At 38.9% G+C, this 268,716-nt stretch overlaps 21 protein-coding genes and 1 non-coding gene across 26 annotated transcripts; 11 read left to right on the top strand and 11 right to left on the bottom strand.

Annotated features, from left to right (window-relative positions):
• Window positions 1-11,702: 11,702 nt before the first annotated feature.
• drd3 (dopamine receptor D3) lies at window positions 11,703-46,154 on the bottom strand. The gene is made up of 8 exons (XM_033985823.2): window positions 45,815-46,154; window positions 43,797-44,129; window positions 36,755-36,867; window positions 31,312-31,448; window positions 28,019-28,212; window positions 22,326-22,391; window positions 18,779-19,148; window positions 11,703-12,450 (listed from the first exon to the last, which is right to left on the bottom strand). Exons 2-8 carry the CDS (start codon window positions 44,085-44,087, stop codon window positions 12,254-12,256), a joined length of 1,368 nt encoding a protein of 455 aa, XP_033841714.1. The 5' UTR covers window positions 44,088-44,129; window positions 45,815-46,154; the 3' UTR covers window positions 11,703-12,253.
• Window positions 46,155-47,243: 1,089 nt separating this feature from the next.
• Window positions 47,244-53,878, bottom strand: si:ch211-161h7.8 (thiosulfate:glutathione sulfurtransferase). 3 transcript variants are annotated; one of them, XM_033985459.2, is made up of 5 exons: window positions 53,667-53,878; window positions 48,937-49,053; window positions 48,276-48,438; window positions 48,099-48,165; window positions 47,244-47,543 (listed from the first exon to the last, which is right to left on the bottom strand). In XM_033985459.2, the coding sequence occupies exons 1-4, from the start codon at window positions 53,854-53,856 to the stop codon at window positions 48,099-48,101; spliced, it is 537 nt and encodes a 178-aa protein (XP_033841350.1). In that variant the 5' UTR covers window positions 53,857-53,878; the 3' UTR covers window positions 47,244-47,543. The 3 variants fall into 3 exon arrangements, with proteins under 3 accessions (XP_033841350.1, XP_033841349.1, XP_033841351.1); XM_033985458.2 differs by lacking the exon at window positions 47,244-47,543 and having other exon boundaries at window positions 47,929-48,165; XM_033985460.2 differs by lacking the exons at window positions 47,244-47,543; window positions 53,667-53,878 and adding an exon at window positions 49,124-49,329 and having other exon boundaries at window positions 47,931-48,165.
• Window positions 53,879-58,500: 4,622 nt separating this feature from the next.
• cst14a.2 (cystatin 14a, tandem duplicate 2) lies at window positions 58,501-59,262 on the top strand. The gene is made up of 3 exons (XM_033985466.2): window positions 58,501-58,660; window positions 58,778-58,879; window positions 58,956-59,262. The coding sequence occupies exons 1-3, from the start codon at window positions 58,592-58,594 to the stop codon at window positions 59,082-59,084; spliced, it is 300 nt and encodes a 99-aa protein (XP_033841357.1). The 5' UTR covers window positions 58,501-58,591; the 3' UTR covers window positions 59,085-59,262.
• Window positions 59,263-63,795: 4,533 nt separating this feature from the next.
• On the bottom strand, window positions 63,796-65,569 carry mix23 (mitochondrial matrix import factor 23). Its single transcript, XM_033985465.2, has 5 exons — window positions 65,453-65,569; window positions 64,448-64,573; window positions 64,233-64,379; window positions 64,095-64,154; window positions 63,796-64,027 (listed from the first exon to the last, which is right to left on the bottom strand). Exons 1-5 carry the CDS (start codon window positions 65,501-65,503, stop codon window positions 63,977-63,979), a joined length of 435 nt encoding a protein of 144 aa, XP_033841356.1. The 5' UTR covers window positions 65,504-65,569; the 3' UTR covers window positions 63,796-63,976.
• A 151-nt stretch (window positions 65,570-65,720) lies between these two features.
• fam162a (family with sequence similarity 162 member A) lies at window positions 65,721-68,642 on the top strand. Its single transcript, XM_055229897.1, has 5 exons — window positions 65,721-65,881; window positions 66,437-66,550; window positions 66,653-66,758; window positions 67,251-67,359; window positions 67,457-68,642. Exons 1-5 carry the CDS (start codon window positions 65,848-65,850, stop codon window positions 67,562-67,564), a joined length of 471 nt encoding a protein of 156 aa, XP_055085872.1. The 5' UTR covers window positions 65,721-65,847; the 3' UTR covers window positions 67,565-68,642.
• kpna1 (karyopherin alpha 1 (importin alpha 5)) lies at window positions 68,399-74,226 on the bottom strand. Its single transcript, XM_033985456.2, has 14 exons — window positions 74,130-74,226; window positions 73,432-73,565; window positions 73,216-73,329; window positions 73,038-73,137; window positions 72,548-72,642; window positions 72,340-72,471; window positions 72,159-72,247; window positions 71,829-71,928; window positions 71,383-71,546; window positions 71,212-71,290; window positions 71,010-71,135; window positions 70,637-70,764; window positions 70,307-70,482; window positions 68,399-70,079 (listed from the first exon to the last, which is right to left on the bottom strand). The coding sequence occupies exons 1-14, from the start codon at window positions 74,203-74,205 to the stop codon at window positions 69,892-69,894; spliced, it is 1,701 nt and encodes a 566-aa protein (XP_033841347.1). The 5' UTR covers window positions 74,206-74,226; the 3' UTR covers window positions 68,399-69,891.
• Window positions 74,227-77,421: 3,195 nt separating this feature from the next.
• nanos2 (nanos homolog 2) lies at window positions 77,422-77,811 on the top strand. Its single transcript, XM_033986304.1, has one exon. It carries the CDS (start codon window positions 77,422-77,424, stop codon window positions 77,809-77,811), a length of 390 nt encoding a protein of 129 aa, XP_033842195.1.
• A 561-nt stretch (window positions 77,812-78,372) lies between these two features.
• Window positions 78,373-79,896, top strand: LOC117388718 (uncharacterized). Its single transcript, XM_033986303.2, has 7 exons — window positions 78,373-78,509; window positions 78,578-78,722; window positions 78,800-78,913; window positions 78,989-79,133; window positions 79,201-79,349; window positions 79,443-79,582; window positions 79,651-79,896. Exons 1-7 carry the CDS (start codon window positions 78,410-78,412, stop codon window positions 79,800-79,802), a joined length of 945 nt encoding a protein of 314 aa, XP_033842194.1. The 5' UTR covers window positions 78,373-78,409; the 3' UTR covers window positions 79,803-79,896.
• A 1,136-nt stretch (window positions 79,897-81,032) lies between these two features.
• Window positions 81,033-82,795, top strand: LOC117388717 (uncharacterized). The gene is made up of 8 exons (XM_033986302.2): window positions 81,033-81,104; window positions 81,304-81,412; window positions 81,508-81,652; window positions 81,730-81,843; window positions 81,911-82,055; window positions 82,118-82,266; window positions 82,340-82,479; window positions 82,551-82,795. The coding sequence occupies exons 2-8, from the start codon at window positions 81,313-81,315 to the stop codon at window positions 82,700-82,702; spliced, it is 945 nt and encodes a 314-aa protein (XP_033842193.1). The 5' UTR covers window positions 81,033-81,104; window positions 81,304-81,312; the 3' UTR covers window positions 82,703-82,795.
• Window positions 82,796-83,304: 509 nt separating this feature from the next.
• Window positions 83,305-88,459, top strand: si:ch211-161h7.4 (ankyrin repeat domain-containing protein 36A). The gene is made up of 16 exons (XM_033986301.2): window positions 83,305-83,603; window positions 83,751-83,794; window positions 83,920-83,987; window positions 84,066-84,172; window positions 84,247-84,301; window positions 84,414-84,615; window positions 84,716-84,802; window positions 84,918-85,079; window positions 85,170-85,855; window positions 85,939-86,439; window positions 86,595-87,102; window positions 87,216-87,289; window positions 87,515-87,661; window positions 87,747-87,907; window positions 87,988-88,078; window positions 88,148-88,459. Exons 1-16 carry the CDS (start codon window positions 83,580-83,582, stop codon window positions 88,231-88,233), a joined length of 3,003 nt encoding a protein of 1,000 aa, XP_033842192.1. The 5' UTR covers window positions 83,305-83,579; the 3' UTR covers window positions 88,234-88,459.
• Window positions 88,460-112,675: 24,216 nt separating this feature from the next.
• On the top strand, window positions 112,676-153,668 carry vipr1b (vasoactive intestinal peptide receptor 1b). Its single transcript, XM_033986100.2, has 14 exons — window positions 112,676-112,753; window positions 119,642-119,732; window positions 122,838-122,948; window positions 127,649-127,749; window positions 130,989-131,086; window positions 132,899-133,031; window positions 144,405-144,558; window positions 144,701-144,761; window positions 144,838-144,910; window positions 147,594-147,685; window positions 148,072-148,201; window positions 148,984-149,025; window positions 151,253-151,496; window positions 152,896-153,668. Exons 1-13 carry the CDS (start codon window positions 112,700-112,702, stop codon window positions 151,442-151,444), a joined length of 1,332 nt encoding a protein of 443 aa, XP_033841991.1. The 5' UTR covers window positions 112,676-112,699; the 3' UTR covers window positions 151,445-151,496; window positions 152,896-153,668.
• A 6,439-nt stretch (window positions 153,669-160,107) lies between these two features.
• sec22c (SEC22 homolog C, vesicle trafficking protein) lies at window positions 160,108-163,722 on the bottom strand. The gene is made up of 7 exons (XM_033986140.2): window positions 163,458-163,722; window positions 162,952-163,163; window positions 162,247-162,410; window positions 161,980-162,159; window positions 161,775-161,893; window positions 161,639-161,704; window positions 160,108-161,559 (listed from the first exon to the last, which is right to left on the bottom strand). Exons 2-7 carry the CDS (start codon window positions 163,131-163,133, stop codon window positions 161,359-161,361), a joined length of 912 nt encoding a protein of 303 aa, XP_033842031.1. The 5' UTR covers window positions 163,134-163,163; window positions 163,458-163,722; the 3' UTR covers window positions 160,108-161,358.
• A 52-nt stretch (window positions 163,723-163,774) lies between these two features.
• Window positions 163,775-172,084, top strand: nktr (natural killer cell triggering receptor). Of its 2 annotated transcripts, XM_033986133.2 has the most exons (17): window positions 163,775-163,854; window positions 164,428-164,501; window positions 164,746-164,820; window positions 165,448-165,555; window positions 165,626-165,670; window positions 166,397-166,484; window positions 167,048-167,077; window positions 167,152-167,297; window positions 167,396-167,603; window positions 167,687-167,836; window positions 167,922-168,009; window positions 168,119-168,267; window positions 168,334-170,808; window positions 170,892-170,963; window positions 171,121-171,180; window positions 171,264-171,362; window positions 171,573-172,084. In XM_033986133.2, exons 2-17 carry the CDS (start codon window positions 164,444-164,446, stop codon window positions 171,640-171,642), a joined length of 3,921 nt encoding a protein of 1,306 aa, XP_033842024.1. In that variant the 5' UTR covers window positions 163,775-163,854; window positions 164,428-164,443; the 3' UTR covers window positions 171,643-172,084. The 2 variants fall into 2 exon arrangements, with proteins under 2 accessions (XP_033842024.1, XP_033842027.1); XM_033986136.2 differs by lacking the exons at window positions 163,775-163,854; window positions 164,428-164,501; window positions 164,746-164,820; window positions 165,448-165,555 and adding an exon at window positions 165,905-165,928 and having other exon boundaries at window positions 165,653-165,670.
• A 634-nt stretch (window positions 172,085-172,718) lies between these two features.
• zbtb47b (zinc finger and BTB domain containing 47b) lies at window positions 172,719-188,767 on the top strand. Its single transcript, XM_033986138.2, has 6 exons — window positions 172,719-172,910; window positions 182,523-183,828; window positions 184,307-184,454; window positions 184,779-184,894; window positions 184,997-185,141; window positions 185,366-188,767. The coding sequence occupies exons 2-6, from the start codon at window positions 182,605-182,607 to the stop codon at window positions 185,785-185,787; spliced, it is 2,055 nt and encodes a 684-aa protein (XP_033842029.1). The 5' UTR covers window positions 172,719-172,910; window positions 182,523-182,604; the 3' UTR covers window positions 185,788-188,767.
• Window positions 188,768-188,894: 127 nt separating this feature from the next.
• Window positions 188,895-192,270, bottom strand: klhl40b (kelch-like family member 40b). Its single transcript, XM_033985836.2, has 6 exons — window positions 191,017-192,270; window positions 190,391-190,551; window positions 190,089-190,196; window positions 189,648-189,833; window positions 189,414-189,563; window positions 188,895-189,246 (listed from the first exon to the last, which is right to left on the bottom strand). The coding sequence occupies exons 1-6, from the start codon at window positions 192,124-192,126 to the stop codon at window positions 189,135-189,137; spliced, it is 1,827 nt and encodes a 608-aa protein (XP_033841727.1). The 5' UTR covers window positions 192,127-192,270; the 3' UTR covers window positions 188,895-189,134.
• Window positions 192,271-193,306: 1,036 nt separating this feature from the next.
• Window positions 193,307-200,585, bottom strand: hhatlb (hedgehog acyltransferase like, b). Of its 2 annotated transcripts, none has more exons than XM_055230151.1 (12): window positions 200,390-200,585; window positions 199,557-199,708; window positions 198,689-198,756; window positions 198,489-198,602; window positions 197,499-197,693; window positions 195,514-195,723; window positions 194,546-194,717; window positions 194,330-194,474; window positions 194,218-194,253; window positions 193,952-194,153; window positions 193,740-193,881; window positions 193,307-193,672 (listed from the first exon to the last, which is right to left on the bottom strand). In XM_055230151.1, the coding sequence occupies exons 2-12, from the start codon at window positions 199,660-199,662 to the stop codon at window positions 193,482-193,484; spliced, it is 1,581 nt and encodes a 526-aa protein (XP_055086126.1). In that variant the 5' UTR covers window positions 199,663-199,708; window positions 200,390-200,585; the 3' UTR covers window positions 193,307-193,481. The 2 variants fall into 2 exon arrangements, with proteins under 2 accessions (XP_055086126.1, XP_055086127.1); XM_055230152.1 differs by having other exon boundaries at window positions 199,557-199,686; window positions 200,390-200,535.
• A 590-nt stretch (window positions 200,586-201,175) lies between these two features.
• On the bottom strand, window positions 201,176-206,450 carry LOC117388059 (glycine--tRNA ligase-like). Its single transcript, XM_055229942.1, has 17 exons — window positions 206,354-206,450; window positions 205,265-205,360; window positions 205,097-205,199; window positions 204,875-205,016; window positions 204,710-204,798; window positions 204,309-204,385; window positions 203,717-203,862; window positions 203,489-203,638; window positions 203,249-203,411; window positions 203,011-203,175; window positions 202,803-202,929; window positions 202,287-202,428; window positions 202,117-202,202; window positions 201,931-202,040; window positions 201,697-201,790; window positions 201,422-201,612; window positions 201,176-201,350 (listed from the first exon to the last, which is right to left on the bottom strand). The coding sequence occupies exons 1-17, from the start codon at window positions 206,396-206,398 to the stop codon at window positions 201,234-201,236; spliced, it is 2,043 nt and encodes a 680-aa protein (XP_055085917.1). The 5' UTR covers window positions 206,399-206,450; the 3' UTR covers window positions 201,176-201,233.
• Window positions 206,451-207,101: 651 nt separating this feature from the next.
• LOC117388058 (glycine--tRNA ligase-like) lies at window positions 207,102-211,723 on the bottom strand. Its single transcript, XM_055229941.1, has 17 exons — window positions 211,440-211,723; window positions 210,987-211,088; window positions 210,774-210,876; window positions 210,541-210,682; window positions 210,209-210,297; window positions 209,949-210,025; window positions 209,726-209,871; window positions 209,499-209,648; window positions 209,266-209,428; window positions 208,971-209,135; window positions 208,782-208,894; window positions 208,548-208,688; window positions 208,383-208,468; window positions 208,185-208,294; window positions 208,015-208,108; window positions 207,746-207,936; window positions 207,102-207,577 (listed from the first exon to the last, which is right to left on the bottom strand). The coding sequence occupies exons 1-17, from the start codon at window positions 211,689-211,691 to the stop codon at window positions 207,455-207,457; spliced, it is 2,247 nt and encodes a 748-aa protein (XP_055085916.1). The 5' UTR covers window positions 211,692-211,723; the 3' UTR covers window positions 207,102-207,454.
• LOC117388747 (small nucleolar RNA SNORA84) lies at window positions 210,374-210,507 on the bottom strand. Its single transcript, XR_004542849.1, has one exon. It is a non-coding gene; the product is annotated as a small nucleolar RNA SNORA84 (small nucleolar RNA).
• Window positions 211,724-213,829: 2,106 nt separating the features above from the next.
• Window positions 213,830-245,406, top strand: ctdspla (CTD (carboxy-terminal domain, RNA polymerase II, polypeptide A) small phosphatase-like a). The gene is made up of 7 exons (XM_033985524.2): window positions 213,830-214,297; window positions 232,617-232,783; window positions 237,406-237,507; window positions 242,338-242,394; window positions 242,892-242,984; window positions 243,060-243,245; window positions 244,599-245,406. The coding sequence occupies exons 1-7, from the start codon at window positions 214,222-214,224 to the stop codon at window positions 244,722-244,724; spliced, it is 807 nt and encodes a 268-aa protein (XP_033841415.1). The 5' UTR covers window positions 213,830-214,221; the 3' UTR covers window positions 244,725-245,406.
• Window positions 245,407-247,559: 2,153 nt separating this feature from the next.
• On the top strand, window positions 247,560-257,686 carry vill (villin-like). The gene is made up of 21 exons (XM_033985522.2): window positions 247,560-247,724; window positions 249,144-249,182; window positions 251,080-251,160; window positions 251,243-251,317; window positions 251,419-251,612; window positions 252,407-252,515; window positions 252,770-252,880; window positions 253,455-253,660; window positions 253,744-253,822; window positions 253,913-254,011; window positions 254,501-254,654; window positions 254,735-254,835; window positions 254,909-255,046; window positions 255,110-255,268; window positions 255,347-255,526; window positions 255,660-255,805; window positions 256,183-256,327; window positions 256,399-256,587; window positions 256,720-256,788; window positions 256,945-257,208; window positions 257,275-257,686. Exons 1-21 carry the CDS (start codon window positions 247,686-247,688, stop codon window positions 257,386-257,388), a joined length of 2,691 nt encoding a protein of 896 aa, XP_033841413.1. The 5' UTR covers window positions 247,560-247,685; the 3' UTR covers window positions 257,389-257,686.
• A 9-nt stretch (window positions 257,687-257,695) lies between these two features.
• On the bottom strand, window positions 257,696-267,270 carry plcd1a (phospholipase C, delta 1a). Its single transcript, XM_033985523.2, has 15 exons — window positions 267,074-267,270; window positions 266,064-266,222; window positions 261,891-262,119; window positions 261,637-261,766; window positions 261,053-261,281; window positions 260,772-260,973; window positions 260,467-260,611; window positions 260,240-260,392; window positions 259,483-259,632; window positions 259,242-259,398; window positions 259,056-259,172; window positions 258,789-258,967; window positions 258,589-258,724; window positions 258,369-258,518; window positions 257,696-258,292 (listed from the first exon to the last, which is right to left on the bottom strand). Exons 1-15 carry the CDS (start codon window positions 267,171-267,173, stop codon window positions 258,195-258,197), a joined length of 2,334 nt encoding a protein of 777 aa, XP_033841414.1. The 5' UTR covers window positions 267,174-267,270; the 3' UTR covers window positions 257,696-258,194.
• Window positions 267,271-268,716: the final 1,446 nt, after the last annotated feature.

Here is a 268,716-nt window from a genome sequence, read left to right as displayed (position 1 = left end):
CTAAAAACTGTCTGCACTAGAACTGAAATGGGAAAAAAAGCTTCTTTTTTTTTTTGCTTCCCAAAAATGGAATAGATTTCAAGGACATGCAAAACTGGTGCCACTAATGCACTTTAAGATATATTCTGTATTTTAACAGGGAGCTGAAGAAATAGAGTCTGGTACTTTCATCGGGCTCTCCCTGTATAAATAAAGATAAATGAAAAATACTTGTAACAATTTGATTGTTTTGTATAAGAAACTGGTCCATTGTAGTGACACTTTGCAAACCATTCTTTTCTGTGTAGACTCTGCACACCTGACTGGGAAACTTGGCAGAAAGGTTTTAAGAAGACCAACATTTTGGTTCCACTTTGCAAACCATGCATCAGTGCAAATAAGCATGATTGTCCTGCCCTTTTGGTCCCGACAGAAGTAGCAGGGCGAGGGAGGTGCACCTGATGACCACATCTGTGAATACTGCTGATAAACAAAGTTGATTTAATCACAATTGTAATACAGATTCATCAGGTTCATTTTTAAATATTTTGGTATTAATCTAAAACAACTACATCGACTACATGTCAAATACTTTCTGTGTTTGTGTTTTGAGTATTGTAGCTACAAAAAACTTTATACATAAAACTTGTTCAAGGCCCTCTTTAATTACTTTGTCACAAGGGAAAGTGATTCACTACATTTGTTTGAAGTGGGATTATAGTAACACATAGTTATTTGGACTATTTTTCACCTTCTGTATAACAGCTGAGCCAAAAACTGTCATTTTAAATTAACTACAAAAGGCTGTTCAAGTGAGTTCTAATCTCTGCCAGGACGTATTTCTTTATAAAGACGTCTTCAAAGGGAATCCAAACGGACCCGTGGATTTAGCACGTGTGTTGAACTGTCTGTCCCGAGTGTCTCCTGCTGCTGGGATCGCTCTGCAGGTTTTCACATATAGATTAATGGGAGATGGGTGAAATACAGCGCTTTGGGTAGTAGTTAAAATAAAGTGAGATATATATATATATATATATATTTTTTTTTTTCTCCAGTCACCCTTACATTGGTAATGGTGAAAAAAAGGAGATGCTGAGTCCGGAAGCTTGATCCTGCTGCTGTGGTAGCAGCATGTATCTGAAATAGTGAGGAAAAGGAGGAGAGAAAGTCTATTTATGTATTTGAATGGCCTGAGCACTTGGCAGCAAAAAATGAGATTTAAGCAAGGTAATTCCAAGTGAAGTCACTCAATAATTGAAACCCGTAACCCGTTTTGAGACATATACAGTTAGGTATTGGGTCCACAAACACGCCATAGAATTCTCACCAACTCTACAGCTCAGAATGTGACGTCACAACTTATTGACTGACTGATCCTTCTATACCACATCCTAAATCCTCACATGTTGAGCTGCGGCCTCATGTGAAGTGATGTTGTCTCTATATGGTCCACATAATAACATGCTGAGAGGGACAGCTCAGTTTGTTTTAGGAAAGAGGACATAGAGAAATAGAGAGGAGTGAACTTGATGATGCTCCAGTTGTGATCTTCTTCAAACACTTTTTGACATTTCTGGTGTATTTTCCTCTGTGGTGTCTTCTTGTTTTGTTGTACAGTGGTATATTGTGTTTGGTGTTATTTGGTGACACACTTACTCATTTGCATTTGTTTACATTGCATTTGCACAGCCTCGGTCATTGTATGTTTATGGTAAACTCTCCTCGATGAACATGAACATTTCACTTTGGCCTTCATCTCTTACCCACCCTGCTAATGTCATTCACACATGAATAAATATGATCATGTTTATTTTCAGTCCTTGTCCTTTATCATTGTAATTTTCCACTTGTCATACATAACACACATTCGTGGCCTTCTGACATTAATCAAGGAATATATATACCCTGCTTCTTACATATAACATTCAAAAGAAAAGTAAACTGAGTCCAAACCTTAAAGAAGACCTGTAGTGCTTGTGTCTGCCATATAGTTATAATCTATGATAACCGTGGATCATCATCTTATAATTTGGACATTTTAAGTCACTGACTTTCATGTTAGAAAACTGCGAAAACTTCATTTGAACCAAGATGACTACATGACACTGCCATATTCTATGTGTATCTCTAATTAAGAAAATAAGATTTACGAAAAAAGTAAGTACAGAGCAGTGAAAATGGAGGCTGACTGGCAAAATGGTGTCTTGAAAATAAGCAATTAAAAATTGTTCAAACATGCACAAATCACTCCAAATACAACTTCAGGTGAGTAAATGGTGAGAGGAAATAACTATAACATGGTTTAAAGATCTAAAAAGTCTATTTTAATAGGTTTGTGTAACCACTATAGAATATTTAGTTGGTTGGGCTATTGTTTATGGCAATTAACGCATTAAGACGACAGAAGAACAGGCTGCTCAGGGAGCTTGTGCATGAATGACACACACAGAACAGATTGGAATAAAGTAAAATATATTTGGTGAAAGTCAAAACAAAGTGGCATACCATTTAATCAAATTACAATGAACAAAATTAACGTTTTTAAACAACAACAAAAAAAGAAGGCAGTTCTTTGTCAAAGATTTTGACTTTGTGTGAGAGTTCAGTTCAGTTTTTTTTAAAGTTGTGTGACTTTGTGTAAGAGTTCAGTTTATTCCTTTTTTTTTAGGATTCAGTTCAGGTTCAGTTTGTAATCACGCAAATCCGTAATCCACAGTTCGCGGAGCAAAACAAAATATATTAGTCCTACCAGCTCGCCATCAGTAGAGAATCTGTTTGGTCCCATGAAAAAAACCTGACCTAAAAACAAGGTCAAAACAGGATCTCAATTCAGTTACCGTAACATTTCAACATTCATAATAAAACAGTTGCGCAAAAAATCAAGACTACACATTACACCGACAATACCGCCAGCAGTGAGCAATTAAACAATATATATCAATTACATTAACAGAATGTATCAAAAGAGCATAGCAGTGCTGCCGAATTAAAGTTAACACATCAAAGTTAATTAGAACATGATGTTTCATTCATAAATTTTAGTTAATGATTGCCGTAATTCAAAACAAACACAAAAATACTCGCATTCTTAGCGGGATTCAACACGCGGATATGCGGAAACAAACCGCGACTTAATTTACGCCAAACTCGGCACTGGCTTTGAATTTGGGGGATTTCAATGATTATTTAAGATCGAAAACGTTTTGGCAAAACTCACCATTGAGTCGTGTGTGAGAAGAATGTGGAAAGTAATGTTTAAAGCCGAGTAGTTGTCATCCAGTCCAAACGCCAGTTGCACAGACACAGTGAGAGCGGAGTGGGAGGGGCGGAGGAGCAGACAGGTACAGAGCTGCTCCAGTCATTTATTCACCAACCAATTGGGAGTGAGCCAATCAGGGTCAAACACTGACTAGGTAAGGGTAACCCTAGATGGAAGGGGTTACATTTGCTTTAACGGTGACAGAATTTATAATCAGCCTGTTTGCAACATTTTCTATAATTTACTTTAACTTTGCAATAATATCATGGTATTTTGTTCTTAACAATTTTCTAAAGTTCAAAAACCCACACAGCATTTGAACGACTCTAGAAACACACTTCTGTTTTAATGTAGTCCTGTCCAAAAAGAATATGGCCTTCTGTGTCCTTCATCCACAGCAGGCTTAGAACAAAAAGGGGGAGGAAAAGGACACAGCCTGCACAGCCTAAAGTAAGTGTGCGGGATCACACAGAGCAGCACAGAACACATTTGTTGAACAAGATGTTTGACTGTCAGTGGTGGAATGTACTGAAGTACAAGTAATAAAGTACTGTACTTAGGTAGAATTTTTAGGTATCTGTACTTTACTTAACTACATTTTGCAGTGGGTACTTTTTCCTTTTACTTCATTACATTTGAGAGCAGGTATCTGTACTTTCTACTCCACTACATTTTTTTTTTGTGAAAAGTAAAAGTAATTTTCACATGGTTTGAGGGGTTATTTTTACCATGTCCATGATGACATCCTGACTAAAGTTTCCAAGTTCAAGCTTTGGCTTTGAGCAAACAAAAATAAGTACAAAATTCATAAGAAAAATTAAGACTGATTTGTATTGTTACTGTTGAACAAAATATGTATAATTTTAATCTACTACATTTAACACTTCAACAAATTAACAACACTTAAGTGAAATACTTTTACTCTTCACTTCATGTGATACTTTAACTTGAGAAAGTTTTTACCTCTGTATCTGTACTTTTACTTAAGTAACAAAATTGAGAACTTCATCCACCATGGTTGATTGTATGGTCATGTGACAGTGCACATTATAATAGTAGTAACAAAACATGAATTTATCCATAATATCTCAATTTTGCGCAAAGTTTACACTAAATACGACTACACTTAATGTGGTGCTCAATAAACCTGTAAGCCTGTGCTACTGTGTTACTTTTAAATACTTTTAAATGTATTACTTATTCCTTGTTTTATCCAGTACTGGAATAATTATTGTGTTGATGAGTCAACGAAACGTGCAGAGATGCTGAGAGAGCAGAGAAGTTTAAAGAGTGGGACAAAGACTGTCATATTTTATTACATAAAAACTTGCTGATGGTCATAAGGTGACCATCAGCAAAAAGAAGAACATCTTTGGGGAAGAACATCTTTGGGGATTTTGCATTTGGCGTACGTTTGATTGGCTGGTGAACATGTATTAACACGTATATTTTTTTATAAATATGAAACATTTTCCAAATTGTTTTATAATGTTTGCCAGTTACAGAAGCTTCCCCTGTGGGTCATTTAAAACCCATTTCAGAGTCAAACGCTCTGAGCAACAATCACCATCACCTTTATTATAATCAATAGCAATCACATATCATATAACTCTGCATAGATTTATTGACCAAACTATGAATATGAATGGCATTATTGATTAAACAAACGCTAACGCTTTATAAAATTATATATAACAAATATGAACAAAGACTTCATTCAAAATGAAATAGATTAGTTAGTTGGACTTAATTTACAACAACAACAAATAACTTATCAAGAATGATTCTGGTTTAGTTACTACTTCATTAATACCCTAACTCCCTTAACCCTTGAATTTATACCCTCACTCTACCTAACGCCTGAAAAATACATTAACTCCCCCTAACCCCGAATCAATACCTTAACTCCGCCTAACGCCAGAATTTATACCCTCTCTCCCCCTATCCCCTGAATCAATACCTTAACTCCCCCTAACCCCTTAATTAATACCCTAACCCTCCCTAACCCTTTAATCAATACCCTATACCCCCCAAACCCTTTATTAATACCCTAATTCCTCCTAATCACTTAATTAATACCCTAATCCCCGCTAACCCCTTAATTAATACCCAACTTCCCTTAACTCCTTTATTAATTCTCAAACTCCCCTAACTTCTTAATTAAAACCCTAACTCCTCCTAATCACTTAATTAATACCCTAACTCTCCCTAATCTCTTAATTAAAACCCTAACTCCCCCTAATCACTTAATTAATACCCTAATCCCCCCTAATCCCTTAACTAATACCCCAATGAGCTAAATAAATAAACAGTAATACAATAGGCTAATAGCTGTGTAAGTCCTTTGTAAATTTGCTTTCCAAAGCTGAGAAAACCCAGCCTTTTGCTCTCACATTTGTCACCTCTTTAAGTGTGAGCCTTTCTGATCCAGTTTCCTCAAACCACTAATCTGCTATAATTGGTTGACATATTTAAAGGGCTTGAACTCCTCTCTTTGTCACTATATTAGCATTATCATCACCTACGTGTACTAATCTGCTGTAACCACGGAAACGTTTATATATCTTTTGTTGCTGTTTCTGTGGGAAGTGGTGGGCAGTGAGTGTTTGATAGTGGGTGTAGATATAACCAGGATGAGATTGTTGTAGCTCCTCTAGAGTTTTACTTCAGCGATTATGGGCTGTCTCTGTACATGTGACCTGTTAACCTCAGATCTATGCCAATCAAACTCAAAGAAACTCGAAGAGAAAGGTTATGGGTGAACATAAATAACGATGGCATATGCTGCATAATGTAAAACTTAGTAGCATGAATACATCGATATTTATGCAGGGGAATGTGGGTTAAGCTCTGAAGAAACATTCATGATTTAAACTTTTTCAGAAGCCTTCACAGCTCTGTAAAAGTCTATCACATTTCCAAGGAGAGAAATTCAGTGCAGTGTTACAGGGATGCTATTAACACCAGCTAAATCTGGCAAACAGTGATAATCCATGCTGGCTAATTTGAATTCAGATGATTTAAAACATAAAACATTGAAATTAAATACTGATCTATAAAGCGTGCTCCAATTTACAGACATAGACGTAAACATATAACCCAGATTCTTTATTTTTGGAGATGTTTTCATATTTTTTGTATTTTTTTGTAATTTTAATGCAGAAATTCAACTCCAGCTTAGTTTCCATAGGGTTTAATGTCAGATTAAGTAGGCTCAAACACAAAATACATGATGTAAATTATGCAAAGTCATCAAAGCACATCTTCAAACAAGAAATTAAGAAGATTTTAATGTTAAATGTAAGTAGCATTTTATTTATTTATTTTACATACATATTACATATTGTGTTCTAATGATTACGCAATATCAAAATCCCGCAACAGATTGGCTGGTGCTAAATGCTCCAGAGAGATCTGATTGGCCATTTAAAGGTGAGTAAGGTTAGGTTAGTTGGGAAAATAGTGAGCTTTGGGTTTAATGTCACTCACTCCCTGCTTTTATGTTATATTCTATATTTTGTTTTGGTTAAATTTAAGAACAGGGTTATGTTGAGGTGAGGGTTAAGAAAATGGCTGGTGGTAAAAAAAAATAGAGGCAAAAGAAAAGTTCAATTCTGTCAACTGGACAAAAGTTGAGTGAAGATATTTTGCCGTTCATCCACACAGCTGCTTCAGTTCTGGTAATTCTGGCCCAATCACTGGTGGACTTCCTTATATCTATTTGAAGGGAGGAGCTAACTACACTGAAACTAACACACCTGGTTGTTTCTGTTTGTTGTCTATTGAGTACACTAAGTGTGAACTGTGCCTGAGTCATATTTAGCATAATTGTTCAGGCTCTTAATGTGTGCTCTCACACCTCTTGGCATACTGGCTAGCACTATTGTTTTCATTGTTTTGATTTAGGTCTGAGGTTGGAGTTATAAATAGGAGATAAATTATGTCTAAGCCCCCCGTTCCTCTTCAAAGATAAATAGTTTTTCCCAACTTCCCTCTTTAAATCCAACCCAAACCATTTCTTTTCTTTGGCTATCTCACTATCTTCCAAGGAGTGGTTAGTGGTTTTGAGATAGAGATGTACGGCAAAACTAAAACTTTTGTCCAGTTGACTTTCACTATGGATCATACCTGAACGACTGAGAGATTACACCTAACAAATGAAATTTACACATTAACATACCATGGCAAACTGAGCTATAGAACCATTGGACTTCACGCCATGTGCTGGTGCTGTCATCCCTCTGGTCTTACAACTATTGATTGGATTTTGTTGATCTGTCTTTGGGGTACTTTTGGCTCAATCAAGTCTAAATCCAGTTAACCATGTGTCACCTCTTTCTGTCAGCAGGCTGTAAAATGCACTATATATATCTGGATCTGCTCCATCTTCCCACTCTCTTTCTCCCCTTCACTGCAGACACATTCCATTAAACATAGTATCTCGTGTGTGACAGAATGAAAGCAAATACCTGTTTTGTCCTGCATACATCATGGCATCGCTGGTTTATGTCATGCATCACATACTATAATCCCCAAAGCGCATTTTACATTTCAATTTGTGTCAGGCCGAGCATATCGCAAAGTACAGTTTGTGCATGCTTACATGCAGCATAAAGTCACATGTTTATTCAGACAGATGGTAAACGTGTGGGTCCAGCAGAGAGGGTCAAGAAGATGGGGCAAGTTTGTTTGTCACCCCGTTTTCTGTTTACCCATCACCCGCCTCACTGCACATCGCTGTGTTTCATCACAAAAAGGGTCCTCTCTGTTTTGGTTTGTTTCAAAGGAAACATCTGCACTGGGTTAATAATTATGTTTTTCTGTCAAGAGGTTAAGTTTGTTTATTTGTTCGTTTGCTAGAACTCAAAAGTAATGGTTTGACATTCGTAACATTTTGTAAACAGGTTGCTAAAGGCGCTGAAGTATAAATCAGAGGAAAAACAGTTTTGGTGAGGGTCTGAAATCTTTGAGTGCATTACGCAATCTGAGACATTGTCACTTTTCACATTTCTATATAACCACCATAATAAATAGGATTATGTTCTGACATTTTCCACAAAAGTGCACTTGTTTTTGATGTTTTGTTTTTCCTAAAACAGGCCTCACTAATGGTTCTGTAGAGCTGAAAGGATTATGTTATGTATTCTGTGTAAATTCATTGTGATTACTTATGGTCTATTCATTTAATATTTTTTATCCTACAATTATTGTATTTTAATTTCAAATGAACTTTTAATGCTCTCTTCTTTTTCTGTAAACTGCTTTGTTACTTCGTGTGCTCTACAAATTGCATTATCATGCCTTTTTTCAACATTTTATAAAATGCCTCCTTGTGGTAATTTATATTTTAATAAAAACACATGCAGCTCGTGGCTCAGAACACTTCAATACAAACACAGTGAAAGTTTTTCATTAATTATACAGTAGAAACAGTCCAATTACAAACAAAACAGGCAAAGCACGCTGTGTGTGCTGTTAATTAGCACAACTGTGGCATTGTGGCATAATCCAATCTGCTCCCTGTGGTCTCAAAATGAATTGAAGCCCTGATAAATCAGGCTCTTTTACACACTTTTCTCTATTAATCCCAACACTCCAAAGATTTTAAATCAGTTACACATGCGGGAGGATGACCACAGCATCCAATCATTAATTTATCTTCAAGAAACAGTAGTACAACAATAATTAAACGTGTCCAGATAAACAATAAAGACAGAGTGGTTAACATATTTCTCCAAGTTCTGGGGTTTGTTTCTTAGGAAACCATCTGTGCTTTTGAGAAGTGGCAGACACATTGGGAAACTGATCAAATGCAGAGGAAATGTTCAATAATTCCCTAATAAAACTTTAGTCCTACCATTGGTAAAGTGTTCAGCTGACGCTTGTGGCCAAAGAACATAAAATAAAATATGAAGTGTGTTTTCAGATGCTTCATTTACTATATTGATCCCTTATATATTTTAGAAAGATGAGAGTTATTTTATTTGTCCCACAATGGGGCAAATTCTCCAGCTTTTCTTTGAGACCCTGGTATTTTTCTCATCTTCCTTTTTCCTGATGTTCCCATCACTTGGTACTGCAATGTCCACCACAACAGCTTTGTTTATCCACCACCACAATGTTCAGTTGTTCACCAATGGTTGCCATCACCATTCTGTCAGTCTGTATCTGGAAGTCCCACAGGATCTAGGCTTGACCATTCTCCACTACCTTTGGAGGTGTTTCCCACCTTGACCTTGGGGTCTTCAGTCCATACTCTGCACAGATGTTTGTGTTCAGTTATGTTCCGGTGGTACATCCTATGCAGGGGCTTGTCCTCCTATGATGGTTGCTCCAGCACCTATTCCTCTGCACTGCACTGTCTGAGGTATTCCCTGAGCATGTCATCTGTTGGGACCTTGTCCTTGATGTGCTTATGGATCTTGGATGTTTCATCCTGGACTGCGGCGCTCACAGTGCCACGTACAGTCTCAGGGGTGCTGGATATCTATCTATCTATCTATCTATCTATCTATCTATCTATCTATCTATCTATCTATCTATCTATCTATCTATCTATCTATCTATCTATCTATCTATCTATCTATCTATCTATCTATCTATCTATCTATCTATCTATCTATCTATCTATCTATCTATCTATCTATCTATCTATCTATCTATCTATCTATCTATCTATCTATCTATCTATCTATCTATCTATCCATCTATTTCTCTATCTCTGTCTATCACTGTCTATCTATCTATCTATCTATCTATCTATCTATCTATCTATCTATCTATCTATCTATCTCTCTCTCTCTCTCTCTCTCTCTCTCTCTCTCTCTCTCTCTCTCTCTCTCTCTCTCTCTCTCTCTCTCTCTCTCTCTCTCTCTCTCTCTCTCTCTCTCTCTCTCTCTCTCTCTATATATATATATATATATATATATATCTATATATATCTATATATATATATATATATATATATATATATATATATATATATATATATATATATATATATATATATATATATCTCGAAGATTATATATATCTTCGGTACACCACCTCAAGCCACCAACCAAATCATTTTCATTCAAATTTAATTAAAGTAGGAAATCACAGCTCAAATGATGTAAGTGGGATGACTGATTCATAAATATATGCATGCCCTACCACTGACCTCTTACACTGAAGAGGGCCATTGAACAGGACGGTGATGATAAATAGACTCATTCACATGTAGACTGTTTGCGTCACAGTCAAACCAGTCCCAGTGGAAACAGGCAAGTGTCATGGGGCCAGGTGTGAGCTCTCCCTTCCTCTAAAAAGGCCATTCATTATCAGTCTACAGCTCTTTCAGTGCACTTTATATTGTGCAGTGTGCAGTAACTCACAAAGTAATTGTCAGATTTAGATGAAAATGAAAATTGTGTCTTTTGGGTCTTTTTTTGTGAAATACGGGAGTGAAAGATTGGTTGTCAAAATCTACTGGATACTCATTTGAACAAGTGTCACCACGGAAATAAAATAGGACAAAATTTGACCTTTTCTGAATAGTTTAGAGTGGTCTTGCTCTTTACCAGAACTAGACCTCATGGTAATGAAGAAACATGAAGAAACCAGTTTCTGTGTTGAAATGTCTACTATTTTGTAAAAAGAAATATAGAAAATATATTTTATCATCATGATGTCTAAATCAGTATCAAGCCTTTTTCTTTGTTTGAATCTTTATTATTGTGACAACCCTAACTCCCATAGTGGCATAGTGTTTTGGCCTGGGGTTTTCAAAAAGTCTACAAAGAAAGAAAGAGATGTTCATTGTGTACATACATATACAAACTAACAACAGAAATAATTAAACTAATGCAAAAATCAGAACATGACTGCTCCAATCTTGCAATGGTAAATTGGAAACTATTGGAAACTAAAATAGTGTGCAAATAGAACACACATGCTTCACTTCTTTATCAGTTTCATAATTATAATATAATTATAGATACATAGATAGATAGACAGATAGATAGAGAGATAGATAGAGAGAGAGACAGAGAGAGACAGAGAGAGAGAGAGAGAGAGAGAGAGAGAGAGAGAGAGAGATTTGAATGCATAAAGCAGCATCAAGGTCAGTACTAAAGATTGCTTTGTTGAATGGCTGAAAACACCTCTTCTCTTTTGAAATCATCTGGAGTTCTTTCACACTTGAATCCATATTATTGACTTCATTTTTTCAAAATTTTGCTTTGGCCTCATACAACTCTACCACCCTCTCTTATCGTCTTTGTTCATAACACATCTGTCTCCTGCTCTGACACTTGCTTTTGATTGCTTCCCGTACACTTTCATTACATACAGTCAGGCATTTGTGGACCTGTGTAAAACTGTGTGCAAAAGTGTAGATAAAGCAAAGCAGGAAGGCGTTTAATCTCTTCTTTATTTACAACACACTGCAGCAATGTTCTGCCCATGACAGACCATCCCACTGCTCACTTCACAATCGTCTTTATTTAAGATCACAGCGCCAACAACCAGGCTCTAAATCACATTTAGCTTTGCCAATAAACTGCCAGTCTGTTTGAAAAATACAGACAAGTTTTCCACTCAACATCAAAATGTTTTAATTCTAATGACCGCACGATGAGTACAAATGTCTCCACATCAACACATTATGACAATCTCTGAAATAGTCCAAATGACAGGGACCAATACCATCCTTTCCCAGTGATTTGTGCATGCACCAGTGCAGCATGACAATGATGAAGACTTCTGTCTGATGAAGGGGGTCCCACTCTGGGATCAATCCATCTGACTTAAAGGCCAATTTCGAGGGCTGAGAGCTTCCCAGGCATCGATCAGAAAATCGCCCTGAATGTTTGCCAATGAGCATATTGTACACAACACATCCATGAGTCCTTGCTTTGTGCTGTAAGACCATGTAAGGAATAATACTGTCCGTAGAGAAGCCCTGTTTGATGTATTTTATTGCACACTTGGTCAGTTTTTGTCCAGCGATCAATAATCCCACAAGTGTCTCTCTCAGCAGCTCAGAATCTTGATAAAGGCCCGCCTGAACTCAATGTTGAAGGTGGTGTAGATGACTGGGTTGAGGGCACTGTTGACGTAGCCCAGCCAGGTGAAGGCGCTGTAGAGCGGGGCCGGGACCCAGCAAGTCCGGCAATGAGTGTTCAAGATGTGAGTCACAAAGAAGGGCAGCCAGCAGATGAGAAACACTCCTGGAGACACAGAGAGGGGCAGAAAACAAGAATAAAGCTAATATACTGTAATATATATATACCGGTAAGTACTTTTGCACTTTCATTTACCAGGTCTCTAATAAATGTTTGAGTCCCAGAAGTAGTGGTGAGTGATGAAGTACTCAATTTTTGCGTAAGTAAAAGTTCAGAGACCAGAGCAAAAAAAAAAAAAATCTACAAAAGTAAAAATATCTCATGAAAAAAATCTACTTAAGTAAATGTATTAAAGTACCTGTTTTAAAATGTATTTAAAGAGTAAAAAATAAAAGTATTGACTGATTTTGATAAAGATTTGTGCTGAATTTTGATCAACAGAAACCAATGAATTAATATTTTTTCCTAGTTTTTATTTGCATATTTTTATTTGCTTAATAACCATGTGTTATTTATTAATGTGTTAAAAATAAACCCCTCAGGCTTTTCAGCAGGTCTCAAACAATAATAAAAAATACTTGTTCTGTTCAAAAGTGGAATAGAAAGTACAGGCAACTGCTCTCAAATGTAGTAAAGTAAAAGTATCCCCTTTAAAATCTACTTACGTAAAGTACAGATACCTAAAAATTATACTTATGTATAGTACTTTACTACTTTTACTTTGCTACATTCTACCACTGCCTGGACATCACACTCAAGTACTCAGACAAGCCCTGTGTTCATTTACAATAGTTGAGGAGAATGATTCTTTTTTATGACAATTTCTATAAGATAATAAAATAAATTTAACTACTTTGTTAAAATAGTACACATTAGAATTTCCTTGAGAATAAATCACATAGCTGATTTAAGGGCACAGATGGAACTAAATACTTTACAATAGAAAAAATGATATATTATGGAAATGAAACAAAGACTGGGGTTGATGATTTAAGAGTGATGGTGCTTGACTGATGAGTGGTAATGTGACTCATTTTCACATTATGGAAAAAAACAACAACACTGAAATAGTAGAAGGAGAGGAGGACAGAAAGTCCCTCATGTGAGAACATGGGAGGGTACAGTGCAGTCTACAACTCTAAATCTCTAAATGTTTCTCCTCACTGCTTGCTATTTTGTAATATTTTTGATTGTTTTATGTGAAAACTTAAATATTTGAATTAAAAAATGCTATGCTAATGCACTATTACTAGCACTGTTAAATTGTTAAAACACATATACATATGAATAGAGCCATCACATGTGCAACCCCCAATAGGAATCAAAAGGACATTTAAACAAAAATGATGATGATGATGATGATGATGATGATGATGATGATGATGATGATGATGATGGCATGTGAAAACTGTCCCTTTGCTATGATACATGAAATATGCATATTATGAAGAAAACCAGTAATGTGCCATAGAGCTCATACGGGCATCCATGACACCTGCTCAGACTGCCATTTAAATCCAGTTTTGTCACACATATGGGGGACAGTGCAGTCAGTGGGCTTGTGTGCGCTCACATATGGAAGCTGATCACACAGGAGGGACTGAATCTAATAGAATCTTTGACCTCGGTGTGACCTCAAGTTCACCCAGAGGCCTCTGAAACCACTTACTAAGATCTCGTGACATGTGCATCTGAGTTTTGCAGGAAAAGCACCACACTTATTCAATTATCCTCAAATTAACGTTGTGTAATGGTAAAATGCACATTTATTTACCAATCATTTTGTATGCATTTTAGTCCCATCACTAACTGTTAATAAGAATCAGGTGAAACGAACTGCCCGACACTGTTTCAGACACTTGAATGTCCGTCATGATGCATTTTCAATAGCAACAAAAAACAAATAGGCAAGTTTTAAACAGGCAATTTAAAAGGAAAAAGTAGGATATTCACAATTTTGTTACCCTTCACAAAACATCCCAATAAATATCGTACTGTTAGATACATATCGTGAAAATACTGTACCAAGAGATTTGGATATCATTATATCTCTACATTTTACTTAAACAACTTATTTGGTTTGGTTGTAAATGTGGAAACTTAAATGGATTTATTTGTCCAGATATATTCTTGTCCAGATAAATGCTCGTTACATCATGAATTAGATGGTAAAAACAGCAAAAAATAAGAGATTGTAAAATATTTTGTCATATTTATTCATTTTAACACAGCATTTTCTCAGGTACATTGTTTCTAGTGATGTAACATTCGTGAGCGAGTCGGCTCTTTTGAAGGGTTGGATCTGGATCTCATTTTGAAAACAATCAAATCTTTTTATTTCTAATTATATGCATTTTTACAGATTAATGCTGAACCAACACAAGAATCATCACAGAAGCAGAGCAGGAGAGATTTGTGCACAAAAAACATATTTGACATCGTAATAACAGTTTTTAGAATTATTATTAGGCTATTGTAGTGCACTGTTTTAGTTAGATAGTTTTCATAATTTCAAAGTGTAAACACACTCCCACTCTCAGACAGATTTTTTTCATTTCTTTTACTCCCACTCTTAGTTTGAACCAATTTAAACATATCTGAGCCTTTGCCATTTCTCTGTGATTAGTTAGTAGATAAAATGAGTTCTCACATTGGCATCTGTCATATTAATAAAAAGAGACAGTCTTTTGAACAGCTCTTTGGAATAAACAGAGCCAAAACATTTGGATCCCATAAAAGAGCCAAAAGTCCCATCACTGATTGTTAGTAAGAATCATGGTAAGCCAGTTGCCCGACACTATCTCAGACTCTCGATTCTCTGTCATAGTGGATGTTCAAGAGTAACAAAAAAACAAATAATAAGCAAATATTGGAGACCTATAAGGAAACAATTGCATGACACTATCCCGCATACATGTTTATGATCTTGCATATTATCTTGCATATTGTTTTACATAGTTTGCACATCACAGGAGATGATACCCACTGTAATTTCAGGTCATATGATTTTTGTACATTTATTTGGCCTACAGTGTGATGTGTTTGTTTATGTGATTGTGTCTGAACAATGCCAGGAAAACGCTGAGGTAAAGAGCTCTTACATACTCCTTAACCTGAACATTTCACCACAACAGCTATTGAATAAGACCAATTAAGTGTTTATAGCGTTTATAGCATGTTGAACAATAGGTGGCCGGAGCTTATTCACAAAGAGGCCAAGTACTGTACGAGTGTACTTCTATGACAAGTCAAGTGTTTGTGTTAATGTTGAAGCTTGTTTTGGTCAAACCACTGCATGTAATAACTCCACCAGGATTACTGTAAGGATGTACATCTGTTAAACTGCACATGACAGTTATGTTTTGGAAATTATTACTTTGTTTTTTATCAGTTAGATTGTGAAAAGTTGAACAGACTTGAAAATTACTGGAGTTTTTAAAATGAATGCCTATCAATGTCATCAAGCTCAAGGAACATACTTGTCAACAGTTTCAACATTAAGTAGAAAGAAAATAAAACTGTTGTCACATATTTTGCCAGATAACCTTTATGCAAATTAGACAACCTTGTTCATAGTATTTGGTTGCTAGAAATTTCCTCTACCTGTCTAATGCCCGTGCCTAACAAAGAAGTGAAATTAATGGTGCACTGTGTAACTTTACTGTCGGGTGTCCGCTTGCCTTCATGGAAATTGATTTGCCTGTTATATTCCATAGTATGGTATTTAACTTATCAACTGTTAAATGGTCACATTTTTATACAGTGCCTTCAGGGCATCAAAGCACCTGACATCACACACATCAGTGTATGCAGACTCTGGAGGCAAAGTGTCTTGCCTAAGGACACAATGACAGTAGTCATCTGTGATGATATACTAAACAATACATTGGAAAACAATACATTCCTGCTGTCAGAGGGGTGTCTATCACTACAGATTTGACCTCTGATTTGGCCTGGCGGCATCACCTACTTGTCTCCATGAAGATCAATACGTTTAATGCCATACTGTGGAACACTTCAGGCATTGCAATAACATCTCCATGGAGACAAGCAGTTGCACCGGCAGCCAAAGTTAAATAGTGTATCTTTAAATATCATTGTATTAGCTATGTTTTAGTGAAACTTGTGGTCTGACCTGTCGTATGCACTTACTCTCTAACACACAGTAAAACTAAGCCCCTCACAGATGACAACATGTGACATCGATGGTGAAAAGCAGGTGAGAAGCCCATTTGTGGCGAAGCAGTATGTTCCCTGACATTGTAATGCGATCAGACACCTTTGATGAGGCTTTGGAGAGGCAGATGTGAGCAGGGCCACAGCTAACTGGACCTGGCTCGCCGTGGACCAAGTGCTAATTGGAGCGTGTGGAAGCCGTGTCAAAAAACTCCCAAGCAACCTGCAGCGAGCGAGACACTGGTGACATTTCTGCACGATTTACTCTGGCTTTGTCAAATAAGCCCCAAATGCACAAATGGACTGTGTTATGAAGTCTGGGGTAGAGCGTACTAGGTGAATGTATTCAGACAGCAAAGGCTAGCCAAGTTATTACACCTGTATTGGATTTTAATAAAATTCCTGCAGCATCTGACAATGAGTTAGATGAGGTTCCAGGTCAATAGATGCCGCCATTCTATCACTAAAGATAACTCAGCTGTCATTCTTTTCTCATATTAATATGCCTTTTATTCATAGGTTACAGACCAGTGTAGCGGCGTTGACAGAGCACAGGCTGCAAAATATGGCATAAAAAAATTGTAAATGGTAAGATTTTTTTATAGCGCTTTTCCACCGTCCACCTCCACTCAAAGCACTTTACATTAAGGAACCACTCACCCATTCACACACACACATTCACACACACACCAGTGCACACAGACACTGGAGGAAAGGTGGGTTAATTGTTTTGCTCAAGGACACAACAACAATATTTGTTTGTGGGAGCTAGAGTCACACAGCCATCCTGTTTGTCAATAGATCTTGTCCACTCTACCAATGTTATGTCGAGAGCAAGATTTGAACTGCCAACCTTTGGATCACTACCAACTGAGCTACTGTTTCTAAATCACAAGTTGCTGAATCACAAGTTTTTCCCTTATATTGATCAATTTTTTATTTTAATAAAATGTTATTATATTATTATATTTAGAAAAACAAAATACAATTCTTCCTGTATTTATTTCATGAACATAAATATGACACTTTTAGCCATTTATTTATTTCAGAACTCAAATTCTTTCCAAACCATACGGTTTTACTGACAGAGGATTGGCTGTGGATCTCCCCATGTAAAAAAAAATAAAAATCTAACCATATCACTGACAATTAAACATGGCTGAATTTTGATCTTGATTAAAATTCAATCAATTGCCCAGTCCTAGTAGGGCATCCACAGTTCATACAGGAGGTACAGGTTCAATTTTCTGCTGGCAGAAATCCTACATTATCCTCCCATAGGAAGCCAGCATACTTGTTTATATTCCAAGTGGGGAAGATGGACGGAGACAGGAGAGATGATCTGTTATTACTGAATACTTTTTGCAGGTTGAAATCCTCTTTTATTATTTATTATTTAAAAGGAACAAAGCGCCGGGTTTACTGTCACTTTTCTTCAGCTCTGCAATTACACTGACAATAGACTTGAGAATTTTTCTATACTTCTGAATTTGACCTAATTTTATTGGAAGTAGGAGTTCAAGTATTATAAATGTATGAAAAGGCTTATCACTTTACTATGACAACATACTATGTGCAGTATAGGTTTCTCTCTAAATTCTCTAAATGTTGGAACCAACAAAAAATAAGATAAGATTAGAGTAACTTGATTTGTCCTACAATGATGCGATTCTAGTGTTGCACTGCAAATTTCAAGAACAGCAGGAAAAAATTGCAATAAAAAATAAATAGAAAATGCTACTAAAAAATGCTAGACTTAGATCTAACCATTTAACTAGAAACTTAGTGAAAAGATGACAGTAGCTAAGTTGGTAGCGTGTTTGTCCACTAATCCCAAAGCTGAAGGTTCAAATCCTGCTCTCAACATAAAAAGATCATTGGTTGAGCTACAGGTTGGCGGTGCAGTTCCAGATCCCAACTTTTCACACACTGGTGTGCCTAGAGGTTGGAAAAGTGATATATCAGAATCTGACCATTTACCATTTAAAGCTACCAGTGCTCTCTGGTCTTCTTCTATCAGACCAGAGCTGGCACACTATCAGACTGCAGTAAAGCAGATAGCATCTATTGGTGACACGTGAGAATACAACAAGAGCGAGTGGGCCAATCTAATTACAGATAGTGACTTTAAGATACAAAAAGATAATAAAACACAAGACTGTGGAGGTACAGTAAAAATATAAGATTATAAAACGAGTATGTAGAGATTTTTACTTTACTCCATGTTTATATGGTATATATGGTGTATGGCACTCACCTAGTACTATAGCCAGCATCTGTGTGGCCTTCTTCTCCCGGGCGTGCATACTCCGGAAGCGGGGGTTGTTGAGGTGGGACGTGGGTCTGAGGGCTGTGTGTGTGCGGCCATTGGACAGGTCTTTTACCTCACAGCTCATGCGGATCTGAGGCCTGTCGTTGGGGGTGCTGTCGTCCACCTCTGCCTCTATATCCTCACGCTCCTGCTCAAGGTCCATCTCAGTCCGACCACATGAAGCGTGACTGATGCTGCAGTAGTTCTGAGTGTCCACTGGGGGCAGCATGGAGTTCTCCACAGGCCCGGTTTTGGGACGTTTGCGCCACATACATCCTGACAGCAGACTGGGTTTAGGTGGAGGTTCTACACTTTCCTGTTAACACAAACCACACACTTAAATGACTATTGTTCTCACAGGGGTGCTGCTGTACTTTATGTAAGAGCTCAATATAAAAATGTTTGGCAGGCCAATGTCAATTTCACCTGTGGAATTGCACTATTGTCACTGTCTATGTTGACAATACTGCTGTTAGTTGGTTGGACCATTACACTCCATTCACTCCACTTCAGCTATTCTGTATCTATAATTGCATGGTTCCACTTCATTTTATAGTGCATCCTTCTCGGCAAACAAGCACATCAAAAGAAGAAACCATAAACATCAAAAAGTCACAAATTACAACTGACTTGGAATAATCTGTGTGTGTAATCTCCATAGGCTTTATATATAAATGGACATAGTTAACCTGCTAGCTGCCGCATTCCAAATCGAAAGTGATTACGGGTGAACTTCCAGCTCCATCGACAGTTTCAATTCACTTTACATTAGGAAACTGTCTCTGTAACTCCTGGAATGAGCCTCATCATTTTGGTCTTAAAATATCACATTAACCTGCTCTACATGATCCTGGTATTTTTTATTTTTATTTTGCTGTTGTGTCTGTAACTCAAAATATGAACATTAAGAACAGACAAAGCAACCGCCTTCTTTCCTCAACGTTGGTCCTGCTACTGTTAGCAACAGGTTTGATTGACAGCGTTGCTAAGTGCCCGTACTGCTAGTTCAGCAGAGAGCGAGTGTTTAGCAATGGCGTCAAGGGGCGTTACCTTCAACACCTTCGCTCCAGATTGGCTCTTTCGTTGCTTTGATACTCGCAGTTGGAATTTCAAATATGGAACTTGGCTCCAAATTTGCCCCTATAACTTCTAGTCTCGATGATTTGACTGGAGCAGAACGCTATGGGTGACGTCACACTCCCTTAGTCCACTTCTTTATACAGTCTATGGTAATCCCTCAGCCACCAAGGTATGATCCATAATTGTCTAGTTGACAGATTTTTATTTTTTTTCAAGTTTACAATAACCTATTTTTACATTCTTGCAAACTGCAAATAGAGAGAGCACCACCTGGAGGACGTTGGAAACTACAATTTTATGACAAGAATATGGGGGCGCATTGAGACAAGTGTCAAAAAAACAAATGGATAAATCAGGAGCGTTAAATGATGCACTAAAGCTGCTAAACTGCTCGTTAAAATCATGACGGGCTGAGATACACATCACTAAAGAGCTCATCAGATCGGCTCATTCATTTTGTACAGCTGTAATCGTGTAGCAGGAAATCTAGTAGCATTATTATTAAAGACCCGCGCTTAAACTTTATTACCCCTTTTATCTCTATTTCCCTTTATGAGATCAAAACTGTGACACTAAAACAGACACAATAGACATATTTTGGTGGTTTCTCTTTGCAGTTGTTTTGAGTCATTCTGAGCCACATTATGTTGTAGTTTATTCCACCGAATGCACTTGGCAAAAGCATCAAAGCTTCTATGTTTGGGTACCAGTGATTGCTCAATTTCATTTCTCTTCTGTAAATATTTCTTGTGTCTGTGTGGGGAAGAGTTAGAGTGTTTGTTGAACAAAAGTCAGAAAGTTTAAATGGCTCATTTTATGCTGTTTTCTGATCTCTGTTGTCTAATGTTTCCTCATCACAAACACACCTGGAGTTGTGTTTTGTTTCATTCACACATGTTTAACACGCAAACCCAGCATATTTAGGCTGAGTTCTTTCCTCAAACAGAAAACACTGTTCCACCTTTTGTCGTCATATCTTAATAGAGGATGTGCTCCACTGTGTTTTTAACCTCCATACACATTCACTAGAATTTTGGATGATTTCAGCCCTGCAATAGCCAATTTTTACTGAATTAAAGGTAAACAGTAGCTGTTGACTTCACTTCATGACATCACAAGGTTGAACAGAGCATTTTCAGCTTTGGAGATGTAGACAGACTAAAAATGAAGCGCTACTCAAACATTTAACATTCATCCATTTTGTGTCATATAGGTCCTTTAAGACATTTTCATTACATCTGATAAGTGCAGTGTGGAAAGTCAATGTAAAGAAACAGGACCCCACAGTGTGATTATTATTCTGAACAGAGGAGACAGACAGCGAGACGCATATAGACTCAAAGTGCAATATGTCACCTTTATGGCTTATTCATTGATCTTTTTAACTATTACAACCAATACATTATAATTTACAGCTGTGATCATACCAAGCTGCTCTCCAACTTTTAATTACTTTTTCCTGTGAACTAATTACTGGCTCCACGGTTCTACATATTTCACTATGTTTAATTGTTTTGTCGCAATATTATCTGCAATCACTCATGCCCACGCATACATTTTTATAATTCCCCCCTGCACTCATATATTCCATGTTGTATTTTATGGAAATTTACTGTAATGCATATGAAGGAGGATATTATAAGTAGGCATGTCACAATAACTAATTTTGAAGTGCGACGTAACCCATTTTGAAATGGTAATAATGAAACTAAACCATTAATTATCCCCAAAACCCTATTCTCAATGGGTAAAAGCCAAAGTTAAATCTGTCAACTGGACAAAAAGTTGTAGGAGTGAAAACGTTTCGCTGCTCATCCAAGCTGCTTCTTCAGTTCTGAATCTAATATTCAGTTTAGAATCTTCTATTCTAAATGGGCAATATTGTTAAAAAACATGAGCTGGCATAAATAAATAACACTTAAGTAGTTAGTTTGTATCCATAATGAGCAATAGAAGTTCATAATTCAGCCTTCTATGGCTCAAATCCCATTATAGTACAGAAAAATAACCAAGAATTTCCCAGTAGTACAAAGAAAAATACTGACCTCCAAAAATGATTACCCCATCTATCATATATTGAACATTAAGTCGATATGGTATTTATCGTGACAGGGCTAATTGTAAGTAGTGAATTCATTGCATCACTTATAGATCAAGGTGACACAAGGCTAGCCAGGTGTCACAATCTCCACTTTTCTCGAACCCTTGAGCCGAGACCACCCATCAGGAACACAAACCACAGGTGAATAAAACTACACACGAATAGCTACAAACAGTAGAGCCTGGCCTGCAGTCGATGCAAGGGTTAGTCAAGCATTAGAGCACTATTCAGCAAAACTAGAGCAGAGAGAAAGTGAAGACCCAGGAGTGTTACCGTGATGTGGGATGGAGCAGATGAATATATAGCACGTACCACTTTAATCCTGATAGGTGACAGGTCTTGCTTGGCCTTGGGAGTCTCTTCCTGTAGACAGGTCTCCTAAGGGACAGCACACAGGTTCAACATAGAAATGGTTTTCACAGAAGAATGAACAGCCCTGCCAGAGTCTCGTCTGTTTACAGGTATGTGGAGCTATATTTGTCTCTGTGTATTTTAAGGAGACACATAAATATATGTACCAAACTGACACATGTGGAACAGATCACAGTAAAAACCTGTAATAAAATCAAGGTCTACAGTAAATGGGGGAGGTGGGTTTTTATTGTTGTGAGACGGATTGGGCAGAGTGGAACCCACGCAATAAATTTCAAGTGGTAAAAATACAAGTGTGCAAAAGACAAATGGGTTATAAAACGGAAAATTATTGTCACATTATACGATCATGGTCAGACCTTCTTTTCCTCATAAATTTCTTGGTGGTCAAATACACTTGGAACACACTTTTATTGGTATGAATGTACAGTGTGGGCAAAACAATATGATTCATGCTACTACACAGTGTTGTCATGATAATTTGAGACTCAATGTTGACACAAAGAAACAGGCTTTTCTCTTATATAGAGAGAGAGGTACACATACATACATACATATATACCACTGCTGAAATCTTCTCTACACTGAACCACTCCTGAATGAGGGATTACACCTTCTCATACATTATGGTACTTTTATACAACAATGCAATGTAATTTTCAATCCAATATAATCGACATTTAAATCTAATTTAGGTGATTTTGCCACTATCAATACCTGTTTTCATAAAGTATCTAGGTTTTAGTATCTCGAAATAGATTTTTGGCTGTTTGTTTTGATCATACATCTCTTCTTTTATTGATAAAGTTAATACTGGGAGAGCCGTTATTTTTATGTGTAATATTAAATAAACCATAAACCAAAATGTGATGTTTAGTCAAATCAAGACTATGTTTTAACTGCATTTGAGATGAGTACTAAACATAGTAATGAAGCCAGTGCTCTCTCTTTGCTCTCAGAGGGTTTGTATTCCCCGAGGAGGAAGTCAGAGTAGAGGTAGACATAAATATTCAGAGCAAAATATGAACCCTGTCTTTTTTTAGATAAAATAATACAGTTAGTAATGCTTGTGTGTTTTTGTATGCATGTCTATGGGCTGTTACCAAGATTAAAAGCACTGACTGATGGGAGTACATTTAAAATTGGCAGCACTTTCACCAGTTTTAGTATTTTCATTTAAAACACAAATTAGCAGTAATGACTCAATAGCTTGCAAATGTTGAACATTCCCCTTTGCTGACATTTTGAGGAAGTGTGTGCTGTTCAGTATCATTTAATTAAACTGTCTGTGCATCACTGAAAGTAAAAAGCTGAGTGCCTTGTCTGCAAAAAGACAAAATTATAAATGAGTAATCGCACCACTTCAGCTTAGCGCTTTTAATAAAACCTACATTCAAAGCATACCAAGCACAGCAAAGGCTTCATTCAATTATAGAAGAAAAACAAATTGATTAAATTCTTGTGTCTCATACCAGGAATAAACTACAGTGTCTTGCCCAAGGACACATCAGCTGACTAAAGTAGAAGGCCATTATCAACCTCTTTTATAATCTCAAGTGATCAATGAAGGGCTAGCTTTTGGAGAAATATTTCAGAACACTGTTTTTAGAGATTGAAAGGAATACACGGTATGGAAACATAACTCACATTTCTATGTATCAGTTTCAGCTAATGATCCTCTATCTTTCTCTATGGACTGATTTTTATTGAATATTTCTGTGTGCCTATGGGATAGTAATGCATCTGTTTTGCTGGTGCAATGACACAAGACACTGTAAGATATTCCTTCTGTAAAATGATTAATAATAAAATCAGGGCAGTGACATTACAACTGCTGACTCCCTTCTCGCCTTAAATAAGTCATTTTTCTTTGTGCATACGATTCTTTGGTTGATTTACATTATAACACGATTTGAACTCCTTCAGGGCTTGGGTCCCTCCTGATGTGTGTCTCTTCTACTCACGGCTGCCTCCTCAAACTGGCTCAACGAAAGCCAATTATCTGTAACCTACTGCTAAAATCTAGGCCTTCGACTGTGAATTTGTGTGCAACCAAGTGTATAACAAAAATAACACAGAGGGAGACAAATCTGAGGTCCATTATGGGAAAAGCTCAAAGGGAAGCTGGTGTTGTTGCTCTTCGGGAAAGGCTGATATAGTGCTATTTTAAAATAGGAGGATGATACTGATATTGACCTAACTCTCCTTGCCTCAGGATAAAGACGTTCATTTGTGTGATAGATGGATCTGGGGCGAGTGTTAGATTGACACATGTAGATCAAAGAAGTTTTGAGAATAAGAACTGCATCGCAATGAGTTAGCTTGCGTTGAGAATAAACACTGTCACCCTTTTAAGGACTAAATATAATGCTTCTATTGCAGTTTTGGAGTTTGTGGGATCAAATAAGACATCAGCGTTTAGTGTCTACAGACCCCAACTCTGACCTATTTGTTTGATATGTATTTACCATACAGGTGCATTCAAAATCACAGCTGCTACCGCTTTTTGGCATTCTCAATTCTCTGGAGATTTCTGCCCCAGGCACCTTTTTAACTTAGCGTTGAGACACTTACAAACTGCCTACACTCTACCACCATTTGATCTTTGCTTTATTACTATGATTACACGCACATTTTATACCCAGGTGGATAACGATGCTTGAGAAAATCTACAAAAAACACATTTAGCAGTTTATGTTCAAAAGGATCAGAAAAGGAGAACACTAACATGTGCAGGTGAGTGTCAATTTTAACTTTACGCATAATATATATGAGATAACATGAAAAAGTTATTCAAGGTCGGCTGTCATGAATTTTTTACTGCTCTATTATATTTATTAGTGGATTATATGAGGACCATAAATCACATAGTTCTTAATGATGTACTTACTTGTATGGTTCAATTAACTTAAAGAACGACAATTTGTCATTTGCGTGTTTATTTGACAGTGTGACACAAATAACATGTGCAAGGTTATTATGGAAGAGGCCAGATGTGGTGTTCAGCTGTGGGAATCGTGTATGAACTTAATGTAGCTAGACAAAAACTAACACTGAATAAACAGCTGCTGCCTGAAAAACAGTATTACAGTATTATTGTCACAACAGCCCCATTCATACAAATTTTGAATATGGATGACTTAATAAAAATATAACTGATATGGATGCAGTTTTCAACACAGTGAATAAATAACAACCCAACATATGCAAAAGCAATTTATTTGGGCCCTTTACCATGTCCTCCTCTGACCAAATTTGACCTGCAAAATTACTAAATATTTAAATTATAATCAATATCCAAAATGGCTGAAAATTACTCTGGTGCCAAATTTCAACTGGCTCCTTCAACGGGTCATTATTATTCTATCTGCAAAGTTATTCTTTCTATAAACCATCAGATTTGACAAGTACAATGGTCATGTTTTTTTATAGCGCTTTTCCACCTTCAAGGCTCAAAGCGCTTTACATCAAGGAACCACTCACCCATTCACACGCACACTCATACACTAGTCTACGCAGACACTGGGGGCGGCGTGGGTTAAGTGCCTTGCCCAAGGACACAGTGACAGCATTTATCTGCGAGGGCTGAAATCGCAACACCATCCTGTGAGTCAGTGGATCTGATCTCGAGGAGTGGGATTCAAACCGCCAACCTTCGGATCAGTGGAGAAACACTCTACCAGCTGAGCAACTGTCGCCCCCACAATGTGTCTGAGCAAGGTCTAGTATAAAATACACGCACTACCCTTTGTGTAATACTGTTTTCTGATAAAAATTATGTTTCATTGTTTTTATTCGTTTTGAGAGAAAGTCCTTACATGGTCCATCTGCCTCAATCATGTACAGTATTAACCCAGACCAAGTGTCCTTCGACTCTTTCTTTTAAATCCAATCCACTTTATTTATATAGCACATTTCATAAACAAATTGTTTCCAAAGTGCTGCACAGAGACAAAGTGACATAAAAAAAATAAAATCAATAAAATCAATAAAACACATAAAAATAAATAAAATAAAAGAAAAACACAGAGGACCACACAACTCACGCGGTGTTAAAAGCCAGAGAATAAAAGTGGGTCTTAAGACGAGACTTAAAACACTCTACAGTGGGAGCTGTTTGAACGTGGGGGGGCAGGGCGTTCCACAGTTTAGGTCCAACCACAGAAAAGGCCCTGTCCCCTCTGGTTTTAAGTCTGGTCTTAGGAACCACGAGCTGGAGCTGGCCCTCAGACCTCAGAGCGCGCACCTTTCTTTTAAAGGGGTATAAAGTCATGCGATGGTTCAGAGCTGCAGGTCCACTAGACAGAACATATCACTAAGCTCCAGTAGTGAAATGTAACAAAGTACAAGTAGTAAAGTACTGTACTTAGGTACATTTTTTTTAGGTATCTCTACTTTATTTAAGTACATTTACAGTGGATACTTTTTACTTTTACTTCACTACATTTGAGAGCAGATATCTATACATTCTACTTCATTACATTTTTTAACTGGACTGAAAAATAAAAAGTACTTTTCATGATTTGAGGGGTTATTTTACCAGGTTCATGGTAACATTGCCAAATAGTTTTGAGTTCAAGCTTTGGCTTTGAGCAAAGACAAATAAATACACAAAATTCATAAGGCAAATTAAGAATTGATTCATATTGCTACTGTTGCTACTTTTTAAATCAGTATCACTAACAAATTAATGACACTTTCTTTTTACTCATAATGTACATTTTTTAAACAGGTACTTAAATACTTTTACTTAAGTAATGTGATACTTTTTACTTGAGTAACCTTTTGCCTCTGTATCTTTACCTCGGTATCTGAACTTTTACTTACTAACAAAATTGAGTCCTTCATCCACCACTGTTAAGCACTGCTCTTGTCATAGTAACCATCACATGGCATATGCCAGCTGATATATCAATAGAATCATCATCTCACTCAATAATATAGTCTCCTGAGCTCTTCACTATCACAGCTACGAGTATACAAAAGCCTCTGAAGCCTTTTGTCAGCCCCAAGCCACAATAGCACGGCAGTTTGCCCAATTTCCCATTACTTTATCCCATAGATACGGAGTTTGTTCCAAAAACATTTAAAATATACAATATGTCTTTCAGACTTTGTGTCATTAAATAAAATCTTTTCTTCAAGGTTCAATAGTTCAAGGTTACTTATTTGGACTGATGGGTAAATTTAGTTTAGCGGTGAGTTAGCTCAATCATTCACATGTATACATATCTGCATCTGGAAAAGTGACAGTGCATAGTGCAGGAAGAACTAAAACCCCATTAAATACAATACATTAAAACAAGAATAAAAATATGGCATATGAATAAATGGGGGATATGACAAAGATAAATATAATAACATCACTTGTTCAGGGCACTTCAAAGGTCTATGGGAAAAAATGAAACAGAATTTAACTTGCAGAATATAGGCAATCAGCAGGACTGTTGCACTTCATAAATGACAGAGCCATAATGCTGAATTAATTGAAAATCACTGGGCAGAAATCAATTTCTGTTGCACTATTGCACTATACTGGGAGCTAAACATATGTTATTTTAATGGAGATATTTATGTTTGTTATCCTTCACACCCACATGCTGGCCAAACACCCTATAAATAGTTTTCCTTACCACAGATGGTGGGACAGTGCCAGGCTGGACCTTCCCGCTGACCTGGCCAAAGGCAATCCTCTTCCGGCGCATCCTGAGGAACACGTAGATACGGATGTAGACCAGCAGGGTGACAATAAACGGCAGATAAAAGGACACCACAGACGAGTAGATGACAAAGTCCGGGTTGGAGATAGAGCACACCATCGGGTCATCTGAAACACATGCAAAACAGCAGCCATGACGATGTCCAAGGGTGTAATTAATGTAAAGAAAAGATGACCTACGACCTTTGAATATGCCCTTGCAATCACCTTTCCTGGCCTAAAGCGCACGTCATGGAACAGATGGAGCCATGATTGATTTTATAATAAGCATACTGTAAATTTGAGATAAGCGCTCTTTGACTTTATAATAACAATGTATGAACCAATTTCACGATTCGCACAAGTTAAATGGCTGTCAGCTCTGGACTAATCATATTGTAAATTGAAATGTTAAAATAAGATGACATTGCTGTGGTGAGTTGTATGCTCATGAACAAGTGAATTGCTACTCCCTGGATGTTGGTCTGGATCAATATCACATACCCCACTACACACAACGATAGAAATGAGGAAAGACAGACACCAAGCTATTTCTGGCATCAACCTTCTACCAATAAACAGTGTTGCTTTGTGTATCTTTTCCATGTCAAATGACCATGTTTTACAAAACCACTGCTCTAAAATACAGAGGATGTTGGACTTCAGAGGATTGTGCCCCCTCCCTCGCTGTGACATATAAAGGCTGAGCAAATGGTGAAATTTGCAATCAAGTTCCTTTGTCTTGCATTGATTGTAGAGGAGTAGACTAAACGACGAACAGCATTTACATTGGCTCTGCTCTGAATCTGGAAGTGCAGTCATTTGAAACAGGAAATAGCCACTGGCCATGTCTATAAGAAGTCTCAATGTGTTTATTCTTGTTACAGTTATTATAATATCCTTGCATCACTCTAAACAAAAGTAGGGGGAGTGATTTTGTCATGCTCAGCTATTTTTCACCACTCAAGGCTATAAATAATTCAGCTCATTATAGGAAATGATACCCGCCACCCGCAGTCACCTAATTTAGCAACAACACAATAGTTTGCAAAGAAAAACAGAACAGACTCTTACACACAGTAGTAACCTAGAATTAACAAAATAACACACTTTTTTTTTTTTTAGAATGGCAGGAGCAGTCTCTGAATTATGAAAAATAACTTCAAGTGAATGATATGTTTTATTTATACAGTAGTGTACTCTGTTTTTGACCAGTTAACATAATACCTTACTTTGTCACAGAATATAATTTAACTTCTAACTTTTCTACACATAAGATTTCAATGAACTAATCATTTTGTTAATATTACGTACGTTGCATATCTACCCATTGCTATGCACCACATTTGTTTGCTAAACATAAGCAAATACTAAAGCTGGTGGGCTTCTAACTACTCAGCAGAAGCACAGATTTCTAATAAAGCCTTTCAAGGCAATTTCCAGAAAGCACTAGACCATAAGAGCTCACCTCAGCCTTAATGCAGACTGCAGCTGATTTAAAGTAGTCCATGGGATCAGAGACACTCATTCTCTTTTAATGAGAAGTTCAAATGGCAGCTGTCTCCCTCACTCTCTTAAACATGTGTTTAGTTCGGACTCTGGGACTCTATTTGAACATCTAAACACCGTGCACTGGACCTCACAAATTACATGTATCAAGATCCAAAAGCATCTGTGGATCTGACCATCTCTGTCACTGACTAATGACAGCACCATGTTTCCTCAAGACCAGAAGACACATTTAATACATTTAAATACAATGTTACTCTCAAGTTTTTCATTCAATACAAATGACTGTGTTGACTGTAGCACAAAGAAACAAAAGGCAAACCAATTTCAGTTCAGGCATATTGGAACACTGTCAGAAAATATGTGCGGCTTTCACAAAACTGCCTTGGGGTTAATACAATTTGATGCATACAAATACCCCACCCCACTCCTCATTGTGCTATGTATTATAGGAGAGACTTCTTCCTATGCATCAAACAGCTTTGAGGCTTTGACTATTTAACATTGAAACAGGCACTGTCTCATCTATTTTACTAACTTTAATGTGTTAGCAGATTTGTACTACTCTGTTGTTTGCTTGTTTTATGAGGTTGGTGTTTCTTTTTTTTTTTTTAAATCTTTGATCTGTATGAAAGCTGCTGGACACATTTTAATACTGCAATTGGCCAGTTAACTGAACTGGTCTGGAGTATGTGTTTGGAAGAAGTTTACATCATGCTTACTTGTTGGGATTATTTAGGCTACACTGTAAACTTTATAAATTGTTATGATTACAAAGCTAATAGCAATCAACTTTAGCTGTGTATCCATCCATCCATTTTCTTCCATTTATCCGGGGCCGGGTCGCGGGGGCAGCAGTCTAAGCAGGGACACCCAGACTTCCCTCACCCCGGACACGTCCTCCAGCTCCTCCGGTGGGACCCCAAGGCGTTCCCAGGCCAGCCCAGAGACATAGTCCCTCCAGCGTGTCCTGGGTCTTCCCCAGGGCCTCCTCCCGGTGGGACATGCCCAGAACACCTCCCTAGGGAGGCGTCCAGGAGGCATCCTGAGCAGATGCCCGAGCCACCTCAGCTGGCTCCTCTCAACGTGTAGGAGCAGCGGCTCTACTCCGAGCTCCTCCCGTGTGACCGAGCTCCTCACCCTATCCCTAAGGGTGCGCCCGGCCACCCTGCGGAGGAAACCCATTTCAGCCGCTTGTATCCGCGACCTTGTCCTTTCGGTCATTACCCAGAGCTCATGACCATAGGTGAGGGTAGGAACGTAGATTGACCGGTAAATTGAGAGCTTTGCCTTTGGGCTCAGCTCCTTCTTTACCACAACGAACCGATACAGCGACCGCATCACTGCAGACGCTGCACCGATCCGCCTGTCAATCTCACGCTCCATCCTTCCCTCACTCGTGAACAAGACAAGTATCTTAGCTGTGTATACTTTGTTTATTCCCTTAGCATATTTGCCTGAGTAATTTTTCAAGATTTTCAGGAAAATAGAAAACGAAACAGCCTAATACAAGAAGATGACTTTGGTGGTTTGAGTTTTTTTGGCTGTAAAAACCTTTCTGATTGGCCAAGGATGGAGCCAATGATAGATGCAGCAGAGTCTGGAGATGGAGTGGTTTGAGACAGAAAACTCTTTGGCCCAAAAATGACTAAGGCAGTTATGCAATGAGGCTGGCGGTTCACATATTACACAATTGTTTTATCACCTGACGGCTCTAACCTGTGGTGTTGAAGCCAAACAAGAGAGGACAGGACACCGCAAAGGCCAGGACCCAGACTGTGGCGATCATGGCAAACACTCTCTTCCTGGAGCGATGTGTTGTGTTGTACAGTACAGGCATGACCACTGCTGTATACCTGTGACAAAACATACACAATAAATTAGCTTTCACATGCGAATTTAGAAAGGTAGTGTGGTGGGCGATATTGACAAAAATGAATCACCGACTGTGGTTGCAAGTTCATCAAAATCTTACTAAAATCTGATCTAAACCTTTAAAATGACTTGAAGGACATGCAAACTGCACAATCTGAAGTAAGAATAATTTTGATGATTTTGCTAATTACATTTCATTTGAATAATCTTTCAGCTCTAAGCTTTAAATGTGCATGTAAGAGCAGCCACTGTTTTAATGTAATTCTCCCGAAAGCGATAATCAGATAATATTTTTGCAATCCATCAGAAATGTGATAAAATGTGTCTTGGTTCAGAGATTCAGATGAATAAAATTAAACACAGACAGAATATATCTGGTAACATTTAATATAGCCTTAATAAAGCATAAAGAAAGACTTAATTCATACATAACAAATTATGAAATTATGATTATGAATGATTCAGTTCAGTTCAATCTGATTTATATTAACCTTATTCCGAAAGTTGCCGTGTGCGCCACCATCGTCTTTGGGATTGTATTATTTGGTATGAGGCTGCAGATCTCGACAGCAAATAAGTTTTATGTGAACTTCAAAGCCATTTTAAAGCCTCCCAGAGAATTGGTGGAGTGTTGACTTGTTGGTCACATAAACATTTTGCACAAATAAACCTACTTTATATCATATTTTAGCTGCAAAACTCTTCCCAAATTCTCCAATGAAATGATTCCCACTTAACCAGAAGTGCCACCGCAAAGAAAGTGCGGTTTAGGAGCATTTATGACAAAAGCGGACGAGGCGGAAAAGCATATTTAAAAACCAAAGTGACCAGTGCTTCACATAAAAGTCAACAAAAAACAAATACAAAGTTAAGGCTTAGTAACCAGTTAATTAAGGGGTTAGGAGGTTAGGGTATTAATTATGTAGTTAAGTTGGATCCATCATTAATAAACAATCTGGCTAATTAAGGTGTTACCATATACCCTTGTTCGGAAGAATACACAGCTGTTTCTTTGTAAAAATAAAATGTTTTTTTTTTATGTTTTTCTCAATTAGACACAACCTACTACCATTATATAGTACTGAAAATAGCCCAAATAATTAAAAGCATGAAAAAAGAGAGTTGTGAACCAAAGCGAACTGCTCAGAGAAGATAAGTATAATGGAGCTTACAATGGAGCAGCATACCAAGCATTTCTGTGTTGAGACAATCTGGGTATTCAGCACAAAACCTGGCTTTGATTTAAGAGTTCATCCGGTACACTATATGCCAACTGTGTATAATGAGCCTGCAGAGAACCAGGTTTAACTGCGGACACTGGTCTGGGCTGCAATTACGCAGGACCCCGACCTAAAATGGATGTGATGTTAAGTCGCCAGTGCCAGAAAAATGCCACAACTGTTTATCCTCATCAGACTAATTACTCTGGGCTGGTACTGGGCAAATACAGGGTGGACCAAGGGCCAAATGTACAAATAACATTTCCCAAATTGTTGTTTCATTACGTTTACTTTATCTTTACCCCTTGCCAAGAAGGTAACTGCTTGAATAAATCATGTGAAAGAAATATTCACATTGATCCAAATTTAAACTATTTATACCCAACAAAGACACCTCAACTTGTAAGTTGTAAGTATTGAATCTGCAGTTCTTTTCTGTTCTATCCTGCAGCATCCTGACTGATTGTTTCAACAAGCCATTAATCATGGCTCCTATGACAAGAACCCCAGCTTGGAGCTAAATAAACAATAAACTCTTAAAGTTAATCAGACAGTAATGCCCTCAGTGCCCCTTCCTTAATTTAGCCTCTCCGAAAGCATGTGATGGCAGCATTGTCAGCTCATCTGGTAATCAATCACCACCAAGCACTAGCAGCAAGGAAGGAGCCCATCCCCAGAAGAACATTTTTTATTATAGAGGCCCTTCAGGACTAACATATATCCAGTCAGAGTAGATAACTCAGATAAGGGGCCAGACACTAATTTAACATTTTATCCCTTTCGTTAATAGGTTTCAATACAGATTGATATCAAATTCAAATCCATACATATGTTGCTACTGCAGCGTTCACAAGGTCTTCAGAAACTCAGTAATGCCTGTGATGGGAAAACATTTTCACTATTGGACTTGATCAACAAATGCCCTAAAGAGACAGAATATAAAACATATGACTGCACTTTGAATTACTTTGTGCACGAATTGTGCTATACAAATAAACTTGCCTTGCCTACACATGTTTTTATTTGTGCTTTGAAAAACAGTGTACACTTTTGTCATTAAGATTAACTCAGATAATAGTAATTGAAATACTTTGTGCTAATACTGATAAAGGCAATCACCAGGAAATCACATGACAGTCATAGGGCAACAGTGGCACAGTGGTCTGTTCATTCCACCAACGAGAGGGTAACTAGTTCAAACCTGGGTCACATACCATTGTTGCTTACCTGAGCAAGACACTTAAGACTTGTAAAGACCCAAGCTTTTGTTGTAAGCCTAATATTGATTCTCCAGTACTCAGATAGCAATTCAATATTTATAAAAATCACTTATTATTCTCAAATATAGTTATATAGTTAATTAGCAGTTATCCAATAACTCCAATTAAACAAGTTTAGTTTAGTTTTTAAAAACCTATAATTACAAAATAGAACAGATGATTAAAACTCCCTTTCTCTTTCATCGGGTTAGTTTCTGCCAACAGAATCTGTTTGGTGTGTCATACACAGCAGCCGCTCTGCAGGGGGAAAGCACAAAGAAAACTATTGTTCAACTTTTCATTTTATTGATTTGTTTTGGCAGTGTTTAAAAGAGCCTGGTCGAGATGGAGTTTGTTATACTGTCTTGTGAAGTACAAAGCTCAAAATCAATCTATGTATGTTTCATTCTTAGAAATAGGGGTAGGCGATACCGGCAAAAAGGAATACTTGATACATTTATATTTAAATATTTATATTTACCAATAGTATCTCAGTAATCATATTATGTCAATCCAACAGAAATGTGCTCAAACATGTCTTTAAATGTGTTGTTTGAGGTTGAAGTATATGATTGTAATATCAATTTATATCCTTATTTGGAAGTTTAGAGATGAGGTTTAATCCCTCATTCGCCCAATAGTGATGCAAGGTAGAAAAGGCCATCTGTCATCTGGACATTTTTTTGAAATCAAGATGGTGCAACTCCCATCCAGAAGTCAATTTCAAGTTTTTTCCATTTTAATTTCTAATAAATATCAGCACTTTTACAGCAGTTTTTGTATTATAAACAATATACTCAGTGTTGCATATCATCAAAACAACATTCACAATGTTACCAATATTTAAAGAATCTGTCTATTTACAAATCAACTCCTAAAAAGCCTTCCTGAAACTGTATGTCGTTGTGCTATACATCCTACAGCACAGCTTCATTTATTCTTCATACGTGCACCTCGTGGAGCCTGGGGTCAAGAGTTCAAATCCCAGGAGTTTTGAATATTAATGCAAACTCTAAAAATATGTAAATAAATAATGTACATCCTATACGTGCCAACAGTAAATGTCAAGTGCATGCTACAGTGTGTACATGACACAGTGAATACTGATCAATAACGCTCTTCTCATGTCATTTACACCTCACAGGTGTGACTCACAGGTGCATTACAGCAGTGTAATATGTCTGCCATGAGGTTCAAGATGTCTGCCAAAAGTCACTGGAAGTTAGACAATATTTGTGAAATGACATATTCTGTTCTAGCTTGATCACAATGGGTCTTATTCTTGAAAGTTCCTAGTGGAAAGGTTTCTCTCTAAGAAATGGCATTCTTTGGTGTTCTCAAGCAAACAGTTCTCATCAGGTAGAGAAGCACCTAGTTACAATGTACAACAAACAGGGCTTGTTCATCAAGTCCAGGAAATTGACATTGAACTGACCACTGGTATTCACATGGTCAATTTAATGTAAAGATAAATTCTCTTTTCTATCACTGGCAAATGCTGTTATATCAAATAGAAATCATATTAATTTGATTATTTGATTATTTTAATTTCCTAGCTCTTACATTCAGGCCATAGAGTAAACTGATGATTTACTGCAATCAGAAAAAAAAATCTCACTTGTGTTGCCTACTCTGCTTCTGTGCTGATTTTAGTGGTTCAACGAGTGTAAAAATGCTTATAATGATGATAATTGAACCATTCACGTGAAGGAACCATTTAAAAGAGCCAACTCAGTCTGAAAAATAGAAAAGCGCTATATAAAAGTGCCCATTTGACCATTTATAAAACTGCAGACATTTTGTGCATAAGTGTCCACTGTCTCTATTCCAGGGTCTTTGTGTACAACAACAACAACACCTTGACCACCTAATACTATGAGTACAATTAGTTAATAGTGTTATTACTTATAAGATTTAGTAATAAAAGACCACTTTGTGTTTGAACAGAAAAATTGAATGATACGTATATGATCTGCATGTGATGAAGCCAACAAATATCTTCATCCAATACTTTCTACTTTTTTGACTAATCAATTTTTTTTTTCCTTTTCGCATTGCAGCATGGTTTGGCAAATGTTCTTGGTTTATGACCTTTTTGGCTCATACTAAAAATAAAATACATTGTAATGAGGGATATTATTAGTTTCCTTGGCAATAAGTGGTCCCAACTTGTATCCTTGTGACATAAGACCCGTTTGTTAACCAGAGGAGTTAGTGAACACAAGAGCTAGGCTGAATCCCACCCTCTCACAAGCTTCTACTTGTTCTAGGGCTGGATAATATGGTGACAAAAACTGAATTGTGATCCGATCCCTGTGACGATACGTTATTTTGGTCATATCATCATATCAGGATTCACTTTTTCTCTGTTTATTGAAGCTCTATGCTCAAACAGACTCTTTTCCCAACCCACTCCTCCTATTGGCCAGCTTCTGTCATGCTTTCAGAGACAGGTGTATTTAACCAGTCACAGTGATGCATGAACTAGAAGAAGCAGATAGACTCACCTCTTAAAGACAGTGTGCAGCTACTTTGTGTTTATGAAGCGTGATAAAATTGAAACTGTGATGTGAAATGCATTGGAAAATCACCTTACTATTTCTTGGCATATCGCCCACCCTACTTCTACAACAAGAATGAACACCAATTTGATTTGATGTCGTTTGTATTTATTTATAGGATCAGGACTGTATATTGTAAGCCACTTCCATTTACATTGCAAACACTCCTGCTCCTCGTCTTGTAAGCTGTGTATTGTGTTTGTAGCGATGATGGTGGCGCCACAGTGGGGTCACGGGCTCTACTCACCTGTCTATGCTGATAGCACACAGGTTGAGGATGCTAGCAGTGCACATCATCACATCCAGCGTGACGAAAATATTACAGTAGAGTCTACTGAAGAGCCAGGCACCCCCAACCACCTACAAAGGGACAGACACATGGGGATATGAGGAACACACACGCCTATGCAATTTCACAGCAAAGTGTAAAACAGCTATATCAGAGTGTATACGTACCCACTATACAACTACCCACGCTTTACATGTGACATACAGACAAAGAACATGCAAATTAACAATAATAGCGAGGTAGTGAGAGCTTTAAAGGGCAACATAAAGGCAACATTTAAACTGCTTAATATTCTTTTCACTGTTTTAATGTATGCATGTTAGTAACCTTATTAATTAGGTGGATTTTAGCTTAAATTAGCATGAAAATGAGCTAAGATTGAGTGTTCTGTCCCTTGCATCTAAAGGTGCTATAAATGATGTGACAGAAGAGGTATTGTAAAAAAATATTACAATGACAAATAGCGAAAAGGAGTGTCACATACAGTGCCTAATTATTGTCAAGGTTGTCTCCATGTCTCAAAGAGAACATTAACCCCCAAGCAACAAACAGCCTCCCGCCAACTGGGGCACCCACTCAGTCCGACAGCCTTTCACTTAGGTCCATAATGCCTGGTAATAACAATCTGACAGAGATGAATGGGAACCAAGCTACTGAATCCTTTACCTGTAGATTGGGAATATACGACATGTCTACCAATGTGCATAGGGACTGGGAATATGGGAGAAGTGAAATAATGGCTCCTCATGGATTAAAGATGGCAGTTATAAAGACATGCAAATGAATTTATATACATATACATTGGTTATTAATATGGTTGAGGTTGGATGTGAAATTGACCACATTTGCACAAAGGTATTTGCTTCAACTAAAAGAATCAGTTTGAGTTATTGTGGCATTATTTTCCATGGCAGAAATAGGAACAGTAGTTAAACTCCTAGTATGTAATATATTCTAATAGGCTAAATGTACAGAATTAGCTCACAAACATGTGTGCATATAAAATACAATACGTGTTACAGTAAGTCTAATAATCCTCTAGCAGATTAGCATAATGACAAAGCAGTACTAAAGCATAACCAGCTCAAATTAATTAACTAACCATTGTACCCACTTTTACAGTTTTTATTATTTTTAAAATGTATTTTGCCAACACTATCAACACTCTTAATATCAAGTCCTTGAACATAAATAATACAAAAATTTAATTAATGCCATCTGAGAAAAGTCTAAATGCTGCTCTAACTGACAGAGCTTTGGACCTCTCCTTTAAAATGGCCCAAGAATATAATTCACAATTAGATATGACTTGGTCTTGATTAAAATTTGATTAATTGCACAGCCCAAAGTTAACTGCAATTAAAAATAAATCAATGTATCTGTTAATAATATGGAGAAAAGGCTGTATATTTCTTTAAGGGCCAACTTTCACTCAGCAGTGCACATCAAATCAAAAGTTACTGAAGAAGAACATATCGATCAGGGGTTGTCAAAATACAACAGCTGTATCAAAGAGAAGTAAGATCCCTGGCCAGGTGCACAGAGATCCAGGTCTCTCTGAGGAGGTGACACGTTTTTAATTATTGGTAGTTACCATCACTGATTACTTACAGTCTGTGTGTATTTTCATTAGGACCAATAATAGAAGACAAATCACTGCCTGGGAAAAGCAACAGCTTCTTTGTGACAAAGTGAGAGTGTTCTCCAGGCAGCTTCAGGCAGAGTTATTTTAGTACCAAAGATTACACTGAGAAAACTGAAAAGTTTGCCTTTGCACAAATATTGTAAATATTGCTCTAACTAGGCTCTACATGACAGTGTAACTAACTACACTTGGTGATTACATGTTCTGCCATTGATTTGGTCAACAGTGAAAGCCTGGTTCTTGATTGTCACAGTATCCAATTAAAACTATTTTAAGATGCACAGTGTGTATTGAAATAGCAGAGCTCCACATACACAGGCTGGACGTGCTCAGAGTGAAAATTCAATTGTGACTCAGTGGGCAGCTCTACAGATCCATACAGCACGAAATGTACCAGCAAAGGAGAGATGCCACAGGACATTCACACAAGACTAAAGAACGGAGAATACCATCATTGATCTCCAGCTCCACTTGTCCAGTACAATATTTGCAATGCTTTTATACAAATCAATAAATTGGCTTCTTTTTAATGTTGGATCTGCCTATTAGTTTCAGTCGTGAAGCATCAAAATCTTGAAGCATCAAAATCACACACTGACAAAATAATTTTTACTTCACAAACAGAAAAAAATCCTCACTTGTGCGTTTGCTGTTGCTGTGCACAGCAAGATACATTCATGCAATATTTGTGAGTGAGTCGGAGCAATTGGACCAAGTCAGACAAAGCAAACAAACATAGTGCCCAGCAGCACGTCCAGAATAGACTGACTAAGGCTGTATCCAAGTTACAAAGCGGTGCAAAGAGAATATTCTTCCTATAAATGTCATTATTTATCATGCCTCACATGAGGGGCAATAGTTTTAAGTGAGCCGGAAGGTGACACCAGCAGCTGTGTGAAGGCTGAAGCAAGAGCAATTTAAGATTGATAATGTGTATAACTCACTCACAATGATCTCTTATCAAAAGTATTGATACCCAGATACTAGCCTACACTGAAATTAGTACCAAAACTAAATATTCATTTGATAGTATCAATATTATTGTTTAACTTTTACTTTTAGAATGTTTATTTACAGTATAGAGTATATATATATATATATATATATATATATATATATATATATATATATATAGAGAGAGAGAGAGAGAGAGAGAGAGAGAGAGAGAGAGAGAGGGAGAGAGAGAGAGAGAGAGAGATAGATAGTATATAGTATAAATTCCTTTACATGGTATTGTTTAGTAGTTTAAATTATATTATCATGATAACACTACCCTCTTGTGATGGAAGTCAGTCATTTTATGCAGAATGGGTAAAGAAATTTACAAAAAGCAATAATTTATGCTTGCAGCAATAACACAAGTACATTAGAGGAAATTCAAACTAAGTCCATCTCCTAAAAATCAAGCATAATTTTTTTTGAAAGGACATATTTTCTTCATTAAATCTTTTCTCCCTGAAGAATGTCTTTCTTTGAGTGAAAGTCCCAGATCAATTGCCCATTGTGGGATAAAGCAGCTTGCTCAAGGGCACATGATTAGTACCTGCTGCGTGTGAGAGAGAGACATCCTCAATCTGCTACTTCCTGCTAAGACAAGTATGAAAGCTCGCAGCAGAAAGCACCCTGTCACTCACAGATAATCCTCTGTCCTCTCGATCGCACTATGTGTGATGACAGGACTCTCACTTATGGTCCATGTGGTACAAATTAAAAAATCTCTTAATTTTTTTTTCATTAGATGCTGACACAACTGACCTTTCCTTTTCTGACAAATAATGAACACTGCACTTTAAAGCCATGGAGCAATTTTTCCTGACCTATTCCTTAAGGGCAGAGAAGTTTTAAATGTTGAATGAATGGTAGCTCTTGAATGAAATGTGTAGCACCAGTGAGGAGCTGGGTCCACTAATAGCTGCTTTAAGCAATATGATCATCTTTGATTTGTGTGACATTTCAGGCATGGCTTAACATTAAAGGTGAACTACCGTTTACCATTTAACTAACATGATGCTGTGATTACAATGAAATCCAAAGGCACTGACTGAAAGGAGTGGAATCTAGTACTTATGTTAACAAACAGCTCTCTGCCTTGTTAAACATCCTCTTTCATCATCTAGTTCTCTTTTGTTTGCCACATTTTACAACATTTTCTTAAGCACCTCAATTTTTCAGAGTAATAAATCATGCCTAAAATTATACAAGCTATTTCCTCTAACGTCAGCCATTATTCAACACCAACTCAAAGCATTATAGTAACTAACTAATATCAGCTTGTCAAACCTGATCTTGTCAGATCTCAGAAGCTAAGCAAGGCCTGGTTAGTATGTGAATGGGAGACTGCTGGGAATACCAGGCGCCACAGTGGGGTGCCAGAGGCAAAAAAAATGGCATTATGTCCTTAGGCAAGACATTTCATCTACATTGACCAGTATGAAAGTGGTGAGAGGGGACGATGGTGCAGATTGGCTGCCTCGCTTCCATCAGTCTGTCCCTGGGCAGCTGTGGCTACAATAGTAGCTTACTTCAACCGAGTGTGGAGTGAATGAATTATGGACTGTAAAGTGCTTTGGGTGTCATGAAAGGTTCTATGATTAATTCATTAAATTAATTAATAATAAGGTAAGGAATTAATAAAGCCGCAGCCTTTATCACAATTTTAAACAAATTAATAATACACAAAACACAGATATGTTCTTGCTGGTCATGTAGTGGTTTACAGGGTTGCACATATGTCATTGCTACTATCTTGGCATTGTGGGTTTGCTTCACGGCCATGACCATATGCCGAATGTCTCTACCCTCTCTCTCCCTATTTCACACTAAAGCTGTTCTGTCCAATAAAGCCTTAGGGCCAAAAAAAACCCCACAAAAACAAAGCCATAATCAACCAAAATATTGATTCTAACCAATAACATCTGTCTGTGACAAAGATGTATGCATTCAAACATATTGGTGAGCAGAGTGGAGAGTGGATTGCTTGTTACACATGGCTTGACTCAAACCACATGTAGCCAATCAGTTGCCCTTGAGTTGCTCTTTCACTCCTAAAACCCTTTAAGGATTCAGCATCAGTCTGAAAGCTTATATAAATACCTCTGCTATGTATTCTCAGTCTGTATACTGTTACTTCGTTTCAGTGTTGATACCTGGGGAGCTCTCTTCACCTATCGCAGTAATATAGATTGCAATGTAAGTGTCACGACAGACTGCAACAATACAACAAATACACATACAGTAGATTACACTGCATGTCATTTAGAGTAATGATTATGAATGGATTTGAGAGAAGGGAATGCAGTTGCTTGCCTACTATACATCTCCCAATTATCCATGCAAACAAGTCCCCAATATATTAACATTCAATACGTCTGTGAGCAATTACGTATAATTTGCTGAAAACCACATATTTAGACAGGCTTTTATCATCATTATGGCTGACACTACACTACATAAAAAGCGGCAAATGACTCTCATCCTTTTCCCAGAGACTGTTGCCCCATTAGGAAGAGACTGTTGTCCACTTTGTCTGATACATTATGCCCTCTTTTATCTCTTTAGTGCCTTGTTCAAACATGCATCCATTATGTCAAAACGCGTGGCTCATGGGCCAGACAAGATCATTAATTATAATTGATGGCACCCAAAACTTATTACAAAACGTATTCTAAGTGAGTATGCATCTGATTGTGTGTTTAGCCCACACAGGACACATGCATCCAAAATTTTGCACGTGTCCCCTCTGTCCTCATTATAAACGTGGATTAAATAATATAATATACACTTAAATGGTTGTTTAAATTGACAAAAAAAACAAAACATTAATTCTCTCACTCTGCATTCACCTCTGCACAGACCGCTAACCACTAAAGCCAGTTCAAGCGGCTGAGGTTAAAGCACTCAGGTCGCGCTGTCTGGTGCACAGACACTGTATTTACCTTTAAAGTGAAGCATCAAACCTGCAGATCCTCCACACTGTGTTCAGTTACTTAGATGAGGCTGCTGATGCGCAAGATGAAAATAGAAAATAAAACTAGATGGCAAAAGATCAACTATTGAAATTGAGAGGTCTAAGAGACTACTATGCTTATATTATTATACTATAGTTAACTGTAAAGATCCTTAACATCACAGACTTCTCATTCTGACAGGTTTTTGAATCCAGTATTTATTAAACTGCTTTTTTACTAGCATAACTGAATGTAATACAATAATACAATATAATACCATTTAGTTATGTTTTCTTTAATAAGTGTGTAGTATAGAGTATGAATTGTATTTTCAAGTAAAAGTAATTAACCAATTACTTATTTAGCCCTTATTTTTTAAGCCATTCTAATAAAAGTCCTTAAATTGCTTCAGTAAGTGGTGGCTTTTGGTGCATCCAAATCATGTTCTGGTGCACCCAAATGGAAATTTTAGGTGCACCAGTGCACCTTAAATCGTTAGTCTGGTGCAATGACCCCACAGCTTCCTCCACTCTCTCATATAGCACAACATCAAATTTGTCACCGCAAAAAAAACGTTTTAAAACACTAATTGTCCAAGGACTATTTCAGCAGTCACTTCATTATGATGTGAAAAGGAAAGCAAATTTCATAAGGTTTGGAGCCAATGGGACTGCTCATAATCCTGTTGGGGCTGGATTTAGGCCTAATGCACAGTAACATTTTCTTTTCTCCCTTTTAGTGTGTAGCTTTTGGCATTTGGTTTTACACTGACACATTTGTGTTATCCAAGACTTACCAAAACAATATTTATTCTTAAACCTAAAAGGCACTGTAGTATGTGTGGCCCTATACAAGATATTCTTTAACATATTTTGTAATCCAGGGCAGTACAACCCCCTTATGACATCATTATCTGTGTCTGGTTTTCTGCTGGAACAATTTTGGAACGACACTTTAACAATATTGAGAAATCTGATATACCCATGCTGTAGCCATCCATCATCCTGAGCTCAATTTCATTACTATATATTGGTTGGTTTTAATGTCTGACTTTCAGATGGGGGCAAGAGCCAGCAGATTATATCAACATCAAAGTATTGTTGAACTTTAGCATTGTATTTATTAACAAGGTTCAAGCGTCTCAATAGGCTGTCTTTGTGTGAGTCTAAATATTCCATGGTTTAAAATGAAGATACAGGGCCGCAAATAATTCCATAGTAGAGTATCAGAAGTTTTGTAGATTATTTGACAAAAAAAATGAAATATAATGTATTTCCTGTCATCACAAAATAACTTGCCAGCTCAAAAAGTGGTGACACTCTTCACATAGCCCTAAAATGTATATGTATAAAATGCATTTAGGCTCAACACATACAGAACATGATTAAGTGCATTCAATGATTCTCACCTCGAGGTACACAGCCCAGGGCATGACCAATGAGGCCACCAGCAGATCGGCCACAGCCAGACTGACCACCAAGTAGTTTGTGGTGGTCTGTAGCGATCTCTCCCTCAGCACAGCCAGGCACACCAACACATTTCCAAACACAATGGCCAGGATGAGTAGCGAATAGAGCATGGCGTAGTAGTTTCTCTGGTTGTCCTCCTGTCCCGCTGTGGCCACGCTCTCATTACCCCCGTCCCATCCCAGGTGCTCTGAGTCGTTCCAAATCCGCTCTGCGCTGCTAAACATCGCCATGGAGACGTCCCGGTGACATGGGAGGTGAAATGCTTGGCAGACCTATCAAAGGAGGAAAAGTGAAAGAATAAATGCAATGTGTTCCCATTAATCACTCTGTAGTAAGATTAAAGTGAGGCATGTTAGCCACTAAAGAAAGCATGGCAAGCTGTTATATTTCAGGCAACAAATCTGCTGGGATGAGCTCCTAGCAACAGTAGCCACATGAACCATACCTACACTGCATCCTTGTGTAGTTTCCAGTGTCTTGCTATAGGATCTAGAATAAAAGAAAAATGCCCCCATATGTTTTTAAATTAGATGCCCCCAAGAGCAATAATGTGAATGTGTATAAAGCTGCATAAGCAACCCCTTAAGTGCACCACTATTGTGAGTGTTCCTGGAAGACCTTTAACTTTGTATATCTGCTTCTGGTAAATACCTTTTAGACCATCTCAAGATAGACTGAAACAGAGGTAAGATAAGTTTAAAAGGGACTTGTGGTGTGACGTTCCAGGGTTAGCTCACTGGGGAGGGGTAATAAGTCCATGCTGCCATACTGAGAGGTGTGATTGGCTGCGGTCCCAGGCTCTGCTTCTTGCTCTTCATCCTTCCTCTCATTAATTCCCAAACCACCCAATCTGGCCTACATCCAAATAGTGATGCTGTTGTTCCCACCTGTGTCTCTAGATGGTAAACAAACTGATCCATCATTGCCTTAACCCATGTCCCCCTCATTCATGGTTATATGGGACAGAAATAGGGACACACAATGAAACTCAGATCATTTTTAGATCTTGCACTACCCTGGGAGCCTTTTTAAAGATTTCTGAGTGTATAGTTCCACGTGGTTCCTCAATGGCTGCAGTATCAAATGATAGCCTGGTAAGAAAAATGTGGGGAAGTAAAAGAAAGCAGGCCACCGATACCAACCACCTTGAAATCTCCTAATGGGGTAGCGCCAGCAGTTTATTACATGATCACGAGTGACAGTTAGGGTGAATGAAATGCAAATCATTACTCAGTGGAGGTGTGGGCATTGGAAAGCCCATCTCTTCACTGATGAGCTGCCTTCACACATGACTCCTGCTCTGGGCTGACTGGAAATTCTCGGTTAGTCCTGGTCTAATTGAAGGTGATTTGCGTCTTCCCATGTTTTTCCTCACCAATGCTGCTGCTCATATGAAAGCACCACCTGATCCTGCCTCCTCAATGTCAATGTACATCAGTTCTCCATTCTGTGGCAAGCCATTATGCGCACGTTTAGTACACGCACGCGCAGCTTAGGGTATAGTTTCAGGATTCCTCTGAACTGCTTTAGAGTGCAGTCTGAAACATAGGCTAATTTACATATTAAACTATTTACCTAATTAAAACAATTAGCTGGTTATTACGCCGCAATGAATACACATTAACTGGCTGCAGGCTAATTGATTGACTTTTCACTTTAATTCGTTATCTCCAATTGCATCAGTGCGACACCCAATTTAGATACCCAATCGTAATTACAAAATTAATTTAAAACAGGCGACAGGAGTGAGTCATTATCACGTCAAAATCACGTTTCAAAATTTAACGAGGCCATAGATGTGTCAAGAAAGGCTTAATTAGTTCCATATCCTATTTTATTCTTATAGGAAACAGAGCGCAGGGGCATGAAGGAACACATGAGTTTGGCGGAAATGGGAAATAAGAAAACGTGGGTTTGGTGTGGGTTTAGAAAAATGAAAGTAAACTTATCCTCTTACCTGTTACTGTAATGTTGAGGAGAATTCATTAGAAGCCATTGAGAAAAAACAACATCCGCAGAATGAAAAAAGTTGCCCGGTCTCGTAGTCCGGTAAAGAGCTCTTGGAGAGCGCGAGGAGCAGCATTTTCAGGCAGAGCGCACGGTGCCATTGCGCGCAGACTGGAGTGAATGTGGGATGCTCACTGCTCCATCAGAGATCGACCCGCGCCTTCTCACTTTCTCATTGTGCCTCACGGGAAACGCACGCGTACTGGGAGTGCGTCATGTGTCTCCCTTCAGATACGCGCCTTAGGAAACAATATGTATTTTATAATTAACTACATGCTAATTTGTACCATATTGCCAGAACTGGGTTGAATTTGCCCCAAGAGCTTTGTTTCTTGTTGTGACCCTGAACCAGTCTGGGTCATGTTTTCCTGGCAGTGACATAAGCATATAAATAGCTAGTGCTGGCCTTTAAAGCAGTCTCATGGGATAAACCTGTAAAATTAGGTCAGTTTAGGCATAGGTGGACACTTTATTGTAAAGTGCCACACCATTGTCTTTTATCATTTCCAGTTTTCAGTAACATAACATTTTACAGATTCATGTATTAACAAACCCTGGGGCAGAATCTGTGTGTGAGCCAAACAAATATAATCTGGTCCAGACAAGAAAAAATGAAGACAATATTTTGTTTTCCATTGTCCTCTTGAAAACAATTTGAAGGTGCTGACATTCAGTTTTGTTAAGAATGCAATATACATGCCATAATTCAAGAAGTTCCATTGCAATATTTTATGAAGAAAATGCAGAGCAGTGATATGGGCTTTTATACTTGCATGTCTTAATATATTTGCATTTTCTCAGACATTAGACAGCAGGAGGATATAGGAGTCCATGTGTCCTTGGAGCTCATTGGAAGTTTTGACCAATCCTTCTCTATACCTGCATGGGATACATATCTGTATGAATCCATAAATTCATAGCTTCTCTTTACTACACAATGGTGGTGTGACATCCATACTGGATTTCCTATCATATCTTGAGCCATTCAGACCACGTCTGAAAATTTCCCTCTCCACTTTTCTCATTTCTGTTCACTGTGCAATGTTCAGGACATCAATCTTAACGCCCCATGCCATGTGAATGGCAGCTCCTGCAAGTGTAATATTTTCTGGAGAAGCCTAGCCTGGCTGAGTTGCTGATTTATGGTGCTTGGTTGACATATGGGTCCACACACTAAGTTTTTGAGATAGTGCGGCTGGCCAAGTCCTCTTTCATGGTCAATGAGAAGGATCATATGAGATGCCATACGTCATAGATGAGCTTATGTTGAAAATGCGCCCCACTTTTCAGTCCAATGACAGCAGGCAGGTCACATGCACACGTTGTTCTGGCTATGGATTAGTGAGACAAATTGATGAGAAGGTGAAGAGTTAGGAGTTAGCGTTTTATTGAAAAGGATGGTTGTGTAAATTGCACCTTGACAGATACTCTGAGGTGCTATAGCCGTCTAGACTAACTGAAGGTCTCAGCTCAAAGGGCACCACAGCAATCACAGAGAACAGGGGAAGGAAAACAAGAACTGTTGAAACTTGCTGCCATCTATTGGGCAAAACAGTGAAGATATTGCAAAAGAGTGACTGGAGATAAGTTAATAAAACGTTTATTAAACATTAAATATTAAAAGTATTTTATGGAATCTGTAATTGGGTACTTTTGGGGTTGTACGGCCTTTTTCTGTCCTGTGAATATAAGAATATAATTTGAACAATTAGAACGGAATTTTTCTCAGGAAATACAGCTGTCACACCACAGGACATCAAACAGGTGCATGTTCAATTTTTTCAGAAAAGTTTGATGTTACAAAAATAATTAATTAATGTAATTATTCATTTTGATCTGTAGCTTAAAACCTTAACACAAGAGCCCTTCCTGGTGCACACATGTCAGATTTTTCATATGACACCACAGGATGACCTTTGGATTACAGCATTAAACTGCTCATATCTTTTTAGATTTAAAGTAGTGATAAAGGTGTATTTGTAATAAATAATGCATGTCCCCTTTATTAACTATCTGTCAGGAGAAACTCATTCGAGAATCTTTTGAAGAAAAGTGTTACTATCACAGAGCAGGATATTTTTTGTTAAAATCACGTGTTTTTATTCAAAAAGAGTGTAATTTATAGAATACATCTTTGTGCACCGTAGAGTTTAATTTTCAAGGAAGACAAACATGATATAAAGTATATAAAATGGTATTCTTACAACTGGACACAGATTTAATTGTTTCATCACCTAGCTGGATTTTCCCTTTGCTTCTTCCGCTTCCCACTCATTGAAGCCACCCTGAAGATGCCTTGCCCTAAAAGCAAAATAAATGCCATTGAACAGTGTAACAGAAGATATTTTCCATTAAAGTAACTAGGTTGTTTTTTTTTTAAAGAGTTTTGTCATGTAGTGAAAAATAATTACTTGGAGAATCCTAGCCGACGGGCAATGTCCAGGGCCTGGCCACTCCTAACTCCACTTCTGCAGTTAAACACAATGTTGTCATCTGTTTTAGCAGGAGCCTTCACTTGAAATTTCTGCTCAAACGTTTCGGAGGGCAGCTTCAGTGATACCTCCAGATCATCCACTGAAAACATACAGATCGTCTTGTCAGAAATAACATGGTCACCCAGAATATATCTTAACTATAGATGTGCAAATGTTGTATTGAAGTTTAGCAAAATTAGAATATTGATTACATCATCTGAAAAAAGCTAAACAATTCATTCATTTTATGCAAGACTTGAACCTCAACCCCAACTTATCACATTTTTGCAAGGAAAATACTGAATGATATTTTGCCATTGTCATTTCACCCACACGCAATAAATTGTATGTCTTAGATATTCAAACACCTTTATGAAAGCAAGCATATATATTTGTCAGACAAGGTACAATTACATAGAAGGAATGGTTAGTCCCAGTAATACGCAAACACATAGTAACCAGACAAATTAAACCTGGACTGAAACTGCTCGTACAGTATGGGAATGAAAATTGTGACCGGCACCACCACTGCATTATATTGGAATGCCTATTGTTTTTGTATATTAATAGCAATTCATTGTCCTATAGTAAAACTTACATAGTATGTTCACAGCACTTGGGATGTGTCCAGCTTGGAACTCATCAGGCCTTCTCACATCAAACAGCTGGGCGTTCTTGCTGTCCAACATGGCCTTGAGCTGAGAAACAGTAACCACTGAAAAGAAATCAAAATATTACACAACAATTTAACTGGTGCCTCAACACCCATATTCCTTCAAACTCACCATCCATTGTTATCGTGACTATTGTCCCTAAAGAGGCTGCTGCTTAGATAAGCCTACAACTGGATTTACTCTGGCACTGTAGTAAGAGTATGTTATGTCCAAATCAAAAATGTCACACTCATCTAAAACTGGACAAAGGAGAAAGGCAGCATGCAAGACATTCATTCAGGCCCACACGAACAAACAAGCTAGGTAAGGAACACTAAGGAAGTAGACCAATGATGCAATTAAACTATATTTGGGGAGTGGCGATTATCACTCATCTAACTTGGACATTGAACATTGCCCCACTGGCTCTGGGCAGTTATCAAACACAGTTATGAAACACTTAAAAATATTAAATGTATTGTGCACATATATTTTATAAAATGGTTCGTTAAGCCTAATTAATGCATTAATGCAATTAATGCAGCTTACAGGTTATTGGGGCACATGCCCCAGTATAAATGAGCTGTGCCCTTGTATGGAAGAAAAGCACATAATGACATGAGGAGTGCCCTGCCTGTGTGCAGATCAGAGTATAAGCTATACTATACATAGGTACTGTCGTAATGACTGGTGAATCAAAAGAGGCAGACACAGGATTCAAAAAATGAACAGGATTTATTACAAAGAAAATGCAAAGGCTGGGTGTTACGAGCTGGATTGGAGGCTGAGGTGATCAGTGGGTCAAAAAAAACGAGGTCTGAATAAGACAAGAAAAAACTAAGTACTCCGAAAAACACAATGAAGCAAACTAGGCCAAGCAACTGCAATACCACGGGAGGATAAATTGCGTGTGGAGAAATGAGCATAGTTTTTGTAATCCAGAGGTTGTAGCTTGATTGGTTATGGGCTGCAGGTGAGTACTCAAGTGGGAACCCAAGTACGTTCTACAGTAACCTGGTGGACCCCTCCCAGTCCACCAGGTTACTGTAACCCTCTACCCCGCCGGCAAACATCAATGAGCCGCCGAACCGTCAAAGCCGGGTGACCATTCACAACCTGGATGGGAGGAGGGGGACTGGCTGGAGGGCTAGGATCACTGAAAAAAATGGTTTTAGCTGGGGAAAGGGAAGACGGCCATTAGAGGTGAACAGCAGAAGGATTTATGACCTTGGTGATCTTCAACAACAACAACTGAGTATGACTGTATTACCTTGGGATGGAGGGAGGTTAAAAAGTCCACCAAAATGTGTGACCAGGTGCGTTTGGGAACAGGCGGAGGTTGGAGCAGACCAGAGGGCAATGAGTGGGAGGCTTTGCCCCTAGCACAACAGGGCAGGCCAAAACATAGGCTTTAGTGTCCTTGTCAACTGTTGTCCACCAGAAGTAGCATTCCAGCAGAGTGTTCAGTTGACCCCAGGATGGCAGGAGAATAATGAACAGTGAACCCATTCCAGTACTTTAGAGCAGACAGCATCTGGAACAAAAAGAGCCAGGGGGGCCAACTTATGGCAGTGATCACACAATCAGGAATAATGATGGGTTCAGGAGAGGGAGTGTCTTCTGGGGAGAACTGGCATGAGAGCGCATCTGGCTTACATCGCATGAACCTGGACGATAAGTGAGAATGAAATTACTGCTGAAGAAAAGAGACCAGCTGGCTTGCAGTGAGTTCAGACATTTTGTGGACTGTATGCAAGCAAAGTGTTTAATGGTGCATCCAAACCAAAAATGGGTGCACTTCTTCCAGAGCAAGTTTTCACAGCTAACTTTCACGCTACTCTGGAGGAGTTAAACCCTTTGAGAGGGTACTGCCCAACTCCCGTGTGAGGGATCGGGCTGATGCAGGACTGGAGCAGACGTAAGCAGGTCTCTGAGCTTGGTGAAAACGGACTGAGCTTCAGGGTCCAACAAAACTGCTTGGAAAGGAGAGGTAAGTTAAGACAGGGGTGCCACAACATGACTAATAAAATCGCAGATAAAAGTTTGGAAAAAAAACAATAAATCTCTGTAACTGCTTTCTGCTGTTTGCCATTGGCCCATCTGTCATGGCTCTCACCTTCTCTTGGTCAGCCTTCACCTGTCCACTTTCAACAACAAAACCCAGAAAACTTACCTTATTAGAGTGAAAGTCACATTTTTCAGCTTTCACGTAAAGATTGTTATCAAGGAGTCTTTAAAGGACCTGCTCGACCACATGCTGCACCAGATTTTTGTGTAGTTTTGGAAAAAATAAGAATGTCATCCAAAGACAAAACGATTCAGAAAATCACACAGCACATCATTGATGAACTTGAAAGACAGCCAGGGCATTGGTTAAGCCAAAAATGACTAAATACTCAGTCCCAGTGGCATAAAAAAATTTAAAATCTTCCACTCTTCTCCTTCTCTTATATATACACCAAGTCGTAGGCATTTCTAAGGTCCAATTTTGTAAAAACTGTCTCCGTGGAGCAGTGTGAAAGCCGAATAAATGAGTGGTAATGGGTAATTGTTTTTGACAGTTATATTGTTGAGGCTCCTGTGATCAATACATGGTCTTAATGTTTTGTCCGTATTGGGTACAAAAAATAACCCAGCACCCACAGGTGAAGAGGATGGTCGGATAATATCAGCAGCAACAAAGTCTTGGATATAGTCTTTCATGGCTTCCTGTTCAGAGAGATTGTAGAGACGGCTGGAAGGCAGAGGTGCACCAGGTAGGAGATCAACTGCACAATCATAAGTCCTGTGAGGAGGGAGAGACAGTGCCTGACTTTTACTAAAAACATCCCCCCCACACTAGGCACAGAGGAGAGGTCAGGCTTGTCCTGGAGAGGTTTATCATTAGAGTTGGCTTCCCCTGCTGGTGACAGAGCAGATTGCAGACAATTGTCATGACAAAAAGGACTTCATTCAGAAACCTTTCCACTGGCCCAGTCGATGATGGGATTGTAATTTTACTAGCCAGGGATGGCCCAGAATAAGTCAAATTGTGGGGGCAGAAATGACAAAAAAAATTTCATGATTGCCAGACAAAACTATGGAAACTGGTTCAGGAACACGTGTTACCTTGCGAGTGGTCTCCCATTCAGAGCTAGGGCTGTCAGTGGCCTTTCTCATGGTTCCAAACTTAACCCAGACTGCCCAGCCACCTGCTGGTCTAAAAGTCTTCCTCAGCACCTGAGTCAATAAGAGCTCACTGTTTTATAGCAGAGTGGAATCTATCTGAAGTCTACGGTTCTTTTTGTCTGGGAGAGTTTTGACCCATCAGTACTGGACAGGTAGCTAGAAAGTGACATTTCTTCCCAGGGTACCGGCACACATCCACCTAGCAGCGTTGATGACACTGTAGGGGGTGGAATAGAAGGCAGCAGAAAGGGACTGGGCGGCGTACAGCATCGGAGGAAAAAAGGCGTTTCTCTCTTTGACGATTTTGCAGATGGTTGTCAAATACGAATAGCTGGAAAAATCAGATTTAAGGTCAGCAGGGTCATCACAAGAAATTAGTTCATCTTTTACCTCATCACTTTAACAAAAACAGTTTCCAAAATTCAATGGTATAGTCTGAAATAGATCTTGCACCTTGAGAGAGACTAAACAGGCGGAGGGAGGCATCAGCTTGATAGTCTGGATGGTCACATTCAAGTTCCCTCACAAACTCATCATAAGCCACTTGGTCAGTAGAAAAGTTAGAAAATTTTGCCTCAGCCCACTGAAGTGCTCTCCCTCTCAATAATCCACACATGTAACAGATCTGAAGATGCTGAAAGTTGGTGGAACATGGAGGAACATTGAAAAAGAAAACCAGGGTAGTGGCTTGGCTGACCTGAGTATGGATGAGGGTCCATGCATCTAGACTCCAGGAGCGAGCAGGAGAGGTTGATCCAGGAGCAAAGGCTGTTGCAGCAGAGGCCAGAGACTGGAGATTGAGCAAGGCAGAAAACTGAGTGACTTGTTTGGTCACGGCTTGGTTGCTTCCAAACAAGGCCCGAATACTTTGTTCATTTTGACCGACCATGTTTTCTTGAAGCGAAAATGCTTGCCGTAATGTCTGGTCAGTTTCCGAGTCTGTGGGATTTTAGTAATTTTTTATTTTTATTTTTTCAATAGCTTCCCAGTCAAAGGGTTAATTCTGAAAACCAAAACGTGTGCATGATACCTGGAGACTAGGACTACTATAACAATTTGATTTGGAGTTTTTAAGTCACCTGATCTGAAAGATATTGAAAAAAATGCATTAATTAGGCTAAATTAATCATAATACAATTTAAAAAAAACGATTTTTATTAAGATATATGGGCATAATACATTACATATATTTTTGTTAGTGAAGTTTTGTTGTTTTTTTTTATTAAACGCCATTCACTCCAACAGTAATTTATTGACGGTCCCTAACCAGAGTATGTAGTGGCTTTTCAGAATATGACTCTTGGCACGTGCTGGCGCGCGCGGGGCACGGCTCATGACCAACGTCTAACGTGAAACCAACTTCCCCGCGGTACTCAAGAGACACTTGCGTGTGTACAATGTTGTATTTTGCATGTAATTTTCTCTTTGGTTGAAAGGCACGTTGCACTTCCTGTTTACACTGGCCTAACAACTTCAGATCATTAAGGCAGTTTAAGGAAACGTTTACCACTGTCATTCGTGTCTCCACATCTTGTAGGAGGAGTCGTCCCAAAAGTCCGGAAAAAATGACTCAATGTCGGGTATGATCTGCGGTTGCCCTCGGTCAAAGCCTGGCAGAAAGCTCGTGATAAAGCGGATGTTAGCATTATGAGACCAACAATATTCACAGAGCGGCTGAGAGGAGTGCGCAGAGTCATCAGACAAAGGTTATTCTGGGTTTATTTATACAGGCTACAGGGCCAATGCCAGGTCTTCCTCTGCATCTATTCAAATTTGACTTCATTTCAAAACTGCAATGCTGCCATCCTCAGGTTGTTTACACAACAGCCACAGCTCAATACAAGATATCACTTTGAGAAAAACGTTAAATTAGTCAACTGAAGCTGGATCTATCGTTACACTAATTTTGTAAAACTGTTGTGTGTTAAATTAAGTAACTCTAACTTAGAAGAAATGCAGGTTTAAGATGAAACAGTTATAGGAGTAAGCGGGCCCATATGGCTACAGAAAATTAATTTTGCTGTTGATTTTGTTGAAGTGATCCTATTTTGTTTTGGATTCAAATGTTTGACCGAAAGTGTTCTACAGAATAAGAAATACATTAAAATCACAATACAACAAATAAAAACATAACTAATCACAAATAATCATACAAGTAACATTAAAAGAGTTGTTTTTTTTCATATTAGTAATATTTGTCACTGAACATGCAGCTTTCAGCTGAACGGTTGGATCCGAATCTTTTTTTTTTTTTTTTATTTGTATGGGTTTTTATACTTAACACTGAACCGACAAGAATCAGCACAGAAACAGAGCAAGCAACACGAGTGAGAGCTTTGTGCACAAAAAAAACAAGATAAGACATGCCTTTATTAGTCCCACAGTGGGGAAATTCCAGTATTGCACCACACAGTTAAACAGAAGGAAAATGGTACATGCAATAAAACAGATAATAGTTTTAAATAATTTTAAAAATATACTTAAAAATAAACTAAAAATAGACTCTAATATAACATTTTCATAAAGTGACTTAAGTATTGCACATAGGTGTGGATGAATGACATGTTCAGTGTTAACAGTGTTCATTGTAGAGTCTGACAGCAGCAGGAAGGAAAGACCTGTGAAACCTCTCATTCACACGAGGGTGAATCAGTCTGTCACTAAAGCTGCTCTCCAGGGCAGACAGAGCATCCTGCAGGGGGTGAGACTCATGGCCCAGCATAGAAATGACCTTAGCCAGGACCCTCCTGTCCCCCACCTCCTGCACTGAGTCCAGAGGACAGCCCAGGACGGAGCTGGACTTCTTGATGACCTTGTCCAGCTTCTTCCTTTCCCTCTCTGTGATGCTGCTGCTCCAGCAGACCACATCGTACAGGATGGCTGATGCCACCACAGAGTCATAGAAGGTCTTCAGGAGTGGCCCTCTCACTCCCAAAGACCTGAGTCTCCTCAGATAGAGCCTGCTCTGGCCCTTCCTGTACAGTGCATCTGTGTTGTGAGTCCAGACCAGTTTGTTGTTCAGATGAACACCCAGGTACTTGTATGAGTCCACTCTCTCAATGTCCCTCCCCTGAATGTTCACTGAGGGGGCAGTAGAGTGGCGTCTGCAGAAGTCCACCACCATCTCCTTGGTCTTCTCTGCATTGATGAGGTGGTTCTGCTGACACCAGTTTTTTGCTGGTAAATGGCGCCTCTCAGTGGTGGTTGAAGTTTTAGTAATAGTGAGTCTAGGTCCACGTGGGGATGACTGTCCACCTGCATATTATCTAGAGGGCTGTAGTTACTTGGATCATTTCCAGGATAGAACTACAGTGGAAAAATTATGTAGTCGACTTTTTGACCTGGTTTATTTTTGCTACTTATTTTGGAATTGGATTTGTATTACATCTTTTGCTCTTTGTTATTATATTTTAAGCAAATATGTGAGCTACTGTATCTAAGTACTAATTTTCCTTTGTGGATCAGTAACGTTTGTCTTATTCTAACGTCGCTTTCCAGTGCGCACTAGATTTAGTTCCGTTTACTTTTCTTTTGGGTGCATCACTCACCTCAAACACCGCACCATGAGTCACATGAGAGTTCATCAGCTGATCGCCGAACTTTATTCTACCACAACGAGCCTCAACCGAGCAGAGCCCCGTGGACACGCGCGCACGCGCTCGCTTCCGTGGACAGAATTGGTGGTACCCTTCGGTTAATGAAAGAAAAACTCACAATGGTCACAGAAATAACTTAAATCTGACAAAAGTAATAACAATTAAAAATTCTATGAAATTTAACCAATGAAAGTTAACCACTGCTTTTCAACCAGGCTTCAACAGAATTATTTAAAAAAATAAACTCATGAAACAGGCCTGGAAAAAATCATGGTACCCCTAGAAAAGACTGAAAATAATGAGACCAAAGGGACATGTTAATCCAAGGTGTGTCCACTAATTAGCATCACAGGTGTCTACAATCTTGTAATCAGTCAGTGGCCTATGTACAGGGCTACAGGTCGGCACTGTACTGTTTGGGGGACATGGTGTGTACCACACTCAACATGGACCAGAGGAAGCAAAGGAAACAGTTATCTCAGGAGATTAGAAAGAAAATTATAGACAAGAATGTTATGTTATGTTATGTTATGTTGAAGGCTATAAGACCATCTCTAAGCAGCTTGATGTTCCTGTGACTATATTTGTACATATTATTCAGAAATTTAAGATCCATGGGACTGTAGCCAACCTCCCTGGACGTGGCCATAGGAGGAAAATTGATGACAAATCAAAGAGACAGATAATATGAATGGTAACAAAAGAGCCCAGAAAAAACTTCTAAAGAGATTAAAGGTGAACTTCAAGCTCAAGGAACATCAGTGTCGGATCACACCATCCTCCATTGTTGAAAACAAATCATAAAAAAGCCAGATTGGAATTTGCTAAACTACAAGTTGACAAGCCACAAAGCTTCTAAGAGAATGTCCTATGGACAGATGAGACAAAAATGGAACTTTTTGCCAAGGCACATCAGCTCTATGTTCACAGATGGAAAAATGAAGTGTATCAAGAAAAGAACACTGTCTCTAAACATGGAGGAGGCTCTGTTATGTTCTGGGGCTGCTTTGCTGCTTCTGGCACAGGGTGCCTTGAATCTATGCAGGTTAAAATGAAATCTCAAGACTATCAAGGGATTCTAGAGAGAAATGTGCTGGACAGTGTCGGAAAGCTTGGTCTCAGTTACAGGTCATGGGTCTTGCAACAGGACCATGACCCAAAACACACAGCTAAAAACACTGAAGAATGGCTAAGGGGAAAACACTGGACTATTCTAAAGTGGCCTTCTATGAGCCCTGATCTGAATCCTATTGAGCATCGTTGGAAGGAGCTGAAACATGCCGTCTTGAAAAGGCAGCCTTCAAACCTGAGATATCTGGAGCAGTTTGCTCATGAGGAGTGGACCAAGATATCTGTTGACTCAACAGTGTTGAGAGGTGCAGAAGTCTCACTGACATTTACAGGAATGGTTTGATTGCAGTGATTGCATCAAAAGGTTGTGCAACAAAATATTAAGTTAAGGGTACCATCATTTTTGTCCAGGCCTGTTTCATGAGTTTATTTATTTTTTATAATTCTGTTGAAGCATGGCTGAAAAGCAATGTCGGACTTTCAATGGTTAAATTTCATAGAATATTTATTTATTATTCAAGTTATAAGTAATTAAATTAAGTAATTCAAGTTATTTCTGTGACCATTGTGAGTTTTTCTTTCATTAACCTAAGGGTATCAACAATTTTGTCCACATGTGTATGTTGAGGTCTTTTCTTTTACCTGTGGCTAAATACACTGAGGACTGTACGCACTAGTGGAAGAGGAGAAAACACATAGACAAAACCGGGCTCACCTGAGCAGACACTGATATTAAGTTGATCCAAGTGGCCTCGTTCGACAAGTGTCAAACAGCAGTTTTGCAGAGCCCGTTCATACAAATATACGTGATCCGGGCGCTATTGGCCCAGTTCTAAACCCTCTTACTGTCACGGCGGACTGCTTAAATCGGCATGAGTTAAAACAGCTCCAGTGTTTTCTAGGGTGACCGGACCTATCTATTTGCTCGGGACAGTCACTGTCCTGAGCCTTGTGTTCCCTGTCCCAGCAGATTTACCTCAAACCAGTGATTTGTCCCAGTTTTACACAAAAAATGTCCCAGCTGTCCCTATTTTTGACCAATTTGATCCTCGCAAACAATAAAGAAAAATAAAATACAGAAAAAACTGCTTGGAAATTAATAAGTCAGAAGATCAAGTCATAAATGGGCCCAGTGCATAACAGATTTAATTATTCACTCTTTTCTATTGTTAATTACCAAACACCCCAAACCGAGGGTGTCCCAGCTTTTGATTAAAAAACAAAACAAAAAACTGGTCACTTTACTCTTTTGTAAATTTGACAGACTTGGGGACTATAAGATAAAACAACTCTGCTATTATTCATCTGTACATTCATGCCTAATCAAACTCATCGATGCGCAATATGAAGAAAGTAGCTGATAAAGTAGCTGATTAAGCAAATACCACAGAAAAAGTCAAACAGATAAAATAAATGATTTGATTTCATTGACATATGACAATACCCAAACCACGCCCCAGACGAACTCACTTCACCAAACTAGAGGGGTCGGAAAGGTGCAATTACAAATTATTTTCCAACAATACCGCATTTACTAGTAGTGATATATATCTTGATTTTAGTGTGTGCCAAGTGTATCTGGATCATTGTTGGCATTACTAGAGTCTAATAAAACATTATTGCAAAAGTGCCCCCTACAATAATGGTACGTCCCACAAAACACGGTCACATGATTCACAGGCTCAAAAGTCCTGCTCGCGGCACAGAAGCGCACTTTCTACAGAGATTTCTCTATAGACAGTATCCCACAACTAAATCTGACAAGATGATGAAGTGCGGCGGTACATCCGAGGTGAAACCGGCGGACCAAAAGATTCAAGACATTGCCGATTCTGTAAGTAGCTGAACTGTGTCGCTTGTTTTAGTGCGTGTAGTCTACTGTGTACTTGAGGAAAGTCTTAACGCTTTTGGTTCTGACGTTTTATTTAAACTATTATTCATTATTTCTCAGGTAAAGAGTCAGGTGGAAGAGAAAGCGGGGAAGAAATATTGTAAATTCCTGGTCAAATCTTACAAATCCCAGGTGGTTGCTGGAACCAACTTCTTCATGAAGGTAAGTGTTTCATTAAGCAATTTCTGGACACCCAGCTGTTCTTACTCGTTTAATCTTACTACATCTTTCTTTATAGATTCAAGTGGCAGAGGAAGACCACATCCATGTCCGTGTCTTCCAGGGGCTCCCTCACACTGGAGGTGCACTGGAGGTCCATGGTCTTCAGGAGTCCAAGAGTCACCATGATCCCATTGAGTATTTCTAAAAGATTCAGCACTACGAATATCACTACGAATATTCCATCTGTGCCTGTAGGCTGCCGCAAAACACCAAAAACAATGTCATCCAGTTTTATTGTGTGGTAAAGATGTAGTGTGTAGTTAAATGGTTACAAAATGATCATGTCTTTTGCACAAGCAACATTAAAAGACCTGTTGTTTTACAAATCTCTTGTGATTGTATCTGACTTTGTACTTAGTAATTATAATAATTCAATAGCAACCTATTTACATAGTACTTTGATCTTAAAGGTTAACAATACTAGCCTTAAAAAATCCATATTGATTGACTAGACGATGCTTCCTCAACATGGCAGATCTTGTCTGTCCAGTGGTCTGAAACCAATTCTAATAATTCAAAATGGAATTTTATTGAAAATATTTTGCTTACAAAGTATGCCTTATTAAGTCACACTGTATTAAGACACCGTATTATTCAGCCTGTGTATGAGAGCTCTTGCTATCTCAGGTATATAAATGAGCTAAGGCCTTGTGGAAGGTCTAATTATGCAGATATATGGAACTGGGAATAAGAGGAATCACAACTTTCTCAATAACCTGACAAAATATATATGAACATACTAGAAAATTACCTCCTAATCCTTTTGAAGAAACCCAGAATAGTATAAACGACAGCTGATGGTCAGATGTGCAGATCATTTTGCAGAAATAAGAACATGGGTCCTTATAATGGAGATATTAGCAAATAAAAGTCCATATTTGCCATTTGTTAAAAGTTAATTTTGATTTTCTGAAATTGGTTTGGTTGTATTCTTCCTGTGAGAGCCTGCTGGACAGAAATAGATGAAGCAATAATGTGAGAGCTACTCTGCAGTGCATTCCTACATTAGTCTTATACAGTTTGTTTGAACAGTATACAATTACAGACATGTCTAAGAGAAAGCAGGGGTGTGGGGCTGTGGCTCTGGCTTTGGTACACACATCACTAAAGGTGGTGACATCTATTCTGCCGGGGCAGGTAACTTGTGTAACAGAGTGTAACAGATGACCTGACAGATGGACCAGACAATGGTTCTGTCATCACACAACAGGATTTAACTACACAGTTCCCCTTTTGTTTAAAAAAATAAATAAATAAATCATGCTTCAATCATATGAGCATTTGGTTACTAAAACAAAAAATGTTCAGTAGCATTGAACACTTTTTTATATCCTCTAAGAAAGTCTGTATTTCTCACAGTTTCTAATACATAACAAAATTAATGTCACATTATCATCATTTACAAACAGAATAAAGCTTTCCAGATATACTTGGGCATATAGTGTGCAAGTATACTGAATTGTGAGCATGGAGTCAAAAGAAAAACATTTCCAAGTTTCTATGCGTTGATGGTTGCTACACAATGACCAGTTCACTTAATGTTAAAATGTTAAAATTAAATGACTCCAGGACTACACAAGTGTCACGTCTGTAGTAGCAGTATATAAATTATGACTTAGTTTGCTGTATAGTAGTATAGTAGTACCTGTGGTGAACATTCATCATAGTTTTGCATCAGTTAAGTGGCAGTTGGTGAAGAAAAGTAGAAAACAAAAAGAAAAAGTTGGAAATAGCTGTAAGTTCTAAAACAGAATCCTACCATCCAAAATGCAGGGAGAACTTATGCACAAGGAAGGCATTTTTACATTTAGATATGGCAACTGACAAAATGCATAAGCGCAAATCTAGCCATTGACACAAGTTTTGACATATCTATATTCCACATACGAAAAGATGTGCAGATAGGAGGTCACCACATCTACGACCCCAATGACTACGGTATATATGTTAACACTATTTCTATGTCACAATTATACAAACCCAAAGCCAGACACAGGGACACGCAATCTGTTACTCCTACTTTAACTGGAATTTCCAGATAATTTATCATTATCAGTAGTGAGAGTCAGGAAAGACTCCCATTGTTGATGACTAACTCACTTTGGTTCTTTTTCTTTTCTGTTGTATAAGCGGTTTAATAGACACAATCCATCATGTTTAGGGCAATGACAATGCAGGGGAATAATAAATAATGCATAAGGGTGAAGATATGAAACTTTTTGTAAATTACTGGCATATTAAAATTCTCATATATGGTGCATTTTATCATTACAATAATATATTTGCGAATTCGAATATATTTTGCTGGGGTAAAAACCTGAATGGAAAGTTTTATGCTTATAAGATGCATATATATGCCATTTTATTTAGAACATAGTATATTATGAGATTGTAAGAATAATTTGCAACTGCACTTTAATTACTGAAAATATGCTTCCTGGGACGAACCCCACAAACTGCATGTGACGGTGACTCACGCCTGTGGGAGGAACGCTCCATACACAGGCAGTACCCTCTAGTGTTTGATAAACGCATTACATATAGTATAGTATATAGTGAAAATAGCAAAAGGCGAAGTTAAAATCTGTCAACTGGACAAATCGTTGTAAGAGTGAAGACGTTTCGCTGCTCATCCAAGACGCTTCTTCAGTTCTGGTCAGAATGCTGGTGGCCACTGCCTTATATCTATCTGAAGGGACGGGCTAACTACACTGAAACTGTAAACATCTACTGTCTCCAGTTTCAGCTGGAACTACCCTATTCAGCCCTTAATGACCCTGCTATTGTTCTTGTTGTTCTGGGTCTGAGGATGGTGTTATAGATGGGGGAGAGATTATGTCTCAGCCCCCCATTCCTGTTTAAGGAAGGATTCTCTTCCCTAACAAAATAGCTTCTTTAACTCCTCTCTCAAACCATTTCTTTTCTCTGGCTAAGATCTGAAATTCACTGTCTTCAAAGGAGTGATTAGTGTCTTTGAGATGGAGATGTATTACGGACTGGGGTCCAGAGGAGCTCTCACGTTGGTACATCCTCTTATGGAGTAGCTGTTTAGTTTGTCTAATGTAACACTCACTGCACCCTTCACTACACTGAATGGAGTACACCACATTACTTTGTGGCTCGGAGTTTTGTCCTTTGGGTGAACCAGTTTTTCTCTTAAACTGTTTGTAGGCTTGAAAAAGACAGGAATCTCATACTGTCTGAAAATTCTCTGAAGTTTTTCAGGCAACCCGCAGTGTAAGGAATGGTAATACCTTTCCTTCTGGGTTCAGATTCCCTGTTGTCCTGTTTTTTAGCTCTCTTAGATCTATTGAAGGCCCACTTTGGATATCCACAAGCAGAGAGGGCTTTCTCCATGTGTTGCTCCTCCTTCACTTTTCCCTCTGTGTTTGTGGGCACCACTTAAGCTCTTTGTTGTAGTGTACAGATAACTCCAAGTCTACTCCATTCAGTGTAGTGAAGGGTGCAGTTAGTGAGAAACTAAACAGCTACTCTATAAGAGGATGTACCAACACCAGTGTGAGAGCTCCTCTGGACCCCAGTCCGCCGTGCATCTCCATCTCAAAGCCATTAACCACTCCTTTGAAGACAGTGAAGTTCAGATCTTAGCTAGAGAAAAGAAATGGTTTGAGAGGGGAATTAAAGAAGCTATTTTTCCTTCCTTAAACGGGAATGGGGGCCTGAGACATAATCTCTCCCCCATCTATAAAACACCATCCTCAGAGCCAGAACAACGAGAACAATAGCAGGGTTGTTAAGGGCTGAATAGGGTAGTTCCATCTGAAACTAGAGACAATAGATGTTTATAGTTTCAGAAACGATTTGTCCAGTTGACAGATTTTAACTTCACCTTTTGCTATGGATCAAACCTGGGCGACTGAGGGTTTAAACAGATATGTAGTGAAAATGTTTTATAATTCACTAATATTTATCATTGTCTGTTAGAGATCCAAGGCCCACACAACATATTGAACTTTAGTATCACTCTGGACCCACCTCTTCTCCCTGGCATTTGGTTCTAGGTAGGCAGGATATTTTGGTGTTGCATTGTTCTTTGCCTATGTGTTGTATTTTATGTATATCTGTTTTTGTGAAGCACTTAAGTTGTATTAAGTTTAAGTTGTTTTAAATGTGCTATATAAATAAAATGTAATTTAATTGGATGTCAAAACTGAATCAGAGGTTCCTGCTGCCCAAGGATTGAATAAGTCAACGTCATGCTCAGTAAAAGGGATTACTGTGCCTTGTGTATTAGTAAACATTTTAGAAAATCTCTTCTCTGCATTTGACCACTGACTTCAACAGAGCATTCTCACAGAGGCAGGTGCAGTGCCTGAGTACCATCTCCAGCTGCAGGATTATGTTCTTCAGATTGATGCTGAGGTCAACCCACCTAATATTGCCATATCATATCGTATGATATGAGGAAAAACATGTGATATCTAATATGTTAAGTATCCTGATAAGAAAGGTAATTGTGATATTGTAATATACTTTCATACTAAACTCAATTAAATATAAAATACAGAAATAAAAGACAATCTTTGGAAAATAAAACTAAGACCAAAACAAGGATATATTTGGACTTCTAAAATAAATATTAAATATGACTTTAACATTTTAATAATAAAAAAAACAATGATTGCAATATAGACAGCCCTATGACCATGTATTTGCAAACTCCAGTTCACATAACGGTCTGACAGACCCTGCTCAGTTCAGGAATCAAACCTTCGTGCTCTGAGACGAGAGCGCCCTCATGCTGCATAAATTCATATTTGACCTTGAATTACAAACAAAGCCCAAAGACGTTTTTTTCTGATAGAAATGTTTCATCATCATTAAAAAAAAGCTATGCATTTATACAATGTCTCTCCATAAATGAGCATACAGAAGACTGTTTTAACAGCAATGTAAATGCATGACAAAATAACAGTGGAATATTAGCTGTCAGAGGTCAGACTGTCCTGGATGTGAATGGCCTGTGTCAAGACTCCAGTCATGATTCAGATCTCAGCTCAGGCTCCGGTCACTGGCTCATACAACCTTTGGAGGTGTGTAATGGATTCTGCACCTTTCAGTAAAGATCTAAGTACAGATACACCAAACATTAACAAATTGACTGAAAAAGAACAAATGTCAACAGCTGTCACACCTTCAGACTTCTGTCGTTAATAACTTCTTCAACATTAAGTTCAGATTGCATCAGCTTTAACTGTAGAGCAAAAACGTTATTAGGCCTTGATAAATAGTGCACATTTTTAAATAATAATAATAAGAGAGACAGGATTACCTTGGTCTGTTCCTTTCTAAGTTGTTTTAAAAGGGCCATGTTGTCCCCGTCTTTTGCTCGCGCCTCCCGCAGCTGCCCCACAACTTCAGACGTTTGGGCTATACAGGTTTTAATGGTTTGGTCTCGACTCAAATGGGCCTCCATCATCTGCACAAAACATTTGTCAATATATCGATTGTGGGGGATCCAAGCTGCTCTACAACACACACACTTACTGATTCATAGAGCTGTTTACATGTTTGTGTGGCATCAACTTTCCCAGAGAAGGACACAGTGGGCACAGTGGTGTTCAGGGCATGGACAATGCGGTCATCTATGGTGCGCATCACCTTCAGCGCTTCCTACGTCACACAGGAAAGACAGTATTAGGTGTAATTATATATTTTTTTTAAGATATTCATTTCTGGTGTAAACGTCAAAGGATCATGAATCTGAAACGTAAAGTCAAAGGTAGAGCCCTGAGCAGTGTGTGTCTACAGCTTTTGTAGTGTGTCAGTGCATGTGGGTGAAGGATAATCTTCTGGTTTGGGAACTCTCATGCAAGGGTCACAGGAACTCAAAGTTCTGTCCTTGGGTCAGAGCAACAATGTATTCTATTGTATTCGATGTGTGTGCAACTTACTGGTATTCACCATTATTAACTTTAGCATCAGTACAGCAAGATTAAAGTGTTATACTAAATGTGGATACTTTATAATTTATTTAAAAATGTCTTAATGGAAAAGAGAGGGCAGATGTGTAGAGTGAGTGAGTGAGTGAGAGAGTGAGTGAGAGAGTGAGTGAGAGTGTGTGTGTGTGTGTGTGTGTGTGTGTGTGCGTGCGTGCGTGCGTGCGTGCGTGCGTGGGGGTGGGTGTGCGTGTGTGTGTGTGTGTGTGTGTGTGTGGCGGGGGGGGGTTAACAATTGCCCAATTAATTTGATACCAGTGTTACATCCTAAAACTTTTATATACTATTGAAAAGTTGTAAAGTTTAGACTATGACTTCCTGGAGAACCACAGCTTAACTGGGAGAGGAGCATCTTATGTAACATATACAGCTGTGATTATCCCATTGAACCTTGTGTGAGCAAACAGGGTTACCATTACCAGCCATGGACAAGTACAACAGGAGACACGTGCAGTGCAGAGAAATAAACTAATAAAGCTATTGACCTCTCCAGGAGCACGAATAAAAGTGCTTGAAGTTGCACTGCATATGCGTTGTATAAGTTATAATTTACCTGAAACATTGAAAAGTCCTCACAGTTTAAGGCTGCATCGGGCGCTGCCATAATGGACTATGGGGTCCTCCGGAGAGACAGCGCGTGAGGACTGCTTAAACGATGCCGGATTAAAACACACCGGGACAAATAAATTGTGTAAAAACGTTGGTGCCTTTCAAATTTAAATATGATATAATGCATGTTAGTTTTATTACAATATTCATAATGCAGATAATCCAGTAAAGACGGTATTTAATGTAATTTTAATCAGGCAAATCGTCGGGCCGCTATGAAAATGAAAGCCTAATCAGAGGACAAGATCTGCGAGGACGGAGCGGACTTTGTCAACACTGAAACTGCCAAATTTGAACAAACTTGCGTCGTGTTGTAGTTTTGCTTGAATTTGCTGGGCTATGAGTTTCATAGTCGGAATCGGAAAATGGCTGGGTTAGTATCCTGAACAGTTACGGATTTTGTCAATTGTGCTTGGTGTTTTTCCACTTTTCCAGATGTCTGTATTTCCTGTCACGCAGTTTCTTATTTTGAGCTAGGCTAATCGTATCATTTAATTATGCCGCTGTCAAATGAATTGTAGAATTGTAATAAAGAGGTGGAATTATTTTGGTATTAAAATGCTAATCTGATTTCTTGTTTACATAGGTGCAACTGCATAACTTAGTGCTAAAATGTTATTATAACTAATGAAGAAATTCTTGGTCGAGTAAAGATTTGTCCTGTGCATCGATTAATCAAAAAGGGGCGTGGCACTTAGGGTGTCGCGCAAATAAAACTAATATGTATATAGAGAAGTACTCTTAAACAGCATATTCGTAAGTGAAAAGGCAGACTAAACTGTCCAGTAACTCCCAAAACTCCAACTACCTCACTCCACACCCATAATTTTATTCATATAATAGTCAAAATAAAACAGTAATATTAATAAATGACTAATAAAAATCAAGCTAATGCTCATAAATAACTAAACTTTCCTTATGTGTTTAGGTCCAAGATCAAGATTATTAACCCAAATACGCAGCAGAAACATGTGTAACAAACCCCAAGAGGTAAAGGCTGAATCTGCCCCTGCCCCTGCCCCTGCCCCCTCTGCAGCAGAAGGTACATAAACATGTTATCTTCTTGGACTAATGGATACACCTAATCCTACTGTTCATTTGTTTATTACACTCACAAGTGTTAGTGTCTTTGCTCTATTAACAGCTCATGCCTTCAGAATCCCTGGTCACAGACCCACTGAATGGGACAAGAAGATTTTGCTTTGGGCAGGACGGTTTAAATCTCCTGAGCAGATCCCAGAGACAATAAGGTGAGATCTATTTTCTTGTTTACACCAGACCTGTTTTATCGTAGTGTCATACAGGCAGAGGCAACTGTGTGTCTCTGCAGTTAGGACCAATAACAGTTCAAAGGGGGGTAATGTTGTAGTTGAAGGTGATTACAGCAGTGCCTGGACAACATCAAGATGTGGCTGTCCCATTATTGTATCCCTTGATAATATAATGAATTAAATTGTCATACTACATACTACAGATCTCTGTTACCAGGATGAATGAAATTATGATTGATTGTATGGTTATCTTACTGCACAGTCAATCAATACACTATTGGTACAACCATTGCTTTTGTGAAAATAATTCATACATTATTTATATATTAATGAAAAATAAAAAAGGGAACACCAATATTTATCAATACAATAATTATGCATTTTACCAAAGTTCTGTCTTGTCTCAAATATGCTCTTATGTATTTTGTGTCCTGTCCCACCCCTACTGTCCATTTATTGTCTCTGTTACAGTTTTGAGATGCTTGATGCAGCAAGAAATAAAATGCGAGTCAAGGCCTGCTATGCGATGATAGCCCTCACATTAGGGGCTTGTGTTGTGATGGTTGTGATGGGCAAACAGGTGGGTCACAAAAACAGTTGCACAGATTTGTGTATTTGTTGCATTTAAATAATTGTTTTTTATTATATAATAAATATGACATTGCTCTGTTATGCAGGCTGCTGGAAGACACGAGTCTTTGACAAGTATGAATTTGGAGAAAAAGGCCAAATGGAGAGAAGAAGCACAAAGAGAAAGGGAGGCATTAGTTGAGAAAACCCAGTGACTGTAATGTATACACACCCTTTAGTCTACGTTTCTGCACCGCAAGCACTTAGATTTTCAACTAAACGACAGTAATGAGTTATTAAAATTATTTAATCAAACTGTTCAGTGAGTGAACTTAGGAAAACTGATTTTATGTTGTTTTTATGTTATTTTATGTGTGACAACTTCAGTGTGTAATTTAAAATGTGGGGCCGATGTTTAGTTTGAGATTAAAATAGCAAACCTCTACCAAACAATTGCCCAAAATGTGTTTAAATTTAGTGTTCAGGCTACTATCAAATCATTTACCGGTTATTTTATTAGAGAGCATGAATAAAAGTGCTTGGAGCTATATTGCACATGCATTGTATAAGTTATAATTTACCTGAAACATTTAAGAGTCCTCACAGTTTAAGACTATGGGGTTCTCCCGAGAAACAGCACGTGAGGTCTGCTTAAACGAAGCCGGATTAAAACACACTAGTAGAAATCGAGTGTAAAGTTGCCTTTTAAAATCTTTGTGGTAAAATCAGTCATTTGATCAGTCTGATGATATGATAATAAAAATGTATTTAAGTTTAGTGTTTAGGCTGTTATAAAACCATCTCCTTAAAAGTAAATAGTGCCTGGTTAGTTTGTGGCTATGTACTAGTATTCCCCTCACTCTTGTGTTTTCCTTGAGATCCTTTGTCCTTCACATTATCCTTTCTATCAAGGATGCTCATGTGAGGATTTTGGAAGGCAAATAGCACAAAACTAAATTTACTATATAAAATCCAGTAGTGAGCGATTTTCAACTATACCAGACCCATGCAAAAAAAAAAATATATTGTTCATACAAAACACACGTAGATTGTTGATGAAACAGCTTTTATGCAAATGACATAACAGTTGCACAAACTTAATACAATTAACAGTAATGAACATGAAGAGTAGGTAATCTCTAAGAGATTTAGACAAAAGAAATATGAGCATAGTGGGTGTTGTAAATAAACATTTATGTTTACCACAGTTATTTCCTTTGTAATATGGCACAATCAGCAACATGGCTGATGTTAACCCCAATTTCATAAAACTAAATATACACACTCTGGAAATGGCTGTAATCATTTGGCATAAACAAAAAATACCGGAATGCTATCGTGTTTTATCAGGAATAGCCAATTTTCTAATGACAATTGATCTCACGTTCTAGCATTGCAGAGGCAACCTGATGATTGTTAAGTAGTGTGCCAAATTTTACTTCACAAAGTGATGCCCCTCTTGCAAGAACAATAAACTGTAAATAAAATATACTGTAATCCCTTTCATACTAGAGGGCACTAAGAACATAAGCTGCACCTCTCTAAACCTGAGAAGAGAGAGCCTATATAATCCACCAATTAAATAGTAAAAAAGGTAAATTCTCAAAGCAAACACACTCTCAACTAAAGTGCAGAAAATGAAATAATGGTACAATGATTAAAAAAGGATGATCCACTGCTTGACAGATGTCAGGGTTTAAGTCTCTTCTGTCCAAGTATGTCCAAATTGTCTCAGTGCAAGGGAAGACTCAAATTCCCATTCTATGGGTTTTTTCACAAATGAGTGACAGGAAGCAGTCAACTCTTTGAATGGACCACAGCAGCTGAAAAGTTACTACTTATAAAGGAATGCATGATATGAGCTCCATGAGAGGCAGCAAAGAGCCATTTGCCCCTCAATGGCACAAATTCTTAATTTGTCTAAAAGTTTGTCCCATGGCTGAAAAAGATGAAGCTGTTAAGTGCCTTTTATAAAGTCCTTTGAGAAGGTGGGTTGGGACTGGTCATATTTCAGTCAAATGACCACAGTCAAACTTGTTCAGTGTCTCAGTGTCAGTCCAGTATTTAGCATGAGATCACACTGCAAAGAGGGAGATTAAAATGAGTCGTTAATGCTTCAAACAGACAAGCAGTTAAGTCCAAGTGACTCCCACAATCAAACTAAAGTTTAACAGAAACGATTCCTTAAGAACCAAAGGTGTTTTTTCAGATGAGCTGAGGATCCAAGAAGCACACATCTGCTTAGGGGAAGGCCCAGGTGTCACAGTCACTACGGGGCTATGGTAGACTCTACGACTTAAACGATGCTTCCAAAGTTCAGACAGGACGTCTCCACACATGAATGATGAATGAACCTGCATACACTGGTTACAAGACTGCAGAACAGGACCCACTGGGACACTCCATTATTTCCATGATCTTGAGTTGTGTGATGCATCTCTGAAGGAGGTTGAATTTTTGAGTGCCCTGGAACATGGCAGGGGGCTCAGAGACAAATTAGCAGAAAGGATGAAGGTGGAGCACTTAAGAGGAGGATTTAGCATTATAGCTGAAAGCCTTCCATGGGTGCTTCACACTGCTGAAAGAGAAACTGCTGCTGCTGCAGGTCCACAGCTGGAGCCAGCGACGGGTCCTCATCGTCAGTGTTGAAATAGCGCTCGATCAGGTCAAAGGCTTTCTGATAGATCTCTTGGTTCTCATGGCCCTGAAGAAACTCCAGTTTGTCCAAACCTAAAATGACAAAGCAGTGTATTCAATTTTCAGAAAACTTGCAGAAATATTTAAGAATCTCACTGCTTTATATTGATTAAAAAATGTCACATAAGTTAATATTTTGTGTTGTCAAAAATACAATACCATTAACTGAATACAATTTTGCATGATTACTGAACTAGGCATGCCCATATTTCAAAGTGTACCACTATACTTTAAATACATATAAAATATAATCTTATTACCATAAGACTTTTCAACAAGTTCACAGTAAGGGTTGATGCCTCCTCCCCTCTTCGCCTCCAGTTCTCCCAGACGCAGGATGTTTTCCAAGCCATTAAGAGCTACTTGAACAATTTTCGAGTCCATTAGTGTGAGCAGATCACACAGTGGTTTAATGCAGCCAAGATCCACTAAATGTCTACAAAAATAAACATATGCGGGTTAAAAAAAATACTACCATCTAAATGAGCATCTTTATAGAAAAAAGAGACTTAAAACTTGTAACATGCGGGACACCAAAAAAATCCAATCAAAACTACCATAGAAGAGAACATGTATCAGGGGGATGTTACCTTATCTGGTCAGCAGAGCCTCCAGAAGTGGCATTAGTGATGGCCCAGGCAGCCTCCTTTCGAGTGCGAAACTCTGCAACTTGCAGAATAGTGATAAGAGGAGATAGTAGCCCTGCATCTATAACCATCTGGTGAAAAATATCACATATTAGTGAAACATAATATAAAACCCACACTATTTTAAATACATACACACATATATATATATATATATATATATATATATACATACATACACATATATATATATAGTCAGTAATGTCTGTGTAATCCCTGTGTAATCAGTCAGTAATGTCTGTGTAATCAGTCATCCAGGTATAATCTTAGATGCAACTATCAAAAGAAAGCCAAGTGAAACATTAATTGAACCAACCTGTATTTGAGCTCGGTTTCCTGCTGTAATATTGGAGATTGTCCAACAAGCCTCCTTTTTGATGGACTCCTTTGGACTGTTCAGGAGGTGAAGAAGAGCCTTCAATGCTGAACAATTCAGTATAACCTGTGAAAAGTTTTTTAAAAATTGTTAAAGTCTTGAAAATATAAAATTATATATTAAATATAACACTGACTGTTACCTGTGTCTGCAAGTCATCTCCGGTTACTATGTTTCCAACTGCTCGTAGCGCTGGAGATACTACTTTGTAGTCCGAGTGCCTATAACCGATAAATACATGGAATGTAATACATGTAACAAATATGATGGTTATTACGACACTGACAAAGCATGCATTTTGTAGAAGACTTACATGAGTAACTCCACCAGCCTGCAACAGACTCCTGAGTCAATAACAGCTTGAATTTTGTCATTGGGACCATCAGAAAGATAGGAGAGAGCCCAGCAGGCATCAGCCAGGATGTCAGTGTCATTGACAAACAACAACCAAGAAAGTACACTGAGGCAAGGAGAGACCTGAAACATCGAAGAGAAGCATAATTTCTACATGGAAAAAATTACCTCGGAATAACAGTGGCTATGTTTACTTGTACACCAAAATCTGATTATCATCAGATTTCAGGACCTTTAAGAATACATGAATGACATGCAAACTGCTAAATCTTGTGTAGGTAATGAGAGGGATCAGAGATTTTGTTGTTTACATTTCTAATTTTCAAATCTTATAACTCAAAAAATCTGATAATCAGATTTTGAATGTGCATCTAACCACAACCGGTGTTAATATTGACCAGATACCTTGAAAAAATCTGGAGGTGGATTCTTCCCCCGGCAGAGGTTTGAGAGCGCCCACACAGCGTTTCTCATCATTGTTAGACGATTCTGTTTGGCCAATAATCTGCAAAGATTCATTTGTGTTAGATCTGAAAACTGTAAAGTTATGAGTAGCTGTATCAAGGGAACAACAGTTGTGTTACAACTTTTATGAGAAGTGTACTAATTACTAATTAATTGTACTAATAATTAAATGTACTAATTACTTTTTACTCCCATTGACACCTTCAAAAAAAATATGTGGGGAGAATCAAACTTGAAAGTAAATGTATTATAACGGCTGTTTCTACTTACTGCCCCAGGGAAGGTAGGATGTTGCAGTCTATGACAAAGTCTCTGCATTCTGTACTGTCACCTGCAATGTTTCCTAATGCCCACACAGCCTAAGGAGAAGATTTTAAAAAAAAAAAATTTATTTAATGCTTAATTGTTACAATCACTGTTATTTGGTGCTATGGCACGAAAGCTCCCCTACCTGCTCCTGTACATCTTCAAAGTCCGAGCTGAGCATCTCTATAAAAATGGGCACAGCTCCAGCCTGAATAACCACACGTGTTTGGTGGGATGTGCCAGATGCAATGTTAGTCAAAACCCATGCTGCCTCAAACTTAAAAAAAACAAAAACATATTTTTAATAACTTGCATTCTCTTCAAAAATGGGACCAAATATACATGTTTGTTACCTGCAATGTACAGTTTTCTTTTCTTTTTAAGAACTCCACAAATTGCTCCACCACACCTGGAGTTGCAATTACTTCATCAATAGGTGGGTTTGGTTCTGTTGCAAAACAAATAAACAAATAAAAAAAAGGTTATGTATATTAAGTACATAACTTAATATGTATTTAATACATAATATGTATTAAATATTAAGCATGCAGCATGTGTGGGGGACATGAAACAACTGAATGCAATATTTTGATGAATTTCAAGACTCAGCTTTTTTGAACTTGAGTAAAGTTCCAAAAACTGAAACTGAAAACTGAAAGCCATTGACAGGACTATGAGATCAAAATTTCTGGACTATAATAAACTGCAGTGTGAATATGTTACAAATGGTGTTGGATAAACTGAATAATATAAAAATGTGTAGTCAAGTACACACCTCCATGAGAACTATTTTTTAAATGAATAATATGTTAAAAACTTTATTTCAGTTAAATAAGTAATTACCTTTAGATAAGAGTTTCCGAAATCGCTGGGTACCTATTAGTTGCTGCTCAGGGGAAGTGGAGAAGATCATTTGAATCATATCCTCAGAAATCACCCCACCCTGTTCAAACAGACAACATACATGGATTTGGTGAGTAAGGAGCCTTTTTTAAATTTCACTCAATATTTTAGTTCTAACCGAAAGTGGGTCCATGTTGTTAGCCTGGGACTCCAGATAACCACTGTCAGCCATGCCATCATCCTCAAAGATTCCATCATCCTCCACTGTGGCAACATTTCTTCTCTTAAAAAGCTGAAATAGAATAATAACCTGACTTAGTTACTGTGTGTAATAGAGAAGTCCTACTACGCAAATGTCTTTATTTTAGAACATTCTAGTCTTCTCTTTACTGACCTGTTCATCCTTTTTCTGCTTACGAAGCTGTAAGCCTTCCTCTTCCCTCCTCCTCCTCATTTCATCTGTGTTGAGGGACTTGTTCTTGTAGCTCTTGAGTCGTGCATTGTCTTTACCCTGGCTCATGATGTATTCTAAAGAACACACATGAACACCTTTAGGGTAACAATAATGACCTTACTCCATCATATCATATTGTAGAGAGATGCCAGGGACAAATGGAATAAAAGTCATCTTAACCAAAACACCCCCACCTGCAGCATCACTATACAGTTTGCTATCGGTGTGTTAATGACCGACAACGCAAAAAGGGAATCAGTACAGATATCTTCAGCTTGCCATTTGCTTTGGGTGCTAAATCAGCTCACTGCAGCTCCAGTTCTTGCTGGCGTGTCAGTGGTAAACAAATATGCTGTGTTATACAGGAGATTTGTTTACACTTGAGCATCATAGAACATTATGTGGAGGAGAAGGTATCAGCAGTTTAGCTCAGGCCCCACATACAGTTAATGCCAAAGCTAATACGTAGTAGCTAGCTAGCTAGTGAATCTAGCTTCATTTGCTGCGTAAAGATTAGCTAGAACGACAAACACAAACCTACCCAAAATGTCAAATTTCAGACCTAATATGTATTTGAATTGTATTTAAAGAAGCGACTCGTGATATACTGATGATAAAACATGTATTTCTTATCTAACCTGTCAGATTGGGCTCCTTAATCCCCTTCTGTGCTAGGCCACCGTTTACAGCCGTCGCCGGTAATGCTTTGCGCATGCGCACACACAATTACGCACCACTGGCGCACAACACATCAGTGCGCACAATCCCACACCACCCCCGCATTTTCTACTTTTCCACTTTACACTGTAGACTAACGGGAAATGTCTATTAGTTTATGAATATAACCACGTCCACATGGCCAAACGCATACTCTGTTGGGCGTATTCTTCATGTTAAGTCTTTTCCTTGTTGTCTAAATGAGATAAACTTGATAAATGATTTTAAACAGACGATTAAGAAAGCTAGTGACGGTATTCCATCAAAGTCGCTTAACAAGTCTCGGCTTATCCTGAAATCCTGGGTTGAAACTAGCTCCATCTCCAGTTTAAACCTCAAGCCATTCCATGAAAGAAATAAACCTGGGTCTAACCCAGTGGTTCTTAACCTGGGTTCAATCGAACCCTCGGGGTTCGGTGAGTCAGTCTAGGGGTTCGGTGGAGGTCAAGACACGCACCCAACTCATATGATTTGCAGACTGCGAATGTCTCCAGAAGCCGGCCGTGTCCCAATTTGATAAATGCACCCTTCGATGTGTCTATCGAAGTACCCACCCGACTTAAATGCGTCGTTCGAACGGCGCATTTAAGGGCACTTAGGTGAATTGAGCATGAGACACGGCCAGAGTGATGCCCCAGCATTGACTGGGAGGATCCCTGCGACAACTGTGCTCTGATTGGTCATCTTCGTGGGACCGCGAAAGCACATTGCCGTAATGACCGTAACATATTTAAAGAGCCCCACGCCTCTGCTTTGACATGCCGTTTGAATTTACATGAGAGCACAATTGTGTGTGTGTTAAAATGTTAAAAATAATGAATAACATAAAAAATAAGTACATTATTGGAATACATCAGTTTAAAAATGTAAATAATTTCAGTGTGGCAGTATTAAAAAAAGGTCATGTCTTTGTGAAAAGGTATGTATGTAATTTGTTGTGAGTTCATGCATTGTATTGGTTTTATTCTTTGAACACAGTGATGTTAATTGCACCGTTCATTTTGTGCACCAGTAAAACATACATATGTCTTGAATTTGAAAAAAAATCGTGTTTTATTTTTCAATAAAGAAGGGTTCGGTGAATGTGCATATGAAACTGGTGAGGTTCAGTACCTCCAACAAGGTTAAGAACCACTGGTCTAACCAAAGCTAATTCAGTTTAAGATGCGCTTTGTGCGCACTCCCTGAGACTCTGAGAAGGCCACATCAATGGAGCAACAACATCACTGAAAATGGGCTTTAAGTGTGATGTTTTTTTATGATCCGACTAAACAAGAGCTGAGCCACAGCGCGCACGGACAATTTTTTGATCTGAGACACTGAATTTTGCATTCAGAGAAGCGAGAAGAAAGACGCGACACTCCTCTCCCGTTCGCTCCCCGTCCTCTCCCGGTCGCGCAGCGGGCAGAGAGGAGGCTGGATGCATGGTGCGTAGCCTAGTTAATGGCGTTTAGTGGAGCTTGTTCCACTGTAACGGAACTATTTGCATGTAACGAAAATTAGCCAATCAAATCAGTTTGGGTTTGACAGAGAGCGAGAGAACGGGGGAAGAGGAAGGAGAAACGGACGTAATGAAGGAGCGCAGCCGGACCCCACTGAAAACCAGCTCATCCTCAGGGTCCAAACTGTGCCCACACACGTGTGTCCAGTGCATAGGAGTGTAACCCTTAAATATAGGTCTCTCCAGTCTCCTGAGGCTGTGAGAACGGCGGGTTACAGTTAGATTTGATCTATTGACTTTCTTGCTGTTTTCCTAGCTAAAATCACCAAAATAACATACATCAAATAAATCAAAGGTTACAGGAGCATGCGGCTGGTGGTCATGTAAATTCTCAAGCAACATGCGACTCAAAAGCTATTTTAAAAATGTAAAAAAGTGGATTAAACACAGATAGGCGAATGCACGTGCTAAAACTTTTAATTAAAGTGCTGTTTTTTTGACATTCTTGGAAACAGAGCTAAACTAATCAGTTTGGTCCCGACCAGGTTTGTACGCGGGTGCTTGTTAGTAAAGCACCTCGGAGCCAACCCTGGTTAGACATTTTGGTAAAACGGAACAGGGGATTTGACAAGCCTGGATTTCCCAAATAAACCAGGCTGTCGCTTTAGCTCGCTTCATGGAATACCCCCAGTACCACTTACACTGGTCATTGCAACACATTTGTTTGTATGTAAACATCAACATTATGAAGTCCTGCTGCGTCGGCGCCAGTTTTTTTCTTCAGAGAGCGCCTTGCGCGCGTAATAGCGCCGCGGCACCTGCTCTCTAGGCGAAGGCACACATTTTGCGTCAGCTACGTGAAGTAAAACGAAACAGTGGATTACTTATCTTTAGACTACAAAAAGCTGAAAGTTAAAAAAAAAAACAGTTAACAGCTACTTTTTACTTTTAGTTCAGTACAGACTAGCAATTCCAGGGCTGAAATTATCTAAATGATTCTAGTGAATTTGTATAGAGTTTAAAAACACAGTGGAGCACTTCCTGTATTACCACATAACATCACAAGGTGGAACAGAGTGTTTTCTGTTTAACACAAGAGCTCAGCCTAAATACGTAAAATTTGTGTGTTAAACATGTGTGAGTGAAACAAAACACAACACAACTATAGCGTAATATAAGATGTAAACTTGTCCATTTTCTGGTCTAAGCGTCAAAGAGGACCAAGAGTCTGAAAGATAAAGTCAGAAGGGTTTTAATGAGTTTCACACAGGTAAAGTGAACAATGAAGCAACAGACTCTACGGAAAGGATATAATGAAAGTCCTGAGATGTGCATGTTGACAGTCTGACTTTAGCATTAGTAAATCAAGATACCAGTTTGATGTGGTGGCGTTGTTAACTGTAGATACATTACAAAGTCTAATACAATAGTATTACAGCAACAACTTGTTATGTGTCCGCGCAGCCAGTCAAATAACCTGTGGCATTGTTACATATTCTAAGGCTGATGATGGGCCACCTGCACCTGTCACCCAGGGGTTACCGACTTTGTCTGATGTCCTGGCGCCAGCACCCGACGCAGCAATGAAAACACCTGGGTGACCCCTGTGCGACCTGTGAAGAATGATCAACTTTGATACATTTGGGCCACTAATCCTAGGTATAAAAGAGCCTCAACTTGAGACAAGCAGAACATTTTGGGATCCAAAAATGGCATCAACGCAGAGAAGCGTCCTTTCTGACCAACGGCGCCCCGAAGCAAATTATTTCGACATGTGGCACGACTACATGAACCTGGGCAAACTGTTGCTGAGATCACAGAACGGGCCTGAGGTGGAGGGGTGGGAGACCCAAAAGACCCGGGCTCAAGCAGGCCCCTCACGCGCGCAAGGTGACAGTACCGGCTCCCTCAGCTGCCTGTCGGACAACAGCCTGAACGGGAGTCCTTCTGACTTCTGCAGCTTCTGTAAACAAAACGGGGAGACTGCCAGGGTGTATCGCTCGCACAAGCTCAAAGCAGGTGACGGCAGAGTGGTGTGTCCCATCTTGTGGAGCTACACTTGTCCAATCTGCGAGGCCACCGGAGACAAGGCGCACACACGCAAGTACTGCCCGCTGCTCAACGGGCATTCAAGATTAAACATAACACACAAAGGAGTGTAACTAACTGAGTGGCAATGTTTTTAAGTGTCTCCAGTAAGGCCTGACGCACTGTTTCTGTTCATAACGTTGAATATGTGCGTATTGGTGCACACATTGTTGTAAAATGTTGGCTAAATATTGACCTCACGTTTGTTTCATGTTTGTGCTTTTAGTAAATAAATCTGATTTTTAAAGTATTTTCTTTCCGTTTTTATTTTCTCATACATCAAATAAATATAGCCTAAGCATCTACCAAAAGTGTGTATAGGATCCACACACATAAGGTCATGTGAGGTTTCCAAGTCCAACCAAAAACTATCCCGAATGGACTGTTTGGTAATGCTATGTGTTATCAAATCAGTTATCCGGGGTAAAGTCTACAATATTTTATGAAACGTGCGCATTAGATTCCCATAGGTGCTCATTGTCTTCAATTCAACACCTGGAATAATGTCACATGGTATGGGTTTTGTAAGGATAAGAGATACACGTGCTGGAGTCATAAAAAACCTTACACAACCGAGTCTTTTTAACCAACTGTTAAGCCCCTCCTGCAAATCAGATTCCACTTTGTCACTTATGGTATACTATCTTTAAAGCGCCTTAATACATTTATACAATGGCAAAGCATAATGTAAGTCTCTTGATAACAATTTTGTTATCACTGATTGTCTTCATCATTACTATGGTTTTGACTGCTCTGGCATCCACAGGGGCATGTAAGTAGTTTCAAAATGTGTAACTTTTCCCATGATGTTATAGTCTGACCATTGAGTTCTCTCTTCAGCTCCTTTTTTACATCCGACTAGTAATGTTTCCAACGAGTTCACAACACAAGTCACACCTAGTGGCTGGACTTTTGCTATCTGGGGGATTATTTACGCGTTTATGGCTTCAGTTTTAGTCTATGTCCTCTCTGGGGTGTTTAGAAAGTAAGTTTGCGTTTTAATCTGTTCAAATGCATGGTGTATGTGAAAGGCATTTCTATTAACATTCAACTCATTTTCAGGAATGCCTATGGTTATGTGTACTGCAGTCCACCGGTTCTACCACGTGGATTCTTTGTGATGTTGAGTTTAAACCTGAGCTTAAATGTGGCATGGCTCTTTTTGTGGGACAGGAGGTAAAACTATGCATTTAATATTGAGTTGCATAATCACCTATCTAAAATTACCTAACTGATCTGGTCTTTTTGCAGTTTGATGATTCCTGCAGTGATTTTTCTCATCTTCATTGCCTTAACCAATTACGCAGTCATAGCCTTTTCCTGTCTTGGTCTAAATGCTTATGGAGCTTGGCTATACAAGAACCACAAAGTTGATCTGTATCTCATCCGTGTGTTGGTTAGTTTTGTGCCAAATATTTTCTATAATTTGTCATACAGGCTTTTATCATTGTGTTTTATAATAGGTTCAGAATGGGATTGCCATATATGCAACATGGACAACTATTGCATCTCTAGTCAACTTGAATATTGTACTGACCACTGAGGCAAATATGTCCCAAACTGATGCTTCAACTACAGTTCTATCTCTTCTGGTAGTGGTAATAGCTACATGGTGCCTATAAATGCTTTTTTAAATAACTCAAAATCAAGGTCTAGTTACTTGAGGAGGTTAAAAATGATGAATGAACGTGAATATGTGTTGCAGGTTTGTCCTTGAAAACTGGTTATTGGAGAAGCATGTCCGTTACATCCTGTCCATTTACCCAGCTGTGATCTGGGCACTGACTGGGGTTTTCACTAACAACTATGATGCCTCTGCTCCATCTCGGAATAACATATTTATTGGTAAGAAGACGAAGTTAAGCTTAATATCTTACATGATCTTGATGAAGACTAATGTTTTTCCCCCTCAGCTGCTCTTCTCGGTGTGGGCTGCTGTCTGTGTGTAACTCGGGTAGGCCTGGTTGTCTGGAGACACCTCAAGCATCCCCTTTACAAAAATGCAGATGAAGAAGACATGTCCCCCATGGAGATCGCAAAGAAGCAGAAAAGGATATTTAAGTGAAAATATTCATTATAGTGTTATTGTTTTTGTAAAGTGCTTTTTAGATTTGTGGCTTCACCTGCTTCTTAAACATGGCAGTGATTTGCATAGTGATTCAGCAGGTGTAATCTATTTCTTTTACTGCAAACTGATATTGCATTTTTTTTTTTTTTATGTATGTATTTTAACTCTACATATTGCATATCATAATGTTATAAATAAAGTTTTATCTTACAATACATGTGTCTAAGTGTAAAATGTGAATAATGAATTGTCAACTATTTAATAACTTTACAATTAATATGATGTTTTGTTGCCGTTTTACTAACAATAGTAAAATATATTTTATATACACAACACCCAGACTTACACCTCCTTGACCTCCTAAGTGTTGCTATAGAAATAAGCCCTCCAGGATGTTATTATTGGAGATTATTGGTTTGACCTGGTTTACTGACTGAGCCTAATATTACATAACAATATCAATAGCCTAATATATTTATCAGATGTGTAACGTAGTCTGGCCTTTAACGGTAGGATGTGAAACAGAAAACATCAGCACGGGCATGGTCCATCATTTTTATTTATTTTTCTTTTTTTTAATCATTTACCAAAGTGCATTGTGTAATGGAAGTTTGAGGAGGAGTGCATTGTGTATTATCCCACTAACTGGATAAATTAAAATTATTTAAAAGGGGATGTTTAAAAATAATGTATATCTATATCTATATCTATATCTATATCTATCTATCTATCTATCTATCTATCTATATATATATATATATATATATATATATATATATATATATATATATATATATCTATATATATATCTATATATCTATATCTATATATCTATATATATATATATCTATCTATCTATCTATCTATCTATCTATATATATATATATATATATATATATATATATATATATATATATATATATATATATATATATAAATAAAATTAGATTATTGTAAACAGAAGACTGAAAAATGAGTTTGTGTAAACAATGTCCAACAAAAAAGCAACATCTGTGCCACATCTTTATGTTTTCTTGGACCTGCTTTCTCTTACATATTTTTTCATTATTAAACTTAATTGTTATCATGTCTTATAGAACCAAACAGCTGCATTTTATGATCTAGTGTACTGTGGTAGTATATGTTTAAGATAAAAGGTTCACGTGAGGCTTTCAAGGACCATAAATCTTTCTGTTGCACAACTAGCATTTCTATAAAACTGTCCTGCTCCAATCTTCTCTACACTAGTCCCTGAACATCCACAGAAGAGCTGACTCGTGCAAGGAGGGGCATAGTACGGTATGTTTCTTTTATGTTATCAATCTTTTATCTAGCAACAATGAAAATTATTATCAAACTTTTATTATTGTCATGTAATGTGTGAGCTATATACAAAATGAATCAACATCCAGTCCTCAGATCTGAGAAGAGAATGCAAAAGCCTGAAATATTTCTGTGAATTTACAAACAATTTATTTATTTCTATTTATTGATATAGCCAGACACAATGGGAGAGCATAATGGTGGACGTCTTGCTGCCATATTGGTGTCAGTTGCTGGATATTTAGTCAGTTTAGTGTTCAATGGACTGTCTGTGGTGGGAGTTGGTAAGTTCACGTGTAATATATATATTTTTACAGTATATTATTATATGTGTATTATATTACCTCATGATATTTATTGGTTCTGCACTTAAATGTAGGTCCTTATACAACGACCACAGCCAATGTCTCAGCAGTGTTTGATACCCAGATTACACCCTCCGGATGGACCTTTAACATATGGAGCCTCATCTATGTTTGGCTTACTGCACTTGTTATCTACATTGTCACTGGACTCTGCAGAAAGTGAGGCGTAATGGGTCACCTATTGCAAACACACCACACAAAATAACACATTTTTGTTTTTTTGGTGTTTTTTTTAGAAATGGTTATGGCTACGTCTACTGCAGCCCCTCTGTACTGCCTTACGGTTTCTTTGTTAGTTGGTGCCTCAATCTGGGTTTCAACATTGGATGGTTGATAGTTTGGGACCAAGGGTGAGGCAATATAAAATCTCCAAACAGTAGCACAGTATAATAAAGTGATATTTTATGATTCTTTTAGAAATATGATTGTTGCATTGGTGTTCCTTGTCCTGGTCATATGCACAAACTATTCAATGATATTTTTCATTTGCCATGGCCTTCACGTCTATGGACCCTGGCTGAAAAAACACCACAAGGCAGATTTGTGGTGTTACAGAATAATAGTAAGTATGTACAATATAAGCAGAACTTTTTTACTTAAAGACAAATGTATGGACATTTTCAGGTTCAAAATGGTGTCATGATTTACACAACGTGGACAACAATTGCAACTCTCATCAACCTGGCTATTGTTCTGACATATGAAGCTAATATGAATCAAACAGATGCTGGAACAATATCTTACTCAATTCTCTGTGTGGTTCTGCTTTCATGGTAAGGTTTATTATTATGTACAATCATTATGTATATTTGTTGTACCCAATACATATAATAACCCTTTTTTAAGGTTTGTTCTAGAGAATACTGTCCTTGACAAACACGTACGGTACATCCTCATTGTGTACCCAGTAGTCATTTGGGCACTGTCTGGAAATCTAGACAAAAACTATATCCCAGAGTCACCAAACCGCAATGGAATTTTTATTGGTAATATGCATTTGCTTTTCTAATCAAAATGTAGTTTGCATTGTAATTTAAACAAAACCATTTCCCCCCAGTGGTTCTGCTGGCCCTAGCCTGCGTGATCTTTGTCACACGTATTGGTTTGGTGATTTGGAGGCACAAAAAGCAGCCCCTCTACAGAGATGTCAATCTAGAAGCAATGGAACCAATGGACATAGCTCAGAAGACAAAGAAGTTATTTCTTTAAATACCTCATTCAATAACACACAGTTTGATCACCCTGGAGATGTTACCTAATGATGTTATTGCTTGTAGAACAGATGTAGGCCTACGGTTTTGTGAAAGCTTTGAATTAATGAAATAATTGTACGTTATCTATAGTAAAAGCCAAACTTAAATCTTGGCTTTTACGAAGGATCAGACCTGGATGACTGAAGGTTTACACATACGTTGGTTATCTATCTTCGTCCCTGTATTTTCTATTTATTACATTCACTTCCCATTAAAATGTAGTCTATCATTGCGTTTGTATAGCTCTGTAACAGAAAATGCAACTGCATTGGAAACATTTTACCTGTAGAGGTCAGTATTGAAAAACAAGAAAAAAAAACAGAAAAGGGGCAAGCGAATCTAATCGTACATTTTAACCCGTTGTTTAGACTGCCAGGCTCAAATAAGAATAAATTTAGACAAGAAACGTGACTAGAAACGTGACAAATGTAAAATTACTCACAATTAAGATACATAAATAAAATGACTTCTTGTGTTTGCATTGTGTAGTCATTTCATTATTTTAGGCAAATATATGCAGGCTAAACTGAGGGTTTAGCATTTTAACTCCCGACTACCGGCGCGCGGGTTATTTGCAATTTGTCAACAACGCTATTGTTGCAAATGCTAAACTACGCTAACCCAAACATCACTTTGGACGTAAATGCTTTTAGTATATCCGTTCTGTGCTAACCAAAACTAAGCGTATCAAATGCCGCACACAGAGGGCTCATCCATTATTTGGTATTACTGAAAATCCAAAAAGAAAAGACGCTAGCAAGTTTGGTTAGCGTTAGCGGTTAGCCTGGGTTCGACCCTAAGTTACCAAAATACTACAAGAAAAGCAGCCTTAAATGGATGGGAACTACCCGGCCCTGGTAAGTCACAACACTCGCTTTAAGTTTTTATTAAATCAACGAGCTAAGTTGCAAAACGTTTATAAAACACGCAGTGTTTACTGTTGACAAAGGTGTCACAGCGCAGCATCCACTGTTTACATTATTTGTATTGATTTTGCGTCACAGAAAAGGCCCAAAAAGAAGCTCATCTACCCTACAACAAAAACGTGGTATGTTCCCACTTCGCTTTTTTGTCAAGCAGATCAAATCTTATGCATTGTAACCGTAACCTACTAAGTATACCTTAGTATACTACTATACTAAGAGTTAACTAATTTCTAACGTTGTTATTTAGTCTCCCTAACCAATGGACACAAGATATAGTTTCTTTGGAAGACGTTGATAAGATGTTTGATGGCTTGGGTGAGTTCCTTTATGCTCTGTTGCACTAGATTTGTGGTTGCATGGTTGCATACTTACTAAGAAGCTGTTTTATTCTAGATTCCAATGGGGGGGACTTCCCTTCGCCATCTCTGGAAATTCACATTCCCAAACACATAGATATAACTGTGACACCTCTCCCCGAAGAGCTGTTTGAATGTCCAATAGTAAGTAATGACTATCATTAATGGCTACAAGTTCCCTGTCTAGCTCTTGCACTACTGATTGTTTGTAATTTTAGGTTGCTAATGGAGAGAATAAAAGCCTCACTCCAGTCAGCCCTGAACTTGACATTGGTAAATATACTGTGCATATTTGTTGTTCAGAATAATAAATGCATGATTGTGCATGTGTTTGTTATTCTAAACATATTCTTATTCATTTGATTGTTTTTATTGATGTTTTTAGATTCAGAGACTCCATTTAAAGCCCATGGGCCAGTGAAGACATCCAGTCCAATAGAAGGAAATGCAATACAGCATAAAAACAAGCAACAAAGGAAAGTGGACAACTCCGCTTCACCAATTCTCTTTGACTGTGCAGAAGAAAATCAGGAGACTGTTGAAAAGCTCTCTGAGAAACCACAGCACTGTAACCGCAGGAAAAATGAGTAAGACCTCAAGCAAATAATGTTGTATCTAAATGATAATATTGCAAATAATCTAGTAGAGGAATAATACGTTAAAAACATGCACTCCGTTTTCTCCCAGAAGTGATGATTCTATTTTTGAAACCCTTCCAAAAAAATCTGCCTTTGATGATATGTCAGCACAGAAAACCAAAACGGCCCCAGTGAGGTAACTCATTTTCCTCATTACTTGTAATTTCATTCTAATGAGTATTACTGTGCATACATTTTCACCTTGATTGTACCAGTTGGTTATTTTTTCCCCCTTGGTTTTAATAATGCAGGCTGACACCTTCAAGTCCCCTTGTATCTCCAGTGGGACTCGAGGCTACACCAGCATCCCCAGAAAAACAAACTGAACATGTACAGGTGCACACCAGGGTCAAACATGACATGACCTCTTTTCTCCAGAAGCTCAGAGATGCTGGGCAACCCAAACCTGCACGGTGAGGCTACATGAACAAATGTATAAATTTGATTCATTCATTTATCATATTCAAAAAGTACAATAAAAAGAATGTTCTTTCTCTTTTAAGTGCTGGTTTGTTACAAGCCAAAGTCATGCCTCCAGTACCAGAGCCAGAACCTGAAGATGACTTTCTTATTTTAGAGGATGATGCTCCTTTGTATGTTTCCATCCCAAGTAAATCCGCCAAAAGCTTGAAAGAAAAACACATTAAAACATCGAGTTCTGACAAAGAAACTAAGGACACTGTAGGAGAAGAACATACAACAGGTAAACTGCAGGGCGTTGAACAGGATCAGAATAAACAGGGAAGTCAGGCTTTGACTAAAAAAACTAAGAAAAAAACAAAAGGCAATGTCTCTGAATCTACTTTGGCTGCTTTTGATAAAGATTCAAATGTACCAGCCATTGTCGAGTCCAGTGATGCAGAGAATCTTTTAGATTGTGGCAAAACAAAGAAAAAAAAGATACAAAAAATAAAAGGCCCATCTAAAAATGACAACAACCCAGAGTGTGTAGGCAAAGGCACAGACACAGATGATGGAAAGCCTTTGAAGAAAAATAAGAGTAAAGGAGAAAAGACTGTAGAAAAGAAAGGATCAAAACCTGCAAATAATAATGGGAACTCTCAAAGGAAGAGGACTCCTGCAAATGAGAGCAGAAAAAGAGCAAACAAAGCCAGATCTGATGGATGGGAGAAGCAAAGTCAGGGGCTCAATTGTGACAGTCAGCCCAGTGATGAATTTCCTGTTTCAGGTAAAGGGCCTGCCTGCAGTCCTGCACTATTGAATCTTCAAATGTGTTTGTCTGTAATATTTATTTACATTTTTTTAATCCAGAGGTCAACAATTTGGAAGTTAAGTCAACTGGGGACCTGGAGGATGTTAATTTACATCCACACATACTGTGTAGTTCAATGGAAGGGACTTCAGATGAAGGCGACAGAGTGTTGGTGAAACGGAAAAGGAAACAGACTGGACAATGGTGGATGAGCTGCCCTCAGAACCCACAGCAACAACCCACAGACAAACAACCAACGGTGAAGAAGACTAAACGTGTTAACAAGGACTCAAGTGCTCGTTGTGTGCCACCTGGAAAAGCAGCTACAGATACAAGAAAGAAAAATATGAAAGCATCTTCATCTTCATCCAGTGACGGTCAACGACAAAAAGCTGAAAAGAAAGAGTTTAAGAAGGGAACTCTGAAAAGAGCGAGGCCAGTCAAGAGGACGTCTGAAGATTCAGATGAGGGTTTTCAGAAGCTAAGTCAGGATAGAGCTCTAGACCAAGATTCTGAATCCAGCCCATTGTTTTTTCCACACAAAGAACGCATGTCCTCAGGTAGTGTATTAAAAATATTATATCGCCTATAATTAAACCTAAAATATAAAATTGTGTAATTTGCAGTAGTTGCAAGGGCATACTTATTTTGACTAGTTCCATTATCATAATGTTTGCAGTATCAATTGATTTTTTTCTTGATTTCTTTTCAACAGGGGAACAGGTGTTTCCTAAAGTGTACCAAAACGGTGCAAGTGAAAAACAGTCCTCTATACCTGAAGGACTGCTGAAGCCACAAAGCGAAGAAGCCACAAAGCGAAGAAGGAAATCCCCTGGAAACTGGTGGCAGGTCAGCCCCACAGCAGAGGACCAAGAGATGCCCCCCTCACAGCCTCAGCAGCAGAAACCCAGGAAACGCAAAGCTGCTGGGGAAAAGAGAAAATTGACAAAAAACCCTTCTGCGCTTTCTCCTTCAAACCCACTAGAGGGAGCTACTAAACAGAAAAAACGGTATTTGGCCACATATACTGACCTTTGCAGCACAGTCAATGTGAGCACATCTATAAACAGAAAAACTGAGTCCAAATTAAAGGAGCACAACAATGTAAAGTCACCTTCAGCTGAAGATTTAGAGGTTGCACATAATGTTGTCACTATGGAGACCAATGACTCTCAAAGGGCGCAGGACCAGTCTTCTAGTCAGAGCATGATACAGGAGAGCACGTAAGTACTTTCTTCAAATAATATTGTTTTGAATATTATATCTTTATGAGTTAAAATTGACATGTTTCTTATCATTTCCATTGCAATATATTTAGTTTGTTTCTATCTTGTAGGTCAAAAGTCATCAGAAGTGGCCCATCCTCTATGATTGGACTTGAAAACTTTGAGGAAGATGATGAAGATATTGGTATGTTTGACTTGTTTTTATTTTACTGGTGCTTTTTTTTTTAGTTCTCATTTAAATTCAGTTACATGTACATTTTGCATACATAATATCATCAGTTAATGTTTCTTTTACTCGATATTGTGTCCCCTACGTTCCCATAAGTTATTATGCTATTTTTACTCAGTGGGGAATCATAGTAGTGAAACGGTGAAAAAGACATCTATTGGTCATTCTCCTGTTTTTCAGTGTTGCCATCATCCACAGTTCAGCCTGCTCTGTGTGCCTCTGATCTGTGCTCCCCTCCTCTCAGACCACTTTCCCTACAGTCCAAAGATAAGGTCAATCTCCAGGACTGGCTCAAGTCTCTTTGGCCTATAACAGACCTTAAGCAAAGTAACATCATCTAATATAGCCATAAAATACATCTATGCTCAGTTATAGAATTGCAATGTCTAATTCTTGTTTTAATTATCCCCAGGAGGCCCTGAAATCACACCTGATGATTTTGAGTGGTATTGTTACCAAGGCAGAGCTTTAGGCATCATGGTGGACTTGCAGTCGGGGTCCCTCTGCAGTGGTAAGATGCTGCTGGGCTCCTTCATGAAGAAGCCTCTGTGGGTGGACCATATTGCCACAACAGTAAGTATAGCGAATGCTAAAGGCTGCATTCTTGTCCCTCACAGGTTACTCATATTTCTGTCCTCTTTGTCCTTTCAAAGGTTTTCAATTTATTAACAAGCTCTGTAAGTTTAATAGTGGATTGCAATAAATCATACTACAGTGCAGGCCAGTCCTTTATGGTGCCATCTGGTAAGACTCGAGTGAGAAAACACTGTATAAAAGGTGACTCAGAGCTCACTCCTCATCTTTGTGTCACAGGTCACGCCTACAGCATCCACAACCTGACCACCCAGCCTGCCGTCTTTTACTTCACCAGGCTTTATGCTGAAGAGTCAGACCAATAGGGGCTGGACAATCAGCTGTCTCAGCTGTGTAAAATGTATATTATTTTGGGTTCTTAAGAAGTGCTTCTTTTAAATTTGTTGTATTCCTTTAAAAATGCATATTGTAAGCTATGAGATTGAATACTGTTAAAATGTATTTTAAAATGTAGGTCTGTAAGTATTTCAGTATTTGTCTTTTATGAATTTCAGAATGGCCTCAGCTTCTTTTAAAACTGTTCTTTCAGTCACAATGAATCTAGATGGCTTGTAAATAATTTCCGCTTTCCATTTGTAAAAATGAATGAATTCTTTGTTTATACTTTTTACATATGCTGTCCATTAGCTCATGTCATAAGTAAATTAAATGAGTGTGCAAAACGTGACAGGTTCAAGTCATTGTCCTTCACAGTGTTGCCAAATCTTAGTGTTGACTCCTGCCATTTAGTCATAATACATTTACTGACTAAATTAATGCATTCTGTTTGTGAAGAAATATTATAAAGACCTACCACTCAAGTACATATATACCAAATGGTAAAGCTTGTCTGTATAAGATAGATGGGCAATTAAATGTTTTAAATGGGTGTTTGGGGAGGCATCAGCAGCAGTTTGACTTGCCTCAGGGAGGGGGGCAGATCTCTGGCCAAATGGAGGGATGCTCAGACCACCAAAGTTTAGACCAGAACTTTCTCAGAAATCTTTAATAATGAACCATGACTATGTCCAAATATGCAACATCTGCTTATTCACGCATGCAGCCAGACATTCCTCATACATTTCCTGTGTTTTATTGAAGAAACGTCTAACAAATTTACAAGAAGTCGATTGTGGTGGTGGGATCCATGCTCAGAATATAGTTTGGGTGATTGAATTCGATGGTAGCTTTCTGATATCTGGAAGGGATTCTGCATGGAGATGATAGAACGAGGCACTTTCTATGAGTGTGACTTTGGTGGCATGTAGCTTGCAAATGCCATTATAACATTTTGCCTTTATGCAGGCTGTAGTGCAGAACTGAGGGTTGAATCGCCATGTGTGTCTTTGGGCAAAGAGCTAGCATCTAATGGGGGACTGTATATTTATTGAATAGCACTGTAGTGAGAAAATTTAAGTTATGCTTGCATTAGTAGTATGAGAGACATCTGAACAATTGTACCACCATCCATTATACACACACCACATTCATACAAGGTAATGTGGGTTAAGTGTCTTGCGGACACGACAATAGAATTTGGTCTGTGCGGGAATTGATCCTCCTTCCTTCATGCTCTAACAACTGAGCCACTGTCACCCCAGCCACTATTGACCTGTAATAATAATTATCCAGTTGTCTTATATAAACTAGGACTTTTCCAGATGCTTAAAGCCACTTTACAATTTTGTGCATTCATCTTTCCGTATTTGGTGGTAAACTACTATAGTAGCCACAGCTGCCCAAGGGCAGACTGTGGGAAGCGTGGCTGCCAATCTGCACCATCAGCTACTCCAAAGCACACATCACTTTCAGCTTCTGAGTTCTGACAAGATCAGGCTTTGGCAAGGAGGTTTGGTCACAGTATCTGAATAAATGTAAGATAGATCAATCTAATGCCTTATATCTAATACAGTGGAATACTGCAGGCAAATCTATATCCATTGAGACAAGCAGGCGGTGGACCCTCCACCAGAAAAGTTACTTAGTGCACCTTTAATTTTACATATCACCAGTATCTAGTACCAGGTTAGTAAAACTGTAATAGGCTACAATCATTTATAGCTTCAGTGTTCAATGTAATCTGTGAATAAAATGTGATTCCACACAGAGATTGAATGTCCTCAGTGCACACAGTTCTCCTGACCTTACAAAAACATTTGAGCTTCCTCTGCATCCCGGCTCAGACTTCAAGCATTGACTATGACTTCCTTCCTTCCTTTCTTTCCTTCCTTTGTTGGCAAAATTATAATTTTCATTTACACTTTCAAACAATGGCATAATAGAAAAAGTCAAGAAAGTCACTTGGTTTTCCAATAGTCCCATACGCCATAATTACACAACTTAAGGTTTTTGGTCTGCTTCTTATATACAAGAATAAAGATGCTGGTAGTTCTTGAAGTGTAGCAGTATTAATAATAGGCTGCATATTCACATTCTAGAGAATATGATTAACTCAAAATATTAGGTGGGAGGAAAGAAAAGGAAAAATACAAACAAACATAATGAATATCACTGTTTTGGTTATTTGACTGGGTTACAGTGCTGTCATCTGTGAATAGTCACATCCGTATGATTAAATATTTAATCAAGTGGAAAAAAAAATCATCTTGTGCTGCCAAAGGTAACATATTATTTTGTGCCCGTTTGGTTTCAGGTGAACAGGCCCATTATATTAACCATAAACCAGATTAAAATATATGCATTTTGAAAGTTTAAGAAAAAAATTAGAAACTGTCTTCTAAATCAGTTTTAGACTAAGAGTTAATTCACACATTACACAAATGCAACCTGTAAGACTATAAAATAACTTAATTATAATAATGGTTTAGCCTTATGTGCCCTGAGTAGACTGATACAAGGCATTCTGTGCCATCAGACGCTGCAACCACCACCAATCACACACCTAAGGACACAGTATCCACTAGATTAGAGCTTCTGCTGTCCCCTTAGGGTACTTGGTGTTCCCAACAGTCTCCCATCCCAGTACTAAGCAGGTTGAATCCAGCTTAGCTTCCGAGCTCAGATTAGTTCGGACTTCTCTAGGTGAGATTGGCCACAAATAACTTCTAAAAGTTTAACCATGATTATTTGAGTCAGCCTATCAACTGGCTTTAGAAAGAACACTAAAATGTGTGCTTTATGCTAACATAACGTGCACCTTCTAACTTGTCATATTGTTAGCTATTGTCAAGCTGTTTTTCCCTTGTGATAAACAAACACATACTTTTCTCCATCTGCAAGGACTGTTAGCTTAGTGTCCATGGGAATAACAACTAAATATTGACAATACACAGCCATTTTACAGATTTAAGGTGAAAAAAATGACAGTTCAAGGCAGTGCAACACAGAACTGCTATTGATGTCAGCAGCCTGGAAGCCATAATGGACGAGCCAGTATGAAGATGAGAGATAACCTAGAAGCCCATAGGAATCCATTGAAGTGATGATTGAAAGTGTTAGTCGCACTTATTTGTTGAAAGAGTTTGCATTTCAAAGACTGTGAATGTTGTGGAAAGTTCATGTGATTGAACTAATACATTTTTGTAAAAGAGAGAAGCCAGAATACAGAAATAGAGGAAATTGTGGTTGTAGTTTGTTCAGTAAGTAGCAGGATGTAGTTGCTTTGAGCCAGATGCTTTTAAGATGTTTCTCAAAGCAAATGCCAACACATGTAAAATCTCTGGCAAGGCATCCAAATTAAAATATTTCCAAAAGTCCAGATTTTGATATAAATAGGTATTATTGAAGCATAATTTTCTGTCAGTAACAACACTGTCCCAGTTTGGGTTATTCAAAAAGGCCAAAATATAAAATGTGTATAAATATATGTGGTTTTAAAAAGATGCTGACAGTAGTTAAGCTTTTTTCCATTTTAGTCTGAGCTGCGGCTTAGTTTTACAGTGGAGCAGTGTTTCTTTGATGGTATGATTCATCGGTGATTATTTAATTATGACCCACTTTTATCAGAACTTACAAATTGAAAAGTAGAAGCGAGGAGCCACTATGTTGAACTCCTAAGACATCACAGACAGCATAGGACTGACTACAGATGAAAAAAGAAGAAAAACTATTTAGTCTTCATTAAATAAGAACACAGCAATTTCACCAAACCATCAAAACAGGATCATTTCTTTCTTTCTATAAGACCCCAAAGGAATTATAAGCAACACATGCCATATATATCTGGCACTGGTTTATGTTATCCTTTCAATGCATTCACTCTGTGTTGCAGTAAACACGTTTGAGTATTTGAATGGTATTTTTGAACAAGAACATTTTGTTTACAGTTCCCCACAGTGGACAGTTAAACTCTGGTCCAAAAATGCAAGAAAAACAATGAGAAAGACAACCATGAGAAGTAAGTGTGAAGCAATGACACATTTTAAACATCCTCTCTCAAAAGCAGCTCTACACTGTTACCCACAAAACCCAGTGAAAATGCACAAAGAGAGGTTCAGAGACTGAACAAAGATCTCTGTCATCTTTCTGTTTGTCAAATGCTGAATATTATAGGTGATATGCCTTTATGTAGGCCATTTTACATTAGCCAGGTCAATCTTAAATTTTGCCCTTTTGGTCCATAGTTAGTGCAGCTCCTCAACAACAGAAACATGATGAGAACTATAAGAAACGATGACTGCAGTTACTTTGCTTCTCAAAACAAGGCTGACGGCTGACAGCACCAAGATCAACAAAAACACTCTGCCACTATAGGGCTGTGTCTTTAGAAAAAGTGACTAGGAATATATGTTTTTAGGTATTAGACAAACATAATTATGGCAAGATGTATAAGAAGATGTCCAATCATCACTAAGTGATAGTTTGAGACCTACTGAAAAGGCTGAGGGCTTTATTTATTTTTTAATACATTTGCAGTTTAGAGAGATAGAAAAAAATAAAATTATTATTGATTCAATTGTTTCTGTTCAAAATTCAGATCAAATCTGTGGCAAAATCACTACATTTGAACCTCAAAATCTACACAAAATACTTTTACTTTTTACTCTTTAAGTACATTTTTAAATGGGTACTTTTAATACTTTAATAGTGGGTACTTTTTTTTTTTTTTTTTTTTGCTCTCTTAAGGGCAGGTATGTGTGTTTTCTGACCAGAGGCTGATTTGCTGAATCATTGGTCACTATTGATTTGCTTCCAAAAGTAATACTTGGTTAAATGCACAGCTTACTCTTTTAAATTGGTAACATTATTTTCTTATTTTGTCTTATTTTTTTGCAAACATAAAATAAGATACCCAACTGTCTATGTACAATGTGCATTAATTGGTTTGTTCTGTTGAACCAAGATGTCATAATCAAAATGTCATTTCACAGCAGTTGTCACTTTCACCTGCAGATTTCAAGCTGCACCCGATGTACATGTAAAAGGGGAACTGAACTTTGCGATAAAAGAAAAATGGTTAATGATTTCTTACAGCTCTGCATGCACTGTTTACATGTTCCCCCAGTGACCCAGCACCCTCCAACAGATATCAGAGAACCTGCAGAAAGGGAAACAGGAAAATAACTTGTAGCCGACAGTGTGAAGTGTATAATTGGATTTCTTTGCTACATCACGTTAGGAGGGTTTTACTTTCGGTTCAGCCAATTAAATGGGTTTTCTGGGTACTTGTATCATGCTATCCTAATTTTAGCTTTTCAGTAGATCCCAAACCACTTTCACAACAGAGTGGAGAGGATTTAGTCAGCAGAAGTTTCCCATTGCATTTTAATTGACAGGGAAGTTCTGCTAAAAGGAACGTGTGAAGAAAATGGAAGCTGACAAGTGCAGTGAACATATCAAAGCCATTGCATCTCCAGGAAAGGTACTGGGTAATCCATTGTACATAAGTCCCAGCATAATCTTATCTGACATAATCACAAGAGATATACACATTATGAAAATGTCAGCTTTTGTTAGGAAATTCTGTTTGGTGAAACAAGGTTTTATTAGAGGTAAAATGCTGTAAACGAGTAAAGTAAGGTATAATGTAAGTCAAATTCTCCCTGGAAACAAGTGGACCCTCCCCCAGAAAAGTTAGTTACATAGTCCAACTTTAACAACATGAAGGTTAACTGAAAAAAGAAATATCATCAGCAATACCCTAGTAGTGGATTGATTTTCACATAGTCATTCCCAAGTGCATTTTCCATGAATCAAATCCTGTCAGAATGTGTGCCAGCTCCCATGGCCATCACTGAGAGAACAGTGACCAGGCATCTATTTGTTAAAGGGAACATGTTTTCTGATCTATGTTATAATGTGATTTCATCGTCACAAACATACCCGGAGATGTGTTGTGTTTAATTCACACATGTATCACAGAAATCCTGCATATTTAGGCCGAGTTCTTCTCTCAAACAGAAAACCCTCTATTCCACCTTATAATGTCATTTGACAATACATGAAGTTCTCCGCTGTGTTTTTAAACTCCACACTCCTTCACAAAAAAAATCTCGATGATTTCAGCTCCAGAATTGCCAGCCTCTACTGAACAAAATGTAAAAGGAGCTACTAACTTGAAAACTACAGCTTCATGATGTCACAAGGTGGAACAGAACATTTTGAACTTTGGAGATGTAGACAGACTAATAATAAAGTGTTACTCAACCATGTGTGAAAGAAATAAAACACAGTTCCAGGTATGTTTTTGAGGAGGTAACATCATTATAACATGACTTATAGCTCAGAGAGTCAGTTTTGTGTAATATAGGACTTTTAAGTAATAGCCCCCGCCATTAACCGCTCGTTTGAGTTGGATAAAAGGATGTTTCGCCGCAGGAAGCTCTGGATGGTCTAAGTCAGAGCCCACGACTTATTTCTGTCCACAATCAAAGGTGGACAGCTGGCACCCCACAGAAGGATGCTGTGTCATCCTCAACCAGCTTCCAATTAGTGTAAAAGCTGGGAGCACGGGCCCCTTTCACCTTGCAGTCTGTGACTTCAGAAGATACGATGTGAAACACTGCCAAAGAAGAACATGCAGATAGTGAGTCAGCTCTTGGTAGCCTTTGTGCATACTGATGTAAAGACTTCAAGATTTAAAGAAAAAAACATATGATGGAGTAGGAGACTGTGCCATTAAAAGCAATCCTTTTAGAGACATTGGAAATGGACTGTCTCTTACAATATACAGTCTTATTCAAAGGCTTATTCAATTCAAATTTTTTCTGTAAAAAATTAAAGCTTTTATATAATTTAAAATAACAACATCCGGATCAGACAAGGCGCCAGATTGTGTTCATTAATCTGCTCGAAATAAATAAAATGAATGAATGATAATAGACCAGTGTGTGCATTTGCTAATGTTTTAAAGTAGGACTGATAATCACAGGGTGCCTTACGATTCGATACACAATAAATGCAGGAGAGTCGACAGGGGCAGACAAAGGGGTCAGTTGTTCCGGGTCCTAGGATACAAGGGGCCCAGAAGTGGACTCTCTTTCTATTAATTTATATTAGACAGGGGCCCGTGTGAGGCTTCTTGTCCCGGGCCCCCAAATGTCTGTTGAATACATGGCTTTCAATATGATACTATCACAAAAAGGCAATTCCTGTAATAATCAATTTATTGCACATGTTTTTTTTGTGTTTTTTTGGTGGAAACACATTTTTACAGCCGTATTATGAAAAAATAACAAAAAAATAAACAACAGTAAATAGGCCGACTACATTACATAAATAGACATACTTCTCTCAATTAGTGTTGACACAATATAGTTTTGTGACAACTACACACTGACATTTACAGGATTTTACTGCATGCCCTATAGCAGACAGACCAACTTGTTATAAATGTGTTGTTGGTAAAGTGATGGACAACTTGAAAACAACACTAGTCTAACATTAATGAAAATATATCTGTATTGTTTTGAATTGTTATAAGCGTTCAATTTGGCCACATACTGCAATTCAGTCTATCTTCTACTGGCACAAATAAAATGGATGTCAATAAATAAGTGAAGCCTTATGCCTCCACATGCTCTAATACAGATTATGTAGTTAAAAGTAGCTTATTTGTCTCTAAATATGTTGATTATAAGCAGTTTACACACAATTGTAGTTCATTCTTAGAGCTTAGAGAAATGCTTGGCAACTCCTAATCCTCTGCTTGTACTGTGGCTCTGTAAAGTCTTGTTCCCTCTACTACGCTCAGTGTTTCCAGTTGAGCTTTTCCCTCCACACAGTTCCGTTCCACATAATTAGCCCAGAAATTGTATTGTTGCAGTGACATGCCCAAAAGGAGACTCAACACATTTTAACACATCTGCAGCAGCTGGAGTTTCTACTTTCTGTTGGTGGGAGAGCATTGGTGTTATAGAGTTATGCCTCAAAAGCCTCTTTCCCCCATCGGCTGTAAATGACTGGAGCTTATAATGCGGTGGTCTTTAGCTAGCCACGTGTGCGGTGTGTGGCAGCCGAATGGCACTCTCAGCTGTAATTGTGTGTCATGTTTCCCTGCAGCCTTCTCTAAACTGGGGTAATGCGCCGCTAGGAAAGGGCTGGTGTCAACACAAATGTACAAAGCAGTCAAAAATAGATAGCAGATTTGTGTCTATGAGAGTAGAGACAAATATGCTCTGGTGCCACCTCAACAGAGTCTTTTCATTGTGGAGGAGCAGCTGTTCTACTCCGAGCTCTTCCTTTTCTAAGAGGCCGAGTAGAGGAAACTCAATTGGCTGTGACTCATTCACTAAAAACTGCAAAGGGATCAATTAGAGTGAAACTGCTTTGTAAGAAAAACAGTACATTTGGCTCAAGCTTCCTTATCTTCAACAAACAATCATGATTCTGAGAGCTACATAAATTAACATAAACTGAATCGAAAAATCAAACTTTCATTGTGACACAGTCACAGCAGAGGAGACTGTCAACAATTTCAGTCTCTCCAAAGGATTCACTCTTGCTTGGATTTTAACAAGCAATGGCATTGATTGGCTTCAAATTGTGCAGAAAAGTCTGCTGTGCATCAGCAGCAATCTGGTATTAAACATGGGGACTAACAACAATGCAGCTTTCAGGAACAAAACACAAATAATGAAGACTTGTGTTCATCTGTTTTGATTAATCAAATACAAGAGTTTGATTTTAATTAATTGGTACTAGAAAAGAATCAGATTCATTAACAAGTTTGGGCTAAAAAAAAAAGAAAAAAGAAAAAAAAAGTTCAGTTTCAAGCTGACTTTGATTGCTACATCTTTCAAACTTATTTCAAAATTTATTCATGAAGCGCTTTTCATGCAAAACTGTAACAGAAAGTACTTTACAGTCATTAAAAAACATAAATATAAAGCCACATATCATCTGCATAACTGTGGCAGTTAATGCTATGCCTCCTGATAACCATCAAGTTGTCGTGATCCCGGTTTGCTGTCCTCCCGTGCTGTGTCCCCCCCTTCCTCACCTGCCTGTCTCCGGAGCTGGGCGGAGTCCTGCTCCTCCTGCGCGCACCTGCAGCCCATCTACGCAAACAACACCACCTGCTGTGGATAAGAGGAGCGAGGACCAAACACTCGGCGCCGGAACGTCCGCGTGTCACACGTGAATATTTCTGCTCGACTCTGTCCCTTAGTACTTTTTTGTGAACCCATGTCTGATTGGAATTTTGGCTTTTCTACAGACCTCCGCCCGAGGCCCAGCTCCGGACCTCCCTGCACCTGCACTTCTACCTCGGTATGGTCTCACGTAACCCACGCCTTGCACGTATGTCTTCTCCTGCTCACGGATCTGCACCCACGCTCCCCAGCTACTCTGCATCTAAGAACTGAATCTGTCCATGAACTGCGCTGTGAAGCAACCTCGTTCCCCGGTCTTGTGGATTATTGAACTGTGATTATTGTGTACCCACGTTTTTGTGAATAAAGACATTGTTTAACCCTTCGAGAGTCGCGCACTTTTGGTCCTTCCGTCTTGCTGGTTACGACACAAGTGTTTGAAACCTAAAATGAAACCCTGAGGGACACCATGTGATTTTATGTGTCTACACTCGCCATCATCACCAAATATTTGACAAGGCAGATTGAAACCAAATTGAACTTTTTCAAAAATGTTGTGATCCTCAAAAAATTAAGTTGAATAAAAACAAGACTTTTTTTTTTAAATGGTTAGACACAAGTCTGTAGGTGTCAAAATCTAAATTGCTCTTCTTCAGCAGGGACCGCTCAACTGTCACGCAGCAGGAAAGACCCTGTCTGAAGAGAGCTATTCATCATGTTTAAAAGCTCGTCCCTAAACGATCCATAAAATGACTTGGAAAAATGGGGTTGGAATTGGATCTAAAAGAAGTGTGGTGGGCCTCATCAAGGAGAAAACTCAAGAGTCTCAATATTAAGCAGGATAAAACTGTCCAGTGTTTCCCCTGGTACAAACACTCGTGTTTAAAAAAAAAAGTGCTTTGACAAGGTAAAAGATCACATCTGATTGTTTGGAAAGATGGTCAACTGTAGAAAAAATGATTTGTCTGTGATAGCTTTAAAAAAGTATGGATTTCTTGTATTTTGCACTGGTTTGTTATAATCTTTTGTTGTTCTATGTGTACATTTCTGTGTTGTAATTTTTATTTTTCCTCTATTTTCATTTTGCTGCAGAAACTGCACCACTGCAAAACACTTTAATTTTAGATCTGTAGACAATTTCGCTCTTTGATACTTGGAAGTCAATTCAATATAAATGGGCCCCAATTTCCTGCCAATAAAAGTTCATCTGTTTTAATCTGGCTACATCAACAGCCTTTCCCGAATCACTCCTCCCTGAGCTCCTGACATTCGATTTATTTCACTTTCTCTGCAGCAGAATAAAGGTGAGTTTTTTTGTGTAATGTTCACATGCTGCAGTTCTGATAACATCAACATCTGGCCTGGGGCTGTGTGGTTATTATAGTCCTGGTCCAGCCCTCAACACACTCCGCAATGACAGTTGACTACGGAATGAGATGGAAAGAAAATTGTTTATGTGCACAACACCTTTCTCCTAAGCTCTGTGACAAGCAGTCATAAATTAACATTGACTCTGGGTCTCTCACCTCCACTGTGGGGGAGTTGGGCTATGATGTTTGCTGCAAAGAGTCACTTGCTCACACACACAACTTTGAATTTCAATAAAGCTCACTATGTTTGGGTTTGGCACAGCTGGTCCCTGAGTAATTGTTTGGCTTTACAACTATAGTTTAATTTCCCAATAAAAATTCTCTTGATGTATTTTCTGGTGAGGGTCTGCCACCTGCCTATCTCCACAGAGATGTTTTTGCTTTGTCTGGAACAGTTCCACAATAGGACATTGTGGTGGTGGATAAACAACAGCAAAGCCATTGTGGTGGACATTGCAGTACCAAGTGATGGGAACATCAGGAAAAAGGAACATGAGAAACTGGGATCACCTCTTCACATTTCTGACCTGTGACTTGGCCAGGGAGGTGTTGCATGTTTGTCTCTATGGACATGTTCATGTCTCCATAGTAACACACAAAAAAATATTGGCAAAGCATGACCCCATAGCTCAAAATAAAACTTTGGCAAAGTTTTGTCCTATTAGTTCAGTTTCATGTTACTTTGTTTCAACCCCTTGCTCAACTGTTTGTCACACACTTAAATGTTACAGCCCCTGCTGCGTGCCCTAATCACAAAATGGATTTCTTCTGAAAAATCAATTTTCTCACCAGAAGACAAGGGGGAGGTGAGACAAAAATCTTTTCACTGTCCTGGAGGGGTGAATTTATTTAACGCATCAGTTTAATTAAGGACCAACCTGTCAATCACAGTACATAAACATTAATCAAAATGCATGTTTTATATATTTAATAAACATACTTGAGTTCACACCAACTTAATTTTTTTCAACTATAAGTCATAGTTAGATAACTACAACTACTATTCTTCAAACCAGCTGTTGTGAAACATGAACTCATGATACAAGACATACTGTAATAGCAAATGCTATGTCTCTTGACAACAACTCTGTCTCAGGACTTTTGCTTTGATAACTTGAGAGTTTGTTAGATGTAGTGGTGAAGAAAGTAGAGTTTTCTGGAGATGTGACTTTTTCCCAGATTTTGGACGTGAGCGACCTGAGTCCTCAGCTGTGTCCCTCCCTGTAGCTGTGGTTGGTGGTGTATGGTTTGGCCCTTCAGACTGTCCATTGAAGACTCAGTGATAGATATGTGTTTTTTGATCTCTGAAGCATCATGCTGCTCCTTCATCGAACTATAATGATCCTCCAAGAGATGTTCTTTCTGTTGCGTTTTCTGCTTTTCTGTGATATCTAGACAAAAGTAAGAAGGACATTCTAATTAGCAAGAAACAAGAGGAGGAACATTTGAGGTTGAGAATTAAACCCAGGAGCATTTTGAAAATGTGCTAGATGTTTTGACGTGGTTTGGACATGTACAGAAGAGGTATAATACATGTGAATGAAATGCTGAGGCTGGAGTTGTCTAGCAGGGAGGAGGAGGGGATTTATGTTTGTATTGAAAGAAAACCACCAATGGTTGGAGTAAGAGAAGAGGTAAGAGCAGGGATTAATGAAATCAAATGATTTGTTGTAGTGAGGCATGTAGGGAACTCTCAAAGGAGCGTGATGGTTCTGAAGCAATACCACAATTTTCCACCAGTTGGATTTGAAGAGCTTTGGAGAATTTCAATCTCCTTTTTCAAATAAATAACTTTTAGCTAATGAAATCTTTGTAAAATTAGTTAAAATCGATATAATTGATATAAAAATAAGAGAACAGGTATTTCAAGATTTGATTGTCAGTTAATTGATAGTCACGATTATGCAGGTCACAATCTGAGAAGGTGAAAACAAACATTGAGCACTTGAATGTAGGACAACACAGGATTACTCAAACATACATGAATCAATCAAAAATACAACTCAAGGTAAACTGATGGAACACTGCAATAACATGGTTAAAATAAAAATAAAAAACAAGTATATTTTACATAACATGTCCCCTTTAAAGAATAGGCCATTACTGCTGTTTGGTCATGGGGTCAATTGTGAATATTTGTGAATACTTGTTAAATTCTGGTGTTAATTCTCAGAGTATTCATAACACTAAAATGTGATGATGTGACATTCATAGAAGAGAAATACCAGTGGACAATACTCTACCTTTGAGGACTGGCTGAGATGGTTTCAAGCCTTGCGTATTGGGAATTGATTCCACAGTGGTGTTTTGCAGTTGCTCAATGATCCCAAAGAGCTCCTCTGCGATCTCAATGGCTTCCTGTTTGTCAGCTTCAGCCTGGCTCCTCAGAGATCTTTCTCTGTGGATTGTTCTGTGTATGTTTTCAAGTTTGTATTTGGAAAGTTCTTGGCAAATTGTCTCTTTTTCATAAATGTGTTTCTTCACTATGTCCAGGCCTTTCCACAGTGCTTTCACAGAGCAGAGGGCCGTGCTGCTGCCATTGTTCTCACGGATCTTCTTCAGCTTTTTAAATTCATCCTGTAGCGCTTGTCTCTGCTTGTTTTCAGTTCTTAACTGAAGTTTTAGGGATTCGTTCTGGACCCGGAGGACTTCATTTTCTTGAACCAAGTTGTGTAGCTCAGCTTCATAGATTTTGTTCAGGTCAATACTCAACATGTTGCTCTTGGTGTAATCCATTGAGCTGCTATTCAAATTTATATAAAAGTGGAATTCTTGTTCTGCCGTCCAACTTGATGGTGACGATTTCTAATGTGAAATTATAAATGAAACATAAAATAATTTTAGTTGGTTACAAGAATGTATCTGGAAATCCACAGAGTCAGTATAATCCTGGTCCCAAACCTGGATAATTGAGGATGTCTAATTAAGACGTCTGGCATTAAAAAACAAAACATAAAAACAAACCCACAACACCAAGAAAAAATGCAAAAGAAGAAGAAGTGGCATCTGAATGGTAGCAAATGTCTTCTAGCTGGTACTGAGGTTTATATGCCAGTACTGGGAGTGGGAGTTTACCTTAGTCTATGGCAGTAGATATTCAGTGAATAGTTCCTTTAATAAGAAGTGCTGATCTCAGTATAGGTAATACAATAGGCTGGTTTCACTGTAGTTCCCATCAACAATAGACTGTTAACATCCAGATACTCACAGCCCCTACTCTCACGCCCTGAGCCCACTAATCACTGTTAATCAATACTTCTTGAGATCAAGGCTAAACTACTGCCCCGTAGGAAATGCATGACTAGTCCACTGATTAAAGTTTTTGCTACTAAAATGTGTACATAGTGTTTTAATAGCTGTCTCTAGTGACCACTGCAATTGCATGTGCTATGTGACATCACACTGTACTGTGCAAATTAAAAGGGGCAGAATTTGAAGTGGGATTATGACCAATCACATTGTTCCCACTGCTCCTCCCCTCTCTCCTTTAGTCCTCCAGGCACTGCACAGTTTAACAGCACTATTTGAAATGTGGTTGTGGGCGGAGTGTTTACTCCCACTCTAATGTATATTCACACACAATTACATATTTGAACTAATTCAAGATACAGCAAAAGTTGTTATAACAATGATTCATGGGTGTGCAGTTGTCTCAGGGTCCTGCAAGAATGCAAACCATGATAAATTATTTTGGAAATTATGCTGAAATATTGGCTAGCAAGATGATTGCGCAATAATACGACGGAGTATAAGGGTCATTTAAAAATATATATATATATATATGCAGGCGCTACGAGAAAAAAAATCGTAATATTATGAGAAAAAAGTCTTAATATTACGAGAATAAAGTCGTATTTCTATGAGAGTATAGGCTGCTGTGCGTGTATGAGTGACCAGTGCGTTGTGTGTTACGGAGAATTTGGAGCATTTTGTTCAGATAAACTTTCAACTGGGGATTATGCACGATGAAATACTGTGTCTTTTAGCCCACCATCACCACACTATCATCAGTATAAGTACTTTGAAGGGACATTGCAAGCATTTGAGTTTGTTTAGTTGGAGGAACCAGACAGATTTGGAAGAAAATGCTATATCTGAACAAAATGCTCCAAATTCTTCATAACGCACTAGTCACTCATTCACGCACAGCAGCCTATATTCTCATAGAAATACGACTTTTTTCTCATAATATTACGACTTTATTGTCGTAAAATTACAACTTTAATGTCGAAATGGTACGACTTTATTCTCGTAGCGCCCGCATTTTTAATATTTTTTTTATTTTATTCAAGTGACCCTCCGTCGTACAATAACAACAAACCAGGAAAATAGATTGTCCTTTGGGTACCTTCAAAAACAAAGTCTCCATCTATAGAGCAGAATTTGCATAATTAATCAATTATGTTGCAAGTTATGCCCTTTTAATTAACTTTTTCAATTAAAACTACAAAAGAGAAAGGATATCCATTAATAAAATGTTTAAAAGTTGGCAGGAAAATTTGTGTCTTGAAAATGTGTTGTCTTTGCAATTATAAAACAAATATTTTGGTCTGAAATTGTATTGAAGCTTGTTTATTTTCCATTGCACTATATAGTAGTCCTGGTCATGAGGGACCACATAATCCCGGCAGTGCATGCTGAGAGAGAAAGCAGTCACCAGGAGTGTGAGGAGGAAAGCTAATGGACAATAGAGACTGACCAACTCTGCACAAGATGGAATCATATTCTGCACCAAATCTAACAGAATTAGGACCCCCCACAAGAGATATTAAAAATAAGGCAGTTATGCAGTCTGTTGCAGACTGAACAGAGAGTGTACAAAGACTCTGTAGGTTAGTGAGGACTGTTAGGGTCTGAGCAGATTCTGACATTATAATAATACATTTAAAATCTGAATTTGAGCTTGTGATGGTGTGTATATATTGTAAGATATTGTAAGATGCATTTCACATCTGCCCAATTTCAGCTGTTGGCGTTTACAAAACAAGGAGTACATATCTTTACAGTGATATATACCATTTTGATTGTTTTGAAATATAGATTGAGGTTAGAGGGCGAGGAAGAACATTTTCTAAGTCGAAGAGTGATTTCAGCAAAAGAACTCATTTGTCAATGGAATCACTAGAACACAGACATTTCCCCCCTTTGTTGACTTTATCTGTCTTTCTCAAGTGTCCAATCACCTGCAGAAGAGCAGCTAGAAAAGTACAACGTTAAACACAGAGGCATCTCCTTGTCCATACTTTTTTGTGGTTGCTATAATGTTTCTTTTTTAGTTTTACCAGTTGTGCCAGAGATATTTGAAGAATGCAGATAAATAGTACCCGAGAGGTCTGATAGAGGAGTTTAAGACATTTTTAACTAGTCTCCCAAGGCCAATTTTCTGGTTCAAAACATCACTGTAAGATGAAGTGGTCACAAAGACATTTTCAGAGCACTTCCATCAATCATTGCTAGCAGCAGGCTTCAAAAATAGGCTACATTCAGATAAAATGGTTAAGTGATTTTCCACAAAATCAACGCTTTATTTTATGGCTTGAGTAACTTGGCCTTATAAAGCCATGATAAGTTTCTTTATTGACCCCTAGTGGCAGGAATGACCCTATCTCACAATACTAATAAAAAAACAACACATTTCAAATCAGTGACCTTTGGGGTTGGGTTGGTGGACTAGCACTCACTTACCACTGAATCTGAGTATGACACCACCACTAAAAGAACATATCTTTACACTGTAATTCTATTTTCATTGTCTTATTGCCAAGCTCTATATCAAATTATGTTAGAATAATTGAAATAAATGGAAATAGGATACACATGGAGACCCCTCTGTCAACATTTCTCAAGCATCAGTGTCTACAAATATGCAGAACTGTGCAAGTATAACTCCACTACAGGATATCCTAATAGACTCAACACGCTAGCTAGCTCACTGTGTCATTTTTATTCAAACTGGAGAACATAAAATAAACAACCAGTTAAAATTCTAATAAATTAAAATAAAGACCACCCAATTATTTTTATACGTAGAATACTCAGATTGTAGTGCTGTTTTTATATGTATTATACCTTAAAATTATCATAAGCATCACCATTGAGACACAGTGAAGTATCCATTTTATTTGAGTAATTTTTAACATGTTGTCAGTGACATCCACCCGCAGCTCCCGGTCAATTGCCCGATCTTTAAATAGCCTATTTATTCATTCTAGCATGAAAAAACCCCACAAAAAAACGCATAATGATACAATTGGGCAGGAAGTAGTGACGCTAACAGTGAGGTTGCCGGGTATTATTGTGCACAGAGCCTGTTGCATATGTTTCATTCATTAATAACTTAAGTTCATATGACATAACAACATTCTACAATCCCTATTCACCTTACTCCGGAAGTTGCCATCGTCATTTGTGTTGTATTATTTTGTATGGGTTTGGCGATTTTGACAGCAAATAGGTTCCGTCTGAAGAGAAAGAGCCACCACAAAGAAGGCCCTGTTTGGAGCATTTAGAGGTGAAAGTGGGTGGGGCTGAATAAGGTCAATAATTTAAAATGAACCTGAACCGGGTCAGAATTATATAACTGTCAGATTGTAAGATTTGTGGATGTGCTTATGGTTAATATGTACGGGTAACTTATTGGGGCTATATCACATGAAACAAAAACTGGCTCATTGTTCAAGGTTTTTTCTATCACCAGGAACCATCCAAAGTGAAAATATTCCTTCATAATAGCTTCAAAAATTTCAACACAAAAGAAGTGATTACTGTTTGGGGAGTTTGTGTAGTCTCTAACAAATAAAGTTCTGTATTTTTGGATCATAAGTTTGGATATACAGTGAATCTCCCATACAGTTATATAGGCCTTCCATCTGAAATTATGACAAAATCAAATTGTAGAACGTCACCGCGACCTGTTCTTCAAATGCATGCTTTGCCAGGACATAATGCTCACGGGGTTGTCATTTGCAATTTAATCCAAGCTAAAAGTCAACCAGAAAAACACCTTCACTCTACATGACTAGGGAGTGTTGATCCCCATGTGTTTACAAAGGGATTTCTTTCCATGAACTTGACGTGAACTTTTGCCCTGACGCCTATAGCTTATGCGCTGTCACTCCTCATCATGTCTAATTGTTTTGATCACGGGCTTAAAGCTTTTTTCTTATGTCTTGCTAAACTCACTACAAAGTTGAGCTGCCCTACTTAGCTTGCAGGGTGTTTCCGTGCCTGGTAGACATTGGCAGACACTTCACAGATTCTCTTAGCATAAACAGCATACCAGCACCATCACACACTCACACACATTGTACTATCATCATTTTATCATCCAAAATGTTGTGGCTAAATTTAAACATAAGATAGACTTTTGTTGCTCTGGTGATTCTGCACATTGTCTTCTAATGTAAAGCATTATGTGTAAGGTTAACTGTGGCTTGGACTAATGGACAGTATTCTCCCTTCCTCTGTTTATTCTCCACGGCACTTCCTCTCTCGGCCTCAGAGGTGACAAGTGGAGATTGCATCAGATAAATGGCCCGCAGCTGAGAGACGACAGTAACTACTAGAACAAGCTTTATTCTCGTCTTGAAATTTGCTTGTCTGCGTTAACTAAAAGAAGGTGGGGTGAATCCATGTTTCAGGGATGCTTTATGGGAATCTACATCATTCTGATTTTAATAAAACCCAATATATTAATTTTGGTTTGGATTTTTTTTTTCTTTGAGATACATTTGTTTTGGTTAAAGGTCCCATATTACGTAAAATTGACTCTTGTGAGCTTTAAGTCATGTTATTACTTCCTCAAAAAACATACTTGGGAGTTGAGTTTTGTTTCATTCAGAGTAACCCTTTATTATTACCAGTAGTCTGTCTACATCTCCAGAGCTCAAAAATGCTCCTTGTGATGTCATGAAGCGATTATGAAATTAACAGCTACCTTTTACCTTTAGTTCAGTAAAGATGGCCAATTCCTGGGCTGAAATCATCCAATTGATTCTAGTGAAGGTGGACTTTGAAAACACAGTGCAGCGCTTCATGTATTACCACATGACATCACAAGATGGAACAGAGTGTTTTCAGTTTGAGAGAAAAAAACTCAGCCTAAATGTGCAGGGTTTGTGGGTTAAACATGTGTGAATGTAACAAAACACAACTCCAGGTATGTTTGTGATGAGGAAACATAACCTGGATCAGAAAATATAATACGGGCCCTTTAATTTACCTCTCAACTAGAGGAACCCTGGAAAGATCTATACTTTCCAAGTGCATGTGTTTTCTGTTATTGTGTACATTTTTGACACGTTGTCTAAGCAACACCGTGAACTAAACACTGCGTGATTTTTTTTTTTACTTTTTATAAATCTGTAATAGCTGTATAGCTGGGTGTAATGTAGCTAGTCCATTACATAGGCCTAAACTTAAAGCTAACAGGTAAAAATGACAATACACAAAGAAGTTTGAAATGTTTATTTGATTGATTGAAGTAGCTGTGCATTTAAAGTTGGCCTGTAACAAAAGACATGGGTAAGTGCAGTGGCTTGTTGATTGCAGTTGAATTGTTTGAATTTCTCCTTACCTTTGTTGTCTGCCATCTTAGATGTTCCGGCCAAAAGAGTCCACTGGCAGCTGGAGCTCTTTAAGAAGGATCCGGGGCAGACAACTGTGTGCTGAGGAGGAGTGTCCAAATTTTTTAGCTTCTTGTATCTAGTGTATCATTTTCCACAGTTAACACTGATAAATTAATATAGAGCTCTAGTTTAAAAAGAGATTTAATTGAATAAAGATTAACAATGTTTTACTAAAGATAATTTTTAACAGTATTATTGGATTTACTGGAATTTACCTGTGCTGCAGTGTGGGAGGAACCAATTAAGGAAGGTGCTCTATAAAAGGCACCAACCTCAGTCTGCCATGCTGTTACTAAATTTTGCTGTTACGTTTGTAAATATTTGTTGGTGTTGGAAATAAATGCATATGGGTCTGCACTGGACAATTTGTCTCAGCTCTGCTCTGTTCCTCCTCAAAACCGCTAAGGTTGCTATCTGGGCTACTACACTGGGGAAAAGGTGGTGTAGTGGGAAGAGAGAAAAGATCTTGAGCCACCTGCAAACAATATATTTTTCAGTTTTGGATTTGAAAAACCCTAATACCTTTGTCAAACAGCAGTTTCAAAATGCACAAAAAGAGTTATTCATTGCATATAACATTGAATTAAATACATTACAATTCCTCAAATCTTGCATAACATGCTTGACAAGGTTTCTATTTTGAGAGCAGAAAGTGTGCATTTATTTGAGCTACAATGTTGAAGTTTTGACACTGGCCATATGACTATACTGTATGTTCAAGGAGTATAAACAGTGTATATTGTTGATCAATGTAATACTTATGAGTTAATACTTGACAAATACTATGTACCTATATTATTATATTACTACCATACAATAATATATACTTTATAGTATATATATTATTATATTACTACTGATTATATTTATTCATAGAATCAGTGTTAAAGTATTTATTTAAAAAAAGGTAGAAATTATTCATTCAAAAGTCTTCATTCTGACCCAAATGTCTAAATTCTTCCCTCTCTCAGCCAAACTTTAGCCTTAGCTTCTTCAATTACATAAAGGCCATAACCATTTTACACTCCAGAAATATAATGATTACATTGGGCAAGAGGTGAGGTCTTAGTGTGAAATAGCTTTCTACCAAGCTAATTTCCCCACTGGGAGAAGTGACAGGGGAGCACTCTCCATCCACTGGACAGCTTTGTGGCATTAAGTCACCAGGCGTACCTGAGAGCCCCTCTGGATCTGGCCTGCATTCACACAGCCAGACTGAGCTGTGAGGGCTCCTTTTACAAATCACTTAAGGACCGATACCATTCTAGTTGTTCTATCAACACATTGGCCATTAAAAGACATCTTGTACTGATTGCGGGTCAAACTTACAGGCTGGGTCTATAGGTTAATTGGCTTTCACTGTTACCACCTGTGTCTCTGTAGTTCTGATCGGCTGTTCCAATCTGAACACTGGCACTGAGTGTGTGTCTGTCATTATTGTCAAGCCCAAAATGGCTCTCACACAACAAATTAACCAAGTAAAAAGATCCTTTCAGAGGGACCTTGACTGGACCGCCCATATCCGCCTGACATTGTTTACTAAGTCAGTGCTGATTGAGTTTGTGTATGTTTTGTCACAGGAGAAGTCACCTCTGAAAACACTAGGCAGCCTCCAATAGGATCTATCCATATGTGTTGACATGTCCTGTTTAGACGAGCCTTGAATATGTCAAAAACATGACACGACCAGAGTTATTATAATAGTTCACCAGACTGTAACTTAAAAATGCTTTTCACTGAACACACAAATCTCGTTGTATTTCAGACTAGGGCTCTTCCCCATTCTTTAAGGGCACCATTAAAATAACCTTTTGGGGAGGTTTCTTTATCCAAAAGGGATATGAGAGATAAAGGGTAGCCACAGAGTGCATATTGCACTGTCCTTTCAGGCAAATTCCTCATTTTGAGCACAAAAACAGCAGATCCCGGTTTAATTGACACAGATTATAACATATACCTGGACTATATAAGATAACTGCATGGCTGGGCCTCAGCTGGCACAGCACGGCCTGAAACTTGGGCTCAGTTTACATCAGATTAAGATCTGTTGTTTACACTGTGAGTGCTCATATAGTATGGAGGCTCGGCTCCACTGCAGCAATGGACGAGACAGAGACATAAGATGTAGGGCACATTTGAGCAAGGAGAGCTTATCCTAAGCTGCCAGTGCACAACATTGAGCACTGGAGATTGGGTCTTGGCACTCCAATATAAAGCCTTGCCTCCATTACTGAGGGTGAACAGGCTCGCTCTAGTACACAATACCAGCCAATCAAGCAGAGCGCTCTGTTATGAGCCAACTCGCCTTAAGCCACATGCAGGAATATATCTCCTTTGTAAACTTGACAAAAGCTCAGATTTGATGTCTATAATTCGACAGGGAAAAAGCTTTATGTAATGTCCATCTGCCAGAAATACTGCATCTTGGGTTCTCTTGTTTGCCAGGAGTGTCTCTTGGGGGACAGCCAGTAAACAATATGGAGAGGCCAGTGAGAAGTGTGAGAATCTCTGTGCCAACACTCTCTACCTCATTTAAAATACAGGTTTGCCTTTTGACCATGTTTTACCTACAGCAGGAAAGTACTTGAGCAGTTATTACACAAATGTACCATTGCCATGTAAGTGCCAATTCAATCTGTACTGAAGGGTATAAATTGTCATTTCATATTCATTGCACCTATGCTTTTATACAAAGCCATCTGTACTCAGTTTAGTTTTAGATTGCCCTTAAACAGATATAGTATAGTATTACCTTTGGTTCCTACTAAGTAATTTCACTGTCTTAAGTGTCAGCTCAAAAATCACAGGTGTAGAAACTCACATCCAATTTCCGCTCTTTTGTTCACATGGGCAGGCTCAGCTGGTGAGCGTCCTTCCTGTGCCTGAACCACAATCTGAGAATGCCACTGCCACGCGCCTCTTCTATGCTAACCTTTAACCCTGGGTGGGTACTTCTTTTGATGAAGTGAGGAGAGCTGCGATGACAAGAGTAATGAGAGGAGGAATACTGAATGCTGTGGGTACAAAACACCCGATATTTTACACAAACAATTACAATTTCTTTTTGAACCATTATGATCATTTTTTGTCACTGTTCAAACTTTATAACTCTATAATTACAAATTCACTTGCTATAGTTAAGTTATATCAAAACATATAAAATGGTGTAAATGCTCTTTTGATAAAGCCATATAACAAGTAAAAACATAACATAAAAATAACTAAACAAAAGCTTTTATTATTTTTTGGGACAATTAAATTACCTTGACCTTTATTCTAATTAGATATAAGACACAGGCAGTCCCATTAAAAATAGTGTATTATTTATATATCCATTAGTTTTATAAATAGCTACATGCAGATAATATTGTTTTTCTAAAAAAAGCGCTGAACAGGCTCAGTTTTGTATTTTTCAAAATCTTTTCTATATTCCTTTAAAAGCATATTATTGACTAAATTACCCTATTCACCACATGGCTAAATTTGTAGCAGACTAATGCTGAAAACGTCTTGACCTAAAGGTTATACAATGGTTGAGCCTGTGCAAACAATGCATTGTGTCACAAGGATTGGAAAAGCACTTAACTGAATAAATAAACTACAAAAAACTTTTACTCTGCTTTAGGGCAGTTTTATCATTTCAGTATAATTTGATTTTAAACTTTTAACTTTTGCTCTTGCACACATTCAGAAATATTGTGCTATGTAGATTAGAAAACCATTAAAGAACACTGAAGCATAACATGCGAGTGTGGCCTATATGGATAGATATACTCCATATGAACATGTGAACTAATTAAAATCATATTAACCTCCTGTTAATTTGTGTCCATAACCTTTGGATCGGAAGATTATCTTGTTTTCATATTAAATTCCCCTTCAGCATTCTAATATGATCCTATCAAAACTGCACACTTGTCAGCACTGGCTCCTCCTATTTTAAAGTCTAACAAAAAGTGCAAATAAAGTTAATATGTCATGTTTATTGTAGTATTTATCTGTACTGGCACATGCTAATCATATTTTCTATCAGTGTTAATGTGCAGCTTCATGAGGAGAACTGCCTCCCATCATGCAGCGAGGCAGTGGCAGACCTGGGGATGAGGCGGGGGGTCCAGTCAGACGTGAGTGGGTCAATGAGCGGTGACACATGGCCTAATGCAGCAGAGTGAGTGGGCGAGGAGCTGCAGCTCTGTGAAAGAGAGATGATAACAGATGACAGCACAGCAAAGATAGATGGGCTGTGTGAATGTAGACCACTGCAGATGTGATACTGCTTAAGGTTGTCAAACTGAGACAGAAAGATTGGGTCTTGTCATAAAAATAAAAATAATACATTACTGTAGGATGGTGTGGCAAAGAATCAGAAGCTGCTATCAGGTCCAGGAATTTTCAGGTGCTTCAGCATGTTTGATTTGGCTCAATAGGGAGATTTGTAAATAGTAGACTACTACTTTCTACTCATGTGTGGACTGAAAACTGTAGACTCTCCCTTTAAATAGCACAATAATTAAAATGTATTTGACTATAGATCTGTTTGTGTTTGATCTTATTACATGCTAATAACATTTACCCGCTAATTGACTAATAGGGTAGAGTCTATATGTCGCCTTTATCCCACAAAAGAAATTAAAAAAAAGTTTGTTCAAGTTTATGCATCACTGTAGCCTATCTGAACTGAACATGCTATACTTAAAACAACGTGGCAAAAACAAACCAAATGTAAGCTTTTTTAACCAAACTGTGGGCATATTTTTAAACCAAATCAAATTACACAGACAAAGCGTGTCATATGCTGCAAAGATGTACCCAATAAAACGTGATGGTTCATTTCACACATTCTGCTGCTTTATTGGCTTCTGAAGTAGTTAATTGGTTGATTTGAACACTTTTCCACCAACTACTTACAGCCGTCACCCGGACCATCCTCCGTGCTTTGGTGATCATTTAATAAACATACATCTTCTTGTTAACTACATGTCCATTACGAGCTCAGGCCAGACTGCGCGCGGTGTTACTCCCCCGGGGCCAATCCTGGGGCCGAGGCGCGAGCGGCGGTGCGTTTGTGAATGATCACGGGAGGAGTCAGAGGGGCGGGGACAGAGGGGCAGGCGGCGGTAGATACCTCACTCTCCCGCGGAGCACGGCTCAAAGGAGAGCGCACTGCAGTCTGCCGCTGGAGCTACTCTGTCCTACAACACTCTCAAACCTGTTTTTTTATTATTTCCACAATTTCTAATTAAAATAATTTCAGAGAGATTTCCGGGAGATCTGCGGGCTGCTCAAGAACATTAAAGTAAAAGGATGGCTATGGCACGTTTGGTTTTTCTACTCCTCTTCTTCACTCACTTGACTGAAGTAAGTAGACATTTTTTCCATAAACTACAAATAAATATCACTTTATATAGTCTATGTTTTCTTAAAGCAAACTGCATTGATAAGCCGTGAGTAATAATTGAAGTGAAATTGAATGTATAGATCCTATATCCCCACGTGCTCCTCTTACCCCAAAAGTCACAAAAGGTCGTTGATGTGGTCTTTAGCGCAAATGTCACTTATATTTATTTTCTTTAAGGAGTTGCCACTTACCCTCCTACCTTTCGATTATTCCTCTACCTCTGACTGTACTGTGACATTTAATAGATACATTAGCCTATTTGTGCAGTGTCTATGGCAGTCATGAAGGTTAAAACAGCAAAAAGCACTTAGTTAACGGTCAACCCCACACAATTCAGACAGCTCACTTAAAACTAAATTTATAAGACAATATTTGGATGACCTGAATACAGATTTTAGCAGCTTTCATGGACTTTACATTTGCTTAAGATGAAAATTATTTTGATTAATCCTATAAGCTTTTGTTATTTTAAAAAAAAGAAGAAAAAATCAATTGAAATGGTTGGTGTAGGGTCATGGCAGTTAATCCTTGTTTAAAGTTAATTGGATAGAGAACCCATGTTGATGCATGGTTGTCAATTTTTACTGCTGTCTTGCTGTACTGTGCCTATGTTAAATTAAACCAACTGTAGCTATCTGGTCTTCTAAATTGCTTTGTACGGGAATTAAAGTTGCAATTAGCATTCAAACGATTCCTTGTATTTTAATTAAGATTGTAAGATATCAAATGCGTTTTCTTGTTTATGTTTTCATGTGGCTCTAACATATCCTTTGCCTCAGAATATCCGACCCACCACGCTGCTTTACAAGACCCTCTGCACATACGTAATTGTTGACATATTTCTTCTTCAGTTGTATATATGACAGTTTGGACAGCTTTTATGGGTGGTGCTATAACTATCCTCACACTGAAATACCCCATGTTACGTCAGCGTATGATACTCTGAGATGCAAAGGGGAGCACAGAGTCTCATAAGTGGTTAAAAGTATATGGCTAGGTTAGTGTCACTGTTATCTGTTTAACACAATGCAGATGGCGCAGGAGGGAAAGAGGAACGAAAGTGGCCAATTATGACATATTCTGCCTCCGTGCTGAAGCTCTGACAAGTTTTGAAATACATTAAAGGAGAAAGTATATCATAAGGGCCAAGCAAAATTAGGGATGGTTTGATATGGATTTTTGAACCAATACAGATATCTGATCCTTGTCTTGTCACTGTGATCAATATTAAGTTTTTAAAATCTATAGTACAGACTGAATTTATGTTAAGATATAGTGAAGTTTACAAATTAACGTATCACTTTTATAAAAATATATTTATCTTGGATATAAATTCATGTTTTCACTCATTTAGTCTTCTTAAAAATAATTTATTCCAAATATTGACAAAATTTTCAGTATTGGACCAATATTGATATCACAAATATCGCTGATAACCAATATACCATCCCTAGACAAAACTTCAAATCAAATAAGAAAATTAATTTATATGCAAAATGTATTAGGCCTTATATTCATTGCAATTACAAAGACAGTGATGCAGACTGGAATGTTTGAGTTCATATAAAAGCTATTTTTCTTGAGTTTACAATAATTAAAAACTATGCCCATAATTACTGACATTTTCAAAAATAATTGGAATTTCTAAGTACTTTTTCTCCAAACCGCCACATCACTCTTTTTCATTGTACTTAGTCAAAAATGTTGAAAAGCTAATTCCACTGTTGAGTTCATTATTTAGTGAAGTTGTGCGACACCTTATGTAATTTTATGCCAACAGATGTCTATTTTTATTTATACAGGGATACCAAATGATAGTACCCAGACTCTCTTTTTCATGAGTGCCCTGTTCAAACTACAGAAAAAATACAAACAACAAAAAACAAAACAAATAGGTATATAAGTCCATTTAAAGCATTAAAAACAGGAGCAGGTGTGGGTATACAAGTTCATTACCATATTATTAACTTGCATTTGTGGCAGCAAAGTATCCAGTTTCTGCCTAACAGGGCAGGTTTTATCTGACCTAGTTTAAAAAACAAAATCTTAAACCACAGGGGTATCCACATATGCTGTCGTATAAGATAGGGCTGCATGGATCATAATAATTGACTTGCCATTTCATTTAAATTGGCTCAAATGGATATAAGCAGTACTTTTTAAAGTTAATTTGACAGATTATAGGACTACACCATGTGATAAGTCTCCATGGGCTAAACTGTTTCTGACATTAATACAACATAAAGTATACATCACAGTCATCAAGGTGTGGATAGATACAACAGTGTCTTTCAACCGTTCCCAATTAGATCACAAAAGTAAGTGACAATCAATATGCATTTAAGGAAGGGCATCTGGTGTAAAACTTCAATTATTATTATTTGTGCGGGTTTCAAATAGGTGGAATTGTCCATATTAAAATCCAATCTGAACTAGACAGTAATAGCAGCATTGACCAGAGAGCGGTGGACAGTTGTATGTATTTATTACAATAGAGAAGCAAGGACTGCCGGCTGTGTGCTAAGTGAGATGAAAGCCTTTCTATTCCCCCGGCTGCTGCTGTGTCTGTCTACACACATACTCTTTGTTCAGACTCCTTTACTCCTGTTTCTTTGGTGGTTCCACTAAAAAGAAATCAAATATATAGCTTTCCACAAAAACAGCACAAAAGCCCACTTATCTTTTGCTTGCTTTGAAAAGTGCAAAATATTGAAAATTTTTACCTTTTATTCCTATATCACATATTTCATAGCCCAAATGCTTTTCATATACTTTTTTATTATTTCCTTTCTGAGATGCAAATCTGTCATATTTGTAAGAACAGGATTACGGAGAAATTAATATGACACCAATCTTGTTGTTGAAGCTATAGGCCCTTATGTGATAAATTCCTTGCTATGAAATATCAAAAGTAGCAAGTATTTATGGTCTGTTTTGCTAGCGTAGGCTTTGAGTGTGTCCCTAAGGCTTAACCCAGACCCACTTATTATCGACTTGGTTTGGGACTGGCATCTTTATTCATTGCTCCATGCTGCAATCTCCATAACAAGTAGCTCAAAAATAGATTGAATATATTCTCGTAATAATGTCTTGTAACATATTTGTGTGCTGTGAGTTTCTTTCGGTATAAGGCAAAATTCATCATATCACAAGAACTTAATTTTTTATTAGCAGTGGACATCTCCTCTGTGTATTCTGGCTGCATCACTGTAGTGAACTAATAAACCAGCTGGATTCAATGAAGCAAGGTTTATCCCAGCAGTGTAAGCCTATTGGCACACATTCCCCTGTCATGTCTGCCTTCTCCTGACCTTCTGCACTGTCGGCCACTGTTTACGCAGCGTTATTATTCATGGTTATGGAGAAACTTGTTGTATTTTCCAAACGCCAGAAGAAACAAAGGCAAGACTCAAATGAAATTCGGTCCGAGTTCTGTGTGCGGCGTCTGTGTTATTAGAAGTTTAGACAACATTTGTTATTTGTTACTTTGAAGTGTATGAGGTAGTATCCGTTTATTCCAGTTAGGTCTTGGTGAGGGTGTGTGTTTGTATGGGAATCTGAGGTAAAACAGATGCTAAATGCTGTGCTCAATGGGCTATGCTAAAATTTTTATCAAGATTGAGATCATTTGCCAATCACGATGAGTGTTTGTGTGGTCAATGGCACTAGAGGTTTTAATTTTTCATAAGAAAGCATACAATTGAATAAGAAGACTTGTTAACAAGATTGTTATATCAATATGAGGGGGAAAATGTGATTCATTTTCTTACCATGATCATGCAAATTACACTAGACACTTCACACTGACTGTTGTGACCGCTCTCATTAGGAAAAATCAAACAATTTCACGATGTATAGCTACTGTCTGCACATTTAGAATAAAATTCAAATGAGCCTATATTCAGTGGCTTTCTTACAAGATTCCTGGAACTGCATTATTGTAATCACTTCTTCCATTACTGATCCACGTTTAGGCTCACTTGTTTAAGTCAATGGGGGTATTCTAACTCCAATATTGATTGAGCAGTGCAAACATGACGGGGAATACATTTGGCAGCCACAAGACCATTGACCTTTGACCCTGTAGTTCTATAGGCTATTACTTCATAATTTTATCCCATTAAACATCCGTGACAACCAAAAGATCATGGTAGCCAGAAACTGAGCGATATTTGAATTATCACTAAGGACTATAGACTACTTGTGTGCACCTATGGGGGTAACTGTATTCTGATAATGATAGTGTTGTCCAAGTGTTAGCAGCACATGTAATGACTACATTCCCAAGTGTTTCATATATATATATATGACAAGAATCAGTTTCACCTTACTTTGAACACTGACCTTTGAAATCTAATTAACAGACATTTGTTCCCAATTCCAAGAAATCAAACCTCCTGAGGTGTCTCTGTATCAGATTATCCAGAATAACATGGCGGAGATCTAATCATTGGGGCACCTATAGTAGCTAAGTGTGTGACAGGTATGGCCACTCACTCTCCGTGTGTCCGTGCCTGGATTACAGTATTTGAGCTTATGTTAGATCTTGCTTTTCTGTACTCACAGGGAAAGATCATAATAGTGTCAAGATGACCCTGGCCACTTGGAAAAGGAGTAAATGTAGCCATCAAGATGAGAGTGAAGAGAGATCAAGGCAAACATGAGGTGTTTGTTTATCAAATGCATCACTGTGCATTGAGTGGCATGTGCCACTACATGTGTGCTTTTAAAAGGCTATTATGGGCCAGGGGTACATTTTATTATTTATTTGAGTTATTTGGATTGCTTTTAGTAATTATGTAGATATACCATTTACAAAACGACCAAATACAGAATGGGTACTTTTTCCAGATACCAGTACTTGAAAGTGCACTATGTGACTTTTTTGGTGAGTTGGTTTTCCACCTGCTTGTTTCCATGGAGATGATAGTGCTTTGCTGGAAACAATACATAATATATATATCTCCATGGAGGAGGGTTGAACGAGTTGGGAAAAATAGGTAATAGAGATTTTTCTGACAAGCATTGCGGTTGCGAATAGATTTGCGATTTATATTTTAATAATGGAATTTGGTTCAAAGTTCACATTTTAAACATGTCCAGGAGAACTGGCAAAAATATTGACATAGGCCTATAAACTGACAGACTAATACAAAAATCTCATTTCAGAACATATTTGTACAGATCTAAACTACAAGATTAGCAGCAGTTTTTTTACACAAAATAAGGGCTTTGTTGTTTGTGGAGGAAATTATGGTACTTCAAAAATTGCAGCCTTGACTCTTTGCCAATTGCGTACCTTTTTGAGGTAAGTTCACATTTTGGGTTTATATGTATAGTATTGCGAGAGATTACTGTCTTGATGGATATTTTTGCCCTTTTATTTATTAGTGTTCTTATTTTTATTGCCTTTACACTTAACACCTTTGAGGGTAGAAGACAGTGCAACAAAACATGGCTATACAATTATATATGGCCATACAAAGCATTGTAATGTTAAATGCCAGCTGTGTCTTATTATGGGAATTTCTCTACTACTTCACCCCTGGCCTGGGGCTTACAGCTTATCAAACCCCCTAATCAGATAGGAGGACTCAAAACATGGGCTGTTTTTCTGCGCCTATCCACATGGTGCCTATTCCCCTCTAATGAGTTTCAGATTTGTTTACATAACTCAGCAGTTCCTATTCTCAATGAGACCAGTTTATCAGATAGGAAACGCTTACCTTGATGTGTGAGGGCTTTGTACTGTCGGCGCTTAGTCCTGAGTGACTTATGTATCTATCACGTTTGACATCTCCATTAGGTGTGTGATCACAAAAAGTTCATTGTATGCCACCATAAGGGTAGTGTTGTACATAATGCATGTGAGGAGCTACCCACGCCTAACCTTTCCATGTTTGGATGTTGTAAGCATTTGGTACGAGACTGCTGCTGCCGCCGACTGCCTCTGTCTCTAATGCCACTGACCTTCTCCAGAGAGGTGCAGCTCATTGAGCTCGATGTAGCATTTTGCGTTGACCCACTGCTCTGAGAGAGGGACTGTCAAGTGCATTCTTCTGCTCTGCTAGACAGTGATGAATAATCCAAGAGATTACTCAGTGGCTCCCCAATGAGTCTATTTACCAATAAAAACAAACCTTTGAGGGATTTCAGAAATATAGACAAACAGTAGTATGTTATCACATTAACAAGGGCAGTAAGTGAGAAACATAAATATTCAAATGACTTTTATTCACTAACTAAAGACTTAAGATGAGAACAGTTAACAAAACGGTTTGCTATTTCAAAATGCAAAAACTGCAAATAAATAATTTTGCCATATAGCTACTCAAGTAAATGTAATTGAATATAGGTAACTCATTTCCATCCACTTCAGATAAGCGGAGATTTTGAACATTACAATAACAGCTTTTTATTTTATCCGACTACATCATGTGTCACTGGTTCACCAGTGGCACTTCTTTGGACTATACTTCACTGATCACCACTGCAGACAAGGAACTTCCCACAGGGGCTGCTATTTTTGACATTCTCTTGTCAAACACATTCAGATCCTTAAAAAAAAGGTTTCCTCCAAAAACAAACAAAACACAAAAAAAAAAACTCCAGTAGTTGCTGTGTTGAAAAGAAAAGTCTGTTAATACATTTCAATGTCAGTGATCGCAATGCTATACCTCATCTTTGTAACCAATGAAACAAGCTCTTCTACCATTTTCAAAAGCACCAGGAGTGACCAAAACATTTCCCAATCCCATCACATATTCAGTGTCTGCAGCCTGGTACTGAATATATTGTGGCATTGAAAAGCACTTTGACCTTTGACCCCGTGTGCTTCTCTTTCACAGGTGAGGTCCGTTCAGATGTGTGACGTGATGAATGAAATCGAGCTGGAGGAACAGCGCTGCAAGAATAGCACCTCTGCCAACGTCACTTCAGGTGCTTTTCAAAAACACATTTTCAGATCGTGAGACCATTTATAGGAAATAGGAAACAGTGAGAGTAGCAAGGCAGATTTTGTGAAAATTATGGTAAAAGTACATTACAACCCAGTTCATGGGTTTCAAAATTATGATACATTAGAAAGACAGTTTCCATAGTGATTAACAATTTAAATCAAAATATTATATCTTTTGAATAAGGAAAAGTCCTCAAAACGTTGCATATACCAGGAAGGTGAAGCACATAAATAGGTTACGTTGACATTGTATAATTTGATGATGTCATAATTTCAGATGAAGGGCAGGGGCATATTTAACTCTTAAAGCCCTTTCAACTGACAGCAGTCAGAACTTTGGGGTTGAATAATCACACCGCTTTCTGAAACTGTGAAAAAATAATTTAACTTTTGTTTATTTTTGCTGACAGAGAAGACTGACATTGGAGAGATTTGTGTTTTCTGTTTCTTTTGGGTAAGCCCAGTAATTACAGATATATTAACCATAAACACATTCAACAGATCTGCAATCTGACTGTAAAATATCAAATTCCGCCATAGAATTCGGACCTGTCCTCCAGCTAGGCCTGTCACGATAAATATTATATTGACTTATCATTCAATACATGTCAGATGGAACACTTCTGGGAGGTCAGTATTTATTGTGGGTACTTTTTCCTTGCATGAGTGGGAAAAGTTTGGTTATTTTTCTGCACTACAATGAAGTTTGAGCTGTAGAAAACTGAATTATGAGCTTCTGTGACTCATGATAGATACAAACTAACATTGCATTCTCTTAATTATTAAATTATTAATAGACTTTTTGGGGCTAAGTCTGCTTTATGCTTTAGTTTCAGTATTATCATTTATCATCTATATTTACTTTAGTAATATACTGCACTTCAAAATTTGTTATTGTGACAGGCCTATCTCCAGCTAATTTTTAAACTACTGGGACTGTAGAATGTTGTGATATCACATGAACGCAACCTATTACAGACTACTTTGTCATAGGGAAGAAAGCAGTTTTTTGATCATCACCACCTTTGAGGAACTCTGAGGAACTCTGAGGAGGGCCACACTTTCATGTCAATTTTGCTTTGACACTCAAAACTCTTTGCTGTGTCATCTTAACTCTGTTTGGGTCAGGTGTGCAGCGGTCAGCTACAAAAAGTACAATCGCTGCCCAAGTATAGTCAGAGTTTCGACGGCTCCTCTCTGTACTGGAGATAGAAGTCACAACCCTCATAAGAAGTAAAGGTCAAGAAGGCACCTCAAGTTGAAGGCACATTTCAAATATAGTTGTAACAGAAACGTAACCAAAAATCCTTTTAAACAACAATTTGTATTCATAGTAAGTCCCTGCTTCAGAGGGTGTCAGAATGTGTATAGTTTAAATTCCAACATAACAGACTGCAAAATGGTAATCTCTTTTCTAAATATATGGTTGTACTATTAGCTGTAAATGTATGGCATCTGTCACAAGCACATTCACAACAGTACTAATTGATTTATTCAAGATGAGACCCCCTGAGCTTCCTGTAGGAAACAGATAGGACTGAGAAAAATGAGGTCACTGTGGAGATAAGGACGAGTCTATTCACATTATACATGCGGCCGCCTCTCCTCACTTTTAAGTTGTTTTATTGTCAAACAGAAGGGGGCGTGATAGCTGTAGGTGACCTTGTTTATTAACACACGAGGCTTGGTGAGGTGGGTAGTACTCAGTTACATTTACTTGAATAATATTTTTTATGGTATAGTTTTACAGTTGAGTAAACGATTTGGTGACTGTCACTGTGAGTAAGTGCACATTTGTTTGTTCTTTGTCCTCCTAATTCCATTAACATCAAAATGTAAATCAGAAGATATGTCCAAACAGTTCCTCTTTTAGTTATTATTGCTTGAACAGTGGAGTTTTACTGGAGCAATATTATCTTGAAATAACTGTACTCTTACTTGAGTACCCACCTTTGCCTAGGCATTCATGGAATCTATAGAGTTGGAAAAAAGTGATACATGCCAAAATATGTTCAAGTCGAAATATAAGAAAACAAAAGAAGTAAACTGTGAAAAGTGATGCTTTACAAGATGCTTCACAATGTTGTAAATTGGAAAGAAAATAGCAAAAAACCTAGAATTATACGACAAAATCATTTGAAAACCACATCCACCTGTGTCCATGTTCTTCTGCCTCTGATGCATAAGGCAAACACTTTTAGATCATGGTTTTAACAAAACATTACATTTGAGTCGTGTCTTCAGTTTGTCCTTTATTGACACGCAGTGCACAGCTGGGCCATTGTCTTTGACTGGAAGAGACAACATTCAGACTATTTGTAGTATTATGGTCCTCCCACTGTGACATTAATATGTGATCCATATGAAGTCAAGTATGCTGTTGACACACTATTCAATATTTTTAATAGCTTATTGTAGTTAAAGGTCCTATATTACACAAAATTGACTCTTGTGAGCTTTAAGCGATGTTATAATGTTGTTACCTTATCAAAAACATACCTTGATTTCTGTTTCATGCACACATGTTTATTCTTAGTTTGTCTCCAAAGCTCAAAATGCTCTGTTTATGTTATGTTTATGCTCTTACTTTATGATGTCATGTAGTGATAGTTTTCAAGTTAACAGCTACCTTTTACCTTTAGTTTAGTACAGATTGGCAATTCCAGGGCTGAAATTATTCAAATTATTCTAGTGAAGGTGTATGGAGTTTAAAAACACAGCAGAGCGTGTCTTGTATTAACACTTGACATCACAAAGTGGAACAGAGTGTTTTCTGTTTGAGAGAAAAACTCAGCCTAAATATGCAGGGTTTGTGTGTTAAGCATGTGTGAATGAAACAAAACATGTTTTTAATGAGGAAACAACAATGTAACATAGATCAGAAAATAGCATAATATGGGCTCTTTAAGTATGAAACCATTTTTACCCATGGACATGACCTTACAGATGAGTCATAATTCAGACACATACACCGCCGCCCTCATGACGTCTTGAGTCTAAGGTTAAGCATGGTAATTAATTAGACAGCGAGCTGAGAGTTTTTCTATGACGGATCCCCTGTTAATAGCATTGTCTTGCTCTGTCAGGTTGCCAAGGCACGTGGGATATCATCGCCTGTTGGCCCTCAGCCAGCGTCGGGGAAGTGGTCACTATCACTTGCCCCACATACTTCAGCTACTTCAGTGACCAACATAAAGGTACGAATCCTCAGCTCTTCTTTTCACCATTTAACATATTCCTTGTCAAGGCATTGTGTCATTGGTTCACTAAAAATACAGATTCTGCCTTGATTTTCAATGTGCTTTCTAAAAAGGTCACCAATTGGCCATAGGGAGAGTTATTAGTATGCATCTGTCACACCATCTGTAAGCTGTATTTTTTACTGTGCATATATTATTGCTACACATGGGAAATAAAGGCCAATAAGGACTTATTGATTTAAGAAATGACTTCAAGCCCAGAACTACTATTCTACTCCTCCTAAGGTATTATTGGTACATATATTATTGTAAGAAATAGTGAATGTTGTCATTGCCATTTTATGTCACTAATAATTTAGACTTTCAAATTCATACTGAGCAAAAAAGCAACAGTTGGTTTAAGTATAAAATATGTTTTTTTCCAACTAAACTATGCATTTGACTGTAATCCTTTATTCTACGCTATTATCCTTTATTCTACGCTATTATGTTATTATTTACATTTCTGTGTAAATAGCTGAGGGTGTTTTAAATATATGAAAATGCATTTCAAATGCATTTGCATCCAGACCAGCCTTTGGGAAGATGGATGGTGAATGAGGACTGGTGGCTTTTGCATGTAAATGGACATTTAGAGCCATCAAAGTGTGATTTTCACCCTCTCTCCGGCAGGCAACAGACTTATGAGAAACCCTGCAGAAAGCCAAAGGCAAACTCACATAGGGATAAAGCAGGGAGCACACAGTGTATGGAGATAGCCTTTGTTATATAAAAAAAATGGTTTAATCAGTTGAATTTCCTAACCATTTCTCCCTTTAGCTATTTGAAAAAGAAGATGGGGGTTTTCTCTTTGTGATGTGAAGCCCCAGAAGTGTCCATTATACATGATGACCATCTGAACCAGTTGTTTTTCCAGATATCAGGAAGTACCAGGTGTCTTATGGCTGGGATAACAGTTCATCCGTGTTACTGTAAAGACTATCTAGTCTCTACTTCATCTACATTAAGGATCAGAGTTCAAAAGATTGCTACAGATTACAGTTTGGCTCTGTAAAAACACACAAAAGTCCAACAAATCTGTTAACCTTTGTTTTGGCATGGACTCAAAGCAGAGGATGAGCACTCGCTCCCTTGAAGCTTTTACCAAGTGCTCCCATTCCTTCTATATCACTCAGAATGTAAAGCAACATTGAACAAAAGTATGTCCCTGCTCAAGGTATTTGCGCTGCTATGTTGATTTGCCCATTCAGATAGAGATAAAATTAATCTGAAATAAATTTGCAAAGGTGACATTGAATTACCAATCGTATTGCTGAGAGAGTCTATCATAAACTCTGTAAAACTTTTATGAATAATTTTTCATTATTGTAAACCACGTTGCTATAGTTACCCAAGTTTAAACCTATTTTACAGTAATTTAGAAGTCAGCCAAGTCAGACAAATTACAGTAACTTTTGCTGAGTCTTTTAAAATGTCACCACAGCAGCCTTCTTGCTGTACTCAAATAAAAGATGGGAAAATTGAGGTCACAAAATTGCTGGAAGTCAACAACTCCTCAGAGAAACGTTAGGTGCTTAGACCAGCCAGACTGTCAAACACATTTACACGTCACTATACTATGTTTTTTTTCCCATTAATGTCATATGTGTACTTTTTGTCCCTAAGTCCATTCAGAAGTCTAGTAGATAGAATTACGTTATTTTAATGTGGCTAGTTGTAACGAGGTATTTTCATTTACATTCATCCTGCTATTTTATATTCATCTTAAAATACCTACTTTTATTCTAGACTTCCACCAGCCTCTCATCACTGTTGTAATATTGCACAGTGTAATATCTTGAACTTTTTGAATTAATTATAATAATTTTCCATCAGATTAGGTTTATTCATTGCAGTTCATGCATTGTACCTCCTTGTGCCCAAATCCCTGAGCCCATTTTCTCATTCATCCCATTCTCAAATTGAGGCATTCTTTTTTGTTCCATATTGGGGCCCTTCTTCTCCTCTCGTACCTGCTTCTCCAGTGCTCCTGTCTGTGTCTGACCCAGGAGGCGCACTCACTCCCTGCCCCCAATGGGAGATAATATCGTACTATTGACAAGACCATTTGTGAGAAAGAAGATGCCTTTTACTGTAGCCACCAATGCAAGTTACATCTTCTTCAGATTATTTCAAAATTTTATAGATTTTACGGTATTAATGAAAATATGTGTTCAAGGTCTCGTAGATGCCACTGTATAATTATTTGATACAGGAGGAGAAACGTTGCTGGCAGCTAGACTGACTCTCATAAATAGATGTTATGGTTCAGAGGTCAATGTTATCTCCATGGAGACACAAAATGTTTATTTCTTAATGGTATTTTAATGACTGAAGTTAGTGCTTTGATTGTGTGATTGTTACACACATTTACACTACTGGATCTAAACAGTTTCTGATTCTACAACAAAATGCTCCTTTCTAATCGAATCACTGTTTCTTTGGAGTTATTTAAATATATTTATTAGTTACATATCTCAGTAAAAAACACTTACTGCCTTTGTTTAAACTGATTTAAACAATTATTTTTGGACAGTGAAATTACTTTCTTCTGTCAGTTCATTGTTCAGTCTATGGTTAAACTAGACGGGAGAAAAGGAAGTGAAAACTGTGAATAAACAAAGTAGTAAATGGTTACCCACAGCTCTAACTTGTTCCTCTCAAAAACCCTTTGGCAAGCATGATTTTTTGGGGATATGTGCACAGCTTTAGAACAGAAAAAAGTGCTGCGTTTTACACTATAATCGGATGGGAAATGCAGTTAATAATAAATGGTCAAAAGTTTGTATTATTTATGAAAGCTTCTAACAGCAAACAATAGTCATTCAATAAATTAAATTAGGATTATATTGCCTCCACATCACTACATACGTCATACATTCTTCATACTGTACTTCATACTTGAGTTGACAAATTAGACACAAATGAATGGGTTACTTCAAAGACCTCATATAGAAAATGGAATGAGACGAGTTTATGAAACTGAGCCTTCAACAGTGTGAGGATAAAGCTTTAAATCCTGTTGGAGAGCAGAGGTGAAGGTCAAAGGTCATGTTCAGACACAAACACAAAAAAATCACTATGCCATCTAAAAACACATTCTGGGATGTCTAAATCAGGGCATGTTTAATGAACTGCAAAAATCTCAATGAATCCATATTTTATTTCTAGTATTAACAATATCAGTCAACATTTAGTTACAGAGTGTTCTTTGCTTCTTTGCTGTGGCTTTATGAGTGTTGACAGATACCAAAAATCTAATTAGCATGAAAACTGCTCATATCTGTTATATTTTGGCACAAAGTAATAAGCAGACACATTGCAAGTCTTACAATGTCACATATCTTTTCTAGCGAGACTCAAAAAAGTCATATATTGATTCATAAAACTCAACTATTCTGTTTTCAAGCCTTCTTCATTGTGTTTGTAGAATCTATCAACCTTCTCTCATTCTTTTGGTGACAGCTGGGATTGTGTTCCACTCACAAGTTTCAAAGCATTTACTATAGGTCTAGGGTTTATTTCAACTTTTCTTATACTTTACCTATTGGCTAACAGGAAGCCTAATTTCACATTAAGTTAACCTAAAAGGCAGTAAAATAATTATCGTTTCTGTTTGCTTGCTCTCATTTGCCTGCGACACAAACACAGCTTTATCATGTGCTGTTTTGTTGCTGTCAGAAGCTAAGTATACCTCCATATTTAGCATTATTCACCAAGAACAGATTAGTGGTAAATTATGTTATCCTGAAGTCTGTGACGTTGATGTGTGACTGTCTAGACAGCACCTTCTGCCCAGTTATCCACCATTCTGTGTTAAATGAATATGCAAATGAACCCTTGTAAATATAATTACCTTCGTTTACAGGATCATTTTGCAGTAGGGAGAGAAGGCTCAATTTGGATAAGCAGTTTACAAGAACCTCTTTAGAGTCCCGATGAATAAAACATAAACAACTATGAATGAACCAAACACAACACTGTTAGCTGTAGTGCAATACCAAACTATTTCTCTTTTGGCATTGGTTTTAAGCTTGATGCCCTTCCCTACATATCTCTCCATTTTTAAGAGATTGTGACTAGCAAAAGAGTTCACTTTGAATGAATATGAAAGAAAAAATGAATTTATTTATAAGGGACTGCCAGAATATCTCACCTGCTTGTTAATCATTGATACAGGAACATTTAATACCAGATCACATGACTGTATAAGGCTAAGGACTAGCTGCACCAGAACTGAGATGGGAAAAAGGGCTTCAGGCTGTTTTGCCTCTCAATGGAATACGTTTTGAGATCAAGCAAAACTGGTGCCACAATGACTATTTAATAATCAAAGTTTTATACGTACACCAGCACCTGTTTTTAATGTTTTATATGGACTTATATAAGTGTGTGTGTGTGTGTGTATGTGTGTGTATATATATATATATATATATATATATATATATATATATATATATATATATGCATTTATATATGGGGCATATATATGTTCACTGTGTGTGGTTTGTTTTCAATCAACTGATTTGGTCCTGGGTCAGTGTATGTCACTTGCACTTCTTGCAGCTAGATTGATTTAAACTGTCTGGAAGATATGGTAAATGAGACTTTCGCTGTCTGTGAGCACTGACCTCTCCCTGTGTCCATATAACCCGTAGGTAACCTCTCCAAAACTTGCACGGCGGATGGATGGACAGACATGCATCCTATTGACATCGCCCTGAACTGTGGATACAACCTGAACAGCACCAATGACGATGTAAGTACACATCCTCTAGTGCCACACGTTCCCTGCGCTCAATGAATGTGTTTGAGTGCTGCGGTTGGACACAATAATAGCAGGGAACCAGTGGGCAGGAAAAATCAAATCTTTCTTGTCTCCGCAGGAGAGTGCTGAGTCTATCAGGACATATCGATTCTTTAAGTCCTGTCTTTTTTACTTATCCCCAGTCGATCAGCTTGCAGACTTGTGTTAAAAAGAGCTACTCAGGAGGGATCTGTATTCAAACAGGCAGGGTTGTAACTGCTACAAAGATCAGGCTTAGTGATGCGGTGACAAGGCAGTAGGATTATAAAGTAGCAAGTGAACATTTTGTCCTGACAGTTGACTTTGGAAATTCAGAGGATTGTAGCTATCAAAAGTGCTCAAATAAATTTGACAGTAGTAAAAAATTAAGCATTTTTCCCTCATATTGATCTATTGCAATTTGAATCATTGTTGTCTTAGTAGTGTGAGTGAGGTGAATGGTCGGAGAGCGTTGGGCTAGTGTCTTGTTTGGATGTGAGTGTGAATGCTTTGTTGTGTCTGTCTGTCATGTATAATGTAGTAGTCTGTTGAATTGTTGAAGTGTTGTTCTGTGATGAATGGGAGGGGATTGGAAATGTATACACTTTGCTTCATCCATCCCCTTTTCAAACCATCCATATAATAAGCTACAAATACAAATGGCTTTACTGTAAATGAACAATACAGACTTCAAACCAGTGCCATTTAACAGAAAAAGTCAGTAGCCCAAAGGTCTGAACTCTCCTCCAAACCACATGCTTTTCCTGACAGAGGATTGGCTGGAGATTTCTTGATTAAAACATCCAATCTAATGAGTACCACTGATAAAATAACCGACTCTTGATCTTGCGTCAAATGAATTGCCCAGCCCTACTTTAATGTTTCATTCACTCATGTTTCAGTAATCCTGTTTATGCAGTCAGATTTCCTCTTCAGAGCTCACAACAGCTGTCCTTCACTGCTAAACGTCAGCTCATTGTAATCCATGAATCTGTGTGCTTTTCAAATCCTTGCACTTTGAGTTGTCTGTGCTCAAATTGCCTCCACTATGTATAGTTGACAAAGCTATTCTTTTGCCAGCAAATGTTGCTCCCTTTGGCATTTTGTGTGGATATTTTATGCTAATTAAAACTTTTGGGTTCTTTTCACAGCACATACATTATTTGTTATGGGAAATTTGCACTGTTGGCATAGAAACTGAAAATACAACAGAACATTATTATATATTTTGAATGAAATGATGAATATTTTGAGACATCCAGGCATGACATATATTCAAAAAGATAGTAGGACTGAAACAGCTGGATCTACTCTACCCACCAAAACATTTGTACTTTTAGTAGTATCTGAGTATTTTTCAGATATATAACTTAAACCGCATTCTTATATTTGTTACGTATCATTGTTTTGAACTTTTTTTAAGTGAAAAATCCACTTATTCCTTTTAAGTTCTTCCAAAAGTCAATTTAAAATAAACATATCCTTCCCTCTCAAATCATATTTTAGTTAGTTTTTATACATATATACATAAATACATAATAAAATAATTCAGTATTATTATCAAAGAATTGAGGAGTTTATACTGCATAATTTAGGACCTTTAACAAAAGTGTTTTAGATGTACTGACAGTATTTAGTTTGTAAATCTGTTATGTTAAGTCCATTCTGCCTAATTTTAACATAATTTGTTACAACTCACTCACTTCTACAACTTGCAAGTATAATAGCCACAAATTAACAAGGAACTTCCTTCCGTACTCTCACATGCACAGAGGAGACAAAAGGTCAGGTCAGGTAATTATATATAATCAGATAGGAGCTGTTGTAGCTGTACAGGTACCTCTGGAAAAAAGGAAGCGATAAATACACATAATGGGCTCCCTTTGCTCTGTGGAAGAGCACTTCTTGCCAATGAGCAGAAGTTAGGTGAAGACTAGATGTTCTGGACAGGGTGGTAAAAGCTTTTCTGTTGGAAGCTTTTTCGTCTGACTCACAGGAGTGGTTCATTAGTATGCCACATAGGAACCAGAGGGGACCGAGCTGTCGCCAAATCAATGTCCTGCATAGTTGATAGTGGCAAGTGAAGCCAGGTGAAAGGTTTATCTCATTTTCATTTAAACTCACTGTATCTCCTGAGTCCTGTAGCTCTGATGCCTAACACAAATACTATGCAACGGTGCTCGAAAGTGATCTATGCTTTCTTGTAGTTACTGTGAGAAGAACCAACAATTTGTGGTGTCTCAGTTTTTGACACAAAAAACAGTCAAATCTTTAATTCACTTAATAAAATGGACCGATTTTCTTTTAAACTATATTTATGTACTTATATTTTACTTTTACGTTTACACATTTTATGAATATTTGCTGTTTTACAAAGGCCCTATACATTGCTTCTATTTTTGTTTAAATAATAATAAAAGTCCTATATTATGCAAACTCTTGTTAGCTTTTAGCCATGTTATAATGTTACCTCATCAAAAACATACCTGGAGTTGTGTTTTGTTTCATTCACACATGTTAATAATCCTGTATTTTTAGTCTGTCTACATCTACACAGAATGCTCTGTTCTACCTTGTCATGTCATGAAGTGGTAGTTTTCAAGCAGCTATTCAACAGCTTTTCAACAGCTGTTTTTTACCTTTAGCTCAGTAGAGGTTGGGCTGAAGTCAAGTGAAGGTGTATGGAGTTTAAAAACACAGTGGAGCACTTCCTGTATTACCACATGACATCACAAGGTGGAACAGAGTGTACTCTGGTTGAGAGAAGAACTCAGCCTAAATATGCACTGTGTGTGTGTTAAACATGTGTGAATGAAACAAAACACAACTCCAGGTATGTTTTTGAACAGATCAGAAAACAGTTTAATATGGGCCCTTTAAGTTGTTACTTTTTGTTACTAAGACTGCTATATTATATTATATTGTATTATTATGTATTTCTGAGCCACTTTGTCCAAGTAATTTCCCTTGAGGATCAATACTGTGGATATTCAATACTCTAAAAGTCTAAAACCACTTATTTTTGCTTTATTAAAATTGTCATGATTATTAAAATTCATATTTATCTTGACATCCCTAAAGGGAAATAAAAGTCAATACAAATGGACAAGAGTCAAAAAGTCTTGTTAAAAGCAAAATATATATTACAAGGAGTTTGTTTTTCATTTATATCATTCAAGGTTGACTTAGGTTCTTGTCTTGTTTGTTCCCAGGGCAAGTTTTTTTGGCAAGTGAAGATTGGCTACACTGTGGGCCATAGCGTCTCCCTCATCTCTCTGACTACAGCCATTGTAATCTTGTGTGTTTTCAGGTACTGTTCGTTCTCACACATCAGCAGCTAAAGCATATACTTTATCAAACGCTCCAGGCTGACAGAGAAGTTAAGATAGGAAATTGATGTGTCTGGCAGCAGCTAATCCGGCTTGAGACTGTGCACTTTCATTATATGTTTTTAGTTTTATACAAATAATAAATTAATAGAACTGAGATTATAAAGTTTTTTTCACTTCAAACTGTGTGCTTAATAAACTTTGCATTCATGTTCTAAAAAAAAAATGCAGTTTTTGAGAGATTTGTGTACTGATGACTCACAAGGGGAAAAGATTATATAGCGATTACATTTGAAAGTTTTCATAAAAAACCTTAGTAGCTGTGATGCAAATACATATCTATCTCTTATTATTAAAGGTGCACTATGTAACTTTTTTAACTGAGGGTCCGCCACTTGCTTGTCTTCGTGGAAATGCTATTGCTTTGCCAGAAGAAATTTTCCAGAGTCGTAGATGACACCACCAATCTAAGTTACAGGTCAGATCTGTGGAGTGACAAGACCGCTCAGTGTAAGTATAGTTTTTTCGAGGTTTGTTTCTTAGCAAAAAAACAACTGGATAAATGCAAGATAGAAATGTTTAATCCCACACTGGAGAACAGGCACAGTAATAACATCTCTATGGAGTCAAGTAAATGGCAGACTCTCTGAACAGAAAGGTAAGTGCACCTCCGAATACACATTTTCATTGACTTTTCTCAACATTCAGCTGAGAAACTACTTTTTTCCCAAATTTTAATTATACCCATGTTGGTTGCAATCTGTCGGTGTCTGGCGAAAAGGCTTACACATATCGACCAAAACAAAAACAGCAAGTCACTCTCTCATGAATTTATCAGCACACAAGGTCAAGCTTCCATCGAAACCATCACAGGATTAATCATGAGAAGCTAATTTAGATGATAGCTGATGTTTGGGCATGAGAGAGAGTCAACCTTATGAATACAAACTGGTTGCAAATAAACATAATAGTCTGAAAGTCTGTTCAAAATGAGAGCGATTTTGAGATCCATTACCTTGTCATTACCTCACCACTTATTGACAGTAGTAATTTTTTCATCCACTCATCTCAATGAAACCCATAGACCAATAGACAGTTTTGATGTCATCTGAAATCAAACTATTACTTTTAATTAGGCCTGTCACGATAAGTCAATATTTATCATGCGTACTTTTTCTTTGTACTAGTGAGATGGTCATTTTTAGGTACTACGATGAATTTTAAGCTGTCAAGGGTTGAACGACGACTCATTATAGACACAGACTAACTACTTAAGTGTTGCATTCTGTTATTTCTTTATTGCAGCTCATATTTTTAACAATTTTGTAGATTTAGAATACTTTTTTGGAGGATAATTCTGCTTTATGTTTTGGTATCAATAATATTGTTTATCGTCTATATTTACGTCAGCAGTATATTGCACTTCAAAATTTGTTATTGTGACAGGCCTACTTTTAAGAGACAAAACTAAATAGCAACTAGTGAATTTTAAAGTAAATCAGGGTGTTCTTGTATTTCCAATGGCAATTCATGGTCAAACTACTATGTAAGACTGTCTTGTTGTAATAATGAACGTGTGAGAAGTCATAAAAGGCCATCTGAGGAGTTAAGTAGATCCGCCCACTCTGTTAAAGGAAACTGTGGGCTGTTAATTATCACTTAATTTAGTCTGTAATTTGCTGCCATTGTGAGCGATTAACTCAAGGACATTTGATAACAAGCAGGGCAGCCCACATCATATTATATAGTCATTTGTGTGGGTGTTAAATGAGAATGTTTTTGGTGTGTTTCAGGAAACTTCATTGCACCAGGAACTTCATCCACATGCACCTGTTTGTCTCGTTCATTTTGAAGGCCATCGCCGTGTTCATTAAAGACGTGGTTCTGTACGAGGTCGGGGAAGTGGACAACTGCTCCACTGGATCGGTGAGTTCATTTTCATACACTAAAGTTAGACATCTGTGATCATTTAGGGTGTCCTTGAGAGGTACAAAATCAGACTGAGCTGAGGTCGTTGCAGGTGAGTTTTGCCCCAGACATCTGTAAGTAATGTAGATAATTAAGCACATTAAGATGCTTAATGACATCTCTCGTGGACTAAAGGGGATGTGGGGTGATAGATGGTGTTTTGATATGAGAAAAATCATAGCTTCTTAAAAATATGCTTGTCAGAATTTATAAAGGGCGTCTTGACACAATGTGTTCTAAGGAAGCGGTCAAACTGTTAATTTTTTTTTAAATTGGGCTGCATTTTTCATAGTGACAATATTAGAAAAAGTTATATTATTATTTTCCTATTGGTTGAGACTAACATCAAATAGGTATATAATCCTTTATTTCCCCTATTTTATGCATTTACATTGTGTAGTTCTTAATGTAATACACTAATGACAAAGCTTTTAGCAGCCTGCAAATCAAATTTATTTTTTAATTTTAATTTTAATTTTATTTTATTTCATTCTTAAAATATTAAAAGACATCAAATGTGTTGTAAAATTAAACATACAAGAAATGAATGAAAAGGAGCAGAAAGAAGAGTCATTTCAGGTTATCTCCCCTCTTTTCCAGACAATGCATTAACAATGATAGTTACTTTAAAACATTTAAATGCATTCAATTTTAATCACAATTAAAGCCGCAAGCGGCGATGATGGCCCTCGCCCCCCGCTCGACCGCCCCCCATGCGACCGCCCCCCCATGCGACCGCCCGGGGCCGGCCACTGCCCCCACACACCATTTTCCCCGCCCGGCCACCCCACGGCCGCAATCCACCCCCCTTCACACAGTTTCTATATAAATATGTGTGACCAACACATTACAATGGCTGTGCAAGGCATTGAACCGGCAACCGCGTACATAATACAGGTATGGTGTAATGGACTTTTTTGCCTCTTTTGAGGTCCACAATGATATCACCAACTTTCATGCCAATCGGACAAAGTTGAGTTTTTTACCTGTACAGTAGGGTGGTGCTATGGAGGTCACTGGCCACATGTTTATAATGGTTCTCTATTCACAGTTTTAATCCGCATCAGTGATTAGAATTTGAGCTTTTTAGTCTGATCCACGTGTCTGTGAGAGGGAATCAAATATGCAGGAAAGCAGTCATATTTTGACAGTGTGCTGTGCATAAACCAGAAAGAATATCCCCAAATCATGGATGATTATTGACAATAATCATGTGTACATGCTGTATGTGGAGTTTGAGGAAATTTGGATGAAAAACCTAGGACTAGACAGGTTTCATTTGCACTTAAGGAAAAGTCGTGTAGGAATTTAAATCCAATGACGAAGTCATATTTTGAGGTCATCCTACTCATGAAGCATAAAGAATATCCCCAAAACTTGGATGATTATTGACAATCGACATATGTACATGCTGTATGTGGAGTTTGATGTAATTTGGATGAAAAACCTAGGAGTAGATATGATTCATAGACATGCAAGTCAAAGTGCCAAGTGCCAATTTCTTTTCAATTCATTGCGCCCCTGGTGGCCAACAGTGAAAAATAACCCATGGCCATAATGTAATTTTTTGTTTCTTCTGAGACCATGAATTGATTCCCCAAATTTCATAGGAATTGGATAATGTTGGCATTTCACCTCTATGGTAGGGGGCGCTATAGTGTTCATTTTGATTAAAATTATTATTGCATTCCATTCAAGGCCCAATCTCGCATATGTGATGTGAATGTGAGCTCTGTAGGGCAATGCCTGTGGTCGTGAGAGGACATCGAAAAAACAGGAAACGAAGGCATATTTCGGTGGCGGCGTACGGGCGAACCGTGTGGAATTCGGAGAAAACGTGGATAACTTCTGAAAACCCATGTGTCTGGATGTGGCATATGAAATCTGAGCTCATTTGGACTAAAAACCTGAGACTAGTAGCGTTTTGAAAACACGCTGCGAATGAAGCGGCGAATTTTTGATCCAAAATGGCCGATTTCCTGTTCGTCATAGAGCAGTGCTTCAATTCATTTATATGCTAGTCTCATGGTGCTCTATCACTGTTGCAAATTTTGTGCATGTATTCCAAAATTAAACAGGCTCCTCTCCCATACGGGTGAAATTTTAGGTGGCGCCATCGAGTCAGGGGGCATGGGACATTTTGCCGATACCAATTTTATGAAATTTTTCGCCGAGCCGGTCGATTCTATACCCCCATGTGAGACTTTTCGTGACTGTTCAGGGGGTGAAAAATGCGATTGTTTTGGCGGAAAAATGAAGAACAATGTTAATATGCAGTGTGGTCCTGAGCTGTGTGGCCCTGACTCTATATGAGAGGGGTCTGTGGCTTTGCACCAGCAACCACGTACATAATACAGGTATGGTGTAATGGACTTTTTTGACCCTTTTAATGCCCCCAATTATCTCCCCAAGTTTCATGCCAATCGGACAAAGTTGTGTATTTTACCAATACTGTAGGGGGCGCTATAGTGTTAATTTACATAACAATTAATAGTGCATTCTATTAATACCCTCACATCACACGTGTGATGTGAATTTGAGCTGTGTAGACCAATGCATGTGCGTGTCAGAAATTTGTTTATGATTTTTTTTTAGTATTTGCGCCCCTGGTGGCTAACCGTGGAAAATTACTCATAGCCATAATGTAATTTTTTGTTTCATCTGACGACTCCGATTTATTACCCGAATTTCGTAGGAATCCGATAATGTTGGAGTTTCACCCCTATGGTAGGGGGCGCTATAGTGTTCATTTTTATTACAATTAATAATCCATTTTATTAATACCCTCATATCACATGTGTGATGTGAATTTGAGCTGTGTAGACCAATGCATGTGCGTGTCAGACATTTTAAAATGTTTTTATTTGGAGTCTTTGCGCCCCTGGTGGCCAAGTGTGAAAAATGACCTATGTCCGTAATATTATTTTTTGGTCCACATCATGCCCCCAATTTATTCCCCGAATTTCGTAGGAATCCGATAATGTTTGCGTTTCACCCCTATGGTAGGGGGCGCTATAGTGTTCATTTTGATTAAAATTAATATTGCATTCCATTCATGCCCCAATCTCGCATATGTGATGTGAATGTGAGCTCTGTAGGGCAACGCCTGTGGTGGTGAGAGGACATCGAAAAAACAGGAAACAAAGGCGTATTTCGGTGGCGGTGTACGGGCGAACCGTGTGGAATTCGGAGAAAACGTGGATAACTTTTGAAAACCCATGTGTCTGGATGTGGCATGTGAAATCTGAGCTCATTTGGACCAAAAACCTGAGACTAGTAGCATTTTGAAAACACGCTCCGAATGAAGCGGCGAATTTTTGATCCAAAATGGCCGACTTCCTGTCTGTCATAGAGCAGTACTTCAATTCATATTTATGCTTGTCCCCCCATTCTCTATCACTGTTCTGATTTTTGTGTGTGTTTTCCAAAATAAACCAGACTCCTCTCCCATAGGGGTGAAATTTTAGGTGGCGCCATCGAGTCAGGGGGCATGGGACATTTTGCCGATACCAATTTTATGAAATTTTTCGCCGAGCCGGTCGATTCTATACCCCCATGTGAGACTTTTCGTGACTGTTCAGGGGGTGAAAAATGCGATTGTTTTGGCGGAAAAACGAAGAACAATGTTAATATGCAGTGTGGCCCTGAGCTGTGTGGCCCTGACTCTATATGAGAGGGGTCTGTGGCTTTGCACCAGCAACCACGTACATAATACAGGTATGGTGTAATGGACTTTTTTGACCCTTTTAATGCCCCCAATTATCTCCCCAAGTTTCATGCCAATCGGACAAAGTTGAGTATTTTACCAATACTGTAGGGGGCGCTATAGTGTTCATTTAGATAACAATTAATAGTGCATTCTATTAATACCCTCACATCACACGTGTGATGTGAATTTGAGCTGTGTAGACCAATGCATGTGCGTGTCAGAAATTTTTTTATGATTTTTTTTTTAGTATTTGCGCCCCTGGTGGCCAACCGTGGAAAATGACTCATGGCCATAATGTAATTTTTTGTTTCTTCTGATGCCTCTGATTTAGTCCCCGAATTTCATAGGAATCCGATAATATTGGCGTTTCACCCCTATGATAGGGGGCGCTATAGTGTTCATTTTTATTACAATTAATAATCCATTTTATTAATACCCTCATATCACACGTGTGATGTGAATTTGAGCTGTGTAGACCAATGCATGTGCGTGTGAGACATTTTTAAATGATTTTTTTTGGAGTCTTTGCGCCCCTGGTGGCCAAGTGTGAAAAATTACCTATGCCTGTAATATTATTTTTTGGTCCACGTCATGCCCCCAATTTATTCCCCGAATTTCGTAGGAATCCGATAATGTTTGCGTTTCACCCCTATGGTAGGGGGCGCTATAGTGTTCATTTTGATTAAAATTAATATTGCATTCCATTCAGGCCCCAATCTCGCATATGTGATGTGAATGTGAGCTCTGTAGGGCAATGCCTGTGGTCGTGAGAGGACATCGAAAAAACAGGAAACGAAGGCGTATTTCGGTGGCGGCGTACGGGCGAACCGTGTGGAATTCGGAGAAAACGTGGATAACTTTTGAAAACCCATGTGTCTGGATGTGGCATGTGAAATCTGAGCTCATTTGGACCAAAAACCTGAGACTAGTAGGGTTTTGAAAATACACAACGAAAAATTTGGCGAATTTTCGATTCAATATAGCCGACTTCCTGTCCGTCCTAGGGCCGCACTATGATTGGCTTTTTTGCTTGTCTCCATGAGCTCTATCACTGGTGTGAATTTCGTCGAGCTAGGGTGAAAAATGCGTGTCGGCTCCCAATTCATTTTAAAATTTTGAATTTTCTAGGTGGCGCTGTCGAGCCAGTGTGTGTGGGTCATTTTCGTGATGCATATTTTCTTGAATTTTTTGCCAAGCCGGTCGATTTGATACCCCCATGTGAGACTTTTCGTTGACGTTCAGGGGGTGAAAATTGCGATCCCAGGGGGAGAAAAAAAATAATTAAAGCCGCAAGCGGCGATGATGGCCCTCGCCCCCCGCGCGACCGCCTCCCCGCACGACCGCCTCCCCGCACGACCGCCTCCCTGCACGACCGCCTCCCCACGCGACCGCCCGGGGCCGGCCACCGCCCCCCCACGCACCATTTCCCCCGCCACCCCACGGCCGCAATCCGCCCCCCTTCACACAGTTTCTATATAAATATGTGTGACCCACACATTATAATGGAGGTACACGCCGTTGAACCGGCAACCTCGTGCACAATACAGGTATAGTGGAATGGACTTTTTTGCCTCTTTTGAGGTCCACAATGATCTCACCAACTTTCATGCCAATCGGACAAAGTTGTGTTTTTTACCAATACTGTAGGGGGCGCTATGGAGGTCACTGGCCACATGTTTATTATGGTTCTCTATTCACAGTTTTAATCCGCATCAGTGATTAGAGCTTTTTAGGCTGATCCATGTGTCTGTGAGAAGGAATCAAATATGCAGGAAAGCAGTCATATTTTGACAGTGTGGTGTGCATAAACCAGAAAGAATATCCCCAAAACGTGGATGATTATTGACAATAATCATGTGTACATGCTGTATGTGGAGTTTGAGGAAATTTGGATGAAAAACCTAGGACTAGATAGGTTTCATTTGCACTTAAGGAAAAGTCATGTAGGAATTTAAATCCAATTATGAAGTCATATTTTGAGGGAATCCTACTCATGAACCATAAAGAATATCCCCAAAACATGGATGATTATTGACAATCGACATATGTACACGCTGTATGTGGAGTTTGATGTAATTCGGATGAAAAACCTAGGAGTAGATATAATTCATAGACATGCAAGTCAAAGTGCCAAGTGCCAATTTCTTTTCAATTCATTGCGCCCCTGGTGGCCAACAGTGGAAAATAACCCATGGCCATAATGTAATTTTTTGTTTCTTCTGAGACTATGAATTCATTCTCCAAATTCCATAGGAATTGGATAATGTTGGCGATTCACCCCTATGGCAGGGGGCGCTATAGTGTTCATTTTATTATTGCATTCCATTCATGCCCCAATCACACATATGTGATGTGAATGTGAGCTCTGTAGGGCAGTGCCTGTGGTCGTGAGAGGACATAGAAAAAACAGGAAACGAAGGCGTATTTCGGTGGCAGCGTACGGGCGAACCGTGTGGAATTCGGAGAAAACGTGGATAAGTTCTGAAAACCCATGTGTCTGGATGTGGCATGTGAAATCTGAGCTCATTTGGACCAAAAACCTGAGACTAGTAGCGTTTTGAAAACACGCTGCGAATGAAGTGGCGAATTTTTTATCCAAAATGGCCGACTTCCTGTCTGTCATAGAGCAGTGCTTCAATTCATATTTATGCTTGTCCTCCCATTCTCTATCACTGTTCTGATTTTTGTGTGTGTTTTCCAAAATAAACCAGGCTCCTCTCCCATAGGGGTGAATTTTTAGGTGGCGCCGTCGAGTCAGGGGGCATGGGACATTTTCCCGACACCAATTTTATGAAATTTTTCACCAAGCCGGTTGATCCTATACCCCCATGTGAGACTTTTTGTGAATGTTCAGGGGGTGAAAAATGCGATTGTTTTGGCGGAAAAACGAAGAACAATGTTAATATGCAGTGTGGCCCTGAGCTGTGTGGCCCTGACTCTATATGAGAGGGGTCTGTGGCTTTGCACCGGCAACCGTGTACATAATACAGGTATGGTGTAATGGACTTTTTTGACCCTTTTAATGCCCACAATTATCTCCCCAAGTTTCATGCCAATCGGACAAAGTTGTGTATTTTACCAATACTGTAGGGGGCGCTATAGTGTTCATTTTGATTAAAATTAATATTGCATTCCATTTATGCCCCAATCTCGCATATGTGATGTGAATGTGAGCTCTGTAGGGCAACGCCTGTGGTCGTGAGAGGACATCGAAAAAACAGGAAACGAAGGCGTATTTCGGTGGGGGCGTACGGGCGAACCGTGTGGAATTTGGAGAAAACGTGGATAACTTCTGAAAACCCATGTGTCTGGATGTGGCATGTGAAATCTGAGCTCATTTGGACCAAAAACCTGAGACTAGTAGCGTTTTGAAAACACGCAGCGAAAAATTTGGCGAATTTTCTATTCAATATAGCCGACTTCCTGTCTGTCATAGAGCAGTGCTTCAATTCATATTTATGCTTGTCCCCCCATTCTCTATCACTGTTCTGATTTTTGTGTGTGTTTTCCAAAATAAACCAGGCTCCTCTCCCATAGGGGTGAAATTTTAGGTGGCGCCGTCGAGTCAGGGGGCATGGGACATTTTGCCGACACCAATTTTATTAAATTTTTCGCAGAGCCGGTCGATTCTATACCCCCATGTGAGACTTTTCGTGAATGTTCAAGGGGTGAAAAATGCGATTGTTTTGGCAGAAAAACGAAGAACAATGTTAATATGCAGTGTGGCCCTGAGCTGTGTGGCCCTGACTCTATATGAGAGGGGTCTGTGGCTTTGCACCGGCAACTGTGTACATAATACAGGTATGGTGTAATGGACTTTTTTGACCCTTTTAATGCCCCCAATTATCTCCCCAAGTTTCATGCCAATCGGACAAAGTTGTGTATTTTACCAATACTGTAGGGGGCGCTATAGTGTTCATTTACATAACAATTAATAATGCATTCTATTAATACCCTGATATCACATGTGTGATGAGAATATCAGCTGTCTAGAACCATGTATGTGCGTGTAAGAAATTTTTTAATGATTTTTTTTTAGTATTTGCGCCCCTGGTGGCCAACCGTGGAAAATGACTCATGGCCATAATGTATTTTTTTGTTTCTTCTGATGCCATTGATTTATTCCCCGAATTTCGTAGGAATCCGATAATGTTGGCGTTTCACCCCTATGGTAGGGGGCGCTATAGTGTTCATTTTTATTACAATTAATAATCAATTTTATTAATACCCTCACATCACACGTGTGATGTGAATTTGAGCTGTGTAGACCAATGCATGTGCGTGTCAGAAATTTTTTTATGATTTTTTTTTTAGTATTTGCGCCCCTGGTGGCCAACCGTGGAAAATGAGTCATGGCCATAATGTAATTTTTTGTTTCTTGTGATGCCACTGATTTATTCCCCGAATTTCGTAGGAATCCGATAATGTTGGCGTTTCACCCCTATGGTAGGGGGCGCTATAGTGTTCATTTTTATTACAATTAATAATCCATTTTATTAATACCCTCATATCACACGTGTGATGTGAATTTGAGCTGTGTAGACCAATGCATGTGCGTGTCAGGCATTTTTAAATTATTTTTTTTGGAGTCTTTGCGCCCCTGGTGGCCAAGTGTGAAAAATGACCTATGCCCGTAATATTATTTTTTGGTCCACGTCATGCCCCCAATTTATTTCCCGAATTTCGTAGGAATCCGATAATGTTTTTGTTTCACCCCTATGGTAGGGGGCGCTATAGTGTTCATTTTGATTAAAATTAATAATGCATTCCACTCATGCCCCAATCTCGCATATGTGATGTGAATGTGAGCTCTGTAGGGCAATGCCTGTGGTCGTGAGAGGACATCGAAAAAACAGGAAACGAAGGCATATTTCGGTGGCGGCGTACGGGCGAACCGTGTGGAATTTGGAGAAAACGTGGATAACTTTTGAAAACCCATGTGTCTGGATGTGGCATGTGAAATCTGAGCTCATTTGGACCAAAAACCTGAGACTAGTAGCATTTTGAAAACACGCAACGAAAAATTTGGCGAATTTTCGATTCAATATAGCCGACTTCCTGTCCGTCCTAGGGCCGCACTATGATTGGCTTTTTTGCTTGTCTCCATGAGCTCTATCACTGGTGTGAATTTCGTCAAGCTAGGGCGAAAAATGCGTGTCGGCTCCCAATTCATTTTAAAATTTTGAATTTTCTAGGTGGCGCTGTCGAGCCAGTGTGTGTGGGTCATTTTCGTGATGCATATTTTCTTGAATTTTTTGCCAAGCCGGTCGATTTGATACCCCCATGTGAGACTTTTCGTTGACGTTCAGGGGGTGAAAATTGCGATCCCAGGGGGGGAAAAAAAATAATAATAATAAGAAGAAGAAACCCAGGAAGAACAATGCCCCTCGCCATCACTTCGTGAGTGGCGAGGGCCAAAAATGAACCCATTACAAACAGATACAACTTAGTTTTCTTTTTTCATATTGACTTAATGAGCTGGTATAAAAACCAGCCCATTACGTATTATTAAGTATGATTAAGTATTATTAAGTATTTCTTAAATGCCTTTATTGTTCTCGATTTTTTTATTTCTTTGTCAAGACAACCCATATGAAATACACCAAACTAGATTCAAACATTGTTAGTTTAAATACTCCCAGAAATATGCTTTTACAAACACATATGAACTGAAATTGGAAATATAACAGGAGAAGTTTGTTTTAATAGCCACAATGCTTGCAGATTTCTTGCCAATAGCCTCCCTCGCATTCTGCTGATACGTGGCTCAGGGCTGGACTTAACTCAGATCTAAAGTTTATGCTATCTCCCCACAGTGTATTTATCAGCAGCAGTCCTGGCCTTGGGATGTTAATGGAAGTGTTGCATTGACAGGAGCCAGCTGCTGCCATGCTACCACTGAAATAAACAGAATAGTGGCAGGTTTGGTGGCATGCTGCTCGTCTTGACCCCTCTCCCGTTTTGTGTGTAGGAGTTTTGGATGCCTGCTTCATTAGCCCTCGTCTACAGTGCCCCCATTAGATTAATGCAGGATATTATCGCCGCTGGATAGCTATTCACAAATGCATGATTTAAGGTACCTCGGCAAGCATTACTGTGGGGATGGCATCACTTTTTTCAGCAGCCAAATATCTTATCATTCATCCACATGACACTGAGGACAGGGAGAAAATGGAGCTCCAGTAGGTAATTTGTCCTGATTTGCACATATTACAATGAGGTGTGCGGTTCAGGCTACATATCCGTGTGCATTTTCTCGCCCTTAGCATTGCCAAGTGGGAATTAGTTTAAATAAGCCCCCAAATCCCTGTCAGCTCTACTAGCTGGCAGCTGCCGTGCACCCATGTCTGAAACTTTATATGCTACCCGCTCACCAAGGAATGTGTTTGGCCCGCTCATTCCCTAATCGCCCCTGTGTGTAAATTTGATTAGCCATTTATCTAATATATAAACTCATCACAGTGTTGACTTTTTCATGCACTATTTACCATGTCCAAGTGATGTATAAAGTGGTCCTGTTTTGTGAAGTGGTAAGACTGTGAGTGAGAGGTTGTTTGACGTGTGTGTCCTCAGCTCAGAATCGTGATTAATGGCATCTACAGTCTATGCACAGACTCAGGCCACACAATGGAGTTTATTTTTCATGCCGTTTTTCCACACCCATTTATCATTCTTAGCAGAGAAGGTTCAGGGAAAAGGCGGGGTATTTTCAATGTTTTATAGTTCCGATTGTGGTGTCTTTCCGATTATCTGAGCGTTAGGAGTTGTTCTAGGGTGAATGTTGATGTTTTAGGTCCATTGTATTTCTTTAATTTTCTGGGAAAAGCTTTAAAAATATATTGGATGGGCCAGGGGCATTTAGGATGATGGGTTTGTGCAAGCAAAAAGAAAATGAAAAAAAAAAAAAAGTTATCTATTTAAGATAATTTAGCTCTGGAAGATTTGAACATTTCACTGCTTTTGCTTTGATGCATTTGGTACATAAAGCATGAGTGATTTAAAATAATGAGACAGATTTTGTATTTTAGGACAATTTTGATATGCTTACTTTTGTTAGTTTATTATTTTAGTTTTTAAACTCTGTGAACGTGGACAGGTATTGCTTTTTGTGTTTGAATAGTGTTTGGTGCAGCTGCTGGTGGGTGGAACAGGAGGAGACCAGATAGGCATTTTCCACTGTTCTTCACAGCTCAGCAGTTTCGTCTCCGCTTCTTCTGTCTTTTGGGAGAAATTTAGTTACTGCTCTTCTGCCTCATTAACTTTCTGTTCAACATTTCACTCTGTCCAAAAAAATGGCAAACGAAAAATTTAATTCTATCGACTGGACAGATGTGAGTGAAGATGTTTCGCCGCTCATCCAAGCAGCTTCTTTAGTGCAGTTCAGAACTGAAGAAGCTGCTTGGGTAAGTGTACCTGGACGACTGAGGGATTGCACAAACATCTATCCATGTTTTACAAATGTATTATTTCAAGAGAGTATTAGGTCAGTTGATTCTGAAACTCTGAATTTATCAATAAAGTCAAGTCTGATGGGTGACAATTATAACATAAATGTTATATTGGTAGGCTAATCAAAAAAATCATCAAGTGCTCATGTATTTTTGCTGTGTGTCCATTGGCAGGTGGGCTGTAAGGCTGTGATGGTGTTCTTTCAGTACTGCATTATGGCCAGCTTCTTCTGGCTGCTGGTGGAGGGCCTTTACCTTCACGCATTGCTGGCTGTCTCTTTCTTCTCTGAAAGGAAGTATTTCTGGGCGTACATCTTGATTGGCTGGGGTGAGCACTTTTCTTTCTGTACCTTTAAATGTGTCTGTGGCTCACAGTATGAGGAGCTGTCAGCTGCAGATGACAGGGGTCATGACCCCTGCTCTGTAATCACCGCAGCAGGACTTTTATTTGTGTGTTTTCTTTGGTGTAGGAGGCCCCATTATTTTCATCTCAGCTTGGAGCATTGCTAAAGCCTATTATAACAACGTGGGGTAAGTTAAACACCCAGCAAGTGCCATTTTTCTTGTTCTGTCTAACAGTGTGCATTCTTTCATGTGTAATTGGCAGGTGCTGGGACATTATTGAAAATACGGATGTGTTCTGGTGGATCATTAAAACACCTATTTTGGCATCAATCTTGGTAAGTGGTAGAAACATTTTTACTACTACCATAAATGTCTTGTCTCTTTTAAAGTTAAAGTCTAGTGGGGTGCTTGCCAGTGGGTTAGGGTTTTAAGGCAGGGGTGACAGTGGCTCAGTCGGTACAGTGTTTGGCCACTGATCTGAAGGTTGGCCGTTTGAATCCTGCTTTCGACATAAACATCATTGGTTGAATGGTCAGATCCACTGAACCACAAGTTTGAAGGTGGAAAAGCTATATAAAAATGCAACCATTTACCAAGACATTACACATATGTGGTTGTTACCACCTCTACACTGTCGCCATTCTGGCCTCAGCTGAATGTCTCTACCCTCTCTCTCCCCATTTCATGCAACAGCTGTCTTGTCAGATAAAGCCTTTGGGCCAGAAAGAAAAAAAAATCTTGTGGAAGTATTTCAGCATTGTTGACCTGTGCTAAGGCAATGGCTGTATGTTGCAACAACAGGACCCAATACAAATATTTTCTTGGCACAAAAAATCTTTCAGGTACTCATGTGATTTAGCTTCTTGTTAAATGCAACATTGTGAGGACTGTTATTCATTGATATAATATTTTGTTTTAAATTGTTGATCACTATAGCAACAGTCCTAATTTATCATCATCCTGACCTCTTGTGTACCTTGCCTAAGGACCATATCAATTCCAAAAGGTTATAATGCTTTCTCTTATTTGTTTGTGTCAACTAACAATCCCAAAAATAACCAACATTATGGAGGTGAAACAAATTAACTTTTAATTAATTGAAAATTGTAAATACATTAATTAAGATGATTAAACTGGAATGTAGACAACATTTTTCCCCTCACATAGTATACGCAGCTGCATTGATTTGTTTGCTTACTCTCTTGTGTTGCTTCCTCCAAGTGGAAAAATGGACAAAAAGCCTTGTCAAAAGTGCGCTCATAAAATGTAATAATGATGAACACCGGAGGAGGGGTTTTAAATTGTTAGTACGTAAGAAAGCTCTCTTATCAGCCTGCATCAGTTTACTGCGTCAGCTTTGATTTTGAATGGCTTATTTGAATTCTTCATTGTCTCAGTGCGCAGGTCGTCTGAGGTTAGGACGACCTCACTGTCCCCGTTTCAGACAGGAAAAGTTTAGGCAAAATTTTCACCCGTCTGACAGTTTGACAGGTCACGTGTTGTCTCCAGGTGCTGTTTCTCTCACAATAAATAGGGCAGTTTCGAAACACGGGATTTTACTGGCTGACTTTGCAATGAATTTTGTTTTCTGGGTTTTATTTATTTGATTGATTTATTTAGTGTATTTTTTTTGTAGATTAGATGATTTTTAAAAAACCAAACACACTTATATGTTTTTAATGGGTAAAATTAACATTAGATTTGGGATTAAATAGTTAGATAGTTTTGTGTTGTTTTGTCCTTTATATAGTTGAGCAGTTATTATTATTATTATTAGGAGTTATTATCCTTATGAGACCACATGATTTAGATTATTTGAGACTACTACAGTGGTTTTCTGTCCATATATATGTATTTTAGTGGTTTATCTTTGACATGCTGGTTTGCTCTTTTGCTTCTCTGTCATCACTTGGCAGCAGTCGTTGACAAAGCAGGTTTCATTGGTGCTAATCCACATTAGGATCAAGGCCAGAAGACTGACAGATCACATAACTTCATCTCCTCACCAGCTGCAGGGCTTAGGAGGGGCACCATTTTGTGGTTCAACACAAATTAGCTGTCAAGAAATGCATGATTTCACACAAAAAAAATGTACCTCTCAGTCATGATAAAAAGTAAAAGTTAAATCTATCAACTGGACAAAACGTTGTAGGAGGATTCAATAATGATGTCGACCTGATTAAATAGTGTTTGTACATGTAAAAAACTTTTCCAAATCTGCAGCTCTTTGGGAGTCTCTGCTTAGACAGGTTAGGTATGCTTCTTCATGTAATTCAATTCATCAGACCATACTATATTTTAAAATACATTAAAGGAGCACTGTGTGACTTTTCTGTTGGGTGGGTCTCAGTGAAAATATTTTTGCTTTACCTGGAATGCTCCACAGTGGTATAAATTGTCTTATTATTGAAAATTATGCATTCTTATGAGTGGGATCAGCATTAAATAGATATAGATAGATAAATATATAGATAATTGTTTTGATGGAGATCATCAATAATATCTCAAGGAGACAAGCAGGTGGCATACCCTCCTAGGCCTGTCATGATAATTATTATATCGACTTATTGTTCAGTATTTGAAAGCTGGAACAATATTTTTCATGTGTACAATTTCTTTGCAAAAGTGTGCAGATTTTGGGTATTTTTGTTATAATACAATAGGCTTGGGCTGTAGAAGGCTAACTATTGCTTCATTGTGATATTTATATGTTGCAGCTAATACCTTTTAATGATACTGTCTATTTAAAAATGGTTCACTGGGATCATCCTGCATTATCGTTATTGTGTCAGTGGCATAAACTTCTTGCAATATTATAACTGTTCACGTTATTATTCTGTAGCAATATATTATGCTTCTAAATTTGTTTTTATGACAAACCTATACCCTTCACCAGTAAAGTTACAAGCACACCTTTAATGTTCTGAAAGGTGGTCTAGTGTGGTCTTATTTACTGCATTCATGTGACATTTAATTTTATACATTGAAACTAAATCTCTTGATACCATTTCTTTACAGATAAACTTCTTCCTCTTCATCTGCATCATTCGAATACTCCGTCAGAAGATAAACTGCCCAGACATTGGTAGAAAAGAGTCCAACCAGTACTTGTGAGTAAACAGCTTTTTAGGCAAACTTCCTTTGAGTTTATTTATGCTGGAGGAATTATGCTTTACTGGTATTACCAATAGGAAATGAATTTCAGATATGCAAAAATCCCTTTATACTGGGAAGGAACGCAGCAGGGGGAAGATTGCATGCCTGCTGATGTTGCGCATAAACTGATTTTTGCATGATAGACCCTCTCATAAGATCGTAATGTGAGGCAATTCTCCTGCTGACACATTTAATCATTTTTTTCCATCGCTGAGCCTAAATATAAAAAGAAAGAGTGTGTGCAATAGCATTTCATTATTGACACAAATAGAGACAAATTGGAAACTGGTTTGAGGAAGACCCAATGCAGCATTAATGTATTTTCCACTTGTCGTTTCAGGAGACTGGCCAAGTCAACACTGCTGCTGATTCCTCTGTTTGGGATCAATTTCATTATTTTTGCATTCATACCAGAGCAAGTGAAGACAGAGCTGCGACTAGTGTTTGATCTGATCTTGGGGTCCTTTCAGGTATGCACCTCTTTATGATCGACTATTATAAATAAATAATAGATTATAAATGATGGACAGTCATAGCTGCTCTATGTAACTTTTGTGATGGGGGGTATGTCACATGCCAGTCTCCTGTTGTTATTGCTTTAGCTTGAATATTCCACAGTATGGTGTTAAACGTATCTAGTGTTTTTATTGCTTGAAAATACCTTGAAAAGCATGAGGTGTTGCTTCTCCACAGATCTGTAACTTGGCCTGGTGGTGTCTATTTATTGAGTTTAATTTCCTACCATGGAGCATTACAAGCAAAGCAAAACAACCTGTATGGAGAGAAGCAGGTGGTGGACCCTCCATCCCAAAACTTACATAGTGCAGTTTTTAATTTACAAAATGTCTTAGTAAAACTGTTAATGATTCTCCATGCTGCATGGTGTTTTCAAGATGTGCAAGGATTGTGCTTATTACTCACTACAGCTTTTGGATAATAAATTCAAAGCAGACACCAGCATTGCTCAGTGTAATTCTCTGAAACTGTGACCAGTGCTAGTGCCTCAGTTTCATCATTAGTGTATTAAGTGCACTGCTCTTTCAGTTCTTCATAATAATGAGGACTGGAGAATGGAACCAGCCTCTTCTTGTTACTTCTACAAACTAGCTCTTTTAGTGTCTAATAAGTGGCACATAGGGTGACTGTACCATACAGAATGTGCCATGATAAACTATGATGTCGATAATGTAAACACATTTGATAGGGCGTTCAAGCCTAACACAAATTGTTTTTCTCTTTTCTTTCCATTTAGGGCTTTGTGGTGGCAGTCCTCTACTGCTTCCTCAACGGAGAGGTACGTCCTTCTCACTGTTATGTAAACACACTTTAAACAGTCAGATTTCCTCGTGGTTGCAGGCCTGAGTGCTATGATAATCGGCTGTATTTTTTAAAAAAAGTGTTTAAAATTTAGATGGAATGGAAGTTTGCCCTTTACTGTGAAAATTTGATATTGATTTTTTTTATGTCTTTGGAAATATCCACATAATGACAGTATGTTCAACATATTCACTGACACAAAATTAACTATAAGGTCAATTACTGGGTCATAATAAATAAGATTTATATGGAAAATGTATGGATCCAGTCTCAAACAGAAAAATGTGGTTTCACCTTTCGGTTATTTTTTTCTTTCAGAAACACTGAATCACCCATAGTTACATAGGCTTTTTATTGCAGTGATACAAAATGCAAAACAGTTATTTGCAGCCACCTAGGGAGTATTTTTAGGCCCCTTTCACTGTCTGAACTCATGACATCTAATTCTAGAGCATTATGGATGCATCCTATTTTTAATCAGTAGTTTCTGTGTGCATTGATAGAGTTACACAAACTCAGAGGAGCTGTGATTCACTCCAACCTGCTCCTCCCTTCGGCATATTTCTGGAGCGCTTCCCAAAAGAACAGCCTGGCAATAAAAGCACATTTTTAGCTGGAAGCTTCTTAGTGTTGCTCCGAGAGGCTACTTTTAGAAATTACATTATCCTCTTTCTGCGCAGGGCTGCACTCAATCTTAGAGATGAGTAAGATGACATTGTGCAAGTCCGACTTAGGTTTTAGGAAATAAACCCTAAAATGAACTGAATGAACAAGAAATGAAAAAGTAAATAATTTTAGCATACACATATATTTTTAGAATGTATTTCTACAAAATGAGCCATCCCAATTAGCAACATGTACAATACAGTCCTTTTATTCAGTATATAAGAACAAAACAGAAAAAGACCACCACTGCTTTTTTCATAACATTTCTTTGATCTGCTTCTGGACTATCCATTATATGTACGGTATATATATAATATTATGTATTTGTATAAGGATGTCCATTATTATAAGCATGTCCTGTACTCTTTCCTATTTGTACGAGGCCCACTTTCATCCGTACAGTAATGTAAAGTCCCTCTCCACCCTCTCTCCCACTGAGTTTGAAAAGAACATTGTTTGGGGACTGTTTTTGAAATATTGTTCTTTACTTTCATCTTCTTGCATTTTGCCAATCCGCTAGAGATATCCTTTGAGCTATTTTGAGCGTAGATTTTGCGTGGATTGAAATAAAATCAAAAGGTTTGTTTACTTGTTAATCAGTAGAAAAGTGATTTTAGTAATAACAGAACAAGTTTGAACATCCGTCAAGTGGCACTTGAAATTACAGCAAGCAGCAAGTTCTAAAACTGGGATATTGAGAATTCATCTAGAAAGCTGTTACAATTTGCACACAAGAAACACATTTTCTTAAACACTGATGCCAGAAAACTACTACTGTGCAAATTAGGAGAACTTTGAAATAGGTTTGGGGTGAATAGTGCAGTTACTAGGTAAAGGTCGTGGAATAAACTTTGAATTCAAATGTAATTATGCATGTTAATTATAATCTCCAAAGAAAATAATGCCAGACACAAAAAATATGTTAGAGCTCACTATGTTAACTGTCATTTTAAAGAAGACCTATTGTGCTTGTGTCTGCTATAGTTATAATCTATGACACCATGGGTAATTATGTTATAATTTGCTAATTTTAAATCGCACTGTTTATCTAATATGACTTAATCAAAGAAACAAGTCCACTGACTTCTACATTAGAAAACTGCGATTCCAATGGGAGCTGACGTCAGTGTAAACGTCATCACAATAAAGAGCCGTGTAGCTGTTGGCCCTTTCTATGGATTGCTGCAGATCACACTACCGAGTAACAGATTTTTTTTTTCATTTGTACCAAAATGACTACGCTATGCTGCTAAATCCTATGTGTATCATTTATTAAGAAAATAAAATTGAAAAATGAAGCAAATACAGAGCAGTGGAGGTATGCCGGTGGCAGTGAAAACAAGCACTGATCAGCAATATGGCGTCTTGGAAGTAAGCGAATAAAGATTGCTCCCCTTGTCATTTACCTTCTCGTAAACGCAACGGGAAACAACTATAACTATTAAAAGCACTGAAAGCAGAATAGGTCAGCTTTAAATCTCATCTTCATTACCTAGCTTCTACTACACAATTTACGCTTTATAATTGTTTTTCCATAGGTTCAAGCTGAAATCAAGCGGAAGTGGAGGAGGTGGCACTTACAGCGATACATGGGCCATGACACCAAGTACCAGCACCCATCCATTGGGAGCAGCAACAACTTCAGCACCCAGATCACCATGCTGACACGCTGTAGTCCCAAAGCCCGACGGAACTCTTCATCCTGCCATGATGACCTCTCCAGTATCTGACCCATCTCCCCATCAGCAATGCTAAGACAGTACTTCACACTGCAAGACCGTGGTAAGAAGACCACAAATGTTTTGTACATAGGAAGGAATCATGGACACCACTTTTGCACATATCACGAGGACCATTCTCTGTTTAAACGCACATTTTATTTTGTTCAATATCACTGTGGATGCTGCGGTCAATCATTATTAGTTTATAGTGTGAGCAGACAGTGGGCGAGCATCGCTTAGTCGTGGTAATGCTGTTAAATAGGGGATTTACAAGCAGCAAACATGTGGTTTGATCTCATTATGCGATGATTCAAAATCGGATTCCTTTGCTGGGATATCGACAAGAACCATGTTGATGCAAATACATAAGCTATTAGAGAAAAGTGAAACGTATAGGAGACTATGGCCATGGAAGACTGACCTTTGAATGTATTTTGTACGCAAAGAAGAAACAAGAGGAAGTAGTGACAGAAGTTGGATTTTGTGCCTGTCTTGCACTGTGGTCTTGCGCAAAAAAACAAAAAACTAAAGGAAACCAGCAAAGAAGTGTATTTTCATAAATGCCAAACAGACCATGCTGTAGAGCGATGACCAGCGTGATGTAATCCACAGTGAAGGCTCAGGAGAACCAATGCCCTTTGCTGCACTACTCATCCCATCAGAGACCACTGCCCCCTGGCTTTGATCATTAGCACCCCCTTCTCTGTGGGGAGTGACTGTCTTCATTTGTGTACATTTCGAAAGATGGGGTTCACACACTCCACTCACCAGCTGTTCTGTCCACACCGGACCACAAACAAGGAAATGCCTTTCAGACATGTTTACAATTTACATTGGGAAGAATCACGCACTGTTGCACAGGCATGTGGACATTGTAAAGTTTATGGATTTTACCACTCACTACCATTTTTCCATACAACTACATAATGTAAAATGGTTTGGCCTTAATGTATTTACACCTCATAAAATGTTGGTATTGGTAGGAACAAATATTAACAGAAAGAAAAATCAAAGAGGGGTACACAATTTCAAACACATCCTAAAACATTATCATTCACAAGAGGCATGAAATTGTAGTAATATGTGATGTATGTAAAAGGGTAAGAAATAGCTAAAGTAATACAGGACCCCGGTACATTTTCAAACATTTTAAAAGTACACGTTCAGCAGGGTTTTCCAACAAAAAGAAACATTATCTTACCTACACCATTGTGGCCTTTGAAATTAGATTAGTCAAATTGCCAGTTATTTTTACCCACCAACCATTTTTTGAGGTATGAATAAGTTGGGCTTTATGTTATATACAGTAATGTATTTGTGGTTATGATTTCCATGAATATCAGAACCTCTTGTACAGCTTACAAATATATCAAAATATTCTATGTGTTTTAATGTACGCTTCAATTGTGCTTGGTGTACTGTAGTGGCAAACATTACTACTCGAAATGCTCTCCTTTTAGAATATTCAAGAGGCATTGCTACTGGACTGGACAAGACAGAGAAGAGGAGTTTTTGTACTTAAAGGCAACAAGGATGACTGGCTCGGTCACGTTGTGTGTTTGGGCTCCCAGGGTCGTGCTGGAAATCACTGGTGTGTTCATGCAAGAAAAAACATCCCGAAACTCCAGGCTCCACTTTCAATCCAGGACAAACTCAGTTCACTGCTGATTACATTCAAACTACATACTACTCTTGTATATCTTATGCTGAATGTACCAATCAAGCATGAATGGTGTACTGAGCTGGGATAATCATTGGAGAGAACACACTAAAGACACTGTTGATAAAATACTATTGTGACAGTTTGTTTACAGTTTATCGGTAGCACTTTACTAAACAGCACAGTAATAGCACAGTAATAGCATGGGAATAGCTTGGTATCTAAAAGGTGTAGTCACAGTAATAACATTATAATTAAAACCTTCACACCTGTATTTCTACATTTCCCATTGTAATCTGATTAATCCTAACCTAGTATGAAGGCAAAATGCATTTACCCCAGTGACCATGACATTACTGTGCTGTAAAGAAAAGTACACCTCAATTTTCCATTGGCTTTAAGTGTTTCTAGTGCTGTACCTATATATTTAATGTGTGCAAAATGACTTCTTTGTGCAATGTTGTGACACTATTACGCTGCCAGCCGTTGAAACTGTAAAGCTGCCGTTGTACTGTATTTAAAGTCCACATTTGTGTACACCTGATATTTAATTTTGTATTTTCTGATGATGTATAGCAGTATGTAAAGATATACACTTTTGACATTATTACACTTGAACTTATGACTAAATAAATTATAATAACAGTTTGTTCTGCGCTTAAGAGTGTTGTTTTGTGTCTTGACAAGGTGCTAACTCGTCCGTGTGAGTATTAGGTGTTTAAGAACATATTTTTTGTACATATTTGCAGCATAGTTCTTGCCTTCGACTGTGTGCATGTTTTTAACGCACCGACACAGCGTGATATTTCAGCTTATCTCAAAGCAACATAAATGAGTGTTTGAAGCCACCATAGTTCTTTCAAACATGTATTTTTGCCTATGCTGCTGGGACTTTCAAAGCAACGTGAGTGCCTTGATTTATTTAAATGTAATGGCTTATTACTGTGGACTGAATGCAAGCCCTGTGAGCTGTATGAGCTGTAACTCAGTTGGTAGGAGTGTTTGTTCACTTATCCAAAGGTTGGCCGTTTGAATCCCGCTCTCAACATAAATATTGTTAGAGCGGTCAAATCCTCTGCTCCACAGGTTGGCGATAAAATTCCAGCTCCCACAGATGAATGCTGTTGTTGTGTCCTTGGGCAAGTGTCTGTGTACACTGGTGTATGAATGGGTGAGTGGTTCCTTGGTGTAAAGTGCTTTGAGTGCCTTGACGTTAGAAAAATGCTATATAAATCTGAGCCATTAGGCCTGAGCACCAGGAGCCTATTAGTATTGCAAAGCCGTCTTAAATGCAGTGACGGGAAATGACGTGTCCATCTTTAGTGAGTGGTGGATGGGCCGAGTGTGAAGCTCTACCCGCGAGGGCTGTTTGATGGTGCTTGTGGCTTTAATTGTTATATATTCTGGTTCCTAAATACCACCAGCTTTTTCTTAAGAGTATGTAAGGTTTGGAAAATCTTGTAGGTTTGTATAACCATTTACAGATTCCATTGCGCTCTATGATCAGAACTTTAAACCTCAATATTTCAGAAATACCTAGAACACAGATAGATCCTTATAATACTAAGGATACACAATGTATTCATCAGTGCAATTTCAGTAATTATTTGAATCCTCCTATCACTATTCTAAGCATCTCTCGCTTTAGGCTCGACTTGACTGGGGGTATGTGGTTGTTTTGTCTGGTCCCCGCGGGGCGTTGCATAAAGTCTATATACCCAGTTGTAGTAAACTCCAGCTATTTGAGTTAATCCCTGGGTTGTAGCTCAGATTTATTGCTGCCTTTGAGCCATGAAGACCTCTCGCTGTGCAGCTGTGTAAAACCATTTGCCAAACATCCTACATCACCCGCTCATTTTAAACGCCATCCAAGACAATCGAATATTTATGGCAATTGTAATTTAAATAATAGTGACTTATCTCTCTCTCTCTCTATATATATATATATATATATATATATAGAGAGAGAGAGAGAGAGAGAGAGAGAGAGAGAAAGAGAGAGAGAGAGAGAGATGTGTAAATACTTAAATAAATGTTTTGAATGCTGTCAAAATTCATAAAACAAGACGTCCATTCAACAGGATATTATTTTGAGATGGGTGAAATGCAGAGGCAGGTGTCTTGCCCCTCACATCTTTTATTATTCATGATACTGGTTAAATATTCATGTGACAAATAAAGAAAGGTTAGGACAAGCAAGTGCCACACCAAACACGTATTCAAAGCTTAGCGATAGTTGCATAGTCACATAAGATTCCCAAAACATCTTTATAAGCAGGTGATGTACTGAAAAGTTACACAGTGCACCTGGATGAATGTTTTGGTACCAGTTTATAATAACTACACCTTACTTAGCCTTAATAAAGCACAAACAAACAAAGTCTTAATTTATAAAGAACAAATCGTTTATAAAGAATGATTCAGGTTTAGTTTATTCATTACACATCTGTGGGCTATTAATCATGAACACATAACATATTTAGAACATATTTTATTGTTTTGAAAATGCTATATTCTAAAGTCTCCAAAATCAATGTATTAACACATTTAATAGCTCAGCGCTATCTCACCCCCCCTTCAGAGCACTATCACAGCGGCGGGAGCATGGGTGATGTAGGCTTATGGGTTTGAGCATTAGACAGGCTCATACTCCTGACCGCAAGGAGGTTTAGAGTATGGCCTGGGAGAGATCATTTAGATTACTCAAACATGTATGGATGACATCTAAAACCTCTTCAGGCATGTTTTTGATGAGGAAATCATAACATAGAAAGCTTCAAAAAGCCAATACTGCATGATACACTCTCTTTAAGGTTAGGAATGTATTTATAAGGAAATTATTTATTTATTTATATATTTATTGACTAGTAAAAATGTAGTTAAGTGTTACTGAATTAAATACATACTCATGCTTATTCTACTTTTGGGATTATGTTAATTATTTCATGCTGAATTACATATTGGATTAACACTCTTACCTCCATATTTGCACATAACAGCATGATTCAAATGCACTTCTCACGTTAAAGAACAGTATGGACGCCCACCCACCAAGTGTACCAAGGGCACATTCTTAAGGGGATTTCAATCAGTTTTGAAGTACAGGGTTCAACTGAGCAGGCTCTTTTACCAGACAGACCTTTCTCCTGTAGTTTGACATCATCTTTGACTAACAGTTATTTTTTCCTCCAGTTTCTAATAGGGCATTGTTGTTGTGTCTATGCTATTGTATGTACTGCAGTGATTTATGCACACCACACTTCAGTACAGAGCTATTCTTCTCAGCATGTGCACTAATCAGTCATTAGAGGCATGCACTTGTGTTTCAAACCCAGCTCTTTGATTTCCCCGCTGTAAACAGGCTGAAGGAAATACATTCACACATTTATTTAAAAGGAGGAAGCCTGATTTCACATTTGACACACATCTATTATTCAATCAGGGAAAGTATGACTCATGTCTACGCAGAGGTCCAGACTGCATTGTACTGCAACTTTAGAGCTCAATATTTGTAAACAGGCCAACACCAGCACCAGCAGTTGGATTATTATTAATGATCTAATTATGCCGTAAATTCAGCATTGTCAAATCAGCTCCCGGGGATTTCACATTAACTCTTTTTCGGCGTCTATCTGGGACCAGTCAGGAAGGTCTTAAAGTCACCCTCGTTGGGGGTTAATTATTCACTCTGAAAAAAGGCATTAGCATTAACAATTTTTAGGACTTAATTTTGAACTTTTTTCACAGTAACTTGGAACTATTATGAAGAGTTAAATTCAAAACAAATTAGACTCTGTTCATTAAATCTTAATTTTCTTAAGGACATTTTACCATGTTATACATACAAAAAAAAAAGATCAGACAACTTGATACATAAATGTACATCTACAAAAATGTACAAAAATCTATCTTATCTTTAGGCTTCCAGTGAAAACATCTCACTTTGGTCAACTATACAATAGGCATGAAATGTACAGTGTCTGAACAATACAACCCACAAAATATCATCTGACCTCTATCACAAATGGCAGCAGGCCCCTGGATGCTCCAGTGCATACATAAACTTACACAAACATACATAATTTTTTTTATTGGGAGGAGTTCATTTGGAAATAACCAGTTGTTTCAAAAACAAGATTAATTCAAAACGTTTACAACCTTATTCTACACATGTTAGAAATTAAGCCTGATGAACTATCAGATGTTGGAAAAATAACAGAACCTACAATCAAAACAATATAGTTTAATGTGTACAGTTATTCATGTAATGTTTATATGTTATAAACTGTGGTTTGAATTACTGTGGAGAAACCTGCAAGTGCTTTGTTGCTGGAAACACAGACGACAGCCAAAGAGACTTCTTCCCTCGTTCAACACGTTTAGTGCATATGAGAGGCAGGAGAACTCGCGTCACATATGCTACAAAATCTCAAAGTTTTCATTAGTTTACAATTTCATTGACTTTTGTGGTTGGACATGGAAAGCAGATATGTTCAAACTCAGCACTACATTCTGAATCTTTTTTCTTCAGATATTGGAATTTGAGTAGTAAAACTATGACGTTTGTGTGCCAAGAGTACTTTCCAAATATAAAATGAAAACAAGAAAAGCCCTTGACTAAACTGACTACAAGATCAGCTGCCTGAGCTGAGCTAATCTTTGCCGTCCTCTTTGGTCCTCTCGATGTTGGTGAAAGAAGATGACACTGAACCAGCCTATTAAAATAACATAATATGCTCACCCTTCCCCATTCCCCTTACCTGACGTTTGTTTACCTCACCTGTGTTGTCTGGTCTTCTGTGAGGCCAGAGCTGACACACTATCAGACTGCAGTAAGATAGATAGTTTTAGTTCAGAGGTAAAAGCTCATATCTATTAACCCACAAACAAAGGAACTTTACTGTTCCATTATTTTCTTTATTGGTCTGTTAAAATGGATTACATTCATTACTTAGAAGCTGTAACTAACATAAGACATGCCCTTCAAATAAAAAAACCAAAAAACTATGAGTTATCTTTTTCTTATTTTCTGAGATTGTTGTCACGATCTTGAACCATCTTAAAAATCACCATATATCACACACTGAAAATCATCTGTCCGCTTTGTCGAGATTGGGTGCACTGCTGAACATCAAAAGCCTTGGATTGTGAATTATTGCCACATGCTATAATAAGCATATGAGATCTGCCATAGCCTTAAGGTGGAGGAGGCGAACCTAAGATCTACATGAGAGCCTGCTGTGAATGGAAAGCTGCTGTCACTTCTCCCTTTGCTGTAGTTATTGTGTGGAGGTTTAAAATATATATTATTATTTTAGACTTTACACAAAAAGAGGAGGATAGTTTTATGCAGTGCTGGAAGAACTGCTCAATTTTGTTACTTGAGTAAAAGTACTGGAGCATAAAAACACTCAAGTAAAAATAAAAGTATCACATTAAAAAATCTATTTAAGTAAAAGTATTAAAGTACCAGTTTAAGAATCTACTTAAAAGTATTTCACGCAGATTTTCTCGATTTACCAGTCAGTCTATGTTCCTACCTTCACCTATGGTCAGAAAGGACAAGATCTCTGCTCAGTTACATGGGAGGAGCTCAGAGTAGAACCGCTGCTCCTTCACTCTGAGAGGATCTAGCTGAAGAGGCTCGGGCGTCTGTTCTGGATGCCTGAACCACCCGCCCAGGATAAGCAGAAGAAAAAGAATGAATGGATGTAATGATTTTGATACAGATTTGTGCTGAAATTTGTTCAACAGAAACAATTGGATCGATTGTTGTTGTTTTTTTCTGGCTGTTTTCATTTATATATTTTTGTTTGCTCAAATTATGAACATGTTGAAACCCTCAGCCTTTTCAGCAGATCTCAGACAATAATAAAAATACTTTTACTTTACAATCGCATTTAGAAATGTTGTGGAATAGAAGGTACAGATACCTGCTCTCAGATGTAGTGAAGTAAAAGTAAAAAGTATAGTAAAGTACAGAAATGTATACTTAAGTACAGTGTTTTACTACTTTTACTTCATTACCTTCCACCACTGGTTTTATGTGTTTTATTATTAGTTTGTACAGAAACCCAATTCTGTTCCCAAAATAGGCTATTTGAATCGTCAATAGCACGATGGTTGTCTGCTGGGACTAACCTTGCTTCAACTGAGGCAAACAATACTTCAAATATCCTCCCAAATACTAAAAATACTTTCAATGTAATTTTGAGCAATGACTTGTTTACCACTTATAAAGATTGGGTCTTTCAATCGTACTTTTTCAATCTGCGACTATAATCAGGGATATTTTGGAAGCAGGATGGCTTAGTCACTAAATAAATATGGCTGAAGTAATATCTGGCACAGACTGAACAAGTGGTAGAATGAAAATATGTAACTATTAAAGAAATTGCGAAATGGCTTCTATTCTAATCTAATAAATTACTGAATTGTTTTGTTTTTTCCACACAATATATGCCTTGTTTCCCCCTTTTTGTGTAGATAATTTTACATTTTTATTCAATGATCTTGACCAAGTCTGCAGACTTGTATGGCTATTTTATCTACCTCTGTGTAGCTTGGTGGATAAAATGTCCCAGAGTTTAAGCAGAACATGAGGTGTGGAGTTATTGAAAGCTGTGGACAGGTGTTTGACAAAAGGTCATTATAATCGGTCAGCACTTCTCCACTGGAGTCGTGCTCTATTGATGGGAGCAGGATTAATTCCAGGTCATGTATAAGGAAAGAGCGTAGTAGGCTATACTTAGACTAGATAAAGTGCTGTGTCTCTTTATCTCTTCTATTTTATCAAGATTACTGTAATTCTCTCATTATTATGGCGAAGATTTAATACGTTTACATAAGTTTCAAATCTTTAGTCAACACTGAATTTCATATGAGCTTTATATAAATAAGATGAAGTATAGCTCCCTCTGGTGGACAAATGCTTTTATGTAACGTCCCAGTTTATGTGTAATGTGTAATTTGTTGACGATGTAGCCAATAAAAAAACAAACATTAAACATTTGGTTTGTGAAAAGACTAGATTTATTATTGAAATGTCAGATTTACCTCAGTATAGAAAGTATAAACAGTGTATTTGGCAGATACAATGCATGTTACATTAAATACAATTGTTAAACAGACTGTAGCTAAACCATTAATGTTACCGGGTAATATGTAAACCCCAGATTCAGATAATTTACAAGCCTTCATGATCACTTCAGTTTAGCTTGTTCTTCATGTACATACACTTCGATTTCATATTAATTTGGTCAAAATATTTTGTCTTCCAAGGACATTGCTTGTAAAAATCAGTGTTGAGTCAATTGACATTCTCTCCATGAATATAGTAATACATATTGTAACATATTAATTTCATGAAAAGTGTGGACGGGTTTTTGCTGATATTTTAAATGTTTCCTATTTTTCCATCTAATAGTGCAACTACAGCCTTAAAAAGCTTTCTACAAAAAATATTATAAACAACCCCAAGCTTATTAAAATTTAAGTCTATTAGCAGCTCTACCAATGCATCCATCTCCTTCTCTATGCTTCAACAAACAAACCTAAAAAAACAAAACAAATTAACCTCAAAATAAGTACAAAAACCCCTGATATCCTAAAGATATTTCTTTTGTTTAGCTTAAGCAGACAACATTCGAAAATATCGGTCCAACATAGACAAATACTAGTGCAGCCATGTTCAAATAGTATCATTAACATTACTTAAATAAGTCAGTGCATTCAATCAGATAATTTTGTAATGCTATTTTTGTTTATATGGCGTCTTAAACATTAGACTAGATTTTAAATGGTCAAAAACATGCTGCATACAAAGCTGTCACTTGTGTACATGTCAGAACTGTAAATGTAGTTATAGAATTCGTTTTTTAAAAAGTTATCCATTCAACAAATTCCAGTGAAAATGCAATTAAGTCCCAAAATAGTTGTATTTATCAACTACAATATTTTCAAACTGACATGTATAAATAGCAGGATGCAGTTTAATGTACCAAGCAGACCCCACATTTGGTTTGGAAAGTTCCAGCAGAGAATAAGTTTCATTTAAAACGTACACCCCTGGAGCATTTTATCTTTTTAAAAAAAAAGATTACTTGTATCTCTTTTACAGTGTTTAAAACCATACATATAAAGTGCATGGTAAAGTTATTTAAAATGTTATGCTCATGAAATATGTCAAATAAAGCCCTTTGCATCTTACCTCCAATTAACAGAAGAAATAAAAACACCAAAAATGGAAAACCACTCATCCCTCTCACACTCCACAGTCATTGATTTTGTCTTGAAGTTTGCGTGAGAGAATGAGGACAGTGGACAAGCACGCGACAGAGATGTGGAAAGCCAGCTGCCACATGTTCCTCAGGCCGAGCAGATACAAGTTGCATAAGACGATCACACTGAGCAGAGTGAAAGATTTCAATTTCTTCAGAGAGGAATGGAACACGTACAGGTGGCACTGCCGATAGAAAGTCATACAAGGGATTTGAAAAAATAAACCAATATTTAAATTCATAGATAAATTGAATGAAATTTACCTGACAAATGCCGCTGATAAATGCTAGAAGAAATGCCACAACATTCCAAATACTATCGTTATCATCCTGTGTGTAGCAATTATTCATATTAAACAAATTCTTCGTACCAGAGCTTTGATCCTGACATCATTCTCACCTGGAGTGTATATTCAAAAAGATGTACTCCACGGATCAAATTCAGAGATGCACACACAATATTGAGGACCAGAGAAAGGACTCCAGGAGCTGTTACTGGTTCAAGTCTTACGTTTTGTCCTATGGCAATCAAACCTCAATTTACACAAACATTTCCAACACATGGGATATCAATGGGTTGTTTTTTTTCTGATAAAAGTTCTTACCAGACCCAGAGGCAGGCTCTATATGCCCATTAGCAATGCCATTGCTTAGGTCCACCTCTTCAAAAGTGATAACCTGAGGTGGGTGGATTTTCAGATCATCTTGGACTTCAGCCAATGTCACCTCCAGAGCAGGACTACCACACTGGTTGTACTGCTGCTTTAGCCTCTGAATAGTACTGTCTGTTTCAATGTGGCCACAATAAAAACGTGTAAACAGAAGGGTATGCTGTAAATGAATATTACAAGAAAACATTTTTTTTAACTTACCAAACTCTAAAAATGGATACGGCCTGACTGCCAGAGAAACAACGGCACTGCTGAAACCTGCCGTGAACTCCCAGCGCAAGTCTTCTAGAAAGCAGAAGGCCTTAGCTACAGGGAGGCTACAGTGACACACGGTCATGTAGGATACACCATCAGAGGAGGTGAAGCTGAAAGGAACAACAATGCTTAGAAAACAAATGGCCAGACATAGTACAACAAGAATGCTCATGACACTAATAATCATTAATTGCAGTCTCATTTGTCAAATTGTTTTTACAATATAATATTTTAACATTTAACATCAAGCTCTAAAGCAGCCAGGCACTTGCTTAGAAACAGGTTGTTTGTTGGCATTATCAAAATATACCAATACTAATCTCTCAACCTTAGAGGCACATAATCACACACAAATTTGATGAGTGTATCCCTCAGAAAATCTTAAATAAATCCAAACAAAACCACAAAAACAATGCAGCATTTTTATAGTTACTGTTGTCTAATTAAAAATACTTAGTCAAGATCTAGTTGTAAGTTTTGTTTAACCAAGAAACTCAGCCTCTAATCATATTGTTGTTTAAAATCCATACAGATTAGGGATGACATTGCAGACTCCTGGTCAAAAAGCATCTGACTTTCACAGCAAAAATGTAACTGTGTTAAGTGAGGGCAGACCAGTTGAGATTTGAGCCACTATTGAATAATACTCACTAAATGTGGAGCTGCTGGCCCTTGACAGTGCCTCTGTCGGGAAAGCGGTCCAGGGCCTTGCTGATGGTGCGGAGCTGATGTTTGCGCTCCTGCAGCTCTGGGTTGTGTTCAAAGTCAGTAGAGGCCGACAGAGGGAGTCCATCCCTCACTCGAACCACAAAGGCAAACAGGATCATGGACATTATCCAAAAGCTCCATGAAGAGCACAGTGCCTGCAGAAGTGAAAGAAGAGATAAACATCTATAACCAATTATGTTGTTTGATATTAACATAGCATGCGTTTGTAAACAGCAGTATAATCAACCCAAGAGTTATAGGTTTAGGTCCAAACAGAGGTTGGTGAGGTGATGGTACTTCAGTGGAAGAATGCTTGCAAAATAATAAGCAAGAGGAGGATGCTGTAATATTGTTACTGACTGGAGACTAAAGTGTCTGCAGAGCTTTGACTTACAGACGTAATGCATCATCTGTGAGTTTAAAAACAGCATTAAAACACAGTTTCTTACCTCGGTAGCATTGTTCTAGCGTTTATTCGACACCTGTTAAATTAGCTTCTTCGTAGCATCCCCATGCCGTAATAACATGGTTATGATACCCAAGTTAATTGATCGCTATTTAGATTTGTGAGCATACGCGTCAGTAATGTAACTTAGAAGTAAAATCACATTTCAGTTACAGCCTTAAAAACAAGGTAAAGACTATCAAAAGCACAAGACTTCCTGGTGCTGCTACTGCTACAAACCACAACAAATCCTCTACCGGTGGCCGGAAGGGACAAAATTGTACATTCAGGTTAGGTTCGTAGTAGCACTGCGTACATTCTTTCTTTTTTTTTTTTTACTAAAACTGCCACCTTTTGGTCACCACCAACTGGCTAGTTTTGTCGCTAGCTAGTTTATAGAGGTGAGTCGTTCCATTTAATATTAATAAACAAAGGATAATTGTTTGTTGTATTTAGGTCGGATGATCGTACTCTCAACTTTAGCTACGTAGCCATTAGCATAGCAGCTTAGCTGCTCAACCATTTTGGAACATGGATGTTTTGGAAGCATACGATTTGTTTCATGTGTTGCAGATTTAGAAAGGAAGGTCGATCAACACACGTTTCTTTCTTTCAGTTTGCTATTTTGTAAAATTGGCATGCATACAATTACACATTTGACCTCTCTTAACTGGTCTGGCAAATGGAATGTTTATTATTCGTTGTGTAATCATGCAACTACTGTGCATTGGCTGTGACCAGCTAAGTATTTATAAAATGTATAATTCACAATGATGCATGATTAAATCTGGCAAATGTGTTATGGTCCTCTCTCACTCTGTCCATCCTTGTTCCCTCCCCTTTACATTTGTCCTTCCACAAATCGCCTCCAACTGCACTGTAATTTATTGTCCTAGAATTTTGTGACAGACAGGGGGACAGCATGCTCCTTCTCTGCAATTCTTATCTGTGTTGCTTCTTTCCTCATTTTTTAGATCTCCCGGAGTCACAATGGGGGTAAAAGACGGACCCCAGTGTTACTTTGACGTAGAGCTCAACCGGGAGCCAGGTAATTTACCTATGAAAATCTACTACTACTTTAACGGCATGATTTGAGAGCTCAATATATTGTAATAATGATGGTAGTATAGTTTATAACAAATGTATATGACTCTATCAACTTGTTAAACAATTTAGGTTAAGTTCCTCAGTCAGTGTGTGTTTTACTTTTCCTTTTTATTTCACATATTTGTTGAACAATATGTTTCTAGAAAACTAGTATTTAATAGGAATACCTGCTTTATTTTTCACAGTTGGCCGTATTGTGTTCCAACTTTTTTCTGATGTGTGCCCCAAGACAAGCAAAAACTTTCTCTGCTTGTGCACTGGTAAGTAATGTTTGAGTTTTGCATATTATAATTAAATCTCCTTCAATGTTGTGCTCAGGAGCATGAGAAAGTACAGACCACCAATTAATACTTGTGCTCATATATATTCTGACACCAGGAAACTAGCTACAAATGGATAGAGTGACTCTGGGGTCCCCTCTGATATTTGATGTCCCTGAGTGGTACAGCATGTACAGCATGTTACTTAACTTGGCTGTAATTCTACAAATAATCTGTAGATCAGTAATTTTTCACCCCATCCTCGGAGCAGGCGAGGTCAAGCACAGTCATAGTTTGTCTGGGTGTATATTTTTCATTGAGGTGTCATTGGCAATAAAATGAAGCCATTTGTAAGTGGGCTTTTAGTTTCTTAGCTGTTTTTTGAAGTGGTGTTCCGTATCCTTTACACAGCACTAGTGAAAGGGAAGCATGGAAATGGGTAACCTAAGATGCCCATCTGAACAGTGAGCCCAGTGTTCAAGTGTTTATTAAAATCTCTGATCCCTTTTTTATCTTTTACCATAAAGTAAATTAACCTTTACAGCAATGTATTTTTTTAAACATCATTTGAATAATTTATCACAATGTGCTTTGTCAAGTGCTGATTTCAAAATTTGTTCTTTTCAGGTGAAAAAGGGACGGGCAGAACTACAGGAAAAAAACTTTGCTATAAAGGGTCAACATTTCATAGAGTTGTTAAGAACTTTATGATCCAGGGCGGCGACTTCACTGACGGTATTTACAGGTCATATTTTATCTCCCACCCATTTGGATAATAAAATAACTGACTTATCTGTTTTGGCAGGCACCGGCAGGGGAGGGGAATCAATATATGGTGGCTACTTTGAAGGTAATTCTAAAATACTTACCTAAAAGGCTGTTAAGAAGTGTCATAATTTGTGCATGAATGCTGCATGTGTTTATATTTTATTCTTCTTTGACTCTTATGACCTTCACTTTCCATTGTAAAGAGTATTTTATCCAGTAGTGGCCTTTATCAAATCAGCATGGAGAGTAGGCATTCTCTTTATTGAAAACTACAATCTTCCTGCCTAAAATGTTCAACATATTCTTTTATTTATAGAGTGGTCTTTTGCAAAATGAAAAGGTAAGAGATGTACACAGCTCTGTAACACCATGCCAACATTGACCCACCACTTTTCTTAGTCTAAAAAAGTGCAGTGTTATTGCACATGTGCAGAAGTGAATTTGTACAGATTTTCCATCTTACCCCAGAGGCCTTTCACAGCTCAAATGACTCTTTATGTTACATGTGTTGTATTTATAGCAGCCACATTCTTGTATTGCTGCCAAATGATGCAGCAGTACATAGCAGTAGGTTTTTTACTTGAAGGAGCCCAAACACTAGTTATGTAGGCTACATAAGCAAGCACAACATTATATTGAAATCCAATTGCCACAGCATTTTTATCCCACTGTAGAGAATCTCTAAAAGGTGAGACAATGAGTTTTGAGACTTAAAAATGTGCACCCTGTTTTTGCTGCTGAACATTTCCACCTTCATTGTGAAGGACACACACTAAGACTGTGACTCTTGTTTTTCTGCCTTCTGCAGATGAGAACTTCACTCTGAAACATGACAGGGCCTACCTGCTCTCCATGGCCAACCGTGGAAAAGACACCAACGGCTCTCAGTTCTTTATGTGAGTTTGAACAGAATTAGCATCATATCATTTTCAATATCTGCTCTTCCCATATCCTGTTTTGTTCTGTTTATTTCACTAAAGCTGTAGAGTAGACCTGTCATTAAGTGTTGATACTCTGTCACCGTGTGCAGTTATTTTAAGAAACATGGAATCGTACCTTTTTTACCTACAAATGTTACATTTTTTCTCTTGCCATTTTTGTGCAAAATTTACAGAATCTCTAGCATCCTGCTTCTCTAAGGTAATGTGTCTCCAAGGCTGTGCTTCTCTCTCCTGACTGTTTTATTTTAGTAATTTATATTGCAGAGTATGTCGTTAATGATATCTTAAATACTGTTGGCCAATGGAAATATTTGCTCACCTTACTATATTTTTACCTATTAGAAAGAAAATGTTATGATTTACTTACTGATTCCAATTTACACAGAATTATAGCATCCATGAGGGTAGGTAATTTGTGCCGATTACACAAATGGTTGTAGATACATTTCTACAGACTTCTCTCTTTTATCCTGTTTCATGTTCTCTTCACTGCTGTTGGCTGCCTTATCGACAAACAGCACAACCAACACAGCACCTCACCTTGATGGGTATGTTAACTCTAATTAATATATTTTCCAATCAATTCCTCATTATATTAACTATGCAGAATATGTTGGCACAGAGTCCATGTGGTTTTTGGATCAGTCATCTCTGGATTTGAAGTGATAAAAAAGATTGAAGGTTTAAAGACAGACTCAGCAAGCAGGCCGTATGCTGACGTCAGAGTGGTGGACTGTGGACAGCTAATCACCAAGTCTGCAAATGATGGTTGGTGTCAATTCATGCCGGCTTTTATAGCGCAGGGGTTGTTGTGTTTTTAAAAGTAAAATTTCTTAACATGCTTTGTTATTTCATCTTTTCTTCAGTACTTGAGGATATAAGGAAGCAAAAATCCAGGTCTGTTGAATCACATTCTCAGGGCTCTCCATGCACTTTGTCACTGGAATCTGAAAATGAACATGATGTTAAGTCAAAAAATCAACACAAGATTAAGAAAACTCCCCAAAGAAGACAGCCCAAAAAAAGACGCAAAACTGCAAAGCAGAACATTTCAGAGGAGCAATCAATACAAAGGTGATTCTTGTAAAGCCAATGACTATTCAAGTCGTTCACTTAACCTAGACAAGTTTCATATGTTTCTGGCTATTCTCTTACAGCACAGAGCAAGGAGAGATTGAAGCAGAAGATGAAAAAGAGTGCATTAAAAGAGAGAAACTTGTAGTGCGGCCAGAAGAGATCCCCCCGGTCCCTGAGAACCGCTTTCTTCTTCGACGAGACAAGCCCCCTAAAAAAATTAAAACTGAGATGTGAGTTTGATCGTCATGGTTTAAAATCAGTGTTGCATTTCTTTGGAAAACATTTACTAATGTGTAATTTGTTTGGGTTATTCAGACCTGTAAATGATGAAAATACAGTTCCGTCTGAACAGAAGCCGTCAGTGTCTAAATCTGGAAGAAAAATCAAAGGCAGAGGAACAATGGTACATCCAACTTAAGAAGAAATATGTCAAATTATGAGAGCAACAGAAAGATTCACCCATATCTTGATAAGTTATTAAAAGAAAAAACTTTTTCTTTTTTGTTAAACAGCGATACCACACACCTACAAGATCAAAATCCCGCTCTGTGTCCATAGAGGAGCGGGGAAGCAGTGAAACCCCTCCACATTGGAAAGCAGAGATGAAGAGAACCCAAGTCTATCAGCCTCCCAGCACTGAGCGATGGAGTAAAGGAGACAAGTATGACCGAAAACTGTTTGTTTAACATGTTTAAATGTACAAATAATCTATTGTGTTTTTCAACAGACTTAACCAACATACTACTAGCAGATGGGATGACAAAACCAACTCTGCACGATCACAGTCACCAAAGCGATCTCCTGCCCACAATTATGAACATTTTCGCCCAAAACCCCCACTAAAGGAGAAAAAGAAGAGAAAACGCAAGAGGAAAAACAGAAAACGAAAGGCCAAGAAGATTAAGAGCACAAAGAAACCAACACAAGATCTTTCAGATGGTGAGAGGCCTCCGTCTCCAGAGAGGAAATCCAAAAGAAAGCATTCCCCATCTCGTTCCCGGTCCAGATCTTCCTCATGTCGGCACCATTCCTCAAAGAAAAGGAGTCGGCGTTCTTCACGCTCCCTGAGAGATTCACACTCGTATTCCAGATCGTATGAGTCCAGTCGCTCCAAGTCCAGAGGAAGATCATACTCAAGGTCCAGAAGTCTGTCCAGATCTCACTCCAGGTCCAGGTCTAGATCTAGATCTACATCCCGCTCTTACTCTCGATCCAGGTCCAGATCCCAGTCCAGATATAGTTCCAGGTCTGTGTCCACATCCAGAGATAGAAGTTACTCACGGTCTCCAAGAAAAAGAAAATCCAGTAAAACCAAATTGTCAAAGTCTAAGAAGAGATCTGAAAGCAAGGGAAGATCTAGTCTGAGACTGCCCCCTGTCCCGGGACCTGAGGTTGCCCCGGTGATCCCGCTCAGCGAAAGCCCTCCTCCTTCACGCTGGAAACCTGGACAGAAGCCGTGGAAGCCCTCCTATGTCCACATTGAAGAAATAAAGGCCAAAGTATCTCGCAAGACACTTTCATCATCTGGGCAAACGGCTGATGGTGCAGAAAAGGCTCATAGCTCTACTGCATCAATTGGCCTGTCTGGAAATACCGGAGATAGTAGGAAAGGTCGCCAAGACTCTCGTAGTTCATCCAGAAGCAGCAGTTCCAGTCACTCGCGCAGCAGGAGTCGTAGTAGGTCTAGGTCAAGATCCCCAAATGTAAATAATAGCAGGTCATCCTCTGAAGAGCATTCAGGCTCAGAAAACTCGCCCCAAAATCCCACTTTGGACAAAGATTGGAAAAACTATTACAGTTCATTGAGAAGGGTACAGAAGTATATATCCATTGCCAACACATATTCCGGATCTAAGAGCAGGAGTGAGAACAGCGATATAACAACTGAACCTATAGACAATGTAAACAATGGTAATCTAATGGATCAAACGTCTCTTGGGAATTGTATTAACAGGTCTGAATGGGATAGTGACAGTGACAAAGTTACCCTAAGTACTGCCCTTTCAGTGATCCAACCAGTTGAATCAAATCAGGTAGTAGACCAACACTTATCAACCATGACCGGATGGAATTCTGAAAGTGACAATGAAAACGTAAATATCCGGTTGTCAGCACCATCTGAGAAAGAAGAAGGTGAGGCTAGTTCAGAGTCTGAGGATGAAGCGCTCAAAAGGACGTCGGAGGCAGTGAATGCTCTGGAGCGCAAAGTGGCTGCTATGGCATCCCCAGATTCAGATGCTCCAGAGAGGCACAAGAGTAAAAAGAAATCCAAACGTAAACATAAACACAAACGCAGAAGTGAAAATAAAAGCAGTAAAGATAAAGCAAAGAGGTCAAAAAGAAAACATACAAAGAACGTTAAGGGGACTTTCCACTGGCAGCCACCATTAGAGTTTGGAGAGGAAGAGGAGGATGATGATGCTAAAAAAGAGAGAAGCAGCCCAAGGAGAGCCAAAGATGGACCTGAAAGTTCCCCCAGCATGGACAGAGGGAATGACATGTTCAGAAAGAGCCCCAGTAAAGAAAAAAAGAAGGAAAAATCTCCACAAATTAATGCCCTCAAATTACCCAGTGTCAATGAGAAGACGGTGGCTGACATGGAGATTTGTACTCCAGAGCACAGCACAGAGGCAATATTAGACCTTGTGCCTTCAGAAAATGGCTCTGCTTCTAAGATTAAATCAAAGTCCTCGGGCGTTGTGAGCAAAGAAAGCGTCTTACCTCAGCTTGAGAACAAAGAGCACAATAGTACAGCCCCAGCAACTGCAGAGGGAAAGCAAGCTGAAACAGTGAAACCACTTGGTACTGGAATTGCCTTGAAATGGAAACCCTTAAAAGGAATGTCCGCTCCCCAAAATATGAGTGTAGCACCTGTAACTGTAAAAACTGTCCAAAACCAAAAGAACCAAGCTTCCAGTAAACAGCACGGAGTCCGAATGGAAATCAAAAGCCAAAACCGTGTCAAACCTGGATCGCTTTTCGATGAAGTGCGTAAAACTGCACGACTTAATCAGAGACCCAGAAACCAGGAGAGCTCAAGTGAGGAAAAATCTCCATTGATAATTCACAACAATAGCACACGCTCCCCCAAAAAGAGCAGAAAGTCCCGGTCGGCGTCCAGTCACCGGTCCAGATCCAGAGGGTGGTCCCACTCCTCCAGCCGGTCCCGGAGCAGGTCTCGCAGCTCCAGCTACTCCTCCAGGTCTGATCTTGTGCCTGAGGATCTGTTCAAGAGGTGTAGACTTTTCTTTTAACATATCTTTTGTACCTTGTGGTATGTTTTAGAAGCCACAGTAGAAGTCGACGGAGAAGAGGAAGATCACGCTCCCGCAGCAGCACATACTGTAGTTACAGAAGGTAGACACTAAATATTTATAATTTCCTACAATAGAACATTGTCATAAAGTGACTAAAAGTGTTGTCTTATATGGACAAAAAACGATAGTTCAAAGTATGGTCCCTGTAAAGTATAGCTTTTCATAGTTCATCTGTGTTTATCTTTTTTTCCCTTCAGTCGAACATACAGTCGAAGTCACTCCAGAAGTCGCTCTTATAATCACCGGAGGAGATCCAGGTTTGTTCCCAGTATCACTAATGTTTAAGTGCTACACAATCCACCGTATGCTCATTATTGTCCTCCTTATGTACAAAATCCAGGTCTGACTCCTATGACAGTTACTCGAGTAGAAGTCGTAGCGTGAGTCGGTGGCGAAGGCGACACAGAAGTGACAGTTACAGGAGCTCAGGACGTTCCAGGTAAAAATGGCTGCACTGGCATATACAAATATCAATTTTAAGGGGAAAAAAATAGAATAAATAAAAAAAGACCACAGCCTGCAGGATTCTGTTTGTTCATCATCTCTTCTCCCTTGAGCCAAAGACACTATTCATTGCACTACTAAATAAAGTTGGTTAATGTCTCTATACTTCTTTGGATACTTTAAAATGAATATGATTCTTCTGCAGGTCATACCGTTCCTCCAGCCGCAGCTCATCCAGGAGGCGGAGTCATAGTCGCAGCAGCCGCTACAGTTGAACCTCCTCATGACCACACAGTCTGGACACTGTATGCAAAGTTATGCTCGCATTTATATCTTTACTCTTTAATACTGTACTGGACCACCCTCAGTTTTACTTTTCTTTGCTGAATGTACTGTAATTTACACTTCTTTACTAGTTGAAAATTAGATTAAAACAGACAACAGGATGAAATCTTGCAAGTCTGCAAGAAACTGTTCTGACAAAATAAATTGATAATTATGTAAATATCTGCTTAAAATGGTCCAATTACATTTTGTACCTCTTTAGTTTTATTTTTAGTATTGCCCCTCTGTGGAAAGGAGCTGGATTTTAGGGGAAAGTTTACCTGATTTTTTTTTTTTTCCCCCATTAAATAATGGGGTACTTTTTACTGTTTGAATGTAACAAAATATTAAACTCCTGTGAATGTTAATTCAATAAATATGTTTTATCCTGAACTTTCTCTCATCTATCAAGATTAAAGAAGTGGGTCAATGGCGCCACCTAGCTGATCATTTGGAATATGAATTTTGAATTGCTTTTGGGAGCAATTAAGGTAATGTCTTAATGATAAATCGGTATATTTGTATATTTTGGTATTGTAGATGAGGGCAAAACTGAGGAGTTTAATCTGCTTAGTAGCCAGCAAAGTTGAATGTTTATGCTAAATGTTGATCAGTTTGTGTTAATTCAAAATTCTTCTTTGATGCTGTTTGACCGAATATTTGGTAATAACAGTTTTAAATACATTTAACAAAAGGACAAAAGAGCACAATTCATGAACTTGACTACTGTAAATATCATTAACTATATGTAAGTACTCAAACTGATGTGAACCCTCTGACCTCCACATCTGTCTGGCCTGTGACGTCAGTGCCGTTGGAGTGCGCATATTGCGCAGTTGCGCACCCGTTATGCGCCATATAGGCAAGCTTTTTGTCCCTCTCTATCTACCTCCACCTCACACCAAAATCATAAAACAGCCAAGTACAGTAAAACGAAACAGTTCTGTGTCCAAACTCGTTTCAGTACCGTGTCCCTTTAAAACGTCTGACAAAAAGCCCATATGATCCCCGCGCTCCAATCACCTATTCCTCCCGCAAAAGCAGCCTCTGCATTTTTGTCTGTCTGAATGCTACAGTAGCTCGGAGAGGAAAAGATTGGGATAAAGCACAAACTGGGGGAATGTGACAATCCCACGGACATTTTCATGGCGAAGAGAAAACTGCTGCGAAAGGAGTTATTCTGGGACTCCTTTGAGCCTCGAAACGCTGGATCAAAATGGTAGGCTACTGGAGCGCTGCATTTTTGTTTATTTTTGTGTCGCTTCTTGGTCTCTGGTAAAATGTCAGCTTTTGCCAAGCTTTTGCCAGGCCGATCAAAGTGAATAATTCCTCCTGTCTGCCTCTATGTCTGTCATGTGTGTGCCCATGTGTCCTTCGCGGGTGAAGTTTGCAACTTGCCGACATGGCACAAGTTGGAAATTGAAGCTCAAAGAATGCAATGGCTACAATAGCCACATTGATGAAAAGAAGGAGTTAAATTTTATTTTATCAGGGCGATTCTGCAAGAGGCTGCTCGGGTCATGAGTGGTGCATGCAATGGCCACCTTGAACAAGACATCTTAGGACAACTTAAGGCTGTGACATTCACGCACATGCCTGTCAGAATATTTAGACTCGTGGTCGATCCCACGCGTTGTAACTCATCTTATTTAAAGGGTGGTTGAGAAGTTGCTTAAAAGTAAACGAGGGGCTTTTACCTGTGTTATGCTTTTGTGTAGTAGTGTCATAACGCCAGCCAGACAGTGGCCTGTGCGCTCTGTCTCCAGGGTCATTTTAGGATGCTTCATTAGGAAAGCAGCGTGGAGGCTGACGCAGTGCTGGAGTAATCCCGGCGCACGTTCACATCTGGAGGCGCGGGTTAATATCTGGGTCAGGTCAAGGATCACCCTGGTGCACGCTGGTGACGGGACACACACTTGGGCCCTGTCATGTTTATGAATGTGTATGAATAGCCTACAGAACTGCAAAGATGAACCTCTACCAAGGCGCAATATCTTGCAATTGTTAAGTGCCCAGATATGAAACCACTGCTGTAGTGTAGGGTAATGCTCTTTAGTTGATTGAGCCATTATATTCTACCAAGATAAATAATCTACTAAAACAAATAGTAATAACAAGGCAACAGAGCTATGCTTTTGTGCATTTTGATTGCTTCAAGACACTTAAACTTGCTTGCCCTCTAAAACTTTATTTATAAACTTCCATGCTCATTTGGAAATAGTCCCTTTCTTCTGTTGTTCAGTTGGGACAGTCAAACTTCATTGTCTCCTCTGTTCTCATGGCACTGTGAGTTTTTACGTAACACTCTATTCAGGACATTCCTTTGCCCACTCCTCTTCTGTCTTTGCAGCTCCACTGTCTTGCATAGGAACCCTCTTTATCCTCGTGACAGGCGTAGTCATTGCATTGTGGAGCCACGGCAACCGCAAACTCCAGCAGACATCTCAGACTTTACTGTAGGTGCTGCGAATTTATGCCTCGGAGATTAAGAACAGTGGACTAGGCTCTGCGAGATCAAACTCACATTTTATGTAAAACAGCTCACGTTAATTTGATTTTGTATAGCTTTACTGGATGTTTAAGATTGGGGCAAGCCTTGTCATTTGTTTAACTTCACTTAATTCAACCCTTGTGGCACTTTTTTTGCAAAAATAGACTTTTGAACTGGGGCCAAAATTGTCTATTTTTTCACATATCACCTGATATGTGGATTTATGTTACACTGCTTTGTAAGGAGTTTAGTATGGAACCAGTGGGTGTTGTTCTTACTGTAACTTTTAACACAATTCACATGAGTTTAATATATATATATATATATATATATATATATATATATATATATATATATATATATATATATATATATATATATATATATATATATATCTTCAAATGTATACTACTAAAGTTAAAAATTTGCATTAAAAAGTCAGGATGATGATAATGACAAATTTGGGTGAAAACATAGGGCTTATTTGAATCTTAAATCTTATTCTGATTTTCAAAGTGCCCACATAACTTTCCATTACCAGAGTTAAACGTATCGATTGGTTCTGTAGCTATAGAAAGCATGATGTGATGCAGCTCATCTGTCCTACATGACCTTCTCATCAAACCTCACCTGCCTCACCCATAAGTACACCCCCCCTTTCTCTCGTCCTCCTTTTCTCACTCTCTCTCTCTCGCACACACACGCGCACGCACACACACACACACACACACAGTCACACAATATGGAAAGATGCAGAGATAAGAGCCTCTTTAGAGTCTTGTGTTGACTCTTTGTGTGAAGCACTGAAAAGGAGAGATCAGTGTTACAGGCGCTGTAATACCTCTGTACTGAGAGTGCACCTGCCCTCAGTGTGTCACTATGTACTTTTATGTGATCAAGGAGATGACTGCAGGTTTTTGACCAAACTGAAAGGAAGATTTTGGCTATTTGAAATGTGTCTTAAATTTGACTTACATTTATTTCCTATAGACTGACCTACCCTTAATCAAAGCCAACACTGGACCAATGTTACCTTCACCCTAACCTTGAAATATTTTAACCCACATCTTTAAATCATAACTTTAAACCATGTTGTGGATCTAATAATAAAATATTTATGTCAAGGGGGGTTTGTTTGTTCCCATAAGGGAGACAGGTCTGTAAGACTTTTATATGTTTACAGAATTTAGTCACTAGAATGTGATAAATACTGACCCACAGAAACATTCTTGCCATAAAGATATGTATGTATTGTATTTTATTTTTATGTTTTCAATGACAATATAGTTTGATTTCAATGTATGCACGATTCTCAACTCATAAAACCTGCCAATTTTAATGGAGGGCAGGTACATTCCCCTCTGTGCTATCCGTATGTCGATGATGTGGCTGTATATGTGTGTGTGCGTGTGTGTGTGTAAGTGTGCGCGTATGTGTGTGTGTGTGTGTGAGAAGATGCCAGCAGCGCCACAGGGCCCTCTCTTGACTAGCCTCCTGACTCAGCGCTCCCTCTCTTTTCTCATTGGCTCACACACTTCCTGGCAGAGCTTCAGTGCGGACGCTCCAACCTCACAGATCTCACATCTCTGCCCTGTCTTCTCGAGGCAGCTCCTCAAATTATCTGGCTCATCTCTTCTCCATTGTTGTCTTCTTTCACTATTGAGTGGACAAAAACACCTTTATAGACTGTTGCAGCTTGGAAGTATCACTTATCAAATTAACAGTAAAGTTATGTGCTCCTTTAGATGTCAGTGTCTTGCTTTGTGTCACACCCACTTCAGTATCTGTGTTTATAGCTAAGCAATAATTCAGCAGATTTTTTCAGCGATAGTCCATATCTCCAGCTATAGACTGGACAGAAGTATGCAGACAATGAAGGTTAAAACTGTTATCCTTAAGGTGGGTGGGCAAACTGGACCACTGCAACCCTATTACTCCACCATGTTTCTTGTATACTGAATATTAAGATGTGACAACAGTATCCAGTTTACACTTCCTCACATTTGTGTTTGTGCTTCCCAATTTTATGCTCCACTAAATGCGTATCACTTGAATGGCTTATCACATATATACAGAGGCATTTACATATGTAGTTGAATGTACTGGAAATGGTGAAAATATTACAAAAATGGAGTATAGGGCAGGTGAACAGTGCAAAGGTTGAATGTGTTGGAGGCAACAGTGGGTGCTCTCTTAAGGATGTTGATTGTGTTAAGAGGCTGAAGGGAGCAAAATAATTATTTGCAACAGTGGAACGAAGAAGCAGAATAACCAGCGGCATTGTTTAGACTAATTCTCTTCTTACCTCACATCTCTGCTATGTTTTCACACATGCTGCCAAGCTAAAATTTGATCTCAATGTAGTTTAACTAAAGTTGTGAATACAAACCATGTCTGTTTGATTTTAGATGTTCACTTTATTTGATACAACACCATTGTAACAACAACTATAATCGAATGCCTTGGCTGAATGCTGCATTGGTACATTTGTTCTAAAAAGAAAAAACTTAAAAGTCTGATTTTTATGCTCTATCATTATGATCCTTGATTGCAGCCAGATTGTCATTTGTCTGATCTCTGATGACCAAATCCCGTCTGTCTTTATTGGATTATCTAATCCCATCAGCACATATGACAAGGTGTAACTCTGAGCCTAATGCTGTTATCATCTGTTAGACTAAACCCAGGCTGTTCCTGTGACACTCACTATAGTGATACAAGATTGATTTTTAGTTTGCATTTTTATATCACAGTGCTGTTATAATGGCTCCTGGGCTTGTTATTAAAAGGGTAAATCGTTATTCCCTGTCGGAAACCCAAACACCCTTTTGCTTTGACCTATTTATTCACTTAAAAACTTGTTCCCCAGACTATAATTCAAAGTCAAGCTCCTTTAGTTAATATGCATATTCTTCCATTCCGCAAACCGTCTTCGTATTTGCATTCAGTGTTTTGCATTTTTATTCGCCCTAGATCTTATGCCAGATGCCCTCCCTAACACCACCTTGTCTCTTCATCCTCACTTGTCACTGGGACAAAGAATACACTAGTTTGTGACATTTCTTCTCAACACAAAAACTCTGAGTTAGTTTCACTTTCATTGGGATGATAATAATCCATATGTGTTCGTTTTGTGAGAGCTTGGGAGTTCGTCTGATGTGCTTCTTGTAAGTCAAGGTCAGAGCCGGGGCTGTGAGCTGATTGGATTTAGCGAGGGAGATAGAGGGAGGAGGCTGCACTACAGACAGGAGAAGTATCCAGCCGACACAAATAAGAGAGAGGCCAGACGAGTTGGCACACTGCACTGTACTAGCCCATTTAGTTATGACAAACTGCTACCATCCAGTTTATACCAACATGGATTATACTGTTATCCTCTGTCTTTCTCAGGAGGAGTAGTGAGCCAGCAGAGGGCAGTACATCACTCATTACCCTGATGACTTTTTAATGGGCGTCTGATTGTTCTCAGTGGAGATGACTTGCCCTTGTCCTGATGTGTCTTTTTCCATATAGTTTTGGACCACATAAAGGAAGATAGACAACAGTAGCTCAGTTGGTAGAGTGTTTGTTGATCCGAAGGTTGGCAGTTCGAATCCCGATCTTGACGTAAACATCATTGGTTGAGCTGGCAGATCCACTGACTTGCAGGTTGCCAGAGCAATTCCAGCTCCCACAGTTGAATGCTGCTGTTGTGTCCTTGAGCTAGACACTTAACCCTCCTTGCCTCTAGTTTCTGTGTATACTAGTGTATGAATGTGTGTGTGTGTGAATGCAGTAACAATTAGGCTGGGATACATTTCACAGATGTATGGGGAACAGTGTGATTGGTCAGACAGACTTCAGACTATTTAAGATCACAAAACTGCAAGTTAACTCAGTTTGCTCTGAAATGTCAAAAATAAACTGTGGACAATCCTATTCAAACCATGTACATAGTTTAGGAGTACTAAAGTTGTTGTTTTTTAATTCATAGACTCTAAATTACACATCTAATCTGGGTCAAATCCATGAAACTGAACCAGAATTAACTGTATAATTTAACTATGTCAGAAGGATTTTGTTTTAACATGCTGTAAAAACACTAATACTACACCATAATAATTAATATACTGTGTTAATCCCTTCATTTCTTGTATGTCTTTGAAAGTTGTTCTTGCTTTGTCCGTCCTGTTCATGATGACACATGATGACTCAGATTTAAATTTGTCCTGGGACAGGTGAAGGTGATGGGGCATGACGCAGTGCTGCCCACTCTCCTTCCTTTGGGTGTCAGACTCTGCAGGGATCAAGCCTGGAAGTGGCAGTGAGACTTTTTATCTATGTTCTATGTTAATTCTATTAATTTACACCTCACTGCTATTGTTTTTGTATTTTTGTTTTATTTTATTCTGTTTTTGTGTCATATGAAAACTTTAATCATAAAAAACTGTACCTCCAGCTGGAGAACTAGCCATATAAGGAGAGAGTCATTGATTTTTGTGTAAGATTTACATGAGAACATAAATGGAGCAAAATTGGCAGCAAGAGCCTGTGAGTGCGACTTAATGAGAATGTGGCACCAGCCGAGGTGTTTGTGTGTCGTAAAAGTCAAACATAAAGGTGGTGATGTAAGAGGACATTGAGTTCAGCCGGAGCAGTGGAGGCAGACAGGGAGACCCCCCCCTTACCCCACACACTGTGCTCTCCTCCTGGGACAGCCTCCTGCCTCTACCCCTTCCACCTCCCACCCAATCCTACACACACACATACACACGCACACATCAGATCTATTGATGTGGCCATGACTCTCCGAGCTGGTTTGACATTGGGCCATGCAAATGCCTCTGCTTGCTCTCACTGGCCAGCAAACAAACAAGACAGTCAAGGCCGAGCGTCTTCTGCTCCGCTCGTAAATCTGTACTTCAACACTGAGGAGATAAACATATGGATCTGTATTTTAGTGGTGCCCTGTAAACTAGATCATAGTAGTGTCCCTGTATAAACAGATTATAAATAACAGCAAATGTAACTTAGGAATGGGGAGTGGATAGAGACATTCAATCACATATTCTGATTTTATGACAATTCTTGTATATCTAATATATAAACTAAAGCCATTTGTTTGTTCTCAAAGTTCACATTTCACTGTTATTTGTTAAACCTTTATGGGGGCTGACCAATAAGTGTAGTGAGTGGGGAAATATGTCTGTGTTCGTGTATAGAGCTGGATTAAACAGAAAAATACATCTTAGCTTACGATATGGCATTATTACCAAAATCTCCTTGGTTTAACTGAGGTTTACAAAATGGTATTTTGGTTCCTAGATTCTGCAAATAGACAGAACACAGTACTTTTAAGTTCACTTTAACTCGATTTATGTTCAAATTACAGCAATAAGCCCACAATACATTGCAGTGAATATAGTGGCTTCTTAAGTTGCACTTTAACAAAAGCCGCAGAACCGAGCTGCCCAATGATGGAGAAGCTAACTTTTACAATGCAGTAAATCCACACCGAGCGAGCACTATGCTAAAGGTGTGGGAGAGAGAGGACATTTTCCCTCAAGGAACTTTGTGAACCTGGGTCTGGCTGGAATTCAGGAGTCTAGACAGAGCCAAGTGCATACCGCCACAGGGCTAAGGATTCACAAAACGCTCTGTCAAGAATGACACAATTTATGCATATTTCTTTACTTATCAGGGTGCAGAAATATATTTAGTAGTTTGTGAGCAAAGTAAATACTGTACTGTTGGCAGTAAAAAGGTTAACATTAAGGTATATTCTTTTGATCTCTCTGTTGAAATTCATCCTCTGTTTGGCCTATTCTTCAGTGCAGACTGAGGCAAGATTAGGCATGGGATGATATTGAAATTTGGTGTCAGGATTATCATGGCCAAAATAATTGATAGTTATTAAAGTTGCTGACAGTTTAAAAATCCTACGGATATGAATAATTTTATGAATAGGTTCCATATTTAAACAACTGTTATAGTATTGTACTTCATTATAAGGGAAAACAACAATGGTCTAAAAAAAACCCATCATGAAATAGCTTTTTTCCTGCACATTCTGGTAATGTAATGGCTTTTAATATGGTTGTTGGCAATAAGCACATTATATAAAAATCACGATAAACAATATTATTGTTTATTGTCCTATCTCTAGGCAGGGACTCAGGAACAGTGGTGAGCAACCCGGGAAACTTCCTGGAGGTCAAACTCAAAACTTTCTTGTTGTGTGAAAGAGTGCTAGCTACCTGGCCACTGTGGTGCAACACTGTAGTGCTGCGAGGGGTCTCAAATATCAAACACATGACATGATAACACAAATTCAATTTCAAATTTCAATTAGACAATCTCTAATATTAAAAATGCAGCAATTATCTTTCACATTATCTTTTTTTTCCCATAAGTGTGGATCAATTTGACATTGAACTTGTGTATAAGATCTCATTACACACAGACGCATATTGAGCTGTCACCTTCCTGTCTGGTCAAATCTGGCATTTAATTAAGGTGTCTATCGGGTCTAATTAGTAACTCAATGTAGCGCTCCATTCACTCTTATTAAGGCGGCAGTGTGAGGCGTGGAAAGTGATAGGAGGCTATTTAAATGACATTTCTGGTTTGGATGTGTCAGTAATGCACCTGCTGTGTGTGAGTCTAGCTTAGGTCAGATATGAATAATGTAAAGACAGACACCTGGCTGAGAAACCCATGGATGTATTCTCTCCATGACATCTGCGGAAGTAATGATAAAGGTGAAGGCGATAATAATTTGAATGGGTTGGGTTTATAATTCACTTGTTGGGATTTCTGGTCTTGTTTTGTCCTTCAGATATGATTATAGATAATATTGACTCTTACTTGAGTATATTACCTCACTCAAATTCTTAATTAATGTAGTAAATCTACTTCACCCTTGCAAGTTTTGAAAATATACACAATACTGGTGCTCCTAAAAAAATCAGAAAACTACAGAAAAAATAATCTTCTTCTTAAAAGTGTCAGTTACTATTCATTGTAAGCCAGGAATACATTTTGGCTATATTGTAGAACTGCAGAGGCTAATATTACTCTAAAGCACTGTAGCTCTTATAACTAAAGGATCATAACTTCCAGTCTGCAACTTAAAATCTGATTAGAGCGGCATCATTTTGCCCTTGGCTCGTGTCTGTATCCTGGACTGCGCGCATAGAGATAACTCGATCTTCTCAGTCCAATTTAGCTGCTTCAAACTATGAACAAATCTATAATTGAATTCTTCAGATGGACATATTTTCAAGGTTACCACCGGAAAGCGCTTTGTATTTTAAAGGACAATTAATGTTCTTTGTCATGTTATTCACACCGTAATATCAAATACAAACGCTTTAAGGGGTCTTGTCCTTAGCTTAATGAATAATGAATAGAATCAGATTGCCCTTTCTATAATAGGAGTCACCGTTCCACAACATGTAATTAAAGTTCTTGATAGTAAAGCATCTGTCAATGCTGCTGCCTTTAAGCTACAACCAGAATGATAACTTGTTTGAATTGTTTAGAGGGTCTATTTAGTATTTATTGGGCATGGTTAGCTTAATTATTTCTTAGTTTTGCCTCACGCATAAATTGAGCGCTCCCTTGAGACAGCGTTGTGAGTGGGTGAGCAGAGGGAGGCTGCTAATGGACATGAGGTGGCACTGAATACCAATAGTGCTAAAGTATAATGTGTGTGTGTATGTGTGTGGGTTGTTGTTGTTATGTTGTGAAAGTGTGTCCCTTAGCCTCCCGCCCGGATCGAAACCCTGCCCTTCCTGGTCTAAAATAAACCCACCTTGGGAAGTCGAGGAGGCCGTAGAGATAACAGTGCTTTTTGATTGTGAATTTAAAAGGGATGAAGCACCAACTCTTTCAAAAGCGGTATTTTTTTTATTTTTTTTACAGGGGTGGAAAGTAACTAATTAAGAAATATTCAAGTTAATTGAGTGAGATTTAAATTTTATTCATCTAACTGAGGATAATTCTAGCCGTGTAATTGTAATTTGCTAAATTTAAGTTTATAGAAGTTATAGTTATAGAGTACAGTTCAAGCTGCAATTGTCCTAATGTATAGCTGTCTTACCTCTGCGTCTGCTCTTCCATCCACCTACAAACCTACATCAGACGTGCATGACCTGCTCTGCTCGGCACAGCTCAGGAAATATGTGGATTGTAGTTTAAAACAACTTATTCAACTTTAAAAACGGATGTTTGAAAGTAACGAGTAAACAGAGGCCAACTTTAAATATTATTTTTTATGCATACTTTATACTTTTATACCAAAGTAATGCCACGGCTGTGCTCTTTTAATTTGCTTCTATTGTCTTTGTGTGTTTGCAGCTCATAGTGGAGAAGACCACAAGACTTCCCGTCGGCTGAGTTCTCTCTGGTGGAGGATGTGGCTCTGCACTTCACCTGTTTGATGGACAGGCTGAATGAGGCAGCGCCTCTTCCAGCCCCACTTTGTGACGTCGACATCGTCCTGGTCCGGCAACACAGTACCTTCCCTGCCCACAAGGGAGTGCTGGCCGCCTACAGTCCATTCTTTCACTCCCTATTTGCCCAGAGCAAACAACTGCGCCGCGTGGATTTGTCTCTGGATGCCCTCACGTCGCAGGGCCTTCAGCAGATCCTCAACTTCATCTACACCTCCAAGCTGTCGGTCAGCGGCCGTACTGTCCGAGACGTGCTCAACGCCGCCACCCTCCTGCAGATGAGCGACATTGCAGCTTCCTGTCGGGACCTCATCAGTAGCCACTCGCTCAGAAGCACGAGTTCAGAAATGGCGAATCAGGATGGTTCAAGTAGTATTGACTCAGTTGCCACAGCGATGACCCCAAGCCAGTTCTACCGCGAAATCAAACAGGAGTCCGAGTTAGCCAAAGTGTTCACGCGCGAAGGTGTCAGTCCATTTTCAGTGAGAGTGGAGGATGCAGGGAAACCACAGTTAAAGCAGTACTATCAGAAAGAGGAAGGCTCTGGTGGCGGGGCTAAGGGGGATGGCAATGAAAGTAAAGGGGAGGAGTCCAAAGCATCAGAGGGCCACACCTCTTTTAATAGAGATCAGATTATTGTGGAAGTGAACCTTAACAACCAGACACTCAATGTTTCCAAAGGGTCTAAGGGCAAAATGGCAGGTGCAGAGCCTACAATGTTTGGTCACTGTCATGGAAACAATTTAAACAATGAGGCAGACAACGATGAAGAGGAGCTTAATAGTACAGAGATGGTGGGACAGAGCAGCGAAGAGGACACAGAAGATGAAGAAGAAGAAGAGGAGGAGAACGCACTTAACATTCCAGGGTTAGAGCAGGCAGCCATTTTGGATCGACCTCGCCGTGACACCAGGAGCTTGGCCACGACTTCCATAAGACAGACCTTAGCCGAAGCCACACGAGCCAACCAGCGCCAGAGCGGGACCAGGATGTTAGAGGCGGAGGGGGCAGGGCAGAAGGTGAGACTGGAGGAGAAACAACACTTTTCCTGTAAAAAGTGCCCCAGGATCTTCAATAACCGTTGGTACCTGGAGAAGCACATGACCGTCACCCACAACCGCATGCAGATCTGTAACAACTGTGGCAAGCGATTCCTGATGGAGAGTGAGCTGCTGCTGCACCAACAGACCGACTGTGAGAAGAGCATACAGGTGCATATATTATTTATCTATGTCATTATAATCATCCACAACACAATTCTGCTGTTTTTGAGAATCATTTGTATAACAAAAAACAGATTCCTATGAGCTTTAAACCATGTTAGAATGTTGTTACCTTCTCAAAAATATACCTGGAGTTGTGTTTTGTTTTTTTTTCGCGCGACCGGTCGTTCCTATACCCGGTTTTGGGACTTTCCGTCAATGTTCAGGGGGTGAAAAATGTGACGGAAGTGGTGGAAAAAAATAGTTAAAAGAAACCGACAAAGAACAATGCCCCTCACCATCACTTTTTGAGTGGCGAGGGCCAAATATGCAGGGTTTATATGTTGAACATGTGTGAATGAAACAAAACACAACTCCAGGTTTGTGATGAGGAAACGACATCATAACATAGATCAGAAAATAGCATAATATGGACCCTTTACATAAAACAATGTTACTAATTTATAATAGTACATTTCTCCCTAAGTGTGTGACATGTGGAAAGGCCTTTAAGAAGCTGTGGTCGCTGCATGAGCACAACAAGATCGTCCACGGTTACGCTGAGAAGAAGTTCTCCTGTGAGATCTGTGAGAAGAAGTTCTACACCATGGCCCATGTCCGAAAGCACATGGTTGGTAAGTAAGTGGCTACTGCACTGTACACAGGATTTCATTTGGGTGTGGTTTTCCTCTTTCTGCTAATGAGAAGTAACATGAACGTCCACTGATCATGTTGTAATTTTTCTGTCAAAACTTTCATATGCACCTAAAGATACACTTAGGCCATGTACATTTTCAGCCTAAACCTTTTTGGTCGCGATTCTAGTGTGGTTGCTGTTATTTAATAAATACTTTTACTTAAAATTTTGTATCTTATTGTTTATCATGCTCCAAGTTGCTCTTCTCTTTCAATATTAAATTTTGTATAAGAGCCGATGTTTGTGTCCTGTGTTTGTGCAGCTCACACCAAGGATATGCCGTTCACCTGTGAGACGTGTGGGAAGTCATTCAAGCGCAGCATGTCACTGAAGGTCCACTCTCTGCAGCACTCGGGGGAGAAACCCTTCAAGTGTGAGGTCAGAGACGCTTATGCACCTCATTATAACACATATTTACATATTCACTGTAAAATGCACCATTGCTATTATGTCTGTTATATCTAAACATTTGTCTTTCAGAACTGCAGTGAGCGTTTCCAGTACAAGTACCAGCTGCGCTCCCACATGAGCATCCACATCGGGCACAAACAGTTCATGTGTCAGTGGTGTGGCAAAGACTTCAACATGAAGCAGTACTTTGATGAGCACATGAAGACCCACACTGGTATACAATATGTTGCACACATGCACTGGAATGGCCTTCACAAGATTTGGATTTAACACTTTATAGATAATTCATTAGCACAGATGGTTATACAACTGTAGAACAACATTATTACAGACAGACAGCTTGTATTACTCTTTTGTAATAATTGACCTGGTTATTAATCTTTAACCATTACCACTTTGTGCTATTATCTTTGTAACCTGCTGTTTATGTCTGTGCAGGGGAGAAGCCGTACATTTGTGAGATCTGTGGGAAGAGCTTCACGAGTCGTCCCAACATGAAGCGTCACCGCCGCACCCACACAGGGGAGAAGCCGTACCCCTGTGAGGTGTGTGGCCAGAGGTTTCGCTTTTCCAACATGCTCAAAGCCCACCGAGAGAAGTGCTTCAGACTCAGCACCCCCCAGGCCCCCGACCGCACGGATCAGCCTACCTCTACCCCTGCTACGGAAGCCTCCACTCAGCTCCAACTAGTGGCCACGTCGGTAACTACGCCTCCCGCCACACCCTCTAACCAGCACCCACTCCACGGCACCCAGATGTCCCTGCCTCTGCTGCACTCCATGGGGGGCCTGCCTCCGAGTCCTCAACTGCCCCCACCTCCGCCCCTGTTCTCTGCCGGTAGGATCAACTCGAACAACTAACACTTTTCGTAGCATCGAAACGCACTTTCTTACTTCTCAAGTGACAGCAACACGAAGGCCTCAGAAAAACACACCCCTACCACAAACTGATTTTTTACTTTGCAAATACAATAGATAACCTCAGATTCACCTGGACTTATACTCACTGCTTTTTCCTCTTGGATTGACTGGTTTGACCTGGGATTTTCCAACACTATATTCTTATTTACAGAGTCTTGCACAAGTAACTGATTGTAGCAACCTGGAAGTTTAAAGACGATTAGCAGTCAAACCCACTACAATGAGAAGATTTATTTTTGATTGCCCTCTGCCCAGATGTAGCCGGATATGACCCAGCAATAACCAAATGCTGATATTGTTGTCTCTTGGGTGTATTGGTGTATATGGCATTGCCAATAACCAAATCCTGTTAGCTCTTGTTATAGTTAGATGATGTTATACAGCATTTATAATCAGCTCTTGCACCTTACATTTAACTCTTGTGATATCCAGTACTCCTACTTGTCTTCATTTTTATGAGTGTAACTTTATGTTGTGATGGAAGGGATGTGAGAGAGTGCAATGTTGTGTGTTTATGTGGAATTCAAGTCCAGTGTGTGAGCTCCTTTAAGTGGAGAGAAGATAGAGGACGTTGTGTCATGTTTTGCTTACATTAAGCAACATGCTACTCCAGAAATGAAGCACTTTTCTGTGTAAAGGCTCCTGTACTGCCACCTACAGTATATTGTAGGGAGGAATTAAGTAATACCTAATATTAACCAGTAGTTTGGAACTCATTACAAGTAATCAATTCAAGTAGTTACATAATCAACAAAGGTAACTAATTTTAGGGATTGACAAAACCTGCTGAAATAACTGTGCACAATTAATAGTTATTCATTATATTCTCTATAATGTGAACTGTACTATATGCCTAAGTCTCTGTTATAACATTTGGCAATGAAGAGTTTGTTCTTTTGTGATACAATAGACTTTAGAAAGTAATTCTATTTAGCTGTGATAGTCAGCTGAACATATGCCCTATATGCACTTTCGCTTTCATTATAATGTAGACTTGGTGTTTAAAGTAACACCTTAAATGACCTTTCTATTTTTGTTCAAATCTTACCTGACCTTTCTGTCCAAAAGCATTGAAAATGTCTGTGAAAGACAGGAGTTGGAGTTCAAGTTAGGGTGCATCATGGTGTAGCATTGCCCTGTAAATACAGTGTGACTATTCCTTATGTTTACATGGAGGCCACAGAATGTGCCCTGTGTAGTGGCTGGTACAACCAGATGATGAGAGGCTGTGGTGTAAGATTAGACTGATTTGTGTTTGTAGATTTGTTTAAGCATTAAGCACCTTATCGCTATGTCTGCTCACTTTTGTTAAGGCCCCAACTGCGATTAAAAAGGTTGGGCCTTACTATGATATTGTACTTCCCATGTGTTAGACACATTTTATTTTATTTTGCTGTTTTTTTGTTTTGTTTTTTTTACAAGTGATGTTGTTTAAACTAGAAATTTAGATTAGGCTGTTGAAACACAGAAGATGACTTGTTGCCCTCTAGTGGTAACAGAGCAAATCGCAGTGTTACTTAAATAAGTTCAAAAGGCACAAAGGAAGGATGGTGGCTTTGCAGCACTAACCCAATAGCCAAAGCTGTACTGTGGTCAAAGAATCTATTTGCCTTATATTTGGTAGAAACTGAATGTTTTATGAACAATGTTGATGTTGAGGGGTTTCTATTTACTACTGATTTATGCACTTTGAATTTGGTTGCTCTGTAGCCCATTGTACAAGACTTGTAGGTAAAGTTTCCAAAGGCTTGCACAGATGCATTTGAAATGATCCAAACGACATTTGCACTTGAATCTGGTTTGTATTTGGTCAAAGTTTTAAGTCAAATGAGGTTGTTGTTGTGGCCTTGTGTTTGTTGTGAACAGAGAGCAAGTGTCACTGAGTACTGACATGTGTGAATCAAAAGAAAGCACTAAACATTTTCAATATTGTCTTTCAAAAGTCTTTTGCCAATGAATCTGAATGAATTACAAAAGCACTTTAACTTTTTAGCTGCTTAGCTGCAAAGCAGTTGCAATTAGAAATTAAGTTACAAAAATTTACTAAAATGCAATTGGTTTCTAATACAAACACTGTAACTGGATTGATGTATGAGCAACACAACCAAAAGGAATGCACAGCAGTAAATCAAATGCTGCATGTTATGAATTGACAAAGGAACATGAAGTTTAACAAAGTAATATCAAGAGAGGTTTGACAGTTAATTTGTTACTTTTTCTGACACATTTAAGAGTCCACGTTTTGTTAAGTTGAGCAAGTATGTCTTCCTTAGATCTGTTTTTTTTTTTTTAATATCTAGGTAACGTATAGCTGTGAGCTCTTTACATTCAAGTTGCTAAAAAACACATATATTAGGTATAGTTATTTTCCACACTTTAATCTGAATAGTGATGAGTTGTTTTGCACTGTGACTGGTCAGGTGGACTTTTCCTCCTGACTGCTGCTGGAGGCTGACAGCTGGTGTGAAATGGTTCAGAGCTGCTACAGAGATAGGATCTTTTATTGGTGGCCTGGGTTTAAGAGATGCAGCTAATAGGGAAATGCAGGAGAGTGGGATAGGATTATTAGAGTTGGGTATAGGCTATGAATAATCACCTTAAAGCATTTCTGTTGCATAATCCTGATTTGGTTGCAGATCTTCACCATTGTCTACATAGAACCCCCTCTGCCCATTTCCCAGACTACAGCTGTTAAAGGGTCAGACTCAGAACTTTGTAATGTACCAAACATGTCTTAGTTCCTCTGGTGTACAGCTGAACTATATAAAATACTCCCTTGTAAAGGACTATAGTATCTAGTGGTGCTAATAACATTAGATTGTATTACTGTCTTTACCTGTACGATTGACTAGTGTTTCCTGTCTGTAACACTGCAGAGCATAACAAAACAATTTCAATATTAAACTGATATTATACGCTGACCTGTTTGTGTGCTGTTTTGTTTCCCTGTATAAATGCATTTGATGATCTATAGATGTTTTAATCTTTACTGAGACACAGAGCTGGAGTGACAGTGCTGACACTTTTAGAATAAGTACACCGTCCTGTCAATGGGCACAAGAAACCAACTCTTTATTCAATGCAGTACATATATACAGTGCGTCCAGCTTAACTCATATTTAAGATGGAGAGAATATAAATACCGGTATACAAAATGGTTTTGTTAATGAGGAAAGTGCCCTTACAATGTACTGTGTGTTATATTTGTTATCAAAATAGAGTAGTTGATTTTCAAATTCATAATCATAAATCAGTATAAACAGTCATACATAACAGTTACTTTAAAATTACATCTTAGTGAGACGCAGCGTGTTGAGCCGGACGCCAAGAACAGTGGCGCCAGTGGCGTATTTGATTTCTCGGAGGACCCCGTTCCACTGTTCCTCTGATTCATTAAACCTAAAAGAACACATAACAAATTAATTCAGCAGAAGATATTTGACCATTTATCATTGTAAGGCAAGGCAGGTTTATTTGTATAGCACAATTTGTACACAAAGTAATTCAACGTGCTTTACAGAATAAGAAAGACATTGTAGTGTAGAGACCTGTAAGCTGTGACTCACCTCCAAATATCACTCATTTCTCTGGGAACCATCTTGTCGCTGTCTTCCAGAGGCATCATAGCAAAACCACCAATTGCAAACAGGGCCCCACCCAAAGACACCAGGTTTAGTGAACTACGCTCTTGTGGAAAGGGCTCCAGGTCTGACCATCTGCCAAAAGCAAAGCATCATTCATTTGACCATCTTACATTTAGTTTTGTTTACTATTTCTTATGTCTTAGGTATTAGACATACTTGTTTGTAGCGATGTCATACACCTCCACAGAGTCAGTTAGTCCATCGTCTGTGACACCGGCTGCCACATAGATCTTGTCATTATGAACAGCAGCACCAAATAATGACCGGCTAACATTCATAGGAGCCAATTCTTTCCATCCAAATCTTTTGGCATCATATACACACATCTTCTTCAGGCACTTCCTGCAGAGGTCAGATTGTGTCATGCTATTCAGTTCAAGTTTTTTTCTATAGCACATTTAACACAACTTCAGCTGACCAAAGTGCTTCACATATAAGTCAACAAAAACAAATATACAGATAACACGATACATAGGAAAAGAACAATAAAACACCAAGCTATCCTGTCTAGCTAGTTTTAAATGCCAGACAGAAAAGGTGTTACAGATATTAACTTTTATATTGACATGATCAGTAAATGAATCTATGAATACTGACTTGTTGTCTCCTTTTCCTCCAATCACATACACCATATCATTGTGTGATACTGCTGCATGTCCATACACTGGGTAAGGTATTGGCTCACATTCACCCCATTTGAATGACCTGGAAATAAAAGTTAAAGGTAAGGATAATCATTGGTAACACTTTATAATAACCACACGTTTAGTAGCCTTAATAAAGCAGGAACAAAGACTTCAGATTAGTTCAGACTAAAGTAGTTACTAAGGCTGAGTCATTCTTAGTAAACTATAAGTGTAGTTATTATAGAGTGGTCAGTAATGTCTGAATGTACTCACTGTCTGTCATATATCAGAACAGAGTCCAGCGTTTGCTCCTGGTCCTTGAGCTCCTTTCCTCCCATAACAAAGATGGAGTTCTCTGCTTCACCAAAACCAAACAGGAAACGTGGAGAGGGCAGCGGAGGCATCCCCAGCCAATCCGCAGTTGAGGGGTCATACTGAGGTCACAAAAGGTAAACATCAGGTATATGAGTAGGTCTAGGTCTTAAATCATGTGTACTTCTCTGCGTAGTTTAATTGCATCAACTTTTTAAAAGTGTCTAGTGTCCAATGCCACACAGTTGAACATTCTTGGCAAAGTCAGTACCATCTCCATGGAAACAAGCAAGTAGTGGGCCAAAGATCAGAAATGTTACACAATGCACCTTTAAAAATTGTGTTAGGTGTTCTGTACAGTGCACTATTGTTTTAGAGCTTATTGTTTTAAAGAGTTGTAATTGTAGGGAAATTGTGTGTATTTTTAATTTCAGTTTTATTTGTTATTATTATGTATTATATTACGTATTATATAACTACTAAAGATGATTTTAATTTAACACGTGCCCTTTAAGGACTTTTTACCTTGTACATATAAGTGAAGCTGCTATACTCATTCTCACTTGGGGATCTGTGTTTTTTCTTACCTGAAGGAAATAGGAGCACATTGGATTGTCTTCACTTTGCTCATCGAAGAACAGACCTCCAGCCACAAAGACCTGGTTCTCTTTGGTGACCAGGCTGACGTGGTTTTTGGGGATCTGTGTGGAGAGGGAGGCCAGGTAGCAGTCATTCCCAGATGGGTCGTAGGCCACAGTCCCAGTGTCATTGATCATCAGTATCAAATCCCGCCCAAACATCCCAAATCTCAGGTTGTCATTTAGGATGCCAGGTAGGAGCCCCTCTTCCTCCTCTTCCTCCGCCTCCTCTCCATCTTTACTCTGCTTTTTGGTTTTCTGGATCTCTGGCATCTTTCCAGCTCGCGCATCCCAAACCAGCTGAAGTTTTTGTTTTAACTCTTGATTAGACTTGATAAATTTGTGTGCCTCTACTTTCTCTTTTAGATAATCCTCAGTGACTAGTCGTAAGCGCACACAATCTATCAAACCAGGCAGCTCCTTCTCTCTATTCTCATGGTCCCGTGACACCCAGTTCATCAGCGCCTCAAAAACAACCTCCTCTGTTTCGACGTTGAGATTATCACTGGCTAAAATGGCAGCCAACTCACTTGGGAGCAACTGGAAAAATTCTTCATCCCTTGAGATGAGTTGGAAGCGCTCAGAAGCGTAATTTCGTGCAGACACAGCAAGCCTTGGGCAGTCCAGCATCAAACCCAACCTGAATATGGCCAGGCAGTTGCTGAGACTCAAGCGCTTTTGGAGGAAAGACACACAGACTGTAAAAATAGACGGTATCTGATACATATTCGCTACTGCAAAAATGTCCTGAACGTTTTGCTCTGTGACATTGATTTTAGAAGTGTATAAATATTTCAAAATTAACCCCATGACGCCTGGCTCCACATCTTCTAACACAATCTCCTTCTTCTTGCTTTCATCCAGGTCGGACAGGAAAATAGTACGGAAGTAAGAGCTGCACGCGCACAAGACTAGCCGGTGACAGGGGAACTCCTTATCCTTGATCTTCAGTTTACAATCCACCAGTTTCTCACTCTCCAGTAGATCATAGAGGCCATCTTGGAGTAGGGTTTGCTGGTATATCCTTGGTTCATCCATTGGGTTGACTGGTGCCGCCATGGTAAAGCAAATAGAAAGTAGTTTGTCCTGTGAATGGCTGGAAAGAGAAGACAGAAAGCCGCTTGGTAAGTTCGTAGCTCACACCAGCTGATCCTCAAATGGGACAGCCCTCTTCTCAGCTGTCCCCAAACTTCAACCCAGCTCCAAATGGTGGCTTATTTATAGTCTACAGGCTGCTAGGGGCTTTATCCCAGAACATGAAACCTAGCACTGAATGCAACATCTGAACTCATCCCCCAAACCAGGAACATCCCCACACAGGCAGCTGATACAATGCATCATAGAGGGGGTATGTCTAGTGTTAGTCACAGGGGGCAACTCTGAGTCATGGCAACCAAAAGGCCTCGATCATGTGGTTAAGTTGCAACTTTACATCAGAACAAACAGGTACATTCATTGTGTTATTTATTTTTACTTTTTTTTTTAAAGATACAATACTTTCAACTTAAAATTTCATGAAAAAAGTCAGTCACCAGAGTTTGTTATTAGTGGTCTCTGCACTGGCTGGTTATTGCCTTGAATTTACTTAACTGTTAGGTAGTTTTGAGTAAAAAAAAAAGGTGTTACGTTTGGCTTTTCAGATTTAATTCAAACATAAATGTTTAAAATTAATATTTTTTCTTTCTTAAATTCACTATTAATTAGATTTAATATATTTAATTTACCTTAATATTTCTTGTTGGAGGTCTGTCAGTTTGGTGTGATCCCAAAGCTTAAGTTATGCCTCTTGTTGTGTCATTTACTAAATAAGCAAATCATAACATTAATTAAACAATAACAAACTAAATTTATCCAAATACATTTTTATAACTCAACAGTGCCAGTGAATGTAAAATATGGCATCATTAAAGATGCAGTTAATAAAGTAAATATGCAAAAATGGGAAACTGGTATTTAGGTATTTACACAGTAGCTCAGTTGGTGTTTGTCCACTGATCCGAAGGTTGGCAGTTCAAATCCCGCTCTCGACATAAATATCGGTTGAGCGACGCGATTCGAGCTCCTACAGATGAATGCTGTTGCTGTGTCCTTGAGCAAGACACTCAGCCTGCCTTGCCCCCACTGTCTGCGTACACTGGTGCATGAGTGTGTGTGGAGCACCTTGAAGGTGGAAAAGCGCTATATTAAATTGTGACTACGATTTACTACATGACTGACTTAATAAAAAAGACCAGCATCATTTTAAATAATTATTAATAATTTTATTGTGCATAAACATGAATGACTTCAATGAAATGCTGTACAAGGACAACTTCTATCTGGTGCTTATTTTTTTACATAAAGGTCAAAATAAAATGTTTAAAATCCCTGGCATTAAATTGTCTGTAATACTGTTGGTAAACATTGCACTACTCTCATTCTGACTTCTCTTTGCCTGACTCAGTGGCAGCCTGGGTGGAGTCTGTGTGAGCGTCAGTGTCTGAAGGAGAGGCAGAAGGCTCAGGGTCTGGGTCGTCAATCAGCGCTTGTCTCCGCTCTCTCTCCTTTATCACCTGCACCAGGCAGTAGGTGACAAATAGCACCGTAACTGTGGTTATGGGGAATCCTGAGGACACAAAAATAGTGTTACAATGTATGGAAACAATGTGAATATATTTAATGCATTTGGCAACCTTTAAGAAGCAGTCTTTTAGCCACCATCTTAGCAAAGTCCAGACTGTTCAAGGCCAGAATATTGAACAACACAATGCACCAAAAGTTGAACGCATTAAAGATGGCTCTTAATCTTCTGGATCCTGCTGCTGACATTGCTGTCTGGGAATATAATATAAAAATGTAACAAAGTTCATTTAATAGATTTATATGCAGTGATTCACTCACTGACCTCAAAGGATGCAAAAGGCTCCATTGAGAAAAACTTGGCAGCCCACAGCTCAAAGTTGAGGCCAAAACAGTTGAAGAAAGCCCAGATAAGGACAACTTTGCAGGGCCCGAGCCAGAGGATGGTCACTCCAAAAGTGCACACAGTGGCTATCAGCTCCTGCACCACACTGTCATGGCTCCCTCCCAGTGGATTGTACACATATCTGATGCACAGAAACAACTGAGCAACTATGGGCAATAAACATGATTACTAGACATTCAGCTTACTTGCAAAGCCAGTCATTGATTCCTCTGTCAAAGTGTCTATCGAAAACAAACAAAATATTTCTTTTTAAATAAATTACTACAATCCAATTAAACAATGCATGCTTTCACTCACGTTTCTGAGAACACATAGAGCAAAGTAATGCATTTGGGGCGCTTAGGTGGGTCGAGGTAATCCAGTCTAGCCACTGTACTGATGGCTCCAAACATGATAGCTGCTTTTACCCAGTCATACACCAGGTTCACATAGGCCAGCCCCACTGAAACAACACAGTGACAGGTTAGTATTATAGCTACAATATAACAAGGTTTCATTTGTAGAGGTTCAGACCTAGAGCCCAGTCTGAGAGGTGCTTCAGCAGCCTCAGGTCTGTGGGTATGGTCAGGATGTACATGAAGTGAAAGAGGATGTCCACTACAATAATGACGCCCAGATTCATGAGCCCATGTAGGCTGATGTTCCACATCTCTCTCTCCTTTCTGCTCAAGTCACACCTGTTCACCTGCAGAGGGCAGCACACACACAATAAACAGTAAGGAGAGACCCTTTGCCCTTCTTGTTGCAGATTCTACTCACAAGGCGAAGTATGGACTCGGAATTGTGTACTCACACCTCACAGAATTTTCAGTTAGCCTAAAGTTTAACCAGTGGAGATTTTAAAATGCTAAATGTGACTCTGTCTCACCCACTGATCCTGACAAGTTATCCCAGTGGCACTGAAGATGGGTCAAATACACAGGGCACATTTCCCTACAGGGACAATAAAGTGTACCTTAACCTAAAGTGAACAGCTTTTCAAAATTAAAAACTGGGACGCACCGAGTTGTGGTGGTTGGTAATAATAAACTTGTGAAAAGAGTATGTAATTAAGAACATTATCAAGCACCCTGTCTCAACTTACTTGCGAATCAGTTTATAACATGAGATACTTCTGTCATTGCAACTGAGTGCACTTTCTGGCCTCCTGGTGATTTTCAAGCACAGTTTTATGTATTTGAACAAAACATTTGACAATATGTTTTACCCTTTCCATGGATGAAATGGGTCAAAAATAGGGACACGTGGTATATTTCTTGTATGAAACTGGGACAAATCACTGGTTTTGGATAAATCCACTGGGACATGGGACATATGGCTCAAAACTGGGTCTGTCCTGGGTAAATAGGGAGATTTGGTCATCTTTAACCTAGCATCTTATAGTTTCTCTGGTTCTCTGGCTCTAAGCATACATTACCACATCACTACTACAACTGTAAGTGATGAGCATGTGCATTAAAATTACTTTGTGTTCAACTTACCTGAGTATAGAACTGATCAAAGGTCATGATGGGTCCGAAGTAGAAAAACGGGAGGTAGAAGTTGTATTTGAGCAGCTCCAGGATGTTGTAGTTTCCATCTTTTCTCTCACAATTTTCCAGTGCAAAGCTAATACAGCGCATGATGGTGAAGCCACAGCCTCCATAGAAAAGGACATGCCTCAGTTCAAAGTCCCCCTCCACAAAACCTGCCTAAGATGACATGGGAAGAGGAAGTTGGAAGCTATACAGTATATACCGTAAATTTCGGATTATAAGCCGCTACTTTTTTTCCACGCTTTGAGCCCTGCGGCTTTTACAGCAGTGCGGCTTATATATGGAATTTTACTGGATAACGGCCCCTGGGGGGCGCTCTCTAGCTGTAAACGTAAAAGTGAGACAGACGTGGGGAAAGATTCTGCTCTGAAGAATTCACTAGTTTTGATTTTGAACGATCATTTTGCGCATCATGAAATGGATATGATGCCGTTTTTAAGATAAAGAAACAGAAAGGAAACAGAGCAGGGGTCGGCCTTTAACACGCAAAGAGCCATTTGGACCCACTTTCCACGTAAAATAAAACACTGGGAGCCGCAAATACTTTTTGACATCTAAAATGAAGATAACACTGTATAATAACAATAATGTAACGGAATAATGTAGGTTTTACTTTCACGGACAAGCCTTCTACACGTGGCAGATAAATATGGCAAAAACAACTTAAGTGCATTAAAAAAATACAACTCACCAAACCGCTGCATCAGTGTGAGCTCTGCGCTGATTATGTGATTATGTCTACTCTACTCCGCAGTTTCTTTAAAAAAACAACAACAAAAAAACTCGTAGCGTATCATTTTATCCCAGGTGCTTATTCTCCATGTGCCAAAGCAGTTTTGAAGGTTTCATTGCCTCATTTGCTTTTCCCGTATGTTACGTAGAGCGGACTCTGTGCGTGAGAGTCACCTGCAGCGACAAACCCAGATTTTAAGTAGGCATTGTCTGTTAAATTTATCTTTCTTTTTCTTGGAGGTGTAGTCTCCTCTTCTGGCTCCTCAGTTGTCCTTTTCCCCTTTGTTAAAAGCTCTCCAAAGACTTTTGTTTTGGCTCATTTTCACTCGCTTGTGGCTCTACTTTTGTGCGTCGTGTCTGATGTGTTATACGTGATACGTCACCGCGGAGACAAGAGCAGATAATATACTTGCTACTACATCAAATAGATTTCTGTGGCGATTTCCAGCAGGATTTTCATGATACATCTACGGACGAGCTTATTAGTGTGTCATTAGGGACGGGCCAAAGTTGCTCCTGACCCCTGCGCGCACAGCGTCTGAAAATCAGGGCTCTTTACGCAGGACTATGAGCTGTGTCTGTGTTAGTTCCCAAGCCACGCAGAGCCGCAGTATGAGGCGGAAAGAGGCGCATACGGCTCCGGAGCCGCGGGTTGCCGACCCCTGAAATAGAGCCACTGCACGTGAGCTCGACATCAATGAATCCAACTTGGTCAATGTAAAAAGACGACAAAAGTTTTCAGAGGAAATAAAAGCAGATTTTCCGTGTTGGTGCAGCTTTATTTTCTAAACCTGCAGATGTGTTCATCCCGTGTTGTTGTCGTGTTGGTGCCAATTTTCAGGCACAGTTTAAAAAAAAGCGTGTCGGTGCAGCGTCTTTCTGTGTAAATGTCTCATGTTACAATATGAAAACCTGCGGCTTACATTCAGGTGCGGCTTATATATGTACAAAATTGATTTTCTCTTCAAATTTAGCTGGTGCGGCTTATATCAAGGTGCGCTCTGTAGTCCGAAATTTACGGGTACATCTATTAATGCTAGTTTGGATCTAGTGATGTCTTTTAAATTCAATGGATTATAATTTTAAACACAAAATAATATTCAGGAAAGGTCAAATGTTGTCCTATATCAATTAGTATCTGATTTTTAATACTTTTAATACAGCCCTACTAGGTTCTGATAAGTACTAATGATATTTACCTGCCAGGACACAAAGGGCTCACACTTGAATGAGGCCAGAGTACAGAGGCCAGTGAGGAAGCAGAGCCAGCGGATCTTCACCAGAGAGATGCTGTAGAGCAGGATACAGTGGGACAGCATCAGGGTGACGTAGGTCCAGCCCATACTGGTCCAAACAGCCAGGACCCCATAGACCAGGAACACCAGGGACCTGTACTGTGGAGTCAGAGGTGGTGTGTTAAAAAATAATAACAACCATGTATTGTCTTCTACTTAATTACAATCCTGCTCTATTGATACTTTGCAGCTAATGTCATCAACACTTCCTGGTGATGTGATGCTAACTATGAGCACTGTTCTGTCTGAAGCTCTGTTACTCAAGTTAGAGTTTAACATGAGCTTTATTTTAAAACAATCGGAAAATAAAGAAATGACCTTTGATTTGGGACTACAACAGGTAAGTTAAACAACAGTTTCAGTTGTCCTAAACAGGACCATTAACATCCGTATCAATCATATGCTCCAGAAAATGTGCTGTTTGAATCCATTTTTGCATTTTTTCCTAAATATTTTAAGACTTTTTGTAGAGTTTGCTAACGTGTGCATTGTGTAACTGCTAATCTTTTCCCTATGTACATATATAGAACATATATTTTTTCATATGCATAATATTTAAAGGGGCACTATGAAACTTTTCTGGTATTCACCACCTGCTTGTTTCCATGGAGGTGTCACTGCTTTGCCTAGAATGTTCCACAGCTTGGAGACAAAACAGGTGACACCACCAGGCTAAGGTACAGATCAAATCTGTGGAGAGGCAACCCCACTGTAGGAATGCATGTTTTTCATGATATTTTGAGCAATAAAATACTCCATCAGAAAAGTTACATAATGCATCTTTACATGAAAGAGCCAAGTCTAAAACAACATAAATGGCAACAACATTTTGTTTATGCTGAGTAGAATGAACAGTACATATTATTTAGTATGATTTGGTATAGAGTCAGTCACCTGTGGAGCCAGCATAGTGCAGAGCTTAGCAAACAATATATGACCAGAAAGAGCAAACAGGATGTGATCTCTGAATGTAGAAAACCACATCACCCACTCAAAGTCAGCTGTGTCCTACAATGAAAAGATTATAGTTTATTTAGGCTGCACGTGTAATTAATGCATACAAAAATAACTAAAATAACAAAATTCTTGCCTACCATTTTTCTCCCAAAGTAGTGCCATCCAGGCTTAATGTTGCTTTTGAATGTTTTTCTATTGATATTTGCTGTAAAAAGAGAAGATTTAGACGACTTCAGTTTGTTCAACTTCATCTACATTGTCATTATAAAACACAAGAGGCGGCACCAAGCTATATTTTGTCTGCATGGTGTTAAAATGGACACTTGATCTGCCCTGAATGGTCAGCATAGCTCCCCCTGAACAAACTTTGTGTGCTGTGTATACAGCCCGATCTGAAGTGCATGCCCAGTGTGGGGTTAGTATTATAGGCCATTGTAAAATAAACGCCACAGATCGTGATTTATATTTAGCTGCTGTAAAAATAAATCCAATCATCACAGTTTGTTGGCAGGGCAGTGACATTATTTAGTGAAATAGTGATCTTTCATCATATTCATTTGATGTTCTGCTAAGATTCAGTTGCCTTTTAAAGATTGGTTTGACCATAAAATCCTTTCATAATGAAAATGCGGCACATATAAAATGCTGATGCGAGGAGCTTGGATTTACATGCATTGATTAACTAAAAAGAATTCAATAGAGCTACTCGTCTTTGTCAGTGCAGTGTAACAGTAAAGATACTGTACACATGGATTTAAGCCAGTACTCTGTCTTAAAAAAAAGGGATAGTAATAAATGAAAACAAAACAAATAAACCATTAAAATGTGCTTATGGTGTGAGATGTTACTATTTGTGTTATGTATGAAATAACTTAGCTGTGTATGCAAATATCTGGATGCACAAAATGTTTTCTTTTTTGCCAGTGGCCTATCCTAGTCTATCCCGCTGTGTTTCTTCTGACTTAAGTTCACCTTTGCACAGTCCTGTGTGTTCTTCATACTCACCACTGGAGACATCAAAGATCCAGCTGGTGGCCCAGAGCAGGGCAAGGCTCAGCACTGTGTTGTAGAAATAGAGCTCATATTTGGGCAGTGCAGCTTTGACCCCCATTGCAGCCAAGAGAAGAAGAGCTCCCTAAGTACAGTGACAGTCAGAGCTGTGAATATAAAAACAGGTTTTACCTGTGACATGGGAGAGGGTGTGACAGCACCTTGGGCCCCTAATCTCTTTCTTAGAATAAGCAAATTGGAACTTAAAGCCATTCAGTGACCTAAGGCCAAACATCTGCTCCTAATGTAGTTTTTAGTTGGTGGCACAACACTAGGTAAAAAATGTTTTGGTAATTAAAATAAATACCTTGGAAGATTAGTATAAACATAAGAATCAAGTGTCTAAATAGGATACACAAACAGAGTTTCGTTGCTTTTATTTTTATTTTTTTGTGATGGAATAAATAATCCAACAAGAATCATCGTAGGCCTATGCCTGCTCATTCATTTAACTTTTACATTTAAAATGCCTCAGTGATTTTGAATGAAACCACAGCTTGATTTCCAGTCTCTTTACAGTAGTTTATCAAACTATTTTATCAAAGGTCTGCAACTGGAAACAGACAATACCAGAGATAATAAGACATTTAAAGGCCGTTGGTTTTAAGTCGTGTTTTTTATTTCATGCAAAAACAGCTTTACCTGCAGGTGCAAAACAAAGCTTCCTGTTTCCGGATAATAACAACTTTTCTGAGTCAAATGCACAAAAGTGGCACAGTAACCAGCTCCAGGCTAAATGCCACGGGCCTGGATCACTCGTCCTCCGCAGCACCTGTTCACGTACTGACCTTGAACGCAGCAGCTGAGAGCCCTTGTTAAGCGAAGTCCACGCGGGAAAAGTTCACTCTAAACCTGGATTTAGGTTGTAAAAGAAGGTACTTTTTTCTTGTGTTATGCATCCACAGTGAGGGCAGCGGGTCCCTTTGACCCCCGTGTGGGAGCTGCCGCTGCATAAAGGTGAACAAATGTATTTATACATTGACAGGGACACAAGGGGGCGGGGCGAGGGGCTGCTAAATCAGTACAATAGGCTCCAAGAAACACTATACCAGGGGCCTTTGGAGTCCCAGGCTTACAAACCCAACCCGTACACTACTTGTCTTGACCAAATTAAGCCCTTTGGAAATATGTTATTTTCAAATAACTTTTTGTTATCTGACTTTGAAGTGAATACTGTGTACTGTCTTAAATATACTGTTTCTATAGTAGCCTACGTAGGTCACAGCTTTGTTAAACACTTTGCCTTTCCCTAATTCTAATGTTTGCAACATATAGGCCTATACCATATACATACCACAGTTACACATTACTTACTTTACTTACAGTAAACATATAGGCCTAGTGTATTCAGAGTATTCACTGTGTTACAGCCAGAGGGACATGTTACCAAGACAACAATAACACTGTGGTTAGTCTCTAAAAATCTTTGTGGGCTTTCTCTTCAGTGTGCGTAATAATGACAAATCATCCAATTAAAAAAGATAGAGATTAAAAGGTCTCAGTTTCACAGTAGAATATTAATACACACATCATCATTGGTTTGTAATATGGTCACAAAGGCACCACTTTGAATTATTAGGAATTAAATTGTTTAATGTGGAATGGCAAAATGAAATCTATGATGTGTCTGTTTCATTCATCCTTTCTGTTGGTCTCTTGTCCTTCAAAAATTGGGAACTTCTTCTCCACTTCTTCCCAGGTTAAAACACCAGTTGCCAAATCTCGGACCACTGCAGGCAACTCATCAACCTGAAGGACAATTTTGTACATAAGACAAACACACACCGTACAATGTCCCATGCACACATAAAATACCCTACCTCTGCTCTGATCTGCCTCATTGAGTCCCTGTCCCTCAGCGTGGCAGTGTGTGGCATTTTGTTCACTGTGTCAAAGTCTATAGTGATTCCAAAGGCCACTCCGATCTCATCCGCTCGAGCATAGCGCCTCCCGATGGACCCTGAGGAGTTGTCTGTTTTGTGAGACACTCCATTTCTAGTCAGCTCTTCAGCTACAAAGACACAAGAAACACAACACAAATATAAATTATTGTTATTATTTATATAAAATCTGACTCTTTTTGGCTAATACTCACAAAGCTGGTGGATAAAAGGCATGAACTCCTGGTTTGGGCTCAAGGGAAGGATGGCACACTTGTACGGGGATACAGGGGCAGGGAAGCTAAAATACTGAAATGAAAGTATATGTTTAGTTCATATACACTTGGTAGTACTCACGCCCACTCTAAAAGTCCTATAATAGCTACAAAAGTAAACTGACCCCAAAATATGCTTTAGCACAGTATGAACACCTGCTGCATGTGACTTACCGTTCTCTGCTCGTCTCCTTCTCTGATGCGGAAGGAGTGTTCAAAGATGGAGTACATGATTCTCCCGATACCAAATGACGGCTCGATTACATTGGGAATGATCTCCTCCACTAAAAACAATGACATGTTTTCATATTACTAAAGTTCACTGTATACTCTTTGTTTACATTATGTATAATGTCTTACCATGCAAAGTCTTCTGAAACCTTTTCACACTGACCATGTCTTTAGTCAAAGTGAATGTTTTTCCTTCGGTTTCAATGGTGAACTCTCTGAAAGGACCAGAGATGTCAGTATATTAACATAATGATTTGGCATAACTGATCTAATATTAAAGCAATCTAAATAGAGCCTACCCCTTTTCACTGAGCAGCTTCTCCCGGTCACTTATGTAGCACTCATCACAGACTGACAGATAATCCAGGATCAACTTTGCATCTTTTTTGTATTCCTTCCCTATGGCGGCTTTATTGGCTTCAAACTGGGTCACATTCACTACTTTGTGTGACGTTATTAAGGAAAGCAGCTGATGAACAAAATGTCACAAATGTTTGGCAGCTGAATTTGGCTACATTAAAAATACATTAGACTGAGGGATTCCAAAAATATTAACATTAAATAAAAAGATGTCTGCGTAATCCCTCAGTCGTCCATGTATGATCCATAGTAAAAGAAAATTCAAATCTGTCAACTGGACAAAAAGTTGTAGGCGGCTTGGATGAGCAGTGAAACGTCTTCACTCCTACAACTTTTTGTCCAGTTGACAGATTACAAAAACTAGCAGAAACTAAACCTAAAACTGAGGATTTTATGGGTTAAATAACATGGGCACTACAAAACTGACACTGTTTTACTAAGACATGTACCGGTACTTGGTTTTTCAAAGGATATGGGTTCTTTAAGAGGCTTTTCGGCCACTAGAGGGACCCTGGTGGCCCTTGAATGGCAGGAGAGGTCATAGCAGGAGCGATCCGCACAACCCACAATCTCAATCCAGCCCTGTGGAGCCAAATACATGCATACTAATTACAAGGCTCATGTTACTCAAGTATTTGAAAAGCTCAGACATGGCAAACTTACATAGGAGGTAAGAGACTCAGCATCCCAACAGTCGCAGGCGTAGTGAGCCATCTCGTTCTCCATGTGTTGTCGGAAACGTACTTTATCTTTGGAGAGACCCACTTTGAGGAGATACATATAAATACGGCCGATGAAGTAGCCTAAGACTGAGTTGTTGATGACTCCCTATGGCAGAGGAAAAATAATCATCAATATTTTAAAATGGTAAAACGTACTGGTTAAAATATGTACCACCCACCTGTTCTACTGCATCTCCGAGTCTCATGATTTGTGCAGACTGTCCACTGGTTTGAGCTTTAGAGGAGAACAGCATGATTTCCAGGTTGGCAACATTGGAGAATTTTGGATGGACTTTGTCATTTGGGTCCACAAAATGCTCTATTTCAGCCATTGTAAACTCCCTGTATGCAAGGTGTAACATAAGATTACTTGGCATAAATGGTTTTCAACACAAATTAAACTGACTTGATAAACCAACCTGACACGAATTAGTCCAGAGCGGGGAGAGATTTCATTCCTAAAGGAGTTTCCGATCTGAGCAGCACCAAACGGCAGCTTTCCTTGGTTAAACTCCAGTAAACGCTTGAAGTTCAGGAACATTCCTTGAGCTGTTTCAGGCCTCAAATATCTGCACATAGAAATTATTCAGATTTATTTAGTTTAATGTGGTTTGACTTTCATAGTGTGTTCGTATAGCGATGTGTACCCAGGCATGTTTCCTCCAGGGCCAATAGACGTCTGAAACATGAGATTGAAGGAGACGGGAGGAGTGAGGTCATTTCCTGTGGAGGGAGACTTGACGTTGTATTTCACAAACAGATCAGCCAAGTCCTGCTGCGAGTAGTTGTCCATCTGAAAATCAACATAATTAATATAGTGTACAGTATAAAAGAACTTTTCTGGGGGAGTGTCTGTCGTCTGATCGTCTCCAAGGCAAAAGTTCAAGAAAGTTCCACAGTATACCATTATCTATATCCATGGAGACAAGCCAGTAACATTACTAAACCAAGATCTATGGAGAGGGGGACCTGCTCAGAGTAAGAAGGCATGTTTTTCATACATTCCTTCGTGCACCTTTAAGCAATAAACTATAAGCATAATAAGGTATCAAAGAGCAAAATAAAACCACCTCTATCTTATTCTTAATGAAAATACAGCATGCAGATAAAATATTACAGAATCAAATTAATTTTATTTTTAATTGGTGTATTTAATTTAGCATTCAAACATTCATTCATAAAGTTCAATCAGTTTAAAGAGACTTAAGTGCTTTTTGTATTTCCTGACTGTGTACATACCTGAGTGATTACATCATCCATCTCAGCTGCCTTTTCTGTCGGGCATTTCTCATCTGACATCAGCTTTTTTAGGTGTGCTGCACAAGAGAGTACCATGACAGCTTTTTATAAAAGGGTTTCCAATGCCCCCTCCCCCATCATCTTTCCACCCAGTAATCCCTCAGGACAAACAGGTAACAGCCTGTCTGTCAATGAAAGGTAAAACCGACTAAGCCTCACCATCCTTAATTAAATGGGGGAAAACTAATAGTAGAAAGGCTGCTGCTAAATTATTGCAGTTGTAGGCCTATGAGCTGATTTTGGCTGTGTCTTGTCAGTGATCGTTCATCACTTCAATTTGTTGGATACTGGACACTTGTAGCAAGTTTTTAGGTGTTTGGGGGATATATTGTTAAACTTGCCTTTCAAGAGGTGGTCTGCACGGAAGCATTCTCCTGTTTTAGAATCCTTCACCATGTAATCTGCAAATTTGTCCACATGTCCAGATGTCCTGAAAGAAATAACATTTTTTTAGACAAAAATGCATCAAACAACATTATTTAGTAAGGCCTATTAGCCACATATACTTTAGAACAGGCTCTGGAGTCAACATGGTGCAGTCAATCTCCAGGATCTGCTCCTCTTGAATGAAGTGCTGTCTCCAGGTCTGCAGGATGTTGTTCTTTAGGGCACAACCCACAGGACCAAAATCGTACAGGCCACTCACACCTAGAATCCAGAAGTTTAGATATTATTAACAGAATTGCCCAATTATGAGTACCAGGTTAGCATTATATTTCCAGTCATACCTCCATAAATTGCAAAAGCCTGATCATAGAAGAACCTTCTCTTCAAAGTGTCCTCCATCTTTGCCCTGTCAACAACCTCATCTTTGGGCTGCAGGGAGAGCTCCTAGAGATATGGCTAAGTGTTAAACACAGCTTTAGAATATCAAAATGATGGAAACTACATCGCACCTTTGCTTCAAGAGTCTTTTTCCGAGCTTTGAGTTCTGCCACAGCTTTGTTCAGCTCTGAGGAGCCCTGCTCCTTCAGCTGCTGCACCAGGTCACCCTACAGAAAAGAAAAAAAAAAATCACATACTGCAGTAAATTATTCAATGAAGCAGCAGTTTATGAGTGAAATACTAGTCCATTGCTACAAAGGATGTAGCCTAGTTCCATTTGGTTAAAGCCAAATTATAATAATAATGCTTATGCAGTTTATAATGACTATATGTTAACTATATATTTAGGTTTATAACAGTTTTGCATTGTCAGGCAACGTAAAGCTCACCACAAACTTCCACATAGACTTGAAAGTTCCTCTGAGACAGCTGATGAAGAAGTTAGGCAAGATTATCATCAAATTCACAGTTTACAACTTCCAAGTTCAATAGTTCATAAACACAAAACTCTTGAAAGATAATAAATATACCATAATACTCACAGGTAGGGACCGTCAACAAATGACAATATTAAACATTTTAATTCTCAATAGCTACAAAATAATTCACCATATTCATATAATAAGAAACTGCAGAAAAGCTTCAGATGGTAAAAATAAGGGTTGTAGTAGATTGATATTGTCATTATTGATAAGTGCTGTTGATAAAGGCTGTTGAATATTTATATTTATTAACATATTTATTGACATTATCATAACTTACTGTATTATAATGCACATTGGGAAAGTAGTGGTTGTAGTGCGTCCACAATGTTGCATTTATTGTGTAATTTAACTTTTGTGGCTCTGTGTGCTTTTCCTTTGCAGCTCTTGAGAATGAAAAGTTGTAGTATTGCCATTTGGTGACGGTCTCTACGCGTTTCCTCATCGCTTTGTATTTGAAGCGATGCATTTCACTGCGCACAATAACTCATTAAAAAAAACAACGTTGTATTATGATGTTTGTCATCTTTCAAGAGTTTTGAGTTTATGAGCTGTTGAAACTGTGAATTTGATAGCTTTAACTAACCTGATCAAAGTAAGATTTAAAAAAAAAATCTCATAACACGTAAGTCAATGAAGAGTAATCATAACCATTATAATTTCATATTAAGCACGTACCTGTTGCTTCACAGCTTCTCGTAATGGGGCAAGTACTTCTTCCATTGTGATAGTGTCCACAGGTTGCTCTGTCCTGCAGCCTGTCCCGCACTCACAGGTAGTGTTTGCTCTGTCCTGCAGCCTGTCCCGCACTCACAGGTAGTGTGCTCTGTCCTGCAGCCTGTCCCGCACTCACAGGTAGTGTGCTCTGTCCTGCAGCCTGTCCCGCACTCACAGGTAGCGTGCTCTGTCCTGCAGCCTGTCCCGCACTCACAGGTAGCGTGCTCTGTCCTGCAGCCTGTCCCGCACTCACAGGTAGCGTGCTCTGTCCTGCAGCCTGTCCCGCACTCACAGGTAGCGTGCTCTGTCCTGCAGCCTGTCCCGCACTCACAGGTAGTGTTTGCTCTGTCCTACAGTCTTTCTCTACACTGTGTCTTTCAAGCGCTCATCTGAACTCGCGGTTTTGTCTTAAAGGGGTGGTGCCTCTTCTCTGGCCTGGCTGAAACTCGGTCATTATGTTGCATCATGCTGTTCACTACTGCCTTCAGAATTCTCCCTCACACTGTTAATACAGTGAAATACTAGATTTTAATGATCATTACCTACATTAGTCCTCTACTGAACATGCTTCTGTGCATTTTATGACATTTATTCAGCGTTTCTTATTGCCAGGAATATTGGATGTCAATCACATCTTAATAAGTTGTGAACAACTACTTGAATAAGTTTTATTTGCAGTTGAACAAAACATATGAGAGTATAAGAGTGATTTGAATGCAAGTCACCAGTAAGTGCTGGTTTGTTTTATTGAAATAGTTAAATATTTGTATCCAGTCTGAATGACCTGGAATGGTGTATTGTTCCTCTTATGAAGAAAGCAAAGTTACAGTTTCCTCTTTTAAAAACACAACAAATCATACATAAGACCAATGAAATGCTGCTCATAAGAGAAAGTTCCTGTGCAAGCGTCCACGACTGTTAATACGATGAATACATGGCATTGTAGAGACTGAAGAGAGTGTTCCAGTCCACAATAGCTTATGACAGTATAGTTGCATTTTTCATCCCTGTGGTGCATACACAAAATGATTGTAGGTTCCTTTATGTGACAGCCAAGCTGCTCTACTCTTCAACAGTCAACTTGCCGGTCTCCTGTCCTTCAAAGATGGGGTACTTGCTCTCTGCTTCTGCCCATGTCATTGTACCATTGGCCAAATCCCTGACGATGTCTGGAAGCTCGGTGATCTGAAAAAGAAAAACATTTTATACTTGGAATATACTTATGAAAGAATTTATAGTTTTATCACTACATTACACTACTCGCTACATTGTTTAAATGACAATAAAAAAATAAACAATACATACATAAATATATTCTTATCTGATCATGAAGAATATAATGCCACATCTTACCTCTGCTCTGATCTGCCTCATTGAGTCCCTGTCTCTCAACGTGGCAGTGTGCGGCGTTTTGTTCACTGTGTCAAAATCAATGGTGATGCCAAAAGACACTCCAACCTCATCTGTCCTGGCATAGCGTCTCCCAATGGACCCTGAAGAGTCATCAACTTTGTGAGACACACCATTTTTGGTCATTGCCTCAGCTGAAAAAGAAAAACAGATAATCAATTTGAGAATATGCAATGCATTTTTGAGTGAAATTATAAACAATGTAAACTCACAAAGTGCTTTAACAAAAGGGATGAATTCCTGGTTTACGCTCAAAGGCAGGATAGAGCATTTGTATGGTGAAACAGTGGCAGGGAAGCTGAAATACTGCAGAAAAATAACAAAACCTCAAGCAATCTTTTGACTCCAGTTAAGTGTGTACATATAAAAATGTGTTACTCACTGTTCTTTGTTCATCGCCTTCTCTGACATGGAATGTGTGTTCAAAGATGGTGTACATGATCCTACCAATCCCAAACGAGGGCTCGATAACATTTGGAACAACTTCCTCCACTGGACAAAAAATAAAAGCATTTAATATAATGAAAATGTTTCTCTAGTGATTTAAACTGTAGTTTAACTAATAAAGAGCAAAGCTCACCATGAAGAGTTTTCTGTTGTCGCTTCACATTGACCATGTCCTTTGTGAGTTTGAACGTCTTGCCATCAGTCTCAATGGTAATCTCGCTGAAAAATACAACTTAAAATGTTAAACTATAATCACTAAACTGTTGAAGAGCCTTTAAATAACAAGTGACAAGCTCACCCAGTCTCATTGAGCAGTTTCTCTTGTTCTGTTATGAAACATTCATCACAAATAGACAAGAATTCCATAACTAGCTTAGCGTCCTTCTTGTACGTTTTTCCAAGAGCTCCTTTATTGGGCTCAAACTGCACAACATTTACAGTTTTGTGTGTATAAGTTAAAGAAAAAAATATGGAAGATTGTTTAAATAAAAAAAAATTCACCAGCTGTTTTGCGCACATTTACATTGATAAGGATATGGGCTCTTTAAGGGGCTTTTCTGCTACAAGTGGGACCTTTGTGGCACGTGCATGGCATTGAAGATCATAGCAAGAACGGTCTGCACAACCCACAATCTCGATCCAGCCCTACAAAAATAAAGCAATATCTGAAGGAGAAGCTCACAGCCTTGTAGCAGTAATATCACATTTAGTCAGTACATACATATGATGTTTTGGCTTCAGCATCCCAGCAGTCACAGGCGTAGTGAGCCATCTCATTGTCCATGTGCTGCCGGAATCGCAATTTGTCTTTGGCTACACCAACTTTAGTAAGATAGAGGTAGATCCTCCCAATAAAATATCCAAGGACGGAGTTATTGATTACTCCCTGAAATGTAAATGTTACATATCTTCATGTTATATGGAAACAAACATAACATACAATGAAATAATTACCTCCCATAACAGAAAAAGCAAATAATAAGAAATAAGAAAATAAAAGTTTTGACAAAGCCCACCTGTTCCACTGCATCCCCGAGCTTCATGATTTGTGCAGACTGTCCACTTGTTTGGGCCTTTGAAGAGTACAGCATGATATCCAAGTCGGCTACGTTGGGGAATTTTGGATGAACCTTCTCATTTGGATCCACAAAGTGCTCAATCTCAGCCATAGTAAACTCTCTGCATACAAGACATAGGTGTTTATGGTTCTGATCTTAGAGACAGAAAAAATGTTAAGTGAATCTCATACCTGACACGAATAAGTCCAGAGCGAGGTGAGATTTCATTCCTGAAGGAGTTTCCAATTTGAGCAGCAGCAAAAGGCAGTTTTCCCTGGTTAAACTCTAAAAGTCGCTTGAAATTTAGGAAGATTCCCTGAGCAGTTTCAGGCCTCAAATAGCTTAAAACCAAACAGAAAAAAAACATTAACACTAATATTTTTCCTATTATGAGAAGAGTTTCTATTTGATAATTTACCCTGGCATATTTCCACCAGGTCCTATGGACGTCTGAAACATTAGGTTGAAGGAGATAGGAGGGGACAGGTCGTTTCCTGTGGTGGGGGATTTTACATTATATTTTACAAATAGGTCGGTTAACTCCTGCTGGGTAAAGTTGTCCATCTGAACAACAACAAAAGAACAACACTGATAAAATCATGTCAAAATGGCTTTATAATTGTTAATAAAAAAATACTAACCTGAGTGATCACGTTCTCCATCTCCACCTTCTTCTCAGCTGCACACTTCTTGTCAGACATAAGCTTTTGAAGATGTGCTGAGGACAGAAATGGCAAAGACTGTTTTACACAAAGACTTAACATGTTGTGGATACCTCCAAATCCTGTGAGGGTTTTGCTAGTGCACTTCTGAATATAAGCTATGTTACAAGATTCACAAGCATGGCAGTCAGTACATGGATGCAGTGCAGATTAACTGCAGATATCAAACAGGCGTTTACCTTTAAGGAGATGGTCAGCCCTGAAGCATTCTCCATTCTTGACGTCTTTTACCATGTAGTCAGCAAATTTATCCACATGACCGGAAGTTCTGGTTAGAAATGAGATTTTATTTTGACAAACATCTACAGAGCTTTCAACTTTGAGTGCTAATTTGAGGTAAAAATGAATGTATCTGCAACCGGGCTATGGAATGCTGCTATGGTGACAGCTTCCATGCATAAAATCGCAGAATCAATATGTGCCTGCTAAACAAACCTATAGACCAGCATTGAACAGCTGACTTTAGGAACCACCAGGCAAATGTTTATCTGCTCAGTGATTTTGTACATACTTTAGAACAGGCTCTGGAGTCAACATGGTGCAGTCAATCTCCAGGATCTGCTCCTCCTGAATGAAGTGCTGCCTCCAGGCCTGCAGAATGTTGTTCTTTAGGGCACAACCCACAGGGCCAAAGTCGTACAGGCCACTTACACCTGGAGAGCAAAATGCAATAGTAAACAAAGGTTAAACACCTGCAGGCAGTCATACAGTGGTCAGACCTTAATCCTTACATTAATGCCATACCTCCATAGATGGCAAAGGCCTGGTCATATACAAATCGCCTCTTCAAAGTGTCTTCCATCTTTGCTCTGTCCACAATGTCATCTTTGGGTTGTAAAGCCAGCTCCTATGACAAAGAGGTCGAAGTACTTGACAATTCATATACATTTCCCAACTACAGTTATTTGGTGAACTTGAGAAAATTCTCTTTAAAATAGCACAATAAGGGCGTGTTACCTTCGCCTCTAAAGCTCGCTTTCTTGCTTTAAGTTCAGCCACAGCTTTGGTGACATCCACATCAGGAGCTCCATCCTGTTTGAGTGTCCGCACCAGGTCTCCCTGAAAACAAGAGTACAGCACATTAGAAAAACGCTGCAGTCTATCCCCCACTTATGTTTTGGGTGATTTCTCATCCAAACCCGCAGTGTAAACATGGTCTATGGCTAACCCCACCCCGCTAAACACCATCTGCAGAAGCACTGCTCCCTGAAACGTGGCAGAGGGCGCACGCAGGAGCTAGTTAGCTGACAGCTAACAGGCAATGGCTGCGCCCATTCATTGGCACGAATCAGAGGGAAGCCGGTTAGCATTAGAGGCTTGCGTTGCTTTCCAAGTCTTAGTTTGGCTGAAATAGGGTGGTACATCTGCCTTGTCCGAAGTAATTTCCCTCACATAATAAGTTGTAGCTACCTGTTCTTTGACAGCCAGCCTCAAAGGGGCCAAGATTTCTTCTATGTTCCCGTCCATACTTTGTCCTTCTTGAGCCTGCTGCAGCCACAAACTCTGCTTCTTCTTCTTGCACAGGCAGACCGAGGTTGATAACGGCCTGGTTTTGTGGAAATAACTGAGTGACCGCCGCACAAATGGGACCGGAGAGACGGGACAGACGGACAGGATCTCACTGGTCCTCAGCAGTGCTGATGCGGCGCGGCGAAGAAGCATGGACCACCGCGGTAATGCGAGAGCAGAAGAATGAATGATGAAATCTCTGAGAACTGGAGAATGCGACTTCCGCTTTGCACTCGCACTTTCGATATATTTTGTACACACACGCAGGCACATAATCTGCTGAAGAAGACAAACCATTTTTACAGTTTAATACTTTTGATTTGTTTATATATCGCCATGACTTTATATCTACTATCTAACAAATCTACTAAACAGAACAGCAACAGCTTGAAGAACAGAAGTGCAGTTAATAAAGTGTCCACTGGGAGGCAACATGTGCAAACCAAATATTCAATTTGAGAGAAACATTACATAATAATAATAATAATAATAATAATAATAATAATAATAATAATAATAATAATAATAATAATAATAATAATAATAATAATAATAATTCATTACTTTTCAGTGGGGAAAGAAATATGTTAACTTGTATGGAAACAAAACAGCTGTTCTTTTTTTATAGTTATAGTATTTTATTATTTTATTATCTGCAATGTGTTGTTTTACATTCTGACAGTACATTTCAAATACAAGACTAAACAACTTTACATTGCTTTGAAAGCACCACCTCATATGTCCCCTTACTGGCCCCACAATGTCTTTGTGGAAGTCCAGGGGAGCTTGAATGAAGTGCTGCTTGAGGGACCACAGAGACAGGGACCCATGCGGAGAGAGGGGGGATTGTGTGAATCGAGCTCTTTGCCTAACTACACCCACTGCATTCATGAAACATTTAGAGACCTGCTGGCTTTTGCTTTGAATTCTGTTATGGCATGAGCTGAGTTTTCAAGTTAATACAAACTTCAGCAGATTTTGACAGGTTGTGAGTAGATGACAGAAGCTAGATGTAAAGAATGTGTGATCCACAGTGATATCACTTCAAATAACTTCCTTTTTTTTAATTCAATTGGCTTTACGATAAAACATTGTGTAGTAAAGTTAAAGAGTTTATATTATTACGTATTTACATCCTCATCCTGTTCCTCTTATCTCATGTGGAGTAACCAGTGCAGGTCCAGTCTTATCAGATTTCAAATGGGTACGCAGCTCTGTCAGGCAGTGCAACATGATAATACCGGTCAAGTGCCCAGAAGAGATTGTGATTGTGGGAAGTGCTTCAAAGACACCATGTGTTGTGGTGTCGGCTATACAAGTATAGATTATTGTAAACAGTAGTGGACAAAAGCAATGGTCCAAACTGATATCAGTTGAAACCAAGGGTTTAATATGATCGGATCAGTGTTGTATTTCCTGGTTTGGCCCAGCACCAGATTCTCAGGTGAGGTCATTTAGGAATAAGTGGGTTTTGGCTCCTTCAGACTGACAGCTAAGGTAACATGGACAAACATTCAGACACCACTGGCAAACAACCAGAAAACCACTTTATCTGGCTGGATGCTAACAGTCAGCTGAAGATGAAAATGCTTGATTTAGTAGGTCATATTGTGGCTGCATTTAAATGGCAGTGCACACATTTTTCATATTCCTTATGCTTCATGGCAGTTGTGGATTACATAAATGTGCAAAAACATCATATCATCATATGCAACAATATAACACCACAGATTTTATGCATTTGCAGATAGCCTGTAATGTAGGCTGTATGGGTTTCAGCTTCCTATTTGGAAACATTCAGAAGACTTTTCATGATTCAAAAGATAAGATATTCTGTAAAATATTTTGGATTATTAATTCCTATGCCAATGGACCTAATTTTCATCTATGTGAAACCCATGAATAGTCTACATCTGGGGCCTATGTAATATAACAGCCAACATTTTAGAACTTATGGGTAGATTTTGACAGGCCTATTAAGATTTGTAGGCTATAGACTAGTATTGTGTTTTTGATTATTGCATCTCCGATATTATACATTATCGTGGTTCACACCCTTTCTCTGAAGCCTTTTGGGACTGCTTGCAAACTCTGGACATCCCCCGGGTACCCGCCCCTCAGTTTGAGAATGCTTCTATGGTTCCAAATGTTGTTATTCTATTTGCACAATTTGCTAAAACTAAAAAAGACCTTTCTGAATAAACTGAATGTGTAATACTGTGGTGTGGCGAGTCCAGTGTTGGCCTCTGCCAGGCAGGAGGACGCACGGTCGCCATCTCTGGTGGGTGCGTAACAGTAACCGTATCGTATCGCGCAGCTGATATTGTGAGTAGCAGTGAGTGTACAGTAGCAGCAGCAGCAGCAGAAGGCGGGGGCTGTGCCTGCAACAGCCACAGCGGACACACACACAGCTCGTACGCGGGAATGACGCTTTGTTTGCCTCCTGCTCCTCGCTCTTGGACTGACATCTCAAATGTTGGACGCGCTGTGGCCGATCCTTGTCAGATCCTCTGTTGTTTGTGAGCTCCATGGAAATGGGACTGTCCGCTTCGACTAAAATGGGATTTTAATGGTGCAAACAGCGGACGCTCTGTGCGTGTGCGCAGCCAGGGGACTGTACTATTGGTGATGTTTGCCCAGGAATAAACACGGTGTAGCCGAAGGTGCTGACCATCTCGTTTCCATGGACAACACGTCCATAATAACACAGGTTGCAAATCCGAAAGAGGAGGAGAGCAATTCTTCAAGCCCAGACAAAGGTAAGCAATGGCATTGCGACGCGTTTACATCCAGTTGTTTTTGTATTTGTGCAGCCTGTTCCCGCGCAGCTGTGGATTGTTTATGCTGCACACAGTTGGCTGATGTTGCAGCTCTGAGCGCAGAGAGGACCTGATACGCGGCTTTAGTGGGAAGACCTCCATTGTTCATATAAAGTACAAACAGAGGCTGCCTGTCACCATCACATGAAAAAAACCAATATTTAATTTGATCCATGCTACTGTAATTGGGTCTGGGCTGCATAAAAGGCAACATCCTACAGCTAGGTCCACTTATAATGATGTTATTACTCATCCGTAGAGAATGGAATTTGTCATTCGTGGGTTGCACAGGGTTTACTACAGGGGGCGGGTACGCAGCCCCTTCTTGCACTGGCGGCATCCCCTTATAAGCATCACTGACTTTAAAAATTATGCTCCTTCAAGCTACAACAGGCATTTTATCAAATATGTTATCAACAATGTCTCTGTGTAACTATAGAGAGCACTCGCATTTTGTATTGTTGAGCCTGGGACTGGAGGATCACTAGAGACTAAAACATGGATGCAGGTTTCTAAGGGTGTTGAGTTTATATCAACATTCATAATAATAATAATGCTAAATGTGCCATTGTCTTTGCTGCCCATAATGTGTTGATAATTTAGCAACATGGGTCAAGTGATATGGACATGAATTGTTTTTACTGTCAGCCGTCATCACTATAACACTACCGTATTAAATATATCCAGTTAAGAGTGATATATCAACCATGATATATCAACCATGATATATCAAGCCACTTTGCACTGTTGTTCTGATGCTGCTATTGTACATATTTTTTCCCTTTAAGTATTTCATTTGATTTTTTTAAGCATATCTTTTTAACTTTGTGCATGCTCTTATTTGTATTTGTATTTATTCAGTGTGTTTATGTTGCACTTTTTCACCATATCAAGTTCCTAGTTTGTGAACTGTGTTCACAGACTATGGCAATAAAAGTCTTCTGATTCTGATTCTGATTCTGATATCCAGCATACAACTATTGCGCAACTCCAATATTTGAATGCTGCCTGTAATAGGTCACATTTCTCACTAACTGAAACAGCAGCTGTTGCACAGATTAGGGCCAGAGCAGAGCACATTTTCAGTGTTGTTCAAAGAGCACCACTTCACCGTGTGCTGACTCTAGTGACAAATCCTCTCCATGTGTCGGGCGTTTCAGTCCTGATTAACACTGAGTGGAGCTCCAGTGCACATCACAACTGTACAGTGAGGTTTAGGTTCAGGTGAGTTTATTTGTACTGGTAGGTAGATTTGTTTTTCAGGTTTAGCATCAATACACATTAAGACAATACAGACACATCATCAAACATTCACTTTCACACTGGCTCAGAGTCACAATCTAATAAATACATAAAAAATATATGTAAAAAAAACAACAGAAGAATAAAGTGCTATCTTTGCTGAGTTCCCCCACTGTAAGGCTTCCCTCATACATAACATCCCACATTGCCGGATGGTCCTTGAAGGCCACATGGACTGCACTCCCACAGACTGTGCTGTGTTAAAGGTCACCTTGGTGCATCACCCTCTACTGGGCACCCCGACTGAGTCACCCACTGCCCTGCTGAGATATGAGCTTATATTAGATGTAATGGAGTGTCTCAAGTCACTTCATTCTCAATTTAAGGTTTATTAAAATCATTACTGAACAGGCAACAGCTGCCTTGGGATAAAACAAACAACAAAAGCAACTCACTCTCTAAACACATAATAGAACTGGTAAATGTGGTGTTGGCCATGACGTTGGTATAGAACCACCATTTAAGACATTTTGGTTTTAAAATTAAATCATGGTCATATTTCTTCAATCTTGTTCTTTCATAAAAAATATGCTTGAGGTTTAGCAGAAAAAAAGATCGATAAGATTTTGAGTACAGTGACTTGTAAAATGTGCTTTCTTGTTGGTTGATCTTGTCAGTAAAAGCTCGATGTATTCATCATAGTAGAATTTTGAATGTAAAATGGCAATCACACACACACACCCAGTGCAAAACCTATGCAAATAAATCTCTAATCTGCACCACGGGGCAGATGATTTGACGACTCTGCAGAAGAAAAATAAGAAAAATAAGTTTGGCATTTTGTTATGTAAAGACTTAGGAAATGTTTGCTTTGGACTTAAGATCAATCCCTTCTGTAAACCTTTTTATTACTATGGCAATACAGGATCAAGCTATTATGGATTTATGTACAATCCCGTGTAAAAATATAACTCTTTTTCTTCACATCTTCTCTTATTATAAACTCATGTTGAAACTCAGGCACAGTGTGTGTAGTGTGTTAGTGTGGATTGATTATATTGCTTACATTTTATATTGTATTTCTTACCTGCTCAGGGACTACAGATGGAAACTAGCATCAGCTATAATGTGGTGTAAAGCATCTTTAATATTTTTGCACATTGTCCCTGTCAAATAAACTAATAAAGAAAGAAAGAAAGAAAGAAAGAAAGTGATGTACATTGACTTTACCACCGTCACTTGAGTATAATCTAACTGACCAACCATCGCGCTCACATACTAAATATTTTACCGGACTGGGCAGCCATTTTTCACAGACCTATCAGTTTCATTAAAGGCAAAAAGACACTGTAGCTCATTAGCTGTGTGATTTTTGGTCTTGGTGCAGATATAGTCATGCATAATTGAAAATAAGGTGTCATTATATGGGCAAATGTGAGAAACTGTGATGGCTGGATGAGTCGGTCAGAGCATCTCCAAAACTGTACCGTGGCTCAGATGATTGCATTTTGAACACGCAGTAATCTTATATGTATCTGTGAATTGGATTGCATGAATTTCATCTGGCTTTTTCTTGTACTCAGATCTGATGCAATGCCTTGTAAGAAGAAAGGTTAAGGGCATTTTGATTTAAAGAACAGCTAACTCAGCCTCCACTCATGTGTGTAACTTTTAGTATAGCTTCTAGATGGGTGTCAATGGAAAAGCCCCTCCCTGTAATCAGATTAAGGTTATAATACAGATGAATAATTTCTCACTGTGTGGTTAGAGTCAAACACAAATCAAATCACCATAAACTTGAATAGAAATTAGAACTGACACAGCGGCCTGTACGACTTTAGCCATATATTGTGCATCAGTGGTTAGTCTAGCAATCCTCTTCAGAAAGTTATGAAGACCTGGCTGTGTAAAGAGTGAAGTGTTAGTAGCATTCACTTAATCCTGTCATGTGGATGGTGAACCATGACAGAGAAACAACAGTCTGGAATGGCCACACACTTACAGTACTACAGTAGCGACAGTAGCTCAGTTGGTAATGTTTGTGCACTGATCCGAAGCTTGGTGTTTTGAATTCCGCTCTTGACATAAACATCATGGGTAGAGCGGTCAGAATCGCTCACCCACAAGTTGGCGGTGCGATTCCAGCTCCCACAGATGAATGCTGTCGTTGTGTCCTTGTGCAAGACACTTAACCCACCTTGCTTGCCAGCGTCTGCGTACACAGGTGTATGAATGTGTGTGCTAATGGGTGACTGGTTCCTTGATGTAAAGCGTTTTGAGTGCCTTGAAGGTGGAAAAGCGCTATAAAAATGTGACCATTTACCATAAAAATTGTTTCCATGTGGTTCTCATCCAACAACATCTCTGACTGGACAAAACTGTTGTCTCTGGCAGTTGCTTCCCCGCTTGTGAATTATATAGACATTATCAATCATCTTATTTATTTCACAAATACCTGATTTTGCAAAAGCCTGGACCAACACTTTAAGTCTTTTTTGAGATGTGAAGTTTATTACTTTGTGTTGTCTAAACATGTTTGTCTTTTGGATTTTAAGTACATTCATTAATTGATTTGGCTATAAAAATCAGAAGCCCTTCATGAAGAAAAATACAACAAGGCAGTTTACGTCGCCCGGACTGGCGTTACCGGGGCCCCACCCTGGAGCCAGGCCTGGGGTGGGTGCTCGGCAGCGAGCGCCTGGTGGCCGGGCCTTTCCCCACGGGGCCCGGTCGGGCCCAGCCCGAAGAAACGACGTGGGGCCGTCCTCCCGTGGACCCACCACCTGCGGGAGGAGCCATGAGGGGCGGGTGCGGAGAGATCCGGGTAGCAGTCGAAGGCGGGGACCTCGACGACCGGATCTCCGGACATGGAGACTAGCTCTGGGGACATGGAATGTCACCTCGCTGGGGGGGAAGGAGCCTGAGCTTGTGCGGGAGGTTGAGCGTTACCGGCTAGATATAGTCGGCCTCACCTCCACGCACAGCTTGGGCTCTGGAACCCATCTTCTTGAGAGGGGTTGGACTCTCCATTTCTCTGGCGTTGCCCGCGGGGAGCGGCGGCGAGCTGGTGTGGGCTTGCTCATTGCCCCACAGCTCAGCCACTGCGTGTTGGGGTTCACTCCGGTGAACGAGAGGGTCGCGTCCCTGCGCCTTCGGGTCGGGGACAGGAATCTCACTGTTGTGTCGGCCTACGGGCCAAACAGCAGTGCAGAGTACCCGGCCTTCTTGGAGTCCCTGGGAGGGGTACTAGACAGTGCACCAACCGGGGACTCCGTTGTTCTCCTGGGGGACTTCAACGCCCATGTGGGTAACGACAGTGACACTTGGAGGGGCGTGATTGGGAGGAACGGCCTCCCCGATCTGAACCCGAGCGGTGTTTTGTTATTGGACTTCTGTGCTAGTCACAGCTTGTCCATAACAAACACCATGTTCGAGCACAAGGGTGTCCATCGGCGCACATGGCACCAGGACACTCTAGGTCGGAGGTCGATGATCGACTTTGTTGTCGTGTCATCTGACCTCCGACCGCGTGTCTTGGACACTCGGGTGAAGAGAGGGGCTGAGCTGTCAACTGATCACCACCTGGTGGTGAGTTGGATCCGCTGGCGGAGGAGGAAGCCGGACAGACCTGGCAGGCCCAAGCGTATTGTGAGGGTCTGCTGGGAACGTCTGGCGGAGCCCTCTGTCAGGGGGGTCTTCAACTCCCGCCTCCGGGAGAGCTTCTCCCTGATCCCGGGGGAGGTTGGAGACATGGACTCCGAGTGGGCCATGTTCTCCACCTCTATTGTTGATGCGGCTGCTCGTAGCTGTGGTCGTAAGGTCTGTGGTGCTTGTCGCGGCGGCAATCCCCGAACCCGGTGGTGGACACCGGAAGTAAGGGATGCCGTCAAGCTGAAGAAGGAGTCCTATCGAGCCTTGTTGGCTCGTGGGACTCCTGAGGCAGCTGATGAGTACCGGCAGGCCAAGCGTGCCGCGGCTCGGGCAGTCGCAGAGGCAAAAACTCGGGGTTGGGAGGAGTTCGGGGAGGCCATGGAGGAGGACTATCGGACGGCCTCAAAGAGATTCTGGCAAACCGTCCGACGCCTCAGGAGGGGAAAGCAGTGCTTCACCAACACTGTTTACAGTGCGGGTGGAGAGCTGCTGACCTCAACTGGGGATGTTGTCGGGCGGTGGAAGGAATACTTTGAGGATCTCCTCAATCCCACTGTCACGTCTTCCGAGGAGGAAGCAGAAACTGGGGACCCAGAGGCGGACTCGTCCATCACCCTGGCTGAAGTCACTGAGGTGGTTGGCAAGCTCCTCGGTGGCAAGGCTCCGGGGGTGGATGAGATCCGTCCTGAGTACCTCAAGTCTCTGGATGTTGTGGGACTGTCTTGGCTGACACGTCTCTGCAACATCGCGTGGCAGTCGGGGACAGTACCTGTGGAATGGCAGACCGGGGTGGTGGTCCCTCTGTATAAAAAGGGGGACCGGAGGGTGTGTTCCAATTACAGGGGAATCACACTCCTCAGCCTTCCCGGTAAGGTCTATTCCAGGGTGCTGGAGAGGAGAATCCGACCGATAGTCGAACCTCGGATTCAGGAGGAGCAGTGTGGTTTTCGTCCTGGTCGTGGAACACTGGACCAGCTCTATACTCTCCATCGGGTCCTCGAGGGCTCATGGGAGTATGCCCAACCAGTCCACATGTGTTTTGTGGATCTGGAGAAGGCATTCGACCGTGTCCCTCGTGGTGTCCTTTGGGGGGTGCTCTGGGAGTATGGGGTCCGGGGCTCTTTGCTAAGGGCTGTCCGGTCCCTGTATGACCGGAGCAGGAGCTGTGTTCGCATTGCCGGCAGTAAGTCAGACCTGTTCCCAGTGCATGTTGGACTCCGCCAGGGCTGCCCTTTGTCACCGGTTCTGTTCATTATATTTATGGACAGAATTTCTAGGCGCAGTCAGGGGCCGGAGGGGGCCTGGTTTGGGAACCACAGGATTTCATCTCTGCTGTTTGCAGATGATGTTGTCCTGATGGCTTCTTCGAGCCAGGACCTGCAGCAGGCACTGGGGCGGTTTGCAGCCGAGTGTGAAGCGGCTGGGATGAGAATCAGCTCCTCCAAATCCGAGGCCATGGTTCTCGACCGGAAAAAGGTGGTTTGCTCTCTCCGGGTGGGTGGTGAGTCTCTGCCCCAAGTGGAGGAGTTCAAGTATCTCGGGGTCTTGTTCACGAGTGAGGGAAGGATGGAGCGTGAGATTGACAGGCGGATCGGTGCAGCGTCTGCAGTGATGCGGTCGCTGTATCGGTCCGTTGTGGTAAAGAAGGAGCTGAGCCGGAAGGCGAAGCTCTCGATTTACCGGTCAATCTACGTTCCTACCCTCACCTATGGTCATGAGCTTTGGGTAATGACCGAAAGGACAAGATCGCGGATACAAGCGGCTGAAATGGGCTTCCTCCGCAGAGTGGCCGGGCGCACCCTTAGGGATAGGGTGAGGAGCTCGGTCACACGGGAGGAGCTCGGAGTAGAGCCGCTGCTCCTACACGTTGAGAGGAACCAGCTGAGGTGGCTCGGGCATCTGCTCAGGATGCCTCCTGGACGCCTCCCTAGGGAGGTGTTCTGGGCATGTCCCACCGGGAGGAGGCCCCGGGGAAGACCCAGGACACGCTGGAGGGACTATGTCTCTCGGCTGGCCTGGGAACGCCTTGGGGTCCCACCGGAGGAGCTGGAGGACGTGTCCGGGGTGAGGGAAGTCTGGGAGTCCCTGCTTAGACTGCTGCCCCCGCGACCCGGCCCCGGATAAGCGGAAGAAAATGGATGGATGGATGGATGGATGGCTATAAAAATCTCCCCAGTGACCATGACAGCTTTTTTCATCTTATGCCAAATTGGGCAATATTCTTATCATTAAGTAAAAGCTTTGTTGTGCAACCACAGAAACATAACATAACATAAAATCTACCGCTGTTTTACTGTGTTTTAAAAGAGAATTTCTAACTGTGATATTTGATTTTAAAGATTCAAGATGTATCACAAATGTAAATACACACCCACAACATCCTTGCTTTAGTTGTCCATATGTCAAGGGATCTTATTTGTTCAGTCATTGCTGGCTGTGAGCATCAATAATACAGTGTTTATTATGGTCTGTTCGCCATGGGGGTGTGTGAGGTGCTTCTGTCTGCAGGCAACTGCTGGGACTCCCTGCCCCAGAACACTCCTCTGTCCCCACACTTTAGGGCTACACTGAGGAGGAGATGTGGGATAGATATGGGAAAAGTTCATTCAGAAAAATACTGCAGTGTGTTTTTTCAATTTTTAATCAGTGGAGTTTATTAGTTAAAGTTTGTTTTAATAGCATTAGCCTTGTGTCTCCCTTTTCTACATAATATGTGGGCCAAAAGTTTGATGTTTTGTTGACATTGCAAATAAATGCCAAATGTTAATCTGAATGTTACAAGTGCCTAAAGGGCCCATATTATGCTATTTTCTGATCTATATTACAACGTTGTTTCCTCAACACAAACATACCTGGAGTTGTGTTTCGTTTCATCCACACATGTTTAACACACAAAACACTGCATATTTAGGCTGAGTTCTTCTCTCAAATAGAAAACATTCTATTCCACCTTGTGATGTCATGTGGTAATACAGAAAATGTTGTGTTTTTAAACTTTCACCTTCACTAGAATAATTTGGATGATTTCAGCTCTGGAATTACCAATCTCTTCTGAACTGGTTAACGTAAAGACTACTGCTTCATGACATCACAAAGTGGAACAGAGCATTTTAAGCTTTGGACATGAAAACAGACCTATAATAAAGGGTTACTCAAACATATGTGAAAGAAACAAAGCACAACTCCTGGTATGTTTTTGAGGAGATAACATGTCTTAAATGGCACATGAGTCACGTTTGTGTAATATAGGACCTTTAATGTAATGTGTAAATATACATGCTCACTATATAACTTAGTCAACAATATCCTCTCCAATGAAGATTTTTTTCCAGTGACACATCCATTTTGTGTTTCTGGCATTCTCTTATTAAAATCCAAAAGGGGCTCTCTCATTAACGAGGCAGTCTGTGCTCCTGTGGTTATATTAGACTCTGAGTGAGATGTAATTGTACTGCAATCCATCCTCCCAAACGTGTGGGCTGCTTCTTTCTTCCCTCCTCAGCGCCTCTCTGGGAATACTCAATGCTATCACTCAGCGCACTGTTTTAGAGGAAAAAAATAGGAAGTTGTTTCTGGAGTTACAGGCCAAATCACGCAAGTTATGAGCAATAGGAGAGCAGCCTGTACCCCTGTGGCTAACCCGCACAAGTGAAGCATTTCTTCATCTGAGCTGCAGTCTTTTGTCAGTGAGCTCCAAGGTCCATAGGGCACTGGTCTTTTTTCTCATGCCTGTCTAGATCAGGGTTGTGTGTTTGACAGCACTGTGGGAACTTTCAACTTGTGGCTTGCTGTTGTGGCGTATTTTAAAAAAAGAAAATAACACAACTGAAATAAAATAATAATATTGATTTTTTCAGGTGTTGTCAATACTGTATACCATTGGTGCTAGTTCCAAATGGAGAAACAAATGTGAGTTCTGCGTGTGAAGATGATATGCTGTGGTATGTAGGGTAGAAATGTTGTATACACACCTTATCTGATAATAATGTTGCGTTATGGAGCTATTTCCTTCCTACAGAAAACACATTTTTCAAAATTCCAAAGTTCACATCTGTTTTTATCTGTGTTTTTTTTGTGATCAAGTCTGATGCAATATATTATGAGAAAAGTGACTATGAGTGAAAATAATCCCGTTACTAATGCTCCAAAAGCCTCTGTCCCATGAGCAAAAGGCACCGTATGTTCCCCAGCTCCAGACCGCCCTACACCGGGGAACAAAAATAACTCAAAACGCACACATTTTGGCATTGGCCCAGGCTATGATTAATTGAACATCCGTTAAGCCACACCACATTGTCAAAACAGATCAATCTTCCAGAGATACAGAGCTAAGGGTCAAGGTTGGTATGTGTTGCTAAAATAGACCATAGTTAAAGTGTAGTACCCTTCGTGGCATGCTTATTTTGCTTTGTTATCTGGCTGGTATTTGTCATAGGTAATTGCCCATCTACCAGGGAGATCATGTGGCTTCCATAATGATTTTCTGTCCGCTCGATCTGAATAATGGTGCTGGCGATGGTGGGGTATTTGACAGAATAGCATTAAAAGTCAATGCATTTTTAAAGACAAGTGCGGAATAGGCAAACAGTAGCGGAATACAAAGACGCTTTCTGCAGCTCTCTGGAGTAAAGGTGAATTCTGTTTAACTGTGAATCTCCAGGGGTCAGGAAGTAGGACATGATGTGTTCAGGAGCCATGGGAAACTGTAGCATTGAGGCAGAACAAATACATCCATAAACAAATAGTATATGACCTACATCCTTCTTGCTTTTCTATTTTGGTAGGCTCGGCTTGGATTTTATCTGAAACCCACCTCTTCTCCCTCTCAATTTATACTAGCTAGACAGGATATCGTGCTGTTTTATTGTTCTTTTAGTATGTATCGTGCTACCTGTATATTTGGTTCCTGTTTGACTTTCATGTGAATTATAGAAATAGACTTGATTTGAATTGAAAGGTTTCTATAAAAAGTACTTAAAGATACACCATATAACTTTTTCTGCTGGAGGGTCAGTCACCTGCTGTTCTCTATGAAGATGTTATTGCTTAATGTTTCACGGTATGGCATTTATTTATTCAGTTGCAGGTGTTTTAGCCTGTAAACTGACCTGGTGGCATCACTTGCTTGTATCCATGGAGACGGACAAGCAAGTGGCAAACCCCTCACCAAAAAAGATACATGTGCGCTCCACCTTTGATTTACCCTGCATTCTGCCTTCTGACTTAACTACAACAATATTTTATTTTTTTAATCACGCATTTTCTCACATTTTTCTTATCCCACCTCTAGCCCAGCTGAACATTGGGTCATAATGTAAAACTTGAAAACTTCAAATCCCTCACTCGAGATGCCTTGACTAAAAGACCCCTGGATTTCCCATCTCCCTCTGATCCTTCGGGCTTGAGCTTGTCAGCGCTGATCAGAACAGAGGAGGAGATATAAATACTCCAGTGCCACAGCCCCAAACAACGTGGGCTATATTGCTGCCAGTTGCGTAACTCCTCAGTCAGATCTCCCTCATTATTTCCGTAGCCGAGCCTCCGTGGGTTAATTCCCCCATGCTTGTCATCTTCTTCAGAGCATTCGAGAAACAGCAGCAGCAGTGAGTGGAGGAGCGAGTCATTCCCTGTGGGCTGTAGACGAAGAGCACCCACACCAACCAGGAGAAGGCGTCGGGAATATCGGGATCTACAATTATACAACATGTGAACCTTCAATGTTCTGAGTCTGATCTTAGTTGAAGCATGTTTACACGAGGACTTAAGAGCAGCTCATCTTGCATAATGATGGTAAATAGTTGAAAAGTTTACTTAAAGGTCCACCAGGTAACTTTTCTGTTCAAAGATGTTATTGCTTTGCCTTCCTTTATTCAATTGCAGGTGCAGGTGAAATAAATTGAAAAACATGTTCTTTTAATGTGAGCAGGGTCACCACTGCACTCATAACTGGCCTGTAACTTGGCATTTAACTCGCTTGTCTCCATGGAGATAGACACATTTAATGCCATGCTGTCTTACATTCCTGACATGAAGGCAAGCAAGTAGCCAGAAAAAGTGCACCTTTAATCAATTGGTCTATATTGGCAATACATTTTCTAGGACTAAATTACATGTTTATTAAGGTAAAACTGATCATAAAGTACTTTAGAAAGATGAGAAATTGAGAAACACATTGAAACACACACTTAGGCACTCCTGGAGAAACTTTTTACAGTTAAAATTAAAGGTGGTGTCCTTTTAAGCAGTATATTATTGACAAACAGTCCATTATCTATTCTTATATGCAAATGAGTTTTTGAGTAGGATAATTTAAGGTTACTGCTTCTGGAAGTACTTTTGGAGTTTGAAATATTGATTGGCTGGAGCAGAGTTAGGTTGTACGTGACAAGCATGGATTTGTACAAATGCAGCACAATGATAAAGACTCCTCGCACTGTCACCGCACTGGCTACAGCAGACCACTTTCTACTGGACTCAAACTACATTACATTACAGTCTTGTATAAATGAGATGCACTGGAGAACATTGGCTTATTGAATACCTCTGTACTTTATGTGGATTCTTATGAGTACGACTTTGTGCTGTTACAAGAATATGCATTATTGTAGTACCGTGTATTGTATTGTTGTACCATGGCCATCAAACTGACTCAAGATTCTCATCTAGAGAATGACAGATATGTTTTTTTCATGGCTGATACCGATACCACTTGTTTACAAAGAGAAATCGATTATCCGATCACCTCTGCCGATGTTTTTGGGCTGATATATTGTACCAATTTTAATTTATTTTGCTTATATTATGTAATTTAAATGACTATAAACTTTCTCACAGCTTTTTTTTTTTTAATCAGAAGCCTATAAGAGAGCAGTTTAGTCATGTTTTTTTGTGCACTAAAGTTTTTACCAAAGCATTTAAGGCCAATAGCCGATTCATTAATAAGTGCAAATATCGGCCTGATCCATCGGCCAACCAATATATATCGATCTATTTCTATCCTAAACATAACTAAGCCCAAATCAGGATAAAGACGAGGCTAAAAAGTAGGACTAAAGTGAAGAGATCATGACGAAAAGCTAAATTTAATAATAGTTTAATACAGTACGCAATTAGTTTTTAGACATAAACAATAAACAACAAGATGTATTTTCAGTAACCTGATCAGAAGAGGTAGGTCGTAGCTGTAAATCATGCCGAATAGCCAGCAGCTGTTTCTGTGTCAACCCAGCCAAAAAAGTAAAAATGAAAGAAAAAATGGATCTACAAATCTATACACAGCACGTCTTGACTCGCATTGACCTGTGTGAACTGGAGGCCTCTTACATAAGCTGCACATCAGATTCTCTATGTGTGTGCTAATGGTGTCAGGGTGGTGCTAAAATAAAGGCACAAGGGCAGATGGGGGTCAGAGACATTATTTGGCAGAACTGAGTGTCCCACCACCACAGTCCACTTTCAGCTGTCTACAGAGAGGTAACTGACCACCCAGCTATTACTGCCTGATGGATTCACACACACAACAAGGAGCGGGGCAATGGAGGCAAATGATTGTAAAGTAAAAATTGTACAACATAGAGCTGCACAATTTTGGATATAAATCTAATTGGGTTTTCTCTGACAAATATTGCAGTTGCTGTTAGATTTACAGTATATGTTTAAAAAGTACTGTTCTGCTCAAAGTGTACATTGTAAACAATTCCAGGGGCATTAACATTTGCAAAAAGATTGAAATGTCAACTGATCTATGCAACCTGATGATTGCGACTTGAGTTGTGAACACTGAAAAGTAACTAGTAGCTAGAAATGTTTACTCAATGTGGACGCAGTGTCGGGCTGTTGTGGTAAAGAAGGAGCTGACTCGAAAGGCAAAGCTCTCAATTTACCACTGAATCTATGTTCCTACCCCCACCTATGGTCTTGAACTTTAGGCAGTGACCAAAAGGACAAGATCGCTGTCAAAATGAGTTTCTTCTTCAGGGTGGTTGGGCTCTCTCTTAGAGTGAGGAACTCAATTATACAGGAGGAGCTCAGAGTAGAGACCCTGCTCCTCCATGCCAAGAGGAGCCAGCTGAGGTGGCTCCTCCTGGATGCCTCCCTGGGGAGGTGTTCCAGACATGTCCCACCATGAGGAGGCCCTTGGGGAGACCCAGGACATACTGGAGGGACTATGTCTTTCGGCTGCCTGGGAACACCTTGGGGGATGAGGGTCCCTGCTTAGACTGCTGCCCTTGACCCGGCCCCAGAGAAGCAGAAGAAAATGGAGGGATGGTTAACAAGAAATTACAGTAAAAAAACAGTAAAAAAAATATAATTGTGATAACTCAGGTCACAATATAATCTAAAAAACAAACAAACAAATGTTTTAGAAGATCAACCATGTCTTTGCAGTAGTAGCGATAGAAATTTGTAATGGTAGTAGCTGTTGTTGTCTACCTTTCTCGTGTGATAGCCTTCTCTGATATTTTTTACAATGTAAATAGTCATAAGGCCAATACCCTATTATTACAGTGTGGGTTAGAAATCTTACTTTGTATTTGACATGAAAATACTCTATACTGTACAGTGGGACTTGGGGGATTCCCTGTCAGTTGTTTTGCTGACACTGTGCTCCAAAAGGACATCCCCTCCTCTCTTCTTTTCTCTTCCCGCTCTCCATCTCTCCCCTCTGTGTGATGGACAGAATCTTACTCTCTGTTCTTGTTGTCGACTTGTAAAACTACATCTTTGTCTGCAGGGGGACAGCACATTACCTGTCTGTTTCATTGCACAATAGCATTTTATTTTTGTACTTAAATCTTCTTCCAAGTAAGTCATTGTTATCTCATGTGTGGTTACATAAGCCATAGACAGCTGGTCCTACTTTACATGCACAACCCTCCACTCCCATTCTCTGCAAAGGGAGGAGGAGAATTATCTGAATTCTTACCCCCGCCCACATGAACTTCATAGTCATTAGGTACAGGAGAATATCGCTGACCTCAGGCGGTTGTAGCTGTAATGTGTTGTATATTAAGTGCTCGGTCAAGCTCTTTAAAGGAGGTCTGTTTTCCATCTGAATTATTAAAGGAGTGCATTCTCACGTTCACCTTCATACCCCCCAGTCACTATGGTCTTTACCTGCTCAGCCACTTAACAGGCACACAAAGTCATCTCTCTACTAGAGTGCTGCAGGATGGCCAAGGGGTTAGGTTGCAGCACATATGCATTGAATCTCGCCAGCCTCGGTTCCAGTCTATGGAGCTTTCTGTCTGTGGAGCTCAACAGTGACTGACCACTTTGAGGTTCTGAAAGTACATTTTTGGGGGAAATAAGTTTGAAAGCTAGTTATAAGTTATAAAAACATTTCAAGGAATTTTAAGTTTGAAATGTGTTTTTAACTGAAAAGACCTGTGTTATGGTTAGTTACCACATAACTTCCCTCTGTCATGCCTTCAAACTCTTTTTATTTAAATTTTTCAAAAGATCCATGGGGAAAATGAATGGGAAATTTACTTCCAGACCCACGGCATGCATTGACTAATGAGCTCCATTTTTGCTCCCTTCAGGTTGCATTCTGTAGTGTCCATGAATAATTATAATAGGATTCTGTTCAAAGTTCACATTTTAAATTAATCCAGAAGAGTTGTATTAGTTTGTAATTTCACATTTAAGTCTTTTAATCAAGAATCACATTTCAGAATATTTTTGTATGCATTTAAACTACACTACTAAATTACCTGTTTTTATGTAGAATAAAAAACAAAGTTTGCAGCCTTTACAATTCGCTAATTGGGTCCATTCAAATTGCAATTAATCTTGCAGTCCTAATGGTGCCCAAATCTTACAAACTAACATCTAACTGGTGTCTTAATTATCCAATTCAAGCATGATGACAGGACCTTTTCAGTAATTAAAGCAATGAAAGGCAAACAAAAGCAATGTTTACGAACTGCTTTCATGTAGTTTACTCTACCACAAAACATATTCATCTTTATAATCGTGTCCATCTGGTGATATATGTTCAAGAGACAGTCTGGCTCAACTGGCCTCTTGTTAAGACCTGTGCAGTTCGTAAACATGCAGGTAATGATTACAAGACCTATACTGTTAAATATTTGCTTGTACTACAGTCATCAGTTGACTTACAGAGGTGCCCTTAAAACAAATGTGTTCTTATTCAACCATCTCTAGTTGTACATTAATCTTACTACTTGAGTGCTACAACCTTTTTGAACCATATTCCCCTGTTACATACAAATCTTGGCATGTAATCTCATAATTTTTGTTTTATTTTTTTCTTGAAATGCCCACAACAGCTCTGTCATTCCTTACCATAAAGAACCAGTGCGTTATATTTAAACACTACCCCTCTCTGTCCCTGTGTTTTGACTTTCTGTACTATTAACAGTCAAAGGGGCCTCCACAAACATCTTGGGCTTAAGTTCAGATCATATTCCCGCTCAGAGCATGGCATGGGCGCACACTGCGGGTCATGGGGCGATTATCTCTTCCTGTCAGGAATGTTGAGAATTTCCTGCGTTTTTAGCCTCTTCCGGCCTCGTTAACTTGTGTCCTAACATGTGACAGAGAGGCAGGGCGAGGCCAGGCTAGGCGGCCATGATTGACGAGCTTTGGCTGTTACTTAGCTTACAGTTCGGCTGTAGTGGTGTGGAGAGAGAGCGGGAGAGGGGAGCTAATTTCACAGTGCTCACATCAAAGGCGGTAATCAAGTTCACTGGTAAATAATGTAGAGCTGCTTTGGATTCCCTGTGGAGGTTTTTTGTGTACTGCAAAGGTGAACTGTTGAACTGAAAAATTCAAATGTAAGTAGTTCAGCAAATATTGATTCGGAATAAAATTTTTATTTAAGTTCCTGCAAAATCCTTCAATGCAAATGTTATGAAATTGGAGCAGGTATTAAAGCAGTCATTTTCAGTCGACATCACTGCATCTATAGTCAGTAACTGCCAATAATATTTAATACAGATGGGGACAGCTAAAATAAACACTGAAAATGCAGATTCTTGATGTAATATAGTGAGTTATAATCACTAATAGAAATCTTCAGGTTCAACATTTGTGGATTTACCTTTAGATATTTCTTATAAGAGAATAATGTAATCAATACAAGACTCAAAAACTAAAGACTAAAATTTCTGTACTATTGTGTCCTTGGGCAAGACATTTCATCCATTTTACAAGAATATGGTGTGTGAGTTAATGATGTTGATCAGAAAGCCATTGATGTATTTGTCAGATACATTTTTCTTTGTCAGTCTCTGTAGCTGCGCCTTCCACCACAGACTATGGGTCATGAATAAATAATGGCCTTTGGTGCTTTGAAAATCATGTAAAGATCGAAAAGCTTGTAAACATATGTAAATTATAGTTTTTCTCAATTACACCATGCATTTTGTTACTGTTGGGTGTAATAATAGTGATTTGTTGATTTATTAGATTTCTTTCATTGATTGCACAGCCCCAGATGAAACAAAAGTTCAACTATATGAAAATCAAGCTCGTAGGTGACGCACGCAGAGGTGTGCCTAAACATATGCATTGCAGAGTTATTTTCATTGGCAGGTGAAAGAAATGCCATGTTTTTTTAGGGGGCTGTGTCTGTGTAACAGGAGGTGGAGCGGGCGGGTTGGGCACTCAGAAAACAGAGCTGGAGCTAAAAGTCTTAAAATGGAGAAACCAAACTAGTGATTGACAGCAGGGCCTCCACAGTCTTTCTACAGATAATAAGAGAGATCTGAGACTTTGCCTGCTAACACAATGCCACCTGCCTCTTACAGGTGGTGTAATATAATATACAAGGGAAATGACTAGGCCTGTCATGAAGTTGAAGTGCTGTATATTGCTGAAGTAAATATAGACAATACACGATAATATTGAAACTAATTTAATCCACTGACACAATAACCCAAGACCAAATTTAAACCACAAAACAAATTCTAAATCTATAATATTATTTTTTTTAAAAACATATAGAGAACGATAAGTCGATGTAGTAATTATTGTGACAAGCCTAGAAATGACTCCATAAAATATAACTGTAATTCTTTTTCCTCAGTTGCACCAATAATGTTATGGTCAGATTAATGTCATGAATTCTCTTTTTTTTCAATTTATAAATTTTTACTATTGTTTACTATCTGCAACACAGATGAATTATACCAGTGACCAATTAGTATCAATGTACAAACCACTAATCCTTCACTAATGTGCTGATGTCAAAGATAATTCCATGTACGTCAATATTGTGAACTTAATTGTAAGGACTGGAAATGGCTACATTGCAGTATCAGCCTATTAATATTAGTAACGCACACGTTTGTGGCCTGGGAAATTAGATTTGAGAAAGCACCACTACAAAAGCTACAGAGAACAAAGCCAAGGAAGAGCCAGCAGTCTGTCAGATCCAGGGAACATCCTAAAGTAGTCTCCGATCAAGATGCCAAACCCCGAGTGGGCCTAAGGACACTTCAAAGTCTGAAACATTCTCAATTACCTCGGAAGAAATGAAGTGTCTGGATTTGAAAAACTTTAGCAAGGACTCGGATTTATTCTAATAGAGAAAGCAAATATGAAAAATCCTTATTGCAATGCTTATGTCAGAGTCTCTGAGAGAAAGTAGGACACTTCGGAGAGAGTGAGGAGGGATGATGTAAGCCTTTAGCAGGGACCTATATATGCATGTTGTGCTGTCCCTTGAGCTTAGGGCACTCAGCCGTCCTACACATACATGAGGTGGGTGCAGGCTGTGTTGTTTTGTCATTTGAGGTTCGGGCAGTGTAATTAATTGAATTTAATCCAGATCGAGATGAAGTCATTTAAAAATGTTCTTTTAAATCAAGAGGTCTACAAATACATTTATTTTTTTTCAAGTCACATGATCCAGGTGTAGTTAGTTTTACTGCTAAAATGATGATCGAGTTCCCTTTTGTTTAGATAATTTCAAGTGTAGAATTTTTCTTTGCTAGGAGTTAAGGCAGACTGTATAATTTGCTGTGATTTTCTTGGTAATTCAAAAAGCATTTAGCGCTTTAATCCAGGTGATGTTTTAGTACCGCATGATTAGCCCAATTTCCATAGTTACTGTTTTACCAATGCTTAAATTTGTATTCACCTTTTTGATGTTAATTAAGGAGATTGGCTTCCCTACAGGGCGTTTTGTACGAGAGTTATTTTTGTCCTTTGTGCTTCCCTTACTGATGTCTCTCAGTGTCTCAGCCGCTTTGTCACTATAATGAAACAACAGAAAACAAACCCAGCGTTCCAATCGGCTTGTATTACCATAACACGCTGTGAAATGCAAACACACTACAAATCAACAATGCCTTTTACTCAAGTTATATTTTTGTGTTTTGTGCTCTTTCTGCAGTGTCCCAGTCCAACACCAGTCTCAAGAAGCATCGCAACCGGAGCATCTTCAGCCCTTTCTTCTGCTGCTTCCGAAACTACAATGACTATCACGCCGACCCGCCCTCTGCCAACAACAAGAGCCTGCCCCTGCCCCCGCCCCCCGATGAGAACGGCAGCCCGCCCAAGGTGAAGCTTGGCACCACTCCAAACCACAGCTGCACAAGATAACACCAATTCTGCACTGGCAATGCAATACTTATGGTGACAAAATACAACACAGACATAAAAATAAGCAAATCTCAGTCATGTTATCTTCTGCCTGATCATGTGACGAAGACTAAACAATTTACATTTGTTTTTTGTACAATAGATCAAAGTTAAGATTTTGAAGTCTTTTCATTCCTAGCTTTCAGCTCTAGATATTTGTGGTTTAGTTCTGGTCCACATCTTTGTTTGTCTTTTAGTCTTGTTTTATTATAGCAGCCTTGGTTATTCTGGATAGAGCTGCAGAATATTACACAACTAAACCAAAATCTGAATTTGAGTTGGTGCCGATCACAAAGGCTGCAATTATTATTCATATAATATTTGAATTTAATGAATAAAATATCCCATATCATTATAGAAAAATCTTGTTGTACCTGTAATTTAGACCTCTACAGACATGTTCTGAAATGCCTTCTTGTATTGATTTATCAGATCACATTTCAGTCTTCTTTTGAACGTTTATGCTCCTGGAGTGGTTTACCATGTGCTGAATCCTACGTTTTAAACATATGCTGCAAATCTAACTGCAATACTTTTCAATTAGATTTTTGTCAAAAATCCTGCAGCCCTGTCTATTTAGTCCAGGTTTAATTGACCCTCTTTAGTCCTGCTTAAACCTTAGTCATGTTTTGGTGCTCTTTTAGTGTTAATTTTGATTTAACTTCATTTTAGATTAATAATGTCAATAATAGGTTACACTATTGCAGATTTCTTACATATGAAATATTAGTCGCCCTTAACATACCATGCGGAAAAACATGACCAGCTAAAAAAAGAAAGCATGTGGGCTTTTGTAAATATTTAAAGGCAGAAATCCGAGTTTGAGTCAAGAGATCCGGTAACATTTGGTTGGTGTTGTTACAAAGAGCCCGCTGAAGTTCTTCGGTGCATGGGTCCAAAGCTGCACTCTTTCGCTTGCACCCACCCTCCCTCTCTCCCTCTTTCTCTCTCTCTTTCTTTTTCTCTCTCCCTTTCTCTCCTTCTCTCTCTCTCTCTCTCCCTTCCCTCCCTCTCTCTTCCTCTTTCTCTTTCCCTCTACAAAATTTTCCAGCTGCCTCAACCCGTTGAACCCCGGAGGTTGTTTACCATCTACTGCTTGAAAATACGGGCTCCTTTCCCATCTCGCATTCTTCGATATCGACCGACGGACTACAAACTTGCGCACAAAATCACTCCCGCAGAGACGCTCAAAAGAGATCCACATGTTGTATAAGCCATTGACAACACATGCAGGACTACTATTCCCTGTTGTAATGTGTAGGTTAGGTGGATTTTTTCCTGGTTTAGTTAGTTCAAATCTCTGTAGATCTGTTTGCTCCTGATGATTACATTCTAGTAACTTACACAACAATTTGGGAACAATTTGGGGAAAAAAGATATATATTAAAATATATATAAAAGTAGGACTCAGAGTACACATACTCCAGGAACTATAAACATATGAGAGAAGACTGAAATACAAATTGATGAACTCTAAACTACAGGTTCAGCTCGTTTTCTTTCCATAAAAAACACAGGATATTGTGTTTTTGCAGAGGACATTCTATTAAATATTCAAAATATTTAGATCCATTTGCAGCACTACCAAAATGCAAAAAACCCGAACACAAAAACTCAAACCGTGTAAACAAACTACAGCGTCTCACATGTTTGATATCACAGTGCAGTATTGCCAAAACCTCTTTCCTAAAAAGTGCCCCAAATTCATAATCCCCATGTTTCCTTTTCATTTTGTCTGTTAATGCTTTTTACATTCAGTTGAGGAATGCATGCTTTTACCCATAATAGCCTATACTATACATGTGGCCAGCCCTGACCCATCGCGGACCCCTTCCCAACAAGTGGCATTAATTGAGAGTGAACCTGGCGAACCTGTCCATAAAAAGCCTTGTAAGAGCACAGTGGTGTTTTTGGAGCTGCTCTGGCTGCCTGGTGCCTCCCTCACTGCACACTGTGGCGTTGCTGGATTTCTGGCCGTCCATATTTGTTACTATGGCAGCCTTGTTTGTTTTTGACGGGCTCCAGTGTGTGTGTGTGTCCTGTGCTCTTCTCTCTCCTTTTCAGTTGATTCATTCAAATATTGATGTTTTTTTCACTGTTTTTGTGGTTCAGTCTTGGCACCCTCGGTCTGTCTCTTTACTGGTCTTTCTCTATTGTCTCTTTTCCTGAACATTTTGATAATTGCATAAAGGATATTTTGTACATGTTTTTGACCGCTACCTTCTTCATAGGACAATAAGACAGTTAACCTGAAATTATCTTTTAAAATCGATTATGATAAACAGATGCAAACAAGAACAAAAATACTGAATGAGATTTGAATGAGGTTGGCTGTCTAAATGTCTCTAGTTGGTTTAGTTTGTACATATAAGGAAATTCCCAAACATGTTTCCCTTGTGGAATGTTTGTGATACCTGTGGTTTACAGTCAGTCTATTCACACCCAGAGTGCAGTGCCTCCTATTGGCAGGAAAATGCTATGGATCAACCCTCGTACTAAGGGCAAAAGGCATAAACATAAAGGAATACGATCTGAGTTAATAGTTAGTATTAGTATAGGGTGACCAGACATTCCTGTTTATCTGGGACAGCCGCTGTTTTGAGCTCTTTATTCTTCATCCCAGTAGATTTATCCAAAACCAGTGATTTGTCCCAGTTTTTAGACAAGAAATGTTCCAGGTGTCCCTATTTTTAACCAATTTGATCCCCACCAACAGCAAAGAGGAGAATATATTGTCATTTGTTCAGCCAAAATACAGAAAAACCTGCTTGAACATGGCCAGAAAACAAAAGAATCTGTTTAGTCTCTCAGGTTATTATATACCAACTCAGAAGTGAGTCGAGAATAGGCCGGGTACATAACAATTACGAGTGCTTTTCGCAATTTTATTAATAACCACCATAACTCAGGTGTGCCCCAGTTTTTAATTCTGAAAATCTGGTCACCCTATATTAGTGTTTTATTGAAAGTGTCTCTGTAAGCAACATAAATCTAAAATACAATCTGTATTCAGACATCTTTACATATGCCTAGGTGGAAGAAATTACATTTAGTCACAAAATGCTTTCAATATTAATTTCCTGAACATAAACAGTACAGACTTTTAATTATTGTCTGAATCAATGATTAGAAATGACTAATGACCAAAACTGTTTAATTGCACAGCTCTGTAACTTCACCTATTTTTTGTTTAAACTGAAACGTTTGTTGCTTTCACCAGTTTTATTAGTAAAAGGTCACTCTTTCAAAAGCCAGGTTAAACTGATCTCGAAAATCTTGTAATATTTGAACTCAATATATGACCTTTATGTTGAAGCCAAAGAGCGTCCACCCTGGTTCTGACATCATAACTAGCCTTTTCTGATTACACTGCAAGTGTTCAGTAAATGCCAAAGCCCCACTGGGGTTCACTCTCTCCTTCTTCCTCCCTCTCTCCTTCTCTTCCTCCCTCTCTCCCTCTCTCCTTCTCTTCCTTCCTCTCTCTCTTGCCCTGTATAACTGTGCATGTGTAAATCTCATCCATCACGCTCGTAGCAGGCAGTCGCTCGGTGTCCTTGCTCCCAGGGACTAGTACCCACAGCACATCATCAGAATGCAGTCCCACGACACACATAATAAATACTGTCAGCCCAGAACCTTCCCTTGGCATGCTGGGAAAAAGAAAAAAAGTGCATATACTCAAGCTTTGGACAAGTCCTTGTAATTCACCTCTGTATGGATCATGCGTCTATCTTGTGCGTGTTACCGTGTTATTCATTAAACTAATAATAATAGCATCTCTAGGTGTACTAGCCTGCCTTGAAGAAACTTGTTAAGAGATACTTTTGTACTTTTGTTTTAAGTGATATAGACTGGCCTTTTTCCTGTGTCAATATGGATAGGCTTATTTTTAACACTGTCCATCTATCACTTCATGTTGGATATGGGCATGTACGGTAAGGGCATGTCTGTGTGTATATGTGTCTATGTACCGGTATGTGCGTGTGTGTGTTTCCCATGGTCTGACCATCTGTCGAGTGCCAGCCTGTAACCTCAGGACACTAGGCTGTGGACCAAGGACGAGTGAGTCTCCTTTTGACCCGCGAGCCATACATCTTTGACAACATAATGTTATACAAAGAGGAGCAGCGGGGATTTTAATACGAATGCCAAGTTGCCAGCTACAACTAATGCCTCAATTTAAAAATAGTAAATATTGCTCATGTTCTTATGTATTTACTAAGAATATGAGGCAAAGACTGCTCAGATAGCTGAAATCTGTACTCAAACTGGAGACCATCTAATTGCTTTGTTTAATGAAATAACAGGGATATGAGTCATCTATGATTAGCTTCCCTGACATTTACCTTAAATATATAACCCTATGCCCATCCCAAACCAGAGAAAGGTAGACAAAAACCTATCCCAAAATGTCCATTCATTTATGACAGCGAAGTGGAGAAAAGCAGAGACCTAAAATTTTACATACATTGAAGTACATTTTGTTTTTGTGACACTCTTTTCCCATTGTTACTAATACTTAATGTGTTGTTTTCTTGCAGCCTCCAGCCAAGTTCTTGCTCCCTGAGGTCAGTATAGGAGACTATGGCAAGAACTGTGTGGTGATCGACCTGGACGAGACCCTGGTGCACTCCTCCTTTAAGGTATTCACACAAACACAAGCTTACACTGTCTGCCCTTTTTATTACTTGGGATGTGCCATGTTTTGCTAGGCTCTGTGGGGCTAATAGGATTACACAGGAGTAATTCTTGAAGATGCTATTCTTTGAACTGAATATGATGACAACATGTTGCAAACAGCTCAACAGTGTGTGTCCTTTAAGCTTTTGTATATGAGGTTAAACAGGACAGAAGAGTGCAATTTTGCTATGGAAACTAATGCATCTATTTACTCTTCACCTTTGACATGAGTAAATCGCAACAAATCTTTATTAATTCTGGGTTTATTGGATTTCAATTGGCCAATGTAGAGCTTTATTTAATAAAGTGAAACCATAGACTATACATATAAATAGACATAGCTAACATGCTAGCTGCTGTGGTCCAAATAGGAAGTGAGCACAGTCCCTCCTCTTTCCATAACTGCTGCTGTCAGTCTCCTCATTTTGGTCTTAAAATGTTCATATTAACCCGCTCTTTGTAAATCAAGATAGGAACATTAATAACAGATAAATCAGTTGCCTTCTTTCCCTGAGGTCGCTCCCACTAGCGTTAGCAACAGGTTTGATTGACAGGGTTGCTAAGCGGCTGCTCCTTGCTAAACCAGGAAGGGACGTTACCCTTAAAATCCTCACTCTGAATTGGCTCTTTGGTTGCCACGATACTCCATTGCAAATATGGAACTCAGCTCTAAATTCTCCCCATAACTGTGAGCCTTGACCGAACGCTATGGGTAACGTCACACTCATTTAGTCCACGTCTTTATACAGTCTATGTTTGGAACGCAGGGTTTGGTACCAATAATACCTGGTTCATGATAACAGTAACTGAACAATGTATTTTCAACTTTCTAATCACATTTGTCTTTGCAACAACCATTTGTGGGCAAGCGAGAAATTAGTTTCTTACTTTCTGTAGCAAATTCTGCCTAATGTCCTTTAGTACTGTATAAACTCAACTGTCTTCCCCTCCTATAACTTATTATCTTCAGCCTATATGTCTGTAATGTAAATAGGCAAGTCAGAAAACTGCACAAACCAGACTACAGTGGAACAATTGTATTCTGTTTGCAATACAGAAACATTCCTGGTTTGCAATGGGAAGCATGAGGAATGAAAAATGTACACATGCTGATTGGGACCCACCCATTGCGAGTTCCATGGCAGAAGGACGGAACCACAAATACAAGGGCGCGTCCCGTAGACTCTGTAGCCTCAAATGACCGCGGGTGAAATTCCCAGAAATCCTCAATGGCTATACCCGGGAAAGTGTTTAGTTTCGCCTCAGACAAAGTGTGTCTCACAACTGCATTCCTTCTTGGAACAACCACGTAGCTCAGAATGTTGCTTTCCATGAATGTGAATCAGGACTAAAACAGATCCATACAGGGATTAAGCCAGATTTTATCCAAGTTTAAATCAAGACCGCTATTTTATTTATTTTGGTATGTATGTTTTATAGGTACCCTGCAGCAAGAAAGCAAATTGTTAAAGCCAGGAAGTATTCACACAACATTGAGAGCAAACCCACGATTACAGCAGGACTAAATCAGGACCAAACCAGATCTAATTACCTCTAAATGTTGAGAAGTGAAAGGGAGAAAGCAAGAGAAAAGTCCATAGACAGCGGTTTCACTTCCCCCCGACCCTGCAGGGCATCCGGTAAAAAAAAAAAAACTCCTTGTGAAATTAGGAGATCTAAAAATGTGCACCAATTGAACATGGGAAAGTCTGCAAACAACTAAATCAGAGTGGGATCATGTCACACATTGCACAGATGCATGGGTAGAAAATAGCAGCATTACATAACGCATGACATCCTATGCTGGGTCTTTATGATATGGATGAGAGGATCAGCCCAGAGCCTCAAGGATTAGCTGCAGATTGTGTTAAAGTGGCTATAAACAACACTGTATGTAAGAATAGCTATGGAATGGAGAATCTGTGTTGTGACAAGCCTTAGATGAAATGTGAGCAAGAAACGCAATTATGGGTAAATATTTGAAATCAAGTGTTTCCTAAGAGTATGGGTGTATGTGATTGACAGGCATATTAATCTGTCATACTGTGTTAAAATCTTTAGACAACTGTAGACATTTTCGAGCTGTAAGATGAATAACAAATATATAGATATAGTACATGTGTAAATTGCATATGCATGAAGTGTAGACTGGCTTATGACTCTTTTGTGGGTACATCTAGAGGCAAACATATACGTTTATTTTCTGTAGTATGTACACAAAATTACCAATACATAATAATAATACAAATGAAGCGTTCAATACCAAAAATAGTTATCTCCATTTTGAAAAATTGCTAAAAAAGTGTTTTCATTTTGTTTCCATCTTATTAGATATTAGCAGTGACAATAATCTAGAGTGGATTTTATCAAGAATTATATTGCGATAGCAGCAAAATCAATTTGGCTTTTGGAAATATTACTATACTAAAAGTAAACTGCAAGCCTCCAGTGGCCTTTTCAAATGGCACTTATCTGTTTTTGCAAATTAACTCTTCAAATGTTTTAGATTTAAAATTTGACACATACGCTTCTCCTGTAATATAAAAAGTATGAGGCATGTGTGGGATAAAATGTTAGACAGTGTTGCACCATTCCTTAAGCTAAACGTAACTGTTCTGATGGTGGTGTGTGTGGGGTGGGGAGGTTTACTACTTGCTTGTCTCCATCGAGATAAATCAATTTATGGCCATACTGTGGAATATTTCAAGCAAAGCAAGAACATCTCCATGGAGACAAACAGGTGGTGGATCATATCCCTCCAGAATAAACACATCGTTAAGCTTGTAATATTTTAAAATAGTACATTTAATTTTTGTCTTGGTGATGCAATGACGTGTATGTTTTGTTAAAAGCACATTTTGAATTCTGTTGGCCTTATGAAGTAATTAAAAGCCTTGTTATGTAAGTACAGATAAGTAATGAACCAACATTGAAACTGCCACCACGACCATGGCTCCAGAATAGCATCCTTCTACTGTTTGCTCCCTCACTTCTTTTGTACCTCCTCTCTTTCTCTCTCTTGTTCTCTCTCTCACGCACACAGTTTATTTTCCTCGCTCCTCCATCTCCATATCTGAGCTCTTTTCTACAGCCCCGCTCCAAACAGCTGCTGCACGCTCTGTCTTCAGATGATGGAGTGATTGGCTCTCCTCCATCTGCGGCTCTACTCCTGCTCTGTTCACAGGGCTGTTTTGTTGAGCCTGTCGTGGATTGTCTCATTTCCACTGCCTTTTAACAGTCTGGGTAATGAGGCCTCTGTTGCAGCTGTGGTGTTCAGGTTTTCTCTAATCATGTGGACAAGGCAAACATACAAAACACAGCGGTAGATAAAACACAGAGGGAACATGGAGGATTCCTATAGCAAACACCCCCTCTGCTGGATGGCATGGAACTAAACCTTATTGTTGCTTCCAATACATCAAAATGGAGTTTGTAAGAAGAAAAAAATGTAGTTAAAATGATAAAAGCATATATAAAATGTGTGCATTTGCACTACTAAATATTCTCATCTTTTAAAATCAATTTAAGATACTACCGTGCATAGGAAAAATAAAAAAATAAACATTTGCAGTTCACATTAAAGACATTTTGGTACCACTTTATAATAACACCTTAATTAGCCTTAGTGAAGTATGAAATGAATAAGAAGCAAATAGTTTATTAACAATGATTCATAATTAAGGAACTAGGATTAGGAAATAATTAATTATGAGGTTAGTTACTAAGACTGAATCATTCTAGGGGACCAATTATGCAAAATTTGGTTTTCAGAGTTTTTAATCATGTTGTAGGTGTTTCCCCTTCTCATTTACCCTCTCAAAGTTGTTTTTATTTTTGAGTGATGCATGTTTGAGCAATTGATTCATTCATTAATTGCTTATTTTCAGGATGCGATATTGCCCATCAGTACCAGTTTTCACCGGTACATGACCACTGCTCTGTACTTACTTCATTCTTTAATTTTATTTATCAGTGATACATGTAGGATTTGGCAACGTTGCGTAGCCATTTTGATGCATATGAAAAAAATCTGCTTCTCGCTAGTGTGATCTGCAGCTGTCCATCGACAGCTACACGGCTCTTTGTTGTGATGATGCTTACAGCGACATCAGCTCCCATTGGGCTTTGCAATTTTTTAATGCAAAGGCAGTGGACTTGTTCCTTTTATTAAGCAGTTTTAGGTGAATATTGCGATTTAAAATGTTCAAACTATAAGATAATGATCCACTGGTGTCATAGATAATAACTATATAGCACAATAGGTCTTCTTTAATAAACTTTTTATACATTATACCTTAAGTCTTTGTTGATGCTTTGGTAAGCCTATTAAACTGCAGTTATTTTTATTTTATTGTAATGTCCCTCTCATATGCCCTAGATATATCAGACAAGTTTTATCATCAAATTCTTCCTTAGTTTCTCTGGCACCCGTGTTCCTTCATTTTCCCAATTTATTTCAACATGTCACCTCTACCACCCACCTACTCCTTTTATCCTCTGGCTCAAGGCTGCTCCGTTCATACCCCATATCTCTTTAAAAATGACAGAAGCCTAACTCAGCCCCCCATGCGTGCCTGCTTCATCTGTCACTCTGCTTTTGGCTTATCCCTTGAGTCTTACCAGGTTTTTATTTAACACTGTGAAGCTAGAATTGGGGCACTGGGAACTACAGCACTCATAGAGGATTCCAGTCTGCTCCAGGCTTTTTAATAGCACTTACATTTGGCTGTTGCATTTCACCTGAGCTGCACTGTAAGAATAAATCTTTCTTTTCTCTGTTTTGTCCTCCGCAGCCCATCAGCAACGCAGACTTCATTGTTCCCGTGGAGATTGATGGCACTGTTCATCAGGTATTGGAAGGACTATAGTACAATAGAAACGGTTTATTGTCTATTGCGGGTATGCCTCTGAAATGAGAAAATGCCTTCCAAGGAAGATTTTTCAGAGGACGCAGAAGATTTGTGTAGCTGTAACCGGGTTCAAGTAATCCAGGATAGGCTGTGTATGTATATTGGCCTGTTCTTGATTACTTGCACTTGGCGGCAGTGACTTGTCAACAAATGAACTTATAGCATTATGTAATATTTCTTTTATAACAGTAAATAAAGCATTGTTTGGTCTTTAACTTGATTAGTGGTGGAACGTAATGAAGTAAAAGTAGTAAAGTAGTAAAAATTGTAGGTATCTGTACTTTACGTAAGTACATTTTTAACGTAATAGTATTTTTTATTGTATGAGACCTGCTAAAAATACTGAGGGATTATTTTTACCATGGTCATAATTCAGTTGTTTCTGTTGAACAAAATCCAGCACAAATCTTTATCAAAATTGTTGTCTTGTCCTTCAGGTGTACGTTCTGAAGAGGCCTCACGTGGATGAGTTTTTGCAGAAGATGGGAGAGCTGTTTGAATGTGTGCTCTTCACTGCTAGCTTAGCCAAGGTTTGTGCTCCTCCCTGACCTCCGACCTTACCTCTTGTGTACTGCCTTATTTTGAAACAGTCTGCCCTGCTTTAGTATGCTGATCCTGTGGCTGACCTGCTGGACCAATGGGGCGTGTTTCGAGCTCGCCTCTTCAGGGAATCCTGTGTTTTCCATCGAGGAAACTACGTCAAAGACCTCAGCCGCCTGGGCCGAGAGCTCAGCAAAGTCATCATCGTAGACAACTCACCTGCCTCGTACATATTCCACCCGGAGAATGCCGTAAGTCCAAGACACGCTTAGAATGTGTAGGGTGGCCTGAATACAAAGATGTTTACTTGACCAGCCAGTCCTTCTACATTCTGATTGAAACTAAAAGAGTCTGGAACTGAACAGTAAATGGTGAAAATCCTCTGTTCTAACGTGACATGGTCCAACTATAGTGGCTAATTTGTATCACGTGTTTCTCAAACGCAAAAGACGTCTCCCCTTAAAAATTCTCATAACATTCAGAACACTCTCAGTCCATGTTTGTTTTTGTCACAAATGGACCATGTGTCTCTCCGATTGGTCAGTCACACCCTCTGAAATCGAGGAAACAGGATACGACTCCAGATCCACCCATCTTTGTAAAGTTTTGTCAATCCATTGGGTTCTGGCTGGTCACTTAACAAATACGCTATATTAAAAAGAATATGAATAGAATGTCTAAAGTTTGAAATTGTAAGTTCAAAGTATTAATAGTTTTGATAAAATACATGGATAGGAATATGTATGTATACTTTGTTTACTTTTGTGCATTATAAGTGTGTTAAGAGAAAGTATTTTGTGTCTCTGCTGCAAAGTTAGTAACATGCTTGCCTCACGATAGTAAGGGAGTATCACGTCTTAAAACAGTTGTTGTGGTTGTAGTAGTAAGTTAGTAATAGCAATAGTAAGTTAGTAATTGTAAAACTAAAGTAATATAGTCTGTAGCCATAGCAACAAGAAATAGCTGTAGTAGTAGTTTGTAGAAGTAATACTGGCATTAGTTATTTTAGTAATTAGTAATTTTAGATTTTGATAAACTCCTTGTGTACCTCATGTAGTAGTTTTAGTATGTATTTTACGTATTTTTTAGAGGTTTTACACTTGAAAAATGTAAATGTTGACCCTATTTAAACATGCCAACTTTGTATGTACCTACCTTATTTTGGTTCAAAGAAAATTATTTAGATTTTAAATGTATCGATTTAAAATATACTCTATGTTTATTAAATAACATTTTAATGAGAATAAGGGCCACAGTATTCTTGACACAATTAATATGTTTGAGTGTTACGACTTTGTTTCATACTTACTGTATAACTAACAAAATCCCTATATCACTTAATGTTTGTTCAGTTTTTAAAACCTGTTATCTGAAAATGACAGTAATTACAGCAGTAGAATCTAATGTTTTCCCACTAACTTTTGTTTTATATTCATGATGAGTTTTTAGCCTGGGGCATGGTACATTTTATTAGATTTCTGCCACTCATCTTTTGCCCTTTAATACATTCTGAATGAATTATTCAAATTATAAAACTGAGTGGTGCCATGAATGACAGTTTCTCTCTTTATCAAATTAATGAGGTATTATTGTGTATTTTTCAGGTCCCGGTGCAGTCGTGGTTTGATGACATGACAGATACAGAACTGCTGGACCTTATACCACTTTTCGAGGGCCTAAGTAAAGAAGAGGACGTTTATAGTTCATTACAGAGTCTGAGGAACAGGTAGCAAACAGACAACGAACTTCCTTAAGCGGACGTTTTGAATCTCCAAGTCTGAAGACGCTTGTACAGGACTTCCATTGCAAATAAGATTATATTACTTACTGTATGTAAAGTATATGTTTATAAGTACTTTTCTAACACAGGAAGTTTTACAATACTAGTAACCAAGATTATTTTAGTTACCAAAAATAATCAGTCTCACATCTCTTTGTTTTGCTTTTGTCAGTTTTTTGTGTTGAGCAGTGCTATGCAGGCTGGTGTTTCCTGTCCAATCTTTAGGTTCAAATAACTGTGATTTTTCCTTTTACAGAAAAAAGTGCCTTCATTACTGAGCTGATTTGAATGGGGTGCACATTTTGTATGCTGTAATCTACAAAAAAGATATATTCTCGTCAATCTACACAAAATGGACAATACAAAACTGTCTTTTTAATATTAGTGAATTGACTAAAAAGGTTTACGATTCAATGTGGTTTGTGACTGGCTACGTTATTGTAAATCCTTAAAGATGTTTAAAAATGAAACAATTAAATGTGATGAAATTACTGTCTGACAAAAATGTCAAGAGAAAAGTATATTTACTAGTTTAGGTTATATGATATTCTATTTATTGGGGTAAAGGGTGTAAAAGAATGCTGTCAAAGTTGTACTGTACAACATGATTAAAGTTGCAATTTTGCACACTGTCACGTTTCACTGAGTTATGAATGGTGTTGCAGTGATTTTTATTTTTTAGAATGTCATCAATTTCTTTCCTTGATGTGGAAGAATAACTCAGGGAAAATAAAATCAATACACAAAAGGAAACAATGTGAATCTTGACAAGTGATCTGTCTGTAGATTTCCCATGCACTCTGTTCTATGTTTTACCACAGTTCTTTGCGATGTCATTGTCCACATTCAAGGCCTATAGAGTTTGTCCAAGCAACCATGGGCCTTGGGTGGGGTCAGTGTGCACCTAGAAATTGTTAGGAGCAGAGTCAATATATTTGAATAAGTAATGTTAATGTTTGTGAGTCTCTGGGAAACCTACTAGACATGCAGTCTGCAAAAAGAAAGATGATTATTGGTAAATGTCACATTTTTATACAGCTCTTTTCCACCTTTAAGGCTCAAAGTGCTTCACATCAAGAAGCCACTCACCCATTCACACACACACACACACACACACACACACCCTCATACACCAGTGTACACAGATACTGGAGGTGTGGTGGGTTAAATGTCTTAACCCACCACATTGTGGCCAAGGACACAATGACAGTATTCATCGGTGAGAGCTGGAATCACACCACCAACCTGTGCGTCGGTGGATCTGCCTGCTCAACCTTTGATGTTTATGTCGAGAGCGTAATTTGAACCGCCAACCAGCGGATCAGTGGGCTTGGTAAGATAATTAGATAGCTGTTTTTTTGCCACCACAATCCAAGTCGCTTCTTCAGTTATGGGCAGATCGCTGGTGGACACTGCCTTATATCTATCTGAAGTGAGGAGCTAAATACAAACTGGAAACAATCATTGTTTACAGTTTCTGTTTGAAATAGACTAGGTCTATTGTGCTACACTAAGTGTGCACTGTGCCTGAGTCGTACTTTGCATATTCATTCAGCCTTAATGGCTGCTTCCTACGCCTATTGGCATCCTGGATAGCTCTATTGTTCTCTTTGTTTCCCTTCTTTGCTTTGGGTCTGAGAATGGAGTTATATATGGGGAAAGTGGTGTCTAAGGCCCTCATTCCTGTTCAAGGAAGGATTGTCCTAACAAAAATTGTATCTTTAATTCCCCTCTCAAACCATTTATGGCTCGGTGTTTTGTCCTTTGGGTGAACCAGTTTTTTCTTAAACTGTAGGTTTGAAATAGACCGGAATTTCATACTGTCTGAAAATTCTCTGAAGTTTTTCAGACACACCAGCTGTGTACAGAATAGTTACACCTTTCCTTTTATGTTCAGATTCCCTGTTGTTCTGTTTTTAGCTCTCTTAGATCTATTAAAAGCCGTATTGGATATCCACAAGCAGAGAGGGCTTTCTCCATGTGTAATTCCTCCTTCACTTTTCCCTCTGTGTTTGGAGGCACCACTTGAGCTCTGTGTTGTAGTGTACAGATAACTCAGAGTTTGTGCTGCAGTGGATGGTGTGAATCAAACAGCAGGTATTGGTCAGTGTGCATGGGCTTCCTGAAGACTTGTACCTGGAGTTGCCGGTCCTCTCCTATTGTTACTGCACAATCTAAGAAGGCCAGTTTGTTCTCTTTGGCTTCTTCCCTTGTGAACTTGATGTTTGGATCCACCACATTACTATGTGCAGTAAAGGGTTCCAGGTCTTGAATTTTGATTTTAGTCCAGTTGTCATTCACGTATCAATACTAATGTGTGGGTGGAGTGCATGGAAATGCGGCCAGTGCCTCCTGTTCAAATTGTTCCATGTATAAATTAGCCATAATAGGAGAGACCGGTGAGCCCATGGCACGTCGTGAATTTGCCTGTAGAAGTTTCCTCTAAACTGGAAATATGTGGTATTCACACATTCACATGTAAATTTACAGAAGTCCTCACTTCAACTTTTTTGTCCAGTTGGCAGATTTTACTTTTGGCTTTTACTATTTTTCCATAAATAAATGGCACAGATAACATTTATCTTTCCTACCTGTGTACTACATGGAGGTCAGCACATTCCTCTTGTGAGTTGCTCAATAATAATATCAAGTCATAGTTGGTAATAAAAGAGATTAAACTCTGGACTGGGTCATGATAAAGCTGCATTAATATAATATGGTCGTAATGTGGTTAATGTGCAACCTCCAGCACCTCTGTGTCTCGTGAACTTTTAGCTTCCGCTGACGTCGCGCAAGTGGATTAGGCATTGTATAGAGCTTATTCTTTCAACCAGTCTCTCACTCAACACTATGAGCTCAAAGGAAGTAAACATTGTGTGTGCATGAAACTGTGAATATTGAAATCTCCAGAATGGCGTTCAGGAATGAAAATACAAAACCATGGCAAAAGGTAAGAATCTGTGCTGCCTCTTCCTGTGTTATGTAATGTGTAATATGTAGATAATGCAGGTACAAGGTGGACTTTAGGAGACTGGAGTTAGGAGTATGTAAACTTTCTCTTGGATAGGAAGAGGAAATGTGTTATGTGAAGGATGCTTTGCATTTTTCTTGTTATCAAGTTAAAGGTGCACTTTAACTTTTCTGCTAGGGTGTCCACCACATGACTGTCTCCATGGAGATGTTGTTTTTTTACCTTGAAAGTTCCAAAGCATGGCATATCGTGCATTTGTTCAATTGCAGGTGCAAAAACTCAAATAAAAACATGCATTCCTGCTGTAAGCCGACTTTGGCAGGCAAAGTAATACTCCACCAGATTCCAGAAAAGTTACTGAGTGCACCTTTAAGTTGAAAGTACTATGACTTATTCTATATCTACTTTAGCAGCTACTATTACTTCTCTTACTTCTAGATGTAAATATAGTGGCGGCAGAAGGCCAGTAGCAGAAGTAGTCTTGGTACAGTAGAAGTACAAAGCCAGACGTTTACACTACAGCATTCATGACAATTTGATGCATAGCATTTCTCTCACTCCAGCTTGTTTACACCATATCACAAACAAGTGTAAACTCAAACTGCCAGTGGGGGGCGTTCAAAGGCCTTCTCTGTAAGTCCTCAGAAATGTCAAGTGTTTCTACACCACTCACACTGTGTGAGCAGGATTTACCCTGGAAAAGCCTCTGATATCACTCCCATAGTAGTACTCCAGAGGTCCTCACATCTAATCCACAACTGCCTGTGCTAATGGCTGTAAAGTGATGCATGTGACACCCAGATCAAGGTCAGGTGTAACCAACAATGCATTTAGAGTAGTTTTGAAAAGTGAATGTTTTGGTCTTTGGTACATCTCATGATAAAAATAAATCAATACATAAATACATACAAAAAACATCACAATCAGACGTTTCATGCAGATTTGATATATAGAAGCCAAGTAACATGGTGACCAGATATTCAATATTAAAAACGGTGACATACCCGGTTGGGATGTTAAGAATATTTTTTTTATTTTAATTTTTTTTTTTTTTTTTTTTGCGTTCAAGCAAAACAAATGGGAATTTATTGGTATGATCCAAATGACCGTATGAGAGACAGAAATGGTAGCCAGTTTCTCCCTCCCGATATCACCTTCTAATTTGTAAATAAGAAATCTCATATTCAGATCACTTTTGTGGAGTATAGATTGAGGGAACTGTAAAGAGGAGGACAGGAAATTGCAGGTGTGTTTGCGCGTGGGTGTGGAGGCAAACAAGCCACGCCCACTGTGCGCTTTTCAATGGACTCTGCATACAGGAAGAGAACAGCAATATAACTGTACCTGCCCTGTTATCACGCCTGTCTGCATCTCACTGACCCGCTCCATCATCTGCAGGGCACCCGGCCTTCTCTCGGAAAAGAACATCAGCATAAGGTAAGAGTTCATTCTTGTTCACTAGTTCAATTTTGTGTTGCACTAGTGTAATTAACATGGCCTGCTCTTCTTTATTGTTTGTAACGCAGGGTGAGGTCTAATAAAGATATTGATTAAATCTACACATTTATTGCTTTTCGTTTTATTGCGTGTGATATCGCTCTGTTTGATATTAATCCCATTGTCCCTGTTAATTGAATGGACAACAGGGATACATGTGCGTAACCAGTTTGTCCTGTGGCTCTAATGGACTTTTGTGTCTCCTCTTTTCACTTGTTATTTGCTCTGCTTCTATTGCTTAGAGGCTCAGATTGCATCAGATTGTTTTTTTTTTGTTTGTTTTTTCCCCCACTATTATTCAATGTCCAGACAGTGAAACCTATGACATCATTGCCTGAAGTAACAATACATTCTCTAGTAATACAAACTGTAAATATATATATTAAGACAAAAGTTAGTAAAAGTAGTATCAAATTGTACTGAATGCTTTTTCAGTGTCAAAATTGTGTTGAGGAGACATCTTAAACATCTTTTTTTTTTAACTCTTTATATTTGCATCAGTTGGTTTATAGCTGTGCAAATACAAGGCTGAAAATGGCATTATGGCGCGAAGACTCTAAGTATTCAGTAATCCAGATATCTGATAAGATCATTGGGCGTGGCTGCCCTTGCATCAATGTCAAAAGTCAATAGCTGTTCAAAGCAAAAATACATTACAATACACAACTATTTACACAATACTTCTTCATTCATCGCAGTGTTGTGTTGGAGGCATATATTGATTACTACATGCCACTTGTAACACAAAATTCAATTAACCCTATGGCACGCCCTGTCATACAATGTTGACTTTATATTCCCATTTTGATGTGATTCAGTAAATGCCAAAACTGTTGATAGAGGTTAATATTGAAGGTGTGCCAAGTATGTTCCATCCATCATTTATATCGGCTTTATTGTTTTATTGTTTCACATTTATACCTCCATTCAGGGGCCAATCGAGTGCACCTGGATCATTTGCATATTATACTGAGGTTGCTGTATCTCCCACAGCTTCCACACTGTGTTACACTTTAGGCCTGCGGTGGGCCAGTCTGCCTGTATTTGCTTATCACCACTGTTGTTTCCCTGTAGACATCGATACAGAACGATACACAGCGATACAGAAGTGTCTGATTGCAGAACTTGCTGTTGCTGTATGTTGCTATGGCACCAAGCTGATTCTCATTTGGGAATTAGACATGTTGCTTTGTCACACATCCAGTGGCGTCATAAAAGGGCTCACTCGTCTTTTTTGGAGCCATCTGTTTTCCATGAATGGAGAGAAAAAAATGTGTAAACAAGCGACAAGAGGCAGGATGCAGTGTCACATTTGAGTTTGAAGAGGCTTTGAGGAGAGCGTGATGAGCGGGTGGAGTGGATGTGTTCAGCAACATTTGATGATAGGATAAATATCTACTTGATAATCACATAATTTGGCCCAATGACTTTGATTACTAGTTGTACCACTGTAGCCCCAAGCCTGGATAAATAGAAAGAGTTATCTACCCTCTCAGTCTGTAGTGCAGGCTAAAAAAAACACCTCTTCTTCCTGGCATTTGGTTCTAGGTAGGCAGGATTTCTTTGTGTTTTTATTGTTCTATTGTTCTTTGCCTATGTGTTATATTTTATGGATATCTGTTTTTGTTTGTTGTTGTTTATGTGAGGCACTTTGGGCAGCTTAAGTTGTATTTTAAATATTCTAGATAAATAAAATCGAAACTAATAATAAGTTGCTGAGTATAAAAACTATAGGGCACTCATTCTAAATAATATTCAACCCAAAATGTTATTCAGTTGTTTTCTTTGTTAGAATTGTCAAAAATTTCTTGTTGTTATAGTGAATATTGTTTTGCAGTTGATCCAAAAAATGGGTGACACTAAAGACGTGTTTCGAAATGTCAGCCAGAAGCCCGGTCTGCAGATATGGACCATTAATGTGAGTCTAACCAAAAACTTAACAGTAACACATGAAATACTGCAAATACATGTTTTATTTAAATATTCTGTTTGTGATTCAGAACATGGAAATGGTCCCTGTTCCTCCTCAGGCACACGGTAACTTCTTCGAGGGAGACTGTTACATCGTTTTAAATGTGAGTTCAATTACTGCTGATTTCCCCAGAGGCTGCACACACCGGCCTATAATGCAGCGGTTGGATTTGCGCATGTCTGATGTTTACATGTTCCCATACAGATAAGCAAGGGCCAGGGCCAGAACTCGGACATTCATTACTGGATAGGGAACTCTTCCTCTCAGGACGAACAGGGTGCAGCGGCCATCTACGTGACCCAGCTGGACGAACATCTGGGGGGCAGTCCCGTGCAGCACAGGGAGGTCCAGAGATATGAGTCGGCCCGATTCAAGAGCTACTTCAAAAACGGCCTCATGTGAGTTTTGTGATCTATAGAACAATAACTGTCAGGAAGGTTGTTAGGAAGGAACGGTTAGGAAAAGTTGTCCATCACATGTGTTTGCTGTGCTGTATCATAATTACTTTACAGTGCAGAAATAGCATAGGATGAAAATTAAATGGTAGCTAGGAAAAGCACAAACAAATGCCTTTTACAGCCCTATTTCCATGTTATTACAAAGAGACTATTAGCTTGGTATCCTCTGCTATAACATCACAATTTAGAAAGATTTCAAAGCCATGAATATAACAAAATGTGCAAAACAAAACCACAACAAAACATTTTACAAACAAAATAAATAAAGTAAAAAAAAAGTAAAAAAAAAAAAAGTTAGATGTTTGGATTGTATATCATAAGAAATTGTTTTTAAGTCTTCATACTGGGTTAGGGTTTGGATTAGGCATAGTAATAGTACTATGACATGAAGTAAAATGAGATATGTTTTGATAATTGTATCATGTTTACCATATATCCATCCTATTACTGCTAATTAGCTAGTTACTATTACAATTAGTGCCACTATGTCGAGTTTTAAGACTGTTCTCCGTGAATATTAACATTTAGGGACCTTGATCTATATTTTCCATGAATAATTACATTTTGAGCATCATTACTCACACATATATAATATTTCTCTTACTCCGGTTATCTAAGGTCACCATGAATCACTCTCAGATCTTGTTATGTCCATCCCACGCCATGTCTAACCAATCCATGCTCATTTTTATTACACTTGAACTTTGCCCCTGCTCACCACTCTCTCTTTGCAGATATAAAAAGGGGGGCGTGGCTTCGGGCTTTAACCATGTTGAACCCAACTCATACAATGTCCTGCGCTTGCTGCACGTCAAAGGGAAGAAACATGTCACTGCATCTGAGGTAGGCCTGATAACATACCAGTATTCAAATGGGATTAACACTGTTCCTCATTACCTCCCACTGGTGTGATCACAAGCTTCACACAGCCACACTGCGAGGGGTTCTGGCACTCCCTCCAAATTATGGTTCTCTTATTGCCATAGCTGTCAAGGGATGTGTCAACAGTGTGATGTTATTATTGCTTTCTTAACAAAGCCGTTGTTTCTGTCGTGAATATAATAGTTTTATGACAGCGTGTTTAACCTTGTGTCCAGGTGGAGGTGTCATGGAACAGCTTCAACAATGGAGACATATTCCTTTTGGACATGGGCAAAGCCATAGTGCAGTGGAACGGTCCCAAGAGCAACAGAGGAGAGAAGCTCAAGGTAAAATGTTGCTGCACTTATGTCAACAAAACCTCAATTCTTTTGCCATAATAGTATTTTCTCAATCCATACTCCATACTTCACCCATTGCATAGTCATTTGTCATATTAAAAGGCTTATGAACCACGCCTTATATAAATTCCCATAAGAACCACCACAATTGATTTCTTTTTTCTCATTAAAGGGATGATATTATGTTCTATTGTCCTTATATAGGCTATAAACTAAACTGGTATACATGTTTTCTACTTTTAATGTATATTATTGCTATTGACTCTGGTAAAATGTGTGTCTGATAGGGCATCTAGTGTAAATATATGCCTGATTTACAGCTCATAGCTACAGCAGTTGATTAACAGTGAGTTTTCTCTGGGCACTCTGGTTCCCCAAATCAACTCAAGTAACAATAATTAAAATGCTTAGATAGTCCTGATTAAGCCTAGAGTGCAAGATCGGGGAGTGGTTGGCCCAGTGGCATTGAAAGATTGGTCAAATGCAAAAGTGCATCTTAAAAAAACAGTTATATTTATAGTTAGTACATATGGTGTATAATTGCACTGATGTTCTGGTGCAGGCTGTCTTGTTGGCCCAGGACATCCGGGACAGGGAGCGGGGAGGCCGGGCTCAGATTGGGGTGGTGGAGGGAGGAGACGAGGCAGGCTCTCCAGAACTGATGAAGATCATGACCTCTGTGCTTGGACAAAGAAAGGGAGGTCTGAAGAGCGCCATACCTGACGACCAGCCAGATCATGCACAGAAAAGCTTTGTACGACTCTACAAGTAAGGGGTGCCTAATTGTAGTTTTTACATGCAGTTAATAGTTTATTGATCTTTTTTCCACTTCTGTAACCACTTTGCCATAGTGTTTTTGAAGAAAGTGGGAATCTGGTCATTCGAGAGGTGGCCACTCAGCCCCTCACTCAAAACCTGCTTCGTTCCACTGTAAGGAGCAACTATATATACAAAATGCTCTCACCTTTACAGCTCTACACTTTTTACTATTTTTCCTGATATATTGTTTCATGTTCACAGGACTGCTACATTGCAGACCAGAATGGCTCTTGTGTGATGGTGTGGAAAGGCAAACAAGCCTCACCTGTTGAGCGAGCGGAGTCTTTGAACAGAGCAATGGTAACTGTTTTCACATAGAGCTTAGACTCTAAACTGTATCTAAAGGTCCTATATTACACTAACTTTATTCTTGTCAGCTTTAAGGCATTTTATGTTTTTGTTACCTCAGTTGGAGTTGTGTTTTTTTTCATTCACACATGTTTGAGTAATTATTTATTTTTAGTCAGTCTACATTTCCAAAGATCAAAATACTCCACCTTGTAATGTCATTTAGTGGTAGTTTTATGTTAACAACTATCTTTTACCTTTTGTTCAGTAGAGATGAATTATTCCAAGGCTGAAATCATCCACATGATTCATAAAGGTGTGTGGAGTTTGAAAACCTGTATTACCACATGACATCACAAAGTGGAATAGAGTGTTTTCTGTTTGAATAACTCATAACAGCCTAAAGGATGTAATGTGCAGGATTGGTGTGTTAAATGTGTGAATGAAACAAAACACAACTCCAGGTAGCCCTTTAAGTTACTAAAAGTGTTTTCTTTTTAGGGGTATATAAAAACCAAAAATTACCCACCCAGCACCAGTCTGGAGGTGATGAATGAAGGAGGGGAAACTGCCATGTTCAAGCACCTCTTTAAATCCTGGAAAGACAAAGGGCAAACTCAGGGCCTGGGTACCACACACACTGTTGGCAAAATTGGTATGTTTTAGTTATACATTTACTTGACTTTGTAGAGATATAAAAATAGAGTTGGCTTAGCTTATGATTTGTCTCTTCAGCCAAAGTGGAACAGGTGAAGTTTGATGTTATGCAGCTGCATGCACGTCCTGATCTGGCAGCACAGCAACGCATGGTTGATGATGCTTCAGGGGAAGTGAAGGTAAAATAAAATAAATGTTGCAATAATGTTGTGATTCCTAAATGGGTTGCTCTAATATTTGTATTTATTGCAGATATGGAGAATTGAGGACTTGGAGCTCGCCGAGGTTGATCCAAGCACATATGGACAGTTCTATGGAGGAGACTGTTACTTGGTGCTTTACACATATATGAGAGCCAACAAACCGCAGTATATCCTTTACATGTGGCAGGTAAAAAGTCAAATAATTCATCAATTCTGTAACATAATAAACATACTGATATTTGTCTTTTAGGGTCGCCATGCTACCAAAGATGAGATCACAGCAAGTGCTTATCAAGCAGTTAACATTGATAATAAATACAACGGTGCTCCAGTGCAGGTCAGAGTGACCATGGGGAAGGAACCTCGGCATTTCCTGGCTATTTTTAAAGGCAAACTCATCATTTTTGAGGTATAAAGAAAAAAAAACAATCTCTATTTTGAAATTACTATATGTCGACCCATGTAATGCATTGTGTGTTTCTGTCAGGGGGGAACGGGTCGGGCAGGTGTGACAAAGCCTGAACCTGGGCCTAGACTCTTCCAAGTCAAAGGAACAAATGAATTCAACACCAAAGCCACTGAAGTCCAAGCAAAAGCATCATCCTTGAACTCCAATGATGTTTTCCTGCTAAAGACAGAGCGTGCGTGCTACCTGTGGTACGGAAAGGTATGGTCAGGGTCATTGCAAGCACCCTTTCCCCATTTGAAAATAGTGACTTGTGACCCCTAGTGGCTGATCTGCATTTTGTCAAAAAATAGATATTATATTTCATGCATTTTCCTTTGCTTTTATGTTTTAGGGCTGCAATGGCGATGAGCGCGAGATGGGCAAAGCAGTGGCCGATGTGCTGTCGAGACAGGACAAGCGGGTGGCAATGGAGGGGCAGGAGCCAGCTGAATTCTGGGTTGCTCTGGGAGGAAAAACTCCTTATGCAAATGACAAGAGGTAGACACAGATGAACTATTGGAATATGTAACTACAACTATACTCCAAATATTCCTTAAATTAGTAAACGTGTGTCTAAAAAGCTTAATGGGACCTCCTCATAAGTCAATGAAGGAAATCTTAATTAAAGTGGGACTAAACTCAAACTCCAACACTGCAGCCAGAAACATGAGGCTGTAATTAGGGCACTCTTTTGTGATGACATTAACTACTAAAAATTGCAGAGATCACTGAAAGCAGCACAAACATAGATTTGGGCTTTTTTGACCAGAAAGCTTTGCACTAAAGTTCCCAAAAATAAATACTTTACATGACTTTTTTGAAGAAAAACAAAAAATAAAGAAATAAATGTATACAATTCTGAATGGTTTTGGCAGTCTGCAGACACAGGAGCCCCAACATAGCCCTAGACTTTTTGAATGCTCCAATCAGACGGGCCGCTTCATGATAACAGAGGTGGATGACTTCACTCAGTGCGACCTGGATGAAACGGATGTCATGTTGCTTGACACATGGGAAGAAGTAAGCGCAGCATATTAAGTGTATTGTATTTGTTCAGTTTTATAAGTTGTTGTTGTGTCTAATTTCTACAGATTTTCCTTTGGATTGGAAACTTAGCCTATGAGTATGAGACCAAAGAGGCCTGGAACAGCGCTCGGGAGTACTTAAGGACCCACCCTGCAGGTCGTGACCCGGACACACCCATATGCTTCGTCAAACAGGGACGTGAGCCTCTTACGTTCACCGGGTGGTTCAACGCATGGGACCCTCAAATGTGGAGTGTGAGTGGAATGTCCAATGTCTCTAATGTCCAGAATGTTTGATTTTTCCACTAAGCAAATCACTAACTTTACAATACAAACCAATGCATGCTTACTAATGTGAAATCCTAGCTGACTTGATCCTCTCAACAGGGAGGAAGTACCTATGAGCAGATGAAAAATAAGTTCAGTGATGAGACTTCAGTATCCCAGATTGCTTTAGTAAGTGATTGCATAATACTAACTACTATTTACATTTACTTACACTGATCAAGCCAGTATCATGTTCACCAACGTCTGTAATACAGTTTATCAAATTTATAATATTATACAGTTTAATTTAGACATTACTCTTACCAATGTATGCACTGGTTGTAGGATTTGAGCATCACTAACCTAAACAAGGGTCCTAGTGAGGGTGGGTACAGGGCTCCGGGCGGCCCTGTCACCTCCCCTCAAGGAAACAGACTGCTCGGGGGAAACAAGTCTTCTCCCACCAGCCCCACGTCCCATAGGTCCTCCAGTACCTCCTCCTCATCCTTTACATCCAGTGGAAGCGGAGAGTTCTTTGTAGACCCCCAATTACTCATCAACAAGCCTGCTGAGGAGCTGCCCTCTGGAGTGGACCCCAGCCTGAGAGAGGTAGGCATGCACTGACAGAAGACACGCACTAGAGGGCAGTGTATTCATCTTCTAATGTGATTCCAGGAGTACCTTTCTGATGCGGATTTTGAGAGTGTACTTGGGACAACCCGTGCAGACTTCCAGCGGCTGCCAAAATGGAGGCAAAATGACATGAAGAAAAAGGCGGGACTCTTCTAAGAAAACCGATATTACAGGTTATGTCTCGTAACCTTGTCAAACCGATTCTACCGCAATACCAAAAAGTAACCCAGTATTTATCATTTCTTGGAACACAGGGAAAGCTATTGAAGAGTAGCCTGAATTCTAATACTGCTTACAATTACCAAGTGCCTAACTACTGTATCATTTATTTTTTCATATCAGTGAAATCAAAGTGCTCTGCACATATGGACTGCATTATATTTTATTTGGATTGTTATTATACGGTGATTGTTTTCTGCATGATATTTAATTATAAATTATTATAAAATAAATAATTCCCAAAAATGATAAATCTTTGGTTTTATTGCAAGATAATGCAAGTAGATTAACAACGTACTGTAGTTGTGATAAAATTCAATAAAATACCTGATATTTTACATATAGACATCTTCATTGTATAGAGATGGTTCATTGTTATTAAACTTTAGAAAAATGTAAAAAAAAAAAAAATCACACAACTGATTCTACAGTAGCTATTTCTGTAGCAAACCAGAAAACTACAAGACAATATAAAATTCTATTTACGCATATAATTTTTAAACACACAATCAGTCCAGTTTCCGTTGGTAGCATGTTAAATGGCACCAAAAATAACATTAGAGACACATTAAAATAATCATTTAACAAGTTTATCCTCTTATTTCTAATTCTGAGAAGCCAATACAAGTATAATGAGGTGTAACATATTGTTGTGGTGAATTGTTGAAGCATTATTTAGCACAAAGCTATTTCAGGTGTATCAGGATCAAATTTCTGTATCTGGTTAAAAGAGTTCTTAGTACCTAAGCTTTCTGAGTGTCAATAAGCATGAGATGAACAAAAAGCCCAGCAGAGCAGATGACATCACCCCTCTTTGTGAGCAATGGGACATGACGGTAGCCTGAAAAAGAGGAAAGGACATTTAGCATTGTCAGCAAAGCCACAGAACAAAAGACTCAAGACATAATATGACTTACCATTCTGCGCGCTGGAGAGGGGGAGACAGTAGTGCCCCACCAGATCATTTTGGGAAGCTGCATCATAGTCTTCTACCACAAACCGTACCATGGCCAGCTCTGGGACGTAAATGTCAAACTGGAACTTTTCATTCCACGTTGGGTTGAATCCTGCAGAGTACTTTAAAGTAACTTTTGTGCTATTTTTGAGTATAAAGTATTTTTTTAGACTAATACAAACCATTATTGTCAATGTGATGCGTCTCTTTGCTAGCATTGTCAGCTGGGACACCATAGATTTCCACTCTCACCAGAGGATCAACAATAGAATTGTGTTTCTCTTTGTTGATTTTTGGCAACTGCTGGCCTGAAATCACCTGATGAATACATGTCAATTAAAGTCTTATCAAATAAATGAATTTATTCCTCTGTATAGCGTACCATGATATGAAATGTTTTCTTCTTCAGCCAGGGACCATTTGTGAGTGTGTTGGGGTCAAATTGTGAATACAAATCTCTCTGAAATTCAGGTTTCAACACATAACCACAGAAACCATTTGGCAAAAACCGCCCTTGGTTTATATGCATCTCCTTAGAGGGGGTCTGGAAATTTAACGCCACTAAAATGGAAAAAGGTACAAGTTACAACCTTTGTCGAAATAATAATAATACTATTTGTGGTCTTTGAGGTCATGCATGGGAACATACCAATCTGGCAGCCCACGTTCCACATGGGCACAGGGTTGTAGTTGGAGGAATCAGTTCTAGACCCAGCAGGATAAATCCTGGTTAACTTCTCCATATTGTGATGCATAAAAGCAGTCCCTGTAAAAATACTCTATAGAATCATGTAGTTTGTAAAATCATAATCTAATATTTTTCTATTCTCTTTACCTGAGTTCTGGGCCAGATTGAAAGCTTTACTCTCTTTCAGTGAGGACATCTCATAAAAAGCCTGATTCTCTTTGGCATGTTCAAAGCCATTAAAATGAACACTCTTGCAGTAAATGACAATGTCAGAGAGCTCCTTGGCCAATTTCATTTTGGATTTCTGTCAGTGAATAATTGTACAATAACTGTAAAACATACAGTTCATAACAAATAAAGGTTCTTTAAAGAGTTGTGAGGTTCAGACCTTGGACTTGGCCTTCTGTCCATTGTCTTTGACCTCTGCAGCCTCATCTTCCTCAGACACAGTGTCCTCGTCCACAGTGTTGTTACTGATGAATGCTGTGTCCAGTTTGTTCAAGCGCTTCCCTTTGATCAGAAACCTGCCCTTCAGCTCCTGCACACACAAGACTCAACATGTCCAAAAGACTACACTGACAATGGGATAATGTCTAAGGCATACTGGGGAGTGTTGTTGGCCAGGCCCATACAGTGTGTCAATGGACACAAGGGTCACTCCCTTTCAGCAGTCAGCACAGAATTGAAACTATTGGGCAATTCAAAGCTTTTTTTCTGAGGCAGACAATACCAGACACATACAGACTCATTGGGCTGCGCACAGAGCATAAACCATGCCACCAAACACCTGCTTGAAGAAAGCAGTTCCTTGGGATAGTAGTTATTCTGTTTCTCAGCTGGTTTGCTGAGTTTATAGTTAAAATTCTTATCAGTGAGTAATCTTCAGATCTATTGAGATTAAAGTTCACCTTCCAAATAAACATAATGCTATTTATTGTTCTTTAATCTACACACGCAAATATTTCTCTTTTAAGAACCTTTTTCTATTAACCTTTGGACATTGTAATCACATGATTGTGCAGTTCTAGCCAAAGAAAAACAGGAAATTAATAAAACATGTGTGAGTTATATTTAAGGTGTGGCCTTTCTTTGGTATTTGACCATAGTGGTTGACCCCTAGTTGTTTTTCACACACACACATTTACCTCGGGTGAGGGGAAGTTAGTGGGCATTCTGTCGCCCAGGGGCTTTCTGAGCAGTGCGTCCCCCAGGATGGAGATCATGTGATGGGTCATGAGCCTCTGCTGCTCCACAGTGCAGTGGTTCTCTAGCGAGAGGATGACGGGGTATTCTGAGGTCTGAACACAAATACAACCATCACATAAGGGACAGCTCTGAGACAGCGCCCACACACAATAAACCCACATCTTACTTTGAAGGCGTATTCTTTGATGGCTTTTATCACGTCCCTGAAGAGCACTTTGGACGTGAGCGTGTAGCCATGGTAAATGACTGGCTCTCCATTTGGCCCATCCCAACAGTCAAGCTCCACACAGCGGCAACTCTTCATCAGGGCTCTGCCACAAACAAAAAATGTTCCTCATTAGCCTGATGTTATATTGACATTGTTACTTAATTTCCTCATATATGTTCATCTTTCTTTTTAAAGAAACAAAATAAATCATTGCAAATACTAGAGTTTTGCAATAATTTACTTTATAATATACTGAACCATACTTGATATAGGCCTCAGTGCTGCTGGGCCCTTTGAGTTGATCCTCCATCAGGTATGTGTTATGAGATGAGGAGATGTAGTAGTGGCTGAGGGGCTGGCTCATGTCCTGGTAAATTCCTATATGTTTATGGTTAAGAATAGAGCCTTCCTCGTGCTGCATGTACATCAGAAAGCCATCTTTGGTCAGGTGCTTCTGCTCCTTTGCTAATGGACATAATAGGCACATAAAATATATACAATACAATTATAATAGATATACTGTACACTGATGAAGGGTATTTACCTGTGTCATCCATCTCATATTTTTCAATGAGTTTCAGAGCGTCTTGAATAGAGGCCTGCTCTCTTTGTTCATTCAGGAGGAAGTTCAGCAGGTCTCTGGAGCTCATCTGACCCTCTGTCCGGGCATATTTCCCATAAATTATATCAATTTCCTCCCGTTGTGTTAGTAAGTCATAAAAGTGCTTGATCTCTGTGTCTTCCAGAGTGCCAGAATTGGATTTATCACATTGCTAAATATAAAAAAAAAATACAACTGATTAGACAGATAGATTGAGATGGATTAACTACAACAGAAAAGGTGAAAACTAGGACAGTTTGGATAAGAATTAAATCCATTTCTCTGGTATTGGTTGGGTATCGGTGGTAAAAACAAAAATTGCAATTGTCTAGATCTCAATTTGTATTTGATTACAATTATTAATCATACTGCACACCCCTAAACACAGGTATTAAAATGGACAAGTAGCACAATTTAAAGCAGTGTGGAGAGAATAGCAAGTACACATTTCAACATTCACCCATATATAATCGATACTGGGTGTGTAGTCAGTTGGCTACGTCCTTGTTGCACATCAAAATACACACCTTAAATAAATCTGCTGCATAACTGTCATCCACTTCCACGTTTATCTGCTTCAGAAAGTGCTTCAACTCTTTCAGTGTCATCTTATTGTCCTTGTTTTTGTCAGCCTTCCGCATGCAATTAATAAGCCAGCTGGAATTTTTATGTAAGGATTTCCACTGTAACACTGACTCACTAACAGACAGCCATTCACTCCTATTGAATATGAGTCAACAGTGCATGTTATCTGATACTTAGAGGTCTTTGTAAAGGATACTGTTCTTTCTTCATTTGCCGGCTGAGGTTTTGTAGATTACTAATGACTTTCTCCAGGCCGTTCACCCACTTTTTGGCCTGCTCTGGATCTGCTGCCATCAGATCCAGGTTTTTCTTTTTGCCCTTGAAGATGATGGAGAAACATCTGTCCTCTACACTGGGGTCTGTGTGTTTGTTTAGGCCCTCAGACTGTCGACCCCGTCTCACTGAATCGATGTCATCAAGAGAAACTGCACAGAAGAACATATGAAGATTTTGTTTGTGTCATAAATATCATAATGTAATAAGACTTTAAATGGATAGTGATTTATGACTACTGTTGTTTTGCTCTTGCTTTGGTGTGGGTTAAGGCCTACAGTAGCCCTTGAGTTCACAAAATAAACAACAAGAAGAAATTTCCTTACACCAGAACGCTAGAATATCGTATGTGGATCATTCGAGGCAAAGCAGTAACATTACATAGTGCACCAAGATAAGTTGATGATAAAAAGATATTGATAACAGATGTTGTGTATTATAGTGTAATTCATGTTTTCCCTAATTACAACTCATTTCTAGCTATGGAGCACAAGAAAACACTTTCACTTGTTATCAACAGGAAGAATATTGTTTCTGTGGGAAGCTCCTATCTTTAGACTTTACCCTCGAGACACAAAGCCGTGTCTTTTGTTCACAAAGCAGTTTTATTTTGATAAATATCCAAACACAAGAATCTGCAATTTTAGAGTTAAAAAAATGTACTGTATATCATAGATGTAATTATACTTCACATCACTAAAAGGCAAATCAAAAATGATCATCATAAAATTAACATTAAAAGAGAAGAAGAGCACAGAAGAAAAACCTTTCTCCTAAACAGAACCGTTTTGAATCTGGTTTTAAACAGTTTCAGGTTTTAGCTGCATAAAACTGAAATACTGATTCCTCATGTTTAGTCCTGACTCTGGGCACCAGCAGGAGGCCGGTCCGTGAAGTCCTCAGAGTGTGAGATGGTTCATATGGCACTAACATGTCAGAGATCTTTGGTGCTAGGCTATGGAGAGACTTGTTCACAAGCAGAGCTGCTTTAAAGTCTATTCTCTGAGCAACAGGAAGCCAGTGCAGAGACCTGAGCACAGGACGCATGTGCTCGTATTTCCTGATTCTAATCAGGACCCGAGCAGTAGCGTTCTAGATGTTCTGCAGCGGTCTTAACGCTTGTTTGGAGAGACCAGTGAGCAGGCCATTACAGAAGTCTAACCTACTGGAGACAAATGCATGGATAAGTCTCTCCAAGTCTGGTTTACACAGTATACTTTTGATTTTTGCAATATTTTTAGATGGTAAAAAAGGCAAAACACTCATGATCATGTTTTATAAACCAGCTTTAGCAAAGAGAAGACAACAGTAAACACTGTTGTCTTCTCTTTGCTAAAGCTGTACAGGTTAGCTTAAGGATAGTTCATATCCTTAAACTAACCTGTACATTTTCTTTAGCAAACACAAATCTGTATATGTTGTGTTAACCATACATTGGATGGTCTTTTTCTGCAAGAGCATAATGTACAGGGAGCCATGCACAACCATGCATGGCATAATCCGTGTAAAAGGCAGCAGCGGCCTCTGTGTTTGACAATAAAGGCTCCGGGCTTAGCTGACAGGACATATGTTGAGCCTCTTTATAGACACAGTTTCTCCCTTTCCCTTTGCGCTAAATTTACCAAAAAAGCAACTATTGTTATTAAAAATATGCAATACTTGGTAACTTTTCTAGAGGGCAATCCAGAAACTGCTTGTCTACACAGAGATATTATTGCTTCCTAGAATATTTCACAGTATGGCATTACATTTATTTATCCATCTATTTATCTTCCCAGAGACAAGCAAGTGAAGCAATGAGGCCAAGTTACAGGCCACTTCTGTGAAAGGGAGACCCACGTAACAGTAAAAATGCATGCTTTTCAAGGTATTACTTTTTAGCGATAATACATCTTTAACTGAAGTGAAGTGCAAGATGGATGAGCGGTCATACAGTCATAAACTGTGAATGTCATACAAAAACAAATCACAAGTAGAGAAGTGTATCTGATGAAGCAGTGCAAACCTGCGGAACATGCCTCAAAAGCACTCACTAGGTCTCTGTGTATTTGCACAGCATGATGACTGCTAAAGATCTGATCAAAGCTGTGAACGTAATTTCAAACAATGCAGTGTCATCTGTATAAAGTGGGAAGCTTAAAATGAAACTGACAAAATGGGGAAGGGGGCTGGTTGGGAAGTAGAATGGTCAGGCTGCACTTTCTTCTTCAAGTATCTCCATTTTTGACCTCAGTAATTAACATAGTCTTTAATGGAATATTACCATAATCTCGTTCTTAGTAAGCCTACACTTACAGTCATCTCACGTAGCAGTAAAATTTTGTTATAGAAGGATATATTTTTAGTACTGAAAAAGTTAATTTGATATGTAAAATTATATTGGTAACACTTCACAGTGCTTTATAAATTGCAAATATACCACACAGAAGGATTTTTCACATGTCACACATGCGATGCAAATCTGTGTACAACCAACTGCTTTGACTGCAAACCGCAACATTTTTAATAACAAGTATTGGAAGTTTTTTCTGGTATCAAACCCTTCATGAACTTTCTGATTTGAGTTTACTGCAATTTAATCAACAGGCCTAAGATATTAAATTAATATTAAAGTATGTCAACTTAGGGCCTCAGTTACCAATCCATGTGCTAAACCACCAGTATAAACTGAGAAGTAAATGAGAGCATTCAGCAGGTGCAAAAGTTTGTATGCCTCTGCTCTTGTGGGCTATTGAGTTGTTGAAATGTTGTGTTTTGTAAATTAACATTTGTCCTAACTTCCAAACATTTTCGCCTAGTGCTTGTAATAAAGGAGCATCAGATGGGGAGTCTGTGAAAACTTTGAACAGCAAGTTTACCAAAGTTATCCTTTTTGCTTTGGACTTAAACGTGGGATGACAGATGGTGGAAATGTGTGCACCTGTGGCATTGCAGCAGTGCAGGAACAGGGACGCACAGCGCACCACATCTAGGATGACTGGACTGGACAGTCTCCAGTTTAGGACATGGGACAGGTGCGTGAAAGCCCAGTTTGATTGACAGCTGCTCTGGAACATTCCGGTTCAGTGGAAGACTTGTGGGAGTCAGGGCAAAAGTTGTCATAGGTAAAGAGTTCATATTTTATTACTGCTGCTTTTAAAACATGTTATTATCTTATCTGTCTTTGTTGGTTGTTTTAAAGCATTTAAATAATTATGAAACACTGCGTTTTGCATATTCATTCACTCATAAGAGTAAAACTGCACTGCATCTTCTTTAGCGTCTCAATGAGAAATTGTGTCAGGTTTTTGCTCCACTTTTGGCGTATTTAGCTGCACACAAGCCAACGCTTGAAATATGGTGATATTAAATGTAAAAGTTTGCTTGACACAATAATACAACAAGAAAGATATCTCTCCATAAATGCTTCCTGTTATGCCAAAACTATTATCTTCTTCTAACCACAAAAGCCCAAAGGAAAGCAATAAAACTGAAGCCTGTCTCTGTAAACAGTGACTTTCCTGCACACTTAGTTTCCGGAAGAGTCCAGTCTTTCTCATCTCTCAGTTCTGTGACTAGCTGAGACCCACAATCACACATACACTATGTATTCTTATGAAATTTAATGAAGGCAACAAGTGTCTAGACACAACTGTAAAGTCAAGGTTATCACACTGTGATAATAGGAAGTAAGGTCTTCTGTGGAACATACATAGTTACCTATTGACAAAGGGACACCTGGAACACACAGACACCCATATACACGACATTCCTAGCATGTAAGAGAGTAATAATTCTGTATCACGCAAAAAGATTTGATAAGATTAGATTCAACTTTATTGTCATTCCACTTGTACAACTACAGTGCAATGAAATGCAGTTTAGCATTAAGCAGAAGAAAAATGGGACTAGACAAGTTGTTTTCAAAGAAACTCTATTAATTTAGTCTCAAAACGTGTCATAATATTTAAAAATATCCATACATGTTTTTGTCCAACATGTAAACCCTTACTCAAAACCCACCAATCAACCCCAACAGACTGAAGTGTAAAATAATAATTTATCTTACATTGTTTGGGGATAAAAAAAATATATATATATTATTAAAGGTACTCACAGGTTTTGCTTCTCCTGATTATTTTATGAGAATCATGCCATATTGTTTTGCAGTCTTCATTGAGTTTGTAAAAGCGGTTCTTTTGCCAAGAGTTAGAACGAATCTTCACAAGGTTCCCCCCTGAAAGAAGGAACTGAAGATCTGGATCCCCTTCCAAACCTGAATAAAGACAAAGTGTTGTGATAACACAGTGATGTTGTGTTGCAATCACTGTAAATGTGGAGATTACAGGATTATAAGGAAGAGGTGTACAAATCATCTGAAAAAAGTTATACATTCATTCATTTTAAAGGCTACGGCAACTTAATAATCATAAGGAGTAAATGCCAAAGTAATATTTGCAAATGTTTAAAATGAATCACCACCGCTGCAGTCACTTTTACATTTACAGCATAAAGCCTACAGTCATCTGCTTCACACTGGAGACTTTGGGAATGTGGGCAGAACCACAACATTACACACATTTTTTCCCCAAATCTAAATCCTACAGTGTTTCAGTTCCACTTCTGCTGCTGTCCATGTTTGGTCGATTATTGTTGATCCTGTGTTGTTTTAAAATCTAGTAAGATGTGTTGTGTTGTATGTATGTAGAAAAGTGAAACCCAAAATAAGAACATTACCACAAATATGTTCCACATGATGGGTGTGAGTCATGATTTAAAGACCGTACATAAGAATCACATGGTCTTTCTTTGTTATTATGTCTCAGATGCAGAATCATCTTAGCCCAGGGGCCAGGGCACTGTTTGTACAAGTCTACGTGCAGCTGAAGTGAGAGGTTTTATTAACGTATAAATCGTTCAAATAAAGAGTTAAAGTTTTTAAACATCAGCATAGACCTCTTTAACAATCATGAAGTCTCTTGTACGTTAAAGCTGTATCCTGTGAAAGTTGTTCTTTTGTGCTAATTGCCTTTACAGAGGGTGCTCTTGTGGAGTGTTTTCATGCACCTACGTGTTGAGAAACCCGCCAGAGCTCGTCCCTTGCCCTCGATCCCTCGGGGGACTTACCGAGTCGTCTCCCATTCTCCTGCGCTACTTTTCTCACATGTTCCTGGAAAGCTTGTTCTTCTGATTGGCTTCTTTTCGGACATTTGCGCAAACAAGACATTTGTCTTTACAATAGTTAAACATCCAGCCAGATTTAACGGCGCAGTGCTGTGTGAGATAGCGGATAACGCACAGTGTCTCTTATGGGGCGGGCCTGAAAACTGCGCTGTAAAACCACAGCTGTGCGCAGCGCACACTCTGGAGGAGTTTACCTGTATTTCACCTCGTCTGCCTTTTCCACTGCCATATCAGCCCCATCTGGAGTGAGAGCCACTGTCCTGACATGCTCCACACGTGCTGACTGCTTATTGTAGCTATACTTTTTCTATTTCACATTTCTTGGCTTAGTCCAAGACTTGATATTCTCAAGTCAAGTAGTCGCCCTTCAAAAAGTATGACATTACATATTATATTACATGTTATCTAAATTGTTATATGATTCATCACACTGAATCGAGCAGCAATAGGCTACAATTAAAATAATATTAGAATTTTTGGTTAATGACAAGCCTAGACTAAAGGTTTACTGAATCAATTTCAAAGACTTATTTTCTAATCGTTATGTTATGCCCTAATAGTCTGTTAGACTACTTACTGTGTCCTGCTGCAGTGCCTTTTGTCGCCATCCTGATTCCCTTTGGTTGCAGTCCTTGGTATAAATAAGAAACAAACAAAACAAACACAAAACCAACCAAACAAACAAACAAAAAACAAAAAAGGAACATATATTTTTTGACAGTGCGGACAGGGGTGTAGACTCGCACAGAGCCGCACAGGCTGAGTGGATCATACCAGCTCCCTAGTTTTTAATGAGAAGTGAGCGCACACCCACTGCCCCACTCCACCGGTCTAACAAGTATGCCACTGTCTGTGTTGTCATGGTTCATTCAGCTCATGCCGCTGAGTAGCCTACACCTTTGGAAGGAATTTTACTTCAAATAGTCATAGAAAAAACTAACCTGGGGGAGTTATGTGGAAATTTTCATCGAGCCTGTGACATTATACAAACTATATAGTGAAACAAATCTCAACATGCCGCTTCAAGCAACAGGACAACCTAATATCAGCATGTAAAACAGTGGAATGCAGTGCGATGACAATCTCTGAGGTTGAAACTCCTAAAATGTCCTAAAATGTCATGCCAGGACATGAGTGAAAGTGAGAAATCCGTTTAGACAGTCCCATGACAATCTTTGTTGACATTATCATCAGGGCCATTTGTTCATTGGTTGAAAGAGTCTTGCCTGAGGACACAAAAACATATGCATTGTCAATGGATTCAGTTACGTTTTCATTCTTTTACTTTTGCCTATAGACAAAATTATAATCATAAAACTAACTTGGAAGAGAGTGGATCAGTGATTAGCTGTGTATGAGCATATTTAATGTGGACAGGCTTAGATTCTGTGAAAAGGATATCCACCAAAAACAAGCAAACAAACAAATGCCCCGCATGTGAAATAAATGTGACCGCTTATAAGAGTCAGAGAGCCTGTGGCCAGTGGGAGTGTGCTCTCAAGTCTGGCTCCAGCCTCTGACTGAAGCCAGACTTGACTTGCTCCATGACTCAGCTGCGCATGCGCGGCGCACCCCTCCCTGATGGT

Source organism: Periophthalmus magnuspinnatus, chromosome 20 (assembly GCF_009829125.3).
Source record: "Periophthalmus magnuspinnatus isolate fPerMag1 chromosome 20, fPerMag1.2.pri, whole genome shotgun sequence".
Lineage (NCBI taxonomy): Eukaryota > Metazoa > Chordata > Actinopteri > Gobiiformes > Gobiidae > Periophthalmus > Periophthalmus magnuspinnatus.
This window is presented reverse-complemented; position numbering and strand designations above follow the sequence as displayed.

Bases quoted from the DNA above. Each gene is read 5' to 3' on its own strand.
- drd3 (XM_033985823.2), bottom strand. From the start codon at position 44,087: ATGGCGATGTTTAGCAGCGCAGAGCGGATTTGGAACGACTCAGAGCAC. The intron at 36,868-43,796 runs GTGAGAATCATT...GTCCCTTTGTAG, and splicing joins CCTGGGCTGTGTACCTCGAG to GTGGTTGGGGGTGCCTGGCT. The intron at 19,149-22,325 runs GTACGTGCTATA...TTGTGTTAACAG, and splicing joins CACCTATCAGGATTAAAGTG to GAAAGTGTAGAACCTCCACC.
- si:ch211-161h7.8 (XM_033985459.2), bottom strand. From the start codon at position 53,856: ATGACTCTGCGCACTCCTCTCAGCCGCTCTGTGAATATTGTTGGTCTC. The intron at 49,054-53,666 runs GTAAACGTTTCC...ATTTCTTTTCAG, and splicing joins TGGAGACACGAATGACAGTG to TGGTTACTGTTTCTCAGCTC. The intron at 48,166-48,275 runs GTAATTATTTTT...TTTTGCTTTTAG, and splicing joins CGTCGGCTAGGATTCTCCAA to GGCAAGGCATCTTCAGGGTG.
- cst14a.2 (XM_033985466.2), top strand. From the start codon at position 58,592: ATGATGAAGTGCGGCGGTACATCCGAGGTGAAACCGGCGGACCAAAAG. The intron at 58,661-58,777 runs GTAAGTAGCTGA...ATTATTTCTCAG, and splicing joins TTCAAGACATTGCCGATTCT to GTAAAGAGTCAGGTGGAAGA. The intron at 58,880-58,955 runs GTAAGTGTTTCA...CTTTCTTTATAG, and splicing joins GAACCAACTTCTTCATGAAG to ATTCAAGTGGCAGAGGAAGA.
- mix23 (XM_033985465.2), bottom strand. From the start codon at position 65,503: ATGGCAGCGCCCGATGCAGCCTTAAACTGTGAGGACTTTTCAATGTTT. The intron at 64,155-64,232 runs GTAATCCTGTCT...TTTGCTCTACAG, and splicing joins TTAGAAAGGAACAGACCAAG to TTAAAGCTGATGCAATCTGA. The intron at 64,028-64,094 runs GTGTGACAGCTG...ATCTGTACTTAG, and splicing joins TTAACGACAGAAGTCTGAAG to ATCTTTACTGAAAGGTGCAG.
- fam162a (XM_055229897.1), top strand. From the start codon at position 65,848: ATGAGTTTCATAGTCGGAATCGGAAAATGGCTGG. The intron at 66,551-66,652 runs GTACATAAACAT...CTCTATTAACAG, and splicing joins TGCCCCCTCTGCAGCAGAAG to CTCATGCCTTCAGAATCCCT. The intron at 66,759-67,250 runs GTGAGATCTATT...TCTCTGTTACAG, and splicing joins CAGATCCCAGAGACAATAAG to TTTTGAGATGCTTGATGCAG.
- kpna1 (XM_033985456.2), bottom strand. From the start codon at position 74,205: ATGCGCAAAGCATTACCGGCGACGGCTGTAAACGGTGGCCTAGCACAG. The intron at 73,330-73,431 runs GTCAGTAAAGAG...ATTCTATTTCAG, and splicing joins AGCAGAAAAAGGATGAACAG to CTTTTTAAGAGAAGAAATGT. The intron at 72,472-72,547 runs GTAACAAACATG...GTTTTTTTTAAG, and splicing joins AAGAAAACTGTACATTGCAG to TTTGAGGCAGCATGGGTTTT.
- nanos2 (XM_033986304.1), top strand. From the start codon at position 77,422: ATGTGGCACGACTACATGAACCTGGGCAAACTGTTGCTGAGATCACAG.
- LOC117388718 (XM_033986303.2), top strand. From the start codon at position 78,410: ATGGCAAAGCATAATGTAAGTCTCTTGATAACAATTTTGTTATCACTG. The intron at 78,510-78,577 runs GTAAGTAGTTTC...TTCTCTCTTCAG, and splicing joins TCTGGCATCCACAGGGGCAT to CTCCTTTTTTACATCCGACT. The intron at 78,723-78,799 runs GTAAGTTTGCGT...ACTCATTTTCAG, and splicing joins CTCTCTGGGGTGTTTAGAAA to GAATGCCTATGGTTATGTGT.
- LOC117388717 (XM_033986302.2), top strand. From the start codon at position 81,313: ATGGGAGAGCATAATGGTGGACGTCTTGCTGCCATATTGGTGTCAGTT. The intron at 81,653-81,729 runs GTGAGGCGTAAT...TGTTTTTTTTAG, and splicing joins GTCACTGGACTCTGCAGAAA to AAATGGTTATGGCTACGTCT. The intron at 81,844-81,910 runs GTGAGGCAATAT...TGATTCTTTTAG, and splicing joins TTGATAGTTTGGGACCAAGG to AAATATGATTGTTGCATTGG.
- si:ch211-161h7.4 (XM_033986301.2), top strand. From the start codon at position 83,580: ATGGATGGGAACTACCCGGCCCTG. The intron at 83,795-83,919 runs GTATGTTCCCAC...GTTGTTATTTAG, and splicing joins TACCCTACAACAAAAACGTG to TCTCCCTAACCAATGGACAC. The intron at 87,103-87,215 runs GTAAGTACTTTC...TCTATCTTGTAG, and splicing joins AGCATGATACAGGAGAGCAC to GTCAAAAGTCATCAGAAGTG.
- vipr1b (XM_033986100.2), top strand. From the start codon at position 112,700: ATGGCTATGGCACGTTTGGTTTTTCTACTCCTCTTCTTCACTCACTTG. The intron at 133,032-144,404 runs GTGAGTTCATTT...GTCCATTGGCAG, and splicing joins ACAACTGCTCCACTGGATCG to GTGGGCTGTAAGGCTGTGAT. The intron at 144,762-144,837 runs GTAAGTTAAACA...TGTAATTGGCAG, and splicing joins GCCTATTATAACAACGTGGG to GTGCTGGGACATTATTGAAA.
- sec22c (XM_033986140.2), bottom strand. From the start codon at position 163,133: ATGTCCATGATCCTGTTTGCCTTTGTGGTTCGAGTGAGGGATGGACTC. The intron at 162,160-162,246 runs GTAAGTTAAAAA...ACATTGAAACAG, and splicing joins GTATCCATTTTTAGAGTTTG to ACAGTACTATTCAGAGGCTA. The intron at 161,705-161,774 runs GTGAGAATGATG...TGCTACACACAG, and splicing joins TTTTTGAATATACACTCCAG to GATGATAACGATAGTATTTG.
- nktr (XM_033986133.2), top strand. From the start codon at position 164,444: ATGGGGGTAAAAGACGGACCCCAGTGTTACTTTGACGTAGAGCTCAAC. The intron at 165,671-166,396 runs GTAATTCTAAAA...TGCCTTCTGCAG, and splicing joins ATATGGTGGCTACTTTGAAG to ATGAGAACTTCACTCTGAAA. The intron at 167,604-167,686 runs GTGATTCTTGTA...ATTCTCTTACAG, and splicing joins GAGGAGCAATCAATACAAAG to CACAGAGCAAGGAGAGATTG.
- zbtb47b (XM_033986138.2), top strand. From the start codon at position 182,605: ATGGACAGGCTGAATGAGGCAGCGCCTCTTCCAGCCCCACTTTGTGAC. The intron at 183,829-184,306 runs GTGCATATATTA...TTTCTCCCTAAG, and splicing joins ACTGTGAGAAGAGCATACAG to TGTGTGACATGTGGAAAGGC. The intron at 184,455-184,778 runs GTAAGTAAGTGG...GTGTTTGTGCAG, and splicing joins TGTCCGAAAGCACATGGTTG to CTCACACCAAGGATATGCCG.
- klhl40b (XM_033985836.2), bottom strand. From the start codon at position 192,126: ATGGCGGCACCAGTCAACCCAATGGATGAACCAAGGATATACCAGCAA. The intron at 190,552-191,016 runs GTAAGAAAAAAC...TTGTGACCTCAG, and splicing joins TGTGCTCCTATTTCCTTCAG to TATGACCCCTCAACTGCGGA. The intron at 189,834-190,088 runs GTCAGTATTCAT...TGACCTCTGCAG, and splicing joins GGAGGAAAAGGAGACAACAA to GAAGTGCCTGAAGAAGATGT.
- hhatlb (XM_055230151.1), bottom strand. From the start codon at position 199,662: ATGGGGGTCAAAGCTGCACTGCCCAAATATGAGCTCTATTTCTACAAC. The intron at 198,757-199,556 runs GTGAGTATGAAG...CTCTTTTTACAG, and splicing joins GATCTTTGATGTCTCCAGTG to CAAATATCAATAGAAAAACA. The intron at 194,718-195,513 runs GTAAGTTGAACA...TGCCCTCTGCAG, and splicing joins TTGATCAGTTCTATACTCAG to GTGAACAGGTGTGACTTGAG.
- LOC117388059 (XM_055229942.1), bottom strand. From the start codon at position 206,398: ATGGAAGAAGTACTTGCCCCATTACGAGAAGCTGTGAAGCAACAG. The intron at 205,361-206,353 runs GTACGTGCTTAA...TCTTTTCTGTAG, and splicing joins GAGAAGCTGTGAAGCAACAG to GGTGACCTGGTGCAGCAGCT. The intron at 204,386-204,709 runs GCAAGTTTAACA...TCTCTTGTGCAG, and splicing joins TGCAGACCACCTCTTGAAAG to CACACCTAAAAAAGCTGATG.
- LOC117388058 (XM_055229941.1), bottom strand. From the start codon at position 211,691: ATGCTTCTTCGCCGCGCCGCATCAGCACTGCTGAGGACCAGTGAGATC. The intron at 210,298-210,540 runs GTATGTACAAAA...ATTTCTAACCAG, and splicing joins ACTCCAGAGCCTGTTCTAAA to AACTTCCGGTCATGTGGATA. The intron at 208,469-208,547 runs GTGAGCTTGTCA...TGTATTTTTCAG, and splicing joins AAACTGCTCAATGAGACTGG to CGAGATTACCATTGAGACTG.
- ctdspla (XM_033985524.2), top strand. From the start codon at position 214,222: ATGGACAACACGTCCATAATAACACAGGTTGCAAATCCGAAAGAGGAG. The intron at 214,298-232,616 runs GTAAGCAATGGC...CTCTTTCTGCAG, and splicing joins TTCTTCAAGCCCAGACAAAG to TGTCCCAGTCCAACACCAGT. The intron at 232,784-237,405 runs GTGAAGCTTGGC...GTTTTCTTGCAG, and splicing joins AGAACGGCAGCCCGCCCAAG to CCTCCAGCCAAGTTCTTGCT.
- vill (XM_033985522.2), top strand. From the start codon at position 247,686: ATGGCGTTCAGGAATGAAAATACAAAACCATGGCAAAAG. The intron at 253,661-253,743 runs GTAAGGGGTGCC...ACTTTGCCATAG, and splicing joins AGCTTTGTACGACTCTACAA to TGTTTTTGAAGAAAGTGGGA. The intron at 255,527-255,659 runs GTATGGTCAGGG...TTTATGTTTTAG, and splicing joins GCTACCTGTGGTACGGAAAG to GGCTGCAATGGCGATGAGCG.
- plcd1a (XM_033985523.2), bottom strand. From the start codon at position 267,173: ATGTCTTGTTTGCGCAAATGTCCGAAAAGAAGCCAATCAGAAGAACAA. The intron at 266,223-267,073 runs GTAAGTCCCCCG...GTCTTTATTCAG, and splicing joins GGAGAATGGGAGACGACTCG to GTTTGGAAGGGGATCCAGAT. The intron at 262,120-266,063 runs GTGAGTACCTTT...TCTTCTGTGCAG, and splicing joins AATCAGGAGAAGCAAAACCT to TTTCTCTTGATGACATCGAT.